The sequence below is a fragment of the Bos grunniens genome, chromosome 24, assembly GCF_055505025.1.
Source record: "Bos grunniens cultivar Pamir isolate PY7600 chromosome 24, Bosgru_T2T1.0, whole genome shotgun sequence".
In the NCBI taxonomy this organism is placed as follows: domain Eukaryota; kingdom Metazoa; phylum Chordata; class Mammalia; order Artiodactyla; family Bovidae; genus Bos; species Bos grunniens.
Window position 1 is genome coordinate 38,677,870 of NC_141188.1, and position 288,358 is coordinate 38,966,227.

At 45.2% G+C, this 288,358-nt stretch overlaps 3 protein-coding genes, 2 long non-coding RNA genes, 2 other non-coding genes and 1 pseudogene across 22 annotated transcripts in view; 1 reads left to right on the forward strand and 7 right to left on the reverse strand.

Annotated features, from left to right (window-relative positions):
* Positions 1–8,802: 8,802 nt before the first annotated feature.
* LOC147346086 (uncharacterized) lies at positions 8,803–10,248 on the reverse strand. The gene is made up of 2 exons (XR_015153911.1): positions 10,109–10,248; positions 8,803–8,998 (listed from the first exon to the last, which is right to left on the reverse strand). It is a non-coding gene; the product is annotated as an uncharacterized LOC147346086 (long non-coding RNA).
* On the forward strand, positions 9,235–68,422 carry EMILIN2 (elastin microfibril interfacer 2). Of its 3 annotated transcripts, none has more exons than XM_086373089.1 (8): positions 9,235–9,552; positions 10,093–10,215; positions 38,234–38,409; positions 47,512–49,425; positions 64,462–64,839; positions 66,161–66,193; positions 66,433–66,561; positions 67,411–68,422. In XM_086373089.1, the coding sequence occupies exons 1-8, from the start codon at positions 9,407–9,409 to the stop codon at positions 67,746–67,748; spliced, it is 3,237 nt and encodes a 1,078-aa protein (XP_086229215.1). In that variant the 5' UTR covers positions 9,235–9,406; the 3' UTR covers positions 67,749–68,422. The 3 variants fall into 3 exon arrangements, with proteins under 3 accessions (XP_086229215.1, XP_086229216.1, XP_086229217.1); XM_086373090.1 differs by having other exon boundaries at positions 64,465–64,839; XM_086373091.1 differs by lacking the exons at positions 9,235–9,552; positions 10,093–10,215 and adding an exon at positions 11,731–11,869.
* On the reverse strand, positions 40,707–41,089 carry LOC147346088 (ubiquitin-ribosomal protein eL40 fusion protein pseudogene; annotated as a pseudogene).
* On the reverse strand, positions 42,698–42,800 carry LOC147346089 (U6 spliceosomal RNA). Its single transcript, XR_015154207.1, has one exon. It is a non-coding gene; the product is annotated as a U6 spliceosomal RNA (small nuclear RNA).
* Positions 56,639–56,711, reverse strand: TRNAR-CCG (transfer RNA arginine (anticodon CCG)). Its single transcript has one exon. It is a non-coding gene; the product is annotated as a tRNA-Arg (tRNA).
* Positions 68,423–70,684: 2,262 nt separating the features above from the next.
* On the reverse strand, positions 70,685–164,407 carry LPIN2 (lipin 2). 11 transcript variants are annotated; one of them, XM_086373092.1, is made up of 21 exons: positions 164,270–164,360; positions 106,886–107,064; positions 105,275–105,475; positions 95,729–95,824; positions 93,658–93,959; positions 89,873–89,980; positions 89,106–89,229; positions 88,049–88,376; positions 85,650–85,749; positions 82,784–82,971; positions 81,218–81,311; positions 80,778–80,847; positions 79,796–79,885; positions 79,119–79,201; positions 77,958–78,102; positions 76,846–76,994; positions 76,087–76,173; positions 75,053–75,205; positions 74,642–74,756; positions 73,997–74,100; positions 70,685–73,681 (listed from the first exon to the last, which is right to left on the reverse strand). In XM_086373092.1, the coding sequence occupies exons 2-21, from the start codon at positions 107,060–107,062 to the stop codon at positions 73,537–73,539; spliced, it is 2,859 nt and encodes a 952-aa protein (XP_086229218.1). In that variant the 5' UTR covers positions 107,063–107,064; positions 164,270–164,360; the 3' UTR covers positions 70,685–73,536. The 11 variants fall into 11 exon arrangements, with proteins under 11 accessions (XP_086229218.1, XP_086229221.1, XP_086229222.1 ...); XM_086373095.1 differs by lacking the exon at positions 106,886–107,064 and having other exon boundaries at positions 164,270–164,407; XM_086373096.1 differs by lacking the exons at positions 106,886–107,064; positions 164,270–164,360 and adding an exon at positions 146,772–147,042.
* Positions 164,408–182,045: 17,638 nt separating this feature from the next.
* On the reverse strand, positions 182,046–185,369 carry LOC147346092 (uncharacterized). The gene is made up of 2 exons (XR_015153914.1): positions 185,284–185,369; positions 182,046–182,184 (listed from the first exon to the last, which is right to left on the reverse strand). It is a non-coding gene; the product is annotated as an uncharacterized LOC147346092 (long non-coding RNA).
* Positions 185,370–188,509: 3,140 nt separating this feature from the next.
* Positions 188,510–288,358, reverse strand: part of MYOM1 (myomesin 1) — a 122,357-nt gene continuing 22,508 nt past the window's right edge. Inside the window, exons 4-38 of one of the 4 annotated variants that reach the window (XM_086373103.1) lie at positions 285,530–285,779; positions 284,576–284,733; positions 275,839–275,931; positions 273,275–273,363; positions 273,098–273,160; positions 271,225–271,389; positions 269,133–269,294; positions 261,893–262,034; positions 258,714–258,913; positions 256,856–256,912; positions 254,615–254,739; positions 249,213–249,396; positions 248,353–248,527; positions 244,366–244,487; positions 242,610–242,897; positions 240,297–240,493; positions 239,457–239,583; positions 235,608–235,792; positions 231,129–231,243; positions 219,111–219,267; positions 216,836–216,942; positions 216,669–216,713; positions 207,994–208,130; positions 207,368–207,512; positions 206,567–206,626; positions 206,179–206,246; positions 204,340–204,453; positions 203,582–203,669; positions 202,536–202,574; positions 202,137–202,242; positions 196,928–197,091; positions 195,011–195,047; positions 194,749–194,771; positions 192,738–192,793; positions 188,510–189,961 (exon numbers count right to left, since the gene is read on the reverse strand). In XM_086373103.1, the coding sequence (XP_086229229.1) occupies positions 189,668–189,961; positions 192,738–192,793; positions 194,749–194,771; positions 195,011–195,047; positions 196,928–197,091; positions 202,137–202,242; positions 202,536–202,574; positions 203,582–203,669; positions 204,340–204,453; positions 206,179–206,246; positions 206,567–206,626; positions 207,368–207,512; positions 207,994–208,130; positions 216,669–216,713; positions 216,836–216,942; positions 219,111–219,267; positions 231,129–231,243; positions 235,608–235,792; positions 239,457–239,583; positions 240,297–240,493; positions 242,610–242,897; positions 244,366–244,487; positions 248,353–248,527; positions 249,213–249,396; positions 254,615–254,739; positions 256,856–256,912; positions 258,714–258,913; positions 261,893–262,034; positions 269,133–269,294; positions 271,225–271,389; positions 273,098–273,160; positions 273,275–273,363; positions 275,839–275,931; positions 284,576–284,733; positions 285,530–285,779 (4,537 nt within the window). In that variant the 3' untranslated portion in view covers positions 188,510–189,667. Of the gene's footprint in view, positions 189,962–192,737; positions 192,794–194,748; positions 194,772–195,010; positions 195,048–196,927; positions 197,092–202,045; positions 202,243–202,535; positions 202,575–203,581; positions 203,670–204,339; positions 204,454–206,176; positions 206,247–206,566; positions 206,627–207,367; positions 207,513–207,993; positions 208,131–216,668; positions 216,714–216,835; positions 216,943–219,110; positions 219,268–231,128; positions 231,244–235,607; positions 235,793–239,456; positions 239,584–240,296; positions 240,494–242,609; positions 242,898–244,365; positions 244,488–248,352; positions 248,528–249,212; positions 249,397–254,614; positions 254,740–256,855; positions 256,913–258,713; positions 258,914–261,892; positions 262,035–269,132; positions 269,295–271,224; positions 271,390–273,097; positions 273,161–273,274; positions 273,364–275,838; positions 275,932–284,575; positions 284,734–285,529; positions 285,780–288,358 lie in introns of those variants that run through there. The other 3 variants (XM_086373104.1, XR_015153912.1, XR_015153913.1) reach the window with 3 other exon arrangements.

The window sequence follows — 288,358 nt, forward strand, 5'->3', positions numbered from 1 at the left end:
TGAGTTCTAAAGTGATTACGTCTGAGAAGACAGAGCCAAGGATATCATGCAGATATCCAGCTTCATCAGCAACCAACTAAACAAACCAAGTCTCCAGAGCCTAGTCAGCCTTCTCAATTATAATATCAACTTCAAAAAGTTACCAAAATGCATGAGCCAATAACAGAAACTTGCCCTGAGTAAAGTTAGGACAGCAGTTCACTTTGTTCCTATTTTCTGATTTTGTTATTTGCATTGATATTTATTAGTGTTTTCTTTAGCTTTTATAAACACTTTGTTTATGCTAAACAGAGTTGTGGTTTTCAGTTCATTTTGTATCCTTAGAGTGACCATATAATTTATTGTCCAAACCCGGGCACTTTTGAAGATGAAAGGAGACACTAAAAATAATTAACAGTGTTAACTGATCCACAGCAGGAGTAACCTGGGACTGACTTGGGCAAATCAGGACATCTGGTCATCGAGGGTTTTTTCTGTTTTTTGTTTTGTTTTTGCACAGGCCTATATTATACTTTTTAACAGTGACATGTCCTACACTCTTTCCTCATGTTCATTTCCCCTCAATCCCAACCAGCCTCCCTACCTCACCTAACTCCTGGCTACTTTTTTTTTAAGTTTAATTTTAAAAATTGAAATATAGTTGATTTACAATGTTTTGGGTGCACAGCAAAGTAATTTAGTTATATATATATATAAAATATGTATTTTTTCAGATTCATTTCCATTATAAGTTATTACAAGATGTTGACTACAATTCCTTGTGCTTACAGTAGGTCCTTGTGTATTTATTGTATATATAAAGTAGTGTATCTGTTAATCCCAAACTCCCAATTTATCCCTCCCACACCTTTCCGCTTTGGTAACCGTTAAGTTTATTTTCTACATCTGTGAGTCTATTTCTGTTTTGTAAGTAAGTTCACTTGTATTATTTTTTTAGATTCCACGTATAAGGATGTGGAATGTGATGTCATATTTGTCTGTCTTTGTCTGACTTACGTAGTATGATCATCTCTAGATCCATCCGTGTTCCTGCAACCTCCTGGCTACTTCTAAGGCCGCATACTTTGGCCCGGCTACTCTGCCAGCTGCCCTTGCCTTTATTGATTAAACACATGCCATGTGCAAGGCCACATTAATTGCTCCTTCCTGTCTTACAAATCACATTCATTTCAATATGGCTGATTAAAGCAAAACGAAAAATAAAGCAACTCAAACCCATACTTCTCCACAGTCTTTCCAAATTAACACCAAACTTTTCTGACTGTCCCAAGCTCTATTTCTTCATCATCACCTCATACACGGTGTCTTTACTGTGCTATGTTCTATTTACTTTGTACGTGTGGACTCATTTCATACATGTGTGTTTTGCTTTCCAGCCAGTTAAGATGATAAAGAACTAAATCTCTTTTTCTCTGGCTCACATGTTGCCTGGCAGGGTTCCATATGCAGAGCTTCCTCAATATGGTTACTGATGAAACAAATTTTTTAAATTCTTTATTTGTTTTTGGTTGTGCTGGGTCTTCATTGCTGTGTGTGGGCTTTGTCTAGTGGCAGCAAGCAGAGGCTACTCTCTGGTTGCTGTATGGGGGCTTCTCACTGCGGTGGCTTCTTTCGTTGGGGCTCCCAGGTTCTAGAGCAGAGGCTCAGTAATTGTGGTGCACAGGCTTCATTGCCCCAAGGCATGTGGAATCTTCCCAAACCAGGGATTGAACCCACGTCCCCTGCATTGGCAGGCGAATTCTTATCCAGTGCACCTCCAGAGAAGTCCGCAACAGATTTTTTGATGGCCACAAAATTCCAAGAACTTTCCTTTACCATTCCCCAATGTAGTATTTCCTTACTGTTCCCAGACTTAAGTTGAAATACAGTCTTCATTATTTACAGATTCTATATTTATGAAGTTGGCTCTTCACCAAATTTATTTGTAACTCTGAAAGCAACACTTTTAGCACTTTCTGATCATTGGTGGACTTGAGCAGAGTGTCAAAAAAATTAACTTGCCCAACTGTGCACGTTTCCAGCTGAGGTCCAACAAGATAATGCTCTGCCTTCTTGTTTTATGTCTCATACTAAAAGTATGAAAAGAAGTGTCCTTTTCATGGGAAATTGAATGCCATGTGTTTTGTATTTTTGTGCTTTTTGTTGGTAATTTTGTTGTTTAAAATGGTCCCCAAGTACATGAAGTGTTGCCTTGTGTTCCTTAGCGCAAGGCAGCTGTGAAATGCCTTATGGAGAAAATATGTGTGTGAGATAAGCTTTGTTTAGGCACGAGTTACACTGGTGTTGACTTAAAGATCACTGTTAATGAATCTATAATATATATTGAACAAGGTGTCTTTAAACAGAAAAGCACAGAAAACAAGGTTATGTATTGACTGGTTGACAAACGCATTGTGACCAGAGGCTTCCTAGTCCTGTATTTCCTCTACCAGCAGTTGTTCACAATTCACAAATTCAGTGTTTGCAGTAGCTTAACAGAACATACTACACCAAATGAAAGTTGACTATATTTAAATACTTGAAACATGGTTTAGAATGGCCCAATCTAAAATACCAGAAAGAGTTAATTTTCTTATGAATACCATTCTCATGAGTATGGACCAAGATTGTCCTAAAATTTAACAATTTATTATACAGGCCTCAAACCCATTCTGCCTATTTTAAACATTCTGTTGATTCCAGAACAATCAACTCTCATTCCATAAATAAATGATGAACTCGACAATATAGCTTGATGTGGCTCATATATATGAAGGCATTATTGCCTAAGCTATTATAATTCTCTTGGAAACAAAATTCTAAGAGTGTATTTTTGTCGTTTATTTCTTATGAACAAAAAAATGTGTTCAAAACCACACCATCAGTGTGACAGCACTGAGTTCTCAAGTGTAGTGTATGGCCCACAGTTAGCTGTAGGAAGCATTTTTATATCTAAGAAACATCTGAAAAAAATTAAAGGATATGGAATTAGTTACTACTTAATCTTTCTGAGGAATAAGAAGAAGTTTATTATTGCATTGCCTAATGATCTGAGTTGATTTTTATAAGGTTATTAATCCTCCCAAAGATTTCATTGAATTGCCCTAAAATACATTCCTTTGCAATGAAGAGAAAGAAATATCCTAAACAGCCAACTGAGGTATATGCTTTCTCCTGGGAAGTGGTAGAAAGAAAACTGAGCTAGAAGTCACGAGCCCCATATCCTTTCCTGACGATCATATTTAGAGTCATTCTGAGTTGTGTACATGCACTCTTGATATATATTTCTTTATCTTTCTTATTTGAAAAGAAGAACTGCAGTAGATGGTCAGCTTTCTACATCAGTGGACACAATAAAAGCAAGACAAAGCTCTTGGACCTGACTGCAAATTTGTTGCAGTAATGAAGTGGTGAGTAACAATAACAATTGTGAATAACTCTCCTCCATTCACCATGTGCCAGACACTTTGCTCAGCGATTTACATGTGGTAACACAGCACATCCTCCCAACAGCCACGTGAAAAAAATCCCATTTCCAGAGGACCAATCGGAGGCTGGGGAGGCTTTCGATTTGTCCTCATCACTCTGCTCAGGAGGTGAGGGTACCCAATTTTGAACACTGTGCTAAGTCCATTGCATGAACTCCTAAACATTATTCTCTCATGTGTGGCTTCAGGCAGGATTTCAACTTTTCAGTTTTGAAGTTCTCAGGGGATAGCTTAATGTGTATGAAGGCATACATGTGACCTGACCAATGACAGATGATTAAAATAATGGCCATAATCTTTCACAGTGCTTTTGAATCAATCGATAAATAATATCAGTCTTGGGTTCAGAAGACAGAGGTTTTGAATATTTAGCTCTGTATATCTAATGGGATATTTGCAAATATGTAGTTAGAAAAAAGTAAAGAGAGCAATTGTTCTTTCTTCTGTTTTAGTGTATTTGAGCAAACCTTTATTTTTTTTAGTATTTGTATTTATTTGGCTCGTTGCAGAATTCAGGATCTTTAGTCACGGCACATGAGATCTAGTTCTTGGACCGGGAATTGAACCCAGGCTCCCTGCATTGGGAACTTGGGAGTCTTAGCCACTGGACCACCAGAGAAGTCCTGAGCAAAATCTTTGACAAGGTAGGAAGTAGCTCTTGTTTGTAGATTTTGAGGTCTGGGGACTCACTGACTTCATTGAGATGGTGCCTTGTCAAATGGTGGTGGTGGTTGTTCACTCACTAAGTTGTGTCTGACTCTTTGCAAACCCCATGAACCACAGCACACCAAGCTGCCCTGTACTCCACTATCTCCTGGAGTCTGCTCAAATTCATGTCCATTGAGGCGGTGATGCTATCTAACCACCTCATCCTTTGCCGCCCTCTTCTCCTTTCTGTCGAATGGAGTTACACAAAAGTGTATCAACTAAACTTTGCTATTCCAAAACAGAGATCAAGTCAGGTGGTGCAGCCAGTTAATTTTTCTCAGAAACATTTCAGTCTCTCCTTCTTTACCAAACTGCATTAAAAAAAAAAACAAGCAAACAGAAAAAGATGAAGGGCATTTTGTCACTAACTCAAGAATGTGCAAGACATTTTCTTTGGTGTGTTATGTCAGAAATGCTTTGCAATCAAAATTTATTCACGATATCTAATCCTCAGGGACTTTCTTTTTTCATCATTAGTAAACAGCACAAAGAAATTAAGACACTGAAAATAAAACAGCGAGAAATCAGGGGAGAAATTTGAGTTCTAGAAAACAAAGATGAGGAACAAGTAGGTTGGGACACCCAGGCTAAGTCGTATGACTCTTAACCACATCCTAGATGGCAATCAATTCATCTTGATCAAGTGTTTTGTGCCTAGATGACTGATGGTGGGGTGGGGGCCATGAACCCACCTGCTGCCTCTATAACGATCGCCCACTATCCTCCTCCAGGCAGCTGAAGGGGGAGTCTGGGTTGCTAGGGATGCTCCCAAGTCCACAGCCTGGTGAGCTCTTCTTTTACCAAGAGCAGTAGTGAAGGGATGGGTTTTATGACATAGCTCTACTTTGCATTTTGCTTTAGTTAATGAGACTGAGTCCTAAAACCAAGCTCCCCTGCTAAGTTTATGATTATCCTCTCTATCCACAACCTCATTCCCTTTCTGGTCCAACCCCTGTTTCCCCCAGGATTGAGGCATATCAAGAAAAGTGGGGCTTGAAACTAGCAGGATCCTGTGATGCCTTCCCAGGTACAAAAGCCCCTCTGTGTTCCCCGTTTCTTCTTTGTATAGAAAAAGGCTTCAGTCTCGTAGGCCTTGCCTGAGTTCCAAGAGCAGACTTGAGCAGTTACTAATTAGAGAAGTGAGGGAACTCAGAAACAAAGGCAAAGCCATCAAGCGAGAAAAGTAGTGATAGCTTAGACAATGGTTGAGTGATAAAACTGGGTCCAAAGTTCCTCCTCAAGGGATGTACACAAGGTATCTTTGAGTTGTTCTGTAGAAACTGTAAGACCCCCATACACACACCCAGGTGGAGGGTGCTGACCATAAGCACGTAGACCCCAGTCTGCTTGGAACCAGAAGACTGACATTCCTGATGCCTCACCCTGTTATGTCACCACCACCCAACCAGAAGAAAGTCCACGAACTGAGCACACATCCTGTAACTCTCATCCCAAACGTTGCTTTTAAAACCCTTGCCTGAGAGCCAAAGAGGAGTTCAGGTGCCTGTTCTCATTGCTTGACCCTGCACTAAATGCAGTATACGTTTGTATCAGATGGTAAAGAATCTGCCTGCAATGCAGGAGACCCAGGTTTGATCCCTGGGTCGGGAAGATCCCCTGGAGAAAGGAAAGGGCAACCCATTCCAGTCCTCTTGCCTGGAGAATTCCATGGACAGAGGAGCCTGGCGGGCTACAGTCAGTGGGGTTGCAAAAGAGTAGGATATGACTGAACAACTAACACTTTTCTTCGCCACAAGCCAGTATCAGTGGATTGGCTTTGCTGCTCCTTGGGCGAGCAGACTCAAGTTTGGTTCAGTAAGTCACTGACACAATCAAGAATATGAATCACTATGGGCACTTTTGCTTTAAAAGCAGAGTAAATTACTTCAGCTTGTAATAGGAAACTGACAGTTTTCCAGTGCTTATTTGAGGAAGTTGGCGGCTTAGGAAGAATTCACACTTGCAGCATTCTGCTAATCATGTCCACTTTACTGCTCATGGCTGGGACCAAGTGATCTGCCCACTTAGACCCTTTCTTTCTTTCTTTTCTCTCTCTCTCTCTCTTTTTTTTTTTTCCTCTCTCTCTCTTTCTTTCTCTGGGTCTTAGTTGAGACACAGGGGATCTTCCATCTTTGTTGCATGTGAGCCCTTAGTTATAGCGTGCTGGATCTAGTTCCTGACCAGAGATCAAACCTGGGCCCCCTGGGAGTGTGGAGTCTTGGCTACTGGACCACTAGGGAAGCCCCTAGACTGTTTTCTATTCTTTTAAAAAAATATTTATTTATTTGGCTTCATCGGGTCTTAGTTGCAGCACCAACTAAATGCATCGTGTGGGATATTTCTTTGTGGACACAGATTCTCTAGTTACAGTGCACTGGCTTAGTTACTCCTCACCATGTGGGATCTTAGTTCCCTGACCAGGGATCAAACCGGTGTCCCCTGCATTGCAAGGCACATTCTTAACCACTGGTCCAGCAGGAAAGTCCCAAGACTGTTTCTTGAGGTGCTTCAGCTCTCTGTCCCCAGGAAGCCTCCTCTGCCTTGCTTCTTCTGGAAGGCTGTCTCTATTTCCTGAGTCTGAAGGGTCCCTTCCTCTAACTGGAGACAGAAAAGGAAAAGGATCTTTTGGGATCTTGACCTGAAGCCTTCTTTCTTCCCAGAGCAGCCCCACACTGGGTGCCTGTAGGGATGTGTCTAGGAAGACACGTGGGACACATATTGTCTCACTTATCTGATGCACATCAGAAACATCACATCTTTCATTGCACAGGAAGGGCTGGACGTTCTGTTAACACAGAGCCCACATCTATCTTGGCTTACCCGTGACTCCTCATGACTTTTGCATGGGGCCTTGCAATGTAACAGATGCTCAGAATAACATTTATTTACTGATAAGTGCCATTTGTAACTGATTAAATATAGTGTAGTGGTCACCTCAATGAGAAGTTGGTCCTCCGACTTTTGTGCTAAAAGACAGCTTCCTGGCATAACTTTGAGTCAATGAAACAGTTGGATGTGATGATCGGTCTGACTCATTGCCAAGCTTAAGAATTACGGGTATTGAAGAGAAGTTGTGGTTTGATAGCTGTCAGATGTAGACATATACAAATTGTGTGTTTCCTCCATTTTCCCCCTCTTCTGTCCCTCTCTTTTATTTCTGTGTGGTGCTTCGTCCCTGTGACACTTTATGGACAAAAATGGTGTGAGGATGAGAAAGAGAGAAGCCCCACAGAAATTAGAGATTGAGTTACGCAAGGCAGCCTTTCATCCCATTCTGTTATTTTCCCCTCGGGGTGGCTCTTTTGAAGCCTCGGATGATAACAGTTCGTTATTTGCATGATCTTCCATTTACAGAGTTCAGGGACAGACTGTCCTTACATGGTATATTTTTCTGCTTGGCTCTTGTAAAGCTTCTACTTAGGGAGTTTTCTTTCTCCTATTTGCAAATCAAAAGGCCCAATAATACCATCAAAACTTATCAGAAATAAAATGGACCCCCTGGCTTCACTGAGTTACCGTAAGGAACAAAGTTTTATGATTCCCATCACAGTTCATGGCCAATTCTTCTGCGAAGTTGCTTCCTTCCAAAAGAAATTTGTAGAGATTGCGAGCAAGCGTGCATGCTCAGTTACTCAGTCATGTCCAACTCTTTTTTGACCCCATGGACTGTAGCCTGCCAGGCTCCTCTGTCCATGAGATTCTCCAGGCAAGAGTACTGGAGTGGATTGCCATGCCCTCCTCCAGGAGACCTTCCTGACCCGGGGATCAAAGCGGATCTGCCTGCCTCTCATGCATTGCAGGAGGATTGTTTACCAACCAAGACACCTGGGAAGCCCTGGTAGCGATTGGTGTAACTCAAAAATAGAAATAAAATGGAATATTATACAGTGACTAAACTGTCTATGTCCTGGGTATTCACTGTAAGGACTGATGCTGAAGCTGAAACTCCAATACTTCGGTCACCTCATGCAAAGAGTTGACTCATTGGAAAAGACTCTGATGTTGGGAGGGATTGGGGGCAGGAGGAGAAGGGGACAACAGAGGATGAGATGGCTGGATGGCATCACCGACTCGATGGACATGAGTTTGGGTAAATTCCAGGAGTTGGTGATGGACAGGAAGGCCTGGCGTGCTGCAATTCATGGACTCGCAAAGAGTGGGACACGACTGAGCAACTGAACTGAAATTGTATATGTAAAGAAATATTTAAGACCTATGGAAATGTTCATTATATAATCTTTTATTTAAAAAAAAACCAGGAAACTGCAAAAAAAAAAAAAATAGGCAGAAAATATGCAAGCACGTGAAAGAATGTCTAGCAGTGTCTGAACTGTTTTGAAGAAAAGGTGATTATTGTGGAGTAAATGTCTTTAATAATAATTTTTTAAAGTTCAGAATGGGACCTCAGAAGCAGAGGCTGTGGGACTACTTGGCTTTTTGGGACTACCTTTTGGAAATTAGTGGAGTACATTAGAGTCTGATACTGTGCTTCAGGAAGCTGCTCGGCGGTGGTGGGGCTCTTTCCTCATCCCCTGCTGCCTGGCACGTTGACTTGGAAACTTGTTTAATGGATGCGTAAGAAAAAGAGGATCCGCGTTCATTCCCCCTAAAGTCTTCGAAGTTCAAGTGCGGAGGAGTAGCCGCGTCTTGCCAGAGGAGGAAATCCGAGTCGAGTCAAACGAAGGACTGATAAAGATGTCCCTCGTTAGCCCTGGGAAGCCGGCACCGAGCACGACGTGAGCCCCGCCGGGGTCGCCGACGGCGGCCCTTCCCGAGGGGCCGGCCGCGCCCGCTGGAAGGTGGGAGGCGGAGTCGCCCGGCTTCTGGGAAGAGACCAAAGGAATGAGTAATTGGAAATTCTGTAACAGAGACCCTTCTCCCAAACCCTATAGACCTTTCACCCCAAACCCCCTGCCGGGAAGCAAGAGGACGGGAGACAGACGCGGCGGAGGGAGAGTCACGTTCCGGAGAGGGAAGTGAAATAAAGAGGGCGGCACCCGGGGGGACCTGTGCGTCATTGAGGGACCGAGGAGAAGCGCGGGCGCACGGGGTGGAAAGGAGAAGTGGGAGCGAGAAGCCGGAGGGGGCGGCCGCGCTGCGCGGGTAAGGGCGCCGCGCAGCGCCTGAGCCTCCTGCCTTCTCCGGCCGCGCCCCGGCCGCCCGCAGCCTCCCGGCTCTAGTCCGACCCGCGCTCCGGATCCGGCCGGCGAAGCGCGCCCTCCGCGCGCAGAATGTGGCCGCCGACATGGCCCCGGCCCCGGCGCCGGCCCCGCGCGCCCTGGCGCTGGGCGCTGGCACTGCTGGCCCTGGGTGGCGCGGGGCTGTGCCACGCCAGCCCGCAGCCTGGGCACCCCGCACGGCCCAGCGCCAGGAACAAGTAAGTGCGTGGCCTCTCTTCGCCCCCAGGAGGGCCGAGAGCCGTGGGCTCCCACCCACCCTTCCCCGGTCTCCCGCAGGACCCCACGCTGCTCGCCAAAGGCGAGGAGCCGCAGCCGAGGTCCTCCCTCGGGCTTTCGAGGCGGCGCCTCCTCCGCGGTGGAGCGCGCTCCACGGCCAGAGCTGGGCGTCCCGGGCGACCTCGCCCGCGCCCCCAGCGGTGCTGCGTCTCGGACCGTGAGGCGCAGGGAGAGCTCCGCAGGGCAGGGCGATCCGGAAACTCCCCGGGAATGACTGGGGCCCCTGGGACGTGGGGAGGAGGGCCCTTCTGTCCGTCTTTTGTCGGATTAAGGTGCCTGCTCTCCAAAGGTGCACCCGCGCACCCTCCATATGTCGGCTGGTTGGCCTCCCGCCTCCGTGGGACCACAGGCTCCCCGACCCTCGCTCGGTCGGTCGCCGTGAAGGCTCGTTCCCTCTCTCCCCCGCCTCATTGTTCTCCGGGTTTATGCCGTGCCCTCTCCCCGACTCTCCTTCACCCCAGGAACTGGTGCGCCTACATCGTGAACAAGAACGTGAGCTGCTCAGTGCTCGAGGGAAGCGAGACTTTTATCCAAGCTCAGTACAACTGTGGCTGGAACCAGAAGCCCTGTCCGTCTGCGCTCATGTAAGTCGTGGAGCGGAGGGGCGGGCGGGGCGCACTGGGCCGGGGTTGGGGCAGGGGTGGGGTCGGATCTCTGGGCTCCAGCGGCTCAGAAAATCTCTTCCAGCGGATGGAAACTCAGCCGCCGAAAAGTCTGAGCGCTGAGCGGGGTACCAGGCTCTCCGGGGTATTCGAGTCTGGAGTGAGCGTCCGGGACGCGCCTGCCTTGCGGTCGATCGCAAGGCAGAGGAGGGGACGAACAAAGCCCCCCACCCCCATTCTCTCTCCCTCTCTTTTTCTTTCAATTTTATTACTAACATAAGGCAGCTGGACCTAATTAGATCCATATTGTGTGTTCTGGGGCACGGAGAAGATTCCAAAATGTATACTGCTAAAAACTCTTAGGGTAGGATTAGCTGAGAGGTTTGTTCTAGCCAGTGTTCTGAATCAGGCGTTTTGTCCAAATGTCCCCATAAAACTGACCTCTTCCAGGTGTTGTGTGTCTCTAAACCAAAGTCCCCAGGAACAACCCGCTTGAAAGTGTGCGGTTGTTGTTTTTTCAGGCTAGATTTGGGGGATTCAGCTAAGTGGTTGTCAGGAGAGATGGTCCTTAAAGATGAGGGGAAGGCTTAATCTTTTTGCTCATAAAGATTTCACTGTCTTAAAAAAACAGCAAGGAGGAAGCGAAGCAGCAGAGGACAGATTTTGTTACATACATCATCCTCATTCAGTTGTCATCTGGCCAGTCTTTGTGTTTTTTGTGTAAGTCAGATATCAGAGGGTGAGCTGATGTGAATAAATGGCTGTAGCCGACGCATGGGATGGTTGAAATTAATTGTTTTCCCCAAAGAATAAGTTGTTTGTCTTAGAGCACAGTTGTCTTTACAGCAAAGAGTAGCCAGTAGGCGGATCTGTCTCTGGCAGAGCAAAGGGACAGACTGGAACTTGTGCTGCAGGAAACCTTATTCCAGAAGGCAATGGAGGGGTGAGGGTGGGCTTCAGGCTGTAGTTGGGATCATCCCAGGTGGGCTGTGGTGAGGACTGAGACAAGGAAGGGATGCCTGCGTGCTAGGTCACTTCGGTCATGTCCGACTCTGTGCCACCCCATGGGCTGTTTGTAGCCCTCCAGACTCCTCTGTCCATGGCTTTCTCCAGGCAAGAATACTGGAGTGGGTCGCCATGCCCTCCTCCAGGGGATTTTCCCCACCCAGGGATCGAACCAGGGAAAGGATAAGTCCTATTAAAAGCAAAAACACCACGACCCCCATCAAAACAAAAAAAACTTAGACTCCCCACTGCAGTACGTAGAGCATCGGTTTGACATTGAATTGCTGGCTGTCACACTGAGTTGGGTAGCCCATCAGAGGAGCACAGTGTTCTCCTAATGCCTGTGTCTCTGGTTGCACAGGGCGCAGAACACAGCATTTTGCAGGTGTTTCTGATGAGCCCAGGAGCCCGAGTTGCTGCTCGCAATTCACAGGTGTTGTCAGTTCTTCATGATTTGATCCTTAGGACCTGAGACCCATGAAAGTGAAGGTTCTTGGGAAACTCAGCCTGGAGTTATGGAGAGGGGGCTTTCTGGGTGGCATGGGACAGGCAGGCCTGGAGGCCCATGACAGGCTCGAGTGGGGAGTGCGGTTTAGCCACTGGTGACTGTCGAGCATCGTGGGAGAAGCAGGTAGGAGCCATGCGGAATTGACAGAATCGGAGCAGAGCTGAGCTGTTAGGGGCGGTGGAGAGAATGGAGGGAGGAGGAGAGAGAGCAAAGCCAAGGCCTTGGAAGAGGAGGTGCCATCTTAGAGAGCTGGGGAGGAGAAGCCCAGGAGGTGGAGGGGTCCAGAAAGGCCAGGGGTCTGGGGCAGCAGGAGGAGGGGGATAGGCCTTCTGCTAATGCAGGAGATAGTTGCAGGCCGGGGGCTAGGCCTTGTAACTTGTGTGAGATGCAGGGTGTGGTCCTGTGGAAACCCCTTTACCCAAGAGTCTAATGTGTTTCAAGGGTTTTTGTGGGAAAAGGGAATTGGTAGTAGCCAAGCAGGTGAAGCCTGGTGGCTCAGACAGTAAAGAATCTGCTCGCAATGCTGGAGACCAAGGTTCACTCCCTGGGTTGGGAAGATCCCCTGGAGGAGAGCACGGCTACCCATGCTCCAGTATTCTTGCCTGGAGAATCCCCGTGGACAGAGGAGCCTGGCGGGCTACAGTCCATGGAGTCTTCACAAAAAGTCGGACATGACTAAGCTACTGAACACTTTCACACTTTAAAGCAGATGAAGAGCTACTTGGAAGACTTAGCAGGTTTTAGGACAGAAGTGAAAAAGCCGAAGGGAGAGACTGAATTTGCCCTGAGACTGAGGGAAATCAGAGGGAGACCAGGGTTCAGGGGGGAAGTAAGTCCTGCAGTAGGAGAACTTCCGAGCTGGACGCTCACCTGCCGCGGGGTCTGGGGACTTGGCACGCGTGGGCTTCCAGAAGGTTTAGCCGATGCTCCGTTTGCACATACAGAGACTTTGGTTCCAGATTGTGAATTTGGGCGTCGTTCGTGTGAAACTGGAAGTGGAGAAGGTTTTGTCTGATACACGGGCGTTGTGAGTAAGCGCTTTCCTGATGCTGTAGAGAACCTTGTGTGTCAGGCACCGTGTCAGGGCTGTTTAGTCCATACATTAGTTTAATGCCTGTGACGGTCCTTCAAAATGAATACCGTTGTCCCCATTTTTATCAGTGAAGACTTGAGGCAAGAAGTCCCTGACTTTCCTGTGGTCACATGACAGGGTAGTGGCAGTGCTGCCAGGAGACCTGGCCTTTGTGGACAGGCCTCTGTCCCTGTAACATGAGAGAGTGAGAGTGTCTTTAGTGGCTTCCCTGGTTGGCTCAGTGGTTAAGAACCTGCCTACCAATGCAGGAGATGCGGGTTCAATCCCTGGACTGGGAAGATGCCCTGGAGAAGGAAATGGCAACCCACTCCAGTATTCTTGCCTGGAAAATTCCATGGACAGAAGAGCCTGGTGGGCTGCAGTCTATGGGGTCGCAAAAGAGTCAGACACAGCTTAGTGACTATAAACAAAAGCAAAACAACAACAACAAAAAACACCAGTTTAGTACTTGTAGAGTACTCAGCTACTAAAAGGATTTCCACGTTCTTTCACGGAAGGCAATTCCCACATAAAAGTGAGTGAGCATCGTTGGTCCTCGTATGAGCTTGTGCATGTGTGTTCATGCCTGTGTGCTTTACTCTGTTTCCTGGGCATCATTTGCAAGGATGCCGTGGACTCCATCATTTTTCACACTGTCTACCATGCTGTGCAGTTTGGCTCTTATTTTATGAAAACACTGGCCAGTTTGCTTCCTTTGTTTGGTTTGTTAGGCTGGTTGTTGAAAAGATGCTAATTAGGGAGGCCAGCCTGGTGGAGCTTGAGACTTGTGGAAAACCACCCCTGTCCCCCTGGGCTCAGCCACCACCCTGAGACTTGTCACTGGGGATGGAGTTTAAAGCGTGCTTCCAGAAAAACCATTCGAAGCTCATGTCCTAATACTTGTGAGGTGGTGATACCATTCTTGTGTACGGAGGATGGTTAATTACTATGAAGACTTCTCTGTCACTAGGAATTTGAAATCAGGGCTCTCTCTCTCTCTGTGGGTCTGTGTCTCTGGTGCCCTCAGTGTGAGGAGGGGTCCAGGTCTCCAAGGCACAGGACCATGTCCACAGACACTGCTCTGTCTTCCCTTAGCTAATTCCTGAGGGTGGCTGATCTGACCCGGGGAGGAGAGAAGTTATCTGGTGCTGATTATCCAGTGAGGAGGGAAGGGCAGCTGCTGTGAACTCTAAAGCAGCATAAAAGCTGGGCGGTGGCGATTGATCATTTACTCTGAATTCTGAAGATGGGTCTGAGGACCGTTCCCCACTCTGAGATCATTGTTCAGCTTTACACGTTCACGTTAAGAAAGACATAAATCTTCTAAAATTTCATCGTATTGCAGAGTTCTCTGATTCACTGTAAAAGCCTTTAGCAGTTCAGCCTGTTTGGTAGATGGTCACTGTTGCACACACCCCCGCACTTAGGATGGTCCCAGCGGAGAGAGTCTGTCTTGTCCTGGACTTGTTTGAGGGACTTGTTTTGGGAGACATAGGAATGTGGGAGACTTGGAATTCTTTCTGCAGGGTGGGAACCGGGCAGGTTGACGGCCTTGGCAGACTTGATGCAGTGTCCAGGGCTGATTTCACGAGACGCTCTTCTTGGAGCGCATTCTTGTAAGGGGATGAGTCCTTTTATGTTCATTATCTTCCGTCTGTACTGCAATCCCTGGGCATTATCCCCCTTTTACAGGAGGGCATGTAGTCAGGAAGTAGTGGAGCCTGGGAACAAGTCCAGCTCTGTTATTTCTAAGCCTTAGGCTCTTCCCATCCCACACAGCCCCTTGCTGTCTAAACCCACACTCAGTGATGAGCGCCCCAAGGGTGTGTGTGGTGTGCGTGCGTGAGTGTGCCTCCATGTGTGATGCTATGACCCTGGCAGCCCCAGTGTGATGGGAGGGGATAGTGAGGATCTGAGCTCTCGCAGAGCGCCCCCCTCAACACGGGTTGGCCATGCTTGTGTGCACTGCTGATGGAAAACAGCACTGTCTTTCTTCTCCTGGCTGGACTGGGCATTGTTCCTTTCATGCATCATTCATGCCTCATGGCAGCAATTCTAGAGAGTTCCTTCACCTCCCACTCAGCTGAGCTAAGCTGAGTGCTGTTAGTATTTGAGGCGTTTGGGGGTGTCCCATGTGCAGAGGAGGCGCCTTGCTGGTGAGGACAGGGAGGACCCCAAACGTAAGGCAGGGTTTTTCCCCTCTATTCACTGCTGTCTGACACTGCAAACTGACTGGGTTTATCAGCATCTGCCCAGCCCAGCCCCTACCCGCTCCTTGGTTGTATAGAATTTTGGTGAAATTTTTCCTATTAGCTCTTTTTTAAAAAAGAAAAACACTCAGCGGTCAGGACAGGGAGCTGGGCGGGGCCAACTCTAGGAGCCTGCACTGCTGTGATAAAACAGATGCAGAATTTTCTAATTTCCCCCAGGTGTGAGTGTTGGTGCTGAGTTTCCAGAACTCCTCTAATCCTTAGATTCTAGAGGGAGCAGATGGTCATTCATTTGGAAGAAAAGTTTTCTATTAGGGAGCAGTCTCAGCCAGGAAAAGCTTAAAAAGAAAAAAAAAAAAGCGCTTGAGACTGGAGGGAAAAAAATGAGGGCTTACGTCTTCTAGAGCCAATTCTACGTTTCTCACATCTCCAGGAACGAAATTGCTTTCAATTCAAACTGTGCCTTTTGTGTAGATTGCTCTGGGGGAATGTTTCTTCTTTCTGGGTTTTTTTTTTCCCCAAGATTTCTTGATTTTTGGCTGTGCTGAGTCTTTGTTGCTGCACGTGGGCTTTCTCTAGTTGCGGTGCGAGAGCTTCTCATTGCGGTGGCTTCTCTTTTTCCGGAGCACAGATCCTGGAGCTTGGGCTCAGTTGCTGTGGCGCACGGGCTTAGTTGCCCCTCGGCATGTGGGACACTGGGCCAGGGATCGAACCCATGTCCATTGCATTGCAAGGCAGATTCTTATCTCCTGGGCCAGCTGGGAAGTCCCTTCATTCAGCTTTAACTACTGTCTTGAGGTCCATTGGCTGTGATGAGCCCTGCTCCTTGGTACGAGGAGGGACCTTGTTATCACGAGGGACCCCAAGTCCAAACCCAGGAGCACGTGCACAGAGGCACCCAGAGCTGTGCTTGGTCCCTGCTGCGTCCCCCTCTTCCGGCCCCATCCTCAGCAGCCTCTGGTGCTTCCCCAGGTGCCTCAGACCTTCCTTTCAAGCTGCCTCACTCTTTTCCTTCGTTCCTAGTAGATACGATGCTATGTTTGTAGAGCCCTTTGGTGTTCCCAGGAGAAGGCAATGGCACCCCACTCCAGTACTCTTGCCTGGAAAATCCCATGGGTGGAGGAGCCTGGTAGGCTGCAGTCCATGGGGTCTTGAAGAGTCGGACACAACTAAGCGACTTCACTTTGACTTTTCACTTTCATGCACTGGAGAAGGAAATGGCAACCCACTCCAGTGTTCTTGTCTGGAGAATCCCAGGGACTGGGGAGCCTGCTGGGCTGCCATCTATGGGGTTGCACAGAGTCAGACACGACTGAAGCGACTTAGCAGCAGCAGCAGTTGGTGTTCCCAAAACATTTTCACATTCATAATTTTATTTTATTCTCATCACAAGCTCAGCCAGGAGATTAAGCAGGGAAGAGACTGGGGTCTTGGAAGAAGAACTTTGTACTTATGGGCTACACTTTCCACCTTTCTTATCTTGGAGGAAAATGAATAGAATACACACAGAGGTTGTGGCTTTAAGGAAAACAGTTGGCTTTTTGTGAAGCCTCATTTAATTCCTGTTAATTAGTCTTCCTCCACGGATCTGTGATTCCACCAACACTTGGTCAATGAATTAGAATTCTGATGAAGTCAGAAAAGGGGAGACATGGCAGGGTGGGGTGGGGACAGGTCAGCGGGCCCCTCACGTAGTCCCTCAAGGCTGGCTAGGTGTGGCCAGCGCTTCCGGAAGAGATAGAAGATGCAACTTCTGGCCTCTGCTCTACCACCGCCAAGCTGTGTGACTTCAGGCTCGTCACTCAACCTCTCTGAGACGCACTTCCTCAGCACTACAGGGGAGGTGACGGCTGTGAGGTACAGTCATCAGCAATGTCTAACAGACAGAGCTTGTTCTCCCTGTTTGGAGTTGTTGCCTCTCGGGTGGTCTCCTCTTTAAAGGCTCTGAATTCCCTAACAAGTTAGAGAAAGGCTGAGGTGCTAAAGAATGAAATAAAGACATACAGTGACCTAAGATGACAATTAAGAAAATGAGACAGTTTAAATCAATTTGTAAACGTGAAGTGAAACCCAGAGGTTGCTTTGGAAGCAGAGCAGTCATGGAGTTTTTTTGGGAAAAAGCACAGGAGAGATTACGGTCGATTTAAAATAGGCGCTTTGGGGCTTCCCTGGGGATCCGGGGGTACGAGTTTGATCCCTGGTCAGGGAACTAAGATCCCACGTGGTGTGGCCAAAAGTTTTAAAAAATAAGTGCTCTGGTTGCTGTGGAGGTTGGTTCCTAGCTCTGCAGGTGTTTGGATGCCCGCGGCGGGTCCATAGAGAGGAGTCAGCCCCAGGTTGCCTTCGCTGAGCTCCAGTCGTGTTTCATCCAGCCAAGAACACGCTGTTTTAATGCTCTGAGAAAAAAAAAATCCTCTTCTTCATGTTGGGAATATTAAGATATTACTCGTGTTTACTGAGTGAATAACGAGGCAGGTGCCGTGCGTGACAGTGAGCTGCTGTTTTACATACTGTTTTCTAAAACCAAAAACTGACAGACTGCCAGTGTTCGGATGACTTCCAGACTGTCACCCAAATGTTCTGATTTATTGTTGGCTACAGGACTGTTTCACTGCCCAGAATTAACTGCTTCCGCGCTTGATGAAGCAGTTTTCTGGACTTAAAAATAACAATGACCCACTTGATAAAATGACACGAGCGTGACTCTGCTGATGAATGATTTTCCTGGGAGAATCTGGAGAGGGACAGAGTGGTTTTCAATGTGCTGGCAGGTCACGTGGGAGGAAAAATAATGAAGTTATTAAAACGAAGCTCACCAACAAGTTTTCTTCCTTCCTTCCTTCCTGTTTTAAAGTGGTGATGGGTGCTGAAAAAAAAGTAGGGAGGTTTCCAACTAACCAAATTCCTGGTTCGAAAATGCTGGAGAAGCAAACTTCTATGGGTGTGTCAAGATCCAGCTGCTCTTTTCTACCCACCCCCACCTAAAAAAATATTAGAAGATTATGGAATACGCCTAAAAATTATTCTTTGCAGCATCAACCTTTCAGGACAGTATGCTTTCCTGAGGATTTAGTTAAAAGAAATTTGAGATGCGTATTTAGATGAAGTCTTCTCAAGCTGATCATTTTGATGAAAGGGAGTTGGCTGTGAGATGTCTCAACTTTTCCCTGACTTCTCCCATCTTCTCCCACTTTTGTGATTGTCTGTGTGGGCCTCATTAGGTTATCTTTGCTCGCAGCTTATTATGAGGTGCCAGAGAATTCCCTCCTGCTTCCAGCTGTTCGCCTGCATCTGCCCAGCACGGATGCTATTAAAGGATCGTGATATAAGGGCCTAGATTTTTTTTTTTTTTTGGGGGGGCCTAGATTTTTTTCTCCCTAAACCGTGGTGGTGAAAATGCCACTTGTTTTCTGCTAACTGAAGCTTTTCCACATATCTTGAAAGTGGAGCCCGAAAGCTGTGGTGGAGATTGCAACAGAGCCCAGGGTGGGGCAGGTTTCACAATCCAGCCCTTCGCGAGGGATCTTTTCACCAGTAAAGTGGTTCCCTGGCTCCAGGCAGTTTCAGCCCTAAGAGCTCTGACACTGGGGGGGCGGGGGGTATGGCGGGGGAGTGAGGGGAATGAGGGCCTTGGGCAGGGAGGGAGGCATCACAAGCCCCTCTGGATGTGTTGAACATTCCAGAAGCTGCTGTCCTGATGGTGCTCAGGCCTGACGTGTACACCAGGTGGCCCACCCCGGAGATGGCCCAGCTGTCATCTGCTGGAGCAGCAGTGTTCCAGGACCACAGCCCAGGGTCAGGGCCTGGCTCCATTGTGATAAACCATAAGCCCGCTCCCATCCCCACACATTGCATCATCTTCTGGCCACTCTCAAGGTATCTGGGAGTCGTTCGGTTGCATCATGGCAAAAAAAACAACTAGTGAGATGAAACACAGATTCCTTGCTCACTGGCGGAGCAGAAGGGAGGGAAGGCAGAAACACCATTCACGGCTCATGTCCAGAACCAAATTGCAAGGCGCCCGCTGAGCCCTCCTTGGCAGAGTCCACTCTGGGAAAGAACAGTCCCAATGAGGAGTCACTCCTTGTCATATTTTTTAAACGCTCATTTACATCTTTGACATTTTGTGTTATTTTACACAAAATGGCAATTTGAAGATAAAAAAGAAAAGTCTGTTTTGAAAAATTTTGTTTTCCATGCCACCTGATGCAAAGAACTGACTCACTGGAAAAGACCCTGATGCTGGGAAAGATTGAGGGTTAAAGGAGAAGAGGGCAGCAGAGAATGAGGTGTTTAGATAGCATCATTGACTCAGTGGACATGAATTTGAGCAAACTCTGGGAGATGGTGGAGGACAGAGGAGCCTGGTGTGCTGCAGTCCATGAGGTTCGCAAAGAGACATGACTTAGCGACTGAATGACAACAGCTTTCAAAAGTACAAAAATAGATATTAGGGCTGAGTTCCCAGTAGAAATAAAGCAATTGGTTGTGTGTTTGAAAAGTAATCTGATACAGTAAAAACAAGAAAATTTTAGTTAAATCCTCATTTTGAAACTCTGAAAAAGACTTAATAATGCTGATTTTGGCTTTTTCTTAACTGAGATTTGTAATTGGACAGTCAAGACTGGCAATTTGCTTCGAAATGCTGATGAGATTTTAAAATACTCAAGTGCATAAATATATATTATATATAAAGTGTAAATAGTATATAAAATATATGTATATATTATATATGCTACATGCAAAGCACACAAACAGCTCTACTGAGGTGTAATTTACATAAACTGTACATATTTAAAGTTGTATGATTTAATATGTATATATACCTGTGAAACCAGCATCACAGTTAGGATATTGAACGCCTCCATCACCCCCAAGAGTGACCTCACACCCCTTATAATCCCTCCCTCCAGTTCCCCTCCCACCCCGCTCCACACTCCCTCCCCAGGCAACTGCTGATGGGTTTGTGTTCTCTAGAGATTTATGTCAAGAGTCATATGCTCTGTACTCACGCATTAGGTTTTTTCATTCAGCTTGGTAGTTTTAAGGCACGTCCGTGTTGTGCTCTGGGTCCCTGGTCGATTACTTTTTACTGTCGAGTAGTATTCCTTTGCGTGTGTCCTCCACCATCTGTGTCTGGTTGTTTGGAAGCTGAGGACTCATGGTAAAATACAGTGTGGAAGCTCACTTATACTGATAGTAAGGGTACTACTCTGATTTTCCCGAAGACCAAATGAGACAGTAAATACGTAACAGATGTCGAACACTGGATGAAACCGTAATGGGGTAAAGAAACACAGGGCCCGTTTCGCCCCGGGGAGATGTTGGATTGAGGCTGCCTAATTAGCATACACCGTTTCGAACTGGCACGAAGCTCAGTAGGGTTGCTGCTGCTGCTAAGTCGCTTCAGTCGTGTCCGACTCTGTGTGACCCCATAGACGGCAGCCCACCAGGCTCCCCCATCCCTGGGATTCTCCAGGCAAGAACACTGGAGTGGGTTGCCATTGCCTTCTCCCAGTAGGGTTAAGTAGACTTATTATTTGAAGACTCTTAGTTCCTTGGTTTCATTAAACAAATATTTTTGTGCCTGGCCTCCGTCTGGCCCAGGTCTAGGCCCCATGGGGACACAGCAAGGAATACGACTTCTCTCTAGCTCTCCAGAAGTTCACGGCCAGTAGGTGACGTGAGACATAAACAGAAGTGTTTATGAAGCAAAAGGTAGGCATGAGGGCTGCAATAAGAGAAGCACAGACAGCGGAGGATGTTCAGCGGCGGAGGAAATTGTTTCCATCTGGGAGGAATCCGCGAGCTTGTTTGCAGGTGGTGACGTTCTAGCAGGGCTTTGAAGGAAGGTTCCAGCTGAAAGATAGATGCAGACGTGAGAGAACACCAGCACAGCCCAGAGAGGACGTTAGCAGGGGCCGAGAGGAGGAGAGAAGGGAGGAGTAAGCCGTGGGGCGCAGGGTAGGTCTGTTCTGGGCCTGGCCCCTTGGCATGTAGATGGTCATCGAATCCGTGGGTGTCTGTCCCGATGCACCCTGTGTATGAGGATATCAGTCATCCTGACGCCCTCGTGTTAACTTGCCCACCTCTGTAAGCCCCTGAATGCATAGTAAATGGCTTCAATCATGTCCAGCTCTGTTGTGGCCCTGGGGACTATAGCCCGCCAGGCTCCTCTGTCCATGGGGCTCTCCAGGCAAGAATGCTGGAGTGGGTTGCCATGCCCTCCTCCAGGGGACCTTCCTGACCAGGGATCAAACCCGCATCTCTTACGGTCTCCTGCGTTGGCAGGAGGGTTCTTTACCACTAGTGCCACTTGGGAAACCCCCTACCTCCAAATAAAGTCACATTCCAAGGTCCTAGGATTCAAACACTGACATATTTTTGGGGTGACAGAGAATTCAAGCTGTAACCCAGGGTTGGGAGTGTGGGTCCTATCATTTAGGCAAAGAGGCACCATGGAGAATTTTAGGTCAAGGACACCAGCAGAGCTCCAGATGTTAATCTGGCAATTTGTGCAAAATGGGTTGGAGAAAGGAGAGGATGGGTGGGGAACAGTGGGAGGGGCTCTGCTGGGAGCCTGGCCGGGTTCCCTGGTAGAGCTGAAGCAAGTGTGGTAGGAGAAGTGGGTCTGGCTGTGGAGGGGTGAGCAGTGACCGAGATGAAATGGCCAGGAGGCCTCTTCTCCGTGATTTGGGGTGAAGAGCAGTCTCTGAGCATGTTAGTCCGTTGTCAATGGTGGGGATAAAAAGGACTGTACCAGAGCACCAGATTTGAGCTCCGTGCGTCATACGGCAAATTTCCATTGGCTATCTAATTTTACATAGAGTGGTGGGATGGAGTGGGAGGGAGTTTCAAGAGGGAGGAGACATACATACACCTATGGCTGATTCATGTTGATATATGGCAGAAACCAACAACAATATTGTGAAGCAACTATCATCCAATTAAAAATGAATTAATTTAACAACAACAAAAAAGGACCATAACTTGTGTTGTTGTTTAGTCACTCAGTTTTGTCCAACTCTTTACAACCCTATGGACTACAGCATACCAGTCTTCCCTTTCCTTCACTATCTTCCGGAGTTTGCGCAAACTCATGTACATTGAGTCAATGATGCCATCCAACCCTCTCATCCTCTGTCACCCCCTTCTTTTGCCTTCAATCTTTACCAGCATCAGGGTCTTTTCCAGTGAGTTGGCTCTTCACATGAGGTGGCCAAAGTATTGGAGCTTCAGTATCAGTCCTCCCAATGAATATTCAGGGTTGATGTACTTTAGGATTGACTGGTTTGCTCTCCTTGCAGTTCAAGGGACTCTCCAGAGTCTTCTCCAACACCACAGTTCAAAAGTACCAATTCTTCAGCACTCAGCCTTCTTCATGGTCCAGCTCTCACATCCGTACATGACTACTGGAAAAACCATAGCTTTGATCTTGTGAGAGAAGGTGAATTTTTTTATGCACTGTCTTTTAGAGGTTGTGGCAGAATTGCCATTATTCACAGAAGGATCAGTTCAGTTCAGTCGCTCAGTCATGTCCAACTCTTTGCGACCCCATGAATTGCAGCATGCCAGGCCTCCCTGTCCATCACCAACTCCCGGAGTTCACTCAGATTCACGTCCCTCGAGTCAGTGATGCCATCCAGCCATCTCATCCTCTGTCATCCCTTTCTCCTCCTGCCCACAATCCTTCCCAGCATCAGAGTCTTTTCCAATGAGTCAACTCTTCTCATGAGGTGGCCAAAGTACTGGAGTTTCAGCTTTAGCATCATTCCTTGCAAAGAAATCCCAGGGCTGATCTCATTACCTCATTATGCATCACCTTTGATCAGGAATCAACTCTAATCTTTCATGTGGGCAGTTGGGTCTATTATTATAGAAGCAGCCCAGAGGGTTAGTCTTACTACAAATTTTTACCTTATGGTAAATACAATAAAATAATTGTATACGTCTTGTCTGATATGACTGGTCTCTGCTGAGATGCCCTAGAACAGTGCCTGTTGCTCTGGGTCATAGACGTCTGTAGGCTCCCGGTAAGTATGATGGTCCCATAGTAGATACTCAGGGAGAGCCATCGTGTGGTCCTGGTGGGCACCCAGAGGATGTTTGCTGAATGAATGGATGAAAGAGAAAGCATGTGAATTGTTTTATTTCTTTCTTTTATTAAGACTACATATTTTTGGAGCAGTCTAAGGTTTACAGCAAAACTGAAGGGACAGTAAGGAGATTGCTCATGTTCCCCCGCCGCCCACATATACCCAGCTTCCACCATTATCAGCTTCCCCTGCAGAGCAGAGCGTCTCTTACAGTTGATGAACCTGCTCTGGTTCATGACAGTCATCCAAAGCACATGGTTTGCATTAGGCTTCATTCTTAGGGAGAGAAAGTTTTTAGCTTGTTTCCCTCCCATTGTGAGGACTCATATGTGCTGAGTTTGGTTTTCATGTTTCAGGCACAGAGACCATAAGTTTGAACAACTGGCCATGGCTTGTGTTTTTAAAATGGAAATCGTGGCATGCACAGACTTTGAAATGATTGTTACAGATGAGTGAAAATGCAGTGGCTTGCAGCTAAAATGAAGGGTTGTGATAGGATAGATTCCCATTAAATCAACCAAAGTAACAATGTGTGTTGTCGTTTAGATTCCAGAGCTGGTCATCTCAGCGTGAGCTTTAAAAGCTTTTGACCAAGGTGTAAGCCTACGTTGCCTCTCTGTGTGAAGTATGATGGAGTTTTGATTTGGGGAGGCTTCATGTTGTCGATTAGTCACTCATTCGTGTCTTACTCTTATGGACTGTAGCCTGCCAGGCTCCTCTGTCCATGGAATTCTCCAGGCAAGAATAGTGGAGTGGGTTGGTATTCCCTTCTCCAGGGAATCTTCCCAACTTAGGAATCGAACCTGCGTGTTACAGGTGGGTTCTTTATCACTGAGCCACCGGGATGGCCCAGGGTTCATGTACACAGCTCTAAGGAATGCTTTCGTGTAATTGGGAGGATACAGTAATCAGAGATAAGAGTGCGTTTTGAGAAAGTTAAATACTGAAAATATAGGGAATTATTTTAAAGATTATTCTTGTGACAGAAATTCTTTGAAAATAGCGTGCTGATATATTTTATTTGTGATAAAGTAAATTGCAGTGACGTCTTGAGTGGTGGGCCAGCCTAGTGCCTGGGTTATCATGAGGATGAGAATTACTACTCAGACCATAGATCTTAGTTGTTTTATTTAAACAAAACAAAATAATGCAATCTAGGTTATTTTTCTTAAATGATTTTTAAAGCGATGGACAGCAAGCGGCAGCCCCTCTTCACCACTTCAGTCTGTATATTTGTCTCCCTCCCCGCTCAATTTACAAGAACCGTGATGCCCTGAAGCGTTTCTCCAGGTTGTTACACCCTATCGTTCTACAGCGCCTGCATACTTGGGTTCTGGGCTGGTTTTCTCAGAAAAACATCACACCCTCAAATTCCTTCCGAAAGGACTTCTCTGGTGGCGCAGTGAATAAGAATCCGTCTGCCAGCACAGAAGAGATGGGTTCAATCCCTGGTCCGGGAAGATTCCACATGCTGCACAGCCATCAAGCCCGTGCGCCACAACTGCTGAGCCTGTGCTCCAGAGCCCGTGCTCCTCAACAGGGGAGTCACTGCAGTGAGAAGCCCGCGCTCCACAACTGGAGAGTAGCCGCTGCTCGCCGCAACTAGAGGAAGCCTGTGCAAAGTAACTAAGACCCAGTGCAGCCAAAAATAAGTTAATTTTGTTTTTAATTCCTTAAGAAAAAAATCAAGTTCCACAAGCCAGCCTGAGCATGAGGATTCAGTGAAGACTGCAGCAACACAAGCAGCTTGGCAGACATGGCAGATGCTTCCAACCTTAAAAATCCACTGGCCACTCTGAGTCTCCTTGGAGTAAAATTCCTCCTCACTTTCTTCTCCTCCATGGCCTCCATCACCCTTTTCTATTTAAAAGCAAATAAGCACAATTCTTCTTTCCCTACCCCTGGCCCTCTACTTGTCTACACCTTCAGGCTGGAGGCGGGCTGGCTGTGGCACCATCTTCCAAAGCAGAGTTCTGCTCCTTATAAGCAGAGGGCAGTTGGCTGTCAATGTCTTGACCTTGTTTGTCTTACGTGTGGATTTGAAAATCATAAGGTAGCACTGGCGTTACCTGGACAATGTGAGAAATATTAAACTAGGTTGTAACACTTGGTCCTTCTCCCCCACAGTGTGGTCATAAATTAGAAAAGAAACACAAGCCATGTTTTCAATTCCCAGATTATTTTTTTAAACTGAGAATGAATTACCCCCAAAGAAAGAACATGGTTTTATATCTGTGGAGAAACTCCTACTGTCTTAGGATTTTCTGAGCTTCTAAGTGATTTCCACCAAGTTCCAGGTGAGGCATCTTTAAGAGCTGACCACCATCCATGGTCTTCATCCAAAGGCCCAACATTGACTACAGATGGGGTATCGTAGCCAGTTCCCCTTTGAATGGAAAAGCGATACAGTGGTCCTTTGGGCTCCACAGGGGATTAGTTCTGGGACATCCCGTGAAACCAAAATCCATGGATGCTCAAGTCCTTTATGTAAAATGGTGTAATACTTGCATAGAACCTACACATATCCTCCTGTATACTTTTAATTGTGTCTGGATAACTCATAATACAGCATAAATGCTATGTAAGTACTTACAGTAGCTGGGTGTGTGACAAATTCCTTTTGCTTTTTTGAAACTTTCTGGAATTTTCTCTTCCATGAATACTTACTTTTTTTTTTTTAATGTATTTATTTATTTTTGGCTGTGCTGGGTCTTTGTTACTGTGCGGGCTTTTCTCTAGTCGTGGCAAGCGGGGCTGCTCTCCAGCTGTGGTGCATGGGCTTCTCACTGCGGTGGCTTCTCTTGTGGAGCACAGGCTCTAGGGCTTCCCTAGCTGCAGCGCGTGGACTCCGTAGTTTTGGCTCTCAGGCTCTAGAGCACAGGCTCAGTAGTTGTTGCTCCAAGGCATGTGGGATCGTCCCAGATCAGGGATCGAATCCACGTCTCCTGCATTGGCAGGCAGATTCTTTACCACTGAGCCACCAGAGAAGCCCTTCCATGAATACTTTCAACCCATGGTCGATTGATCTGAATGTACCGAGAACACCTGGTGGGCAGCTGCAAGGGGGAGGGCAGCTGGCAGACGTGGAAGCTGAGAGAGAAAAGAAAGCACGGAGTGACCAGAGCTGAGGGAGGGAGGTTGCCAAACAAGACAAAGGACATGGAAGAAAAGCTTTCAAAATTATTGTGACTTCTGCAGGAGAATTTGAGGAAATCATGCTGCTTCTTTTTTTAAAAAAAAAAAGAGGAAATAATCAAAAGAGTTATTCAGCGGCTCTGAGAAGAAAGATCTGGATTTCTGAACCACAGAAAATCGCCCTTGGGCTGAGCGTCACGCCAAAGGCTGAGGCTGCAGCTGTTCTTGTGTCCACACCGTGGGAACCTGGGGTCTGTGCGCGCGGGGAGGGATGGGGTGGAGGCCGCCACTCTCTGGTCCTGACTCCAGGAATCAGGGGACGGGGTGTGGCTTTGAGAAGTGGAATCATATAGACTGTAGTGGGAAAAGCAGCCTGCTGCAGCCTTGGCCCTTCCCCAAAGAATTTCTTTAGGGTATTGTGGGCCTTTGTTAATGTTGGATTATTCAGCCTCCAGAAAGCTGGGGCTGCGCTTGGGCCTTGGGGGCCCCCCACACTTGCTGGCTATTACCCAGCTGTGGACTGGTGTTCCATCGTGTATTTCCCCAAGTGAAGAAGTTAAAGCTAAGAATGTGGACTCCTTGGAACACACGTATAAGCTGTATTTCATGCTGCTGGGCGCGCCCTGCACTTGGAAATGACGTCATTTTTAGCAATGAGAGTCTGCTCCGAGGGAAAGCACCCCCACTCTTATAGTAAATCTGAAAATGACACTTCACTGTCGATTGCAGCTGAGTTGGGACAGCCTCATGGTTGAGTCACTGGACATTTCTCCAGTCGACTTTGTCTTAGGAACTTGTTCTGTCCTCAGGGTTAAGAAGGGTGATCAGTTGTGGAAAGCTTTTACTTATTTGCTGTATGATCAGACCATAAAACAAAGAGGATTTTGGGGTTTGAAATCTAACTTGCCATCATAAGTACCCAAGGAAAATACTTCAAGAGGAAACAGGAAAAGAAACAGCTTACAATTGTGGTTTCTCCAGCAATTATCAATATCAGTAATCTCAGATATGCAGATGATGGGCTTCCTGGGTGTAGTGGTAAAGAACCCACCTGCTAATGCAGGAGATGGAAGAGACCTGGGTTCAATCCCTGGGTCGGGAAGATCCCCTGGAGAAGGGAATGGCAACCTGCTTCAGTATTCTTGCCTGTAGAATCCCATGGACAGAGGAACTTGGCAGGCTACAGTCCATGGGGACACAAAGAGTTGGACACAACTGAAGCCACTTAGCACATGCAGATGACACCACTCTTATGGCAGAAAACAAAGAAGAACTAAAGAGCCTCTTGATGAAGGTGAAAGAGGAGAATGAAAAAGCTGGCCAACTCAACATTCAAAAAACAAAGATCATGGCATCCAGTCCCATCACTTCATGGCAAACAGAAGGGGAAACAATGGAAACAGTAACAGACTTTATTTTCTTGGGCTCCAAAATCACTGCAGATAGTGACTTAAAGCCATGAAATTAAAAGACGCTTGCTCCTTGGAAGAAAAGCTATGACAAACATAGATGGCGTATTAAAAAGCAGAGACATTATTTTGCTGACAAAGGTTCATATAGTCAAAGCTATGGTTTTTCCAATAGGATATGAGAGTTGGACAATAAAGAAGGCTGAGCACTGAAGAATTGATTCTTTCTAACTGTGGTGTTAGAGAAGACTCTTGAGAGTCTCTGGGACTGCAAGGAGATCCAACCAGTCCATCCTAAAGGAAATCAGTCCTGAATATTCATTGGAAGGACTGATGCTAAATCTGAAGCTCCAGTACTTTGGCCACCTGATGCGTAGAGCCAATTCATTAGAAAAGACCCTGATGCTCTGAAAGATTGATGGCAAGAGAAGAAGGGGATGACAGAGGATGAGGTGGTTGGATGGCATCACTGACTCAATGGACATGAGTTTGAGCAAGCTCTGGGAAATGGTGAAGGATGGGGAAGCCTGGCGTGCTGCAGTCCATGGGGTTGCAAAGAGTCAGAGACAACTGAGCAACTGAACAACAGCAAATATCTCCTTTGTTTTGGGAAAGAGACAATCTCCTATATGTACATTTTCATTTTCAACACATTGCTTTGGTCTAAGAGCTGCGATTTAAGAAATGTACCAAGCTATATTGTAATTTGATTTATTGTTTTTTTAATTATCTTTTTGGTGGCCGTGCTGAGTCTTCATTGCTGTGCGTGGGCTTGCTGTGGTTGCAGAGAGCAGAGGCTAGTCTTGAGCTGTGTTGCTTGGACGTCTCACTGCAGTGGCTTCTCTTGTTGTGCAGCATAGGCTCTAAGTGCAAGGACTCAGTAGTTGTGACACACAGGCTTAGTTGCTCTGAAACATGTGGAATCTTCCCAGACCAGGGATCAAACCCGTGTTCCTCTGCATTGGGAGGCGAGCTCTTAACGACTAGACCACTAGGGAAGCCCTGTAATCCGGTTTTAATCAGGGCTCACCAATCTGACTTCGAGATCCATTAGGTACATTTTCAGAAATATATTTGCCCAAGCCTTTTGACTTTTAAAGCTTAGATGGATCCACCTAAGGAGTCAAGTAAAATATTTAGCATTTCTTTTCTTTCATGTTATTAATTTCTCCATCAGTTCAGTTCAGTTGCTCAGTCGTGTCCGACTCTTTGCGACCCCATGCACTGCAGCACGCCAGGCCTCCCTGTCCATCACCAACTCCCGGAGTTCACCCAAACCCATGTCCATCGAGTCGGTGATGCCATCCAACCATCTCATCCTCTGCCGTCCCCTTCTCCTCCTGGCCTCAATCCCTCCCAGCATCAGAGTCTTTTCCAATGAGTCAACTCTTCACATGAGGTGGCCAAAGTACTGCAGTTTCGGCTTTAGCATTAGTCCTTCCAATGAACACCCAGGACTGATCTCCTTTAGAACGGACTGGTTGGATCTCCTTGCAGTCCCAGGGACTCTCAAGAGTCTTCTCCAACCCACACTTCAAAAGCATCAATTCTTTGGTGCTCAGCTTTCTTCACAGTCCAAATCTCACATCCATACATGACCACTGGAAAAATCATAGCCTTGACTAGACGGATCTTTTTTGGCAAAGTAATGTCTCTGCTTTTGAATATGCTATCTAGGTTGGTCATAACTTTCCTTCCAAGTAGTAAGCGTCTTTTAATTTCATGGCTGCAGTCACCATCTGCAGTGATTTTGGAGCCCAAGAAAATAAAGTATGACACTGTTTCCACTGTTTCCCCATCTATTTCCCATGAAGTGATGGGACCAGATGCCATGATCTTTGTTTTCTGAATGTTGAGCTTTAAGCCAACTTTTTCACTCTCCTCTTTCACTTTCATCAAGAGGCTTTTTAGTTCCTCTTCACTTTCTGCTATAAGGGTGGTACATCTGCATATCTGAGGTTATTGATATTTCTCCCGACAATCTTGATTCCAGCTTGTGCTTCTTCCAGCCCAGCATTTCTCATGATGTACTCTGCATAGAAGTTAAATAAGCAGGGTGACAATATACAGCCTTGACGTACTCCTTTTCCTATTTGGAACCAGTCTGTTGTTCCATGTCCAGTTCTAACTGTTGCTTCCTGACCTGCATACAAATTTCTCAAGAGGCAGGTCAGGTGGTCTGGTATTCCCATCTCTTTCAGAATTTTTCACAGTTTCTTGTGATCCGCACAGTCAAAGGCTTTGGCATAGTCAATAAAGCAGAAATAGATGTTTTTCTGGAACTCTCTTGCTTTTCCGATGATCCAGCGGATGTTGGCAATTTGATCTCTGGTTCCTCTGCCTTTTCTAAAACCAGCTTGAACATCTGGAAGTTCACAGTTCACGTATTGCTGAAGCCTGGCTTGGAGAATTTTGAGCATTACTTTCTAGCATGTGAGATGAGTGCAATTGTGCGGTAGTTTGAGCATTCTTGGGATCTAATTAGAAATGTGTTGTGTAGCAGAAAAAGATGAGAATTGTGATTAAAAATTTGTATTGGAGTATAGTTGATTTACAATTTTGCTTTAGTTTCTGCTGTACACAAAGTGAATCAGTTATACATGTACATATATCCACTCTTTTTTAGATTCTTTTCCCATATAGACCATTGCAGAGTATTGAGTAGAGTGCTGTGCTCTACTGTAGGTCCTTATTAGTTATCTACTTTAGACAGAGTGGTGTGTATATGTTACTCCTGATCTATAGGTGATGTGCTTTACCCTGTAAGAAGGCTCTCTGGTTTCTTCACTCAATCTCATGTGGCAGGGTGGAGGGTGCTTTTCCCAATGTGGACGATCAGCATTAGATGGGACACAGGGATCAGAATCACTTCCTTAGCTCGTCTTGTCCATACACACGGTTTCAAATGGCTGACTTTTGGATCATCCGTGGACACGGTGGACTTGGATGGGAAGTACTTCTTCTGCTTGTGCAGAACCCCTTTTCCTTCACACAGTTCTGAAATCCCTTCCAGCTTCAAACTCTACAACCTCCATAGTATTTACTTTTGGCAAACTGCTAATTCAATAAAAAAACTCACTTAATTATTCACTGATTGGCAGGACAGCAAACAAACAAAAAAAAATCCATTTGTCAGAGGCGGGTCCTAGAACATCAGTCCACTGTCTTGGCCATTTCTCAATTGGAAAACCGGGCCCAACTTTGTAAAAGGGAATTACTCTGTAAAAAGGAAATTGTGACCCATGCCACCACACGGGTGAGCCTCAGGTGAAGGGGATCAGGACAGACCACCTCAAAACCTACCACTTTGGCATACTGATTATTCTGAGCTGAAAGCTGTTGAGAAACCACCGAGACAAGACCTTTCTTTAAAAAAAAAAATTATTTATGACTGCGCTGGGTCTTCATTGCTGCATGCAGGCGCTCTAGTTGTGGTGAGTGGGCTTCTCAGTGAGGTGGCTTCTCTTGCTGTGCAGCACGGGCTCTGGGATGTGCCGGTTCAGGAGTTGCGGCCATGAGCCGAGTTGCCTTGCGGCATGTGGAATCCTCCTGGACCAGGGACTGAACCCATGTCCCCTGCATTGGCATGTGGACTCCCAACCACTGGACCACCAGGGAAGCCCAAGACAAGACCTTTCTGAAATCCCCATTGATGCCCCAAAGCATCACCTGTACAGGGATGAGAGGAGGGAACCTTATCACCGGAGGCAGAGAACAGCACCGGCAGGAGTCTGCCTAAACAAACCTAAGACGGCCCACATCACCTGTTCCTTTCCTACCCAAATCCCCATGATTTATTGCTTCTTGAAGCCTGAACCCTCTTTTCTCTGTCTGGTGCCTTCTCTGCAATTGATCACCTTTTGTTAAAATGGTACCTAAGGCTCTGAGTCTAACTGCTGCTTTGAGTTTTCACTTCTTTCCCATGAGGCCTCCTGGGCACATAAAAATATTAACATCAATAAAATTTGTATGTCTTTTTCTCCTGTTAATCTATCTTTTGTCAGTTTGATTCACAGGCCCCAGGAACACACATAAGAGGGTAGAAAGTGTTAGTCCCTCAGTCATGTCTGACTCTTTGCAACCCCATAGACTGTAGCCCGCCAAGTTCCTCTGTCCATGGGATTTTCCAGGCAAGAATACTGGAGTGGGTTGCCATTCCCTTCTCCAGGGGATCTTCCCGACCCACAGATTGAACCTGAGTCTCCAGCATTGCAGGCAGATTCTTTACCATCTGAACCACCAGGAAAGCCCCATAAAAGGGTAGAAGAAAAGTTTTTTCCTCTCCTACAGGGACATTATGCTAAGTAACACAAAGCCAGTTACAAAAGGACAAATACTATGTGATTCTACTTACATGATGTACTGAGAGCGGTCAGATTTATGGAGACAAGAAGAATGTGGTTGCCAGGGGCTGGGAGGTGGGGGCTGGGGAGTTAGTGTTTAATATGGGTTCAGAGTTTCAGTTTAGGGTGATAAAAATGTTCTGTAGATGGTGTTGATGGTGGTGGTGATGTTTGTACAACATTGTGAATGTACTTGTGCCACTGAACTGTGCTGTGAAAAATGGCCAAGACAGTAAACTGTGGGTAATGTGTATTTTAACCATAGTTTAAAAAAAAAAAAAAAAAGTGGAATTGCTGTGTCCAGTCTGAACTGCTCTGTGGAAAACCTGGAGCAGTAGCTGTGTGTCAGACACCCAAGTCGGCCCTGAGTGCTCATTCGGAAACTTCTCGAGTTTACATGTGTGGACTTTCCTTGTCCCTGGAAAGTGAAAAAAAGTGAAAATGTTAGTCAGTCTTGTCCGACTCTTTGCAACCCCATGGACTGTGACCCCCCAGGCTTCTCTGTCTATGGGATTTCCCAGGCAAGAATACTGGAGTGGGTTGCCATTTCCTTCTCCAGGGGTTTTCCAGACTCAGGAACTGAACCCCTGTCTCCTGCTCCAGGGGAGGAGGTTATTTCCCCAGACCTAGGTGCTCCCTACTCGGGAGAGGGAAGCGCCTCTTCTCCATTGTCTGTCCCATTCTGAATGATCCTGTGTGGAACCACACACGTGGAATGAAGCAACAAGAGCTGGCTCCAGGTTCTTTGGGGCTAGCCAGTGTCTGGAGGACGGAGAGGAATTTACTAGAAAGCCTATTCTTGGGAGAAATCCCAGTCAAGTGAGTGTCCCCCAGGGGCCGCCAGGCTTTCCATTTGTGTGGAGTGTAAAATAAAAACAGGTAAACACTGAATGCAGGGAAAGGACCCGTGCCTCGTGTAACCGCTGTGCAACGGGTCCTGTACCAGTAACGAGTGGTTATTTCAAGGGCACGTGTTCCCTTTGCTGCTGGGGACACGGGAGGAGAAATCAGATGAACAGATAGACATAGGCCCATTGCTGTTCCCTTGACAATCTTGTGACTGTCTTGGCCAGCCCTGTCCTGCAGAACTTTCTGTGGTGATGGAGACGTTAACGTTGTTTATCTAACACTGGCCACTGTGGCTGCAAAGCATGTGAAATGTGGATAGTGTGAGCAACTAGATGTTCAGTTTAATTTGATTTTAATCAGTTTATATTTAAACAGCTGCCCCAGATAACAGCTGTCTTCTTGGAAAGCACAGTGCTGGCTTACCTTCTGGTGTTGAGTCTTGTCCTGTTCCCATGACTGTGGACCCTGGGGCTTGATTGGGTTCTGGTAGGACTCCGGAGGGCTTCCCTGGTGGCTCAGCAGTGAAGAGTCCACCTGCCAGTGCAGGAGATGCAGGTCTAATCTCTGGGTCAGGAAGATCCCCTGGAGAAGGGAATGGCAACCCACTCCAGTATTCTTGCTTGGAGAATCTCATGGACAGAGAAGCCTGGTGGGCTACAGTCCATGGGGTCGCAAAAAGTCAGACTCTACTTACAGACTCAACAACAACAACAGGACTCAGGAAGCCACTTCTTCTGGCTGAGACCTGGGGGTCGATCACTCTGGGGCTTTAATTTTTATTTATTTTTGGCTGTGCTGGGTCTCAGTGCTGCAAAGGCTTTTCTTGAGTTGCAGTGAGCAGGGGCCCACTCTCTAGCTGGGGCACACAGGCTTCTCATTGCAGTGGCTTCTCTCGTTCTGGATCACGGGCTCCAGGGCACACGGGTTTCCGTAGTTGTGGTGCACAGGCATACTGCCCTGTGTCATGTGGGATCTTCCCCGACCAGGGATTGAACCTGTGTCCCCTGCATTGGCAGGTGATTCTTATCCGCTGGACCACGAGGGAAGTCCACTCTGGGTTTTTCTGTATGGACATTGGACTCTCCCAAACCTGGTCAAAGGTGGGCCTAGTGTCATTAATTAATTGTTTGATCAATCAGTTATTGATTAGCAATTAATAAGTTATTTATTCAGCACAGTAGGACAGTGTGAAAAACGGGGACATTATGGGGAACAGAGCCACCAGGCATTCTTGCTTGCTTGGAGTTTTTGAGCTGCAGAGAGAAGGATGAATTCTGAACGAGCACATTCAACTGTAATTGGAAACAGGTGAGGGAAGGTCTCACCTCCTGCTAGGAAGGCATCTTCATGGGGATGACATCAACTGGAAGCACGGTCACTTTTTCCCCTTGTGTGTTAACAGGGACACTTCCCGTCACATGGTCCCTGAGTTTTGAGTCAACTTTTCTAGTCCTTTTCTCCCACCTGCCTTCTCATTAGCATCTCCTGGGCTCATCTGGTGCCTTGACCCAAGGGAACTTGTAAAAATGGTGAACTCTTGTCTCACCCTCCCCCGCAAAAAAAAACCCAAAAGGACTTCAGAGGAGAGGAGGGGAGTTAGGTGGGGCTGTAGGGCAGCTCATTGCCTGCCCGCCCCCCACCCTGCCCCCAGGGGGGCCTGAGGCAGCTGGTCAGGGCTCCCCAGGGCACAGGATGCTGTTCCAGTCCTGACCCGAGGCTGGGATGGGGGCCAAGGCTCCAGCCCTGCCTGCCATGACTCTGTCCCTTTGGCTGCAGGCCCTCCTTGGCTGCCCCAGCTGGGTGCAGCTCGCTGATTCAGTGAATGTCTATGGAGCATCATCCTAGCCCCAGTCCAGGGGCTCCATTCACTCCCTGCCAGAGTCTGGGTGCTTCTCAATTCTGGCTGTACTCAGCCATTATGTGGGGAGTTTCTGCAAGGTACACATGCCTGGGGACCCCCTGCTCCAGACCAATGAAATCAGAATTTTGAGGATAAAGGCCTGGACATATTTAAAAAGTTCCCTGGGGAATTCCCTGGTGGTACGGTGGATGAGAATCCGCCTGCTAATGCAGAGGACACAGGTTCGATCCCTGGACCAGGAAGATCCCACTTGCTGCTGGCCAGGTGAGCCCATGCACCACAACTAGAGTGGCACCCCACCCCTGCCTCGTTCACCGCAACTTGAGAAAGCCTGTGTGCAGCAACAAAGACCCAGAGCAGCCAAAAATAAATGAATAATAAAATTTTTTTTAAAAAGCTCCTTGGTAGGAATACTGTTCCACAAAGCCAGAGTGATGGGGAGCAGGCCTGGGGATGCTACTTGGGGCCTCCCCACCCTCCGGGGAGCCCCCTGGTTGCCCTTGGAGGAGTGGCAACCCCGTTTCTTGGGGATACCCTAGAAATGTTGTGGGACCAAACAGCCCCTGCCTCCCCCATGACACCCCCCTCCCCCCAGCTGAGGCCTGGGAACCCGCAGATGCCTCGGGCATTGTATCCTCCTATGCAGGGAGGTGGCCGTGAGCTTTCCCACAGTGGAGGTGGCCCCGGATGGCTTCCAGCTGTCCCGGGGCTGGAAACTTGGTGGGAGACGCGGCCAACCTGAAGTCCATTGAAACCAGAAACCCTACAGCAATGGGAGTGGGGCGAGTGGAGAAGGCGGTGCTCCAGGGAGCTTTCCTAACTTAAAGAGCTGGCTCTGAAATCATCACTGCCTTCAGGGAGAAGAATGAAGTGTGTTGGAGAACTGAGCACTTTCTTGGGCAGTGAGGGGCTAAGGCCCCTGGCTCAGGTCGGGTGGGGTGGGGTGGGGGTCGTCCCTCGTCCACCGGCGTCAGAGCCCCTCCTCGCGGCTCAGCTGCGGTCAGAGGGCTTACTGTGGGCTGTCATCACCTGGCACACGAACAAAACTCCTGAGCAAACATATTTTCACGTTCAATCCTAAATGCTCAGAGGAACCAGGTTTTCCTGAGATCACACATTTTTCCAGCATTAGGCTGTGGTTGAGCAAAACAATGAAATGGGATTTTTCTTTCTTTTCCTGTAGTTTCTGGGGCCACACAGAAGATGCTTTGGGTAGGTGGGGTGCCAGGTTGGGGGAGAGGGCAAGAGTGTAACCTGGACCAAATTAGATACTCAGGCTGCCTTCTCACCCAGCCTTCTGGAACATCTCCGAGTGGGTGGGGTGGCTTTGAATTTAGGGCAGTTGCCAGGCAGACTGGTGGCTTCCACGTGCTGGGAGGGCCATGGCGGGTGTAGGGGAGAACATGGGTTTAAAGCCGGTCCTGGCCCTTCCTGGGGCTTCCCTAGTGACTTAGATGGTAAAGAATCCACATGTAATGCAGGAGACCCGGGTTTGATCCCAGGGTTGGGATGATCTCCTGGAGAAGGGAATGACAACCCATTCCAATATTCTTGCCTGGAGAGTCCTGTGAACAGAGGAGCCTGGTGGGCTGCAGTCCATGGGGTTGCAAAAGAGTCAGACACAACTGAAGTGACTGAGCATACATGCATTCTGGCCCTTCCTGACCATTGGGAGGAGTCACTTAACCTCTCTGAGCCTCTCTTTTCCCAGCTGTGAGCACGGGATGGTGTTCTCAGTGGGATCTTGATGGGGAATGTAGGAGGAATGAGAATGAAGGGCCTAGGAGGGGGCTTTTGCCTCTGCTTTGCCCCCCAACCCCTTGAGCAGCCCTTTTCTGTTTTATTTATTGGGTTTTCACATCAGTTTTCCCCAAAAAGGCTCCCACCCAAGCATCTCAAAATCCACACACCCAGGCTGCATCAGAGACCAGTCATAACAGAGCCTCTGAGGCCGAGCCCGGACATGGGCGGTCTTTCACAGGTCCCTGGTGAATGTGACACGTGGCCAAGGTTGAGAACCATGCCCTCAAGACCAGGTGTGGTGACACTCCTGCCCGGCAGCGCTGTCGCCGGCCCCCCTAGAATTCCGCAGGGTCGCCTTGCCTGTCCTGGCCGGGGGCAGTGCCTGGCTCGTACGGTTCTGTGTCATGCTCGGGCCCCTCAGCCGGGGTGCCAGAAGTCTGTGACGTTCAGCCACTTGTGATTCTCTCAGGAATGTGACTTTGAACTCTGCCTGCCGTGAGGCCAGGGCCTGAGGCGGAGTCCTTTGGCTGGCTTGAGGCCCCTTGAGGAACAACACGAAAAGGGAGCTGACTGCTAGTGCTGGGGTCAGAAATGAAGAGCAACTGACGAGACTCAAGAAAGCTGGGGTTGCCGTCGGCAGGAGAAGCCAAGGTGGACGAGGGGCTGCTCGCCTCTGTGCTGTGAGCAGGGCCCCTGGGGGTGAACTCCGGCTTGACCCCCCCGGGCGCCCAGGGGTCCTGGATCAGCTCTCTGCTCTGGGCTGCGGTCCAGCCCTGGGTCTGACGGACTTTCCAGCTTGTTGCCAGGGTCTCTGTGAGATGCATGAGTGCACATGAGTTAGTGTTAGTCGCTCAGTCGTGTCCGACTCTTTGCAACCCCATGAACTGTAGCCCTCCAAGCTCCTCTGTCCTGGGGATTCTCCAGGCAAGAATACGGGAGTGGGTTGCTACTTCCTTCTCTAGGGGATGTTCCCAACCCAGGGATTGAACCTGGGTCTCCTGCATTGCAGGTGGATTCTTCAACATCTGAGCCACCAAGATCTCAACACAAATAGTATGAGGTGGGTCTGCAGAGGCCCTGCTCCCTTTGCCAGGTGTCAGGAAAGAAGGTGCCAAGATAAATACATGGGGGGTGGGAGGCGAGGGTGCCAGGCATGTTGTGTGTAAAACACTAACCAAATGGGCCTGACTTGGCCTGGGATAATCTCCACCAAGCAGCAAATTGTCAAATAGAAGTTTGTCAGTGAAGTGAAAGCCCAGTTTTTGAAAACTGTCCACATCCAGTGAGAGTCACACCTTCTTCCCTGGTGGCTCAGATGGTAAGCAATCTGCCTGCAATGCAGGAGACTCCAGTTCAATCCCAGGGTCAGGAAGATCTCCTGGAGAAGGGTATGGTAACCCATTCCAGTATTCTTGCTGGAGAATCCCCAGGACAGAGGAGCTTGGCGGGCTACAGTTCATGGGGTTGCAAAGAGTCGGACACGACTGAGCGACTAACACTCTCCGTACTCTCAATGAGAGTCATGGGCCAGGGTTTTCTGAGTTGTCTGTTTCTCCAGCCTTTCAAGGGAGGGGAGCTGGGGGCAGGTGGATCCAAGAGATGGAGGAAGGAGGTGGGGGGAAGAGCTGAACTGGAGGAGACCGGTGACCCCTTGGGGTCATACTGCAGAGAGCAGTGACCCAGGGCCTCTTCACTTGGGTGCAGCCAGGAAGGCCGGGGTGTCTGCCGCAGCAACCAGTAACAAGAGATGCCACCTTGCTCTTTGGCAGGTATCGCGTGAATGTCAGACCCAGGTACGTCACCAGGTACAAGACGGTGACGCAGTTGGAATGGAGGTGCTGCCCTGGCTTCAGGGGGGGAAACTGCCAAGAAGGTCCCAGAGACCCTGGGAGGATGCCCCGCCCCATGCCTGCTCGGCCCCGCAACAGCATGAAGAAACCCACAGGTAACTCACTGCTTTCCTGTGCTCACCTCTGCTCATCACCGCTCCTTCCAACTCCAGGCTTTGTGAGTTACATGCAGGGGTTTCCCAGAGCTTCCAAGAACACACCCGTATGCCTGCAGGAAGCACGTGGCACACACATTGATGTGCAGAAGCAGTAGCGATTGGAAGACAAACTTTTAAAAAATAAATTGCTTTGTTAGGGCCAGCTGGTTGTGAAAACCAAGACCTTAGAGGAGATGAGGCTGGGTTCAGCCTTGTGTGGCCTGAGGCAGAGACAGAAGAGATTCTCATGTAATGATGTAATGACGCCTGGTTTGTTTTTACTTTAGTTTTCATGTGCAAGCTCCCTTAAGACTGAATTTGAAGTCGCTAAAATTGTTTGTTGTGTTTTTAAATAGGGAAATAGAATCATTCTTATTCTGTTTGGGGTGAGATACTCAGCAGTAAAAGAATCTGCCCACAGTGCAGGAGACATAGGAAACACGAGTTCAGACCCTGGGTCAGGAAGATCCCCTGGAGGAGGGCATGGCAACCCGGTATTCTTTCCTGGAGAATCCCATGGACAGAGGAGCTTGGTGGGCTCCAGTCCATGGGGTTGCAAGAGTCGGACACAAATGAAGCGACCAAGCACAAGCGAGCATATTTGCAAAGCTAAGCCCAGAGTTAGAAGTATCCACTGAGGTGGTTCTTAATTTGCTTCTGATTATTTTTTTAAGTGAATTAGCACAAACTCAATGAATAGTTTAGAAAGCAATGATAATTTTCACCTTGTCTTTTTTTAAAATATTCATTTACTTATTTACTTATGAGGCCATGCTGGGTCTTAATTGGAAGATGTGGAATCTTTTAATATTTCCCTGACCGGGGATTGAACCTGGGCCCCTTGAGTTGGAAGCACAGAGGCTTAGCCACTGGGATCACCAGGGAAGTCCCGCCTTGGCTTTTAAGTAAAACATTAACAAACAGTAAAGAATCTGCTGGCAGTGCAGGAGCCTGGGTTTGATCCCTGGGTCGGGAATATCCCTTGGAGAAGGGAATGGCAACCCATTCGAGTGTTCTTGCCCGGAGAATCCCATGGACAGAGGAGCCTGGGCAGCTACAGTGCATGGGTTTGCAAAGAATCAGACATGACTGAGAAACTAACACTTAAGAGACTGACTTTTAAAAATTTTCTGGCCACACTGTGCAGCTTGTGGGATTTTAGTTCCCCAAGCAGGGATCGAACCCTTGCTCCCTTCATTGGAAGTGTGGGTCTTACCCACTGGACCACCAGGGAAGTCCCCAAGAGGCTGACTTTTAGGGACAAAAATGTTTTGACATTTTATTCTACATCACTTTATCTTTCTTCTTTTTTAAAGTTCAGTCAGAAAACTTAGATTTTCTTTTGAGTTAGATGTTTAAGTCATTTTTAAATGATTATATTTTCTGATGAGGTGTTTTCCGTTTTGAAACTAGTGGTGTTTCTCAATATTCTCTGTAGAACAGATTTTATTTATTATTATTATTTTTTTTCTCACTGCTTCAGTCAACAAAAGGGAAAGTTTAGGAGAAGGAAATGGCAACCCACTCCAGTGTTCTTGCCTGAAGAATCCCAGGGATGGGGGAGCCTGGTGGGCTGCCGTCTATGGGGTCGCACAGAGTCGGCCACGACTGAAGCGACTTAGCAGCAGCAGCAGCAATCTTGAATCATACAAGTACTCCCTAATATTCAACAAAAATATAGCAAAATAATATCTTTAAACAAATTGATCTTAGGCAAAATCCCACCTGTGTAGTAGGCATGTAAAAAATATAACTACTCTTTGTTGGGCAATATAAAATGTTAAATGGAGCAGAATACCAAAAGACTAAAAATGAAGAAAGCCTGATTTAAGAATTTTGTTTTCATAAAGTGGACCTTTGTTTTAAATGTTGTCTTAAAAATGTTGGATTTACACAGCTTTAAAAATAAGCTCAGAATTTATATGTCAATCACTTTTAGCCCTTTTAAAGAACTCAATTGTGCATCTTGCTGTCATGAAGGATATAAAGATGGATTAGATGAGCTGTTGTTTTTCTTACTGTTATAAGCTTAGTTTCGTGCATTATGACAAATTCAGAGGCAGAAGAGTTTGTAGGTATTGAAATCATTGCTAGTTAATCACAGGTGTGAAATCATGAATGCTATAAAAAGTACATTTTCAGTAAAAGCTTTGCAATTTATAAAAAAAAAAAAAAAAAGAAAGGGAAAGTTTACTGAGGCCCCAGGGCCACAGGCAGGAGGCTGCCCTGTGGGCACAGAAGCCGGCAGAGGGGCCTTATTTGACATTCTTCCTGGGGTGCAGGTTGTTGGTGTGGCCACGCTTCTTGCAGCAGTTGACCGCGGGGCTATCGGTGATCGTAACACAGCCGACGTCTTGTCTCAGTTGGATTTCTGAGCGAGGTGGCAGGGGGAAGGCTCAACGGTGCCGCTTCACAGATGAAGCACTAAGTTCAGGTGAACTCTTTCTGAATTTTGTAGTCTGACAGAGCACAGCTCATCCTCCAGCTGTGTGCCGGCAAAAACTAGATGCTGCTGGTCAGGCGGGATACCTTCCTGATCATGGATTTTGACCTTGACATTCTCAGTGATGTCGCTGGGCTTGACCTCAGGGGCGATGGTCCTGCCCTTCAGGGTCTTCACAAAAGTCAGCATCTCTGCCTCTGCTGCAAGGCTGCCGCCACCGACCTGTAAAACAGATTTTAAAATAACTGTTTATTACAAAAGTAATGCATATCAATTAAAGAATGTTTGTAACATATGGGGCTTCCCTTGTGGATCAGCTGGTAAAGAATCCGCCTGCAAAGCAGGAGACCTAGGTTCGATCCCTGGGTTGGGAAGATCCCCTGGAGAAGGGAAAGGCTACCCACTCCAGTATTCTGGCCTGCAGAATTTCGTGGACTGTATAGTCCATGGGGTCGCAGAGAGTCAGACACAACTGAGCAACCTTTACTTTCACTTGAAACATATAGGAAAAATATTTAAGTACATATCGTCTTGAACTTCCCCGGTGGTCCAGTAGTTAAGACTCCGTGTTCCTGTGGCAGGTGCCTGGGTTCCATCCCCGGTTGGGGAACTAAGATCCTGCATGCTGCACAGCCAGGCCAGGAAAAGGAAGGAAAAAAAAAAAATACATCTAATCTTACCACCAAACGAGAAGTACTGTTAACATTTTACTATAAAATACTGCTCTCTTTCCTGTATCTGCATATACATTTTGTTAAAGAAAAATATATTCATCCCACAAATATTTATTGAGCTTCTGGATCTGCAGTCTTTATACTTAGGTGTTTTGGAGAAAAAGTCAAGGCAGACACTAGATAAGTAATCACATCAGAGCACAGTCAGGGCTCTGATGGGGGCTCTGAGAGGGCGCGTTGGATCACAGTAGACAGTTTATTTCTGTTTTGTTTACTTTTAGATTTTGTCTTGTAAAAGTTTAAGCATACATATAGTTTAATGAGTTGAATCGCTTTATAATATGAAGACTATTAGGAAAAGCAGTGATTCCCTTTCTCTGCCAGTTTCCCTTCTCAGGAGTAATTGCTTTAAACTCTTATAATTTTTCTTTTAAATTGAAGTATAGTTGATTTACAATATTAACTATAGCTCTACAACAAAGTGACTCAGTGTTTTCATGGATTATACTTCATTTAAAGTTATTGCAGAATAATGGCTGTATTTCCCTGTGCTGTATAATATGTCCTTGTGGCTTATTTATTTTATACACAGTAGTGTGTATCTCTTAATCTCCTGCCCCAGTCTTGTCCCTCCCCTTTTCCCTCTCCCCACTGGTAACCACCAGTTTGTTCTCTGTATCTGTGAATTTGTTCTTGTTTTTATATATACATCCATTTGTTTTATTTTTTAGCTTCCACACATAAGTGGTAACGTAGGGTATTTGTCTTTCTCTAGTCTGATTTTTATTTCTGTAAGCATAGTACCCTCCAGATCTGTCTATATTGTTGCAAATGGCATTATTATAGCTGAGCAGTATTCCATTGTATATGTGTATACACCATATCTTCTTTATCCATTTATCTGTTGATGGACGTGTGTGTGTGTATGTGTGCTAAGTTGCTCAGTCCTGTCTGACTCTTTGCCCGCCAGGCTCCTCTGTCCATGGGATTCTCCAGGAAGGAATACTGGAGTGGGTTGCCATGCCCTCCCCCAGGAGATCCTCCCGATCCAGGGATTGAACTTGTGTCTAAGTCTCCTGCATCAGCAAGCGGATTCTTTACCACTAATACCACCACTCTTAGGTTGCTTAAAAACATGGACTGCTTCACACACGTGCCATCCTTGTGCAGGGACCATGCTAATCTTCTCTGCACCCTCCCAGTTTTAGTATATGTGCTGCTGATGTGAGCATTTCTTTAAACTCTTTAGATGGTCTTTTGGAATTTACTCCACATCCTTGACTTCTCATTATGGAAGGTGAGGAATTAAGTCCCTTTGCTCTAACATGAGGCTTCCACACCCCCGTCCTTTGCATTCAGTTATGCTGTGTTTTTGTCTGTTCCCTGTTTATTGGATCCACAGTAGTTGGTACATCGTGTTTACAGCTGAGCCCTGCAGTGTGCTATGAATATGTTACCTTTTCTACACAGTTTTTTGATTTCTCTAGTGTTAATAATTATGTTTTTCTTTGCTTGGTTTTCTATATTTTTAATCCCTGCTTCAACCCAGACTCTCTGCTGGTTATCTACATGCCCCCTCTGTATGTTCAGATACATCAGTTCCGTCTTGAAATCTCTCCTAGAGCTTTCCCGGCTGCCCCACCTGGAGTGGTCCCTGCTTGTCCTCGTTCACCGCTGCCGCCCTGCGATCTTCACGGACTTCTCTCCTGTCTGTTCCCTGCTTCCCGTCCGCCCCCCACCCGCCCCGCTTGCTCTTCCTTATCTTATCCCCTTGTTTTGGTCAAGCACATCATTCAGTAGTTTCATGAGGAGATTGCGTGGGAGGTAAACTTTTGGACATGCTAGTCTACAAGTATATTTACTCCAGCTTCAGAATTCTAGATTGGAAATAATTTTCCTTTAGAATTTTAAACACATTGCTCAGTTTTCTTCTGGTTTTCAAAAAGGAACCCTCCTACACTGTTGGTTGGAAGGTACATTAGGACAGCCACTATGGAGAACAGTATGGCGGTTCCTTGAAAAACTAAAAAGAGTTTCTGTATGATCCAGTGAGCCCACTCCTGGGCATATATCCAGAGAAAATCATAATTCAAAGAGATACATGCACCCTAATGTTCATTGCATTACTATTTACAATAGCCAAGACATGGAAGCAACCTGAATGTCCATAGACAGATGAATGATAAAGCAGACAGGCTGCATATATACAATGAAATATTACTCAGCATAGGAAGAATGAATGAGGCCACTTGTAGCAATATGGATGGACCTAGACATTATCATACTAAGTGAAGTAAATCAGAGAAAGACAGATTTCATGTGATATCACTTTATGTGGAATCTAAAAAAAAAAGACACAAATGAGCTTGTTTGCAAAAACAGGAACAGACTTACAGACATAGAAAACAAACTTATGGTTACCAAAGGGGGAAGCTGGGGGAGGGATAAATTAGGAATTTGGGACTGGCAGATATACACTGCTATATATAAAATACATAAACAAGGACCATGGAACTCAATACTTGTAATATTCAATATCTTGTAAATAATCTATATGGGGAAAAAATATATATGGGATAAAAGAATATATATACAAAAGATTATATGTATTTATATTTCTATCTGAATACCTGAAACTGGGCTTCCTAGGTGGCTCAGTTGTAAAGAATACATCTGCCAATGCAGGAGATGAGGGTTCGATCCCTGGGTCAGGAAAATCTCCTGGAGGAGGAAATGGCAACCCACTCCAGTGTTCTTGCCTGGAAAATCCCATGCACAGAGGAGCCTGGCAGGCTACAGTCCATGTGGTTGCAAAAGAGTTGGACAGGTCTGAGCAATTAAAGAAGAGAATCCCTGAAACTAACACAACATTATAAATCCATTATGCTTCAATTTAAAAATTCTTTTTCTTCTAGTTCCCAATGCACTGTGAAAACCATTCTGATTCCCAATTTTTTATGTGTGACTTGGTCGGGGTTTCTTTTGTTTGTTTTGTTTGTGTTGTTTTTGCCATTAATGGGATTTCAGAATGAAAGGAAGTGCTTATCCTCAGTCCACCATCATTATAATGCACACACTGTTTTGGGCACTTATTTTTAAATTTTTAACTGATTTTAATTTTTAATTGATGAAAAAACATCATGTCATTAGATATTCTCTAGTGTCATGTCTTGGCTGCATAGAGTGTGGTTGTTTGGATACAACCTTGTACTTTTGGCCCCTAAGGCCGTTTTCAGTTTTTCATTATTCTATAGATAGTATTTGAATAAGTACTTTTTCTGTTAAATTTTTGGATTCATCCGTATTATTTACTAGAATAAATTTCTAGAAGTGTAATTGCAGAGTCCAAAGGACTCTGAGTATTTTGATACATTCTCCAAGTTATTCTTCCAAAAATTTGTAGCAGTTTTTTTAGTCACCAGTAGTATATGAAGGAAAAACATCTGCTTACATTCTGATCCTCCCCTCTTCTCCTGCCCTTTAAAAAAAATTTCCTTTGCTCAGAACAGCATTTCATTTGTACGTGACTTACTGACTTTTATGTCTAGTATCCTGAGAGAATTTTTTCAGTATGGAAAACAAGATGTTCTTTCTAGTTTTCTGCTTGGGAGTTAGAACATTTAAACTCAAGCCTCGGTTTTACCACTAAGTTGCTTTTAATGAATGATAACTGTTGTTATGATCATCTGCAAAAGTTAGAGGAGGAAAAAACAATGACCATTAAGCTCAAATATCTACCACATTCTAAACTTACTTCCAGTTTGTCAGTGTACATGAGTGCATTTTATGTCATAATCTGTGTTGTGTGTGGCTTTTTCCACTTTACTTGCTAGGTCTCAGTATTGTCAGCAGGCTTGTTGATGTTAATTCTTTAATTCCTTTCTTTTTTATATTAATTTTTACATTTTATTTTTTGGCTGTGTCACACAACTTGTGAGATCTTAGTTCCCAGTGTATTAGTTGCTCTGCTGTTGCTGCTGCTGCTGAGTCGCTTCAGTCGTGTCCGACTCTGTGTGACCCCATAGACGGCAGCCCACCAGGCTCCCCCATCCCTGGGATTCTCCAGGCAAGAACACTAGAGTGGGTTGCCATTTCCTTCTCCAGTGCATTAAAGTGAAAAGTGAAAGTGAAGTTGCTCAGTCGTGTCGGACTCTTTGGGACCCCATGGACTGCAGCCCACCAGGCTCCTCCGTCCACGGGATTTTCTAGGCAAGAGTACTGGAGTGGGGTGCCATTCCCTTCTCCGGGGGATCTTCCCAACCCGGGGATTGAACCTGGATGTCCTGCATTGCAGGCAGATTCTTTACTGTCTGAGCCGCCAGGGAAGCCGGGATCAAACCTGGGCCCACAGCAGTGGAAGCAAAGAGTCCTAATCATAAGATCACCAGCTGCTGCTGCTGCTGCTAAGTCGCTTCAGTCGTGTCTGACTCTGTGCGACCCCACAGACGGCAGCCCACCAGGCTCCCCCGTCCCTGGGATTCTCCAGGCAAGAACACTGGAGCGGGTTGCCATTTCCTTCTCCGATGCATGAAAGTGAAAAGTGAAAGGGAAGTCGCTCAGTCCTGTCTGACTCTTAGCGACCCCATGGACTGCAGCCTACCAGGCTCCTCCGTCCATGGGATTTTCCAGGCAAGAGTACTGGAGTGGGGTGCCATTGCCTTCTCCTAGATCACTAGGGAAGTCCCTTAACCTCTTTCAAGTATTCCTTGTGTTCTGTGACATCATGTGCCTCAGATTTTGATGACCTTTTTTTGGTTTCTCTATTTATATCATGTTTATTTTCATGACTCACCACAATTATTTTATGACTTTTTCTTTTGGGCTGTTTCCTTGTGGGGTATATTTCCCAAAGTAGAATTATCAAAAATTCAATGTTTGGGGACTTCCCTGGTGGTCCAGTGGTTAGGCACTTTCACTTTGGGGGCCCAGGTTCAATCTCTGGTCTTGGATCTGAGATCTCAAAGCTGAGTGGGACATGGGTAAAAAAAGATTTCAATGTATTCTTTGACTTAGTGAATCTCACTACATAGGGCCACATGGCTGTGTTGTTGGGAGACACCAATAGACTCTGTTTTATCTCTCTTTTGCTTTTAGTTTCCCAACTGCATGGTGGTGCTAAACAATGTCTGTGAGACTCTTAGCACAGGGATGCTAATAAAAGAAAGAGACTATTTAGGAGTTGCTTGGAGGATAACTTGCTGCTCTCATGATATCGTGTGCCTGTGTGTTAAGTCACTTCAGTCGTGTCCAACTCTTTGGGACCCCATGGACTGTAGCCCACCACGCTCCTCCGTCCGTGGGATTCTCCAGGCAAGAATACTGGAATGGGTTGCCATTCCCTTCTCCAGGGGATCTTCCTGATCCAGGAATTGAACCTGCGTCTCCTGTGGCTTCTGCATCGTAGGCAGATTCTTTACCGCTGAGCCACCGGGGAAGCCATGGTATCATACCACCCAACAACTAATGGGTGGATCCCAAGTGGCTTCTTGTGGTTACAGAATGCAGTCAGCTGTCGGGGTGTGGCTGCAGTTACAAATGTGGGAATGATATGTTCCGATGATAATATAAGTAAAGAATATTTCCCTTCAGGGTGAAAGAGACCATTGTATATCTGTCATGTGTCCTGTGAATATTCTCTTGACAACCAGAGGAGGGAAGATAGTCACTTCGCCTCATAGATGAGGGGATTATAGTTCACAGAAGTGAATTAACTTGCTCGAGGGCGGACTGTAGACAGAAGAGCCAGAATCCCCTGGAGGTCTGTTTGACTTAACGCCCATCATCTTTTGCACTCCAGCGGAGTGACTGCCTGTGTGTGGTGAGAGGGGAGTGGTAGGGGAGGTTTGCGTGTATCCCAGGAGTACCCTGTCAATTGTCTTTGCAAAACTGGGTAAAAGGAGGAAGTGTTAAGTCGTGTCCGACTCTTTTTTTTCTTTGTAACAGACAATGAACCAAGCCGAGTCTCAGAGCCTAAGAACACTGTGTCACCCACTCCTGCAGCAGACCCAAGTCAGACAAGAGATCCAAAACAGGGGCCCCAGGAACTTCAGGAAAAGAAAATTCAGGTGCTGGAGGAGAAGGTTCTCCGGCTCACCAGGACGGTTCTGGACCTTCAGTCTTCCGTTGCTGGAGTGAGTGAAAACCTCAAACACGCCGTCCAGGACGATGCCAGCAAGATGCTGGCCTCATGGCTGAGCAACCTGCACCCCCGGCCAACGCCCATCAGCGCTGTGGGTGGAGAACCAGAAACAGTTCAGCCCCCCGGCATCCTCAGCAATAAGGAGTCAGGCATGAAGGACATCAAGTCTGAACTGGCTGAAGTCAAGGATGCCCTGAAGACCAAGAGTGACAAGCTGGAGGAGCTGGACGGGAAAGTGAAGGGCTATGAAGGGCAGCTCAGACAGCTCCAGGAGGCCGCCCAGGGCCCAACGGTCACCATGACGACCAGCGAGCTCTTCCAAGCCTACGTGGACAGTAAGATCGATGCCCTGAGGGAGGAGCTTATGGAAGGGATGGACCGAAAGCTGGCTGACCTGAAGAACTCGTGTGAGTACAAGTTGATCGGTTTCCAGCAGCACTGTGATGACTATGGGAGCAGCTACCTGGGAGTGATCGAGCTGATAGGAGAGAAGGAGGCCAAGCTGAGAAAAGAAATCAGTGACCTTCAGGCCCGGGTCCAAGACCCTCCAGCCCATGCAAACTGCTGTGACGGTACCAAGCCTGGTGACTTGGGGCCACAGATCAAGATGTTAGACCAGAAAATCGAAAGAGTTTCTGAAGCGACAAGAATGCTGAATGCACGACTAGACAATGAGTTTGACCGCCTCGAGGCTCCAGAGCCGGATGTGGACTTCGATGCCAGATGGCATGAACTGGATGCAAGGATCAACGTGACAGAGAGGAATGCAGAAGAGCACTGCTTTTACATTGAAGAAACCCTCCGGGGGACCATTAGTGGGGAGGTGGACGGCCTGAGGCAGCTGCTTGATCAGAAAATACAGTCCCTGGAGGAGCGGCTGGGGAGCGCCCTCCTGGAGATGGTGAATGGCTCAGAGATGGTACCTGCTCCCCCAGTGGCAGCCCCGCCCACTGTGTCGGGGGCTGGGCCCCCGCAGGTCATGATGGAGTTGAAGCGCCTGAAGGACCAAGTGCGGGTGGTGGAGGACATGTGCCTGCAGAACCTCCGAGGAGAGCCTCGAGGGATGGAAGACACTTTGCGGAACGGGGGCGAGATGGTGAGCCTTTTGAGATCTCTAAACGACACGATGCAGGGGAAGTTTCAGGACACTGAACACAGCATCCAGCGACTTCAGCAGGACTTCAGTTTTCTTTATTCTTGGCTCAACCACACAGATGACCACTTGAGACGTCTACAGAACGAGCTGAGTGGTGGTAGAGGAGGGAAAAAGGCTGCAGGGGGTGGGTGGTCCAAGGTGGGTGAGCCAGGGAGGACGGAGGCGCCCCTGCCGTCTCCCCAGGCCCCCCCAGCGCATTGCTGCGACCAGCTGGAGGGCAGGTGGCAGCGGCTGCAGGACCTCGTCCTCAGCGAGCTGGACACTTGTAAGGAGAAGACGCACGGAGTCCAGAGGGAGGTGTCCGTGGTGGAGGACAGGGTGTCTCACGTGGAGAAGACCTGTAGCAAGCTGGACTCCATCTCTGGGAGCCTTCAGAAGATCAAGGAGGGGCTCAACAAGCACATGAACAGCCTCTGGAGCTGCGTCCGGCAGATGAACGGGACGCTCCGGACACACTCCAGAGAGATCTCCGGCCTGAAGAATTCCGTCCAGCAGTTCTACAGCCACGTCTTCCAGATTTCTACTGACCTGCAAGACCTGATCCGGTTTCAGCCATCGGCAAGTAAGTGCACCTTTGCCTTCCCATTTTAAGTATTTGTAACGCGTGTTCTGCTAGATTTTGGATGGTTTGTGGCATGAGCCACGTCACTGCTGGCCCAAAGTGTGCTTCGTAGATGGGGTGGGGAAAGTGCGTGAATTGTCTGGTGCTGAGTAGCAATGAGACAAAGACCAACAGTGAGAGCAAGTGTTTAGAAACTTAGAATAACTTGACGTCACCGTAGCACTCAAGCACACGATTTGTGCGTTTTGTAAGTTATCAGCCCACAACAGGTTGAAAATACAGAAGGAAAACTGGTCCTTGCCCTCAGGTAGGTGGCAGAAGGCTGATCTATACTGTCATGTTGGGGAGCTTAGATTTGGGGTCAGATTTGTGGCCTAACAGCTTGGGGCAATGGGCATGTTGTCCTGTCTTCTACTCAGGGAGTCTCCTGTATGCACACCCCTTCACCTCTCTGAAAACATCACTTCTTGTTTGCTGGTGTCATTATCATCTTTGGGCAATCTCTTGTTCCCTAAAACCTAGGGCCTCGATGATGGCAAGTAGAACGCATTGTGTTCCTTTCCAAAGACAGAGAGAGGACCCTGGACAGAGTACTTTAGGGGCAGGAACTGTTCAATGCCCCAGCACGCCCAGAACAAGGATGCTCATCGGCTGTGCTTAGGGAGATTCATGCTACACACTCTGTATGCACATCCGTGCTAAGTCCCTTCAGTCATCTCTGTTTCTTTGTGACCCCATGAACTGTAGGGGGCCAGGCTTCTCTGTCCATGGGATTCTCCAGGCAAGAATACTGGAGTGGGTTGTTATCTCCTTTTGCAGGCAATCTTCCTGACCCCAGGGATCAAACCTGTGTCTCCTGTGGCTCTTGCATCGCAGGCAGATTCTTTACCATTATACATTTCACTCTTGACAAATGTTTGTTGAATGAATGAATGGACTGAATGAATGGTCCCTTAATAGTACTGAGTGACATATTCAAGTTAACATTTTTGTTACCTGGGGGCTCAGCATGTCATCCCTGAAGGACAGAGCCTCCCTGGTACCTGGATTCAGCAACCTCAGTGCTGAGCAGAGTTTTATTTTTAAAATTTTATTTATTTATTTTCGGCTGTGTTCGGTCCTCATTGCCGAGCAGAATTTCTCTAGTTGCAGACAGCGGAGGCTACTTCCTAGTTGGAGTGTGTGGGCTTTCTCCCTGCAGTTGCAGCTCCCAGGCTCCAGAGCACAGGCTTAGTAGTTGGGGCACATGGGCTGCTCCCCGCAGGGACATGTTCTAAAGTCGCACAGTGGAGGCAGGGTGGGGACCCTGGGTGCTGTCGTCCAGGCCAGCCCACGTCTCCTCTGTGTCTCCCCAAAACGAACGCAGACTCACAGGTCCACGAGGACAAGGGAGGGCCAGCCGTGTGCCAAGAAGGACTCCACCTCCTGACCAGTCCTCTCCCTGTTTTCTTTCCCCCTGTCTTCCCTGCTGGCCTGTGTTGCCTTTTCACCTTGCTCAGCTCCAGGTGACAAAGGCCCTCATGTGTTGATGCTAGTTCTTGGCCTGGTGTGAGCCTATGGGATTTTAGGATTGGGTCCTATTGGAAAAGGCCCTGATGCTGGGAAAGATTGAAGGCAAAAGGAGAAGGGGGAAGCAGAGGATGAGATAGTTGGATAGCATCACCGCCTTAATGGACATGGATGTGAGCAAACTCCAGGAGATAGTGGAGGACAGAAGAGCCTGATGGGCTGCAGTCCATGGGGTTGCAAAGAGCTGGACACAGCTTAGCAACTGCATAATAGCAACTGCATAACAGCAACAACAACGCAGCTGGGACTTACAGCCTGAGGAGAGGAGAGCCAGGGCCTGATCCCAGGGAAGTGGGAAGTCTGAAGTGGTCAGTGGGACACGCTTTGAACCTTCCCAGAGATAAGGAGTTTGTAGATAAGGAATTACCCAGGCCAGTCCTGCTATTTATAACCTCCATCCCCTCCCCCCAGGCCCACACAGCTCCCAGATCTCTGGAATGCTGGGGAAAGGTCAGGGGACCCTGTGTGTGTTCATAGGGTGATTGTGCCTCCTGGTGACAGTTCTGTCTGGACTGTGCTTTGTAACAACAGATCGAAGCAGATAGTTCCAGTTGATTTGCAGCTCCCGGGCGGCGTGGGAAGCTGTGTTAACTCCTTCACGCTTGGCTGTGGAAAGAGGGGTTGGGGTGAATGCCTGTAAAGGGAAGGTGGCTCCCACAAGATGCTCCTTTTGGAATGAATCCATTGTCGTGAGAGTAGAATGCATGGACTTTCGGGAACTCCATTGATTGAGAAGAGTTAACAATACACAGGCCGAGGCTGTCCATTCTTGCAGCGCATCCAGGTCCGGGAGAACCTGAGTGTCAGGGGTCACTGGGTGAGTTTAGAGCTCAGGTCACAGCGCCCCGTGAAGAGTCAGCAGCACATTTATTGAGTGCTTACTGTGTGCAGCAGTGACTCAGTGGACATGAGTTTGAGCAAACTCTGGGAGATGGTGAAGGACAGGGGAGCCTGGCGTGCTGCAGTCCCTGGGGTCACAAGGAGTCGGACACGACTTAGTGACTAAACAGCCACTGTGTGCAGGGCTCCGTGAGGGATGAGGAGGTGAGTGGCACAACCCTGGCCTTCCGGGCATTTCCAGGCCCAGGTTTGGGGGTGGGGGAGTGACACACACAGGCCTGCAGAGAGGGTGAACGAGATGGTGTATCAGGGCTCGTCCTTGTAGTTCACTGGCTCTTACTGAGCCCGTCTTGTGTGGGAGTGATGAGCTTATGTGTGTGGAGCACAGGGATGGCAGTGCAGGGGACAATGACAGTTTGAGGGGGACAAGTAGGCAGAGATGGTCACGGCCACCGTGGAAGTCAGGGAGCACTTCTCTGAGTTGATGAGGCCTTCTCATCAAGGTTGAGTAGGTTGCGAGTTCATAGGCCAGTAGGGTGAAGGGTGAGATGGTGTGATGAGAGAGACTTCTGAAAGGGGGCGATGCTGGAGCTTGTACCGAACGGTGAGTTGTTGCTCAGTCCCTCAGTTGTGTCTGACTCTATGCGACCCCATGGACTGCAGCACGCCAGGCCTCCCTGTCCTGCACCGTCTCCCAGAGTTTGCTCAAATTCACGTGCGTTGAGTTGATGATGCCATCCAACTATCTCATCCTCTGTCGCCCCCTTCCCCTCCTGCCCTCAATCTTTCCTAGCATCAGGGTCTTTTCCAGCGAGTCAGCTCTTCACATCAGGTAGCCAAAGGATTGGCGCTTCAGCATCAGTCCTTCCAACGAACATTTAGAGTTGATTTCCTTTAGGACTGACTGGTTTGATCTCCTTTCAGTCCAAGGGACTCTTGAGAATCTTCTGCACCACAGTTTGAAAGCATCAATTCTTCAGTGCTCAGCCTTCCTTATGGTCCAACTCGCACATCTGTACATGACTACTGGAAGGGTTCAGAGAAGCAGGAGGGGAGGGCGTCCCTGCTGAGGGGTGGGATGGACCTGCTGTTTGCCGACCCCAGACCTTGGTGGCTTAAACAACAAGGCTTCATCACTTTCCATTGTTCTGCGGGGCAGGAACTGACTTGGCAGCTCTTCCGCTCCACTTGACATCAGCTCAAGTCACTCACTTGGCTGTGGTCAGGGGACCAGTGGGCTGGGCTGGGCTGAGCTGGAAGTTGCAGGAAGACCGGCCACGTGTTCCTGCGCAGGGCCATCCTCTCTCTCCACGTGGTGGACGTGCACCTTCTCTCAGCATGGTGGTCTCGGGGAGTCACACTTACCACAAGGCAAAAGCAGGAGCCCCTTCCAGGCGGGGCCCGGAGCTGGCACCATGTCCCTTCTGCCACATCCCATTGTTCAAAACAAGTCACCCTGAGAGATGACGCGGCTTGTGTGTTGGAAGGGGAGGAATATTAACGATTGTCATCATTGCTCCCACCGCAAGCCAAGGTGCGGAGCTGAGGGTGCAGGACATGGTCACCAGAGGCCAGATTGCTGGGCCAAGGACCTAGACTCTGCTGTTTCTGCCCCGCCTGCTGCCCTGTGCAGGGAGCCCATTCTCTTCTTTGGAAGCACCCAGAGGGAGCTGAACTGCCCAGCTGGCAGCGGGTGGGGAGGGTGGAGGGGGAACCAGAATGGCCTCAGCCAATGCTGAAAGCAGTCCCAGTCTCTTTGTATCCCTCACATCAGTGCAGACGTTCTTCCCTGGGTCTTAAAAGAGACTCTCGAGACTATATACAAATGTTTGGTTACTTTTTTGGACAGAAGGTCCCTGCCTTTCATCCAGGACTTGGAGAGGTGCCTAACTTCTAAAAGGTAAAGAACTAGTATATTTTTTTGGCTGCATCTTGCAGCTTGTGGGATCTTAGCTCCTCGACCAGGGATTGAACCCACATCCCCCACAGCGGAGGTGCAGAGTCAACCACTAGACTACCAGGGAAGTCCCTAGGACCACTGTATTTTCGTGACTGTCTCATCGTCCACTCTGTGAGGTAGCTGTCATGCCCTTTCCTGGGCCCCGTGTACCCCACCCCCCTTCATTCATACAGTCATTCATTCCACAAATAGTCATGTCCTTGCACTGGAGTTTTAGCCCTTGCAGGATCTAGAGGGGGAAGTCAGGGAATGCACAGCCCAGCAAATAAAGGTCTGATTTCAGCAGGCAATCAGTGTGCAGGGAAAGATAAGCAGAGGAGGTGACAGAGAACAGGGGACTTGGTGTTTTAGATGAGAAGTCAGGGAAGGTTGCTCAGTGGAGACGACCTTTGAGCAGAGACGTGAGTAAGATGAGGGAATGAGCCTTGTAGAGATCTGTTCCTGGCAGAGGGAACAGCATGTGCGAAGATCCTGAGGCAGGGATGTCTTTGTCCTGTTTGAGAACTCAGGACGTCAGTTTGATCAAGTCCATGAGCAAGGGGGAAGGTCACAGGCAATGAGGTCAGCGGGTAGGGGTCAGATCAGGTGGGATTTTGTAGGCTGAGATGACAGATTTGGATTTCAAGTATCATGAGAAACTCTTGGAGAATTTTGAGCCAGGAAGTGATTATTATTTCCCAAGTCTGTAATCCCAGCTACTCTACACATTCTTTGTGACTTTGGACAAATTATTTATCTACTTAATGCCTCACTTTCTATAGCTGTTAATTGGAGAGAATCATGGTGATAGTGATACTTCAAGAAGTTAGCATGATAACTATTGTTCCTGTGCATGCTAAATCATTTGAGTTGTGCCTGACTCTTTGAAGCCCCATGGACTGTAGCCCACCAGGCTCCTCTATCCATGGGATTCTCCAGGCATGAATAGTGGAGTGGGTTGCCATGCCCTCCTGCAGGGGATCTTCCTGACCCAGGGATCAAACTCACGTCTCCTGCATGGGCAGGTATGTTTACCACTAGCGCCGCCTGGGAAGCCCCCCTGTTCCTAAGGAGTATTTCTTTTCTTTTTCTATTTTTTGGCTGTTCTGTGTGGCATGTAGGATTTTTGTTCCCTGACTAGGAATCAAACTTATGCCTCCTGCAATGGAAGCAGGGAGTCTTAACCACTGAACCACGGAGAAGTCCCAGTAGTGTATTAAATAGTGACTGGCCCTTGGTCATCCCTCAGTATCAGCATGACTGTGACCCTCTGTCCCCTCTGCTGGACATCCCTTCTGCTTCTGGCTGAAATCCTCTCCTCTTCTTACAAGCATGCAGCCTCAGAGCAGTGAAGGTGGGCTCGCCCGCACTGCAGACGTGGGATGACAACCTTAGGTGTTCTGCTGAATGTTCTAGGGATCCAGAGGGTTTTGTTCTTTCCTTCTTTTTCTTGTTTTCTTGTCTAAATTGGGACTGAAGTGTAAAGTGTAAAAAGCTGAGAAATCTCCCCTCCCTAGCATTCAGGTTCTTGTTGTTCTTGTTTAGTCGCTCAGTTGTGTCCGACTCTGTGTGACCTAATGAACTAAGCCCGCCAGGCTCTTCTGTCCATGGAATTCTCCAGGCAAGAATAATGGAGTGGGTTGCCATTTCCTTCTCCAGGGGATATTCCTAAACCCAAGTCTCCTGCTTGGCAGGTGGATTGTTTACCTCCAGGGAAGCCCAACATTTAGGATTCATGGTTAGTAAATCAGGTTCTGAACGACAAGGGGATTGGGGAAGTCCTCTATTCTGTGGATGTGGCCTCAGAAGTCTGGACTTTTGTTTCAGTTCCCCCCACCCCCTCCCCCAGCTCCCTGTCCCGTTCTTTTAGCTGCTTCTTGTCCACAGTTGCCCGGTCTCCATGCTACTGTAGTTATTGGGTGGGGGCAGCTCCAGGCCCTGCCCCCCCCACCCCAGCGTGGCTCAAAGACAGAATCTGCTTCCTGCTGGGGCCCTGGGACCACCTGGCCTGCACCACAGCCTCTGAGCCCACACAGCCTCCCCATCACCCATCTGATCAGATACTGAGCCCCGGGCAGATTTGGGCATTTCTGCTGTTCCCCTTTCACTTGGGATAGTAGGCGAGTTCCTGGTATTGAGAAGCCTGGGGCTCCCACAGAGCTGAGCCAGGCAGAGGGACAGTCTCTGTGCCAGGGTAGCTCTCCTCCCCCACGTCATGGTTCCAAGAAGGGCCTTCCTGCCGGACATGCAGGACTGTTTCCACACACCCCAGGGACTGCTTCCTCTTTCCAATCTGCCACCCCTTTCTTCTGCAGATGTCTTCAGGCAATTTCTTGTAAGTACTTAAATTTTTTTTTTTTTTTTTGCGTATAGTCGATTTACAATGTTATGTTAGTTTCAGGTGTACAGCAAAGGGGTTCAGTTATACAGCCACACATGTTCATTCTGTTTCAGATCCTTTTCTCATATAGGTTATCCTGGAATATTGAGTAGAGCTCCCTAGGCCATACAGGAGATCCCATAGGTTATGCACCTTATATATAGTAGTGTGCATGTGTTCATCCCAAGTCCTGATTTATCCCTCACCCCTGTGTTTCCCCTTTAGTAACCATAAGTTTGTTTTCAATATCTGTAAGTCTGATTCTGTTTTGTAAGTTCAGTTGTTTCATTTTTAAAAAAAATTGGGTTCCACATGTAAGTGATGTCATATGCTATTTGTCTTTCTCTGTCTGGCTTACTTCACTTCGTATCATAGTCTCTAGATCCATCCATGTTGCTGCAAATGGCATTACTTCATTCTTTTTCTAAAATTTATTTTTATTTATTTGGCTGCCCTGGGTGTTAGTTGAGGCATGTGGGATCTAGTTCCCTGACCAGGGATTGAACCCGGGCCCCATGCATTCGGAGTGTGGAGTCTTATCCACTCGACCACCAGGGAAGTCCCGTATTTCTTTCTTTTTAATGGCTGAGTAATATTTCATTGTGTATATATATCACATCTTCTTTATCCATTCCTCTATCCATGGGCATTTAGGTGGCTTCCATGTCTTGGCTCGTGTAAATAGTGTTGTAGTGAACACTGGGCTGCATGTATCCTTTTAAATTATGTGTTTTTTTTTCAAATACATGCCCAGGAGTGGGATTGCTGGATCATCTTATTGTTGTGGTTCAGTTGCTAAGTCATGTTCTCTTTGCCCACCAGGCTCCTCTGTCCTCCATTATCCCCTGGAGTTTGTTCAGATTCATGTCTGTTGAGTCTATGTGCTGGATCATATGGTAGTTCTATTTTTAGTTTTGAATGGTATTAATAACATTTCATTTGGGGGTGCTACAGATTTAAGAACCCCATCTTTATCCAGTTGCTTAGCCTAAGCTGTGCTGTAAGAATGAAAAAAACACAGGTTTTTCAAATCAGCTCAGTTTAGTCGCTCAGTCGTGTCCGACTCTTCGCGACCCCATGAATTGCCTGTCCACCACCAACTCCTGGAATTCACCCAAACTCATGTCCATCAAGTCGGTGATGCCATCCAGCCATCTCATCCTCTGTCATCCCCTTCTCCTCCTGCCCCCAATCCCTCCCAGCATCAGACTCTTTTCCAATGAGTCAACTCTTCACATGAGGTGGCCAGAGTACTGGAGTTTCAGCTTCAGCATCAGTCCTTCCAATGAACACCCAGGACTGATCTCCTTTAGGATTGGCTGCTTGGATCTCCTTGCAGTCCAAGGGACTCTCAAGAGTCTTCTCCAACACCACAGTTCAAAAGCATCAATTCTTCGGCACTTGTAAAGCCTGGCAGGGGAAGAGTGGCCTCATGCCAGTGTTATGACAGTTTTGGCCTTCAACTTGAAATTGGCTGAGTTTGAGGCCAGTCTAGGTCCCAGATAGCATGATGGAGTCAGTCCGAGTGTCATAAATACATAAAGGCTGCATAAACTGCGCAGACTCGGACCACACTGCCTCTGGACGATACCTGCCCTTCTGCTCTGTGAGCATCTGGTTTCTGTAAAGCTCTTCAGTTGGTGAAAGCAGCGGCTGCTTTTCTCCGTCTGAACCTTGACTCTAGGACTGCTGTGTCCTTGGCACCGGCCTCTCCTACAGCTGTGTGCAGAGTCCCCTGCGAGCTTGATAGAAATAAGGACTCTGGGCTCCCTCGGGAGACTCCTGCTTAGCAGGGGTGAAGTCAGTTCCAGGAATTTGTCATTAAATTTGTAATTAAAACAGAGAACCCCCCAGCTCCCGTCGTGGAAGCGGAAGGCAGACCCCCCTCAGAGGCAGCTGGGCCAGAGAGAAGCGGAGAAGCAGGGGGTGGTGGGGAGGGTGGGGAGGGAGGGAAAGTCCTGGGTGCGGAGCCGCAGCCCCCGCGCCAGCTCTGCGGGACCCGCGTGTCCGCTGACGGGCTCTGCCGACGCTGTCACTGTGCCTCCTCACATCCTGACCGTGGCGGCTTTACAGCAAGTCTTAAAATCAGGTAGACCCTCTGTGTGTCCATGTACAGCTTCAAATCAGCTTGTGAATTTCTATCAAAGAAGAAATCCCCAGTGACTTTTTGGGTCAGGTCGGCTTCTCTAGGGTTCAGTGATAACAGGTGACCTCTGTTCCAAGGGCACTGCCCTGCCGATGTCAACCCGCGAGGCTGGAGCTGTGTGTGTGTCAGTGATCTCTAGACTGCACTTTTCAGAAATGCCAGCCTGTTTGCCCTGTGGAGCCTGATTCCAGGGGCCTCTGCGTGGTCACACTGGGCGGGACTCCTTTCTCGGCGGGGCTCCGTGCCCTGGAGGGACGGTCAGTACGGGCCCTAGATAGGTCATAGTCTCTAGATCCATCCATGTTGCTGCAAATGCTTTACTTCATTCTTTTTCTAAAATTTATATTTATTTGGCTGTCCTGGGTGTTAGTTGAGGCATGTGGGATCTAGTTCCTGACCAGGGATCGAACCCGGGCCCCATACTTTGGGAGTGTGGAGTTTTAGCCGAGTGTGGACCACCAGGGAAGTCCCATATTTCTTTCTTTTTAATGGGCAAGTAATATTTCATTGTGTGTGTGTGTGTATATATACACACACACCACATCTTCTTTATCCATCAGTGCTGTGATGGAACCACACAGTGCCCCCAGGACCAGCTTGAGTGTTTTCTCTCTTCATTCCAGCCAAAGTGCAAAGCAGCATTTCCACTGTTTGCTCAGTAGGACAGTTCCTGCAAACCCATGGTCTCCCCCGCCCTGCTGTCAGGGGAGTCGCATGGGGTTTCTGTGCGTCGTCTCCCCAGCGGCTCCTTTACATGCCTCCCCATCCTCTCCCCCCTTGACCTTCCAGGCAGGGAGACCATCGAGTGTCTCCTCAAAGCCCCTGCCTCGTGCCCCCCATGCCTGGTCAGTGCAGGAACCTGGTCCCTCGGCACCCCCTCTGAGCCTGGCGTTTCTCATCAGGGTGGCGAGGGTCCTTCCCGGGCACAGAGCTTTGCCAAGTGGTGTGACTATCCTTCCACTTAGCCTGCTGTATGTCAGAATGTGGGTGGGTTTCTTTTAAAGCCAGAAGTCCTGGGAATTCCCTGGCAATCCAGTGGTTAGGATTCCACGCTGTCACTGCCAAGGGTCCAAGTTCAGTCCTTTGTCAGGGAATTTAACATCCTACAAGCCATGCAACCAAAAAAAAAAAAAAATACAAAGTCAGAAGTCTTGATTGCCATCTTTAAAACAGTCCCACCACCCCGACCTGTAGTTGCATTTGGTCAGCAGACACCCTCGCAATGCCAGGCAGCTCCCCACCCCCTCCCCACACTGGGCTTCTAGTGAATTGGCCTGGACATTTGCACAGTGACTTGTCACTGTCAGGGATGTGGCCCCACACCTGTCACTTCATCTGATCAGCCAAATTCTGCCTGCTTGTCAGGAGACTTTGAGGGTTTAGCCTGAGTGGTGGATGACTCAGCCACGCCGCCAACACAGACTCTGACGTCCCCGCAGCCCTGTGCTGTGACACGACTCCATGGGGTTGCTGACAGTTTCCTCAGGCAGGTCTTCATCTTAGCAAAGGTTACAGTGGCTTTTAATAAGAACTTTAGCGGAGTGGGAGTGGCCTTTCCTACCTGCTATTGGCTCTGTCCTTGGTGAGGTCGTGGCCCGGCTTGTGCACAGCTGCACAAGGCCACTGCGGGGGCATCAGGACGGAGACCTGGAGGCAGGCTGTGGAGCAAAAGCATCATCATTCCTCACGTGAAACACGGGCAGCCCCACTTGGTTCTTACAAACTCAAATGGTCACTGGATTAGAAACATATGTGCAGTTCGAAGAGACACTGGCTGCCAGAGTTATCTTCCCAGATGGAGCAAGATGCTGTCCAGTTTGTTTCCAGTGTGTAATAAATGTGTGTGTTAGAGACACTACGTGATGTGCTGGGGGCCAAGGTTGGGGAGCAGTCGGGATCCAGGGCGGCTTTTTCATGCCGTCTCTGCTGTGATGTGAGGGGTGTCGGAGCCACCCGTTCTGCACAGAGTCCTGGACGGACTCCCCGTGGAGATCAGTGCAGGATATTTGGCCCAAGTGGTTTATTTGTTCATTCTTTCCCCTCTGCCTTCCACTTGCTATCACAGGCCTGGGTGTTGAGGGAGTGATGACTGAGAGAGAGAACCATCACTGTTTCTAAGTTCTGGCATTATCCTTACAGACCCTAGAAAGACGATTATTGTTAGCAAAGTTAGGGCGCCTCCTCTACTGGCTGGCGGGAGTGAGGGTACAGCCCAGGGTACCGGCCTTTCTTCCTTCACCAAATACTCAGACGTCTCAGTGTCACGTGCCAGTCCCTGGTGACAAAAGACCATTAAAACGTGTCCTCAAGTGTTCATCATCCAGCAAGTGAGGAGAGGTATGAAAACCAGACAGGCCCTCAGAGCTCCGTGATTGGGAGGCAAGATTGTTAAGCGCTGCTGGGCTTCACAAGGAGCAGCGGGACTGTGGGGAGGGGTGTGTGTCGTCGAGGATTCCCGAAGAGCCGGGCCGGGGGCTGGACTGAAGGTGGCAGGAGACGATGGAGCAGGTGGTGCGGACACGGCTGTCAGAGGAGATTCGACTGGATCTTATGAACAGTGGAGGACAGCTGGAGGGTTCTGAGCAGGGACGATGATAAGGACAAACTGTCCTCTGAGAAAGGTAGGGAGGAAGGACCCGAAGGATGATTCAAAATGAGAAGCTGGACTTAGCCCAGATCGGGGTGCGTGTGAGAAAGGAGAGGGCAGAGTAAAATACGACTCGAGCACCTAGACGAGGTGACAGAGACAGATGGGGCTTCAGAGAAAGCGGGATGATGCGAAGGGTTTGTAGGGGGATAGGTACAAAAAAAGTTGTGAGGGGCTTGTATTTGGCTATTTTTAGGTGCTTTGTGTCGGAGAACGCCATGGCACCCCACTGCAGTAGTCTTGCCTGGAAAATCCCATGGACAGAGGAGCCTGGTAGGCTGCAGTCCATAGGGTCCTAAGAGTCATCAGACATGACTGAGCGACTTCACTTTCACTTTTCACTTCATGCATTGGAGAAGGAAATGGCAACCCACTCCAGTGTTCTTGCCTGGAGAATCCCAGGGACGGGGAGCCTGGTGGGCTGCTGTCTATGGGGTCACACAGAGTCGGACACGACTGAAGCAACTTAGCAGCAGCAGCAGGTGCTTTGTGTACTGTAATTCTTTGAGGGTTATAGGACTGGGGAAGTCTGCGTGTTTAAAGTACGGGTGGAGACACGCAAACTTGGGCTGAAGGGAAGGAGCCAGTGAGGCGGAAGGAGAGAGATGGAGAGGAGAGGAGCAATGTTCGAGGAGCTTCTCCAGCAGAGAAGGGAGGTGGGAGCGTGCGCCGCGGAGGGAGGCCAACTTGTGAGCCGAGAAAACAGCGTGAGGAGGGGAGACGGACAAGGAGGGACCTGAGCATGCTTGGACTGGAGGGAAAGGAGATGGGGTGGGCCCCAGTATCGTCTGTGTTTTATAAAAACAAAACACTTCTGAGGAATTTACAATGGAAACCACCTCCCCTGCCCCTTCTCCCTGTTACCCTTCTCATCCCAGAAGTGGCCACATGCAATTCTTTGAGCTGTTTTCTCCACTGATGTTTACTTCCTTATTTCTAAATCAATTTATTAGCTTTAGATATCTCTCTATGGATATTATATACAGTATTGGACATTATCAGCTGCAGACATTAGCCCATAAGGCTCTTTCATGTCTCCCCCTCCTCCCAACTCCCAATAGTTATACCACAAAACTCAAGTCAGTATTTATACTATAAGCTAAACAGCTCAATAATAGCCAAATAGGATTGTGTTGCTTTCCTCTGAATTAGTAGTAGTGTTATTTGCTAGATTTTATGTATCTGTCTTGGGATTCTTCTCACTCACTGAAACTCTCTCAATACCATAAAAAGTATCAGGTCATTTGTTGGTTCCATTAAAAAAAAATTTTTTTTTTTGGCAAATCATGCCTTTAATTTAAAAAAATTTTTTTCAAATTGGAGAATAATTGCTTTACAATGTTGTTGGTTTCTGTTGTACAACAACATGAATCAGCGTAAGTATACATTTATCCCCTTCCATTTTTCAACCTAATGACCTCCCTCTGGGAGTTCTGTTCCCAACACAGCCTGGACTGCTTCCTCTCTAGACTTGAGAAAGCTCTAAGGCTTTCAATCTGAAACTTTGCACTACCATCCTAGAAGTTTCTTGAACTTCTAGGTTTTTAATGGTTTACTTTCATTTAGGTGGAGTACATTTTCCAATAGCTTTTTAAGAAAGGGTGCTCAAGAGTTTTGCTGGTCTTTAAATATTTCATGGCTGAGAAAGGTTTATTCTAGTTTCACAACTGGCAGATACTTTAGCTGAGTACAGAACTCAAGGTTAACAATGATATTCCTTCAACATTTGAAGGTGGTGTTCTTTTGCTTCCTGGTTTCCCTTACTTGAGAGTCTGATGATGTCCTTCTGATTTGAAGTCACTTCTCTCCATCCCCCAAGTCTGTAGGATCTTCTCTTTATCCTCAGTGTTCTGACTATGCCTTGGTTTGGGTCTTTTATTTAATAATCCAGCTGGGATCTTTTACAATTCTAACGAATTGTGCATTCGATTCTCTCCTTACCACCTCTCTATGCCCCAGTTTTTCTATTTACTCGAGAAAGTTCTGGATTGGAAAGAATCTAATTTTCCTAGTTTCTCTCCTATTATCCATTATTTTATCTACCTGGTCTACCTTCTAAAAGATCTCCTTGATTTTGTCTACCAACTCTTTCACTGAATTTTCTTATTTTGGCAAGCATATTTCTAATCAGTGAAGACATTCTTATTCTCTGGTTAGGCCTCTTTTAACACCAATCTATTCTTGTACTTTGGATGCAGTGCCTTCTGTTTCTGAGTTTATTTGCCTATTTTGTAGAGTAGGCACAGGGTTTGTAAGAAACAGTACGTGTGGGAAAGCATGCAAAGAAGCAGTTTATGTCGGACAGAAGCAGCTAGAGGGTGGGCATCCTTGCCAGCAAGGAGCGTGTTTTACTACATGTTTATTTTCTTGTATTATCTGTTTCTTCAAAGTTCCTTTTTATTGCTTGGTTATTTCCTTCTCATCCTGTCCTTCACTGTGGCTAGTGGTGTCTCCATGTCTGAAATCCTTAATGCCAGTTTCTACGTCCAACCTAGCCCTTCCCGCCAGAGTATTGCAGAGAATTAAGACTTGATGCCTTCCCACTGTATGGTGTGAATGAACTTATCTTCAGTGCATCTAGAACGGTGTTAGCTCTGTACCATCCTGGGGGCACTTGAGAAAGTGATGATCAGTTCACTCAGCTCACGTTCTGGAGGGCTTCATCCTCTCATGGAAAGGGTGCTTGCGGAAAAGCTTCCCTTGGGGGCTGGAGGTGGGCTGGCAACCTAGCTCTGTGGGTAGAGGGACCTGTGTTCCATCTGCCACAATCACCTTTGTGACTTTAAAAAAACTAGACTGGGGTGGGGATACAATGCAGTTTCTGATTTTACTTGATAATAACTTTGGAGCTTTGGAACCTGGGCCATGGCAGGCACCCTATGGATGGAGGAGGAGGTAGGTGGGGTTTGGCTGTTGAGGAGGGTATCAGGGCAGTCCTGGTTGTTCCTAGATGTCTTGCAGGCCTGCAGGAAGGGCAGTTCCAGGAATGTATTCAGAGTAGGAAATGGGGGCAGTTGCAGGCTGTGTCTCAGCACTGTTCCGAGAGGGCAGGGGGTGTGAACCAGGAGGCTCTTGCAGTGGTGCTCCAGTTGGAAGTGCTCCAGCTGGTGATCTTAAGGCTGTGGTGACCTCTGTGCCTGCCGCAGAGGCAGCTCGTGCTCTCTGACACTCTGGGTCACGTGAGGTCTGCAGAAGCAGGCCCTCGGCTTGTGGTGGCAGCAGGCAGGTACAGTTGCGGGGTCATTATGGAGTTTTTGCTGCTGGAACCAAGGATAATGTTATTTTGGGGAGAGCAACCATCATGTAGAAAGAGGCTGAAGACCCTCCTCTCTGGGGCAAGGGGTCCCCACGCTGTGGTGGCTGCTCTTGTGTTTACCAGTGGACCTGGCCCAGGGACCCCCAAGCACACATCTTCCAGGAAGCCATGCCCATGGGGCCTCACAGAGGGGCCTGTGATTGAGCAGTCAAGTCTGTGGTTTTTAACTCTATTTCTTTCTACTTTCTCAAACGCTCAGCAGAGGACCCCTCAGAAACGCCTCAGCCTCCCCTCCGGGGGAAGGCCCCAGAGGACGTAGGAAAGCCCTCAAGCCCGGCAGAGGCCCCCACGGAGCTGTCCACTCCAGTGCTGACCCCACTGCTGCCGCCCAGCACTCCCTCGCCTCCGAGGGACCCAGGACAGAAGCCCGTCCTGCCCAAGAGACGCCCCCCACCCCTGCGGCCCGGCTGGACAGGGCTGCCCTTCTTGCCTGGCTCCACGGGGGTCATCATGGAGACTGGAGAGGCCGGCCCCCCAGGCAGGATGGGGGTGTCAGGGCGGGGCCTGCCCCGGGGTGTGGATGGCCAGACCGGGCAGCGGCCAATCCCCAGCGCCGAGGGCTACGCAGGAGCTCCAGGTAAGTGCACCCCAGGCATTGGGAGGCTGCTGCGGGGCTCTGTGGGTCATGGGTCCAGCCAGCAGGGAACAGCATCCAGACTGAGCTGTCCAAAGATGCCGCAGTGCCCTGGGCACAGAACATCACACTTAGAGTTGCACCCTGGGCTATATTACTTGTGCCATCCAGGCAGCTCGCTGATCCTCCCAGCAGGAAGTGCACTTGAAAACCAAACATGTACTGGGAGCCTGGGCAGCAGCAAAGAGGAGCACACAACTAAGCGGGTAGGGTGGAAGGTCTGGCTCCAACCTTAGATGTGTGGCTGGAGGAGGCCAGAAGCTGGAGGAGGTTGCTGGATGTTGGAAGTTGGAGGATGAAGGAGATAGGAGGAGGGATGAGGATAGTGAAAGGAGGTTGGATGATGGAGGTGGTTAGAGGAGGCTGGATGTTGGGAGTTTGGAGGAGGTTGGGAGGATGGAAGTTGGAGGTGGTTAGATGAAGGAGGTTGGAGGAGGATGAGGACGGAGGAGGCTGGAGAAGGGTGGAGGAAGGAGATTGGAGGCTGGAGAATGTCAGAGGGTTGAGGGGATCAGAGGTTGGAGGTCGCGGGGAGGTTGGAGAAGGAGCATGGAGGTTGTTGGAAGTTGTTGGAGGTTGGAGAAGGGAGGAAGTTGGAGGAGGATGAAACATGTTGGACGAGGGAGGAAGTTGGAGGATGGCTGACGTTGGAGTCCGGAGGAGGAGGAAGAAGGTTGGAGGAAGTGGGTGGAGGAGGCTGGAGAATGGCGGAGGATAGAGGTTGGTGCGTAGAAGAGACTGGAGGAGGTTGGAGGAAGCTGGAGGAGTTTGGATTTTGGCGGAGGATGGAGGAGGTGGAGGTTAGAGGAAGAGGAGAGGTCAAGGGACACTCACTGTGTTTCTGTCCTGAAGTAGGTGCTAGACATGCAGCTCCTTGACCAGCACCACGGCTTACATTCTGACACATGAGGAAACTGAGGCTGTGAGCTGTGACGTGTAAACCCGTGACGCTGGGTGGGGGAGGTCACATCAGCTGCCACAGGATAGTACCACCCTGAGTTAAACCCATCAACTTCCTGCAGGGAAAGCGATGAGGCTGCCGGGTGGGGCCATTCCTTCTCAGCCGCCCCTGGCTTAGGCAGGGTGCTGCCTTCTCTAGGATGAAGGCTTCCCCTGTTAGTTCCACGTATCACGGGTGCTTATACTCTGTCGACGATGTGTTCCTTTGCACATCCTCCCACTCACTGTGTGAGGAACAAGCAGCAAAGGGACTCAGAAATGAGGGGCTGTTAAGGGTTCTGACAGTGTCTGCATTGTCTTTCAGGGTACCCCAAATCACCGCCTGCAGCCTCCCCAGGTACTCAGCCGGGGTGGGAGGGGAGGCCGGGGTGGGTGTGCCTGGGTGCCCCACCCCCAGACGTCACGCACGCGCCAAGTCCCGACCTGACACACAGGGCCCTGGCACTCCCCCAGCCGCCTGCTCCTCCGACGAGGACAAGGTGGTGTCCACCCTGAGGGGAAATGAGAGGCCAAGGCCGCCCCTTGGGACCGCACACAGGCCTGGGCTGGGCCTGACTGCAATCCTGTCCCCCCCAGGGGCTCCGGTGCCATCTCTCGTGTCCTTCTCCGCGGGGCTCACCCGGAAGCCCTTCCCCAGCGACGCCGGCGTGGTCCTGTTCAACAAGGTGCTGGTGAACGACGGGGACGTGTACGACCCCAGCACCGGTGAGTCTGCCTTTGCTCAGCTGCTCCGGAGGGCCTCCCGCTGCCCCTTTCTGAGCCAGAACCCACTCACCCTGCTGGGACGGGTCTGCATGGGCCCCAGCCCCCAAAATGGGAGGCCAACCTTGAGCCTGGGTTGCTGCCCCTTGGGCTGTGGGTGCCTCACCTGCGAGAGACCTGACCCCTTAGTCCCCGCTGTTCCCCAGCCCACAGACACCAGCAGACAGGGGGCGGGGGCAGTCACAGGTCACGTGCACGCGGTGGCTGGGGCTGTGTGTGGCAGCTGGTTCTGGGCAGAGGTGGGAGCTGCCACCCAGGCCCCGGGTTTTAGCATCAGGGCTTTGCTGTGTGCTCACGGCCGGCTTCCCGGGCTCCCTTGCTCCCCCCGCCCGGGGTGTGGGGACAGTGTCCACGTGTCAGGGACTCTTGGCACTCAGAGGTGGGGACCTCCAGTTCTCCCACGGGCCCAGACGCCCAGAACCAGTCTGGGCCGTGGGTCTTAGTAAATGGGTTCCGGTGACGCTGAGCAGACGCAGGCCGTGTGCCCAGAGTGCAGGGCCTGGTCTGCCTCCGAGGCTTTATGACACAATTGAGAGCTCAGTGACCCAGCCTTCGCAGGGCAGGTTGAAGACTTGGGCCCTCTCCCCAGAGCCCTCGGAGGTGGCCACTCCCACCAGCATGGGGTCTGGACTCCAGCTCCTCCAACCATGTCTCCACGGCTCATCCCCCCACAGTGGGCCTGCCTCTGGTGGGGAGTGGGTGAGCTGTCTGCCTTCATCCGGGCTGAGTGCCCGCTCGGGCAGGCCATGACGGGTACACCACACGCTCAGGTGTCTGCTTTCCTCCCCACAGGGGTCTTCACGGCTCCGTACGACGGGCGCTACCTGATCACGGCCACCCTCACACCCGAGAGGGATGCGTATGTGGAGGCCGTCCTGTCAGTGGCCAACGCCAGTGTGGCCCAGCTGCACACAGCCGGCTACCGGAGAGAGTTCCTGGAGTACCACCGGCCGCAGGGGGCCCCACACACCTGCGGGGGCCCGGGCGCCTTCCACCTCATCGTGCACCTCAAGGCGGGGGACGGCGTCAACATCGTGGTCACGGGGGGCCGGCTGGCCCACACGGACTTTGACGAGATGTACTCCACCTTCAGCGGGGTCTTCTTGTACCCTTTTCTTTCCCACCTCTGAGGCGGTCGGGGAGCAGGAAGGGGCTGACAGAGCTCGGAAGCTGTAATATATTCAGTGTGTGTGTAGCCGGGGCACGGGGCAAGCTCTCTGCAGACACCCCGCCCCGCCCCCAAGATGGAGGTGGCGGGCGGAGGGCGAACCACGGGTTAACGTGGCCACCGCTCCTGCCACTCCAACTGGACAGCTGGACGAGGGTCGGGCGTGCCCGGCCGGCCCCCGGCTCCTCCCCCGTGTCCCCAGGCCCTGCCTCTGGCCGGGCCTACCCGGTGCTGACTGTGGAGGCTCCGACCGCTGCCTGGTGGACTGCGTCCTCCTGATGGACAACGAGGAGGAGCTGCTGAGAGGAGGCAGGCGGCAGAAACTGGTGCCCGCCGCGTCTGTCTTCACTGGAGCAGAGCCATCGCCGGCCATCTGTCTCCGTTTACCCTGCCGGCGGGAGAAGAGTTGAAACACTGAAGTGGCACAGGCCACCATGGACCCAGGGCGGACAGTGGGCTGTCCCAGGCTTGGCTCGCCATCCCCACACCCCCCACCCCCCGCCCCCACGCAGCGTTTGCCTGGCTGAGAGGAGGATGCAGGAGAGATTGTCGTGTGGCTTGTTGGGGCTCCTTGAATGACATGTACGACTCAAGTGCAAAGACAGGGAGTGGCAATAAAAACGTAAAACACTTCCAGTGTAAGCCTGGTGCCTCGTGGATCGAGGGCTGCTGCTAAAAAGCGCGACTGGAGTAAATGAGTTTAATGGCTATAGAAAGGAAGCGTGAACACATGGGTCTCAACTGTGCAACCGGCATCCCTCAGCATTCAGGCTGTGCACTGCAGGGTTGTGGGTGGCTTATACAGACAGACCGGATGTGCCTGGAGGTCAGAGCCCCCCACAGCAGAAAGGGGGGCTCCTCCAGGGGAGGCTGAAAGTCGCACTTAACCAGCACCTGTCCAAGCTAATGTGACTGCTTGCCGCCCAGCTCTGAGAGACCTTGCGCTCCCAGGGACCAAAAGCTGATCATACTGGGGCTGTCTGGGAAGGGCAGGAACCTGCCTAGGAAGCCCAGGCCCCACACTCCTCTGCCAGCAGCCACATCAGCCCCCTTAGCTCCACATGACCTGCTGGCCAATGGAGTGCCACTGGGGGGAGGCAGGTTCCAGGGAGAGGTGTGGACCATAGAAACAAGTCTTTCAGCCTAAATCAAGCCACCAGATTGGCTATAAAAATGCCTTTTCCAGGACTGCTCGCCAAGTGAGGTTACAGGGTGGCCGCTGGGTCCCTGAGATGGGGTGAGCCTGCCTCCTCACCCCATCCCCCAGATGGGGCAGAGGGGCCCAGGATAGAAGGCCTGCTGTTTTCTCGTTTTACAGTTCGGGCCCCTCCTTCTGGGGCTCAGGGGTGGGGTGCATGCTCACCCTGTTTCTACAGCTGGGGAACAGGCTGTCAGCAGCTGTGGCTTCCTAGATATGACTCATGGGAAAAACCCTACGGCCGTGGAGTGTTTTCAGGAAACCCCAGTTGGCACATGGCTCTGCCCTCTCCCCTGACACCCCCTTCCCAGGCCTTACCCCGGGCCAAGCGGGACAGACGCTCAATGGGAACCAGACGGAAGGCAGAGACGGACCTGCCTCGCTCCACGGACGGCACCAGAGTGGCGAGTGCGGTGTCCCCCTTGGTGGGGCCGTACGACTCGTCTACTGCAGTGGTGAGTTTCAGCTCTGTGTCCGCGACACGCAGTGTAGCCAGATCACAGCAGGTCCTGCACTGCCGTTGGAGTCAGCATCCTGAGACAGGAGCGGCTGTCTTTTCATATGGAGAGGAGCAGGCTGGGCTGAACTCAGGCTGAGTGGCTCAGAGAGCTCGCTCTGGAAGTCAGTGGCCTGGCGCTGAGAGCCTGGGAGCGAGACATGTGGACCAGGGTCCTGGACTCAATCAGGCATGAGGTTACGACTTCTGAAATAATGGGGTTGCTGAGAAAAAGGTCACAGTGCACCTCGAGATAAGCGGTGACAGGACTGGGATGTGTCAGTCCTGTCTACAAATGGCCCCATTTAAATGATGAGAAACAAAACCAGCAATAAAGACCGAAAATCAGTGCCAACTGCAATGTGAAGTCACTCCCACGTTAGCACATTCGTCTTTCTCAGTGAGCCCGTCATCTTCTGAACTTTTTCACACTGTGCAGTTTGAAAGGAAAGTAGTAGTTGTGATCAGCGACGTGCTTGCAGCTGCACACGCACAGACTCACTTCTCACACCCACTCGCCTCGCCCCCGTCTCAGCCACCAGCCAGCGGGGAGGGCAGCGCACCGGAGGCAGTCTCTTCCTGATGTGAACCTGTCTGAAGTGATTCCCTCCTTTGCCAGAAGGGCACCCCACAGAGCCCAGTCCCCGCTCCCCGACCTCACGCCCAGCCATTCCATCATGAAAACAAGAAGACAAGGTGGGTGCTGTCCCCACATGGAGGCACGTGCTTGAGGGAGTTGGTGGGTTCAGCATGGGCTCAGCCACCCGAGGGGATTAAATAATACATGGGGTGTGGTTTTGGACCCAGATCACTCTGAGTCTCCTGAGAGCTGATGAAATCAGGAGGGCTACGTGCTGTTCACCCAGAGGAAGGGCTTTAATGCAAGGTGGGGTGGCCAGGGTCCTGAGGAGGGCTGGGGGGATGCAGTCGGAAGGATGCCAGGGGGTCACCCCTAGAAATTATGTAGGCATGACTGGATGGCTGCCTGGCAGAACCTACAAAGCAAGGGAGGTTAGTTCCTGCGGGTGGAGCCTCACTTCTGGAATCAGATCTTATAAAAACAAGCACCAAAAAGAAGCCCTTTCTATACACAAACTTAAGTGTCAGCAGAGATCAAAATGCTAATTTATGGAAATTGGCAACTTCTGGCAAGAGTTTAGACAAGACAATTTAAATGTCCGCTGAAGGAAAAGGTCAAGACGCATTGAGTTCACATTTGTTTATTCTTGTAACATTTTGTTTTGAACATCAAACACTGCACCAAAATATGAGCCATTTATCTTCAGTTATCTTTGCCATAAAGTAAGTACTGATGTTGACAGTTTCTGACAACTCAAGAAACGTATTAGTGGCACTGCTGTGTCTAATAATCAAATGTTGTCACAGACCAAACGTAATGATTAAATTAAAAGAGCAACATTTCCCCTTCCTCTTCCTTTTCCTACCCTTAAAACAAACCCAAAAAAGTAGTTTTCACCTGGAAAGAGCACTTACTTTAAACCAAAACTCAACTTGTCACTGGTTTCATTAAACCCAGCATTTCTCTAGGCTCAAGAGTTAACTCAAGGCTTCCCAGAGTTAACTAAGATGATACTAGAAAAGATGACAAAATCCCCTGGGAGAGTCCGTTTTCACCGACCTGCAGACAGCGCAAATCCGTCCTTGGCCTGTTCCTTTGGGTCTGGCCAGTACCCTTTAGGACGCACTCCATCTGCAGGGCCACGTGCGGTCAGGGGCACGAACACTTCTGGCTCCGGTGGGTGGCTATCACTCCTGGATTGTCAGCAGCTTTCATCTCACATCACACTAGGAAGTTTTTTTCTTTTTCCAGCTGAAAACTAGGCGCTGTCTTACAGCACAGCAGATGTGGTCCTCACACGCAGGGCCGAGCCTGCCCGCTCTGGGCCCTCGAGCATGCCTCCTGAGCCCCGTGGAGACGCAGATGTGGACACCACAGCCGCACGAGCTTCCACGTGCGGAAGGTGTACAATTGGGTGGGATGCAGTCGGGAGGGACAGAAAGAGGGAAGGGGCCACGGCGTTCCACTGGCAGAGAGAGTGACCCAGACGCGGCTCCTGGAGATGTCGCCCGCCACCGAGAGCAGCGAGCGGCCACCACTCCTTCTTAGCTCTCCTCCTGAGGTCTGTGTACAAACACACCGAGGGCATCTCTCTTTCACAGAAAGAACAAATGTCATTTGTACCAAATGGCAATGGATTTTCAGCACAAACAATACTTTCACACACTCGAGCGATAGTTGTCATCTACGTTCAGCAAGAGGGGCTCCTTTAAACGAGGAAGAACACTCAGGTTGATCAGCATGGGTACCCAGCGCGCCGGTGACACCCGCGGATCAATGTGCAGGGACAAGATGACACTCCAGCGCTGGTGGACACCGGGCGGAGGGGTCGGCCACCCCAGCGCGGGTTCCCCGTCTTAACCCTCTAAGACGCCCCAGTCCCAAGAGGAGAGCTCATCAAGGAAAAGAAACTGTCTCGTGAGAGACTCTCTTTAAAGGACAACCAATGAAGGACGACAGGAAGGCAGGTGTCCAGCTTTTCCGTACCGCAAATGCGCACACAAGCCTCTGCGGCTCCAGGGAAGGGCCTGCACCGAGCAGAGGGCCAGGCCGCCACCGGCAGCCACGAGATGAAGGAACCGTGGGTGACTATGCTGCCACTAACGGGGCAGAACCTCACACGAGGAACACAACCCAGCTTCCGGACCTGCTGGCCGTGACTAGGTCTTTAAATGATGCATCCCTGAACCGTTTGCAGTGGGAAGGTTTGCCCAGGGGGAAGCATGTCTGGTTCCCCTGGGAACACGGCTTCTGGGCTCTGCCTCCAACATGGCTCAGTGGAGTCCAGGACCTTCAACCCTCCACTCTGGAGAGCAGCCACCCCCGCTTCTCCAGCTCGAGATGAACAGTATTGTGGTGGAGCAAACTGAAAAGAGGAGTACCCCCAAAATACAGCACAGGGAAAGCAAAAGGCGGACCCGAAACCATGGTCGGGGGGAGCAGTGTGCACTGCTCTGCAGTGTTTCACTGGGTCACTCCCCTCTCTCCCTGACTCCGGAAGCGCTCACTGCTTTCTCACCCAAGGCGGGGCTGCATGTGGTCACCACTGGTCTCCAGGGCCTCCTCTCTTAACAGTTCTCTTGATTTTAATCCCGAGGGGGCTGTCCGCACCAGCTCATCTCTGCAGGCTCTTGCTCACAGCCCTGGAGGGGCGTGTGGACGGGACCCTTCCTGGGTGGCTTGCTCAGCTGCAGGCATGGGGAGGGGCAACAGACACCTTCCCAGGACCTGGCCCAAGCACACGTCTGCACCTCTAGGCCTCCCTGAGAACCGAGTTTCCCTGCTGGCTAACCGACTCCTGCTGCCAAGACCACTCTCACGATATGACACACATCCTGCAAGACCCACACCTTCCGGTGGGTCCAGGACACAACACGTCCCTGCCAAGGAACGGTCAGGGTGAGGAGGCGATGCTCTTTCCTTCCCCCGAAGCCCCGGGCGCCAGAGCCAGCATCCTGCTTCCGTGGAGTAGGAGATAGAGGGAGGAGCCCACGGGAGAAGTGAGCAGGCGGTTCAGACATCATCAACTGGACCCTGATTCCCTACAGCAAGCCCTCCTCTCAGAGAGAAACACTCTCAACTGCCTAGTGGAAATTAGAACACTTTACTTTGTGCAACATTTGGTCCACTCTTAGCTTCGCTTCTCTTCTTCTTAAATTATGCAATTAAAGGAGCACCGGGCACGCAACTCAACACAGAGCATGTGGGAGGCCCGGCCGGTGACTGGAGCCTGGGCCTCAGGCCTGAGCCCCTCGCTGCGCCGGCCGCCAGCACCACACGGCAGCCCTGGGCCCAGGAGGGTGCGGGGGGGCGCATCCGGCCCCAGCAGCTCCCCAGCCTGTCCCTGCCGGCACCCGGCGGGCAGTGCGTCGTCACACCTGTGGCCAGGAGGGTCCCCGCATCCTCTGTCCAGCAGAAGGCCGGCTGCCTCCCCTGCTGCGGGAGCCGCGATCCAGCCCCCCGCCGGGGCTGCCACCTCAGACCAGGTCCTCCAGGTCCACCTCGGGGATCGGCTCTCGCCAGTAGCAGAAGGAGCTGAACTCTGGGCATAGGAAGGCAGAATTCTGTTCCTTGTTGAGAAGCGGGAACACGTGTTCCACGAGCTCACTCAGCCTGTGGTACCTGGGAGTGGGGAGGACAGGTACCACGACTCAGCACCTGACCTGAGGGCACGAGGCCGCAGGCTGCGAAGCCAGGTACTCAGATACCTCAGAAAGGAAGGTCCCAGATGGGTGCCCTCCTTCCCAGGGCTCCACCTCCCTCCTCAGAGTCTAGGCTCCCCAGCCACCCCTCAACAATGGCTGCAGAGGTGGGGGATGCCCTGGCAGAAGGGGTGGACAGAGCCTGGCAGGGCGGAGGCTTCCAAGGGCGGGCACAGCTCTGAGCCCTGGGCCCCAGCTGCAGGGCGCCAGGGCTGAGGAGCGGGAACGCACTTACGAGGACTTGTTTCCTTTGGTCCTTTCCTGCATCAGCTCGCCCTTGGGGTTCACGGTGAAGATCCTGCAGTCTGGGACACCCACCTGTCTGTAGGCGTAGACGTCCTGCCACAGAGAACACAGAACAGGGTGGTTACTGAGAAGTTCTCAGGCACCACGGGAAGCCGTGTACGGAGAACACGTGGAGCTGGGGCAGCCGCCACCAAGGCTGAGCTTCAGATAGACTCAGACTAAACAGGGAGGCCAACGCGCACCGCAGAGGGTGCTCAGGAAGCCAGAGGACGCGGGTGCCAAGGAGACTCCAGGCCCCAGAGTAGGAGAAGGGAAGCGTTCGTGGCTGGGGGGTGGGGGGTGGGGGAGAGGCAGTGCTTGGATCTGGGGGGCAGATCGAAGGCTCGGCTTAGAATTCATGGAAATGGAACGAAAGCCCCTGGTCACACACGGGCATCCCAGGGTAGGTCTCCGCCCCCAGCACCTCCCTGCTGCAGGAGGAATAAGGCTGATGAAGTGAGCACCCACCCAGCACGGGAGACCTCACTGCGGCCGCACGCCTGGGGTGAAGATGATGACCCGGCTACACCCTAAAGCACCGTCCTGCGCGTGTTTCCCACGCCGCCCACACGTGCAGCCCGGAGGAGACACCTACATTTGGGCGGTTCCCAAAGGCAGCGTAGAAGGGCTGCTGAGCTGGGGCAAAGAGATTCTTGATGTCGGTCAGACACTCAATCTTGAACTTCTCCGGCTTCTTTTCTATTACTTCCCTAGGAGAAAAACAGAAGTATCACCACCGAATCCAAAATGGCAGTTTTCCCTGGTCTGTGGTCTGAAAACCCACAGCCATCCATTTTCCTAAATCCTTCGTAATTGGTATCTTTGTCCATTTCTGCCAGCCTGACTTTTCTCAGCTGTGTCTGACACAGACCAGGTGAGCGGTGTGCGAGTTAGAGTAATGTGGAACTCAGACCCAGAAGCTCTGTAACAGATACAGTGCAGCCAGGCCCCAGCCCCCGCGGGCACACACGCACACACACACATGCACGCACGCGCACACACGCACCTGTGGAAGGCAGAAAACAGGCTGCTGGGGGACAGCATGAGGGGGCCGCGGGGCAGGATGGTGCCCTTGTCGTTGACCCAGTGCAGGTAGCCGCGGGTCATGTCGGCCATGCCGATGGCGCGGGCCGAGCAGTACAGGAACTTGTAGCCGTTCCTGGAAGAGAACGCGTCCTGTTTAGCCCGTGTGCTGTTCAGCTAAAGGGGGAAAAATGCATTTTTTCTTTTTAAAGGTCCAAATAAAGTTCCTCTCATCTCCCATGAAAGTCGAATTCCTAAATTTAATACAAGAATTATCAGGATTATAAAGATCTCACCACTCCATGAAAAACACCATGGAGGAGACGTGATTAGGGATTATGCTAAACTTTCATGTAATAATACCTCTACAGAAGCCGAATTATAAAACAGACAAAAAACTGGGGGCTGTCTTTAAAGGATGTGCTGTAGATGAAAGAGACAAAGGGTCTTATTTACAAATACAACTTCCAGAATGCAAATCATTCTATAAAACAAGAAGCAAAACTCTACCTGGGTAACTGACATACTCATAATTTTCATATTGGGACATTCTCAACCTCTGCTTAACACACTGTTGTTCTGCGGATCAATTTAAGTCAATGTATTGGGATTCCCACAAAGGCCACAGCACTATGTCCTCACAAAAGTTACTTGACGTAGAAGACCGCCTGGCAGACTATCCCCCCATGCACGCGTGTATTACCCCCTTCAAGAAAGACAATTAAAAGCACTCAAAAAAAACTGCAAATGATTAAACTACGGCTGCAAACCCAAGCACAGCTGTAACTACCGACACAGGCAGTGCCTACAACTCGCAGCCCCGTGCGAGAACAAGGCGCAACCCGCCAGGCGCACGGCTCCAGTCCCACGGGTGGTGGCTCACACTTTCCCATGGGGGAGGCTCCAGTGAGGGGTGAGAAAGCAGAGTGAGAAAGCTGATCACAAACAAGATTTCCTGGGACCTTCTATTAAGTCCAGCAAAATCCCAGCTCACTAGCCACAGGGTCAGGCACCTACTCGTTGATGGAATGGTAGAGCTTCGCGATACCCTGGTGCGTCCAGTCTTTACCCAGCTGCGGAAGAATCTGCCCCAGAGCGTCAGACCTGCGAGGGTGGAACCAGGAGGAGGCGTGAGGAACCAAGCACACAACGCCAAGTGTTGGCCTGTTAGTGAAACACCAGCTTCTGCGACAGCAGCCGCGGGGGGAGGGAGGGGGCCCGGGGGGGGGGGGTGACAGCCCACAGGGCGGTTTCCTTGGTCTGTGTGTGCACAAGCCGAGGACATCACCCAGGAGCTTCTGAGACAGCCACCAGACCCAAGGGCCAGCCCTTCACTCTCAGGAAGCGTTTACAACCACTCGGCCTCCTCTTCTCTAATTGCAACAGCTTCTATTTTTTCCTCCCCATGCCAGAATTTGGAGACCGAATAATTAAATCTTTCCAAGAGTTATTGTCATTTGGCTGCGCCAAAAGGCTTGCAGGATCTTAGTTCCCCAACCAGGGACTGAATGAATCTGGGCCCTCGCTGGTCAAAGTGCTGGGTCCAAACTTGGCTGCCACGGGAATTCCCCAAAGCTGTTCTGACCTTCTGTTTGTATGGCCCCACCCACCTCCTCCATCCACAGAATGATTCTGTGGGGACTGCACTCAGGACCTCTCAGTGCAAGTAGTTTAAAAAACTCTCCTGATGGTGGCTGGTCACTCAGGTGAGGAAGCCCCTGGCCCTCTGCACACGGAGCTGGGCCCTCCTTTTGCCACGCCAGGGCTCCTGCTTACTTGGTTATTGTCCCGTCAATGTCGGAAATGATGACCTTGTCGTTCCAGTTCCACAGGTATATGGTCCCTGCACAGCGGCAGGTGCCTTGATACTGGGTTGTGATACTAAACACGACATCATTTGGGCCATCTTGGAGGTTCAGTTTCGCCTTTCATAAAAAGTGTAAGAATCAGCAAAATCAGAGCTTTGAAAATTAAAGGCACTCCACTTTGACAGAATTCCATGCAACAATTAAGTCACACTTTCCAAGAAAATGTGGTCAGAGAAACTGCTTAAGATACAGTGTTTCAGGATGGGGGACACATGTACACCAGTGACTGATTCATGTGGATACATGGCAAAACCCACCACAATACTGAAAAGTAATTAGCCTCCAATTAAAATTAATTTTAAAAAGATACAAAGTTACATGAGAAACATCCTAATCTCTCAAAAAAAAAGGCAAGGAAAAGCAACAGAAAATGGTTTTGGAACAGAATCTGAACACTCCCCAAACTGCCGGTAGGTGGCGTCTCAGGACCCAGATCTGGGAGGATGCATTGGGGCTGCACCTGCGGCTCGGGAGCTGGGCTGAGGAACTTCGGCCTGAACTGTGTATACGGTGCCCAGGGGCCCTTCTGACCCCTGCTCCCCGGTCTCCTCCCCGCCCCCCAGGATGCCCTGTGTACCAGAGATCCTCCCCCTTGGGGCACAGCAAGATCAATTCATACTGAACATGGGTGAAGGTGGAGAAGTGGGAAATTGACAGAAGGGGGAGATTGCATCTAGGTAAGATGTCATTTCCCTCTGGCCGTGGCTCCCATGAGACAGCGTGGGGCCCAGAGCCAGTCTGGACGTATCGGACTCAGGCTGCAAACACAGGTGCTCTGGTTCACTTCCAGACATGGAGACAGGAGGCCTGGGGGTGAAGGAGGGGAAAGTGCATCCCAGGGGACCCTAGGGGTCCCAGGTCGGGGGCTGCCGGTCTCCTGGACACATGTGGGCATTTACATGGCCACGTGCTAGGCCGCCTGTGAGGTGTGGGGTTGGGCAGATGGAAAGGGAGGCTTGTCAAGGTGACCAGTTACTAAGGCTCATGAGGCTGGACCCACCCAGACCACACGGGACTCACGATCTGGTCTGAGGACAGACGAAGAGACTTCTTATAGGAGGTTGTGCCACTATGGCTTGGGGGTTCTGTGGGGGTGGAGTCCACCTTGATGGACTCTTCCAGTTCCTGGGACCCTTCGTCACTCGATGAGTCATCCTCGGCCGACCTGTCAAACACAATTTGTTATTGGAGAGGCCGAAGGACGTTTACAGACAACAGCTTTTCATTCAGGATCCGGAGCAGACAGAGAGAGAAGTCCCAGATCCACCCAAGAGGAGACCCAGGGTCCACGTTGCATGATCCACCTCCTCCACGACCGGCTAGGGTCACTCTCCTCCTCCCTTCTTGACTGGCCAGGGTCACTCTCCTGCTATGACTGGTTGTATTCTGCTAGAACCAGTGAATGCTACTGATTCTTGCTCTGCCGATTCTTGTTGAAAGGGGTATGTATGTTTTAAAAGGTACAAATTATAGAAAATACGAACGCTTACAGTGATTTAAGAGACTAACAAAAAAGATTTTATATAATCCTTTAAAAAGAAGAGGGTAAAGAACAGGAAGATGAACCCAAGACTCAGGGATGGGAAGAGAACAGAAGACGTGATGGAGGAAGGAGCACAGTGGCAGAACCAAGAACGGGCGCATCGTGCTTCCTCCCCTCAGGCAGCCAGTCCACACGTCCAGGGCAGACTCCTCCCAAGAAACCAAAGGGGCCCGCCCCATCTCTAAGGTTCTGTCATGTCTCCTGCTGCGCCTGCCAGCCAGGCAGCAGGGCCCCCGGCACTTCAGATCTTATGATTCCCCAAGACCTGCTTCCCAGAGGCCTGCATGCCAGGGGCACCTGTCTCCACGGCTCCAGAGCAGGAGCAAGATGCTTAGGAAGCAGCAATGAGTATCCTGACTCTAAGCTCATGATGCGTATATACAAACATAGATGTACTTTTGGCCACACCCCATGGCTCGGCTTGCAGGACCTTAGTTTCCTGACCAAGAGTTGAACTCAGGGCCCTGGCAATGAGTCTTGAGTTCTGACCACTGGATCGCCAGGGAATTCCCTAAGCTGATGATATTTTTCAAGAAAAGCAGAAGTTATCTGTTAACTGAGTGGCACAATGAGGTCACTGACTGTCCACAGAACAAAAACATTTCGAACTCAGAATCATACAGATCTGTCAAGGTCACCTGCCACTGGCTGGCTCCTTGGCGCCTGATGGCCGGTCACTGGGCGGCGGGACCTCTGCTTTCCCTTCCTTGGCCTCTGGCAGCTGGAAGGAGAGGACGACAGTGGCGATGAGCAGCTCTCGCCCGACTGTCGGGGCAAAAAGCCATCATCAGCTCCCTCAAGGAATTAGCAAAAGTGCTGTCTGAATCCACAAATTAAAAACGCTTAAGAAACAGAGCCTCTAGTTTGAGCCAAAAGGACAGAAATCTGAGAGAGAAGTCATACGCTGTGTGTGTGTGAAAAGCTGCCACCACCAAGCCAGGGGCGAGGAGTGACAGGCACCAGCTCAGTCACACAACATAAGACACACGGGCCACACCCATGAGGCCTGGGCAGGGGCCGAGGGCACGGGTCCCCTCCTCCTGGGGGCAGGGGCAAGCTCTGGGGGTGCGCTTGAGGTCATGGCGCGGCCCCACCCCTCAGCAGCCCCGTGCCTGGGCCTCCCGAGGATACACAGGAGCCCACACAGTGGCACCGCCGGGCGGCGGCGAAGGTGACAGGTGACGCGTGCGCAGCACGGTATCTGACCTGCACGAGTAACTGTTCACACACGGTGCCGACTATCGTGAAAGAGCACCATGGAGCCCAAATGGGACTTCCCTGGGCTTGGCACTCAGCCCACCTCCAGCTCGGTTACCTGCTTGGTTATGCTCTCCCTCTTACGCCAGAACCACCAGCGGCCAGATTTCTTTGGCATCTTATCTTTTACCCAGGACTCAACTGTGGCCTGAAAACAACGAGCACAGGTTAGTCCAGCATCTCAGGCACAGGGCACTCGACCCCTCTCTACCCTCAGCCAGAGGGTGGTGACGACGCCTCGATCCGCCGGCGCCCTCTCTCGGGGCCGTTCCATGCTGTCAGGCCGGGTGGTCTGGCCCCTCTTAGGGGCAGGTGGGCTGCTCTCCCTTCTCTGCCCTCATGAGTTATGAGGACCAACTGATGATGTCACCTTGGTGGACAGATTCCAAGCTTCAGTTTCTACGTAACAGGCTCATTAGCTGCAAGCTGAAGGACCCACACTGATGCCACACTTCCTGGGGCCCTCTTCCTATTGCATCTTTCCATATTAACGGGAGGAAATGTTTTTATCTTATATTTAAATAACAATTAGTGAAATCTCTCAATCTTGACACACGATCAGAAACTGGTATAAGTATCTAGTAAAAATGACAGCTACGGCAGCCCAGCCAATTTCCTGGATTTCTGGGCATGAGATGATTTGACTGATGGTATTAACTTTTTATGCTAAGTCACTTCAGTCGTGTCCGACTCTGTGCGACCCCAGAGATGGCAGCCCACAAGGCTCCCCCGTCCCTGGGATTCTCCAGGCAAGAACACTGGAGTGGGTTGCCATTTCCTTCTCCAATGCAGGAAAGAGAAAAGTGAAAGTGAAGTCGCTCAGTCGTGCCCGACTCTTAGCGACCCCATGGACTGCAGCCTACCAGGCTCCTCCGTCCATGGGATTTTCCAGGCAGGAGTACTGGAGTGGGGTGCCACTGCCTTCTCCAATTAACTTTATAATATTAAGTAAAACTGAACAACACCCAGTTTACAGACATGCACACACGGATTCTCAAAGCGCTGTGTGCTGCAGACATTTCTGGGGAGCAACAACTCACCTTGGGCAGGCTCTTCTGGAAGACCTGAAGGCTGAGGACCATGGGGGCCGCCAGCGCCCAGCTGTAGTAACTGTGAGAGCAAAGCCAGGCACGACCGTCAGAGAGGAGAGGGTGGGAGAGGAAGCAGAATGCCATAACAAAGTCCCTGTTCTTTCCAATGAAGACGTGATCAGCTCAGCTTCTTGCCACATAAGCAATCTTTGCTTCAAGCCAAACTTCTCCAAGCAGAGAAGTAGCACGTGTAAAATAGAGCAGCATTTCAAGCCTCACTGAAAATAAAGCTGAAGCTTCACTCCAAAGTCGCTGCCCATTTAGCTCATTTATATGAAATGGCATAGTGAGAAAGAATATAATAGTTAAAAACTATATAGCACTTAGGGAAAGAAAAACCTGCAAGAATACTTAACGATTATAAACAATGAAAGAGCAAGAGTACTTACCGGTTATATATCCGTATCACAAGGTTGGGATTGTCTATGAGTCCAGGGTTTTCTGCAAATTCATGGTACGTAATGATGTGCTCCATGAATTTCTCTGTAAGGTAAGATAATTATCATCTGGTTAGAGATTACACGAATAAACATCCATCTGAGCTTATTACAATACTCTCTTCATACTCAAGTGCCTACAGGATCAAAAAAGTACTTCAAAACAAACAAAAAAAAAAACAGGAGAAAGGGATAAGCTAGGGACTTTGAGGCAAACAGATGACAGATGTGACAGGGAGGTATGAAGGCCCGGGTTCACACACACTCAACTCCATAACCAGTGAAAACTGCTGAGTTTCATTCTCACAAGCAGGCGTGAAACCCTTGACTGGCGGGCAACTTTTAACAGCATAACCGGGGAACGTTCCTGGGGTCTTACAGCCGTGAGTGCACACGTGCTGCTACGTGAGAAACCACCCAAGCATCCTACAGTGCTTGCAGGGAGAGGCCCCGCACAGCAGAGTCTGGCTGGAGGTCTCAAGAAGAAACAAATCCGAGTTCCTGCAGAACAGGTGAGGGTCAAGCGTGACTTTCTGTCCCGTTCCCAGAGGCGATCCTCTCATTCAGGGCAAGCTCCAACAACAGAGCAAACTCTCACTGGGATTGTTCCTCCTGGTCATCTGTGTCCTGTTTACTTGCCATTTAGTCTTTTAAGTATAAATTTTACAGTCTTGCATAAACTGTATGTTCCCTCCTCCACCTCTATCTTTAAAGGGAGGGCTTAAGAGGATTATAACGTGACCTAATTTCATCCCTAGAAGGGACCACTGACCATAACACACTCAATTTTCTGCAATAAGTAAACAGAATTAAGAGATGGAAAAGTGATCACCCCATGACCCCAAGAAGAGGATTTAGGGAGTTCCAGCCAAGAGGCCCAGGGCAACCCAGCCTGCCACACACACACAAGACAAAAGATGATGTCAGTCAGAAAATCTTTCCTTAAAGGAAAATCCATCAAGGGCCACCAGCCAAACAGAAAACATGAAGAGTTCAGTTTACAAAAGACCAGAAAGGCCAAAGAACTGGCTGGAACAGTCGGACACACGGGTGCTCAAGTCCTGCAGGGTTGCTGGAACCAGCCCTGCTAAGCAACCCCCTTTCTCGTGAGTGACTTGACTCTCCTGGGCCAACTCTCAGACAGAGTAACCCCTTCTACTTTTGCCAGAAAGACCATTTCACTCAGCAGACAGCTTTGGCAACGTGAGGCCCTCCTCTCGTGTCTCAGGCTCAGGGCTGCCAGGTCCCAGCCCAACAATTATTCCAGCAACTTCACAGAAGAGAAGGCGGCTGGGGCTGAGCTGACCCCAGGCGTCCAATACATGGGGCCACCCGAGGACCCATCCCCAGGCCCACAGCCCTCCCACCCACCGACACGTGGGGTCACCCCAACACGAGGCACCTACATGAGGGGCGAAGAGTCTGATGTCCAAGAGAGACCCCGCCACCTCCATGAGACCCCAGGGCTGCGTTCCCTGCACAGCTCACCACCCAGCGCGGACGAGGCTGCCCACCCACCTTTGGAGATCTCTCCGTTCTCGCTGAGGCCGCCACACAGCGACAGGGTGACGTCGGGCAGGTCCATGGCGGAGTCCGAGAGGCACTCGGTGCCGCTGTCAGCCGCCGCGCTGCCCACTGACTGGGGGGACTGGGAGCCGGACAGCGTGTCGGACTCGGGCCACTGCCGGGAGCCGGGCTCCGACTCACTGTGGGGAGAAAGGCAGTGGCCATCACACCCCTGCCCTGAGCCCGACGGCCAAGCTCAGGGCTCCCTGCCCCGGACGCGGCTTCGCTTAGGCAGTGTTCAGACCCCTATCCTGGACGACACTGAGACAACCCAACAGCACTGCTGCGGAATTAACTGAACACAGTGAACACACACACACCAATCACTCACAGCCACGCGAGCCATCAGTGATGGCCTTTCTGACTTAAATGAAAGGGATGAGAGTTACTAGCATTAATTTACATGACAAAAATGACAAGGTAAGAAAACCCTGATGTCTGGAAACCTTCTGACCTTAACTTCCTACAAAAAGCTGTGGTACTATACTCCTCTCGTACAAAATTGCTGTAGTCCAAGGTTGCGTTATTGTTAAAAACAAGGCGTTTCTAAATTCATTTGTTACTTCATGAAAACAAAGAAATTAACCAAGTAAAAATTCTCGGGAGGTTGGACACACTTCAAGAAAGAAATGCACCAAGAAACCAGAAATAAACTGTTCCTACACTGGTGAGCCCCAGAACCAGTCAAGGTTACTCAATGTTTTCAGTTTTCTAAACAAGGCGTGGAAGCCAGGTTTTAGAAGCTGATCCTAAAGGAAACTTTTCATAATGGAGCATAAATTTGAGAGGAAAAGGACATGGAAATGACACCTTACATCTCTTGGTCATGAATGTTTCCTACCCTACACCTTTTGAACGGATAATGTCACTGAAATACTTCTAAAATTATTAAATTCTTTTATTCTTTTAAAAACCAGTACATAAATGCATATCATCTCATGAAGTTACATGATCTTTAGGGAAAAAATCTGAAATTTGAGCAGAAGGCGGCAGCAGAGTACAGCCCAGTCACAAATAGAAAGCAGTTTCAAACACCATCACGTTCTGCGCTTGAGCCTCTGACGAGAAGACGCTGGTGTCTGGGACTGAGCGATGCACAACCACAGCACAGTTTTGAGATTAATCGGATCGAAAGAATGTGCTGCTAACTGGAGACGCTGAAAAAGCCAAGGCCACCTAAGCAGCAAACGCAGCTGCTGCGCTGGGGCCCCAGCAAGGCTGACCTCGGGGTGAGATAAGCACCACGCCCTCACCCTCCTGGGCACACGGGTGGCCCCTGCAGTCAGGTGTAGCCATGTGACCAGACGACTGTGCCGTCCCTATGGACAGAAAGCGTGTGCCGCCTCCTTCCCAAGCCGGGCCCCTGAAAACTGCGCCCCCAGCGGCCCTCCCCTTTCCCTGTTGAGGCCCCACAGGGACAGCGGAGCCTCAGGATGGGAGGGGCTGGTGCTCCAGAGTCCCCGTGTGCAAGGACCCCCAACACCATCACATGAGCAAGAAATGAATTGCTGCGGTCAAGCCACTGAGGTTGTGAGTTTTACCAGTTACAGCAGCTGGTGTGACCCTAACCGACGCCCCCACTGAATACACGGAGGACGCCGACCGACTCAACAACGGGCTGCTAGAACCACGAGACTGTGTGCTTCAGGGTCAAGTTCAGCTCCAGCTACAAACACCAGCTCTTCAGCCAGGGTTCCGGTGACCATGATGAGAAAACGAATGCCTGTGAGCATTCCTAAGCCTCCCTGTCTCATTTCCAGAAACAATCACTCACGACGTGAGTGGCTGTGGCCCCAGACGGTCAGGCTACCACAGCACAGGGTCGCCCCAGAGCAGCAGTCACGCTCCCCGTGTTTTAAAAAAGGAAACTAAGAAATGTCTTACATCTGTCCCAACGTAAACAAATGATTAAGGACTGGGAAATCAGAAACAAAGAGGTAATGTCAAGATAGCTTACGTTTTAACTTTCTGAATGAAAATAAAAACCAAAACAAAAGGACCAGTTTCAGTTCTCTCCCCTTAAAAACCCAACTACTACTCCTAACAAATGGGAGAAAGTCAGGAGGGCATTTTAAGGATCCTGCAAAAGTATCTGTAAAAATTAAGTATCCTCACATCAATCCTGTCTTTCTATTTTAAATAAAACCTTCAGACATGCTTTTCAATAATTTGTTTAAAAGTACTTAATTATGTGTGACTATGGCTCGGTGTATTCAAGCCATGAGAACTTGGGGGAAAGTAAACACTGTTCTTTGTGATCATAGAATATTATTTAATAAAATGGAATTTCCCCAAGAATGGAAATGGCCTTGGGAAAACCGCCCAAGTCTATCACTGCTAAGATTTTGGTGTTATTCCAAGCAGGGAGTCACAGAGGAGGAAGAGATGGCTTGGAAAGGAGGAAGGGAAGTTTGGAAAGGCCCTGGAACGGGCCCCACCAGATCCAGGCCGGCGAGTAAGTGCAGCCTCACTGAAGAGTGGAGGCCCGCTTTGTGAAGTGTCTCTGAATAAAGATTCATCACCTCTAAACACATAATAAAGGAAACAATGCTAATGAACAGGAAGAGCTAATCTGATGTCACGTCCACGTTACGCCCTTCCTACTTGAGCTTGACAGCGGCATCTTCTCACTGTACTGAACATTTCTTCATAAACAGGTAAAACACAACACATGCACAATTTCTGGATTTTCCAAAATCTGAAGCAAGAATTCAACGTAGCTGAAGGATACCAGCCCCTTGATCCTTTCTCTAATGCTTTGCTCTGGAAACATCTAGAACATTTCAGAGTTGCCCACTCTGCAGTATAAACCCACTACCTTTTGGGGAAATACAGAGCTGCAACCTCAGGTTCCAGTGCCTTCAGGTCATCCAGGTAAATATCATCAGGCCCCTGGTGTTGGCTTCTCTTGTGGACACCTGGTTTTATTTTAAAAAAAAAACAAAACACATCAGAGATGAGAACCTGGTTACTCTTCATTTACAACTGCAAAAAAACAAAGGTTTGCAAACGATAAAACCAACCATGACTGGACCTGCGGTGTACTTTTAAAGGCGTCATCTAACCTTTCCCCACGGCTGTTTCTCACCCAGCCAGGTGAAAGAGGTCAGCACTCCTGTTGCTGCTGCTGCTAAAAGAGGTTAGCACTCCTGCTGCTGCTAAGTCGCTTCAGTTGTGTCTGACCCCGTGCGACCCTATAAATGGCAGCCTACCAGGCTCCCCCGTCCCCGGGATTCTCCAGGCAAGAACACTGGAGTGGGTTGCCATTTCCTTCTCCAATGCATGAAAGTGAAAGTGAAATCGCTCAGTCATGTCTGACCCTCAGCGACCCCATTGACTGCAGCCTTCCCGGCTCTCCGTCCATGGGATTTTTCAGGCAAGAGTACTGGAGCGAGACAGCACTCCTGACAGCTATCCAATAAACACGGGCTGAGTCTCGCGTTCTTTCACCTTCTCTCATGTGAATCCTGGGCCCTAAGTCATTTATACTTGACAGTTTGGTTTCTTTTTATATATGAACGTGCAAGAGTGCTCAGTTGCTTAGCAGTGTCCGACTCTTGCGACCCCATGAACTACAGCATACCAGGCTTACCTGTCCTTCACTATCTCCCCCAGAGCTTGCTCAAACTCACATCTATTGAATCAGTGATGCTATCTAACCATTCATTCTCTGCTGCCCGCTTCTTCTGTTGCCGTCAATCATTCCCAGCACATCAGGGTCTTTTCCAATGAGTTAGCTCTTCATAATAGGTGGTCAAAGTATTCGAGCTACAGCTTCAGCATCGATCCTTCCAATAAATATTCAATTTTATTTAGGATTGATTGGTTTGATCTCCTTGCAGTCCAAGGGACTCTCAAGAGTCTTCTTCAGCACCACAGTTCAAAAGCATCAATTTTTTGACACCGAGCTTTCTTTATCGTACAACTCCCACATCCCTATACGACTACTGGAAAAACCATAGCCTTGACAAGATGGACCTTTGTCAGCAAAGTAATCTCTCTGCTTTTTAATACGCTGTCCAGGTTTGTCATAGCTTTTCTTCCAAGGAACAAGCATCTTTTAATTTTGTGGCTGCGGTCACCATCCACAGTGATTCTGGAGCCTAAGAAAATAAAATGCTATTGCTTCCACTTTTTCCTCATCTATTTGCCATGAAGTGATGGGACCGGATGCCATGATCTTAGTTTTTGAATGTTGAGTTTTAAGCCATTTTTTTCACTCTCCTCTTTCACCCTCATCAAGAGGCTCTTTAGTTCCTCTTTGCTTTTTGCCATTAGAGCGGTATCATCTGCATACCTGAGATTGTTGATATTTCTCCCAGCAATCTTGATTCCAGCTTGTGCTTCATCCAGACTGGCATTTTACATGATGTACTCTGCACAGAAGTTAAATAAGCAGGGTGACAATATACAGCCTTGTACTCTTTTCCCAACTTTGAACCAGTCAGTTGTTTCATGTAAGGTTCTAACTATTGCTTCTTGATCCGCACGCAGGTTTCTCAGGAGGCAGGTAAGGTGGTCTGGTATTCCCATCCCTTTAAGAATTTTCCAGTTTGTTGTGATCCCCACAGTCAAAGGCTTTAGCATAGTCAATGACGCAGAAGTAGATTTTTTCTGGAATTCCCTTGCTTTTCTTTATGATCCAATGGATGTTGGCAATTTGATCTCTGGGTCCTCTGCCTTTTCTAAAATCCAGCTTGTACATCTGGAAGTTCTCGGTTCACATACTGCTGAAGCCTGTCTTCCCTGGTGGCTCAGATGGTAAAGAATCTGCCTGCAATGCAGGAGGCCCGGGTTCAAACACTGGGTCAGGAGGATGCCGTGGAAAAGGGAATGTCAACCCACTCCAATATTCTTGCCTGGAGAATCCCAAGGACAGAGTAGCCTGGTGGGCCATGGTCTATGGGGCCGCAAAGAGTCGGAAACGACTGAACAACACTTAAAGGGATTAATTTTACTCATTAATTGACTTTAATACTTTCATAATTTTTTCAGAGAATGCTTCTCAGCAGCCATGGCCGGGAGAGAGAGGAGGTCAGAGTTGGCTCTGGGGGTGCCCACAGTGTGATGGGGAAGCCACACTAAGCACCCCCCTATCCCCACCCTGGTGTGGCAGGTCCCGGTCCGGAGGAGGGGGCCCAGTCCATCACCTGAAACCCTGGAATAATTCACTACCTAGATTCGGAGCTGCCGAGGTCAAACCAAAGCCCTGATTACCTCTCTTCTTGGAGGGCGAGTCGACCTTAGCGGCTGGTCGAGCTTCCGAGGGCGCCTCCACGAAGAGGGGTGAGGGAGGCAGGTGGGGGGCATCCAACCCTGCGGGGGGCTCCTGAGGGCCTGCTGCCAAGGCTGCCCCACCATGCTGCTTCCCTGGGGCTCGCGGCTTGGGCTTCACGATGGTGCAGACCGTCTCCCCCATTGAAGCGTCCTTCTCGACCTCACTCAGGAGGCTGTCCTCGCTGGGGATCACCCGGAAGTGGGTGTTTTCTGACGGCGTGATCATCGCTGTCCTGGGGTGATGCTCGGACCGCTCCCGTTTGCTGACCTGAAACAGGCATTGTTTCAACGTTAACTACTGTCGAAGGTGTCTGTTAACTCTGTTTCCTAATCTGGATGCTGGTGCAAGTGTTAATTTTATTTATAACTAGCACACATTCACTAAACACGTAATTTTGTTTGTGTAAAACAGTTCATAATTAAATAGTGGGAAAAACTATTCACTGCATTTTGTTCACTGTTATGATACTTACAAACGCATTATATTTATAATTGTTCTACTATAAAGATCTAAGAACTGGAGAAGACGGGACACGTGAACATTTCAGATGACAGAGGAAGAACACTTGATCACCCCAGGGAGTTGAGGCCTGCCTTCACTACCTCAAGGCCCTGTCACAGCAACGTAAAAAGCAGAATGTGTATTTTCAAAACACTACATTTTTTGTCCTCTCAAGAAAAGCACCGTCCCAATTTTTTCTTCTTTCACTAAGAGCTGACAAAAAAGCTTTCATAATCGATTAAGTTGCCTACTTAAACTTTCAGTGGAAGTTTTACTTTCCTTTAGGTACTTTAAAGTTTTTCCTGATTAAAATGTTAAATTAACGGTCAACATTATTGACTACACTGATGGATTCCTTCTGCTGTGAACACAGCATGAATGTTATAGATGGTGTTAACGTGGCTTCGCTCATGTGGCCACACGAGGGCGCCACCCCCTTTCACTCCCATCACTGGTGCAAAACCCACCGTCCGCCTGCCCCAGGGAGCCCTCTACCTTGGTGGACTCCGGGAACCCGCCCCACGTCCACTCCATGTGGGACTCGGATCTGAGCAGGCTCCCGGCGGGCTTCACTTCCAGCTCTGAGTCGCTCTTAGGACAGGCCACCGGCGGGTAGGGGCTGCAAACACAGGACAAAGAAACGTGATGATGTAAAAGCTGGGAATTTCGGTCTTGCTGAGCTGAACAGAGGAAAAGAAATACAGAGAAATAGAAGTCTGACCACGTCAATTTCACCTGCAGATACAAAATGGCTACTTTTTCCACTTGAGTTCTTTAATAATAATAAAAACAATGCCAACTAGCATTTACTGTGGACTTGCTGGGTCCTCAATAATATAATTATCCTGCTTGATTCTCACCAGAAATCAACGAGAAAGGTAATTTTATAGGAGAGGAAATGCATGGAAAGATGGGTAAAGTTAATGTAATACAGAAAGAAACCAGACTTGAGCACAGAGTGTGACTGCACGTTTCTTCACGGTGTTACCCAGTTACACAGCGAGCAGTTCACACCATCAAGAACTGAAGAGGGTCAGATTCTATGCTGATTATACAGATCCATACTGGCCAACCCTGAGAATAAGTCAGATCAAGTGTAGGAAGAAGGTAATTGCTGAGGGGGAAGGTCCACACCCGTGTGGAAAGCACACCTCCAGTCCTCTTGGATATGAAAGACTTGGAAGCATCAACATGTGGAGTAACAGAAAAGCTACTCAGCTTATCCTTCCTGTAAGAAATGAAACCAACTCCAGAACACCTACTTGTCTAAAGGGGACCAGTCTCCATCAGACAAGGGGTAGTGGTCTCCGGAATGGAAGAGCAGGGGCTCCTTATGTTCTTCTTCCTTTAAGGAAGCATTTGAAGATTTTCTGTGAAAGAAAAAAAAAATCACAGAGACAGAACAATGTCACTCACAACAGTTTTATAATATCCCCCAATTATGACACTGTCTAAATGATACAAAAGAAGAAAGTCAAATGAACACTTAATAACTAAGTCTCTTAAAAAGGGAAATCTACGGACTGAGGAGCCTAGCAGTCTACTGTCCGTGAGACTGAAAGAGGCAGACATGACTGAGCCACGGACACCACCTTCCAAGAAGGAGAAAGGGGTTCACTGGTGCCACCTACTGGACACCACTGCAATCACCATTCAACCACGGGATAAATGGGAGGGACAAAAGATGTGATTAAAAACTCCTTTTTACATCGGGTAGGGGTACTTCCGTCTAGTCAAGGCTATGGTTTTTCCTGTGGTCATGTATGGATGTGAGAATTGGACTGTGAAGAAAGCTGAGCGCCGAAGAATTGATGCTTTTGAACTGTGGTGTTGGAGAAGACTCTTGAGAGTCCCTTGGACTGCAAGGAGATCCAACCAGTCCATCCTCAAGGAGATCAGTCCTGGATGTTCTTTGGAAGGACTGATCCTGAAGCTGAAACTCCAGTACTTAGGCCACCTCATGCAGAGTTGACTCATTGGAAAAGACCCTGATGCTGGGAGGCATTGGGGGCAGGAGAAGGGGACGACAGAGGAAGAGATGGCTGGATGGCATCACCAACTCGATGGACATGACTTTGAGTGAACTCCGGGAGTTGGTGATGGACAGGGAGGCCTGGCGTGCTGTGATTCACGGGGTCACAAAGGGTCGGACACGACTGAACTGAACTGAACTGAGGAGTACTTGACTCAGAGGCTACAAGAAGCAAACTAAGGCTTTATTGTACATTGCATCCAAGCCTTGCAAATCTGAAGCAGTAAAATCCTATCTTCAGTTCAGTTCAGTCGCTCAGTCGTGTCCAACCTTAGGTACTACTTAATCAAGGACCTAGAGGAGTTTAGTAACTTGCCCAAAGTAAAAAAGCTGGTAAGTAGTTGTATTCAAAGCAAGCAAGTCTGTGTTCTTTTCACTACACTCTCCTGCATGTTACAGAAAATGGAAGAAAGCAGAAAGCTGAAGACAAAAGCTATGGCTTAAAAATTCCAAAATACAGGAAAAAAACTCTTAAAAACCCGGAACTTATTTTCAGTCTGAGAACTTTCTCTAAGTTAGAATCTGCAGGATGTAGGGATGTGAGGAAGATGACACAAAAGTATGATAGATGCTTTTAAAATTCATTCTCAGACTTCGAACTGTAGAAGACTGAACTACTGCTAATAAGGTTTGAATTAATTTACCCTTTGGTTTTCCTGATTTGCAAAGTTAACAGAACTAACTTGCCATATAACCTTGAAAACACCACTCAGAAGCACTGAGGGTCCTAGTTTTTCATCTTTAGTTAGAAATTTATCCCTTGTTCTGTGTACTTGACAAGAGTCAATGTGAGACTCGTGTGGTGTGTCATGTTGAGAGCACTGCAAAGTATACAGAAAAACTCTGAAAAGTTCAAACACTAAATACGATACAAATTCAAGAGCTCCTTACAGAAACCTTAATATTCTACCAGGACAGACATGAGACTATCTATCACTTAATTAGCTAGACAAAAAATACAGATAGAAATCATTGTATTAATTTGTATTATCTCTTCTCTCCTTTACATCTTAATTCAATATGCTCTGCTTTACCACCAACTGTTACGTAACTATTTTTCCTTTTGGCTGCATTTCCTAATTCAGGTTTTCCTAACCCTCATCTCTTCCGTCTCAGAAAGACTGAGCTCTGGCAAACCACCTCATTTAAGAGGAAAGATACATATATCATGTAAAAGGCTGATATCCAGATAAAAATACTGTATTTGTTAAAAGAGGAGGTTGCAATGGTAAAAGCAGAAAGGGAAATCATTTGCTATGCAAAGTCCTTATCTGCCAAATTTGAAAGGGTAGTACAGCCTGGCCTATTACTATTTACGTATTTGAAAGAGGTTTGAAAAGAGCAACATAAATGCCATGGAAAATTTTTTCTTTAAACGTATCTTTGGAATATGTTTCACCACAGTATAAAAGACGGGGCTTCCCTAGTGGCTCTGACAGTAAAGAATCTGCCTGCAATGTTGGAGACCTGGATTCAACCCCTGAGTCAGGAAGATCCCCTAGAGAAGGAAATGGCTACCCACTCCAGTACCCTGGCCTGGAGAGCTCCATGGCCAGAGGAACCTGGTGGGCTACAGTCAATGGGTCGCAAAGAGTAGGACACGACTGAGTGACTAACACACACATACACGGGGCTGCAAAGAGGACACGACTAAACGATACACATACACTGCTGCCACACACACAGTAAACCAAGAAACCCAGCAAAGCAAACTGGATTTAATAAAATATTGAGAGAGAGAGAAAGAGACCAGGCACCATTAAGAATTTACAAGCCCTGGAAGGCAGGACATGTCTTCTCTGGGCAGATCTGGACAAAAATAGAACTCATTAGTTCAGATCCATCAGAGTGATGGAAAAAGCTGCTGATGCTGAGGTTCCCTTTAGTCCTGGGATTCACGAAAACCTGCCGAGCACATTCAAAATGCACACGTACCCAAGGACAGGCAGCCAGGAGGCTGACCGTGAGGGGCTAACTAAGCCTGTGGCACGGGGATGTAAGGGAGGGTACAGATGAGAGCGTGAGGAAGAGCAGCGCTGACTCTATGCTGAAACGCAGCACAAACGACTGCATCAACCCTGAACAGCAGAGGATCTGCGGCCGGCCAGATGATCTCACGCTGGTTAGGGCTGGGGGCGAGGCCCAGCTCAAGTTTGCGGACAGTGCGTCTGGAGCACTTCAGGCTTCACAGACGACCCCTAACATCACGGCTCCAAGTTCAGCTTTACTGTGTAAAACAAGTACTTTTCTCATTCAAAAGCCAACAGAGGTTCCATGATGTTCACAACTATTGATTCAATGAACTGCACACTTAGATCCATGAATATTACTGTATGTAAATACATCCCAGTTTCTAAAGCACAGGGACAAAAACCAACAGAAAGTCAAAGTCAGTGGCCTGAATCATCTACATGGATAAATCAGAGGGACTAAATGAGCTTTTATCTATTCAGCTGGCAGCACGTATGTAAGAGATAAGGGGTTGCTAATGACCAGGGCCAAAGTTCACTGCTGACACCAGCTGACCCTTGCCCTCAGCTTAGGGTCACTCAGTCCATCTCAGTGTGACTAATGATCAAGTTTGCTTTTGGAAACAGGACATGCCCCATAAAAGACCCCTCTCGACAGGGCAGAAGGGGGCTGGTCAGTGTCTGTTTCGTGCAGCAGAATGAAGGGGAGAGGAGGAAGGCATGGAGACCCTCGTCCCTGCAGACTGACACAGGTGTCCTCTGAGGCCAGAGACGGTCAGGAAGGCAGCAGCGGCCTCCAGCCCCTGCAAGCCTGTCTGCCCTGGTGGATGGAAAGCAGAGACATCTTTCTGATGGTGTGATTACAGTCCTACACTGTGGTCTCTGCTGGGTGCTGTAAGCATCTCCATTGCACATCTGCCCTGGAGACGGAACCCAGCATCACCCACATGAAAACCCTCCTCCTCCCCAGAGCCACCTGTGTCCAAGTGCATGGCTTTCAGGGCAGACACACCTGGACATCTTTCCTTCCGTCCCTTTTGCCTACCTTGCCGACTGGGCCCCCTTGTCATCATCGGAGCTCAGATCCACACCCGTGGCGTCCTCGGCAGGGGGCGACACGGCCTGCTCCTCCTTCTTACTGTCCTGTTTGCATTTCTTCCTCCTTCGTTTTTTCTTTTTCACAGAACTGGGGGTGAAGACTGTCTCTGCTTCCAGGATGTGGGCAACGTCCGAACTCTGAGAAGGTCTTTCATTTCCACCTGGTTTCACCAACGGGCTGTCGACGTCTGTAAAGAACTGATCTTCAGTAGGGATTGGTGAGGTGGCCAGGTAAGCAGGGAGCTTCTCCTTAAAGAGAACATGAGAAAGAAAGTTTGACAAACCCTATGGTGAATCAAAACAGCAGTGATTCTGGCTGGGCCTAAACCTCACGGTGGTACAAAGAACACCTACCTAGCCCCCGAAGGTGAGGCAGTCACACTGACCACCACCTGCATAGGTCTCCACCCCCTGCACAGCTGAGCCTTAGCACGTGTGGGTCCACGCAGCTGAACATAGTGGAGGAGGGACATGCCGGGGCAGCACAGGGCACGTGGAAGCTCAGCCAGAACAGATTCACTGTTGGGGGAGGGGGGCGGGCGGGTGAGCTGAACGTGCATCAGCACAAGGAAGGTTCGAGAAACGCACGTCCATACCATGGACTATCATGCAGTGATGGAAAGGACGATGCTCGGTCTAGAACTTCTGACTCAGCGGGGGTGTTGATAACAACAGCAGGAGAAACAAAAGGTCAGTAAGTGGAGGCCAGAGGGATCCTGGTAATGTTTATCCCTCTTTAAACCAGGAGCCGCTGGAAAGCGGGGCTTCTCTTCACGGTCTGTGTGGACAGCAGTGATTCTAGTGTTGTTGGATGAACTGCAATTTGTAATTTTTAAAGAAAAGCACATTATGCTAAAGAAAATCTGACCAACTGGGTCATATGCGGAATAGAAAAAAAAGGCTGGAAAGCTGACACTCTGCTGAGCAGTTCTAAGTGGAATCATGAGAAGTGACATGTGAAGCAGGCAGCAGACTCTCAGCACCCAGTCCTCTCACTGCCAGATTTACAGGGAGCCTCGTCAGTGCGACAGGTTACATCAGAGATGTTCATTCTCGTGATAACTCACTGCTTCTTTCTGCCTTTCGCCTGTGTCTCTGATAGGGAAATTTTTTCTCCAGGGCAAGTAAATGCAAATAAGACAACATGAAAACAAGTAATTAAGATACGAGGAGGAACACCGGTCTGGTAGGTTCCCCTTCATAATCACTGGTCCCTGCTGCCTTCCACGCAGTACTGAGGCTGCCAGCCCCGAGTGAACAATGATGAACAATCTCATTTACTGACGCTGCCAGCCCCGAGTGAACAATGATGAACAATCTCATTCCACTGTTGTTTTCTTTTGGGAATTTATGGCATCAAGCTAGCAGTTCATCTTCACAAACCAAAAAAAGTAGCTCTCTGTCCTTAATAATTTGAAGCTATCGTTTTTGCTCTGAGATTTTATTCTCCACAATGAAAGACTTAATGATGCCCCCTAAGAAGTTGTAAGAAGATCCACCTTAAATCAATCAGGAGCAGCTTAGACACATTCACATCAGTGGATACACAGGGAAGGGGGTCAGCTGTGCTCTCGCTGAAAGAGGCCAAACACGCAACAATCACACATAAAGGGCAGAGGCCAATTAGTCACATCTCCCCAGATCATAATAAACTAATGCACCTCACTATCAAGGATCGGGATGTAATGTCCCCAACAGAAACCTCAAACGCGTTAGCAAGTTCAAAGGTCACGTGTCCACATGCAGACGCAGCCTGCTGTGCGTCTGTGATGACTCGGGTGGAGTTGAGCGTGTTCAGGCCAAGGTGTGAACTGTGCAGGCACCACCTGAGAAAGTCACAGGGCGCTCAGGGGGCCGTGCCAGGGCCTTCGCACGTGGGCAGCCTGGACCTCAGGGCTGGGGGTGGGGGGAGTTCCTCCGGCTCCAGCTCCCTTCCCACAGCCCAAAGTGAAAGCTCATCTAGCCAGCAGTGACCATCCACGAGTGCGCGGCGAGCATGGCCCGCCCCCAGGACTTACATACTCCTCTTCCGTTTCCTCTACAAAGAAGGCTTCCCCGTTGTCACCCAACTTCATGTGGAGATCCACAGCGTCGCCATTGATCTCTATGTCAATCTAGGAGCAGACACAGTGAGGCTGAGCAGTGAATGTCCATCCTCCCAGCTCAACAAAGCCCAGACTCCAAGCTCTCAGGCCGAGCTTAGTCCTGAGGCTCCCAGAGAGACCCTCCACTCCCTGCCCCACCCCACCCCCTCCCCATGTCCCACCCCTATGACACCATAGACGGAGAGAAAAGGCTTGATCACCTATTTTCATAACAAATTTTAAAAGTTTATTTTCCCAAATGTCATAAAATGGGGAAAGTGTCACTGTCAGCACACACTTGAGCCGCTCTGGACGTCACATTTTTCTGGAAGGAAAGCTATCACCAATCTAGACAGCATATCAAAAAGCAGAGACATTACTTTGCCGATAAAGGTCCATCTAGTATCTTCAGTTTTTCCGGGAGTCATGTACGGATGTGAGAGTTGGACTATAAAGAAAGCTGAGCACCAAAGAATTGATGCGTTTGAACTGTGGTGTTGGAGAAGACTCTTTGAGAGTCCCTTGGACTGTAAGGAGATCAGGAAATCAGTCCTGAATATTCACTGGAAGGACTGATGCAGATGCTGAAACTCCAGTACTCTGGCCACCTGATGTGAAGAACTGACTCACTGGAAAAGACCCCGATGCTGGGAAAGATTGAAGGCGGAAGGAGAAGGGGACGACAGAGGATGAGATGGTTGGATGGCATCACCGACTCAATGGACATGAGTTTGCGTAAGCTCCAGGAACTGGTGATAGACAGGGAAGCCTGGCGTGCTACAGTCTATGGGATTGCAAAGAGCCAAATACGACGGAGCAACTGACCTGCACTGGAGTCACAGCACCGCCAGGCCTCCTGTGAGAGACTCGGGTCAGCACGAGCCTCAGGTCCCAGACTGTGCTGATCATGTGACTACAGGAAGCACACACTTCACCACCAGCCCCTCCGTCTACAGTCACCCAGTCATCTTGCGGTAACCACAGGGAGTGGCTTGAGGCTCGCCTCGGATACTGAAATCCACACACGCCCAGGTCCCTTACAGAGGAAAGGGCGTCATCCTTGCACAGAACCCACCCACATCTTCCCACGTACTCTAAAGTCATCTCTAGACTACTTCTAAGACGTAGCACAACATAAATGCTATGCAAACACTTGCCAGTGCATAACAAATCAAGTTTTGCTTTTGGGAACTTTCTGGAAAAATTTTTTCCAAGTATCTTTGATCTATGATTGGTTGAAACCTTGGATGCAGAACCCGTGGATACAGAGGGGTGACTGGACAGAAGCAGCAGAGGCCCGTCATGACCACGGGCTCGTCACGTCGCTTCTTCAGAGCCTGTCAGTGACCAGTCCCAGCACATCTGTCCCTCAGTTCAGCCACAGGTGGCGAAGTGTATGGTTGGGCTGCCTCCTGGTCTCCCAGTGACAAACCCAGCTGACACCTTATGAAATGGACAACGGAAGGAGGACACTGGCCAGGACCAAAGTGCAGTTAAAGAAACAAACAGTACCAGTGCTGGGAGAGAAACCAAAATGGACATCAGCAGTTACAGAAGCAGCAGCCAAGCATGCAAACAAGAGACCCAGGACGTGTGGCAGAGGAACCTGGAGGCGAGCTTATCCCAGAACGGAGGGAAGGGGCTGAGACAAAAGGATGCAGAGGGAGAGGAAGGGACACGGGCAAAACCCTCAGGCCGAAGCAACTCCCCGAAATGCCTCGGGGCATGGCAATTCCAAAGGATCAAAAGCTGGAAGCTGAGGCAGATTCAGAAAGGAGCAGAGCAAACTGCTAGACAATGAGAAGACACTTGTTCCACAGTGCAAGTGTTACGTCAAGAAGGCAAGAGCTGTTCACACCACTCCTGATGAGTGTTTTGTGAAGAAATAAGACACTTAATTCTCATTATTTCTCATGTTTGGAATTGCAGTACACTAAGTACTATTTTACCATTTTTCATTTTCCTGTACATTTATAACACAGAGTTTTGGCAAGTTTTGACCAAAGCTTATAGAGGTCATGGACAAACCCTAACTTCCCTTACTGACTAAATGTGCAGGGTTTCAGCTTGCCCATTTTCATTATCTGTATTACTGTGCAAAGTGAGGTGTGTTTATATAAATGAAATACTGCTATATCATTTAAAAATAATGCAGTTGTTTATCTGCAGGTTCTGAATACTTTTAAATATTTTACAATAATAAATACTAACTTTCAAAACTCTTACCAATAACTTGTGAACTCTGGCTTTAGACTGTTCAGAGACATAGAGACAAACACACAAAGGCATAATATAGACGTAAGTGGAACAATCTGTGAGCTCAGTGTCCTTAGCTCTGCACGGCCCTTGTGGTGGGAACAACTGCACGGTCCACTGGCTGTTTCCACTGAGGACCAGTGATCCCTTCCAACCACAGCTGAGCCTGGTTCACTTCCAGCTCCATCTTCCTGGGAGTAACCAAATGATGGGATAAGCAACATCGTATTAAACAATATTAGTTGACGTATGTTGTCAATGCTTGTTGTAACATAACCGTGTTTAAGGGAAGAAGAAGAAGAAAATGAATCTAAGGAACTTTGGAGAACAGTATGCGGACTATAGAATTCTAGGTTTAAAGGCAGAAAAAAAACTCTGAACAGATACTGTACTGCAGTTAGTGATTTCTTTTTAATCACAGAGATGTGGGTTCACAATCCTGAAACTCCTTTATATGTATTCTAGGACTGAACAAACATGTTGTTTACTGTGGATAATGAAAGCCATGGTGCTCACTGTAGGAGAAAGATGCTGCAATGAGGAGATGAGCCCTGAGGTGCCAGGTTGGAAGGGCGGCGATGCTGCAAACCCCCAGTTCTTACAGGCAGGTACAGATACAGGTACTTATACATGTGAATCTTTCAGCTCTGCCGGCTGGGGAGCTATAGGCAATTGCACCTCAGACCAGTGAGCGTACCCAGGGACCAGATCTTTGTTTCCAGACACTGTTCTCCAATCAAAGAAACCAAAGCTCCCTTCAGTTCAGTTCTGTCGCTCAGTCATGTCCGACTCTTTGCGACCCGATGGACTGCAGCATGCCAGGCCTCCCTGTCCATCACCAACTCCCAGAGTTTACTCAAACTCATGTCCATCGAGTCGGTGATGCCATCCAGCCATCTCATCCTCTGTCATCCCTCCTCCTGCCTTCGATCTTTCCCACCATCAGAGTCTTTTCTAATAAGTCGGTTCTTCGCATCAGGTGGCTAAAATATTGGAGTTTCAGCTTCACCATCAGTCCTTCCAATGAATATTCAGGACTGACTTCCTTTAGAATTGACTGGTTGGATCTCCTTGAAGTCCAAGGGACTCTCAAGAGTCTTCTCCAACACCACAGTTCCAAAGCTCCCTTGGAGAAACAATAATAATTCCAGGGTTGAGGCAGAGAGAGTAGATTCTCCTGGACTATCTTCCAGTGCCAGAAAGTAACAAAGAAGTGCTCAAAAAATGATAGGAGCATTTCAAAAGCACTCAGCTCGAAGGAGCTAACCACGACTGAAACCGGGACCATCTTAGCAACTACAGAAATAAAGATGGTAATGATTACAACCCACAGGGTAAAACTAATATCCATGAGTCCACACCAATCTAATAATTGAATAGCTAAGTAAATAAGAGAATAGCTCTTTGACAAAGTACAATTTCAATGAATAAGTGGAGCGCAAAGAATGGAAACAGAAAGTCACCATTTGGGAAACACCACAGCAATCACACACAGCAAAGTCCACTGTGACCCCTAAAATTCCTGGTGAGAGCATAATGAGAGACAGGCTATGTGCACAGTCCCAAGGTTTCTTCCCACAAATAATCTCACAGCCACCACTCAACAGCGAGCAGAGTTACCACCACCAGCAAGGAGGGTGCACCTCATGCGGTGTCATTCTCACCCAAACGAGAAAGCATCAGAGAACTCAAACTGAGAGACCATCTACACTGTAACTGTTCTGCACTCTAAGAAGTCAAGGTCACACGGAAAGACAGGACTGTTGGGCGAGAGCAAGGAGGGATCCTGCAACAGAGAAAAGACATGAGCAGAAAAACTGGTGAAGTGGTAATAAGGTCTGTGTCGTTTGCTGTTCACTTGCTAGTGGTGTGCGACTCTGCGATCCCGCAAACTGCAGCACGCCAGGCTTCCCTGTCCTTCACCACATCCTGGAGTTTGCTCAAATTCATGTCCACCGAGCTGGTTACGTTATCTAACCACCTTATCTTCTGTTGCCCCCTTCTCCTTTTGCCTTAGATCTTTCTCAGCATGAGCGTCTTTTCCAATAGTCTTTAGCTGACACTTTATACTGATGTTGACTTCCTGGTTCTGATCAGCGTACTATAGTCACATGGAACGTGAACACGAAGGGAAGAGGCTGGTGAAGGTATATGGAAACTTAAAAACTGCACTTGCAACTTGTCTGTACATCTAAAACAAACTAAAAAATATGTCAAAACAATGAAACAAAGCCTGAGGAACTGTCACAGAGTGGAGGAGACTCAGAGCACAGGATGGTGAGAGGTTCTGTGTCACGGTGATGGCCTCCTGGCTGGCTCAGACAGTATAGAGTCCACCTGCAATGCGGGAGACCTAGGTTCGATCCCTGAGTTGGTAAGATCCCCTGGAGATGGGAACAGCTTTCACTCCAGTATTCTTGCCTAGAGAATCCCATGGACAGAGGAGCCTGGTGGGCTACAGTCCATGGGGTCACAAAGAGTTGGACACAACTGAGCGACTTTTACGGGTGCACATGTGTGTTTAAACCTATCAAGTACGGCCTTTGAATACGTGCAGTTGGTGTGTTAATTATAAAACTGTAAGAAAAGGATAACACTATAAAAGGAAATCAGAAAAATAGGCAACTAAGAAATGAATCCAAAATAAGTGAAAAATCTTACGTAAAAAATTCCCTATTCCAGAAACGTTAATGATTATTTTACACAAAGCTCACATTTCTTTTACTTGTTAAAACAAAGAGGAGCATGAAGCAGTTTCCATAGGACAAGCATTAACCCTCACTCGCCCCCCAGCTGGCCCTTCTCAGTGCTATTACTCAGAATGTTTACTGAAAAAGCGGCATATGACGAGAACTCTAACTCCTCTAAAACAAAATGCTGCAACAAGCTCCCGAGCCAAGAAAAAAACATACTTTCAGACAAGTGTTTAAAGTTTTCTTTCATAATAAACTAGTTGAAGTCACATACGCATCTAGAGTCATGTAAGGCTTCTGAAGCAGCTGAAATAATGGCAGCTTCTTCCAGAGTCGTAGGAAGACTGTCTCTAATCAAAAAAGTTACGTGAGAACTGAAGAAAAAAAAAAATTTGCTCCATAATGCCAAATTTCAAGTTTCTCAGGATGACTTAATTTATTCAACTAGACTCAGACCTATAATTTAAATAACCCATGTTTGTTGACTGACTGCTACATAAAATTTGAAAGTTAAACTAAATAGGACAAATGAAATATTTAAAGTTATTCTATCTTAGATTAAAAAAATAATAACAGATTCACACTAATACCATCCTTTAAAACACTCATTTTTGGAGATTACCCATTTATCTGACATACCTGGGGAAATGGAAGAATGCTTCTCCAGGATGCAGATTCAAAGTTTGTTTTAAAACCATTCTTAAACAGTTAACCCTTTGGTTTACATTTATAGTCCTTATTTTTAGGGATCAAATGTGACTCTTTTTGAGGGGGTGGAGTGCCACGCAGCACGCAGGATCTTAGGTCCTCCACCACGGATTGAACCCCGACCCCGGAGTGAAAGCCCTGAGTCCCAACCACTGGATCACCAGGAATTCCCAAATGTGACATTTCTTGATTTGACTCTAAATGGAGCTTGGTTCTTTCAAAAAATTAAATCTAACATCAAGATTGTGCCAATACTGAGAATACTTCAAGGAATATGCCATGAGTCCTTTAGGTCTCAAAGGAAAAATACTGAAACTATTTTGAGAGAGGGCACCAAGCTGGAATAAATGCTTCCCAAGGTGACTATTAAAGAGGACCCTCATTTTTGTTTTTTCATGTTTTTAATTTTTTAAAAATTTATTTACTAACATTGTGTTGTTTTATGCCATACATCAACATGAATCAGCCATAAGCACACGTATGTCCTCTCCCTCTTGAACCTCTCTCCCACCCGATCCCATCGTGTAGGCTGTCACAGAGCACCAGTCTGAGCTTCCTGCATCCACATCAAACTCCCACTGGCTTCTATTGACCTATGGTAGTGCACATGCTTCCATGTTCCTCTCTCCATTCGTCCCACCCTCCCCTTCCGCTTCAAAGCTTGTTTTAAAACCATTCTTAAACAGTTAACCCTTTGGTTTACATTTATAGTGTCCACTAGGAGAACCCTCACTTTGAAGTGCCAATATTACTTTCAGTGAAGTGAAAGTCACTTAGTTGTGTCCGACTCTTTTCGACCCCAAGAATTCTCCAGGCCAGAATACTGGAGTATTCTGGGTCGCTGCTGCCTTCTCCAGGGGATCCTCCCAACCCAGGGATTGAACCTAGATCTCTGGCACTGCAGGCGGATTCTTTACCAGCTGAGCCACCAAGGAAGCCCAAGGAAGAAGTTTACTTCTAGTAAACTGGTTTCAAAAACACTCGTTTCCATATGGTCATATTTCCTACATTGTGCCTTTTGCTCAACACATATGACAGATGTTGAAACAGAACTAGTTCTGGGAGGTGCTGGCAGTAGCAGGCGCATGTTTCGGCCACTCTTTGGGTGGGTGTATCTCTGTTCCCTTTGGAGATCCAGCCTCCTCTATTTCAGAGCATCTATTTCCAGTGGTTATAGAGAGCAGAGGTGGGGCTGCTGCCCCAGCCAGGCCAATCAATACATTTCACCCCCAGCTATGGTGACTGGTCCCCGAGACGTATGTGACCAAGTCTGACAGGGAGACTAACTCTGGTACTTTTGCAGAAAGGAGAGGCTGTCTTCCCACTGCGGCTGCTGAGTCAACGGAAGTCAGCCTGCGTGTGTGGCATTAGACAGACAGACACGAAGGGAGCAGAGCTGAAAGGCGAAGGGAGACGATTCTGGTGACACCTTCAGCAGCTCTAAGCAAAGCCCTGAGTATTTCAAATCCTCCTGGACTTCAGTTACACAGGCCAATTTAATTCCTTTTTTGCCTAAGCTAGTGTGATGTGGACTTTTGTCATCCATGATGGAAACAGTCCTAATACACGGGGTTATTTACCTTTGATAAGCAATTAAATCATGTTTTGTGTTAAATCAACAAAATTAATATTTCAAAGTATCAAGTACATCTTTATCTTCTGAAAGTAAACTCCTGAATTATGAAAACTACAGGGAGTACTGTGTTCTATCAAGCAAAGAACATGGCAGCGGCAGTGGGAAAATCATTACACTGCCTCTTCCTTTAAAACCAGAGGCTTTCAGGTGGTTAGGCTCTCAAGTTGGAGAAGGAAATGGCAACCCACTCCAGTGTTCTTGCCTGGAGAATCCCAGGAACGGGGGAGCCTGGTAGGCTGCCATCTATGGGGTTGCACAGAGTCTGACACGACTGAAGCAACTTAGCAGCAGCAGCAGCAGGATCTCAAGTTCACTTCATAGGTGTCCCCATACTTGAAAATTGGGTTTTTAATTTAAAATCAACTTCCCTGGTGGTTCAGTGGCTAAGACTCCCCACTCCCAATGCAGGGACCACGGGTTGGATCCCTGGTCAAGGATCACATGTCATAACTAAGACTCAGCACAGCCAAATAAATAAATAATCTAAAATAATAAAATAAAATCAATAGACAGCTTTCCCCAATCCAAAATGACCTAAAATAACACAATTTCTCCAAACTGCCAGTGTCTCAAGGCAGACATGGTTTTGGTTTTACTGTCACAGGAATGCTATGCTTTGGTCAAACAGCCAAATTTCCTCCCAAATACATCCTTTGGGTCTCTGGGCTACCAAGGGAAGGAATGGGAAAGAACCTTTCTCCTTTCCTGGGCCTCATGGATAGACTTCTATTACAAGCTTGACGAGCTGTTTATACAGCACAATGATGTGTGCAGCTGCATGCGGAACTGGATGACTATCTCAGAGGCACACAGCATGCAGCAAGAGAGCCACTGTCTGCCCAGCTGTGCTTACAGATGCACACAAGGGTACACACATCAGCCTGCAGGTTCCAGTGCGGAGGACAGACGACTTATCCGATCGTCTGACCAAAAACCCAGATCACAGAGGGGAAGTGGAGGGCGGGAAGCCCTATGCGTCATTTTACAAACAGATCCTTACACAACTACCGGGAAATTCTAGCGCAGGAACGGCTGCTAATTCTCCCAAAGCAGATACAGTCTGAAAGCACACAAGGTTAGCATCACCAGAAAGTAAGAACAAGTTCCAGGGACGCTCCACTGTGGCTAAACACGCTTGCAATGGAAAGTTTCCTAGTCCCTCAGGGCATCGCCGCTTCTTGTGGTTTCTAAACCCGGGACTCTGAACAGAGGCCGGGCCACACAAGCCCCGCCACCCTGGTTCTCCAGGCTCTTTCAAAATAATGTAAGTTCAATTAAGACTGAGGGAAGTTTCTATTTTAAAGAGTAAGATCAGCTGATTAGCCAAAATCTGAAAAAAAAAAAAAAAAACAGATGTCTGCAACTTAGGACAGTGGTCCTCTGACATGTACTTCTGTGGATCTTTCACTGGGGTTGAAAATCCTGACAGAATCTCGTTATGCTGTTTAGGGAGACAACATGGGACAGGAGTAGAAAGAAAATCACTGCTATGTACCTGCGAAGCTTACTCTTAGCTCCACTTTTTCTAACATGATCGACATCAATCAGATACACTAACAGACTTTCCAAGTGCTCCCTAACCTGAAGGGAAAAGGATGTTTAAAAAAAAAAAAAAAGGAAAGAAAACCAACACCTTCTTTTTGAAAGAAATCATCCCTAAAATAATAAAAGCCTGTGGATTTTCACTTCAGTCAGATTTGTGAAAAAATCCTGGTATTTACAACAAGATTTTACAGCTTTGCAAAAACAAATGTAGAACTTCGTGTTAATTTCATTTAAACAAATATACTCCTCAGCATACCAACCTACTCTATCCAGTTGGTCTGTAGGCATAACACTAAATATTTTGAAGTTCTGTATAAGATAAAGGCACTTTTCTAAATACACCTAACTTCCCCATTTAAAAACTCTAGTTTGGGTTTGGATTTTCTAAGTTGCCACACACAGGACTATTAAAATGATTTTCACTTCTTTTCCCCCCAAGACTTCCTGTGGGAGGGCTTTGAGGATTTAGAAAAAACTCAAAAACAGTATGAAGGGTGGACTTCAACACCACCCTTCAGGGGTGTCTTCAACAGCAGGCAGGTTCTCAAAACAGAAGCAGGGAGGTCCCGGGAGCTCAGGGGAAGGGCTGACCTTGCTGCGCCCCACCGCCCAGGGGACAGAGCACACGCGACCGGCACTCACCACCTTCTCCTTGGACCTCAGGACCCCCAGCTTCCCGAAGCGCACGTGGAAGGGCGAGCACTGGTAGGAGCCATCCTGCTGTCGCACAACCACCACGTCGATGCAGCCGGACAGCGTGGCCTGGTTGATGCCCTTGTAGAGCTCCTTCACCGTGACGATCACCTGCCCCGCCAGCTGCCCCACATAATTCATGGTTTGAGACTAAAAGAGACAGAACAGATTGGATGAGATGTTAACACTGAGTTTGTGGATCTAATGACAACGGCAGAGAAAAAGCTGCAGTGACGACGTGGCCCACGTGGCCCCCAGACTATTATCCACCCCGTGACGCTCGCCCCTCCGTGTCACGCTGACGTGGTAGCTACACACGTCCACGCACGGGCAGCCCCAGCCCGTCCACCGTGGAACTGAGAGGCGGCCCAGCTGGGCGTGCAGAAGTCCCCTTCCCTCTTTCAGCATCTCGGATCAAGCCTGCTACCACGAGGTGCTTCCCCTCAAAGTACAGAACCTGCAGGAACCACCAAGGAACCCCGACACCATTCAGCCCTCCTGCCCGAGACAGCTGGGTTCTGCGTAAAATGCATCCACTAAGGAAGAAGCCATGCAGAACAGTGAGTGAAGATCACCCCCGAGAGGAAGCTCCTGCCGAGAAGTGCGTGAGAGATGGGTTTTCTACAGAATTAAGACTATGGTTCAGACACGCTAGGTTAAACAACCGGTGAGCAAGGCTGGGCTGAACCAATTTATAACAAACCCTTCAGAGCTTCAGCACAGCTCACTAGAACACACGTTCACGTGCCACAAAGTTCAAAGCACAGAAAAAAGGTTTAATCCTGTTCCTTAACGACAATTCACTATTTAAGTCAGGACCACCAGACTGCAGAGTGTCCTCCAGGAAGGGTCAAAAAGGCGAGGGTTCCTGCCTGGGGCGCAGGGCCCCCATCCATTTCATCTGACCACAGGATGGGGGCCTGTGCCCCCGGCTCTTCCGTTAGCCCCTCTTTAGTCCTAAGGTTGTCAAATTTCATTTCCGGTGACCCACACAATCACAGTTCATCCATTAGACACTGGCTCTCCTGGCAGAGTGTCGAAGCACAACCAAGGAAAACACCTTCCTGAGGAGAGGAACACAACTCTGACAAAGACACCCTCCCCGCCTCAACTTCCTTTGAAGCAGAGATACGACGGGCTCTTCTGCAGAGGATTCACTATCAGCATGGCTGCCTCTCTAAACCCGGATCAAAAGCTTTGATTGTGAGATCAAAGTTACAGGCTCAGAAAAGTTCCCAGAGAGCACATTCTAGCTGAAGGAAAATCCAAATCTGAATTGGAAGGACACACGCCCTGCCCGCACAAGCCCAGGGCCCCCAGCGCCCGTGTCGCAGAGATGCCCACTGCTCTTCACAGGAAAGCCGGTGCCTGGACCCCGCTCAGACACTCCTTCCTGCTCTCGTGAACGGCTATCAAGGTCTAGTTCCACGTCACGGAGCCGAGCCACAATAGTGTCACCTGGAAAACGCCCTGAGTATTTTAAAGCTAGTGCCAACAAGGCCCCAAAATGCACCTACAGAAAGAGCTGGCTATGGAGATGTAACCAGCTGGGGAACTTACCACTGACAACAGAATGCAGTGGCACGCGTCCTTTACGAGGTGAGCTCTGCAACAGGGACAAGTTGCTATGATTTCAGCTCTAGGATAAATGAACTCGACAGTAAGGCCAAATGAAGCACGTATCAAGTGCTGGACAATGATTTCTTGAATGAATAAGGGAATGGACAAACCAACCATCACTAAAAGAGAATAAAAAAGTAAGAAACATGTGGAGTGGATATAGTGTTTTATCAGAATATATCAACGTCACATATTTTTTAAACACTGATCTTTTTAGGTTGTGATAACTGTGGATTCACACACATGCAGTTCTAAGAAATAATATGAAGAGATACCGTGTATTCTTTACCAGCTTCCCCCAGTGGTAACATCTGGCAAATTGGGCGTCAATAGTGACTCAATTAAGACTGAGAACATTCCATTATCACCAAAGTTTGTCCTGTGGGCCTCTTATGGTCACACACACCTGCTTTCCCTCTGTCGGCTCTCCCTCCCGAATCCCTGGCAACCACTGATCCGCTCTTCACTGCTGAGATTTTTGCCATTTTTAAGGAGGGTACAGGATCACACAGTACCTAACATTTGGGGACTGCCTTTTCCCGCTCATATTTCTACGGAGACTCATCCAGATTGGTGCATGCACCAACAGCTTGTTCCTCTCTACTGATGCTGAGTATTTCATGGAGTAGATATATGCAGTTTACTCATTCACTGGTTGAGGAACAGCTGAGCTATTTCAGATTTTTGGTTATCACAAAGAAAACTGCTTTAAACATTCCTCTATGGGTTTCTGTGTGAAAATCAGTTCTCAGCTGACTGGGGAAAATGCCCAGGAAACGTGAGCGCGGGTTTGAATGGGACTCGTCGACTTAGTTTTTACAGACGCAGACACCAGAGCTGGTGTCCACTCCCACCAGCCGTGTCTGAGAGACGCAGCGTCTCTGAGTCCCTGCCGGCACTTGACATTGTCGCTACTTTTCATCACAGCCCTGATGACAGGTGTGTGGGGACACTGGTTTCACTTTGCATTTCCCTAATGGCTAATGATGCAGAAAATTAAATTGTGTGATATAAAAGAGCACTACAACTGATTTAGAGAATAAGTGAATAAATATATTTTTGTTCCTTATTTTTGGGGTCATGGTGCACAATCTTTATATGTTAAGAGTGTCTCCAAAAACAGAAGTGAAATAAAGTTTAGTCTTAAGCAGTTCATCTTTTCACTCTCTTTTAGTATTTTTCAGCAACCTAGAACAGTGCATCAGAATTATCATATTCTGTAGGTGATACATGTTCACCAACACCCTCTTGGCCTGTCACGGCACATATGTTAAACCAACAGCACCCACATCTTCGTATTATGCCTGACAGTAGCAATTTTAAAATTAGTTGTGTTACAAATCTAAAAAGAATTTCATAACAAATCATACAGCCCTCTTCCTAAAGAAACTGAAAAATGATAACCTGAGCATCTACATTCAGACGTAAACGACCACATTATAAACTAAATGTGTAACAAGCTTACATCAACTAGAGGACAGAGCCCATAATTAAACGCAACTATGTCTATTCAGGATGGTTTTAATTACCATGGATAAAGGATGGGCTGCTATACAAGAAAGTCTATTGTGTAAACGCCAGTCGCTAAATGCAGAAAAATGCAGGCTGTCAACTGGTTGGTTTCCTCTCAGCAGATATAAAACAACCCCATCCATATAATGAAGCTTGGAGAACAGAGTAAAGGGAGGCCTGGTGCCACCGCCGGGGGGCTGAGCCCCCCGCCCCCCCCACTCAGGCTGCGGAAAACACTGGCAAGCCAGCAAGAAGCCCTCATCGGGAACAGAGTTGGCCAGCACCTTGATCTTGGACTTCCCAGCCTTCAAAACCAGGAGAAATAAATCTCTGTTGTTTAAACTACCCAGTCTGAGGCCTTTTGTTACAGCAGCCTTAGCTGCCAACGACTCAAGTATCTTCTGCAGCATCACACGCTCGATGGCTTTCCAATCCTGCATGCTTCCAGGGGACAGAGACTCACAGCCCTTTCCCCAGGAGGCACTCCAGACAGATGGCCCTGGCTGCTGTGTCCACAGAAGCCACACCGCACGTGCCCCACCCTCCTCTAATGGACCCCTCCACACACCAGGGAGTTCACTACACAACCGCAACCAGGTCTCATCTCTTCTGAGCTAAGCATTCTTAGTCCTTAAAATAAGCGAAATGACTGGGTTTCCTTTCATTTTTATAACAAACTAAAGAATTTACTTTCCTTAAATGGAAGATCCAAAACTAGACACTAGGGCAGGCACAGACAGGCCTGACTGATGTTCAGTCCACGCAGTGTGCAGTGCAATTGGGGCCAGGCAGCAGCACATTGCCCACGGGCTGGCTTACATGGCAGGGGCTCCCGAGACAGGGAAGGAGGCGCTGACAGATCACTAACCACAGACGGTAACCAACTGAGACACTTAACAGAGGCCAAATGGCCCTTCACACATAAAACTCAACAGACCAAATCGCATGATGTTATCTCATTATCAGATTCTCCTTATCAAACATTTTAATGTAAACATACACTAGCATCTGGAATAATAGCTGGGAGGTTTCCAGATTCAATCATTTATCAAAAGTTTAAAGATTTGCTTAGCAGCTTTTCCTGAGCATCAGAGAAACTAAAGTCAACCATCATGATATGCAGTAGAGACTTATAAACAGGAATGGATCAGTAGGTGGTTCAAATACAAATCCCCTCTGATAAAAACTGGCCCCAAACTATTTAAAAGTGACATGTTCAATCAAAAATCACATTTATTAAGAAGAGTAACCTCAGAGATACAGGTAACTGTTAAAATATTACGATTTCTAAATTGTTATCAATACAAAAATGGATACACTGTAAACCACTCATATATAATTAAAATCTGTACTGGAAGTTTTAAGTGAAGTGAAAGTCACTCAGTTGTGTCCGACTCTTTGTGACCCCATGAACTCTACAGTCCATGGAATTCTCCAGGCCAGAATACTGGAGTGGGTAGCCGTTCCCTTCTCCAGGAGATCTTCCCCACCCAGAGATCGAACCTGGGTCTCTGACATTGCCGGCAAATTCTTTACCATCTGAGCCACCAGGGAAGCCCAATAATGCTTGCCTTCATAACGCTGGGTACTGTATTAGTTAGCTGGTACTACTAGTTGAAGCCGAAGCTTCAATACTTCGGCCACCTGATGCAAAGAGCCGACTCACCGGAAAAGACCCTGATGCTGCGAAGATGGAGGGCAGAAGAAGGGTGTGACAGAGGATGAGATGGCTGGATGACATCACCTGACTGGATGGGACATAAATCTGAGCAAGCTCTGGGAGATAGTCAAGGACAAGGAAGCCTGAGTGCTGCAGTCCAAGGGGTTGCAAAGAGCTGGATACAACGTATCAACTGAACAACAACTAGTTACTACCTCTAACAAACACAACTGCAGTTGTTACATGTCTATGGCATGTCAGGGGCTGTGTTAACCTGGATGTTATCTCATGTAATCTTCACAACCACCCGGGACTTTGGTATGGCACGAGGCAAGGAGGCCCAGCAATGTCCAAGACTGTTGCACTTCGTCACGAAGCTGATAACCAAACTCAATCTGATTCTGGGGCCTATGTCTTCAACAGCATCTCTAAGTGACAGAACCGTCATCTGTCACTGATGATAAACGCCTTGACAAAACCCCCAGATTTCTTGCGTTCCACAACGGGAGTATTATTTTCATGTAATGCTACTCAACCCCACAAATAAGAAGTGATTACAGAGTCCAGAGCCATACTGGCCCTCCTGTCCGCCCGCAGGGTTGACCATCCGCCGGCTGCTGGACTCCCCTCAGGTTAGGAAGTGTACATCCTGGGAGATCGCGAGGGACAGAGAACAGCTTTTATCAGAGGACTTACCCTCAACATTGCAACCTCTGCTCACAGACATGAGGAACGTGCTAAGAGGGGACAGAACCTTCTAGAAACTTCAGGAAACACCAACATACTGTGACCTTGCCCGGTCCAGCTTCTACCTATGCTCCAGGCAACCAAGCTTGCATTCTGCACTTCACATCCCTCAAGAACATTCTCAAACACACTTCACCCAACCTCCAAGGGGATCTGGGTCTCCCAGAGCAGACTCCTAAGTGAAGGCTGAGCCAGACAGCACTGCCTGCCTCCCCCACCCTGCGGCTCCCCCAAGATCTGAGGGCCGCTCTGCAGTCCTGACAACTGTCCAAGGATCCCTGAGTCCTCCAAGGGGTCCATACGTGGACGTGGAGGGGACCCCAGCCGGCAGGAACGTCACTTCCCCGAAGGTGGGAGATGAAAGGTGTCTGCTGCAGCATCTTCCAGGCCTGGGAGGGCAGGGGCCCAAGCACCCAGGGGACGTGCTGTCCTTCAGGAGCTAAACTCAATTAGGACACCGCCCGGGGCCAGCAGATGCTTGGGACAGGGTCCCACTCAGATTCAAGGCAGCACCTCACTTGACATCTCTCTGTTTTGCTTCCTCCCCATCAGAGCAGACCGCCAGTGGCTTTTTCTTACTTTGCAGTAGCTGCCTTTAATTCTTACTTTATAAACTCAGAGCAGGAAACAGCAGCATGAGGAAAGGCCTTGCCCTCAATGAGGAGAGCCCCTGAGATCCAGAGCCCCACAGAGCAGACAATCTGTGAGCCCTTCTGGCCTCCTGGAACCCCAAATCCATGAGGAAAGGACACCTAAGCATCCCCCACTACGCACGGCCCCCAGCATCCCGTCCAGAGCACAGGGCCAGGGCCCCGAAGGGCAGGGGGCTCCTCCACACCCCCCACCAGGACCACGAGGCCCCATGTGCAAGTCCACAGACCAAAACCCAGGGTCCCCGGCAGAGTGCCTGCACACACTGAGCGGTCCAGATGACTCCGTTATGACGGAAAAGGGGGGCCACGAGAGCCTCGTGCGGGGAGGTCCCTCACAGGCTAAGAACCATCAACGCAGGATGAGTGACTCCTTCAAGGGCAACACGACAGAGGACTTGTAATTTGCCGGCGAAACGGCCACCATCCCGGGCTGTGTCTGGGAAGATTTTCATACAGCTGGACAAAACCAAGACCGGCTTCATGCCAGGCACCAGAGTGAGACCTTGTGGCAGAAGTCCTGTGCTCTTCCCCCAGAATCCTGGGTCCAGCAAGAGACAGCAGCATAAACACTGTCTTCATTTACAGAAGACCTTGTGATCACGCTGTCCTGGTGACTGAGGAACATTAGATAAGGAAGAAAGAAAACCTGCAGGGGAGAGTAAGGAAAGGCTTCAAGAGGCAGAACGTACTTGTTTTTGGGGTGAAAATGTCATTGGGGTTTACCAGGCCAAGCAAGGGGGGTTCCCGGGGACAGTGACTGGGAGGGTGTGGGGAGCCTGAGGCGAAGGGGAGGTGATGCAAGGCCTCAGACCCGCCTTTGGGCGTGGGCCGGCCAGAATCAATGCGTGGGTGGGGAGGATGACGTAGAGGCAGAGACCCCTCGGAAGCTCCCATGGCCCATTTGAGGAGAGGAGACACAGAGGAGGCAGAGAGGCAGCGGGACCAGCGACGGACCCCAGGCAGACGTGCAGGCAGGGCAGCTGTCGGGGAGGAGCACGCCACCAACTCCAGGCAGGGCTAGAAACACATCTGGCACCTCGCTGGGATTCAGCCAATACTGTTTAGGTGAGTGAACAAACCAACTTAGAGGGAAGCAGAAAGGACGGACTTGGTGGGGATCTTCCTAGCAAGGTTGAACTTCAAGAATTTTACTTATTACATTGGCTCAAAATTTTGCGTATGTGAAAATCACACTGAGCAGTTTTTGAAAATGCAAAATTTTCCTGAATTTTAAGCAAAATTTCATAACTGATTATGAAAATGAGCCAGGTAAGGCAAGCAGAGCTCCATGCAGGGCAGTCTCTCTGATAAAAAAAAGCCACGCCTACTCTTGCTGCTTCCCAAATCAGCTTCATTGAAAGGACTCCATGGACACTGAGCCCCTCAGGTGCTAGAACACAGGGTTCTGGACTCCTCCTGAGCCTGGTGTCTGGATGTGGAAGGGTCCTTCTGGAGGGACCCAGATTTAGGAAGGGTGTGGTATTCTTTGGGCCCCAGTATTCTTTGGGGGTTCTAGTCAATTTCCTGTAGGTTATGAGCCTATCAGCTGTTTTTCTAAAAAGGAGCAACCCCATCATTTTCACATCTGAAGGCAGCCAGGTCCCAGCTTCATGTCTCCAAGGACCACACTGCAGCTTGGGGCTTCCCAAGGACCAGTCCAAGGAGTGGTCCTTGGACTGTCTGCAACAGACTCAAGTTATGGAGGACAGAATGCAAGACTCCTAAGTCCCAGTGCAGACATAAAACTGGAAGTGGGCCCCTAAGGACCTGTGACTTCTAGGGACTTCCAGTACCCACGGCAGGCACTTTCTCCTCCCAACCCGATGAGGTGTGCTCAGGAAACCAGGCTGCTCTGGGCTACAGTCTGTACTGTCCTCCAGGCACACCTATCACCTCGAGGTTGGATCCAGACTCCACAAACTCTGAACTGCATACACTTCAGTGAACAAACAGCTGACCTGATCATCTTATAGGACTTGGAAGTCTAGGACTAGCAGCTGTGGCTCTATCAAAAGTCATGTATAAAAAACCAGGCCTGGGCAGATTGCTTTCCTAGGGGTTCATTCCCTAATCACAATTCACCACACACTACTCAAATCAGCCTTCAGGATATGTCAGAAGATAGAATTTTCCAATCAGTATTCTCTTTTGGAATTGAACAGATACACGATGCAGTGGTGAGCTCAGAAGGTAATACAACAGGGCTCGGGCATCACAACACTCTCATCTCTCATCGTGTAATGAGGGACCCAGGCCTTGGTTGGCATCAGCTGGCTGACGCGCTGGGGAGACACTTGACTCAAACTGGGCTTAACAGATAGCCAAGCCACCAGCAATGGCAGGGTGAGCCCCCTGAGCACTGACCCCGGGGGCCACCAGATTATGACACAGGGGTCCACAGCCTTGGCTCCTGCCTGCCCTTCAATCATCTCTCTGAATGACCAATGGTCACAGTCTTCTTTGTTTCCTTGACTTGTTCAGAGTCCATTTCCAATGTCCGTCCACAAAAGACTTACATACGGACAGGCTGGCACCGACGCTGACTTGATAAAGCCACCCTGAGCCCTCTATCATCTCCCTCCGCCCCCAGAAAACACCCTGGGAAGAAAATTAGCAAGAAAACATCCCCAGTGTAACCCAGTGAAAGTTTCTACTGAACAACTCAGACTTTTTTTTTTAAATGATAGGACAGGAAACTGCTTAAGCTTAGCCACCAAGGCTGCTTAGTTGATAAATCGGGGTTTTGAACCTGTCACAACACACTTTCTTTAAGGAAGTTTGGAAGCACAGATTTCTGCTCGCTGCGCTCACTTCTCTATGAGTTCACCACACTCAGTATCTACAAAGTAGATGAAGATTATCTTGGGCTGAGTAAGGTTCAAATAGGGGAAGACACTCTGCCACCATAGCAATACATGCTCTTTCCTGAGGGGAGGCCTTCGTTATATCAACTGTTTGCTCCAGCTTTTTAAAGGGACAACTAAAGGAAGGATTTAAGTGTCATCTATTTCATATTCAAAACCCATCAATTCCCCACCCTCGACCCTCATCAGCAGCCCAAAAACTTTCTAGGCAACCTTTCAAAATCCAACACCAATTTTCTTCTCAATCCATCAACTTCTCTGGCTGTTGATCTAGTATTTTATTTGAGGAGCAAGGATGTTTTAGGCTTCTTGGATGAGAAGGAGATGGGGACAAATAAAGCCTGTCTACAAGAGAATGTGAACACCCAGAGCACAGGGGAAAGAAGAAACAAATGAGCTGGATGAGAATGGTCAGGAAGGAGGCAGGAGGCGGCGTGAGGCCAGGTGGGTCCAGGGCACCTGCCCCTCCCCTCACAGCCGGCAAGCCCTGCCCACGAGCTCACTGTCCAGCCCACCTTCAGACCCTCAGCTCTGACCAAGAGAAGTGTTGTCACTTCACCACTGCCCCAGATCGTGGCACAGTGGCTCACGGCAGGAGGTCCTTAATAAGTATTTTTGGGTCAAGGAACGGATGGAGCGATGGACGGATGATGGTGAGGTCTGGTGACCAGAACAGCAGAGAGGGAGGAGGAGCACACACCACGTGCTGCAACTAACAAGAGAAACCAGAGAGGCAGGGAAGACACTGGGTATTTGTAACTGTGTATTTAACACATGCATATATTCTTTAAAAATGCCAACAGTGGAGGCCAACCCATCGTTCCATGAGCCATGCTCAGATTTAGAAATCAACACTTTTCTCCCGATGCTGCTGAAGCTCTCAGAGAAAAAGCCCGCAGGAATCTAGTCTGTGTGGGTGACAGTTAAGAATGACACCCGCCTCCGACGGGGTGAATCTAAAAATAACCCCATGAGAACAAAGCACATCCGTGCAGGTCTGCAGGTCCCAGCGCAGAGCACCCAGCCCACAGCCTGGGGGGAAGTCAAGCGCTGGGCAAGACGGTCACAGAAAGCAGGTGACAAAGGACACACTTAGCTCGTCATTTTCTAGCAGACAGACCATTTACAGGAAAGCGCCCAACACCACAAGGTGCAGCCGTCACGGTACACGGCTGGTCACAGCAGTTTCACTTTCCTGAGGCTCAGCAATGTACCCGGGGCATTCATTTCCTTCAAGAAAACTGCCAACAGAGCAAGGGGAGCTAAGACCCCCTGCAGAAGGAAGTGGCAACCTACTCCAGTGTTCTTGCCTCGAGAATCCCATGGACAGAGGAGCCTGGCGGGCTAGTCCATGGGGTCGCAGAGTCAAACACCACTGAGCGACTGAGCACACACCAGGGGAACTACAGGCTCAATCTGACACCTATCCTTAGACGTCATGTAACAAAATTAGTGGCAAGCAGCACAGGAGGACAAGGAGGCCCCGAGGACTTTCCTCAACCTTCACACCTCCCCTCTGACCAAACGTGCTTCAAACCAGCAGCTCTAGAAACTGAACGCTTCTCATTCCTGCATCTCTCTTTTCCCGCTTTTCCCTTTACTCCTCAAACCGCAAAGCAACGAAGCTTTCTGGCAACTAGTTCTCACTCTTCCTGTCACAGGTAAAATATGGCCAGCTCTCATCTACCTGTACCTGAGGTGAGAGATCAGAATGTCACCAGAGTTGAGAGAGAAGCGTGGAAGTACAATCATTAAGATATGTGCTGAGTTTAAGATTCTGTTTATAATTAATCATGAAAGATATTAGTCAACCCTTGTGTAATGGTTATACCTATCAATACATGAAAAATAGCTAAATGTTTATGCCAACTCTGCTATGAAATATAGCTGTACTTTGAACTATTCAAAATAGATTTAAAAAGTGAGGTGTACTTTGCAAGGAGTAAAATTAACCCTTTCAGAGTATACAATTTTAACCATGCAACCATGAAAAAGTCACTACAATCAAGAAAATCAAGACACGGAACTACACTGCTGCCTCAAATGCCCCCAGGCCCTTTTGTAGCCCATCCTTTTACCCCACCCCAAGCCAACCACTGACCTGTTCTTTGTCCCTATAATCTTGGCTTTTCCAGAATGTTTCAGGGATGGAGCCATTGAGTACATGCCCTTCAGACTACAGCTTCTTCCACTTAGCATCATGTATTGAGACTGACTAATATTCTTGCAGGTATCAGCAGTTCATCCTTTGCTGTTGTTGAGTAGTATCCCACTGTAAGAATGTCTTAAAGTTTGTTTATCCATCCACCAACTGAGAAACTTTGGGTTGTTTCCAGTTTGGGGAGACTACGAACAAATGAAGCTACTAGAACTGTGAACAGGCTTTGGTGTGGACAAAGTTTCGCTTCCCTTGGGTAAATACTTAGAAGTGGTATTGTTTTAAAGATACCTTTGGTGCACCCAGGGGAGTCTGCTAATAAAATCCCTCCATAAATCATTTTACAAAGTGGTAATAATTTAACCGTTTCATGAGTTAGGATTTTCATTCATATGTGTGAGTTACTTAAATTCACTTACACTGGTGAAAATTCAAATTCTTCATTTGTTCGTGCCCTAACATTCTGAACTACACACATCCTTGAGAAACTACACATAACATAAGCTACAATTCAGTGTTCTTCCTCATGTTGGCCGTGGGGAAGTGATCGGGTGAAGGGGAGGCGCACTGACATTTACCCTTCCAAACGCCACTTCACACACCTCCTCTCGCTGAACTCCCATGGGTAGGTCAGGTAGTGTTACATGCGTTCTACTAGCAAGACATGGGGCTCAGAAAAAATAGCCAACATACCTGAAATCAAACCATGACACAGCGACAGCACAGACAACAGGTCAGGCATGTCTGCCTCAGGTGCCCAGGCTCCTGTATCCTGGGGCCACAAGCTCCTAAGCGCAACGCCAAGTGTACCTAATGTTCAGAGCTATGCACGAGAAGGAACTTCACAAGTGCTTTCAGAAGGTCACAGTTCTGCCCATGCTATTGAAAAATGTTAAAGCTTTTTATTAGGAGGCTTTAAAGATTTGATTACATTATGATTGTAAATCTATGTTTAAGTAACATATTCTCACTCTAAAATTTCCTGGCTAAGGAAAAAAACTTTGTGGCTAACCTGTTTTGGTGGTCATCATTGATAACTATAAGCAACTGAAAATGAAGCAGGAAAACTGTCTGGCTCGCTTTCACATATGAAAGACACACAACCTCAGCAAGTTTCTTTATAAACCATATGTGGCATTCTCAGTGATGACCATCCCTTTAGTCCAGATGTTGGCAGGACACAATTTCCTTTCAAACACCTGACTATCTGAAGTTCTTTCCATTTACTCACTGACCTAGAAGTCAGGAAGTAGCATCAGGAATCTTTTGCACATGCAATTACAGCTGTGAGATGGGAACAAATGAACATTTTCTTGGAATTTGAAGGTCTAGAGAAAGGCACGTTAAACTTGTCTCCCTCTCATGGCTTCACAGAAGCCTAGTTAATATCACAGATAAAGCAAGTTCACATTTTCAACCTGTCCCAAAGCATCACTATCCGAGTCAAAAGGCACTCTGCTTGCATCACACGGTACCTGGTTAAGTTCAGGGGGAAACAAGGCAGATGAACAACCCCAGCGAGATTTGAAGGTCACTCACTGCAGCCACTTCACTGATTTCACAGCTACTAACCTGGCAAGCATGTGGAGGCCTGAAGTCCACAACCCAAACATCGTCAACAACCCCGCCCTGAAGGGTTTATCCTCATGAAGTCTGACAGAGTCAATACCTGCTTTAGAAAGCAAGCTGCACTTTAGAAAAAGGATGCAGACTGCCTTACGGAAAAGAAAACCAAGGATTAGGACAAATCTGGCTTTAGTGAAATTTAGGGCAACTGCCATGTGTTTACATGGTCTGTGTGTTTATTAACACACATTTCCCGCAGGTGTGCTCAGGTTCTCCGATAAAGTTCTGTTAAGAACATGAGCTGTGAAACCAGACCTATTTCTACTCCACTTCAAGAACCTGGCATGTCCACTCCTAGGAGGTTGAGATCCCTTAGTTACAAGGGCTAAGAGTGGCATAAAAACTCTTTTCAGAGTAAGAAGAAGGGACGACTAAGCCAGGATGGGAAATGACGATTTACCCAGATGAAGACCGTCTATCACTGGCAAGTACGCGAAGCTGCAAGAGCCTTCGGGTCCGTATGCACCCACAGATTCGTATCCTGGAGTCTGAGTCATCATCACACCTGGGAGGCTTCTAAAAATACAGCTTCCTAGAAAGAAGGCTAACACCAACCCTTGGACAGGCTTCAGAAGTCTCCATGGAGAGGCACAAATATAGACATGTTTATGCCTGGGCCAGAACATGTGTTTAACATCCTCGCTCTCTCTGCGATCCAGAACCCAGGACACGAGAAGCAACAAGCAAACGAGAGCCCAGATCCTGGTTGCTAAATACCACCCTTCAGTACAAGGACCAGGGTCAGGGCAGCTCGTGGTGCCAGAAAGTAGGAATCGTGGGCTCAAAATCACAGCTGTAGGGGTGTGTTAAGGGAACACAGGAGCCAAAGCGAAAAAGCACCCAGAACAACCTGAGCAACAAAATCTGAAGGGTTATATAACCTGCAGAGTATTCTCGCGGCCACACTGATAAAAATTCAAAAGTAGGAAGGAGGGACAGATTTCTCTTAAAGAGAAATTCCAATGAAGAAATAGAAAATGAGGGGAATAAAAGACCACCACGAGCACACCACAGACCCCGTGGAGACAATGGACATTAAACAAGGTGTCTGCATGCTCTCAAACTATCTTCCTCATGATTCACACTCATCACCAAAGGAAACAGTGACTTGACAGCAGAGAAGCCCAGCAGATGCCGCCTTCATGAAGTAGGGACCTCAATGAAGTGGGGAAACTTGACAGGAACAAAACCACCAACACCAGGGACCTCGTATGATGGCTGTGCTCTTTCTGCCAAAACACATGCGCTCCAGCCAATCAGGAGATGCCACCAGACACACTCTGACTGAGGGGAGCTCCACGAAGTCCCTGATCAGTATCCCTGGAGGAACTAAGGTCAGGAAAGGAAAGACCAAGGGCGACAGTGACCGGAAAACGATAGACGTGACAACTAAACCCAACTTTGCGCTGGATCCTCCAACAGAAAAGACCTTCAGCGGGAAAACCTGACTCAAGCCTGCAGTTTTGAACACAAAACAATTCCTGGGCTCCACTGCCCCCTCAATTCCGATTCTGTCTCTCCAGGAAATCTGTATTCCACACTTAGGGCTCAGCAGGGGCTCTGGTGGCCATCAGACTCGGAATCACCAAGGAGCCCTGAAGAATCCCGATGGCCAGACCACCCCGGGTGACGGGGACAAGCGAGCCAAATGGCAGCTTGCCAAGCTGTGTCTGCTGACCGCAAGCAGGGGAGTCAGAGCCCCAGGAGGGGCACGCCCAGGGGCGCATCAGTCCTGCCTCACGTCCCTGGAGGAAGGACTTTCCCAACATAATCTCAGTCTTCGGACTGAGTGTCTGTAGTGGTCATGCCTTCATTCTTTCTTGGAACACGAAAGAAAGATGACAAGGGCTTTTTACGATCTCAGCCACTGCCCCCTTGACCTGCCTGAACTCAGTCTGGCTACTTGCAGATCACAGAGTTCAGACGAGTTCCAGAGAGTGAGCGACACCAGAGATAATACGGCCCCCCACTCCCACGCCCCAGCTCTCCTGGGGGCCACTTCAGGCACTGGAGAAGGTCTTTTCTACAGAGATGGGGCTGCAGCCAAGATGCTACGCCAAGGGCACACTGAGTTCTAGGGTGATGTCATCGAACACCTGAACTGACATCCAACAATATTTCCACCCAATTCCCAAGGTATTGAAAAATACCTTCCCTAAATGTCCTAAATTTGGGGCTTCCCAGATGGTGAACTGGTAAAGAATCCGCCTGTCAATGCAGGAGACACAGGAGATGCCAATTCAACCCGAAGGTCAGGAAGATCCCCTGGAGGAGGGTATGGTAACCCACTCTAGTATTCTTGCCGGGAGAATCCCATGGACAGAGGAGCCTCGCAGGCTACAGTCCATGGGGCCGCAAAAAGTCAGACACAAGAGGGCAACTGAGACAAATGTCCTAAGTTAAGCAACGTGAGAGCCTCAGACAATGGTTCTAGGTTAGGCAACAGGCTTCAAAGAAGAAACAACAACAAAAAAAAGGAAATATATATGTTTAGAACAAGTGGCAAAACAGCATCAACAACAAAAAATTTCCCTACTTTCAATGATAACGTATGCAAGAATGACTAGAATTGGGGTTTAATATTTTCTTTAGTAGAACAGGGTTGGTTTTCAATGTGTACTACCTAAGACATGAGTATAAAACACAAACTATAGACAAAGATAAGCATGTTGCCAAGAAAGCTAAGGTTTTCATTCAGATCCCTTCAGGGAGCTGTGTCCCATTCCTCTAGACTGGCCCAACACCTGGCTGAGACACATGATGGGATTCCGACCAGACCTGCAGTCCTGTGCTCACCCAGGCCGGTGAGAACAGATCGGCTCACAGGACCGAGCATCAGGCAAACCAAATGAGGTAACCATCTGGAGGAAATCTGTCTAGCTGTGTTACCTGCAAACTCAGAGCAGCAAACAATTCAGACACATTAGTAATGGCCAACAAACTTGTGAACACCTAGAAGATTCAGTGTGGCACAATAAATATTTGCTGAATGAAGAGGATTGTTTTAAGTTAGGGGTTCAGTCGTGCCCTGGACAACAGTACCTGTGAGCCACCCCCAAGCCTCTCCTATTGAAAAACACATGGGGGCATAAATACAAAAATGGATAATAAATAACCTTCACACAGCCTACACATACTTCTGGCCACAGCCTCTGAGAGCTACCTCGCCCCTAAATTCCTGAGCTCATGTGTGTCAGGACTGAGGCAATCAAGTCGTGAAAACAAAAACTCTTGGGGAGTGTGCTCCCCCAAATTGCATAACTAGTAACATCACATTTCTGTGAGGAAAAGAAATTCTACTCAACTAATTAATTAGTGTTGTGACCACCGTCCTTCCCCCTACCCCGAGGGCAGTGTTTGGTTTTGGCCCCATTCAGCACGGTGGTTCCAGGATTCTGGGCAGCCAGGAGTGATGTCAGATGCAAGGTGGGGTGGTGCTGTCTCGTCTTCACCCAACTCGTGCAAAGTACAAGCCCCGCCTACGGGGTGACTTGCTGTCTCCCACCTCTGTTTACGTTGCTGCTTGTTTATGTTACTGCACCTTACTGTAAATAATATAAACATACAAAATTCTACCTGAAAAGCTTTTTGGACTCAACCAGGCCCTTTGATAAAGAGCACTGAGGAGCCAGGAAAGGGCTGCACTGCCCTGAGGTGGGCTTCCTTCTCAGAACCTCTGACGAGCTTTCATTTCTAGTAAGAATGGCCAAATACGTCCATGGCCCCTTCCAGCTCTAACCCACAGGACTCAGTTCTAGAAGCACTTCTTAGGATTACATGTTTGGCTAAGAATTCTTGCAGTACATGCTTGCGTGCTAAGTCACTTCAGTCATGTCTGACTCTTTCAGACCCCACAGACTGTATCCTGCCAAGCTCCTCTGTCCATGGGATTCTCCAGGCAAGAATACTGGAGTGGGTTGCTGTGCCCTCCTCCAGGGGATCTTCCTGACCCAGACGTCTCTCATGGCTCCTCTTTACCACTAGCACCACTTGGGAGTACATTCTGCCCTAATTTAAAAAATGCAAATCAAAGTAATTTAAAATAAGTGGGGGAAAATAAGGCTAGCATATAATTTTGGAACTTCAAGGTTATTTGAATATGAAACAACTTGGCCTTTTCCTTACCAAATAAAGGAAAATATCTTCATCTGTTTAAAAATTACAGAAATATGAGATTTAAAAAAAATTCCCAATTTCTAACAAAGCACAGACGTTTCTTCATGGTTTTTAAAATTATGAAATTTTTACATCTATATTCCAAACATGCAAAGTCACCTCCTTTATGATGGAGACTTTCACCCTCCAAGAGGAGGTGTGCCCGGAAGGCACCTGACCAGCGAGGAGCGTCCGGGTCACCGAGGGCCTGGACCCTGACTGAGATTCTCCCGGGCCCTCGCCCCCGACACCCAGGTTCCAAAGTCTCCTGTACAATCCATGCAGCTCAACAAGCAGATAGCAAATCCCGTGTCCCCAACACGAGCCACTCAGAAAACTCAAGAGTCTCTTGGGGCCGGGAGGTGACCCCCGGGACTTCAATGTTCCAGTATTAACATGGAAAGAAACTTGGTCAGCGCAGCCCCGACACCCACCTCCCGCGTTCTGGCAGACGCGGCAGCCGCAAGCACCGGAACTACTTCCTGTGAGAAGAGGTGTGTGCGTGGGCGCGCCTCGTTGAAAGAACTCTTCCTAAACTAAATCACCGTCAGCGTGTTCACCGTCCTCCCTCCGACCTCAGCAGCAGACGTGCAGGAATCCGTATACACTCATGTGTGTGTTAGTCGCTCAGTCGTGTCTAACTCTTTGCGACACCGTGGACAGTAGGCCATCAGGGTCCTCTGTCCATGGAATTCATTAGATTGAAATTTCACAAGTAAATGACCTCTCTCTGAGGCTGGACTTCCATTCCCAGTCAGACCACGCCCCGCCCCATCAGTTGCCGAGACCCCCAGTGAGTACACATCTACCAATAGGTCCACAAGCAAAAAGCACAGAAAAGCACAACATTTTAAAGGTGACAAAAATCTGTACAACTTTAAAATCAGTCTGATTACGAGCCACGGATTTTAGAAACTGTAATTTTTGCTTTATTTTACATGTTTTCATAAAAATGTACACCCTCAATTTTCCAAAAACTACCTTTACCTCATCACACTTACTTCAAATTATTTTTACAGCAAAAGGTTCCATAGGTAAAGTTAAATTATGTTGTCCTTAATTCATCTGTTTCCTTAATGCAGACTTCTAAAACTTATACTTTATGTGACCTGTTTTATTTTACATAAGAAGAGAGGAAACTTTAGATTAAAAAACTCAGACAATTTACGTTTCCCCCACATATTTCAATATTACGAACTTTTTGTTTGCAGTCACAGAAGAAAGGGACTCCTGCTGCTCCTCTGTCACAGATAGAATAAGATGCTAGTTGCAAAACATGTTTTCAAAACAAATTTGACTAGGACCAAAAAACTACAAGACAGACAAACCCATAGAAAAAGATCACTTTTATGGCTAAAGTCTGAAAGAGTGAAAGAAAAAAAAGCGAAAAGCTCCTCAATGATTTTTATTCCTCAACTACTACACAGATGCAAAGATAATGTGAAACCAGATACACTGCATGTGAAACCTAGTTTCAAAAAAATTCCCAGTTTACAGCAGCAGTTTCATTTTTTTCTAGGCATAAAATTATTATTCGTTAAATAATAAATAGAGAAGGGTAGAAAGATGGTGTAGAGTGAGTGAGGGAGAGCAGGCAGGCAAAGATTTCTGTTGACTACAACTCAGTTCAGATTCTTGGTATGAAACTCATTCTGATGCTACATCCTCCAAAGAAAGGCATCACTGCTTTCCCTGGTGGGCGCCCGGCCCCGCCCCTTCTCGCAGCAGGTTCCAGGCTGGTGTTGGGGGGTGGGAGGGGATGGGCGGCGTGCTGGAGGGTGTCACTCACCAGGATGCCAGCAGGGGCCTTTCCATGGTAAACACCTTCAGGAACCTTCTCCTCCTCATCTTCACTGTCTTCATCTAAGTAAAACATCTTAAAACTGAACTAGTTCATCAGCGGCATGGGTTTCAGAGATGAAGGCACACTTCTAAGTTATCAAAACAGAAAGCAGTTTTGCTGACAAACTGAGGGCAGACTGTTCGCCGACACAGTAATATGGTTAAAACTGAAAGGAAACGGCTCTTAAAAAAAAAGGCACTACAGGCATGACTTTACCAGTAAGATTTGCTGAAAACGCCTCAGCCCCATCCCTCTGGAGGAGATAAGCAGAGGCATGGGACGGGCTGTGCCCGGTGTTTACACTGATAGGTACCAAGTCCTGCCCGGGCACAGGGGCCTCACTGCCCTTCCATCACATGGGACACGGATTGAGTTAATGATTCCCCAGATCAATCACATCCTCACTTCCAGAAATAAAAGTAACCACACATACAGAAAAGTCATCTTCAATAAATTAATCATGCAAGGGGAAAGTTCACATGTTTTCTAAGCAACAAAGACAGGAGATATATGCTGTTTAGAACTCAGTCACTGAATGTTTTACTCTGTCATACTGGAATGACCCAGTATATTTTCACAGTTCTGAACGGGAGCTAGCCTACTCAGCACTGTAAATAATGAACAAATTATAACAATGTTACTGTACACTAACGTACATTAGTTATATTAATGCAATAGCATGCACACACATAATAATAATAATAATAATAATTTAACTTCAAGAGTAGGACAGTTCAAACATCCTGGCATTTCCTTTTCAGCTCTTAATAAGTCAGTATATAGAAACTTCAAGTGAATTTTTCTAAAAAACCTAAAACACACTTACACACAGACAAAACACATTAGTTTTTAAATTGAAATATACCATATTTGCAAGCCAGTGTATAGGACTGTGATATATGTTACAAATAGGCGTTATTCTCATGGATATGTTTAAAAATGTGGCCAGTGCCAACTGAGATGTGCTGTGAGCATAAAATACACAGAAGAAAGGCAGAATGCGAAGTAAGGTTTATGTAAGGTTACTTGTTGATGTGAAAATGTTCTGTATATACTGAGTTAAATAACATATATTTTAAAATTAATTTTACCTACGTTTCTCTTTTTACCTTTTAATGTTACTAGAAGTTATGAAATGCCACATGTGGTTCCCATTATATTAATATTTCTACTGGAGCACAACTCTGGGATCCTGAGACAACCTTGAGAACAAGGGCAGAAAGGAATCTATAATGAAGAGTTGAAGGTGACAGGAGTTCTCATCACACTAACTGATCGTCAGATATTTAATAACGTTCATGTTATTCAACTTTTTCTCTATCTCTAAACATCAAACACAAAATTTCCAAATGTTTGACCAAGGGTGGGTAATGTTGGTAATGTTGACTATAGCAACAGACCTGCCAAGATACACAAACAAAAATGTTAAATGGCAAAATTTTAAAATTTAACCAGAATTAGAAATAGGAAAACGTATCCTGTATTCAACATGTCGCACTGCCTGCTGCCGAGCCCATCATTCATTCATGTGCAGCCCCAGGTGCTTGTGATCCAAGGCCATACACTTCATGCACACAAACCCCCTCCACTTGAAAAAAGAAGTGATTTTAGGAGTCTATTACACAATGCATAAAAACGTAAGCCTCTTCCTTCCTCCACGTACCGCTGGCAGGCCCAGATCCTCAACATCAGATGGTAAAAAAGAACCCACCCTGGGGTGCTGCCCTTGGGAAAAAACAGAAGGAGAAGTGGGAGGTCAGGAGCAGGGAAGTGAGGAGAGATGAGAAAGGAGGGTCCAGAGAAGCCACTAGGAAGATGAGGAGGGGAAGAGAGGAAAGCAGGGCAAACAAGCTAGAGAAGACAAGAAAACACACTGGTGGGAAAACGTGATCCATTTTACAGGTGAGGAAACTGAGGCCCAGAGAGGTTAGGCAATTCACCCAAGGCCACCCACCCGGTCGGCACTGATTTCTGGTCAGTGCTTTTGTTTGTGATGCCAGGTTGAGGCCCCGGGCAGAAGTGCTGGGGGAAGGGTCACAGAGAGACAGGGAAGGAGGCCTGAGCCAGGCCGGCAGAGGCTGTCCACAGCCTTGATGTCACCGCCTCTTACACAACGAGCCAGCCCCAGGCCAGCCACCCGGGCTTCCGGGGAGCCTGGGTGCTGTCGTCACCGTGAGGTCTGGACCCATGACTCACAGAGGCTCTGACTCAAGGAGCAGGGACCACGGACCCAGACGGAAGGCGAGCTCAACCTCCCAACACCGACTGCCCTCATAGGGCACACGCCTCTGCTGCCCCCTGCCGTGCCCGGACGCCACCTGACCCCAGGCTGGGACCCAACAGTTCCCTGACTCGGTGGTGGCGCTTTTCAGACTTGAGTCAATAAAAAGCTGGAAATCACAACCAACCATTCTTAATCACCTCTATGACTATTTTCAAAGAAAACTACTACTGACTTTTTTCTCTACAGGCTAAGATAAGAATAAATGGTTGAGCATCGAGAAAAACTACTTTTTATTATTGCCTAGCATCTTCAATAATATTTTTTTTTTTTAAAAAGGATGGTTGGAAGTCTTTTTTTTCTAAGACTTAAATCTTTCAAGAAAAAAAAAAAAAACTTCTTGAAATCTAGCATAGGGACATAAAACTAAAATGCTGGTCAGGAGAGTCAGAATCTTATTCAGATTCCATAGCTGATGACGCATGTAAAATATATACCTTCTTTATTTTTTTCCACTGCTGCTGCTGCTGCTAAGTCGCTTCAGTCGTGTCCGACTCTGTGCGACCCCACAGACAGAAGCCCACCAGGCTCCCCCGTTCCTGGGATTATCCAGGCAAGAACACTGGAGTGGGTTGCCATTTCCTTCTCCGATGCAGGAAAGTAAAGAGTGAAAGGGAAGTCGCTCTACTAATCCCATATAAGTATGGGATCAGGTATAAAGAACTTAACAAAATCTAAGAATTTAAAATATCCTAACATGAAATTTGCTAAGTGGTTAAACAGAAATATGTTTATGCCACAAGTTATAGTCTGTTTTTAATGCAAAACATGAAAATATTGATACGCAATCTACTCCCCCAAGTGGTCATAATGTGGAATAGCAACATATTGAATTACCAATGAAGAGGACTTCCCTGGCCGCTCAGTGGTAAAGAATCTGTCTCCCAATGCAGACGTGGGTTCGATCCCTGGGTGGGGAAGACCCCTGGAGAAGGAAATGGCAACCCACTCCAGTATTCTTGCCTGGAAAATCCCCTGGACAGAGGAGCCTGGTGGGCTACAGTCCATGAGATCACACTTAGCAATTAAACAACAACCAACCAATGAAGAGGTGAGAAAACCTTTTTAAAAGTTTTCATTAGTAAAATGTATGATAAAAATATCTTTTTAAGCCTCAGTTACAAAGAATTTGTGATCTCCACCATAATTACCCTACACTGAAGGAAGTAACTCTGGCACACTGCCGCATTTTCAAGGCCCCTCATGGCAGAGATTGAAGCATGAAAGGACCACAGACTACACTAAAGCCTAAGACATTTTCTTTCCATATTTGGAATTACTTATGATCAACGTTTGCCTATGAAAACAATCCAAAAGGGACTGATAACACTTTCTTCAAAGACAGGAGAAAATCTTGATACTACTCTGAGGTTTTCCAAACTTTCCTAGCTCAGCCATTTGTTGGAGAATGGCCATCCAGTCTACTCAAGTTCCAGGGTCTCATCGTGTCCTCACACACCCAACCACCAAACTCTAAACAGCATTAGCTAGTGGCAGTTTTCACCTGAGCTGTGAATGAACGAACAGTCGAACATAAGCAGGTCTTTTTAGAATAGAGGTGAAAAAAACAGAAGGGTCTCCTGAGGGCAGAACACCCAGCTTAAATCAACTCTCCCAACAATAATCTTGATGACGTACATCTTACATTTAAAATTCAACATTTTTATAGTCTACTTTGAAACGTCAATTTTTTTTTTTTTTTTTTAAGGCTAACTGGTCAAAGTTTTCTTCTACCAATTTCGGGAGTTGAGGTACCACAGTTACTGAACAAATGGCCTAGAATGTCCTCAGTGAATATCCCAGTTTAAGGAATTTGAGACTAAACCACTTCTGAGCTCTCATACTGACACTATTGTTTCTAAGTCAAACTTTCACCCAATATTTTGAGACCAGAATGCTACTTGTCTACAGGAGTCAAGTGTGTGACCGTTAAGAGTAAAGCTTAAACAGCCCAACAAAAGGTCAGAAGAACCATGGCTTGACTTGTGTCCGACATCCTGGATGACACTTTCACGAAAATAAAGCCAAACGGGAAACCCCAGGGCAGCTGCCTCACTTGCAGGTATGTGTGTGTGTCCCGTTACTCGCAACTGTTCCCGTTTAAATGTTTGTCTTTCTAGTCTCCCCTTTCACGCTATGAATAGTAGTTTGCAATGGTCCTGCCCCCATGGTGACATGCAGGGGCCAACCCCTAAGAATAATAAGCTAGCTTCTGTATGACGGCTATGTCTCCCCATTTCGCTCACACTCTAGAAATCCCTGTCGAATTATCAAATTCAAAAAAGTGTACATCCTTTAAAAAGTGTGGTGCTTTAACCTTTTAGTAACCAATTCTCTGCTATAACCTCACACCTGGCAGGAGCACACAGCCATCGCGGCAGGTGCCGCTGGGGGTGGGGGTGGGGGTGGGGCACAGGCTGGTGTCGCCATGCTGCGCCACGCGGGATGGCTTAGCGCTCGCCCGGGGAACTAACAATGAGCAAGGGCCAAAAGTATCATTAACACAATCCAGAGAAGGACAGCAGAAAATGTCACAAACTGAGATCAGTATCCTGTAGCGGCCGGTGTCAGTCAGGTTCACATTCCTCTGGTTCTGTACAACGTTTCTCACTGAAGATCTTCCGGACCACTTGAGAAAAACTGGTGACAGCTGTTTTAATTATTTTTGTTACTGCGATTTCACCTCCTTCAAAAACTTACTTACAATATTCTTTGCTTTAAAAATACTGGTGATTAGCTGGTACTCTCCTTCCTGAAGTCTTCCATCTAGATAAATGAGCTGCTACCATAGTGATGAGTAAGTACTCAGAAGCTAGGAACTCAGCAGTAATCACCTGGATCTGCAGTTTCTTGGGGGGAAAGTAAAAATGCTATCACACGTAAAATTCATACAAATAATAAGTACACGAGGATTTCAAGAGACAGTGCACACAGGCCAAACCGTCGCCAAGAGCAAGAACCCGGTCACGTCTTACACGGAGAAGCCAGACGTACATGAGCGCCTGTCTGACTTCAGAGTCTCTGCTCTTAACTGTATTGTCGGTGTTTAATTCACAACTTGCTTACTGCTATATTAGCAGGCTTAAAGAAAATACCACCCAAGCCGCTGGGATTATCATTTTAATCAAGAAGCCTCACGAGTGCTGATCAGAGTCACCCCACAGGACAGATGCTCTGCAGGCTCAAATGGGCTTCCAATGGAGTCTGGAAAACCCGCTTGGTTTCTGTGGTCAGCCTGCTCTTTCGCTGTTTCTTTTTCAAACTTCATGTTTCTCAGCCTGACTGCATTCCCACCAGCCCTGTGTCCCCATGAGAACACACAGGATCTCCTCTTGCATGCAGGTTCATTTGTGTTCTTCGGGAAATGAACGGCAAACAAGGCTTAAAACGCATTGCTATGAGAATAACTTGAGGAATTCACTTTCAGTTGGAACATTCTAATGCTACATTTAAGTCTGTTACCAGATTTTATTTAACCAGTGAAATTTAAAATAAAATAAAAAATCAGAATTCTGAGATTATTGTCTTTCAGAGGTTGGATCTGCCTACTTCAATATAAAGCTCCCCTAAGATGAATTAAAAAAAAAAAGTTAAAAATTGCAGTACTGGTACCCAGTTATATCACACACAGAACTCAGTTCCAAGATGGCAGGAGTAGGCACACCCTTCACTGAAGGTAAAGCCTTATGTCAGCTTTGCTACTGAGACGTTAAATGCTAACATATCTAAAATTAAACCCTGCAATGTCTGGGCACAGGTAGGATCCAAGAAAGCACAGAGGCATCTGAAAGCAGCAACGTTAGAAGAAAAGTACCCCTCCTATAAGTATACAGCAACTACCAAAACAAACAAGCCTGACGTTTTGTTACAATCTGTTTCTCTTACAGACGCAACACACTTCATGAGACTCTCTAAGGAAGAGGATATTTACTTTGTGTAAAAATCACTAGCCTTTGCAACAAAATAATTTTACTAATGCTTTTAATGTATATTTTAATCACAAAACTTCTGGATGTGAAAAGAAATCAGCAAATAAAGGGAATATAAGCTAAACATTCATGACAAACTGTGTAATACATCAGTATTGACTTTGGAACCATACGAGAAAACACGATACTGGCAACCCAGCATTCTTTCTCTAGTATTTTTAACTCTGAGTTACACTCTGGAGCTAGTCCTTTGCAACCATTATCTCTGATCTATACAACTTCTGTGTAGATAGGTTTGCTTTATCCTTGTACTTTACAGATGAAGAAATAGAGGCTCAGAGGGAGCTAATTTTTTTTAAGTGCCAGATCCAGGTTCAAACCCCAATCCACTTACTGAAACCTCAAGATGTCTCCATAGTAACTTCTAGGACATAACACAATTTGGAATTCAAATTTGATGTGCTAGGTATTTTTAAAATCTCAAATAAAATAAATCTAAAAGAATAAGATATCTAGGAATAAATGTAGCCGAGGAGGTGAATATTTACATATTTAAAATCACAAAACATTGCTAAAAGAAATCTAAAGTGACTAAAGTAAATAGAATAAGTAAATAGAATTTAAAGTGACTAAACAGCCTCGCGTTCATGGCTACAAAGACTTAACACTGCTGAGATGTCAATACTACCCAAAGCCACCTATAGATTCAAATCAATCTTATCAAAACCCCAACAGACCTTTTTTTTGCTGAAATACAAAGTCTATCCTCAAATTGACATAGAATTGCAAGGGGCCAAAACAACCTTGAAGAAGAACAACAAAGTTCCCGATTCCAAATCTTGTTATAAAGCCACAGTAATCTTCCAAATCTTGTCATAAAGCCACAGTAATCAACACGATGTGGTACTGGCATAAAGATAAACACACAGACCAACAGAACAGAAGCCAGCATCCAGAAACACACCCAAACATCCAAGGCCAATTGCTTTTGACAAGGGTGCCAATTCTATTCAACGGGGAAAGAACAGTCTCTTCAACACATGGTGTAGAGACAACCCCAGCTCCAGAGCCTGTCTGTGTAACCACACTGTAGGTGTCTACTTCACATATACAGAAGACCTGTTGTGTAAGACACTTCTTACAGAATAACTAGCTCAAAACAGATCAAAGATCTAAATATAGGAGGTAAAAACATGAAACTCAATGATTCTTAGATATAATACCAAAAACATGAATAATGAAAGATAAATTGCATTCCATCAAAATTTAAAACTTTTTTCCCCTGCATCAAAGCACCTTATCAAGAAAGGGAAATGACAAACTACAGAATGGGAGAAAACACCTGCAGATCACATATCTAGTAACAGTTTCATGTCCACAATATGGAAAGAACTTTTGTACAACTCAACAACATAAAGGCAACCCTATCAAAGTATCAGCAAAAGACCTGCACAAGTATCTCTCTGAAGATACACAATGGCCAGTTAAGTACATGAAAGATGCTTACCATGGTTAATCATTAAAGAAATGCAAACAAAACCACAAAGAAATACCACTTCATACTTATTGATGGCCATTTTCAAAAAACCAAACAGAAAAGCGTTGCAGATGCAGGAAAACCTCACCAGTGTGTAGAGGGAGCAGCATCTCTTACCCGCCCTCCCGCCGCCCCCCAACTCACCACATGATGTCAGTGGCCATCTTCCCAGCCAAGACAACCAAACATGTATCCCCCGTATCCAAGGGTCCCCTGGGAGCAAAATCCTTCCAGTTGAGAGCCATGGTTTATCTAGATCGCACGTGGCCCTGTATTTATGCACTGGTTCTGGTTAGGCACACAGCTTGGGCTCTGAATTTAGGCAGTCTTAAATGATGGCTCTACCACTTCACAAGTTCCCTGACACATAACCATCCTGAGCTTCAGTCTGACCGGAGCCCCACACGACCCCTCCCCTCCACAGAGCTGGGGTCACAGCAGTGTTCACCAGGGAGGACTCTGTCCAGAGTTCAAGGAGTTCAGAGTCCTGTGTAACTGAGCAGGACCCTGTAGGGCCTTCCAGGGACAGACCCCCCTCCCCATATCCTCTGCTGCAGCTCCTCTGTGAAGTGCCTAGATAACAGTATCTGATGTTTCAACACAACATTTCCTGACTTGTTTTACAGATGCTAAAACCTCTACCAAATGGAAGAAATGAACCACTTGAGGCCCGTGAGCAGACAGCCCCCAGACCTACTGGAGCCTAAGGACTGACAATGTTAACCATGCTGTCACCACACCATCAGCCAATCAGAGAACGGTGCACCAGCTGGGACACCCTTCCCTCTCCTTGCCTTCAAAGATGCTTTACCGAAAGCCACGGGGAGTTCAGGTGTTTTGAGCACGAGCTGCCCTGGACTCCCTGCCTGGCACCCTGAATAAACACTGCCCTTTCCTTCAGCACAACCTGGTGTCAGGAGATGGACTTTACTGTGAGAGGGTGAGCGGACCTAAGCTTGGTTCAGCAACAGCAGCACATGGAAACTACGAGGTACTCAACAAGTACTAGTCTTCTTCCTTCATTAAGAAACAATATACAGACTGTCCACAACCTATAATGGTTTGGCTTGTGAATTTTTAACTTCACAACTTTTCAGCTTTATAATGGTGCGAGAGCAATATGCATTCAGCAGAAACCTTACTTTGCATTCTGAATTTTGATTTTTTCCCAGGCTAGGGATCTGCCCGCTCTGCGATCCTCTCCCGTGCTGGGCAGAGGCGGCCCGGCTCCCAGCCAGCCGCCCAGTCGCGAGGGCCAATGACGATACACTTACAGCCATCCTGCACCCAGACCACCATTCTGTTCCTCACTTTGAGGACAGCAATCCGTCACATGAGACAGTCAGCACTTCATGACAGGACAGGTTCTGTGAGTTGGTCCTGCCCAACTCTAGGCTAATGGAGGTGTTCTGAGCACGTTTAAGGTAGGCTGGGCTGTGATGCACGGCAGGCGAGGGGTATATTAAATGTATTTTCGATTTAGGATGTTTTCAACTTAGGATGAGTTCATCAGGATGTAACCCTATTCTTAAGTAGAGGAAGATCTGTATTGAAAAGACCTGGGTCACGCAGGAGCCTAACAGGTGATATCAGGATAGGACCCCTGCTGTCAAGGAGCCCACTGTTCACTGAGGGACACAGCAAAGTAAACAAGTGACCTATGACTTAACTCCCACTTCAGTCAATAGCTCTTCTTAGCTCTCATTTTAGCTTCCCAAACCATTTCCCGCTCCCTGAGGCCCACCCAAGTAAGGTCTACCCTTCAGCCAATTTGTGCAAATAGTATGTGAGTCTTAACTCAGAGATTCCAGCCCCAAAGAGCCAAATTAGGGCTGACCTGGGTCAGAAGAGCCCGAGAAGTGTAGGCAAAGGTCTTCAGGTAAAAAGGCTAGATCCAGCTACTCCCAGACCTGCACCCCTCACCCCCCGCCTGCACCCCCACCCACCCTAGACTGGCCTCCCCAAGCGACGGGAAGACATCTTCCCCACGTATTCCCTTCTTCCAAGTTTCGGTGTAAAACCGCTTAGTCACCCTGACACGTGACCTAACTACTTAATGTGAATACTCTCCTTTAATCACTACTGAGGGGTACACAGTAAACCAATCCTATTTTTGTACCACTGTCCAGCACGTTATTTTTTCTTCTTTAAATTTAGGTGTTACACAGGATAAAAGCCAGTGTCACTACTATGCAGTCACAACTCTTCAGCAGTACAAAAGCAGCTGTGATTCATTTCTCTCTCTCGCCTCATCCACCAGGTTTGCTCCGAATGCCTTCTGGTTCTTTTCATAAACCTAACCTACCTTGAAGGGTAAAGATCTTCCACCACTGAGCATGAAGAGATGTATTTCAAGACTGAAAGCAACTTTAAAAGGATGACGTGTTCCCAAATGTGTGAGAATGACAGAGTCCCCGACATGCAGATACTGCCCCTGGACTGCACGCGCTCTTCCTCACATTCCTTCACAGACACACTGTTTGCAGGAGTATAAACAGATTCCTTATCAGCCATTTGTAATGGGAGTACAAAACTAAGCACTTGAGGTAATTAAAGCTTATGGGTAAATTTTAGATCTTATTAATAACATACGCATCTGTTACTTAAACGTCAGTGTTTTTCATTTTGAATAATGTCCACCAATGATCACCACCCACCAGTCCCCCCTCAGTGGGCACTGGGGGCTGTTCTCATCCCAGGACAGTATGTACGTACATATCTACGCAGCAAGTTTCTCTCTCACACACACAGTATGTACGTACATATCTACTCAGCAAGTTTCTCTCTCTCTCACACACACACACACACACACACACACACCCGCAGAACAACAGAACCACATTCCACCTCCCTACCCCACCATCTGGTTTCACAGAGACCTTGCCCCAGGCACCAAGTTCCATACATTTTCCAGGAATGCCAAAGCTGAGTGTAAACCACTGCATGAGAGGTGACGGTTTCAACACTTCACGAATATGCACAGTTCATTTTTGAAGCTTGTATTTCTCTAACTTAAATTCAATGGAGTATTAGGGAGGTTAAAGCTACAGCCCTGGCCATCAGCAGAATGCCGAGCCCTCGTGTGGGAATGGATCTCACCTGGTTTCAGAGAGCCGCGATGCGTTCCGGTGCCACAACCCTAGTTAGAAGGTGACTTCTGCCACATAAACAATTAGACCAGCCTCTTTCACCGCCTCAATCACCTTTCAGTGACTCCTGCGGTGGAGAGGAGGGTTTTCCTCAGGACTTGCAGCACAACAATTAAACGATCAAGAAAAAAAACAAGCACCAACCCATCAGCTTAGTTAACTGATGTCATGACTGTGGCCAGGAGGCTTCAGCTCCTGTAACACAGATAGCCGCAGGTCCCCTGCATTTCACTCTCAGGAATGCAGCCCCTGGTATCTCAGAGGAAGTCTCTCAGATCAGGAAGCACAAATTCACCACTTCCTCCTCTTCTTTCTGGAACCACCTGGGGACTGTCAGACAGCACGTGGCAATCAGGAGGCTGGGAGGCAGGGCTGTGGACTCCCCGGCAGCCACCCAGCTCCGGCATCCCAGGCTGCAGCTGCAGAAGGCCGGGGGAAACCCGGAAGGGCCTTCCAGCTAGGCCAGTGCAGACAGGACTCGAATTTCACGTCCTGCTTGACCGTGCACTGTGCCTACCAGGGCCCCAGGCGAGTTTTCAGATATGTCAGGAGGGGCCATCCCTCTCGGGGCTCTGGGTGGACAGAGAGAGCAGCTGCAGCCAGCGCCCCCTCCTCCCCCGCCCTGCCCCGGGGAACAGGAGCTCCTTCACAGACAGAGAGAATTCCCAAGAGCAACAGTGGGTCAGTGAAGCAGCGTTTGTAATGTTGGAAAACAAAGCTTGTTTCCCACATCAATCTGTTTAAAAGCAGCATCTACTTGGACGTGCTGTTCAATGTTCGATTCTGAGCTGGGATCAAGCAGCGAACTGGGCGGACCAGGCACCTGCCCACACAGCACTTACACTGTAACGCTAAGGAGAGAGAGAGGCAAAGACAGAGACAACGCTAGACCAGGATAACGGCTAGGAAGGAGGTCAAAGGGCGCAGGCAGGAAGGAATGGAGCGGGTGGCTTTAGGTGAAAGCCGCACCTGAGGACAAACAGAGCACAGGACTGTGGCTACCTAACATGCGGGACAGACTTCGATCTACTCTCCCAGGGTCTGCAGCTGCTCTTTCTTTAGGCATTCTGCCAACCTTCAAATTACTGTAGAATCAAGGCCAGAGTCGAAATGAGGTGACTCAGATGCTAAGTTATAAAACATTCAGGAAACCAGTGGAAATTTTAGCAGTCACAGACTCTGAACAAAAATCTCCAAGTGCAATCAAAAAATTGCTCCCTGAGAGTGGTTTTCTGATCTTCAGTGAAGACAGATGTGACTAAAAGCATCTTTTAAGAGGTTACAATAACAGGACACGCTATTGACACAGAGGGTGTTACCTGGTCAGCATTCCCTCTTGAAAATCATTCTTCTGGGCTGAACTGTGGCCCAGGGTAAGTCGATGTTCGAACCCTCAACACATCACACCACCACCTTATCTGGAAGCAGGATCTTTACAGAGGTTAACTGAGCTTAAATGCGGTCGTCAGGATGGGCCCTAAATGAATGACTGGCTCCCTTATGCCAAGGGGAGCCCTGGACAAAGAGAGACACACACAGACACGCACACCCGGGGAGTAGGCCACGAGAACCCGAGGAAGAGATCACGCGGCCCGCCCACAAGAAATGCCGAGGCTGGTGCCTAACGAGAGAGGCGGCCCTGGAGGACCCAGGCCTGCTGACACCGCGACCTCGGACCCGCGGCCTCCAGAACTTCGACACAGCACGCTTCTGGGTTTAAGTCATCATTTGTGGCACTCTGTGATGGCAGCCCTAGCAAAGGAATCCACTCACCAGGTCAACAGGAAGAAATACAAGAGGAGTAACTGGCAAGTAAAAAGTGTGCTTAGAGGAAGCGGAAGGTGTCATGCTTTTGAAAGATGAAAGATGGATGCAGGAAAAAAACAAGGAGGATCACACAGTCAGAAAGTGCTCAGAAGCCCTCCTTGGTGGAGAGATGTCAGAAACCACGACAACTCCCAAGAAAACTTCCAAGTCAAAACCATGATTTTCCAAACTGAACGTTCCCACAGGTGCCTGCAGACAGGAGGGGCAGCACCCACCTCCCAGCTCCAGGGGAGGCGGTCACGACGGGAGGGGCCCTTGACCTCCAGCAGCCCTTCCTGCACCTGCCCACCGGGAGGGCAGGCCTGAGGCAGGCAAGGGTCACGGGGACCCAGGAGAGGGGTCCGGAGCTCTGTCGGAAGCTGGGGGCCTGACACGTTCACCAACACAGCAACTAACTCCAGAGAAGACAGAGACTGGAACTGCTGGAGAAACAGGATCCTTGCACAGGCTTGGCTCTGAACCATATTCAGTCATGAAAACATAAACACCGAATATTGAGAAAATAAATTATGATACAGTTATGTTGGGAGGATGGAAGGAAACGTGTGTAAGGAGGGTTATACAGGAGATGAATCTTCACCTCGCACACCAGGAAGTCACTTTCTCTGAGAAAGCCTCCAATCAGAAAAACCAAGCTATCGAGGGGCAAGCAGTGCGCGTGCACACACGCACACACGCACACACGTACCCAAGTCCCACACAAAACAGGCAGAAGAGCTGAAAGGAGTTGCTTTCAGGAAGCAGTGAGCAAGAGTAAGGAAGAGTATTCAAAGTACTATTTGAATTTGCAAACTACATATAAATACATATATACTTTAAAATGTCTTAAGATGGAGAGATTTATTATGTGATGCAGCTTTATAAAAAAGAATCTTGTTTACTGGAATGCAATCTACTAAGAAAAGAGAAATAAACACCAAGTGCATAGGAGCACCATGAGGTTTTGTTTTGTTTGGCTTTTAATTAGGAGAAGCCCTTTTCCAACTCTCAGCATCAGCCCTGGTGGTCCATTTGGGATTTAGGTACTTTTCATTAACAAGACCAAACAAATGAACCAGGAAACTTAAATACAGCAGAGTTCCTACTATGTTATCCAGATGATTTGCGTCGGGTAGGGAAACGTTGTAACACAGAAACAAAAAGGTAAAAGTTGCTCAGTCATGTCTGACCCTTTGTAACCCCATGGGCTGTATGTAGCCCATCAGTCTCCTCTGTCCATGGAATTCTCCAGGCAAGAATACAGGAGTGGGTAGCCATTCCATTCTCGAGGGGATCTTCCCAACCAAGGGAGCGAACCCAGGTCTCTCACATTGCAGGCAGATTCTTTACTATCTGAGCCACCTAGGAAGCCCTACACAGAAGCCCTTTCCCATTTGATGGCAAGGACATCAGCAAAAGATTCAGCCAGCAGTTTACCAGGATAACATTCAGCAGTTGGGAAAAAAAAAAAAGATCAGCTACCACAGCAATACAGGTATATTAGTATTTTTCAACTAGCAGAGAATAAAACTACACATAGTTTTATAATCTAAGTAAATTTTTTATGAAAATGATTGAAACCTGCAGAAAAATGTCAACTACTTAGAGACGAGTTATAAAGCAGTCAGCAACAGAATTTTCTTTTAATTATGCGTTCATCTGCAGTATATATACCAAGTACAGACGACAGCTCTGCTTTGCAGATACAAAGACACGGCTCTCCCTACAGGCCTGGACAACAAGATTCACACAGCCAGAGCGAAAATCCCAAGGCTTAAATTTGTAAATGTACGTAGTACATAAAGTATATACAAAACTGCTGACTTACAAAAGCATATTTCCTATTTTGACACTATAAAGATTAAAGTTTCTGGGTCAAGGAAGAAATTTTAAGCACAGGAAGCAATCATATTTCTGAGACATAAACATCTTTCAACCAAACATCATATTCTCATGCTAAAAATACAAGCACAGAGGTCTCTCTGATTCTTCCTTGGCTCCCTTTCAACCCCTCCCTATCCAGCTTCACAGAGAAGCAGACTTAACTCCCCGACAAGACTGCAAGCTGCTTCAGGGCAAGGGGGATGTTCTGCTGCCTTCCGGCCCTTTGCCCTGGTCTAGTCAGAGCCCCCAGTCCACCACCCAGCCTCGGTCCTGGGGTGAATTGAGGCTCTGACATTTAACACACATCGTCCTTGAAACCCGAGAACCAGCCCAGTTGTATAGGTATTGTTGTCTCCACATTATAGATGAGACAACTGAGTCAACTTAAGGCCAAAAGTGTACTTCAGAACGTGGAAATTCCTGAAGGTCTATGAATGTATTTGTTTAATGGGAAGTTCCCCTGTACTGAAGAGCTGATAAGTCCCAAATCGTTAATTTATTCACAAGTAAGGAAAACACCATTAAAACTCCATTAGAATCTTTCTGCAGATGGAGTTGGCAAGTTGAGTCAAACGACACAGTGAAGAAAGCACCAATTAAGAAACCTTCAAACTCAACAGCATTAGGGGTCTCAGCAGCTGCCCCCACGGGAGGGGAGAGGCTACGTGTGGAGGAGACAGCTGGAAGCCCCATCCAGCTTGGCCACATTGGACTCGGGGCTGAGACCCTCAGTCCAGTCCCAGGTAACGGGGAGTCACAGAGGACGCGCAAGTGGACAGTCCAGAGTACCTGGGAAGATCCCTGAGGAAGGGAGCTTCGTGGATTCTGACAAACGATGTCTCTAGAAGTCCAGCTGAGCCCAGTTCTCCTTCTCGACACTAAACAGAATCAGCCTCCTCAGGGACTCAGCTGAGGACAATACTCGGCCAGCGTTTAGGGGCCGTGTTTTAAACGCTCCATCCCGACTCAGGCCATCGATGCGCTCGTGCCGGGAGAGGCAGGCAGAGGGACCTGGCATCACACAGTCCCGCTGATTCCATCGCGGTCCCAGGCCCATGGCCTCCGGGGTTCTCTCCCTGGCACTTCTTGCCTTTGCACCGTTGGCTTTCACACATAAATGCCTCAGAGAAACCCAAGACGCCTACACAGCAGGTGCTAGCCTTCTAGCAATTGATAGATGCTGACATTAAGAATTAGTTCTCCAGTGTTACCTAATCAAGTCAAAACAAAGCTCGAAAACTGGCTCCAGCCTGTTGAGCAGACACAGGTGAATTCTTACGGTCCTTGGGCAGAGCGGTGGTGATGGGGTGAGGGCAGCACCGCCCCTGCACAGCTGCCAGCCTTTGGCAAAGCTCTTCCAGCCTCACCATCTTTACCTAGAAAATGGGACTATTATCTCCACCTCCCAGAGTCGTCGTGACTCTTGAGATAATTTGTGTGAACCACAACGCCTTGCCCTAAGAAAGTGTTCAATCATGTAACTGCAATGATGATGACAAGGTCTTACAAACATTAAGCACCTCCTAGAAACATGGAGTGTTCCTAAAAGTAGACATCAGCACCATTTTGCAAACGGAGAGCCTCAGTGGATGGAGCAGCTATCTTTTAAAGACCCCCAAATTCCAAATTCTTACTTTTCAAATAACATTACTTAGGCAAGTTTTTTGAACTGGTTGAGCCAGGTCAACAAAAGATCAGTTCTTTCTCAAAAAGCACTAACGTTTTTAGTTATAAAACGGAAAACTTCTCTCTTAAACGATGCTTCCCTAAATAAGTCCTGCTTCTGTGTAGTTCTTATGTAAAAAGACGTTATGATTATTTTTCTTGTTCAGTCGCTAAGTTGTGTCTGACTCTTTGCAACCCCATGGACTGTAGCATGCCAGGCTTCCGGTCCTCCACTATCTCCCAGAGTGTGCTCAAGTTCATGTCCATTGGGTTGGTTATGGCTATTAATGTGACTCAAAATTCATCCAAAAATGTTGAAATTTTAAAGAAATACGTGGGTAGAGTCTTTGAAAGTCTTACAAAGAAAAACATAATTACACGTAGACTCCTGATGAGGCAAAAGTATATTCACACAGAATCTTGAAACAAAATGTATGTCCCCTAGGGGTCTCCTCTAAGCCCAAGCACTCCCTGACTTACACTGGGTTCAGAAAAGACATCAGTTTACGAGGGTCACAAGTCTATGACCCACCCATCAGAGGAAGTACCACTTCATACCAGGGAGCAGCAATTCAGAGTACTTAGTTCACATGAACTGTCTGATGGTTTGACTGTCTCCCAGTTGATAACTATACAAAATCATACAATAAGATTAACGGATGAGTTTATATTGAAGAGCTTCTACCTTTCAAGGGCCTTTCAGAATGAATGAAACTGCACGTCTCTAGCACAGCAGGACACACCTAGCTTATCAGGAGCAAAAAACATCACATCACCACTAAATGAAGAGATGAGAACCATCCTGACCACCGCACACTGCCTCTGCTTATTCAGAGGCAGGAGAAAGGCTCAGGTAGATTTCAATTCCAGATTAACCAATGAACTTCTTTACAATTATGATCCTTTCTCTATAAAAAGGAACACATCTTAGTAAAGATTGGAAAACATCTTACAAAAGATTGAAAAACAAAATAATATCACCCCTTCCATTATGTTTCAGAAATAGGTAGATGCATACATTCAGCCACTGAAGACATTACTTGGTGCCACATACCCATCTTCTTTCCTGCGAGAAAGTCACTAGTCCCAGCTTCAGAGTTTCTGAAGGAGGTTTCCCCTGCCCTCAGCATCTCCTCTTCATCTACAATTACTTAATCATACTCACCAAAACCAAGTCACTTCTAAACCTAGGTACTGGTTCCTCTTCCCTTTGAAATATTACTGTCTTTAATCGTGTTTCTTAAACTTTTCAAATCCACGTTCCTTTGCACTCCCCGTAATGTTACATAAAATATACAACAACTAAATTAACAAATGACCAAAAAAGGTAAAAATCAAGACAATTGGAGAGAGCACAACAGGCGCCTTTAGGTACTAGGTGGCACCACCAACCTGGGTACCCTGGATCTGATGCCTTCCATACATCAACCCGTGAAGACCTGTCCCTTCCTCTCTCTCCCCTTCACAGAGACTTGTAAACCTACAGATCTTGTCCCCATGACCGGTCCCCAATGGTGCCCCTGTTTAAAAGTTCCTTCCCTCTTCAAATTGTCTTTTCGCTAGAATACAACAAGCCTTTACATCTGGCTTCTTATTCCATCCAACAGTCCACCTCTCCTCCACTCCCTTTGGTTCAATATTTACAGAGCAAAGGGGGCCGACTGGCCACAGGGAGTGTCTGAAAACTAAGGCAACAGTTGTTGTCTCCTCTGACCCTGGTGAGCTGCTAGAGGAAATCCATGGATGACTTGAGAGCAGACACAAAGCAGCCTAGGACAAACGAAAGAGCAACTGTGTCACCACACGCAGAGGGCACGCCTCCCTGCAGCTGATGGCGATCAAGGGAAGTGGGTCTAGAGGATTAAATGTTCAGGCAGGTGGAGATGGTTGGGAGGAAATTGACAGAGGAGAAATTCAGATTTGCTAAAACAGGCGAGAAGGACCATTCTAGATTTCTGAGTAGGAAAGATGGAAAAAATGCTAGAAGCTGAAAACAATTTAGAATTTACAAACCACTCTGAATTTTACTTATACTCTCAAAGCGTTAGTCTCTCAGTCGTGTCCAACTCTCTGCAACCCCATGGACTGTAGGCCCTGAGGCACCTCTGTCCATGAGATTTCCAGGCAAGAATACTGGAGTGGGTTGGCATTCCCTTCTCCAGGCGATCTTCCCGACACAGGGATGGAAGCTGGGTCTCCTGTATTGCAGGCAGATTCTTATACTCTGCCTGGTTGAAACAAAAATCAGTTGACGCAGTTCAGACAAACTTACATATTACAAAACAATCAAGGGAATTGGTACAGAAAATAAATAAGGATATGAAATGAAATAAAGCCAACAGACTCAGTTACTGTTCGTAAGATTAATTACTGTTCATAAGATTATCTAAACTGTTCACACATGCCAAGAAAGTCAGATAAAGGCAATCCATCAGCTACCAGGGCAAAGCGAGCAGTGCTTTTCTGGGAGCCAATGCTTCTCCTCCGAAGAAGCAGGGAAGTCTTATTTGGATAGGTCATGTTGAAAATATGCAGATAACTACAGATACACACAACACTGCATAATAAAGTTCTAAATGCAAACAGGACAAAAACTGGCCACGTATTCCAAATGGCTTTTTAAAAGATCACCTTCTAGTCCCAGCCCCTGAACATGTATGTAGTCTCTCAAATCATATATTTGATATAAATAGTCTAAAAATAATTTTAAAAGCACTCCCCACCCACCAGTTCAGTTGGTAAAGACTCTGTCTGCAATGCAGGAGATCCTGGTTCGATTCCTGGGTTGGGAAGATCTGCTGGAGAAGGGATAGGCTACCCACTCCAGTATTCTTGGGCTTCCCTTGTGGGCTCAGCTGGTAAAGAATCTGCCTGCAATGCAGGACACCCGGGTTTGACCCCTGGGTTGGGAAGATCCCCTGGAGAAGGGAATGGCTACCCACTCCAGTATTCTGGCCTGAAGAATTCCATGGACTATTCAGTCCATGGGGTCGAAAAGAGGTGGACATGACTAAGCGAGTTTCACTTTCCACCTAACAGTCATATAAACCCCTCCTGGGGTTTGGCCACACCCTTCTGGTAGACCTGAGATGAAGGCAGGCAAAGGGGCTGATGCTGTGGCCAAGGAGCCTTGCTTTACCAGGTGAATGCATTCTGGCTCCTTTCTTCATTTCTTTGTAGCAATTTTAACACCAGTCTAACTGACAAACAGCATCATCGCAATTTAGCACTCAAAGTCTTTAGAGGAAAAGAGGTTCTAAACTATAATCAGTGAAGCAAACAAGATTGTACAATATAATTTATCATCATTTAATTCCAAAGGTCACACTACGGGGCTTTATCTTGCATCGCAGCACCGTTTATCTCCTAACAGATTTTCTTTTCCTTCTTCCCTCTAGAGGGAATGGATACTTAGGAGCCGAATCCCCCAGTCCCAGGGTTCCAGAGCAGGCCAGACCACCTGGACCCAGCTTGCCGCTGCCAAGAACTCACAGAGATCCCAAGCAACTCTCTCTCCACTTTCACCCTGGACACATGTGAAGTGTCTAGCTGGAGTGACAGAGTGTAACTAAAAGACTCAAGCCCAAGGCAGGGAAGGTCGATTCCCCAAATCACCGCTATTAGCCAGCAAAGCCACCAAAATGACTTACTTAAAATACTTTATTACTAAGATAAAAGTCATACAGCATCCTGCTCCAGCCTGTAGTAACTATCCTCAAAGTTGCAGTAAGGCAGCATTTATATAGGATTCTGCCTGCCAATGCACGAGACACAAGAGAAGTGGGTTCAATCCCTGCATTGGAAAGTACCCCTGGAGGAGGGCATGGCAACCCATTACAGTATTCTTGCCTGGAGACTCCATATGGACAGAGAAGCCTGGTGGGCTACAGTCCACAGGGTCACAGAGTCGGACACGACCGAGCATGCACCCACCGCCTACAGAAGGTGCTGCTACCAACCTGTGTGTTGTTTCATCACAAAGAAGGCAAATGACAAGTCAGAGGACTCGGGCTCAGCCAGGAGGAAAACAACGTACTTCTAAATGAAGCGAAATACCACAGACCAAAACGGGCTTTCAAAATAAAGGCCCCAAATCACTGCTCAGAGATAGATGGGCAACTCAATGCGGGCACACACGTACACAGACAGCGACAGCCGCTGGGGTCGGATCAAAAGGATTTAAAGGTGGGCAGACTTGTTTGAAGGCGCACTTCCTGACAGGTTGCTAAGCACCCACGGGAGGCAGCTGAATCCACCTCCTAACTAGACAAAGCTTCCAGCTGGGTGTCACCGCTGCCACCTATGAGGAAATGCGTATAGATGAAGCAGCATAGCTGCCAACACAGAGAACCAAGCTATCTCTAAACTCGTTAATATGTAAACACTGCAAGATGTTCACTGTAATGTATATCAGTTCACTGAACACCTCCAGCGGGGTGGGGGCTTCCCTGGTGGCTCGCAGTAAAGAACCCATCTGCGATTCAGGAGACGTAGGTTGGATCCCTTGGTCAGGAAGATCCCCTGGAGGAGGAAATGGCAACCCACTCCAGTATTCTTGCCTGGGAAACCCCAGAGACACAGGATCCTGGGAGGCTACAGTCCATGGGGTTGCAAAGAGTCCGACACGACTGAGTGGCTAAGCCACCACTACCACCTCCAGTGAGTGGCATGGCCTGGACTGTGCATCCAGGGCTCACAATTCAGGAGAGCTGAATTCATTCAGGAAGTGCCACCAGCTCTCGAGTCACTGTTACGGACACACTGTCCACGTCTTCCTACCTTCATTCTACAGACCTCCACAGAGATGCTTCTAGAAGCTAGCCTTACCCTGGGAGCTGGCAGCTACCGGAGTCTGGCCTTCTAGGACACAGTCTAGCTTAGGAGAGAGAGTGTGCAGTCAGTAACCCAAACGTGGCAATCCCCAGTGACCAGCACCTTTCGCAGCCACAAGAACAACGGAGCAACCACACAGAGCCCAGCCGATCCTAATCATCTGCTTCTCACCAGTGTCTTTATTGTAGTGTCAGATGGCCTTCCAATGCTCCCACTTCCAGTTCCTCCAAAACAAAGCTTCTCTAGTTGGTTCTCAACCTCACCATCAATTACAACAGAACCTACCAGTCTCATTTCTAGCATTCTTCGGCCTTCACCATCCACCCCTGGGCCTGGAGGTGCTCCAATCTGACACATCACCCCCAACTGCACTTTATAACTGGAGGGAATCGGCCACCCACACGGTCCAATGCCTTTCCACCCCTGGCCTGGGGGCTTTTCACACTCCTGCCCAGGATGGCCTGAGGCTGCGGCCCCTTCAGCAGAGACGATGCTGCACTAGGGGGCCCTTCCCCTGCTGCTCCCACCTCTGCTGTACCTGCCGCCCTTTCCAATGTTACCGCAGCTGAGAGCAATCAACATCAGACCATCAACATATAAGCCATCAGGGGCCCCTAAACAATTTCTAAATACTTCAAAATCTACCTCAGGACTGGCTACGTGTTGTCAAAGCTTTAGAAACTAGCCAGGGCAAGTTTCAATAACCAGTAACACTCACGAGCATCCGCACAGGGCAAAGAGCTTCAATAAGGCCTGGCCTGACACCAAGGCAAGGGGCACTTTTTCAGTGTGGGGACGGGGGGAGGGGGCAGTTTTTCAATCGTGCATTTTTAAATGAAACTAGCGGTTTGCTAAGTTAATTCTTAACATTTCCGAACTGTCCGACTTCCAGCACTTTCTGAAAGGGAGGCTGATCTTTCTGGTAAAGGTTTTCCTAAAGGTTTTCTTCCAGGCCACATGCCCAGTATTCACTGGGCACAGTCTCCATCTACCCCGGCGAAGGGAGAGGTGGAGACCCGCCGGGGTCAGAAGTCGAGAGAGAAAGCCTCAGCATCCTTTGCACACGGTCGACGCAAACGGGGATGTGCGCGGGGAGGGGGTCTGGGAGGAGGAGGAGAACTACTCACACTCGGGATCCGGTCCAGAGCCCGGAGGCGGAGACGCCTGGAGAACGAACGGCCACAGAGAAATAACAGCAACTTCCCGGCCGAGCCGCGATCACGTGCCGGGCCCCCTCCCCCAGGCCCGGGGGCGGGATGGAGACGCGGCCTCCGGCGGCGCTTCCCTCGCTGGGACCCGCGCGGCCGAGCGTCTCCGGGACCGCAGCTCCGCCTCCGCGCCGCAGGGCCGGGCAAGGGGGCCCGGAGTCACCCTCCACTCGCGCGCCGGGGGCGCCGAATTTCTCCCCGTCTGCCCGCCCGCAGGGGGCGCAGGCAGGGGGCCCGGCCTGCAGCCGAGCTGGAGACGCCCCTCCCCACCACCCCCCTCACCGCGGGGAGGACCCGGCCCCGCGACCCCGCTTACCTGCGGCGACTCCGCTCCCGGCCCGCGCCGGCGCCTGGAGGGCAGGCGGCGGCCGGACGGCTTCGGCGAGGACCCGCCGGGCTGGGCGCGCTCGCGGGCGGCCGAGGGGGCGGGGCCGGCCAGGGGCGCGCGCCGGGCCCGGGATCCCGCCGCCGCCGCCGCCGCCTCGGGAGCCGCCTGGGCCGCAGCCGAGCCGGGCGGCCCTCATGAATGGGACGCGGCGGCGGGGCGGCGGAGCAGCGGCGGCGGGCGGGCAGGCAGGCGGGCGACTCGCAGGCCCCGCCCCGCCACGTGACGACGCCGCTCCACCGCCCCCTCCCGGCCACGCGCCGCCCTCCAGCCCGCGGCCCCTTGCGCAGCGGAGCCTCCCATCTCCCGCGCGCTCGGCGGGCCCCTACCTCTGGCGGGCGTGGGGCCATCCGAACGTTACCTTTCTATAATAGTATTTCCTGGTCCCCATGGCAACCCTGCAGCGCGTCACGAGCATCTTAGAGCCCAATTGCCCCAAAAGAATAAATATGAAAGGGGCTTCCCAGGTGGCTCAGTGGTAAAGAACCCGCCTGCCAGTGCAGGAGGCGCAGTATCGCTGGATCTGCAAGGTCCCCTAGAGAAGGAAGTGGAACCCCACTCCAGTATTCTTGCCTGGAGACTCCCATGGATAGTCCAGAGGGTTGTAAAAGAGTCCCATGCGACTGAACACAGTAAAGGGCAAAAAAGATACAAGGCCTCAGTATTTCATAATCCACTTTCGATTACCAGTAGCACATCTGTTTGATTACTTCCCTGCGCCCCGCCCCCATCCTATTACACATCCCTTTTTGAAAATATACATTTAAGCAAATGGATTGCTCGGGCTGGATATTATTGTTGCACACTGGCTTTTATCTCTTCGCTGCCTATGCCCTTACTGAAAGTTATGAATGGAAGTACATGTGTTCCTTCCAAATTCCATTAACTTCTCAGTATGCATCCTGTGGATGACAACTTACACAGATTTGAGGATATTGAAAAGTAGGGCATTGATATAAAGCTCCTCCCAAGCCCAGCCGCAGCTCAGTCTCCTCCCACCGACAGAGTGTGGGCTGACAGGGCTGTGACCAGGGAACCAGCTCCCTGTCTCAGGGCCCCTAGGTGGCCTCTGCAGAAGGAACCAGACAACCACTTCCTCCTCCAAGTTCCTTCTGCCTTTCTCAAGCATTCAGCCAAGCTTCACCCCATCCTTAACCAGGGCCCCACAGAAACGTAGGTGGTTTCCTTGGCCCAAGGACTCTAGAGTTTCCCTTTTGGGTGCCAGGCTTCACAAGCGGATAAAAATTTTCAAAGACAGAGGCTGGACGTTTCCCTTTGTATTTCAGAGTATTTTACTCTGCTCTGGAGAAATGAAATTAAAGTGAGAAAAATAGTTGGACCCTTACTTTCTATGTTAATAGAATGGGAACAGGAATGCCTTTCTCCTGGGGTTGTCTTGAGAATCACACACCATTACTCTTAAAGCAGGCTTCCCTGGTGGCTCAGTGGTAAAGAACCCAGCTGCCAATGCAGGAGAGGCAGCTTTGATCCCCAATTTGGGAAGATCTCCTGGAGAAGGAAATAGCAACCCACTAAGTATTTTTCCCTGGGAAATCCCATGAACTAGAGTTGCCTGGCAGGCTACAGTCCATGAGGTCGCAAAGAGTCAGGACTTAGCAACTGAGCATACAGGCATAGTAAAGTGCCTAATTTAGCTTAGTGTGGGACCTGAGTATTCTGTTACTTGTTTGCTTTTCTCCTCCCCACCGCCCCCCTACCCCTTAGATTTTTCCTGTTTCTTTGAGGCCATTCTCACTGCCTTGGGAAAGAGCTTGGGAAGAAACTATTCTGTTAGGCCTCCTTCCTTTCGTCATTCAGGAAGCCCTACACATCCTCCGTCCCTCCAAACTACCTGAGATTGGATCCCTTATCTGAGTGACAGGTTCACGCATTTGCCATTTCCTCATTCTCTGATATTTACCTACATTACGCCACTACCTAAGCAAAACAAAGACTCATGAAATATCTGTTGCGTGATATGCCTTCACTTCCTGCCCATGACTTCTCTGCTGGCTCAGTTGGTGAAGAATCCGCCCACAAGGCAGGAGACCCAGGTTCAGGAAGATCCCTGGGAGAAGGGAATGGCAACCTACTCCAGTATTCTTGCCTGGAGAATTTCATGGAGCCTAGTGAGCTACAGTCCATGGGATCGCAAAGACTCGGACACTATAGAGTTACTAACACTTACTTTCCTGCCCCTAACATCTAAGAAGAGTGCTGGGAGCCTCCATTCCCTCCGAGTCCACTGGAATGCAGGAGGAAAGAAGCACTTCCTGCAGATGTCCTAGCCCCACTCCTTCCCACTTTGTGGGAGGAGCCTCACCCTCCGGTGTCCCCTGCCCCAACTCTGGACCACCCCTCCATGTGAGTGGGCTCAGGAAGCTGGAAGCCACGGGGTGGGAGAGAAGAAGGAGCAGGAGTCGGCTTTCTTGCCCCCGCAGGCCATCAACTTATCTCCCAACTTGGCTCCCCAGCCAAGCTGGAAAGAAGACTCTGCTTTTTCACCTCTTCACAGCCTTGCTCTCGCTCCTCCTCCACCCCTGATGCTACTCATGCCAGAGTTACCAACAAACTTTTGGTTGCCAAATTCTGTGTACCCTTTCATACCGTCCCTCACAGCCTCAAGAGTAAGATACTACTGAGCACGATTTCCTCCTGGAAACTCCCACATCCTCGCCCTAGCCAGAAGCCCAAGGGCCCCATGCCCGTGTTCAGAGAATTTAGACACCTCCAGCAGCCTGGCCCACCGTGACATCAAATGCAGGTCCATTGCATTTGTTTCTTCAAACCTGCTCCTCCTGAATCTCCTATCATGGCTAGTTGCACCATCATCCATGTAGTCATCCTTGCCAGAAACCTAGGAGGAGGTCTTGTGTCCTTCCTCTCCCCTCCATGTCCACCACGTCTTGTCGTTTCTACTCTCCAAAGCTCTCTGTTTTGATGGGCTTCAGTCACCTCCCCAGCTGCACAACAGGAGACCTCACCTTCTAGCCATCAGGCCCTCTCCCACAGCATCTCTGAGTGTTGGGGTCCGGCATGAGGCACTCCGCCCATGGCAAAGGTCATGGAGAAGGAGGCTTGACATACGCAAAGGCGGGATCGAGCCTCAGGAGTCCCCCTGGAAATTCTCGAGCATCTACCCCCATAACCAGAACCTGCCTACTTAACTACTTTGTGCTCTCCCCTACACCTCTGACTTTACAGGGGGCTGTCCCCCACCACCTCTTTCAGAGAAGGAGTTAACTTAGAGCTCCAGTTAATAATAATTCCTGAGCGTGATAGGAGTGTTTCAACCTACAAACTCCTCTGAAGTTTCTCTAGCCTGCCTGACAGGCTCGTCCAGCCACATGTGATTGCTCACAGCCTCCCAACCGTGAGAGGCACGAGATGCTTTAAACCTTCTAAAAACAGGTTCCTTAGAAAAGTTAGAAAACCATTAGTATAAGTATAGTGGGCTGATTAGAAATTGTATTGGTGAAGGGTTTTTCATTTGTTGAGCCAATGTTTGTTGCTAAGACTCCACACTCCCTGCCCTTACACACGTTAATGAATAAATAGAAGAAATAAGTATTAACCTTTGATATAAATCACATTAGACCTTAGGCTAAGTAAATTCTTTCCTTAACTAAAACCCACTACACCCTCACCCTATAGGAATGTAACTTTATTTGGGTGGCGTCTGTTTTAAGAATAATCGCCCTTGGAGAAAAAAGCGTTCTGGTTGACTGACCACTGCCACAGGAGAGGGTCGTAAATTGTCAGCAGGCCCCCCTGGCCAGAAGATGATGTAACACCCCTAAGACCTCTGTATACATTTGTATGAAGCACCTGACTTTGATAAAAGTCAGGAGTGCTGACCCCACGTGACTTTTGTATAACATCTCAGTGTATAAAAACAGACTCTGGAAAATAAAGAATTTGGATCAGTTCCTCAAAATACTGGTCTCCCCATGTCTCTCTGTCTCTCAAACTCTGGCTGAGTCTCCATCTGGAGCGCGGAACCCACCATGCTTACTAATTATGCCTGGGCTTCTAAGATCCGACCGGGGAGGCCTCAGTATCTCCTCTCCTTCGGGAGAATGGAAGGATGCCTAAGGTCTAACGTGATTTATATCAAAGGTTAATACTTATTTCTTCTATTTATTCATTAACGTGTGTAAGGGCAGGGAATGTGGAGTCTTAGCAACAAACATTGGCTCAACAAATGAAAAACCCTTCACCAATACAATTTCTAATCAGCCCACTATACTTATACTAATGTAAGTGGTGCAATCTTCTTGTCTTGAAGTTTTATTGGTCTCCCGCATAAACCAAGCTACTCAGCCTCTTTTCTCCACTGAATTTTCCTACTGAGCTATCCTCATTCTATTACTCTTTATATCTTTGATGAATATTTAAATAGTCGCCGACGCCGTCTCCCCTTCGAATACCCTGGATCAGCCGGGGCTGGACCCCGGCATCTGAGGATTCCCTGGGGGACATATTCCAGCTGGTCTCCCTGCCCTCTGTTCCTCAACTTCTAAGCACCCTTCACCTTGAATCACAGACGAGACCCGGGCGCCAGTTATTGGCAGTCCACTGCCTAGAGGAAAAAGCCCAGGTTCTCCTGCATAGCATCCAGGGTGCTCTTCTCCGTTCCTCCTCCTTCTAGCTGGTATGCTTTAGCCATCCCTTCTGCAGCAGGCTAGCTTTTAAAACATGAACATTCATTTTTCTTCATGCATTGCCCCCTTTCTCCCCCACCCCGCACCAACCTCCCGATGAGAATGCACCCAGACATGCTGCTTGTCTCAGGGAACTTCTGGAAAGCAGAAGTTGCCTGCAGACCTTGCCTTCCTGTCTCAGATTTCCACAATCTAAACTCGTCGAGGAAGCGATCTAAGTCAGGAGAGAGAGGGCCGGTGAGAAGGGGGTCTCGTTGAGGGGTTTTGGAAGAGGGAAAGATGGTCACTAGGATGAGGATCCAGTTTCCGCAGCCCAGAGTTGGAAGGCAGGGGGTCCTATGCCCTTCCGCTGGCAGCTCCAGGGGGAGGGGATTCAGTCACAGAGAAATAACCTTGTTGTTTTTAGTTTATGCATCTCTTCTGTGAGAACACAGACTAGTTAGCATTTTCTGAGCCATCACTGCTGAGCTTTCTAGTAATTCTAACTACAAGCCTCTGAGGCAGCTGCTATTGTTAATGCCAGTTTATTGAAGAAGGGAATGAAGGCACAGAGAGGTTGAGTGACTTGCCTTGGGCCCCACAGCCAGTAAGCTGAGACCCTGACCTTCACCCCAGGCCTGCTTGACGCCCCAAACCATAGTTTCAGCCAGCTTCCCACCAGCTTCTGTCTGGTGCCTCCTGTCCTACCCCAGTCTGCATCCTTTTTCTTGTGTCTCTAGTCCACCTTGCACAGATCACAACTACAGTGCTTAGTCCACACACAGTAGGCGTTCAACAAATATTTGATGAAAACGAAAAGAGGATTTCCATTTCTAGTTATATGCTCGGCTGAGTATCTGACTAACTCTTCCACTGAAAACAACAACAACAAGAATACTGGGTAAAATATTAAAAGATATATTCTAGAAGGGATCCAAAAACTGGCAAGGAGTTAAGAAATAGTCCTAGGAGAGCATATAAAGGCCAGAACTCAGAGCAGTAAGCAAAGGCCAAAGTCACCTTTTGCCTGGAAGGTATTTGCTGAATTGAATGAATGTGAATATTGGTTTTTGCAGCTTTGGGAGTCTTGGGGGCAGAATAAAACCAGAAAACCAGAGGGTCTGCTTTAAGTGGCGAGTTTAGTGGCAGACCTAATAAAGGAGGGATCCCAAGTGCAAAATCATAGAATAAGAAAAAAATGTATTTTTAAACCCACCCAGAAACCTCACTAAAATTGGTCATAGATTGAGCCATAGAGCAAGTCTCAAAAATCTGGAAAATTTCCTATCATACAGAGCATATTCTCTGACTACAATGCAATTAAATCAAGAATCAGTTTAAAAAAAAAAAAAAAAACCTAGAAAAATCCATTTGTTTGGGTCAAAGAACAAATCCATATGAAAATGTAAGTGTTTAAATACTGTGTATCAAATATTTGATACTACGTGTGAAAACTTGAGAGAGAAAGCTAAAGAAGTTAAAGTGAAATTTATAGATCTAAAAGCTTATAGTAGAAAATAGCTTTAAATGTAAAGAGCAAAAAAGTTAGAAACGGAACACAAAATATAGTTCAATAAAGCAGTAGAAAGGAAGATAAAATAAAAAAGCTGAAAATATACAATAGAAAGGACCAGTTAAGCCAAACACTGGATTTGTGAGAGACTAACACATTTTACCGGAGAAGGCAATGGCACCCCACTCCAGTACTCTTGCCTGGAAAATCCCATGGACGGAGGAGCCTGGTGGGCTGCAGTCCATGGGGTCGCTAAGAGTTGGACGCAACTGAGCGACTTCACTTTCACTTTTTACTTTCATGCATTTGAGAAGGAAATAGCAACCCAACTCCAGTGTTCTTGCCTGGAGAATCCCAGGGATGGGGGAGCCTGGTGGGCTACCGTCTATGGGGTCGCACAGAGTCGGACACAACTGAAGCGACTTAGCAGCAGCAGCAACACATTTTACGGACTTCCCAGATGGCTCAGTGGCAAAGAATCTGACTGCCAAGCAGGAGAAGTGGGTTTGATCCCTGGGTTGGAAAGATCCCCTGTAGGAAGAAGTAGAAACCTATTCCAGTATTCTTGCCTGGAGAATTCCATGGACAGAGAAGCCTGGCAGGCTACAGTCCACAGGGTCTCAGAGTCAGACACAACTTAGCAACTAAACCATCACACAACACATTTTACAAACCTCTGGTTAAAACTGATTGAGGGAAAAAGAAAAGGTACCAACAATGTGAGGAATAAACTATATTCCTATATAGTTTATAACCACACATGACACAGAAAGTGAGGACAAATTTGTGAGCATTTCTATGCCAATTAATTTGAAAACTTAGATGAAGTGGGAAAAATCCAAGAATTATGTTAATAAAACTGAAATAGAAAACCAGAAGGGGCTCATAACCATTCAAATAGTTGAATCTATTGTTAAATTTTCTTCAAAGAAAAACCCAGGCTGAAACAGTTTTCCCAGTGACTTCTACTGAACATTCAAGGAATAAATAATTCCAGCCTCTCACAAGCCATTCTAGAGTATGGAAAAAGAGGGATTATTTCTCAAATCATTTTATAAGGCTGGCATAACTTTACACCAAAATCTGATGAGGAGAGTGTGAGAAACAAAATTTCAAGTCAACCTCATGCATAAATATAGACAGAAGAGTCACAGGCAAAATTTCAGCAATTTGAATCCAGCAAGACAATAATTATAACCAAATTGACTTACCCAAGAATACAAGGTTAATTTCAAATTAGAATAATCAATTAATGTAATTTGCCACATTAAAACATTAAAGGAGAAAAATCATGTAATGATCTCAGTGGATGCAGACAAATTCTTTCATAAAATTCAATATCCAGGACTTCCCTGGCTGTCTAGTGGTTAAGACACTCCAGGCTTCCACTTCATGGGGCACAGGTTTGATCCCTGATCGAGGAACTAAGATCCCACGTGCCTCTTGGTGTGGCCAAATTAAATACATAAATAAATAAGAAAAGTAGAAAGCTTCAATATCAATTCAGATGAAATTCTTTGAAAACTAGGAATATTTTCCTTGATAAAAGCCATTTATGAAAACCTACAGCAAACATTATAGGTAACCATTCCCTTTAAAATGGGCAACATGATAAGTGTGTTGCCATCTCCACTTCTATTCAGTATTGTACTTAAGGTCCTAAATAGTGGAGTAGGAAAGAAAAAGAAAATATATATTAGATTGCAAAGGAAGAAATCACAATGACAGTATATATAGGAAATTCAAAAGAGTATGTACACAGCCTGCTCAGATGAATGAGAGTTTGGTGATGTTTCTGGCTATAAAAGTCAACATGCATAGACCATTAGCACCTGTATATACAGTCAATAAACAGAAATTAAACTTTTTGAAAGATGCCATACAATGTTCGCTATATTTACCTTAGACTCCTTAAGCTTTCATATTTCTACACTACTGACCATTCTTTATCAAAATCAGCATTAAAGTACAGACTGTTTCTTCAGGCCTTTAATACCAAAGCTCCTGAATCTAGTAAAACTTGTACTAAATAAATTTGCACGCTTTTCTCCTGTGAGTCTGTCTTTGTCAGTTTAATTTTCAGACCCAGCCAGGAACCCTAGAAGGTCAAGGAGGACATTCCCCTTCCCCACAGTATCAATAAACAAGATACTTAGGAATGAATCTAACAAAGTATGTGTAAGACTTCTACCAAGAGAATTACAAAATTTCATTGAAAGGCTATGAAGAAGACCCAACTAGAGAAATATATTCTTGGAGAGAAAAGACCCAATCTCATAAAAATATTAATTCTTCACAAATTGATCTATAGCTTCAATGCATTTCAATTTGAAATCCCAACAGAAATCTCTTCTTCAAGAGGCCCTTAAAGAACATAGGACTTCCCTGGTGGTCCAGTGGGGAAGAATCTGCCTGCCAATACAGGGGACAAGGGTTTGATCCCTGGTCTGGAAAGATCCCATATGCCATGGGGCAATGAAACCAGTTTACCATAATTACTGAACCTGTGCTCTAGAGCCCAAGAGCCCACGCTCTGCAACAAGAAGCCCCCACACGCAGAAGCTGATGCACTGCAATTAGAAAAGCCTGGGTACAGCAATGAAGACCCAGTGCAGCCAAAAATAGAGTTCCCACAAATCAATTAAACAACAACAGCAACACAGAGGGAGGAATTACCCACCTATATACCAAACCTATAGTAATCAGTAAGGGTGGAATAGGTTCAGGGAGAGACAAACAGACCAATCAAACAAAAAGGAGAGCTCAGAAACACCCCCTGGCATACACAGACGTGCAGTGTATGATAGAGATGGTAGTTCAGATCACTGGGGGAAAGATAAACTTTTCAATAAGTGATGAGGAGGCAGTTGGTTATCCATATAGCAAAAAGTAAATTTGAACCCCACTCTACACCACATCACCAAATCAGCTTTAGATGAATTAAAGACCTATATAAGAAAAAAAAATGCATTAATGTCATCCTTTCAAGTATACACTTTCTTTTTCACATTTTACTATTTCTGAAATTGTGATTTTTCTTACAATCAGTGGCAAATTAGATTCAATGATATATAATATGAAACTTTCATAAGACAATACAGGAGAATACATTAACAAATTCTGGGTGAGGAGGTATTTCTTAAATAAGAGTTCATGACCTGCATAATCAAACAAATATTCGAATCCAAAAGATACAAAGAATTGATATAAATCAATAAGTAAAAATCTAGCAATCAATAGAAAAATAAGCAAAAGAAATGAAGGGGAATTTCACAAAAGAACAAATTTAAATGGTTCATAACCAGGGAAATGTAAATCAAATCTATGAGATAGCACTACACACTCATCAAAGTGGCTAACGTTTAAAAAGTTGTTCAACGCCAACTGCTGATGCAGAGTGACCAGCCAGAACTCAGACACTGCAGGTCAGATTCAAATGTATAATAGCTTTAGAAAAACAAGTTGGTATTACCTAGACAATTGAATGTGCATGTACACAAAGTCTCAGTAATTCCAGTGTAGGCCTGTACCCTCGAAAAACCCTTGCACAAGTGGGCTCAAAAACACATTCCAGAATCAACAGCAGCATTGCTCACAATTGCAAAGAGGGAGAAACCATCCAAATGTCTACCAGAAGTGGACTGGATTGTTAAATTGTGGCATAATCGTACAGTAAAATACAATAGGAGTACAACACGGATGAATCTCAAAAATACAACGTTGAGGACTTCCCTGGTGGTGCAGATTCTGGTTAAGCATCTGCCTGCCAATGCAGGGGACACAGGTTTGAGCCCTGGTCCAGGAAGATTCTAAGCCTGTGCCCCACAGCTACTGAAGCCTGCATGCTCTAGAACCCGTGCTCCACAACCAGAGAAGCTGCCACTCCGAGAAGCCCTCACACGGCAACTAGAGAGTAGCCCTCACTTGCTGCAACTAGAGAAATCCCGCTTGCAGCAATGGAGATCCAGTACAGCCAAAAATAAATAATTTTTAAAAAGATAGCTCTTAAAAAAATAAAATGTTGAGCAGAGAAGCAACAAAGGATTAAAGTATGGGGACTTCCCTGGTGGTCTAGCAGCTAGGACTCTGTGCTTCCAATGCATGGGGCCCGTGTGCAATCCCTGGTCAGGGAACTAGATGCCACGTGCTGCAACTAAGACCCGGCACAGACAAGTAGATAAATAACTTTGGGCAAAGAGTGATTCTATTTACTCCATTTCATCCACCAGCAACTCTAGGTAATATATTTTTTAAGGATAAAAGCACAGGTAATAAAAGTTATAGAGGAAAACAGTGAAGCGAGTAGTAGAAATATCAGGATAAACTTAAGTTTGACAGAGTAGACAGGTGCAGGTAGAGAGAGGGCCTTCGGTCGGGTGTCGTGGCTTGGGTGGTGGGTCCATAGGTGTTTTTATGTATCTTTTTTTCTCAAGAAAAAAAAATTTTTAATGAAGGACAAATGAAAATGAATAGACGAATACATCTCTATGATTTTCAATGTTATTATTTGCCTACTAGCTTTGCTAAGTTTACCTTCAGCACTTGCAAGACCATCAGTATGTCTTACCACTTTCCTAAGAAGCTGAAAGGAACAGTTTGTTGTTGACAGAGTGTCACAGCCTATTTCCCAATAAATCCTTGTAAATGAGGAGGAAGAAAAGTTATGTAAATAGGCCAGAAGTGCAAAGGAAGCAGGAAAGAAGTTCTAAGAAATCACTCAAATAACCTTAACCTCCAAATCATCCCACTGAGCTTGTTTGCATTCTTTTAATCAGCGGTTATAATTCTCAGTCCTGAGAGCAAAGCCATCTAAAGATGGACTTTCATATTTTCCCTGGCTATGTGCTGCCAGGGTCATAAAACCAGGGACTTAGGAGGCCGGTGTGTCCCATCTTCTGTGAGAGCAGAAATCCCCTTGTGTAAGTGGCCCTGTCTCTACTTGGATCCATCCAGTGGGGGGCAGTTATTCATGCTGGGGGCACTCAGTCCCTGACGAGGCAGTCAGATCTGTTGTCCTCCTGGGTAGGCAGATCTATCTATGGGAGCCCTTCCTGAGGTCACCCAAAGTCATCTAGGAGAGGGAAGTGTGTTAGTCATCATGTCTGACTCTTTGTAACCGGATGTACTATAACCTGCCAGGCTCGTCGATGGGAGTTCCCAGGCAAGAATATTGGAGTGGGTTGCCATTTCCTTCTTCAGGACTCCCCCCAAATCATTCTCTCTTTGGAGTGCCTGCCACCTTCCACAACTGGGCAATCTAGAGAAGATGTGTCCCGTAGATTCTGTGTGAGAAAGATTTGATTCTCGGCAACTTGAGATTTTTCTGCTTCCTTGTAGAACTAAGCTTTCATCAGCATGCATTTTACATTACCACGGTACTGCAATATTAACAATAACACTATCCAACTGAAAGTCTTAATTTATCTACTTAAAAAATAATTACAATGTATAGTGGAACTATATGTAACTTTGTTCTGTATTTTTCAAGTCTCCTGTAAATGTGCTATCATACTTTCATAATTTAAAAAAGAAAAAAAAAAAAACCTGCCATAGACAAAACATTGAAGAAAGAACATGGCAGTGAGCCAGTAAAACTATATTAACTAAAACAGAAAAAACAGTAACACTAAATTTAGAAGCTGTGGGGTTGGGGGGATTTTAACTCTCCTAGGAAGGACTCTGCTCCAAGCCTGCTGGAAAACCACAGCAATTCACGGAGACACCTCATAGCAAAGACTCTGGGACGGGTCTGGAAAACTGTCCATCTGTGAACATTAACTTACTTGCACGTCCAGATTGCTTGTTTCAGCAGCTACTGTCTTTTTTTTTTCTCCCCATTTTAGCCACTAATTTGAATAGAATGTCTGGACAACCTCAAACTGTTCTTAGAAAATATGTTTGCAGAGGATGTCTGCTGTCCTTGAACTTGTCCAAAAGACTTCGGACTCTGTCCTCTGTTCCTCCTGGGTCTGGGGTCTTTGTTTTTCTGACAACTCCTATTGCATCCACTCCTTACCGTCTCTCATCCTTCTCATTTTCTCCTTCATGAAACTCTTCTAACTACACTAATTTTTCTCTTCTTCTTTCCTTCATATTTCTCTAAATGGCTTGCTAATGTTAGACAAATGTCTTCCAATGTTAGGAAAATCAGGGGAAGGCATGTAGCTTTGGAGACTGTTTTCTTGTTAGAGCTTGAGTTTTAGCATTCTCACCAGGAGCAGCTTTTATCATCAAGTAATAAACCCCAGGATATATGAAATAAATGCTCAGCACGTTTAGAGTGCTGTGTCCTTATTAATTAGCTAACCGACACAGCCTTCCCTGCAGTCTGTGAGTTACTAGGTACCCTCCACAGACTTGTATGAGGACTGAAACTACTTCTGAACTCGGGGATGGCCTGGTTATCGGTGGGGAGGGGAGAAGTGCTTGTCTCCAAGGATACAGAAAAATAGACAAGGTGCAGGCGGCACAGACTGGAAACTTGCCAATGTTTCATTGTTGGAAGTCTGCTCTTCCCAAATTGCCCTTGACCTCGGTCAACACAGTCCACCACCCCACTCCATCCCCTTCTCCTAGACACAGCACACACTGCTGGGACTTTCTGTTTTATCTGGAAGGGAAAAGATAAAGGAAAGGTACAAACAGGGGAGTGGCAAGGAGGAAAATGATAAGAAAGAAACTCAGACCTCTGCACCCAATCAGACACCAGTTTAATAATCGCCTGTCCCTAGAACAGAACAGGGCTTCCCTGCTGGCTCAGCAATAAAGAATCTGCCTACCAATACAGGAGACCTGGGTTTGATCCCTGAGTCGGAAAGATCCCCTGGAGAAGGAAACGGCAACCCACTCCAGTATTCTTTCCTGGGAAAGCCCATAGACAGAGGAGCCTGGCGGGCTACAGTCCACGGGGTTGCAAGAGTCGGACACAACCTAGCGGCTAAACAACAAGAACAGAAGCAGGAGCACATTGCGGGTGGGGTGGCCGTGGAGAAAATCTTCCCAGAGCTGATGTTATCACCATCAAATAACCACCTTCTAGGTTTCACAGCTGCTCAGACTTTCTGGAATTTTCTTATGATCCTGTGCCAGAAACCACAGTCCTGTGTGTCTACAGTGTGGATATCAGCACAGCCTGGGATGGGATGGGAGGGTGAGGGATGGGATAGGGGGTGGTGGGGAATGGGATAAGGGGATCGGATGGGGTGGGGGAGACTTTGAAAGAATCCTATAAGATACTAAAGGAAATTCAAACTGGGAACGTGGAATTTACAATGGAAACCAGATACACAATCTGTCTTCCTGTTCTCAGATTTGAGTCTAAATTTAGATCACATGTGGAAGAGCAGGACCAGGCCTGGAAAGCTTTTCCTGCCAGGCTCACATCACTTTACCTCTTCTATTTTAGCCTCAGAGAGACAGTTTTGCGTTGTTTCTGCTTTGGAGATAGAAGGGCCATGGAAAGCTAGCCCCCTTGGCCTTAGAGAGTCTTATCAACTCTGAGAAGTGCTCCTCGAAAACTCCTATTACTGTTTGCTGAGACATTTTCCATATCTCTGTTAGCTAAGTGAGACCTGAACGATGTTTGTTTGGGTGTAACCAACTTGACTGTTGGGAGCCAACTATTCCCCAGTGTAAAAGTTTCAGTTTAAGGGAAATCAACCCTGAATATTCATTGTTGCTGAAGCTCCAATCCTTTGGCCACCTGATGCGAAGAGCCAGCTCATTGCAGAAGACCCTGATGCTAGCAAAGATTGAAGGCAGGAGGAGAAGGGGGTGACAGAGGATGAGATGGTTGCAGGGTATCACCGACTCAATGGATATGAGTTTGAGCAAACTCCGTGAAATAGTAAAGGACAGGTAAGCCTGGTGTGCTGCACTCCATGAGGTCGTAAAGAGTAGGACGCAGCTGAGCGACTGAACAACAAGGTTTCAGTAGGTATCAAGGCTCTAGGCCTTTGAATGCAGGGTGAGTTTTAAGAGAAAACTCAGCAACCTGGAGAGAGTCACAGCAGATCTTTGCCTCACCCCAAGATCTTTCCTCCGCCAGACCAGTGAAGACTAAAGGGGTGGTTTTAGTGACACACCACTCCCTCTCGTGTCCCCCACTCCCTTCATCCATCTTCTGGTCCATCTGTTAACTAGACCCACCCCCATCCTCCCACTTAACATCCCCCCAACTTTGCTCAAGTTGCTCCCTCTTTCTGCAATGTTCTCCTGATCCTTCAGTTTTTTCCTTCCGGGTTCTGTACTACCTAAGAATCTTCTCTCATCTTATCAGCCGGATATAATTTTTCATTTCATTTTATTGAGAGACAAAGTAGTGTATTGGTATTTCACATAAGGTCCTGCATTATGATTATTTATAAGTAAGTCCAGTCTCTCCGGATCATCTCATAGTTGACCGCCTAATTCATGACTAGTTTGTTATAATTGCTTCAATAACACCCAGCAGTGTGTCTCACTCATTGTAGAAAGCAGTCTAATATTTGATGTACAAATGATAAATGTGGGCTTATGGATGCATGCTCAGTCATGTCCAACTCTTTGCAACAGCATGGACCGTAGTCCTCCAGGCTCCTCCGTCCATGGGATTTTTCAGGCAAGAATACTGGAGTGGGTAGCCATTCCCTTCTCCAGGGATCTTCCCAATCCAAGGATTGAACCCTCATCTGCACTGCAGGCAGATTCTTCCCCACTGAGCCACCAGGGAAGCCTGAATGTGGCCTCGAATAAGAGCAAAGTTGGATCTATTCAGCAGTGGGTCGTGACATACAACTGATATCCTAGGGGAGACAGCAAGTGGTTTCCTGGCCTTGTCCCCAGCTAGAACACACAGCTCACCCCGCTTGCCTCCACCAATCTCCAACTTTGTTCCTCTCCCTGCCAGCCAAGTTCATCTCCTCACCACCACTGGAAAATGTCATGCTCATTTCTGGGTCTGAAGCTTTTATTTTGACATTCTTCCTACCTGAAATGCCCTGCTTCACTGCTTCTGTGTAAGTCTTGCCTTCCTTCCCAGACTCAGTTTAAAGTGCTCCAACTACAGCATTGTGCTTATTCATGAATAAATCCAATCTCTTTCTGGATCATTTTTGAGAGTTGACTGCCTGATCCATGGCTAGCTTGTTGTTATTGCTTCAATAATACCCAACAGTGTGTCTAACTCATTGTAGAAAGAAGCTTTATATTTGATACACAAAGCTGGTGAAGCTTTGCTCCCGCAGCTTAGCCCTTGGTAGTGTAAGCAGATAGGATGAGGGTCCCCAGAGGAAAAGCACCAGATGTAGCTTTTGACATAAGAAGAACCATTTTAGGCCTAAGCCACTTTGTGGTCTAAGCCTGGCCACAGTGCTTGCCCTTGAATAGGTCTCAGTAAGGATGATCAAGGGAACAAAAGAAGAAGACTGTTACCAGGCAAGAGAAGTAACAATCGAAGATAACAAATGGTCGAAAAAACTCAATTCTGTTTCAATGGTAAAGATCGGACAGAAGCACTTTCTGAACTATTTTGCAGAATGTAGATGCCCTTCAAGGGTTCAAGCCACCAAATCAACTGGAACTCAGAGGATGGTGATATTAACCTTTTATGACCCTGTGATTTCAATCAACTAAAGCTTGTACTCTGTCAACTTTTGCCCCAAATCCATGAGGAATTCTCCTCTGCTCAAGCCCCTTTATGAATATGCATATACTCTTAGCTTAAAACTTCCCCAGTTGAGATGTTCGGGGTACTTTGGTGAGGTCCCTGTGTTCTCCTCACTTGCTGAAAGTAGTAATTCCTTCCTTCTCCAGTTTGTTGGCTTGGTTGTGACTTTTGGCTCAACAGCAAGAGGCAAACCCCGTTTTCCAATAACAGTAGCAGCGTGCTCTGAAGGAAGGGCAACCGATGAAAATTCCCCACCCCTGGACTCTCATTTCTGCTCAGCTACCAGCTGGGCAATTTGCTTCATCCCTCTTGACCGCTTACTCATCATCTATAGAATGACTATTCTGATGACACACTCTCCAAAGCCCTTTTGGGTTAATACATTGTGACACTAATCATTCCAGCCTTGAAACTTCTCGCACCTACATTGTTGCTGCTATTGAACTGCAGTAACCTGCACTGTCACTTATCTTCTTGTAGTGACGTCTGGTTCATCCAACTCATCTGCAACTTCTTCAAGAACCAAAAATGTGTCCTTCAATTATTTGCAGCCCTGTCACTTGGATAGAAGTTCTGGTAATAAATATTTTTTTGGTAATAATGACAACAACAGATCGTTACTAATGCCTGTACCCTTTTTCCTGACACTGCCTTGAGGATGCCGCTGTTTTTACAGCTGGAATCCACGTTGGGTCACAGTTTATACCAGTAACCAGATTTGGGGTCCTTAACAGCATCATTGGGGCTTCCCAGGTGGCTCAGTGGTAAAGAATCTGTCTGCCAATGCAGGAGCCACAGGAGACACCGGTTTGATGCTGAGTCAGGAAGATTCCCCTAGAGGAGGGCATGGCAACCCACTCCAGTATTCTTGCCTGGAAACCCCACTGGCAGAAGAGTCTGGAGGGCTACAGTCCATGGGGTCACAAAGAATTGGCATGACAGCTCATTGAGCAGCTCTAACCCTGGATTGTGTACCTTAATACTTCTTGTTCTATGTGAAAAAGTCCCACACTTCTACCTATTTAAGCTGTCTTTGAGATCGTCTTCTTACTTGCAGCTGATCACATTGCTGATATAAAAATTCACCAGTTTCTTATTAAGGGTAAATAAGATAATAATGTAAAGCTCTTAGAATCTCTCATAGTAAGCCCTCAACAGATGGATGCTATTATTACTATTTTATTTTATTTTTTTAATTTAAATTTATTTATTTAATTAGAAGCTAATTACCTTACAATATTGTATTGGTTTTGCCATACATCAACATGATATTATTACTATTTTAAAAGTATGCCTCCATTGCGTCCTCTTTTCCCCTAGCCCCCACCCTATGACAGTGGAGGTTCATAATGAAAGAAATACATTTTTTAAATTAACCTATGCGTTTGTTTTTTCCTTTCTTTTTTTTTTTGGCTGCACCACTCAGCTTGTGGAATCTTAGTTCCCTCACTGAGGGATTGAACCCACAACCACAGCAGTGAAAGCGCAGAGTTCCAACAACTGAACCGCCAGGGAATTCCCAGCCTATGAATTTCTGAAAATATACTGCAGTTTCAGTCTTCTCAGGCTGTCATAACAAACTACCATAACCTGGGCCACTTATAAACAACAGAAATTGATTTCTCACGGTTCTGGACGTTTCAGAAGTCCGAGATCAGGATGCTGGCCTCGCCATGGATCCTCCTGTGGTTATAGATGCAGACTTCCAGTAGCCTCACCTGATGGAAAGAGGGAACCAAGGTCTCTTTTATAAGAGCGCTGATTCCATTAAGAGGGCTCCACCCTCATGACCCAATCACCTCCTAAAGGCCCCACCTCCTACAACCATCACTTGGGAAGGGAAGGCTTTAAGACTTCCCTTTAAGGCTTTTGGGGGAACACAAATATTCAGTCCACACAACTACCTTCAAAGACACCATCATAAGCGCCTGAACTGAGACAGTGCTCAGTATTCATAACTCAATAAACAAAATTCTAAAAATTCAATCCATTTTTAGTTCTAGGCTAAATTCTATGCTGATAAAATAGGATAGAATACAGGCTTATTGCTCAGACATCAGAAGGTTGCTTTGTTTTATAAAAAAAGATTCAAGAGAGATTTTAAAAATAATTAAGCTTCACTTAAGAAAAATTCCTTTTATGTTCAAATTCTCAGGAGCAGGGCAACAATATTACATGAAGTGAAGTACTTCTATATCTCTCCCACACATGTAGAGTTTAATTTGCAAAGATTGCTAAAGACTCTGATGTCTTCTAGACTTAGTACACTTCTAATTAAAGGTTTTCCGGTCTCATTTCATTGGGAAAAGCTATTAAATCGCCGGGCAGATCAATGAACAGCAGTGGTATTTCTTTTAAACTTAGCATCATAAATCACCTTGACTTTAGAGAGCCACACATAGGGATGGAGGGGAATTTGATCTCTTTGTATTTAGTGGCTATGATCTATTCTTTGCAAAAATCTCAGAGGTTGATGAAAGAGGGAAAGCATAGTAAAGCAGAGAAGTGTCTGTCTGTGGATGTGTGTGTTCTGATTGTGGTGTTTGTGTGCAGATGTGTGTTAAAAGATAAAGTTGATTTTTCAACCTCGGATCACATATTTTAGGAGCTGGATTGAAACATTTGGAGAGAAAAGAAAGAGTAGTCACTGGAGTCCTGGGAAATTTTAATTCACATTTCTCAAGGGAATAAGCAATGCATCTACTTAAGAAAAAAAAAAGAGGGTTTAATTTATAGAAGCCCCTTCAAGGAGAATAAAGAATATGGAATAATAAAGTAGGAAGTATACGATGTTGTTAAAGCTTTAAATAGTGGTAACTATTAAAGCAATTTCCAATTAAATAAAAGGGAAGATTGAGAAAGAAAGATTTCCTAAATGCTCAGAAACTGGAATTTGGACACATGATAGAAAATTTATTTTACTTTCATACTTGTATGAAGAATAGGGTTTGTAATAATCTATAGGTATAGACATGTCTAAGAGTTCAACTAAACGATTCTAAAAACACTTCTGTGGGATAAATATTTGTAAATTAAAGATTTTTTTTACTTTTTTCTTTTTGGGGTTAAAGATATTTTATCATTTAGTATACAATAGAACTACAATTCTATACAGATATACCCAGTTAATTTTCACGCATTGATTAATCCTTCCATCACTCTGGTTGGACCAGTGGGTAATTTGCATTTCCTATTCCCTGATGCAGAAACTAGAAACTAACTGGGCAAGCTGTGTGACTTGCCCAAGGAGAGTGGGTTAATTTCGGTGGAGCTAGCTGAAAACAGGGCGTAAGTCCCTGACTCACCGTGCAGCCTTTCAGGGCTGTGAAACTGTTCTTCCTGTTTACATTTTCAGTTTAACCAACACACATCGTACACCTGGAAAGGTTCTGAACACGGCACAAGGCAGAGAGAGACGGGAACGCTCTTTTTCTGGCTGTCCCCACCAAGTCAGACATCAGGGTCTTCCCTGAACCTAAGTGAGGGGTTTGTGACAAACACTTACGGAAGAGCCAAAACTCTAAGCAGAACCTACGAAGTGAAGACAAACAACAGGCTGCTTGTTAAAAACTGCAGTTTATTAGAAGTCAGTGCTAAATATGATAGTTCTAGCCACTGACTAAGCCAAATAGAGTTTCTTTCTCAACCACATTGTTTAGCATTTCATGTTTCGAATTTGTGCCAAGTGACTTGCAAAAGAAATTGTTTTTTTAAAAACACACTCATAAAGAGCATTTGTATATATTAAATCACAGTTTTACTTAAATGATTTCTTCTAAGTATTCAAATGGGCATAACCTCTAATTTCTGTGTCTTCTCTGTGTAAGGCTGTAGTTTATTGGATAATAGTGAGATTTAATAATAATGAGTCTTAATAAGTGCTTTACATGTGGATTAACTCCACCCTCACAACAACTCTTAGGGGTAGGCATTATTATTACCTCTGCATTACGGATGGAAAAACTGATACTCCAAATATTAAGCAAATGGATTTGGGTCACCTACATAGCAGGTGGTAATTGGCCCCAGGATGGCAGGTTCCCAAGCCTACCAACAGATACAATGTCAGCAGCTACAATAGATAAGTCCAATGAGCACAGATAAGAAATGGGCCATCATAAGGTCAACTTTATATATTACAACATCTTCAAAAAGTTTAGTTTTTCCGTTACATTGTTTTCTGCCCTGATCCACTAAAATGTTATAAGGCAGGAAAACAATGTCAGCTCAGTCATTAGGAATCCAGAAATAGAAAACTTTTAATATCTGTGTGAATCATTGTAAATAGAAGAAATCATGAAAAAGGCGCACACATGAGAATCTTTTTAAACCTTCTTAAGGCAAAAGAGTACTCTTGCCTGGAAAATCCCATGGACAGAGGAGTCTGGTGGGCTGCAGTCCATGGGGTCGCTAAGAGTCGGACAAGACTGAGCGACTTCACTTTCACTTTTCACTTTCATGCATTGGAGAAGGAAATGGCAACCCACTCCAGTGTTCTTGCCTGGAGAATCCCAGGGACGGGGAAACCTGGTGGGCTGCCGTCTATGGGGTCTCACATAGTCGGACATGACTGAGGCTACTTAGCAGCAGCAGCAGCAGCAGCAAGGCGAAAGAGTCAATACAGTGTTAGTCACTCAGTTGTGTTTGACTCTTCGTGATCCCATTGTAGCCCACCAGGCTCCTCTCTCCATGGAATTCTCCAGGCAAGAATACTGGATGGGTTGCCATTCCTTTCTCTGGGGAATCTTCCTAACCCAGGGATTGAACCTAGATCTCCTGCATTGCAGGTGGATTCTTTACCATTTAAGTCACCAGGGAAGCCCAAGGTGAAAGAGGGGCATGGCTAATGTCTTCCATCTTTCAGCCATAAAGATTATTTTTAATTTTTATTTTTTTCCTTGGTCTTCATTGTTATGCTCGGGCTTTCTCTAGTTGCAGTGATCAGGGGCTCTTCTCTAGTTGCCGTGTGTAGGCTTCTCATTAAAATGCCTTCTTTCATTGCATGCTGCTAAGTCACTTCAGTCATGTCCAACTCTGCGACCCCATAGACGGCAGCCCACCAGGCTCCCCCGTCCCTGGGATTCTCCAGGCAAGAACACTGGAGTGGGTTGCCCTTTCCTTCTTCCATCGCATGGGCCTCAGTAGCTGTGACTAGCTGGCCCAGTTGCTCTGTGGCTTGTGGGATCTCTCCAAACCAGAGGCGGAACCCACTGACAGGTGGATGCTTTATCACTGGACCACCAGAAAAGTCCCATAATTTTTAATTTCTTAGGAGACATAGTCTTGTCTGCTTTTTCTTTTTAAGATTTTTTTTAATGTGGGCCATTTTAAAAGTTTTTATTTAATCTGTTACAGTATTGTTTCTGCTTTATTTATTTTTTTGGCAGCAAGGCATATGGGGTCTTAGCTCCCTGACCAGGGATCAAACCCACACTCCCTGCATTGGAAGGCAAAGTCTTAACCGCTTGACTGCCAGGGAAATCCCAGTCTGTCTGTTTCTAATGTCTCGCAATACTATAAACAAATAAACTGGCATCACAAAATGAAAGAACCCATCAAGTCTGAATTTCAAATAAGACAAAAAAGCATAGGGCTTTTCAAAGGTAAACATTAGCTAGACTGGGCATCTCCCCATCGCGTTATGTAAATCAGAACAGAGAGTCTGGTCAAGTCCAGTTATGCTCATCACACCACAAAGCAACTGTTCGGAAGCATTTTGTTTTAGTTCCTTCTTGCTCCTAATTGCGCCTGACAGTCTTTGTCCGAGGTCTCCTTCCACGCTGTGCCTGTCTGCACATCTCCATGGCGCTTCCTTTTGTTACCTGTCCTCACAGATCTCTTTCTCACTCTTCATCTTGTGCCAAGTTTCCCTGCAGACCTTTGCCACTTAGTTCTGGCTTCACTGAATTTCAGTCACTCAGTTATGCACTGGTTTTGTTTTTGCTTTTTCCTGGGGGTTCTAGTCTGAGTCACAGGGAAAGATTTCTTTCTTGACAACTGGTGAAGCGAGATGATCCGTATGTCAGATTATTTGGGTGGGATCTCACCACCCTTTACCAGCAATCAGTTGGCTCTTCTGGGAAGTGTGGGATCCTAGGAGACCCTGCTCCCCTAAAGCATGTCCCTAGTGGGGACCTCAGATTTAGCACTGGGGCCCTTTGTTAAAATAAAGTGTGTTTTTCACACACATTAACAGAAGAATGGATAAAGAAGATGTGCTTCATGTATACAATGGAATGTCACTCGGCCATAAAAAGTTACGAAACTGTGCCATTTGCAGAGACGTGGATGGACCTAGAGACTATCATACAGGATGAAGTAAGTCAGAAAGAGAAAACCAGATATTGCATATCAATGCATATATGTGGAATCTATAAAAGTGGTACAGATGAGCCTATTTGCAAAGCAGAAATAGAGACCCAGACGCAGAGAACAAACACGTGGACCCCAAGGCGGGAAAGGAGGAGTGGGATGAGCTGGGAGATTGGGACTGACATGTACACAGCACTAGGTATAAAGCAGATAATTAATGAGAACCTACTGTGTAGCACAGGGAAGTGTACTCCATGCTCTGTGGTGACCTAAATGGGAAGGAAACCTTAAAAAGTGGTGATGTGTGTATACGTATCGCAGATTCACTTTGCTGTACAGCAGGAACTAACACACCTTGGTAAAGCGACTATACTCTAATGAAATTTAATGAAAAAATTAAGTGTGTTTTTCAAAAGGAATTAGAGTTTTCTACTAGGAGTCCCATCGTTCTGCTTGGAAGACAGGGAGGAAATGGAGTTCAGGACGGGAATGTCCATACACAGGCTGGTTCTTGGGATGGGAGGCCTTAAGGGAAGACAAGACTGCCCGAGGGGCTAGGGGCCGGCAGCTGGTGAGGGGGCTGTGGGCGGAATTCACAAGAGGTGGCTGTCAAAGAAGAGTAAGGGTGCTCAACTCATCCTGGCTGAGTGGTGAGTGACTTGATCCTAGAAGCTGTTACCATCAGAGAAATGCATCACAAGGTTCTTCCCCCCACCTGCCTCCCCATCACAACCCAGGAAAACAGACTAAAACTCGCTTTGCAGAAAGTTTTCTTGTTTAAAGTGAATGGAGAAATATGCGAGGCATCGCATTGCTCTACTTATTCCAATACTCAGAGTGAAAAATATGATCCTGTATATTTATCTCCCCAAAATGTAACTCCAGTTGTCACAACAAATCGAAATGAGGAAGGAAGGGAGACTTGCAAGCATACTCTATAGACAGCCGCCATCTGTCTCCACGAAACCACAAAAACCTTCTCAAGAAGCAGACTCGCGCCCTGATGCTTATCTTCTGCTTCCTCCCCTCCCACTGACCCTCTGTTCTTTATGAGGCAAAGCTTCCACTCCATCTCTAGGGATGGTGCTGAAGAAACAGGGCTAGGCTTTCTGGGAAGATCTGGGCAGCTGAGTTTTCCTAAGGAAGAAAAAAGAGAGGAAATCCAAGGGGTTTGGGCAGCTGACATTTTCACCCATCGACCCACTCAAGGATGTTGTTCTCCTAATACTCGAGAGCAAGTCACAGATTCATCTAACAGAGACAGGCCCCTGAACTTTGGAAGACCAGTACCTCAGTGCAGCCAGGGAGAGAAAGAAAGTGGGCCAGGTGTTGAGAGACCTGCGTTCCCCACTTCCCGGCCATACTTGTCACATGACCTAGAGCGAAGCTCTTCACCTCCCTGTGTCTTAGCTGACTCATCTATGAAATGGGGACAGTAGCCTGACCCTGAACCACCCTACGGGCTGACATTACTTCTCGTACACCCTAACTGCTACTGCTGCTGCTGCTAAGTCGTGTCAGTCATGTCCGACTCTGTGTGACCCCATAGACGGCAGCCCACCAGGCTCCTCTGTCCCTGGGATTCTCCAGGCAAGAATACTGGAGTGGGTTGCCATTTCCTTCTCCAATGCAAGAAAGTGAAAAGTAAAAGCCAAGTCGCTCAGTTGTGTCTGACTCTTAGCGACCCCATGGACCACAGCCTACCAGGCTCCTCCATCCATGGGATTCTCCAGCCAAGAGTACTGGAGTGGGTTGCCATTGCACCCTAACTAGGAAGTACTTAAAAATGTATTTCATACAAAAACAAAATAGTGTCAGTGAAAGGTTTAGGCACTTGGGCAAACTACATGAGGAAATTTTACTTTTTGTAAAATTTGGATTCCTGATTCCGTATCCCTCAGATAATTTCCGTTCTACAGAGAGCAGAGGTCATTCCTGCTTTTATAATACATTCTTATCTGTCTTTTGGAAAGCTGGTCTTGGGGAAAAACAAGGCAGGAAGTAATGAAGGAACCTGGGAAGGTAAGTCCCTCAAGACTCACCTGCTAGGTACGAGCGCTTTCCTGGGCAGTTTCTAAATGAATCAACTCGTGAAGTCTCCATGTGGGAGACACTGTGATGCCCTGATCCCCACATCCCGGGGGCTGAGATGGGGGGGTCACTTGGTCAGAAAGTGGTGGGTTGAACCCCGTCTTCTAGCTTTGTGTGATGCTGCCGCTGCATCTGCTCAACCCACCTGCTTCCCTACAACACGAGACAACAGAGTCACCAGGGGAGCAAGACCTGTGTGCACACAAGGACTTATTTTTGTGCCAAATGGCCTTTATCAGTCAAACTTTCAGCACCAAAGAACTTCTGATTATATGTGCTCACGTGCGAGCTCAGTCACTCAGTTGTGTCTGACTCAGTTGTGTGTGACCCCATGGACTAGCCCACCAGGCTCCTCTGAAATGGGATTTCCCAGGCGAGAACACTGGAATGTGTTGGCATGCCCTCCTCCATGATCCTCCTCCAGGGGATCTTCCTGTCCCAGGGACCAAACTCGCATCTCCTACATTGGCAGGCGGGTTCTTTATCACTGAGCCACCTTCTGAGTGTCTGTAGTAAAACTCATCTGAAGAGATTCAGTTTCAAGATGTGATGAGGCCTGGCCTACACTGCAGGAGTTAATAAGCTAAGGTGGAACCTGATGTATGAAACCCCCTAGGTCACCTTCTGTTCCAGTCAGGGGTGATGGGTTGAGATTTTCGGTCCAGTCTGATGACTGCCTCTATAAAGTATGTTCTGTGCTGACTTTCCTCTATTGTAACAGCAGGGATTCCTGCTTAGAAAAGGAAGGAAGTTGTGACACTGTCCTTCAGAGATAAAGATTTACTGAGAGGTTTTGAAATATCTATATAATGTAGCAGGGTTTCTGTTCTGGCTTCCCTGGCCTGGCTGGCCCAGGGCTGGTAGCTTCACTCAGACTGTCTCCTGCCCTAAACTACCTCCTGAAAGGACCTCCATTGTGAAAAAGTAGACCACGGATTCCAGAATAATAGATTTAAAAGGTGAAGGGGATTACCCACAGGTCTGGCTTAGCTTCTGCTGGCTGAGATGCACGAGCCGTGAGGATGGGGACTCCCAGACTTGGTTTAAACAGAGAGAAGTGTTTACTCGAGACCTATCTGAGCAGAGACCAAATCCTGGTGGAAGGCAGCCAAGATCTAGAAAGGCAATCTGAGCATCCAGGAAGGGATCCAGAGTGGGCACAGGCTCCATCATGAGGAGGGAGGGCGGAAATGCCAGGCCGGGCTGAGGTCAGTGCCAAGTGCTCTTGGCGGGAACAGAGGGGCATGGTGCTTATTTCAAGGCTGGCTGAGGGTGGAAGGAATGGAGGCTAAAGCGGCTGTGCTGAGCTGCTCGGGCCGCTATAAAATGAGCAAGAGGATCCCACGATGTGGCCACAGGAAGCACGGTGTCAGGAAGCAGAGCAGCAATTTCTATATTCAGCAGCCCTCGTGTTCCCAACAGATATACAACAACAGCAATGTACCCATCGTGGAGGTTGGTCTGCATTCAGTTCTGTAAACACCCATCAGATGTCTCCTCTGTGCAAGACAGCACTGGGTGCAAAGAGGAGAGTTAACTAATAAATTCACAAAAGGAGAGACAGAAGGGCCAACAACACTGGGGGAGTGGGGGAGTGATAAACCAAGAGAACGTCTGTGCAGGTAGTGCCCTCTCTTCCCTGAATCTGTCACTGACAGATAATCACAATAAGGTATCAAGACATGCCTATTGCCTTATACTCCATTCATTCATGTATAATGAAATTTGTAAAGAAAATTCATTTAGAACTCCTTTGGGCCTGGAGTTGGGAGATGCCACGAGGCGGCAGAGGCAGTTTCTGCTCTCAAGGAACTTGCCAGCCCTGCTGGGCTCCACAGTTTTTGTTTGTTTGTTTGATTTTTGGCTGCCAGGCATATGGGATCTTAGTTCCCGGACCAATTTTAACCACTGGATGGCCAGGGAAATCCTGGGCCCACAGTCTTTGCTGTCAGCTCAGCTCCGATCACGCTCCACCCTCGGAGCCCTCAGTTTCCACTCTGGGGTACAAGCGGTCCTTCTACTTCGGCACATCCAAAAATCAAATGCCTTATTTCTTCCCCAAACTCCAGGCCATCTGTCTGGCACGTCTCAGATCAACACACCACCGTCTTGGTCCAGGTCACTCAATTACTCTTGGATTCGCATCCTGGCAAGCATCCTCACTTCTGGGCCCTCCTCCCCTTTCCTTCTCTACTCCTGTGGTTCTGGATCTGGAGGTGCCTGGTGTCAGGGCAAGCACAGAGGCCCGGGAGGCCGGCAGACCTAGCAATAGAGCCCAGATCATCACCCCCAAGATAACGTGTGAACAGTGAGACTCAAAAGATGCTCATTCTCTTCTCTTTACTTGAATTGTTTTGAAATTCAGTTCCACTTACAAACCATTTTGCTATTTTTTTCTCCTTGCAGTCCATCCCTCATACCAGCACTGATTATCTTCTGAAAACTCTGTTTAATACTGTGTCGTTTTCCAGGGTGAGCGCTTCTGGTTTCCCTATTGCCTGAGTCACGTTCCTATCTCACGGTACAATGGTCCAGGCCTTCGGTAATTGCACCTGTTTATTTCTGTTAGACTGCGAGCATCTCTGCAGGACAGTAAGCAACCACAGGACTGAGACGGAGCCTTTTATCCAAATTTCTCCAGTGACTGGAGCACGGCTAAGTATTATTCCCTGTGTAGCCCTGTCATATCTGCTGAATAGCTCACAGTTCACAGACATGCTAAATACATGTTTGGTGTTGAGACTAATAATGAGTGGCTTTAGTTTTGAAATATCAGTACCTTTGGGACTTTCTTTCTGTGTCAGAATCTGAAAAGAAAAAAAACATCTTGCCCTCTCTAACTCCCCCTGCCCAGTGCATTGGGAGGTGGGCTGCTCAGGGCCCTTGGCTGAGAGCTGCTCACTAGATACTTAAGAGAGAGGAGAAGATGAGGTGTTCCTGCCTGGCTTGGAACAGATCATCTTTCCCGTAGGGTTTGCATTTTAATAGGAAGTCCCTTGATATTGGAATAAAGGCTCTCTAATTGCATAATTTTAGACAAGGGGATACCTTCTGGGTAAGGTGAGAACAACAAGCCTTTCTTAATTCTGGAATCATTCCATAGATTGTTAACTATTCTGTGAGGTTAGGGGGGAAAATGGTCTCTGAAATCCTGAATTTAAGCATTCCATTCTCTGAATGATGTGTTGTCCTCTGGCCTGTTTACTAAAAATGCTTCAATTCCAAATGTTTCTAACTGATTGGAACCAGTTGTCCAGTGAACATCATTTTCCAAATATTCGTCTCGTCTTCTTGCCCAGGCTTGGGCTCCATAGTCCAACCCTAAACGCTTCCTGCGAACACCCTCCCCTCCGTCTCCATTCTCCCTCCACTGACCCACTGGGCAAAGCTGCTCCATTATAACTAGACTTGTGCAACTGAATATTGCAGAAGTTGCACAGCTGTGCTGACAAGTGTCACCTTAAATACGTGACCCATATTTCAAGTGGGCCCTTGACACCTTCTGGAAACCCTAACACATTTTCTGCTGAGATATTTATATCCTACCGTTTTCTCTCTTCAGTCACAAATCCAATCGTCCATCTTCCTCCTGCATCTTCACTTTCAACCGATGACTTAGCTTCACAGTTCACAAAGAAGATGGAAACAATTAGATGGAAACTTCCTCATCATTTTACCATTAACTACCTACCTCCGTGCTTGGTTTCTGCCTTCTGTCCTACTAAGGTCTAGGGTTTGGGTCCCTCTCCAACCAGAGCCCCATCCCCGCCTGTGTAGATGTTATTCTGTCTTATCTACTCGCGGGCTCCAGCCTGCACCATCACTTTCTCACTTCCTCCTTAATCAGCCTCATCAGCATCTTTTCAATTGCTGATCTATCACTCTAGACAACTCCCTCTTTACTCCATGTCCCCTTCAGCTACCATCTCATTTGTTCACTCCCCATGCAGAACAACTGCTGCTGCTGCTGCTGCTAAGTCGCTTCAGTCGTATCTGACTCTGTGAGACCCCATAGACAGCAGCCCACCAGGCTCCCCCGTCCCTGGGATTCTCCAGGCAAGAACACTGGAGTGGGTTGCCATTTCCTTCTCCAATGCATCAAAGTGAAAAGTGAAAGTGAAGTCGCTCAGTCGTGTCTGACTCTTAGCGACCCCACGGACTGCAGCCTTCCAGGCTCCTCAGTCCATGGAATTTTCCAGGCAAGAGTACTGGAGTGGGGTGCCATTGCTTTCTACTTGACATAATTATCTGTACTCTGTGTTTCCACTTTTTCACTTCCCTTCCCTCTCTAGTTGACTCCAAGGCTTCTGTTGCTAAAGCTAAGCTCATGGCAACTTTCTGCACACCTGATACAGATGATCACTCTTTCCTTCTGCCTCTCTGAGGCTCCCTGGTCCCGCTCCTACCTCCCAAGTCGCTCCTTCCTGGTTGCCTTTGCTGGCTCCTCCTCCTCTCCTGGAACTTAAATGCGACTGCGTACGAGGATTCTCTCTTCCTCTCTTCCTTCTTTGCACAGATGGTTCTCTCTTGGAAGCCCACGGCTACTGGTAGCACCTATAGTCCAACGACTCTACACATCCTTCTCTCCTAGGACCTCTCTCCTGAACCACAGACTTTGCCTGTCTTCTTACCTGGCATATCAATCTGTGATTCGCTTGCTAAGTTGTGTCCGACTCTTTGCGACCCCATGGACTGCAGCACGCCAGGCTTCCCTGTCCTTTGCTGTCTATCTCCTGGAGTTTGCTCAGATTCATGAGGGTCTAATAGGAATCTCAAAATTAACATACCCGCTATGGGATGCTTGGTTTCCCTGTTTTCCACATTTTTTCCTATTTCAAGAAGTCATACTACCACCCTTCCAGTGCCCAGGCAACAGTCTTGACCTTATCCTTGATTTTTCTGTTTCCTTCATTCACTACATCCATTGCATCAACAAAACTTTGTGCGTGAATTATGTCTCAGATCTGCCTGCCTCTCTCCATTTCTGCTGCTAACTCTAGTCATCAATTCTCTCTTTGAGTTGGTAGGAGAACAGTTTAACTCCTTTCTCTTCTTTCATTTTTTGTCCCTCCTCAATCCATTCTCCACTAAGTACCCACAGTGATCGTTTTTTTAAAAAATTAATTAGTTCTGTTTTTGCTTCAAATCTTCCAGTGGGTTCACATTGGGTTTAGAATAAAGCCCAATCTCCTTATCCCACTCTACACAGCTCCTTGTGATCTGATCCCTGTTTCCTGGCTGACCTTATACTGCCCTTCTCCTCAGTTACTATGTTCCAGGCACACTGACCTACTTCCTGTTATTCACACATGTTAAGTGCCAACCTGCCCCAGGGCTACTGGGCTTGCTGAACTCTGCATGGATCATGTTAACTCAACTGGTTCAAACCCATTATTCATTGTCCTTGTTGTATGTCTTTATGGCTCAATTTTTTTTTCTTTTCTTTCTTTCATAATTCTTAACTCTAAAATGTCTAACAAAGTATCTTACTCTTAGTAGATAATCAATAACATGTTTTTGAATAAACAAAAGTGATGCTGCTCAGTGAAACTTGTTCAGTGATTGATTCATGCTTTAATTACCTTTGATAAAGACTATGCTTGGGCATCTATCAAAAACTGATAGGATTAAAATTCAATGTGAATTGAATGGCAAATAATATACTAACAGTATTCAGAGTCAATCCTTTCAAATGCTATTTTTGAGAGCTTCTGAGTTTGTAATAAAATGTTAATAGAACTGTCTTCTTCTCAATCTATCCACCTCCCACTGCTGACAGGTGGAGTTCTGATTCCCCTGCCAAAACAGGGTCCTCTTTGCCCGTTGGAATGAAAATTTGTGAAGAGCAGACAAGAAACAGGCATAGACTGGCCACTTTCCTGCTCTCTCCTCTACTGCGGTTTTCTCAACAGCCTGGTATCACTCACGGACGTAGCCCTAATATTTTCCTTTTGTCTTTGATATTCTGCGTTTTATTCTGAGGGATCTACATGTGGATTTATTTTTTACTTATTTTGCTCATGATACAGGGAACTTCATCACATATCTTTAGTTATGGAAAATACTTTCATCCTTTTTTTCAATAATGATATTTTCTGTTCTTTTTACTCTCTTGTCTGGAACTCCAGTTTGACTTATTTGGTATTTCTCATTTAAGTCTCTGGGTCTGTTAAGTGATTTTCAAGGTTTTCTTTATATTTCTAGTCTGAATTATGAAGTATTTCTTCCAATCTATTTTCCACTTCATTAATTCTCTTTTTAGGCAACTGATTAAAGTGTCTATTGAGGCTTTTTTTTTTTTTTTAATTTCAATTAGTAATTATCATCAGAGAAGGCAATGGCACCCCACTCCAGTACTCTTGCCTGGAAAATCCCATGGATGGAGGAGCCTGGAAGGCTGCAGTCCATGGGGTCGCTGAGGGTCAGACACGACTGAGCAACTTCACTTTCACTTTTCACTTTCATGCATTGGAGAAGGCAATGGCAACCCACTCCAGTGTTATTGCCTGGAGAATCCCAGGGACGGGGGAGCCTGGTGGGCTGCTGTCTATGGGGTCGCACAGAGTCGGACACGACTGAAGTGACTTAGCTGCAGCAGCAATTATATGTGTGTTCGTGTGTGTTGCTCAGTCATGTTCGACTCTTTGTGACCCCATGGACTGTAGCCCACCAGGCTCCTCTGTCCATGGAATTCCTCAGGCAAGAATACTGGAATGGGTTGCTATTCTCTTCTCCAGGGGATCTTCCCAATGCAGGGGTCAAACCCAGGTCTCCCATATGGGAGCAGATGCTTTACCGTCTGAGCCACTAGGAATCCCAATTACCATGCATAGGATTTCTATATATCCTTTACCAAATTCATTTGTTCTTTTTTCTATCATATCCTGTTCCTGCTTTATAGACTGTATTAATATTTCTTCCTTTACCTCTTTCAATATTTCAAATATAACTAGTTTAAAGATTCTTTCACATTTTTCTATTGCTTCTAGTTCTTAGATGCAAATTACCTCTTTTGTGATTCTTCCCTGGGGTCCTTATTTCCTGAGTGGTTTGTAATTTTCACCCTTGAGCTCCTCTGTGGTGGATATTGTTTTTGGTTTTTAAAATTATTTATTTATTTGGCCGCGCAGTGTCTTAGTTGCAGCACACAGGGTTTTCATCTCCGTTTTGGGATTCAGGACGTTTTTTTAGTTTGTGGTAGGCAGGATCTTTAGCTGTGGCTTGCTAACTCTTAGCTGTGGCATGTGCAGTCTAGCTTCCTGACCAGGGATCAAACCCGGTCCCCTGCACTGGGAGTGTGATCTTAGTGACTGGACTACAGAGGAAGTCACGCGGTGGGTATTGTTTTCTATAAGAGTCCACCTTCCTTGGGTTTTGTGGACAAATTACAGCAAGAACAGGTCAGTCTCCTGTGGCTTCTCCAGACTGGTTGCCCAGCTGGAGTGTTCTAGTCTCTGTTTCGCAGCTGGGATGACTAGTTGGCCTTATACAGGGAGTCCTTCTTACAAAGGTTAGTGGCTTCACCGTTTGATATGAGTGAACATCATGTGTTTGATCTATGAACATCTGATGTACAAACATCAAAACCCTGCCTCCCAACTCTGAAAGCTTGTGTCAAGTTCCAGTACCTCCTTTACCCATTCAGTTTCACTCTTGCACACTACTTTGGCTTTGAGTTTTCTGTTCATTTCCAGCTCCTACAATTTTTTTCACTCAACAGATATTTATCGTGTGTGCCAAGTACCATTCTAAATCCTAGAGAATCGGGAATGAAGAGCATAAAGTCTCTGTCTTCAAGGATTATACATTCCAGAGATTGCTCTGACTCCTTCCATGCTTTAAATGTACTAAACATATTTCTGTGCGTCTGGAGTGTGTGTGTCTGGAGTGTGGTGTGTCTGGGGGGTGGTGTGTCTGGGGGGTGGTGTGTCTGGGGGGTGGTATGTCTGGGGCGTGGTATGAGGGAGGTTGTCTTCCTGCAGCAGGTCAACCTACTGGAATGCCAAGGTGCCAGCCCTCGCCCACCTGTGCCCCAGCAGTGTTGAGGGAAAGGTAAGGCGTCTGGCATACCTTGAAGACAGTGAAAATATCTCCATACACGTTTAACCTAAGAGGCAGCTGAATGTAGTTAACAATTGAAAACACAGATTTTGAAGCCTAAATGCCTACACTCAAACCCAGCTCAATCACTTACTAGTTATGTGGCCTTGGGCAAAAATCTCTCCTGGTGCTTCAGTTTGGTCATCTGGAGAAGTCCAGTAACAGGATTTTCCTTACATGCTTATTGCTGTGGTTCAGTTGCTCAGGTGTGTCCGACTCTTTGTGACCCCATGGACTGTGGCATGCTAGGCTTCCCTGTCCTTCACTGTCTCCCAGAGCTTGCTCAAACTCATGTCCACTGAGTCAATGATGCCATCCAACCATGTCATCCTCTGTCCCTCTCTTCTCCTTCTGCCTTCAATCTTTCCCAGCATCAGGGTCTTTTCCAAGGAGTTGGCTCTTCGTATCAGGTGACCGAATTATTGGAGCTTCAGCTTCACCATCAGTCCTTCCAATGAATATTAGGGTTGCATTCCTTTAGGATTGACTGGTTTGATCTCCTTACTGTCCAAGGGACTCTCAAGATCTTCATTGTGGGATGCGGAATCTTAACTTGCAGCATGTGGGTTCTAGTTCCCTGACCAGGGATCAAGCCGAGACCTCTTACACTGGGAGTCTTAGCCACTGGACCGCCAGGGAAGGCCCCTTCATGTGCTTCAGATGGTCTTCCCTCTGTACCTGTCTGTGTCCTAATCTCTTCTTGGAAGAACACCAGGTATATTGGATGAAGACTCACCCTAATCACCTCATTTTAATTTAATTGCCTCTTTAAAGGCCCTCTCTCCAAATGCACTTACATTCTGAGGTCCTGGGGCTTCAGATTTCAACAAATAGATGTTAGGGGATACAAGTCAGCCTGTAGGAAGGGCAGGATGAATTCTGCTGGACACCTTCTTTCTCTGGGATCGTGTATTCCATCTCACTTCTGTGCAGTCTTGTCTGCATCTGGGATATCTTCACCGTGCTGAGTGACTTCTAATCTGCCTCAAAATGGCTCAAACCCACCCACTCATCAAAACTCAGACAAGACGCTTCTACTTCTACAAAGTCTTTTCTGATTGCTGGTTCTCACCATCTCCCTTATACTCACCTCACTCTTCAGCAAGTATTGTATCACTCCTTGGAACTTGGATAATACCAGAGTGTTACATGTGCTTTTCTCGTGGATTTGTGGCTTGTATGGTGGCTCTTCACATTCCCAGCATTGCATCAGTTAGAAGTGAGCACCCTGAGGGTGAATCTCCATCTGGTTCAGCTTTGTATCCTCACAGTCATTGCTGAATGAATACTTGTTGAAGGAATAGATGAGTAATAACAATGACAGCTTGACTGACTTCTATTTCACACATGAAGTCAAGTATTGAGACGTTCTCCCCAAACCTCTAGTCAATAATCGACTCATCTTAAGACCTTACCTACCTAGCAGAACTTTTGCCACCTATTCAAGGTGAGCATTTTGAAAGCCTGCATGGAAAAGGCATTAAATTCACACGTACCTTTGTACAGGCTGAGGTGTACCTTTTGTAAGCGAGATCAAGCTGCTGTGATGTGGAATTCTCAAGGGCTCATCAAGTGGCCCACAGAAGAAATGAATTGGATTATTATTATTTTTGGGGGGAGTGACTTGCCTAATTTGTGCATAAAATACTTTAAAGTCTGGAGATGTAAACACTTTTTTTTTTTCCATTTCGTTTTAAAAGGAGTTTCCAGAGTTTGACTTTTGTTTTGAATGATGTCTTTGTAACAAACTTCCTGTGTTGACAAGGAATGCATTGCATTTCCGTAGCTGTGACTGCCATAGAAATGAGGGCGGTTCTAAATGTCTTACTATTTTAATATCTTTATGCAATTTTCTGACAGTTCAAGTCTCCTAATTTTTATCCTGGGTATAACTTGATGGTGTTTAAGTATAATACAATAAAAATATACAACTCTATCTCTAAATAATATGTAATATACAAATAATACAATAAGATACAACTATATCAAAGAGTCGGACACGACTGAGCAACTTCACTTTCACTTTTCACTTTCATGCATTGGAGAAGGAAATGGCAACCCACTCCAGTGTTCTTGCCTGGAGAATCCCAGGGACTAGGGAACCTAGCGGGCTGCCGTCTATGGGGTCGTACAGAGTCGGACACGACTGAAGCGACTTAGCAGCAGCAGCAGTATATCACTATAATGTACTGCTGTAATAAGCAGGCTTCCCAGGTGGCTCAGTGGTAAAGAATCCACCTGCCAAGGCAGGAGACACAGGAGACGTGGGTTCCATCCCTGGGTCGGGAAGATTCCCCAGAGACGGAAATGGCAGTTCACTCCAATATTCTTGCCTGGGAAATCCCATGGACAGAGGAGCCTGGTGGGCTACAGTCCATGAGATCACAGAATCAGACGTGACTGAGCAACTGACCACGCAATAAGCATTTCAAGTAATGTGTTCATTTTTTTTTTTTTTACTTCTCCTAATGTCTTGATTTATTTGGTTTTAAATTATCTGTGAACAGAGCACTGAACACTTACTTTAGCCTCATGGTGATAAACTTTTCCCTTTTTGAGGGGTTTTGACTTAGAGTGGCTCTGCCTCTAGGCTCTGCTGGTGATCAGTCTGCTCCCACTTCATAAACATTGTTCAAATGTCATTGACTCAGAATCTAGCAGAACTGGGGACATCCAAGTTCTCTATTTTAAAAGATAAAGTGACTTTGCTGCTGCTGCTGCTAAGTCACTTCAGTCGTGTCCGACTCTGTGCGACCCCATGGACTGCAGCCCACCAGGCTCCTCCGTCCATGGGATTTTCCAGGCAAGAGTACTGGAGTAGGATGCCATTTCCTTCTCTGAGAGTGACTTTAGCATGAGGCTATCTTAAAGCACAAATAAAAATTTTCTATTACTCAAACTAGGTGGTTTATCATTATATTTTTACTTACAGCTTTTATCTTTCTTTGATGCCTCATATTTTAAGGCAATGACCTCCTTTAATACAGCATTAGGAGAGCACAGCAATTTTTTGGGAAATGTTAACAACCATAATGCGGCCTAGATATGAAAAAAAAGTAATGTTAAAAGCCTGAGGAGATGTAAAATTAAGAAAAAGCCCAATGGAAAATGTTTACACAAAACAGTCCAATTCTTTATAGATATGAAGCTATGCATAGAAACTAGCAAGAATTCCCTTCTTCCTGCCCTTTCTCCCCTCCCCTCCCTGCCACCCACACAGCTCCCATCTTGCTTTACCCTCCATCCACTGAGACGGAAAAAAATCAGTTCTTACCCACCCCTCCACACCCCCATTCCCACCCCCACCCCCATCCCATGACTTCCGGGAGTGCCCATACAGAGGTCAAAGCTGCCTGTGATTTTCCATTTACACTGACATGAATCTGGCAAGAAGGGAGGGGTTTCAGAGTTTGAGAGTCAGTCTGGCTTGTTGGAGAGCAGGACCTGACCCAGACCCCTGCTAAGTTGATACATGTCTGATGAATGAATGAGCAAAAAAGGTGATGTCTTGCATTTTCATTACTATAAGAAGGTGATCGCCTTCTCTTCCAGTTTTGAGACAATTTTTTTTTTCCAATTTTCATCATTCTTTATCTTTACACCTGTACAGCTGAAACTTCCTCCTGAGACTGTCCCAGCAATGAGTTGATCTGTCCTTCCTCCGCATAGTTTTCTGATCAATGAAATTAAAAAAAAGTCTTGGCAATGTGGCTCCTGGTTTAGGGTGTGTGACGAAGGGCACTTTTCATTGGATGTCCTGGGGAATGGAGACTGCACAGGGCCTATGCTGACAGCAGCCTGAGAGCAGGGTGGGGTCCTGAGGTCTGGCTGCAGCAGGGGACCAGGAAGCTGTGCGAGTGGAGAGGAGGGGAGGGGGCTGTTGGTGTACACGCCGCACCTGGACTGGAGGCCTGCTTGCAGAAGCTTCTGTGGGCAGCTCCTGGGGAGTTGGATTTGGACAACTGAGATCAACCAGGGAACCATCAGAATAGAATCTACAGCAAATTTTCATTGGCTATCAGTTTTCCATAGGGTAGTGTATATGCTTCCATACTAAAACCAGGGCTCTGCAGCAACATAGAGGGGAGGGAAGGGGAAGGAGGGAGGCTCAAGAGGGAGGGGACATATGTATAGCTATGGCTGATTCGTGTTGATGTATGGCAGAAACCAACGCAATATTATAAAGCAATTATCCTTCTATTAAAGATAAATAAATTTAAAAAGAAAGAAACAGAATCTACATAAGAAAACACCAGGGCAACAAACTAAAAGAAAAAAAAAAAGAAAGAAAACACTGGGGTTGTGGGATGGGACTCCTGGTCTCTGAAAGGAAGCTCTTTCCTCTGACCTGTCCCAGTGACGTAGTCTCAGTGGGTCCACCTCCTCACCCAGCTCAGAACCAGGTCCAGGCAGGTAGAGAAGGTGGCTTTCCTGTGATGTCATGGGCATCAGTGACCCTATTTAAGGCTGAAGTTCCGATCCTATAGGTTATGCCCTCTGTTCTTTTTAAAATAGATTCAGAGAGGGAAGGGGAAACCATGGGAACTTGAGACCAGGGGAGGGGAAAGTTACCTTCATGATTTATTCAAAGCGGGTGTATTTTGTTGCCAAAGTGTTTGGTTTGGCTTTTTTTTTCAAGTTGATCCGGTGTTACTAAACCTTAAGAGTTTTAGTGAACTGTGGTGGAAGAAGCTCAGAAACTCTTTACTGAGGTTGCTTAGCGCTATAGGATGAAACGCTTAAACCAAAAGGGCCCACCTCACCAAAATGAGCCAGAGAATGAAGGCAGTACAGAGGAAAGCGAAGACAAACAATGGAGAGACTTGAGTTCTTATAGAATGTTTGTGTCCCTGGATCCCACCGTGCCTGAAGTTAGAATATCCCCTGGACCTTTCAGTTATGTGAACCAATAAATATCCTTCTTTCTTTGCTTAAGTTAAAACAAAAACAAAACCAAGTGTTTTAGAGGCAGCTTGGTTACGTGTTGCTCTCTGCCTTTTCCAGAATGAAGAAATGCGCCCTTAAATGGGACAGCCAGGGGTGTGGACAGTCTCTGGGTGCCCCCAGCATGTGTGATCTTTGTGATAAGTACTGTGTTATTATCCCTACTTGATACTAGACTACAACAAAATATGTAAAGAAATAATGTGAAAAAGTCACTTAGATCTTCATAGCTATGAGCTGGGTCATTTTGGAAACTTTCGTGTAAGTTTTTTTAGGTTTTAATATACATATATATCAGTGGATACTTTAGAAGCATATTAAATCACCTAAGACTTTCCTTACATAATTTCATCTCAAAAGCCCTCAGCCAGAGGCAGAAAGGCAAACATCGGAAGACATGATTTAACAGTCCTTGTGTTTCAAGCATGTAATCTTCCATAAAATCTGTGGATTTTATCTAAACGTCTTAAAGTTGGTAATAGAGCAGGGCCACAGAGTAGAACATAATAAACACTTTGAGATGGTGCCAGTGGTCCTATTAATCCATAAATCTTTTCTTTTGACTCCATAGTAGTGGATACTTGGAAGTAATGAGAACATACAGTTTGAGCTAAGAACAACGCAATGTTAGTTTGTAACAGAAATGCTACATAGTACCTGGAAGTGTTCCCCTAATGCCAAAACAGTAAAGAAAATTCCTGATTCTGTGCCTGAGAGAACTGGAGCTTAACTCTTCTACTGTAGATTTGCTTTCCTAATGTAGATTTACTGATGCACCACAAAGATGGGAAAGCTTTTGTTTCTTAACATCAGTACAAGGATTCAGTGTTCCCAGTACTTTAACTCCCACTTCCTCTTCTATGGGTTGTAAGAATTCAACCCCAATAATTGTTTAAACATCATCCTCTGTTGTTTCTGGGTCATCCTTCTCATACCACTTCCTCCTCTTGCAGTCAAGTCTTTCTGCAGCTGATATTTTCTAAAAGCAATACTTTCTTACCCGACCTGAGCTTTTAGTAAACTCACAGGTTTGCCATAATGCAACCCCCCTTCTCCCCACCCCCCAAACACATCACTCCTTCTGTCTTCGGGCCGTTCCCTTTTCAGCATACACACCATCCACCCAGGTGCTCAAGGCTGAAGGTAGGAAGGTGTGTCCTCCTGAGCAATTTCCCCCAAGCTCTGCCCATTTACCTCTGAAAAGTCTTTCTGGGAAGTGCATCCTTGTCGGCCACGGCTCTCATGCAGACCCTACAAGAGCCTCCTGAGTGGTCCCGCCCTGAGTAGGGCTGGACTTCCTGTGACTAGAGGGATGAAGGGATGGCACGTTATCCTGGTGGGCCTGCACCTGTCCCCAAGCAGAGCCTCTGATGAGACTGACGCTGAAGCCTGGCAACCCTAGGGATGCCCAGGTCTGCAGGGATGGAGCACACATGCTGGGTACCAGGCCAGGTGCATTAGGAGCAAGAGGAAATTAAAAATAAGGAGAATATACTTCACATTTGCCCATTTCTGCTACCTTTCATTCTTTGTTGATCTGAATTTCCATCTGATGCCATTTACCTTCTGACTGAAGAACTTCCTTGAACATTTCTTGTAGCGAAAATCTCCTGCCAGTGGGTATCTCAGCTTTAGTTTGGAGGATAAAGTCTTTATTTTGCCTTAAGTTTTGAATAATATTTTCAGTAGGTAGAGAAGACTAGGTTGGGGGTTTTTGCTTTTCACTGGCACACGGAAGGTCCTGCTCCACAGTCCTTTGGCTTCTATGGCTTCTCCTGAGAGTCTTGTGTTGTTCTCATTTTTGTTCCTCTTATGTAACTTGTCTTTTTCCCTCTGGCTGCTTGTAAGAGTTTTCTCTTTACCAATGCTTTTCAGCAAATCCATTATGATATGCCTCGGTATTCTTCCATGTCTCTACTTAACATATTCAATCTTTCCTCTAACTTCTTGAAAATACCGTTATACAGATGTTTTAAGGTCCATGTCTGCTAATTCTATCATCTCTGTCATTTCTGGCTTTGTTTTTGTTAATTTCCTTTTCTCCCTCGTGTATCATGTTATTAGATTGTAGACATCTGCTAACTTAGATTAATGATCATAAACTATAGCAATGCCATTTCAAGTTACATGCCTGTAAGTTACCAACAAATAACACATATATACACATAGCTCATCATATTTCAAAAGCTACTTAAATATCTTTCATTAAAATTATGATTACATTTCCTGTTGGGATTACATTGTGCTTAAAAGGACTAAAAATTATTCTGAATTTTCATTATCTGATCAAATAGTATTAACTTAATAATGAATTATTCTTGATACTTCCATAATATTTGTGTATAAAGTATTTTCCCAGTTTTACTGAGATATAATGGACATATAACACTGTATTAGTTTTAGGTATGCAACATGGTTTGACATATGTATACATTGTAAAATGATAAAACCATCATAAGTTTAGTTAACCTCTATCACCTCACACAGTTACAAATTTCTTTTCTTATGATGAAGTCTTTTACCATCTACTCTCTTAGGAACTTGCAAGCAAGTAATATGGTATTATTAACTACGAGCTTCCCCAGTGGCTGAGTGGTAAAGAACCACCTGCCAAGCAGGAGGTGAGGGTTTGATCTCTGGATCAGGAAGGAAATGGCAACCCACTCCAGTATTCTTGCCTGTAAAATCCCATGGACAGAGGAGCCTTGCAGGCTACAGTCCATTGGGTCACAAAGAGTTGGACATGACTTGGTGTCTAAACAACAATTATTAACTACAGTCACCATGCTGTACCTTACATCTCCAGGACTTATTTATCTTTAATGTACTTTTCTCTTGGTTCTTAGTCATATTTTCTTCTTTGCCCTCTTTGATTGGATTCCAACTGTTATGAATTTCACACTGTTGGTAATTCATTCATTTAGAGTGTGTTGCACTTTGTCCTGACACAGCATTAGGTCACCATAGATATTTGATCCTCTCGAGGCTTACTTTCAAGCTTTGTTAGGGTGGGTTTAGAGCAGCTTTTAGTTTAAAGTTAATTTAGCCCCACTACTAAGGTGAGAAGGGCTTCCCCGGTGGTTCAGCAGTAAAAAAATCTACCTGCCAAGGCAGAAGACGCAGGTTCAATCCCTGGCTCAGGAAGATCCCCTGGAGGAGGAAATGGCAACCCACTCCAGTATTGTTGTCTGGGAAATCCCATGGACAGAGGAGGCTGGCGGGCTACACTCTATAGTGTCACAAACAGTTGGTGATGACTTTGAGCGCGCGTGCACACACACACGCGCACACACACATACACACACAATAAGGTGAGAAACTTCTGAGGCCTCTATCCATGCCCCATGTATTATAAAGTCTTTCCCTTCCGGCTGGTGGGAAGGAGAACTTTTCGCAGTCTGCATGGGCTCCTATGACTGCTGGTCCCCCCACCTCCTGAGCTCTCCCCAGAACCCTCAGAGCAGCACTCAGTCGGAGACCCATCTGCTGCAGTCCATGCTCCTCTCTGTTAGACTCTCTTCCTCCAGTGCCCCTTCCCATGAATCCCAGCCACCTCAGCCTCCTTGAACTTCAGTCTCCATCTCCTCAACTCAGTGAGTCTGACATTCTCTTTGGGTCCTCCTGGCTGGACTGCAGCCTGAACACCATCCACTGTCCATACAACAAGTCTGAACCCTCACCAGTCTCTCATTACTGTTTTCCTTCTCTGGGGCATCACACCCCTGCAAGTCCGCTAGCCAACGCCCCAGTTTTTTGTCCCGCATATATTGTGTCAGATTTTCTAGTGGTTTATGGTGGGAGAATGATTTCCATGACAGCAATCCTTTGTGGGCAGACACAGAAGTTCCTTATAGCGTCATTTACATTTGCTTTTCTGGGGCCCAGACATTGGCCATTTTCATGGGAACGCTTGGCTTGGGTTCCTACACCATGTGGTATTGCGGTAAATCTGGACCCCACGAGCACACAGCGCTGGCTTCAGGAACCCATTCACTTTGTTTTTCTCCCCAGAACTACTGCCAGGCAGATGGTAAGTTTTGTAGAGCTTCTCCATGTCAGTTGGTGATATTTTTTACTGTTCCTGTTTGTTTGTTTTTTTACTATCCCTGTTTTTTTGACTAAGCTACCTTTTGTGCATCCCAGAGCTGTGATGAGGTCTTGGTGTCCAGCTCCCCATGGCAAACAGTGTGAGTTCACGCCTTTTGTTCAGGCCCTAGGGGCTACATGTAGGTAAAATTAGTATTTTTGCATTATGAAGTCTGTTCCTATTTGATATTTACATACTGGTAATGTTTCTGATCATTTATCTTAGTAACAACTTATCTTACGATTCTAACTAAACTGTTTAATTGATTGTGATTTTATGTTGAAGTCTTACTAAGTTCATGTACAATTTGAGAACATATGAGAGAAATCAACATTTTCTATATTTATATGCTTAGTTTAATGGGTAAAATTATTTAAGTTCTTGGAAAGTTTTCGTCAGTTAAGTCAGACAATAGTGTTACTTAAAATGAAAAGCAAATATATTAATTAGAATCCGGCAGCAACACAGGAGACATAGGTTCAATCCCTGGGTTGGGAAGATCCCTGGCGGAGGAAATGGCAACACTCTAGTATTCTTGCCTGGGAAATCCCATGGGCAGAGGAGCCTGGTGGGCTATGGTCCATGGGATCACAAAGAGTTGGACATGACTGAGCAACTGAACACACACACAATTTAACAAGTTAAAGGGAACTTATGTTATTAAAACACTCTTAAAATTAATATTTCAGTGGCTAATATTTTAAATTGGAAAAATAAGGTTTTAAAGTCAAACTTCAAGGGTTTAAGGCCTAGATTTTAAAATTTATTACGTCAATATTGTTGAATATTAACTTCCTAAAGCTAAACTTTGAATAGTCTCTTCTACGGATCCTCTAGATACCAATAGCTCACTGTTTTAGCCAAAGGAATTTAAATCAGAAGACATGTTACAAGAAGCGGCAAGAAAGGTGCAGTGGAGACCACCCAGCTAGGCAGCCAAAATGGTGAAACAAGAGAAGCGCTGATGGGGGAGAGAGGGGTGGGAACTATCTATTAGGACCGGGAGGTTCCAGATCACCAGCCGCCCACAAACACACACTGCTGCCGTCACAACGCGCGACACAGACCGGCCGGCCTACCGGCTGGTCTCACTGGGACGAGATGCTGACACATCACTGACAACCGGGAGAGCCCACTGCTCACAGGCCAGCCACGTCTACACAGCTCCACAGCTCTTCCTCTGACCATCGGTCTACATCCCTCTGACTCTATTCTGGTCTCTGCCTTAAAACTGTTTCCTAACATGTATGTTACCAATGTTATTTTCTTAATACAATTTGTGAATAAAGAAAAATGAGTAAAATGTTGCTATTTGGTGCTTTCTTACATGAACAAAGATTTGACAATCCCCCCGCCACCCCCCAAAGCCGGCACAAAAATAGGGAATTGGAGGCTTCCTGGTGCTCAGCTCAAACCACCTGCACACACGTGACCCGAGGCAGCTGGCCGAGGCTCTCCCCTCCTCGGCCCCTCGGCCCCCTCGCCCTCCGGTCACTTGGCCTTCTTGTTGCCCTTCTGGGGCTCCTCTGCAACGCTCCTGGCTTCCTCCTCTGGGATGAACACGCTGACGGTGAAGTCGCTGATCTCCGAGCCATACTTGTTCTTCACGACCAGCCCGTACCTGCCCGAGTCGGATGTCCTGACCCCACTGATGGTGAAGTAGGCCGTCTTGCCAGCCTCAAACTTCAGGTTGCAGTGCTCGTCCGAGGCCAGGAGCTTCTCATTCTTCAGCCAGGACACCTCTGGAGTCGGGTCGCCCCACACGATGCACGTGAGGTTAAGCGCCTGCAAAACAGGTGTTAGGAGAGGGGAGGAGATGTATCAGATGTAACACCCACCTTGAGGCATCCTTCTGGGGGTGACCGGATGGAGGACAAGCCTAAACTTGCCGGGCCAGGCTGTGTGCACCTGTGCAAGTTACATTTCAAAATCACACTTGAGGAGGTTTCTCTGGGGCCTTGGTTTTCTGGCTTTGGGAACACTTATGATCAAAGCCCCAAGAAGGCATTTGCTTCCAGTTCCCATAAACACACCAAGGCCTTTTGCTCTAAGGTGGCATTTTGGACCCTGTCTCAGTAGAGACATCTCCTCATTGTCATCATCTCCACCTGCTCGCTTTTCCATTTCGTTTGTGTCAACAAGCCCAGCAGCAGAAGCCCCACAGCTGCTTCAATAATGTGACTCATTTTCATGTCCCGTCTTGCTCACTTTATCTCTCCCCCCAAACCCACTCAAGCTGCTGCAGTTGCAAAGGTACTCTGCCAAAATGTATTCCTCTTTCCTAATATTTTATTATATTACCATCTGTGCTGAAAGCCTCTTACTTTAAAAGATCAATGTTTAGATCTATCAAATAATAGATTTCCTTTACCAAATTTTCCCCAGTAGTAACATTTTACAAAACTACAGCATAAAAGCACAACCAGGAGACAGATGCTGATATAATGATTTCCCCTGCGTTCTTGTGCTTGTGTGCATTTAGATCTATTCGGTTCTATCACCTGTCCAGGTTTGTGTATCCACCACATCAGTCAGGATATAGAACATTTCCATTCTCACCACGATCCTTCCTGTGGTCCATTTATAACCACACACACCTCCCCACTTCCAAGCCAGTTCCTAACTCCTGGCAACCACTAACCTGTTTTCTGTTTCTCAATTATTATAACTTCCACAGCATTATATAAATAGCATCATACAGGAGGTAACATTTCCAGAGTACCTTTTCCACTGAGCATAATTCCTTGCAGATTCATCCAAATTACTGCAGGTGTGAACAATTTGTCTCTTTCTGTTGCTCAGAAGGGTGCCATGGTATGCATATACCTGCGGGGGTCACCTGGGCTGTTTCCAGTTTGGGGCTATTATGAATAAAGCTGTTATGAACATTTGTGTGCATGTTTTTATGTGAGCATACATTTTAATCTCTCTGAGATAAATACCCAGGAGTACAGTTGCTGGATGGTATGGTAAATATATATTTCATTACTTTAAGAGATTGCCAAACTGTTTTCCTGAGTAGCTGTATAATTTTAGTCTATATACCCAACAGTTGTGTAGGAGTGATTCAGTCTCTCTGCAGCTTCACCAGCATTTTTTGTTGTCACTTTTATATTTTAGTAATTCTGCTGCTGTGTCATATTTCACTATGGTTTTAATTTGTATTTCCCTGATGACCAAAGATGATGAATTTACTTCACATTTTAAGTTCCTTTTTTTTTTAGAATTTTTCATCTGAAGAAATTAATTTTTTTAAATTAATTTATTTTTATTGAAGGATAATTGCTTTACAGAATTTTGCTGTTTTCTGTCAAACCCCAACAGGAATCAGCCATAGGTATACATAATTTTTTAAATTATTCCGGCTGTGCTGGGTCTTCGTTGCTGCGAGTGGGCTTTCTCTAGTTGCAGCACGAAGAGGCTACTCTCTGCCTGTGGCGCATGGGCTTCTCATTGCTGTGGCCTCTCCTGTTGCAGGGCATGGGCTCTAGAGTGTGCGGGCTTCAGTAGCTGTGGTACATGGATTTAGTTGCCCTGCAGCATGTGGGATCTTCCCGGACCAGAGATTGAACCTGTGTCCCCTGTAATGGCAGATGGATTCTTAACCACTGGACCACCAGGGAAGTCCTAAATTCCATTCTTGCATTTTTTTCTTACTGAAGTCCAGAAGTTATAAGAAAAAGAGCAGGGCTCACCATATACATGGAAAAGAATACCCTTCTATCTGGAAGGGCCTTGTTGCCTTTTCCATAAGAGTATCATTTAGAATTGGGTAGATAAAAAGAAATTTATTTTCTTTCCATGATTAATTAGAACTTCTTATTGAATTATTCTGCAAATGCATTTCAGGAAGAAAAATATGAGTCAAACTACTGCCACTAAGAGAAACTATTACCATTGAAAAAGGGAACAGTAACCCACTCCAGTTTTCTTTCCTGGAGAATTCCATGGACAGAGGAGCCTGGCGGGCTACAGTCCATGGGGTCACAAAGAGTCATGACTCAGTGACTAACACTTTCACTTTCACTTTTTTCAGGGATGAAGAAAGTGAACCCAGGTTACACATGACATTCACTGCTCTTCAGAGAGATTATTATGGAGCAAACAAATATCAGTTTAAAATCAAATAGAAATAAGTCAGTTTTCTGCTATGATGGAGCCTATAGAGATTCACAGCACATTTCCCTTCAAAGATGAGGAATCCCATAGGTCAGCCCACTTTCCACTAGCATTAGGGGTTGCTTCTTTCTTCAATTATGTTTGTTGTATAGTTACGATTGAACATTTTCTGCTTCTCCTGATTTTAAAGGGACATCACTTCTGGAAAGAGACTAAGAGGTCTGCACATGCCACATTAAACAAATGAACATCCTGATGCTTGGCCTACAAAACATCTTCAGATGAGTGGAAAACTGCCTACACTTTGAACCTTGTCTGTGGCTATACTGAAGTCAGGCATGAGCAGCCATGGCATATGATGAAGATGGTGGGAACCAAGCCTGGGGCACGGGAACACCTTTCCAGTGTGGAAGAAGTGGGGACAGGAGTGCCTCAAACTTACCTTGCCCTCTTGGATGGTGACCACATCGGGGAGGCCACCCACCACCCGGGCGCGATCTGTAAGCACAGGCATTTCTGGTTAATCACTGAAGCCACACGCACCAGCCATCACACGCACAGAGCCACCCAGCGGAACTCATGGTCCTACTTAGTTTCCTTCTCCTTATAGTCATTGTATACCTGCTTTCACTGTGCAAAATAAGCAAATGACCCTGCAGTTTCTGAACGTTCATCTCCTTCACACACAGGTGCCTCTATCTGGACCTGAGATCACACCACGATCGGCTCTGTAACCCCAGTGGCTGTTCTCAGCCTGGGCCTCCTGCAGCTCAGTGAGCTCGGCTGGTCAGAGGGGGCAGGGCAGAGTGTGGCCTCTTCCATGGGCTCCCCTCTGATTCAGAAAAGCTGCATAAGTGGAGGCTGTGTGCCAGGAGGTCTGGAGGCTGGAGAAGACATGGGCTTTCCTTGAGGCCTTCCCTAAAGACAGTCCCTTTCTCATTTCTGGGGAGTTCTTCAGATGTTCTGCAGGGCCCCTTTCTATGACTGAGGGGACAGGGGTAGGAGGGATGCTGAAATCCAGGGCTGACACCCCCACCCCCCGCTCCGCCAAGCTTTGTGCTGAAGCTATGACAGCCTCGGTCCCATGGAAGGACGCCTTTCAGTAATTCATTCGGCACTAATGCAGTGGCACCACTCTCTCCTTTTCAGCCTGCTTTAGTAAATGTGTGACTCTACATCCTTATTTCTATTATACATTCCCTTCTCCACTAAGTCAGGCTAAAGCTTTGAATGAGTCTCGACTGCCTTTTGCTGTTGATTCCATTGCATGTAACACCACCTGTGGCCCCAACCCACTGCCTGGCCCCCTGTACCACTTCCTGGATGGTACTAGGTGAGTCATGTCAGTATGGGGACCTCAGTCTCCTCATTATGGGGGTGGGGCTTGCATTAAACCCATGGATATGAAGCTTGTCTACTCTGCTCCCTGGTGTACCTGGGATTCATCCTGACTTCCGTGAAGATAGCTTGGCCCTCACCTGTGTTATCGGGTCCACGTGGAAGATTTTGTTTGAATTAAGTGTTCTGTGCAATTATTTAAGAATAGGAATCTAGACAGGCTCTCAGGTCTCTTCCAGCTCTAAGATACTGTGGTCCAGAGACCTCAGGAAGGAGCTCATGGAGCAGAGGGAGGGTCAGGCTTCTTGTCCACAGGAGAATTCAAGAGAGGGGATAGACGGTCAGCAGACAGTCTCACTCCTCCTCCTCCTGGTTCCCGTCCCTGAGTTCAGGATTGACTCTACAACCACAACCTTCAATGGTTTTCAAATTCTGCTCCCACCCTGAGAAAGAGCCTGAATCATCACGATGGTTTATCCGTAGATCCTGTAGATCCTGTAGATCCCAGGATTCTATAGACTCCTCTGTGTGTGAAGCACAGTTGAGAGGGGTCGGGAGAGAGCACACTTGTGCAGACACAGGCTTGACCGCTGGGTCAGGGTCACTCAGCCTTACTTGGTCTTTCAGAAAAATGGGACCACTTGTTGGGGGACCAGCTATAGTGATTTACATATCAATCTACAAGTTTCATTAATATTTTTTCTTTTCCTTAACATATTGGCAGGGCCAAAAAGCTTGTTCAAATTTTTCCATTACATCTTATGGAAAAATCCCAAAGGAATTGTTTTGGCCAACTCAATATATACACTTTTCTGACATAGGCCGCCTGCTGCAAGCGATGAACAACCTACTGTGTGATTTGCAGCCCAGAGATTTTTCATGTTGAGGCTGGGAGCCATTCTTACAGTGTAACCTGAGACCTTCTTTTCCAGACAGTCTTACTCAAGAGACTAAAGGACAACACATGCGGAACACCTAAGGTTTTAAAAATATACATAGAAATGAAAGAAAAGGAAAAAAAAATGCTTTCACTCTCCTCCGTCTGCAGTAATAATAGAAAAATAAAGTTGTATTTTGAAGCCACACTAGGAATAAACTCAAAGGGGTTTACTTACTTTTCTCGGCGATGGCAGCTTGTCTGTGGTTGAGAGAAACGAACAAACATGCAGACAAAGAAGGGTTTTGTTTCAGTGTTGCTGTCAAGTAGCCAACCCGACCGCATTTCTGTTTCCGCCGCTCAGCAAAGCAGCGGGAAGTGCTGCTCCGCTTGCATTTGCCCCAATTCAGGACCCTCTGTCCCGCTGACTCAGCCGGGGAGGAGCACGGGTCAGAGACAAGGGTCCTGTGGGGGCGTCGTTGGGAAAGCGGGGGACTTACTTCAATCTCTGGAATTCCGCAAAGGCTTCATCGTAGGCTTGAAGAGAAAAAAAGAGAAGTTAGAATTTTCTCACCCAGAACTGGCCACACACAGGGGCCTACAAGAGCTCACAATGTGAGCGCAGTGTAATCAGTCCAGACCTGACATGGTGGGCTATGAAGGAGGCTGCACCCGAGCAGTCCCTATGACTCAAAGGCTTAACAAGAGAAGCAAATACTTTCTAAGCAGAAAGCATGAAATAGTGGATTTTAGAAGCTCTCAATTCAGTGAGAAGACTTCAACCCTCCAAACAGAAAAGCAAAGTTTCACTCAGCCAAAGACAGAATGGGATGAAACTGTGCTCAGTGCTGTGTGGCAGCCTGGATGGGAGCGGGGTTTGGCGGGGAATGGATATATGCATACGTATGGCTGAACAGCTTCGCTGTTCACCTGGAACTATCACAACATTGTTTGTTAATCGGCTATGTGCTAGTCACTCAGTTGTGTCCAGCTCTGTGTGACCCGTGGACTGTAGCCTACCAGCCTCCTCTAGAGGTTCATGGAATTCTCCAGGCATACTGGAGTGGGTTACCATTCCCTTCTCCTGGGGATCTTCCTGACCCAGGGATCGAAGCCAGGTCTCCTGCATTGCAGTCAAATTCTTTACCATCTGAGCCACCAGGGAAGCCCCCAGTACAAAATAAAAAGTTTTTTTTTAAAAAAAGAAGGAATGGGAAGAAAGGTCTGTTTCAAATATGGGTTGGTTCTGTTAAAAATCCTGAGTAACAGAAAAGCTTTCCTCTCATTAAATCATTCTGCACGTCACAGACAGTTAAACACTCTGTTCTGTGGTCCAGCCCGTCCGTTTGCAATTGATCACAGCGTGTGCCAGTGCTGGCCTGAAGCACTGCTTCTATGCTATGCAGGAGACAAAATAAAAGACATAGAAACAAAGAAATGAGAGTTCTAAAATAATTTTTTTTCGAGCCTACAGAGTAAGGGACTTTGAAGATGTCAGGCAAAAATACAGCTTCATTTTTGAATCTTTCTCACCTGGTCTTTAAGTTCCCCTGAGGTCTGGGAATTGTAACATTTTACGTCTAGAAAATATGTACATAAAACCAGTCTGCCCCCTTTTATAGATGGGAAAAATCAGCACAAAGCCAGGCTTACAGGCTGTGGAGGTGGACCGCTGGGCTAAACAGGCTACTTAGGGCTGCTCTTCTCGCTCACATCACACACGGAGACAGCCTGGCTGAGCTCGTGCGTTTCCTGCAGGGGACCATGCTGGTCAAACAACCTAAGGCCTCTTGTTTGAGAGGGATTTGAGAGTTGGGTAGTTAAACGAGCTTCAGTGGGCAGAGAGTAAAAGCAAATCTAAATAAGTTTTGAGTGGGATGAACTGGGAGAGTAGCATTGACATACATACACTACCCAGGGTAAAATAGCCAGTGGGGACCTGCTATAAAGTACAGGAAGCCTCCATCCTTTTAAAAAAAAGCCCACATCTTTCACAGTTGATGCTTTTGAATTGTGATGCTGGAGAAGACTCTTGAGAGACCCTTGGACAGCAAGGAGATCAAACCAGTCAATCTTAAAGGAAAGCAACCCTGAATATTCACTGGAAGTTCTGATGCTGAAGCTGAAGCTCCAATGCTTTAGCCACTTGATGCAAAGAGCTGACTCATTAGAAAAGACCCTGATACTGGTAAAGACTGAGGGCAGTAGGAGAAGAGGGTGACAGAGGATGACATGATTGGATGGCATCACCGACTCAATGGACAGGAGTTTGAGCAAACTCTGGGAGGTGGTGAAGGACAGGGAAGCCAGGCATACTGCAGTCCATGGGGTCACAAAGAGTTGGGCACAACTTAGCAACTGAACAACAGCAACAGCAATCTCCACTTTAGGTTCTAACCTGCAGAGCACCCGTTTACCTTGTCCAGAAAGGTCCACCATCTTCTGGTGTCCGGTTTTACCGTCAAAGAGCTCCATCACGTACTTGCCCTTGTCGTTGGGGGTGGGCTCGTTGATCTGCAGCCAAATCTGTTCTCCGGTGACCCCACTCTTAACTCTATCTGAGTACTTAATAGCAGTCCCACTGTTTTGATCAAAAGGAAACCTTGTTATCAGAGGCTTTCATCCAGAGCTTACCTTTACTTTGTCTTGTATTGAAGGTCTTATCATCAAGTTTTACAGACTTTCAAAATAACATGAGATCCTCACATGCTCTTCTGCTTCAGAGACATTATGGGCCCTGAATCACAGAACAAGGATTCCAAGGCCTGGAGTGGTGGAGTGCGGCAGTCTGCACACTGACCTCCCAATAGTGGTCTTGGACTCAGATTGCAGCACCAGTACTTCTCAGGGGTATTAATCATCTTTGTTTCTGCTTGGTTTTATTTGTAGGACTAATCTTTAAACAGAAAAGGCCAAACTCCGCATATTATTACTGCACATCTCACACAGATGGTCTATGGCTATAAATGGGGTTTTTACAGACTAGTTAAAAACAGATCTAAGGAGGTTCATCTGTGGCTGATATCTACTGACACACGTGGTTACAAAGCTATTTAAGACAAATGTAAATATGTGCTCAGTAGTCAGGCCAAGAATAAATGAGAAGCAGAGTTGCTGTCAAAATGAATGAGGCACCTACTCTGACCCTGGATGTGTGTCTCCTCCTATTCTGTAGCTGGTCATATGCAGAACCGCACATCATCTTCTTTACAAGACAATAAAAGCAAATAGAGCCCTTGGATCTGACAGTCTACAAACACTACTGTTAAAGATGAAATATGAGAAGAAAGGTGGAAGTAGTGTACTCTCAGGGGCTTCCCTGGTGGCTCAGATGGTATAGAATCTGCCTGCAACACAGGAGATCCAGGTTCAATCCCTGAGTCAGGAAGATCCCCTGGGGAAGAGAACGGCAGCCCATTCCAGTATTCTTGCCTAGAGAATTCCATGGACAGAGGAGCCTGATGGGCTACAGTCCTTGGAGCTGCAAAAAGTCAGACACAACTGAGCAATTAACACACACACACAATATACTCTCAATGATGTTAAACTCTATGAAAAGTTCATAAACATGTGAGGAAATAGAAAAAAATAAGTCGTAGCTATAGATCTTCCTTGAAGAAGGCAATGGCACCCCACTCCAGTACTCTTGCCTGGAAAATCCATGGACAGAGGAGCCAGGTAGGCTACAGTTCATGGGGTCGCTAAGAGTTGTGAGAGAGTCATTTCCTAGGCAGTTTGATAGGGAGTCTAGGGGTCCCCAAGGAGAGAGGGGTCTGGAATTCTCAAGGAGGAAGAAAGGACAAACTTTTTTTCTTTCTCCACATTCCTTAGGATTATATAACAATAATGTATCCTGCCTAAGGACAGTCTTTGGATTCAACCTTCTGTTATCTTAAAATGTTAATTATGGGAGTAGACCTGGTCTTTACAAGGATGTATCTTGCCTGAGGACAGTGTTATCTTAAAATGTAAATTATGGGAGTAGGTCTGATGAGGTCTTTACAACCTCCAGACATTCTTTGGATTATATAACCTCATTGTTAACACTAGCAAGCGGGTACTCTTTCTGCCTCCTTCTGATGCCTATGTCAGAAGCTTTCTCTATCTCCTTTATACTTTAATAAAACTTTATTACACAAAAGCTCTGAGCAATCAAGCCTCGTCTCTGGCCCCGGATTGAATTCTTCTCCTCCGGGGGCCAAGAATTCCAGTGTATTCGCGTGATTCAACAACAACCTTTCAGTTGGACATGACTGAGCGACTTCACTTGCACTTTTCACTTTCATGCATCGGAGAAGGAAAAGGCAACCCCAGGGATCCAACCTGGGTCTCCCTCCTGCATTGCAGGCAGATTCTTTACCATCTAAGCCACCAGGGAAGACCAAGAAAAAATAAGGTACTATACAAAACTACTTTTTTACAGCAACAATTATGCATGGAGAAAAGACTGGAAGTTTCCTCAAAATGTTCATACTGTGGCTAGGAAAGCCATGGGTGGTATCATATTATAAACTCTTTCTAATTTTAGTATGATGGTAAATATATTTTCTAAAACAAACATGTATTATGTTTGGGGTTGTAATAAATAAAATGAACTTAAAAAAATAAAAAAAACAAAAATCTCCATCAGAAATTTCAGATTTCAAATAAACATTCAGCATTTTTCTTATATACCACATTCTTTAAAAGATATTAAAATTAAAATGTCATAAAATATAGGGTAAAGGAACCCATCTGTACCCATAGACTTTAGCCTGAGCAATATATATATGTATATGTCCTAAAGAGTTAGAAAGGCAGACAGTTCTCTGCTTTGCTGTGATAAGTCTTGAGTTCTTTAATCTCTGGCTAACATGCATAATGGGCTTCCCCATAGCACAATGGTAAAGAATCTGCCTGTCAGTGCAGGAGATGCAAGAGATATGCACTTGATCCCTGGGTCTATAAGATCCCCTGGAGAACAGAATGGCAACCTGCTCCAGTATTCTTGCCTGGAAAGTTCCATGGACAGAACCTGGTGGAATACAGTCCACAAGATCCCATAATAGTACCTTACATCTGTAAAGCATGTCACGGTTTTCAAAGTGTGATTAATTCTCTTATTGAGTCCATCAGTGTTATGAGTTAGAACAGGTATTACTGCTTCTATTTTATATGAGGGAAACCTGAGTTTCAGAAAATTGGATGACTTGCCTAAGATCCAAGGGAAGAGAGGAGCAAAGTCAAGATCCAAACCCATTTTAAGGTGTTTTTTTTTACATCACACCACATACTTACATAAACACAGGGAGAGCAATCGGTCCTTGGTTCCTGAGCCTTTTACAGTCACACGTCTGTGTGCACACAAAACACTCATGTAGCTGACATACCAAACGATGTATGAAGCTTATGCCTTACTAGTCTGACAGCAGTTTCCTTAAAACCCAATGTTCTAATTTTGGGGAACATGTAATTCTATTAGAGATGATGTAAAGCCTTTTGATTCAATTAATCTATCTTCTCTTATTCTTCAGACGGATATATTAGAATGCCCTAGATGTCACAGAGGAATTTCCTAGAATCTGATCTATTTTACCTTACAATCACTTTCCTAAAATGTATTCTGTGAGAAATAGAACAAAGGAATGAAACTCCAGGCATTCAAAGTGGAATTTTACTTGTTTTCATTTTTTTAAAAAGAATTCAGGAAATCAATAGTAATAACAATAAACCTAACAAAATGCTGTTCTGCATAAAAGTAAAGTCATTTTCAAGAAACAAATGAATGCTTCATGGGACCCAGTTCTGGTGAAATGTTCAATCTAGACGTTTAATGAAACTTGAATCCAGAGTAGTGCTGTGATGGAGGAGCTCTGCAGCCAGGCTTCCTGGTTTCAGCCCTTCACTTATCACAGAGTTGATGACCTCAGGCAAGTCACCTCCCAGAGCCTGAGCTTCCTAGTCACTAAAGTGATAAGTACCCATCTCACTGAGTTTGAATATTAAATGATTTCATACCTCTAAAGGGCTTGGAGCAATGCATGTCCACTGAGAAATGGACTATTCTTGCCATATTAGTAAACAAGGAAGTCACGCCTTGAGTGATCACAGCCCCTCAAATGTGAATTTCTGAGCCCAGAGGGCACCCAGGAAGGAGAACAATAACTGGGATCAATACCATGAGGCTGCAACCACTCCCTACAGGTGAGCCCTGAGGGGCTCAGGATGTGAAAAATGCAAGATACTGCCCCCAGATAGCTGAGATACATATGAAAGGAATGATTTCAGTAAGCCCAGACTTGCACCTTCCCATATAGAGAAAAGCAATGAATTCCTTAACTTGAGACATCTGGTTTTCTTAAATTTACAAAAATACTTTTGATGTTCAGACTACTTTCCCTTTGTTGCAGACATCTATGTAACCTGACTTCTCCCCCCACCTCCTCAGAACAGTTCTCTCAGGGCTACTTGAGAAGCTGCCTCCCAGGCTTAAGTCCTAAAAATTTGCACCAAATAAAACATAACTCTCAAAAAAAAAAAAAAAAACATAACTCTCAACTTTCAGGTTGTGACTGTTTTTTAAGTCAACACCACTGAAGGGAAGCTCTAAGTACACAGTTGTTTGACTCCTCCCAGGGACCCACAGTAACCTCTGCTCGGCAGGCTGCACCAGGACTTTGGGAACGAGTGTCCACTGCACCCCAAGGGTGGGTGAAGGTGGATGTGCCTTACTGGTTTCTGCGGCAGCCTGCTGGCCTCTCAGCTCAGGAAATTTCAGTGAAGCACAGAGGTCAGGGATCCTCTCAATGGTGTCAATGGGAGGCCTGGTTTGACTAAGAAACCTACTTCAGGCCTTGGAATCCCCAAGAAGAACTTGAATGAAATCCCTCCACAATTGCACAAAGGAAGCCTGGGATTAGAATGGATCTTCAGGCTCAATCTAGTTCAAATACACATTCCCAGAGTCATCTTGAGATGTCCAAAGCCTTCTGAGAAAACATGCTAATGCCCCACTATGCCAACTGCTACAATGACAATGATGATAAAATCGGGCACCTCTTTGGATCAGGCTTCTGGGGTCAATGAGCTTTAAGTCACACAACAGGAAACGTGGTGCAGCCTGCTGCAGTTTTGTCCAGAGCACAGCATAGGTTAGGTGTGCTTGGAAAGACCAGATAAGAACCTGGCAAAGCGTGATTGTGTGGAGGTGGAGGTAATGTTACAGAGGCATCTACAAATTGTGATTTGAGAAGGGGGTGACAGAGGATGAGACGGCTGGATGGCATCACCGACTCAATGACAGGAGTTTGAGCAAACTCTGGGAGATAGTGGAGGACAGAGGAATCTGACGTGCTGCACTCCACGGGGTCGCAAAGAGTCAGACACAACTGAGCGACTGAACAACGACAGATCACAGAGACAGATGCTCCAAGCCATGACTGGCCTCACCACGTCCATGCTAAGGGAGAGTGCTAACCTCACACTGAAGGGATGGCCTGGATGTTTCTGTCCTACATTTCTCAACATCAGACTTGAGAAGTAAGCAGACTCCTTACCTGAGTGCAAGAGAGGGCTGTTGTTTGCTCCAGTCCTTCCTCTGAGTGGAGAAAGGACTTCTACACAGCAGTTAGGTTTTTATTCACTTACTTGTGGGACCAGTTAACTTTCAGATCATCCACGTAGTAAGTAACAAAAGAGTACAGCCGGATGCCCTCAGCTGTGCTCTGGATCTTCAGATCTGTTGCAGACAGAGCTGCAAGAAGAAAACACATATTTAACACACCTGTAAGCCCATCCCAGTCTCCCCAGGTGGCTCAGTGGTAAAGAATTTCCCTGCCAATGCAGGAGACACAGGTTCGATCCCTGAGAAGGGAAGATCCCCTGGAGAAGGAAATGGCAACCCACTCCAGTATTCTTGCCTGGAGAAGTCCATGGACAGAGGAGCCTGAGGTGCTACAGTCCATGGGGTCGCAAAGAATCAGACACGACTGAACAAAACCAAGCCCACCCCAGAGAATAAGGAAGTATTGCCTTGTGAGAACTTACCTATTGTTTTACATACTTCAGTCATTAGCTCTTTAAAGGCTGTGGAAAGAGATTCATAAAGCTTTAGCATAAACATGCTCAATGTCAAGTTCAATCTCACATAATTAGTTACATACACTCTCAAAAGCATCCTGTCACAAGATGGACTTATTGACCAATTGACAATACAAGCTCAAAGAACTCAATTGTTATCAAGTTTTAAAAGATCTCTGCTCCTATTTTGATATTTTTGTTCCCTCAAATTCTTTGTAAACTGTCACCATATTTACATTCTAGAGAAAGAGTCACCGTGAGAATCCCAGGAATATTTTTTGCTTTAGAATTCCCTTCTTCCTAAGTCCCAGGAAGGCTTCGTTTACCTTAGAGGAAGTTTTCTTATCTGTGGTATCAATTCATGGTGAATTAACCATCTGAGTTCCCTGATAGTTCTCACCCTAATTAATGCTTTTTGCCAATAAACAAAAAGCACATTTAGTCCTGCCTCCACCAAGAGTGGGAAGGCAAAATTGAAGTCAGACTTCTGCTGTTCGTCAGCAATGTTGTTAAAGATCTTGCTCGGGAACAAAACTGGAAATGTGGGCGTCCCATGTAGGTTTTCTTTATCATGATATAATTGTCATCAGAGGCCTTGGGAAAATGGAAATTGTTTTCTTGCTCTGCTACTAACTTAGAGGATTTGCGTTCCATGTATAACCTTTCCTGCCACCTTTAAAATAGTGGACTATTTTGAGACATGTTTTTCATGGTAGTATTTGATCCTGAAACAGTCTTCATAGGTTTGAAACAAAAATGATGATTGATATTGAAAACAGACCTCTAGTGAATTGTCAACTATACATTCTCTGAGGATCAAAACTACATTTCTGACTTGAAAGGAAGACTAAAAGTGGTTTTTGTTTTTTAATAAAATTCGCTCTGCCGTAATGGCAATTAAAACGAAACCTATGGACAAAAGACGAGCATGACTTGAATCTCCCAGCTCAGTCTCACTTAGAATTCTGGTCACTGGTGTATGGAACACACGGAATGGACCCTGGTGGACTGACCTTCATCCACAAGCTTCAGTCTGCTCTTATCTTTTCCTCTGTCGTCTTTCAGGACAACTTCATAAATACCAGCATCTTTCTTGGAAAACTAAGGGGAGAAGAGATAGACCAGATTGCAGCTTGTTGTAGCCTCAGGATATGGCATTTGCATTTTTCAGGGCCCATGATTTATAGAACTGCCATCAAAACACACTGAACAAGCATTCAGCCATGTGAGCAATGACCAGTTCCCAGAGGGACTATCCATCAAAACTGGCTAGCCAGCAGCCCCGAGTTTTCACCCTCTAAGGTGACAATTGACTTGAGGCTTAAAGTCCTCACCCTTTGCTCTGCCTTCATTTTAAAAACTAATGAGCACATGTATTTGAAAGGCAGCTTCTTTTAGACAAAAAGTAAATAAAAACCTATACAGAAATAAATACTATGTTTGATTGTCTCTGTACCTTTAGGGAACAAGTTGAAGCTGAAGAGCAAACAAAGAACAATTTGCTTAACCGCCCTGCCACTCACCCATCTATGAGAAAAACTAGCTCAGAGAGGCAAGAGTTGTGTGTCCTGCCAACACTGTTTGGATGTCTGACAAACCCTCACTTATCACAAAGTGAGAGAAGCTTTGTGTCTTTACTGCTTGCTTTTTGGGTGACGTCAGGGCAAGGATCTATGCCCAGGGCAAAGGAACACATAATCTAGTCTCTGTATTTTGGAAGAACATGGGGTACAGAAGTAATACGCTGCATTTTATATTTATAGCCACCTACCTCTGTTATAAGGAGGGTACATATGCCATCCTTAAAGTCATGCTTTTCATCCACTGAAATCTCCCTATCATCTTTGTACCATACAATACTAGTCTCTTTCTTAATATTCGCCACCTAGGAGGAAAATAGTAGTTATACTTCTCAAGATAAAGGAATGCTATTCTTATGAAATTAAATAATTCTTAATGCAGCATTGGATATAAGAAAAAGTAAAGATTTCAAGAGAAATCAACTGAAAGCTGTTTTAACTGTTAGAGTTTAGAATAAAATAGATACAAAAGAATAAAAGTAAATCAATAGCATCTTTATTTCCAGCAGAAAAAAACAGACTTTAAAATCATCTCATGGACAAGAAAGCATGAAAGAAAGTGAAAGTGAAGTCGCTCAGTCATGTCCAACTCTTTGTGACCCCATGGACTGTAGCCCACCAGGTTCCTCCATCCATGGGATTCTCCAGGCAAGAATATTGGAGTAGGTTGCCATTTCCTTCTCCAGAAGAAAGCATAGAAGCATACAAACTAACATACAGACTTAAGTAAAATATAAAAATTTAAAATCTGAAGGAAGACAAATCCCATTAGATTAAAATAATAGTCTGTGTCACAAAAACAAATGACTTTATCAAGGTATCAGAATGTAGAAGCCCCTATCTATAACTAACTACTTTTGTAAGATAAATGAAGCTTTTCAAATAAATGCGAAGGGGAAATACGGTTAAGAAATCTTTTAAATTAAATATTTTTCCAATTTTATTGAGATATAATTGATATGATATTGCATATGTCTAGTGTATACAACATAATGATTTGATATATGCATTTTTGCAAAATGATCACTGCAGTAAGTTTAGTTAGCATCCATCAAGTATGGTTTAATAAATTAGTCGCTTAGCAATTTTTAGGAAATTCATTTAAATCCTATATCCATACATCATCTCACAAATTTCAAATGGGCTAAATGACTTCATGTGCTTAAAGGGATCTTAAGCTTTATCCATGATGTTAGAATTTCTTATGAGGGAGAGTATATTCATATTTTCTTGTATAATTTAGACTGTATGAAAAAGTAAAGACTTCATACAAATCAAGAAAACAGTTTCAGGGACTTCCCTGGTGGTCCAGCGATTAAGAACCCATCTTCCAATGCAGGGGATGCAGATTTGATCCCTGGTTGAGGAACTAAGATCCCACGTGCTGCAAAGTGCGGGGCAGCAGGTGTAGGGGGAGAGCTAGTGAGGGATGTGCAGGCAGCGCACAAGGCTTTTTGGGGGCAGTGAAAATATTCCGTATGATACAATAATGATGGATACAGGTTTTTATATGTTTGTGCAAACTCACAGAGTGAATCAGAATGTAAACTATGGACTTTGGATGATGATGTGTCCATGTGGGTTCATCAGTTGTAACACTTGTACCATTTTGGTGGGCATGTTGATAATGAAGGAGGCTATGCACTTATAGGGACAATGCTAAGTGGGAAATCTGTGTATCTTTCCCTTAAATTTTGCCCTGAACCTAAAACTGCTTTTTTTAAAAAAAAGTCTTAATAAAAAAAAAGTCTGTTTTTATTAACTAGGCCATGTGTGATTAATTAAAACAATCATCTTGACTTTCCATATTTTTATATTGTTTTATATTATTTTAAATATTTCTTACCAACCAACGATTACAGTAACATTCAACAGTAAGGGCATATCACTTATCATTTTGGTGCAAATGATGAGAGATAAGAGGAGGTAAGAATGGAGGAGATAAGAAATTGATCTTCCTTTTCTTCTCACATTCTATTTTATCTTTATTCTCTTTGTACCAAATTATTAAAAATTTATTTACTTCTTACCTTGCATTTTAATAGTACATTACATTCACCAGTCACTTCCCAGCTCAAATACTCAGCGAAATGTGGACCTATAAAATTTTAATGACATCAGCAAGCAGCAATGTTAATCATGAATGCAAAAATCCAAACTCATTCTTAAGTTCTAAGTTGATTTATGTTTAAAGTGAAATTTTTGAAATTAAAGATTTAGTTTTAAAATATTTTAAAATGTGTAATAAAATGTGTAATATTTTAATCATTTGTAATGATAAATATTTTCAATTACTTTTATTTATCAGGACATTATTAACAAGGCAATAATACTCATTTTAGTTTGTTATGGAAATAACCTTAGAATATTTTGTTCAAGAAACTGAAGATTTTCTCTTTATTTACTGCCTACTTTTACCTTGTTTCCTGATCCATTCTTGACGCTGGAATTCGGCTTCTTTCTGGAGCTTTTTATAAACTGAAAATCGAAAAACAAAGAAATATGAAATAGAGTTGGGCGGTAAAAGTGTACATGCCAGTCACTGTGCTGTTATTTACATTCATTATTATAACACTCACATCAGACCACCCTATTTGTTTTCATTATTTATAGATGAAGAAAAAGGCTTAGGAAGGCTAAGAAACTTGTTCAAGGTCATGAAGTCAGGAAACGGTCAAATAGCTTTGGCTACTGCAAATGTAGAGACCTGGCCAGCGTTTCCATTGCTTTATTAAATACTACATTTTAAATCTTGGTGATTTCCACACTGGCTTATAACAGCTGCCATACAACCAAGTTGTAATGGATGATTAACTGATTTGACATGCTCTACTCATGCATATTTTTCTTCTTCATTTAAGTAATTTAAAGCAGGTACACATTACAAGAGAGTTTCATAGTTTCTGAGACATAATACAGTCTGGGTTGTATTATAGTATCCTTCCCTGGAGAATTTTAGTAATAACTACTTGTTTATACATGAGATAATTTAAGTGCAGTCTTGCCTGTGGGCCAGTGATAACTTTGGTGTCCTTTTAAATTAACTTTTCATTTCTAGGAAATAAAGTACTATGGAAAGTATTAGCTATAATACTGGAACACTGGAATCCAATCAAGAAATAATTCCTGCTTCTCCCACATGACTACTTTCCTGTGGTGGGGTATTTACATTGAAGGAAGTAGCAAAGGCTTTCAGATAATGTTCCACAGAACTCTCACCATCTCCAATGAGAACAAGGGTAGAATGGCCAGTTGCTCTTCCGTCTTGAACCTGGAAGGTATATGTGCCTTCATCCTCATCCTGTAGTTTTTCCATAAACATTTCAATTATACCAGTGTTTCGGTCAATATGCATCTTATATTTCTTCAGTGTAAAAAGGAAAAGAAAGGAAATATGTGAGATAGATAGGATGATAACAAGCCATGTAAAATAAACACACAAACTCCAAAGTATCATAATCTAATAAAATTCCTCGTTAACACTTTAATGAACGGTTTCAAAATCCTGATTCCAGAAAAATCAAAATATGTGGAATCTCTGACCTTGACCAGAATTGATTATTAAAAGTCTGACATTTACTTTTTTAAATATAACTAAAGTTTCATTACCCCAAATCACAAAATGTTATCAAAAAGTTGTTTTTAGATCCCCATTTCACTTGGGTAATATGATATAATCAATCTGTATTTCCTTTCTCATTTCCCACTTGTGAAATGATTTAAACCTCCCACCCCAACGTTCAGTGGTTTTTATTACAACTTATGTGCATTCTAATAGGGCTTTCCCAGCCCTATTAGACATCCTATAACAATATGTTAAAAAATCTAAAACGTATAAAACCCACCGGCCCTTCAAAAATCTCCTTTTCGTTAAATATGTAGTTGACTTTGGCATTGGCAGACAGCTTCTCAGCCTGCATCCAGAACCGGACCTGGCCTTTCTCCAAAATTTCTACTGCCAATTCTGATTTAACTGGGACCGCTGTGAAAAATAAAATAAGAGATGTAATTATATTGATTGATGACCAATTGTATTGTATAGATTTTTTCAACAAGTGGGAAACAATAGAAGTAGTGACATGGCACCTTGTTCTTGTGAAGTGAAGGAGTGAGAGCGCTGTAGGAAAACTTGCTATGGACGGGCAGTAGAACTGGGCTCTCATCCTGACCATCATAGATGTCGTACTAAAAATGACAGAGATGGCCTTACCTCCTAGGATCACTCAGCTAACCTTTGTGACTTTCTACGGTTAGCTTTGGTTAGGATTCAGTTCAGTTTAGTTCAGTCGCTCAGTTGGGTCCAACTCTTTGCGACCCCATGGACTGCAGCATGCCAGGCCTCCGTGTCCATCACCAACTCCCATAGTTTATTCAAACTCATGTCCATTGAGTCGGTGATGCCATCCAACCATCTCAGCCTCTGTTGTCCCCCTCTCCTTCCCCCTTCAATCTTTCCCAGCATCAGGGTCTTTTCCAATGAGTCAGTTCTTCACATCACGTGGCCAAAGTATTGAAGTTTCAGCTTCAGCATCAGTCCTTCCAATGAATACTCAGGACTGATTTCCTTTAGGATGGACTGGTTGGATCTCCTTGCAGTCCAAGGGACTCTCAACAGTCTTCTCCAACACCACAGTTTAAAACCATCAATTCTTCAGTGCTCAGCTTTCTTTGTAGTCCAACTCTCACATCCATACACGACTACTGGAAAAACCATAGCCTTGACTAGACAGACCTTTGTTGGCAAAGTAATGTCTCTGCTTTTTAATATACTATCTAGGCTGGTCATAACTTTTCTTCCAAGGAGCAAGTGTCTTTTAATTTCATGGCTGTAGTCACCATCTGCAGTGATTCTGGAGCCCCCAAAAATAAAGTCTGTCACTGTTTCCATTGTTTTCCCATCTATTTGCCATGAAGTGATGGGACCAGATGTCATGATCTTAGTTTTCTGAATGTTGAGTTTTAAGCCAATTTTTTAAGCCAACTTAAAAGTTTTAAGCCAACTCTCCTCTTTCACTTTCATCAAGAGGCTCTTTAGTTCTTCTTCGATTTCTGCCATAAGGGTGGTGTCTTCTGCATATCTGAGGTTATTGATATTTCTCCTGGCAATATTGATTCCAGCTTGTGCTTCATCCAGCCCAGCATTTCTCATGATGTTCTCTGCATACAAGTTAAATAAGGGCAACAATATACAGCCTTGACGTACTCCTTTCCCGATTTGGAACCAGTCTGTTGTTCCATGTCCAGTTCTAACTGTTGCTTCCCGACCTGCATGTAGGTTTCTCAAGAGGTAGGTCAGGTGGTGTGGTATTCCCATCTCTTAAAGAATTTTCCCCATCTTGTTGTGATCCACAGAGTTAAAGGCTTTGGAGTAGTCAATAAATTAGAAGAAGATGTTTTTCTGGAACTCTCTTGCTTTTTTTGATGATCCAATGGATGTTGGCAATTTGATCTCTGGTTCCTCTGCCTTTTTTAAATCCAGCTTGAACATCTGGAAGTTCACGGTTCATGTATTGCTGAAGCCTGGCTTGGAGAATTTTGAGCATTACTTTACTAGCATGTGAGATGAGTGCAATTGTGTGGTAGTTTGAGCATTTTGAGCATTCTTTGGCATTGCCTTTCTTGGGGATTAAAATGAAAACTGATCTTTTCCAGTCCTGTGGCCACTGCTGAGTTTTCCAAATTTGCTGACATATTGAGTACAGCACTTTCACAGCATCATCTTTTAAGATTTGAAATAGCTCAACTGGAATTCTATCACCTCCACTAGCTTTGTTCATAGTGATGCTTCCTAAGGCCCACTTGACTACAAATTCCAGGATGTCTGGCTCTAGGTGAGTGATCATACCATTGTGATTACCTGGTATGGTTAGGATTATTTAGGGACAATAACAGTGTGATGAAGACTCCAGAACTGTTCCCTGTAGGGCAAGGTCAGCTGCTAATGAATTGTGATGGCAGGCAGTTCATTTTCCATCTCTGGGCCTTACCTGCCTCCTCTGTAAATGGATGGAATTGAACCAAATGTCCTCATTGGCCAGGATATTTTCCTGCTCAAACATGCAATGATTTAATTACAGTATATAATTATATATACTTTCCTCAAAATATTTGGAAAAGAGTTAAGTTTTATTTTTTCAACAATGTAACTCAATTTGGAGGTTCTTTAAGCTGTTTAAGAAATGAATCTTAAGAAAGAATTTATTTTGCTACATATGTAAGATGAATTAGCTTGTCATTTAAAGTCTATCCATCCCAATGGTATACCAGTTTGTTTAAGTTCTTAGATTAAGCAAAATTTTTCAGATGCAAATAAGCAAGTCATGATCAAGAAGCTATATTAAAATAAAGTATGGTTTACTGCACATAGAAAGTAAGGAACTATAAAATATCTCAATAAACTGTGGAAAATTCTGAAAGAGATGGGAATACCAGACCACCTGACCTGCCTCTTGAGAAACCTATATGCAGATTCAGGAAGCAACAGTTAGAACTGGACATGGAACTACAGACTGGTTCCAAATCAGGAAAGGAGTATGTCAAGGCTGTATATTGTCACCCTGCTTATTTAACTTGTATGCAGAGAACATCATGAGAAACGCTGGGCTGGATGAAGTACAAGCTGGAATCAAGATTGCTGGGAGAAATCTCAATAACCTCAGATATGCAGACCCTTATGGCAGAAAGTGAAGAGGAACTAAAAAGCCTCTTGATGAAAGTGAAAGAGGAGAGTGAAAAAGTTGGCTTAAAGCTCAACATTCAGAAAACGAAGATCATGGCATCTGGTCCCATCACTTCATGGGAAACAGATGGGGAAACAGCAGAAACAGGGTCAAACTTTATTTTTTGGGGTTCCAAAATCACTGCAAATGGTGATTGCAGCCATGAAATTAAAAGATACTTACTCCTTGGAAGAAAAGTTATGACCAACCTAGACAGCATATTCAAAAGCAGAGACATTACTCTGCCAACAAAGGTCCGTCTAGTCAAGGCTATGGTTTTTCCAGTGGTCATGTATGAATGTGAGAGTTGGACTGTGAAGAAAGCTGAGCACTGAAGGACTGATGCTTTTGAACTGTGGTATTGGAGAAGACTGTTGAGAGTCCCTTGGACTGCAAGGAGATCCAACCAATCCATTCTAAAGGAGATCAGTCCTGGGGGTTCTTTGGAAGGACTGATGCTAAAGCTGAAACTCCAATACTTTGGCCACCTATGCAAAGAGTTGACTCATTGGAAAAGACTCTGATGCTGGGAGGGATTGGGGGCAGGAGGAGAAGGGGACGACAGAGGATGAGATGGCTGGATGGCATCACTGACTCGATGGACATGAGTTTGAGTGAACTCCGGGAGTTGGTGATGGACAGGGAGGCCTGGCGTGCTGCCATTCATGGGATCGCAAAGAGTCGGTCATGACTGAGCGACTGAACTAAACTGAACTGATAAAATATCTCTGATTTACACCTGTATATCTTAAGCCATTTGAACATGAATGAAATTTTTAAAAAGTTGGCTGACATCTCTCAATATCAGCTTCTGAATTTCTTGTAACTTGAAAATGTTCTCTACAAAGACTTCTCCAGCCAAAAGATCTATATCAGAGGTGATTCCTAGACATGATTTCTGGAAAAGGATGATTGTTTCTCAAAGTTTTGTAGTCCTTCACTTTTATCAGGGAAAACCACCCTTTGCTTTCTCTCAACTATTCTTAAACACATCTCAAAATTTAAAGATATGTTTAAATTCTTGAACATATCTTAAAATTTTAGCATATGCTATGTTTTAAATTATAAGTAATTATAAGCTTGGTATAAGATTTACCAGATGTACATTAATATTTCTTTATAGCAAAACTATCCTTTTCTTTTTTAATTTTATGTTTTAGTTGATTAACAATGCTGTGGTAATTTCAGGTGTACAGTAAAGTGATTCAGTTATACATATACATGAATCTATTCTTTTTCAAATACTTCTCTCATTTAGGTTGCTACCTAACATTGAGAAGAGTTCCCTGTGCTATACAGTAGGACCTGTTGGTTATTCACTTTAAATATAGCAGTGTGTACACATCAATCCCAAGCTAACTATCCCTCCACCCTCTCCCCCAACTATGTTTGTTCTCTAAGTCTGTGAGTCTGTTTGTATTTTGTAAACAAGATTATTGCATCATTTCTCTAAAACTACCCTTTTTAAGCTTCAAGGATGCCTTTCCTTTGCACTATTCCATACTCATGTGAACGTCAGTTGTAGAGTCATTCTATGCAGAGTTGGAAGGAGGCTCAGACATCATCTACTGTGGCCAGAGATGGGCTCTGATGTCACACCTCGATTGAGCACAGTCACCTCCTCCTGAAACCCTGTGTTCTTCACCTGCTGACATGGCTATTACCTGCCTCACAGGCCACCCAGAGTGCTTATGGTACCAGAATGCAGGGAGCCACTGCAAATAACCACTGGTGCTCAAGAAAGGTGAGTTCTCTTTATCCCCTGATTTTACTGATGACAAAACTCAGGAAAGCTTAGTAACATAACCAGGTGGCAGAGCTGAGATCAGGGTTATTCCCTCTACTTAGTGATCTCTTGGTCCCGGCCATCCACTCTGAAGAACACTAGTGGTTTTCCAGCAAGAACAGATCAAGAACAGACCCCAGGGTGGTGAGAGCAGGGGTAAGCCTTCTCCCTGCTCCCAGGAGCAGCATGCTCCTGCTTGCTGCAAGTAAGTCTCAAGGGGAGTAGAGAGTAGAGTCTCTTCCAGAGAAGTGTGATCTCATTCCAGGGACTCTCATACACGAGTGATGCAGTTACGAAGAAGCCCAGTGTGTGGGGGTGGGTGGCAGGGACACGCTCTCCCGGAAGCCTCCAGAGCCCTTAATGCTCACTGCCCTGAGTAATACAGACATCATCTGGGGAGCACGGGCTGCCAGGGTTCACTGGGCAGGTGCACACACAGAAACAGTCCATGTCCTGGTTAGTGTCAGACCACCCAGGTACCTGCTGTGTCCTTTGGGTCTAGTTACTCAACCTCTCTGAGCCTCACTTTCTTCATCTCTAAAATTAGATCACCACAGTACTTAATGACCCTTTTAAGGTCACTGAGGAGTTTAAATAACACATTCCATTTAAGCACCCTATGAACAGCATGTAAACAGGTACTCTGTAAGAGTGACTATTAATATTTTGGTGACTCTTCCTCCAGTTGTTTAAACAACACCCTATAACCAATTGTAAAATATATTTACACCTAAGAGGACATACCAAATAGATATAATTTGTGTATATGTGCTTGTGCATATCTGCACACGTGGAGCATATATACAAATGTACATATACAAGTGGGACAATAACCAGTGTCTACAAATAAAAAAAATATTATGCAGACTTTGTTTTTTTACATGAAAGTGGATTTTTTTAGAAAGACACACATTCCACAGACAGAATGCAGTTCATCTCAAAAGGCAAGAGGCATGCAGGACATTGCTGATACTGAAATATATCTTCCCTCCCCCACATACCATGAATATATATATGTGTATATTTTATATATATATATATACATACACAGATATATATTCAATACACTGACTTTCTACACTGCAATTTAGTATCATAACTGGCAGGACAAGCTAGGTTATTTTCTATTTTTAGCTTTATATATATATTTTTTTCTTTCTGCTCAGCCCTAAATTTCCTTAGGCTCTTTTCTCTGGCAGTTAATTTGCTCCAGCAAAATATCTGTTATTTGTAGGCTTAAGGTATATGTTTAGTGGTTTTCAAAATATTTTTGAAAACAGCTTAAAATAGAATTTACTGTGTCCTGGAATAAAGAAATACCACACTCTTTTATTACACTCTGAAAGGAATGAGACCATTTAAGACCTTACAAAATCTCAAGATGACTTAATTATGCATCAACATATACAAAGAAGTGGATATAAATTGAGAAATTGGATATGCTGCTTTGACCCTGTCATCACATCTCTGAAGACATTCACATAGTGACCTGCCTGATCCAACAGCAAATGAAAGGAACTGAAGCTGTGATATTTAAATGCTGCTTCAAGGGGCTCACAGAAGCTCCCTTTGGTTGGGAGAGTTATGCTTTCACATCAGAGTTTTTAATGCATCCTTGGGTTTTCTCTGAGCTGACCCAAAACACCACACTTGGTCTCTAATAGAAGGGTCCCTGAGTGTGCTGCTCCCCTCTCTCTTACAGCCAGCAACCAGTGTTGATGCTCATGTAGAATAAAATATCTCAGCATAAATGACAGGGACAGCAGGCAGTTACTACCTGCAAGTCCATATGATCACTGGACAGCAGGGAGCCTGGGCGCCTCCAATTCTATGGTAACACCCTAACTTCTCTCCTCTCCATCCTTTAAGCTAAATGCAAACATTGTTAGGAGCAGCTGTTGCCTAGACACTTGGTCAATGTTTACTGCCTGACTAACTAGATTAGTGGGTGCTGCTCTTTCTGTTTTGCATGATAGACAGTGGGAGCGTTCACAGGCTCCGGCTGTGCTGGGCACCGTGACTCTGTCTTCCATTCCCTCGCCTCACAGTACAGGGAACAGAAAGGGAGGATATATGTATAGTTGGCAGACAACTCTTCTGCAAGTGGGTTTGTCTCGATCACTGCTCTGTTTCAGTATTTATATTTTCCCTGAAGAGTTCAAGGATCAATGCCCTGTTGATTGTCTCTCACAGCACCTCTATATGATGGGGGCTGTTAATGATTATAATAGCCATTCCTGGAAAAGAAACTAAGACCTTGGGGAAGTTGGGGTGAGTTGCTCAGGTTCACAGAGCACAGAACAAAGAGAGTCCAGGTCAACCTCTACTCTTACAATTTAAAAAGAAATAGCTTTTAAGACACCATTCATGGTATTACTTTTCCAGTTTTATGGTTAATAAGCTTACAGAAGAGAAGTGGTTCTCCCCTAGAATTCAGAAGCCTGCGTCCAGCACCCTCACCCCACAGGCACCCCACTGTGCTCTGCCGAATAAAGCTGGTTTTGCAAACATTCTAGCTGAGGCCAGTAGTCACCAGCACCCAGCCACACCATGAAGCACGTCATGTATTCTTTGGGAATGTGAAGAGGTCAGACCACTGGTTTTAGAGCTTTGTTTTTTAATCACAGCTCTGCTGAGAATTTCAGGAAAGCTGGATGTCCTCTCCCTAGAAATGTGCAAACATACAACATACAACGTTTTGCCTACAGTTTGGGGTCAGGTTATGGTTTCCTGGGTCCCTGAAACTCCTGTATTAGTGAAGAAATTTTATCTTAGGGATTAAGGAAGGAAGACAAAATTTCTGAATTAAAAGAATGAGTGATGCTATCACTCTGTTTTTTCAGAGTGTAACTTTTCAGATGCTTCACTGCTTTGGCCAGTGGGTACCAATGTTAAGAGATCCAACCAGGTCAGTGGAACTTTCCAAGTATTGTTTCAGACTTCTTTCTCTTCTCTTGGGTGTCAACTGTGGAAATTAATCTTTTATGTAGGTAGTGCTTCATTGAAGGGTTTGATGATAGTTCAGAGAGATTCTTACTCTGATCAAGGCATCTTTATCTTATTTTCCAGGAATTTAAAATGGAAGGTACTGTCTTTGTTGTCGTTGTTTAGTCGCTAGGTCATATCTGACTCTCTTGCAACCCCATGGGCTGTAGCCCACCAGGCTCCTCTATTCAAAGGATTTCCCAGGCAAGAATACTGGAGTGGGTTGCCATTTCCTTCTCCTGGGGATCTTTGCAACCCAGGGATCAGACCAGGGTTTCCTGCATTGGCAGACAAGCCATCAGAGACACCCATAGGGTACTGTTTTTAGATTGTCTTTATTTAGAGGTATGGTTCTTCTATTAAACACTAACATTAAATTGTTTAGAAAGAGCTGTTTGCCTAAAAGATGTACAAATTACTGTGTCTAGAAGATATATATATGTGTGTATGCTGCTGCTGCTAAGTCGCTTCAGTCGTGTTCGACTCTGTGCGACCCCATAGACAGCAGCAGCCTGCTAGGCTGCCCCGTCCCTGGGATTCTCCAGGCAAGAACACTGGAGCGGGTTACCATGTCCTTCTCCAGTGTATGAAAGTGCAAAGTGAAAGTGAAGTCGCTCAGTCGTTTCCAACTCTTAGCAACCCCATGGACTGCAGCCTACCAGGCTTCTCCATCCATGGGATTTTCCAGGCAAGAGTACTGGAGTGGGGTACCATTGCCTTCTCCAATATGTGTGTGTATACATATATGTAATATTCCAAAATATGTAGCAAAAGATGAAGAATGCAGTTACCCCGCTGTTACACCCCCTAACCTGACAGTGCTCTCCCTAGCAGAGCACGGGATGTGCTCTTGTCACTGTTCTTTGTACTTCTGGAGAACAACGGGAAAGCTAAATCAGCGCCTTTGGAAAGTGCGTCAGCAGCTACCAGTGTATGTTCCATTACATGTTCTCAAGAGAGTGTCCTCTCTTGATCCTGTCAGAGTCGTTTAGTGCCATGGCTGAACTCTGAGTGTATTGTGGACACTTACTTGGGAACTTGTGTTCTTGGCTGAGAGCAAGCAAACGTTTCAATTCTGTAGGGAGAAAATGAGAACAATTACAGCTTGAACTGCTAAAACAGAAGTCACTTAATCCTGGAGAACCACTGAGAAGTCAAAGCAGGAGTTGACTCATGAATGAACTGATTTTGACCTACCTTCCTCATCTATCAAGTAGCTCGACGCTATTCCATCAGTGTCTGTGACATCGCAGGAGTAAATGCCCAAGTCTTCCGTCCCAAGGTCTTTGAAGGTCATTTTCGTCCTTCAGAACAGAATGTTTTATAAGAAGCGAGGCTGTGTAGGGCCTGGGGGCTGTGCCCTGCCCTGTCTCCAGCCATCTGTACATGCTGCTCCCATCATGTGGAGCATGTGCTCCATCTGCCTTGCTGACCTAATGCTCACCCCCTCTTGCTGCTTCTGGGAAGGCTTTCCTGACCTCCTCCCATGGGGTGATGGTGATGGGACAGGGAGATGGTACCGATCTCCCACCCCCAAGCCACGATGCATATCAATGCATATCCCAAGTAAAGAGATTTTCAGCTGATCAACCCTTGCTGGGCAGCCTGAAAATCCTTTCCTTCACAGGGCAGAACCACCCAATGCCCCTGTTATGTCATCCCTGGCACTTCCCATTTTGGAGGTTATTAAATGGCATCGGTATTGCCTACTTCATTGACAATATGCCTGCACTTTGTGTCTTTAGGGACGAGATCTGTTTTGCTCACTGTTGTGACCTCCAGCATCCATACCTTATCTGGCACATAATATGTGCTTAATAAATACTTGTGGAATGAATGTATGGGTCAATGGTCTAGTTCAGTTTGTTTTCTAACTTTTGTGAGTCACATAGCTGGTCAGTGTCTAAGGTCATCTGAACATTTACATGTTTGTCAAGTTAGTCATGGAAGAAATAGTTCCAGTTTGATTGTCTTTCCTTTGACCAAAATTATGTTTTACTTAAAGGATCTTACAGCACAGTGACAACAGAATGTCTTAATTATATAGAGTATTTCCTTGCTGTTCTCCAACAAAATTACTACTTCTTTCTTTTATTTTGGGATATATTGGATTTTTTGGTAATAGAAATAATACTTAGGAATATTGTGTTTTACCAAATGTAATGTAATCTGGTTGGCAATATAAAGATACAAAGCTTGATAAGTAAGACGAAATTTAAAAAACTCAAAATCTTGAGTTTGAAGGAAGTAGCAGATCATAAAATTAATCCCCTTTACTTCTTCTGTTTTACAGAGAAAGAAACTGGAGGTCCATGGAATTAAAAGCTGCCCCAGGTCACACAGTGGCTCCTGGTAAAGCTGGGCTCCTGGTAAAGCTGTGACTTGAGATCACCTCTCCCATGCTTCTCTCTCCTATGGAGTTTGTTCCAGGGCAGTATTGTGTCTCTCACAAGTGGTGGTGAAAAACCAGAACAGATTATACCTAATCCATTTAATTTGCCAGAACTTGAATCAGCAAGTTCTTCCTTACCCATTTCCCCATAAGGATCCTCACCATTACTTTAAGATTTCAAAATCTCGTAGAATAATGAGAATCATCTTTAACGTTCACTTTAATGCCATCAAAGCTTTTCTTGCATCATGAATGATGCCAACTAAAACCTGTTGCTTGCCATCTGCCTCTACAAAGATGAAGCCACTGGCCACTGCAGTTGCTGACCTTCAACACACCCCGAAAGGAGTTCAGGGCAGAGATCAGGAATGAGGCACTCTACGCTCTGGGAAAAACTGGCAGAACAGGACTTCAGATAGTTGGGTGTTTTTTAGAAGATTTTATGAGCTCAACTTCTAAGTGAAAGAAAGGATGAGATGGTTGTATGGCATCACTGACTCTATGGACACGAGTTTGGGCAAACTCCAAGAGATACTGGAGGACAGAGGAGCCTGGTGTGCTGCAGTTCGTGTGGTCGCAAAGAGTCAGACATGACTTAGTGACTGAACAACAATTTCTTGCACCTTCTCATATCTCGAGAAGCACTAAAGTCATTAACATCTGCTCCTTATGACTAGCAGCAAGCTTCTGCCAAAACATGTGCTTGACTGCTCACTTCCCCCTTCAACAAAATCACATCTGTTCTGACCTCTCTACCTACTTTGTTGGAGCAGTTACTAAGAGCTATCTGAAAGGCTGTCTTGTGGGCTATAGTCCTCATTTTTGCCCCGAATAAAATGTCATTCTCACCATTTTTTCAGTCAACAATAAGATAACATATGAGAAAGCATTTTAAATGGAATAATGTGAAAAGTACTTTATAAGGATTGTTATTTCTTAAGGTTTATACTGGTGATCACTTTTTACACTACCAGATAAAAATATGTGTGATTTCATTCTCTTAATTGAAATGGAGAATAGCTTACTTCACTCTCCTTTCATGAAAAGGAAACACACAGTTACAATTGAAACGGTACGTACTTGTTGCCTTTGCTTTCAACCTCTAATCTCGGAGAGTCCTCCGTGGGCACGTAATCTTTGGACCAGGTGAACTCAGAACTTGGAGCCATCTGATCACATTCAAAGTTCAAGGAAATGATTCCATTGTCATCCACACTTACAACAACTTCTTTGGTTCCTAGAAGATGAAAAACAAGGTGCTGATATTTCCTGGTAAAAGTTAATCAAGTAAGAATTCCTCACCTCTTTACTTTAGCCTTGAAGCAGGGCCTTGAGTCTGTGCAAGTGAAAAGTCCCAGCTGCTCACTGTGACTGACAATCCTGCTACAATTCAACTTTGTGTTGCAACACGGAATTAAGCAAATGTACCATGTTTCTTAGGTACTGTTAACACCATGGACAGGTACTGTTTGGTCAGAGTTGCACAACAACAACAGTTAGGGGACTGTGTTGACCATAACAAGAAGGGCAAGGCAGCCCTGGGAAATGCCTAATGCATGACTTTTGCTTCAGTAATACCTATATCTAACTAATCATCAAGAAAGGATAGATAAGAGATAAAGAAACCAAAGGGAAACTGAAGGAGAAAAGGTAGAGATAAGAAGAATTGCCTTTACTCACATGTTCAAGATGTTCACATGTAAATCACTTAAGAATAAAAAAAAAAAAACCATGAAAACAAGTTTTGCTGATTAGATAACCATAAATTAATCTAAAGATGCTATTCTAGGTTAGAACAATAGATACCTAGAAATGATTGCTATTGAACAGTATAGAAGCTTAAATGGAAATGAATTTCAAGAAATTCAGATGTTTCAAGATTAGTTTTTGTATTTTAAAAGAAAACAAGTTAATATTTTAACATTTCTGAGGGTTATAATAAATTACATCTGCATACAATACAGCAATTCAGGGACTTCTTGGGTGGTCCAGAGGTTTTAAGAATCCACCTTCCAATGTAGGGGATAGAGGTTCGATACCTGGTCAGGGAACTAAGATACCACAAGTTGTGAGGCCACTAAGCCCGTGCACCACAACAGGAGAAAGCCTGAGCACACCAGAAAAAGAGCCTCCGAGCAACAACGGAGGCCCAGTGCAGCCAGTATGTTTATGTGTATGTGTAGCGAGTCAAAGAGCTTGTGTAGCATGTAAAACTTCCATATCTATGCCTAACTCCAATTTAAAGTAAAATGCTCTTCTTTTAATTAATGCTCTTCTTCAATTTAATTGCCACTCATTCTATTACCAGTCTAAACTTGGTTTGTTTCCATACATTAGGAAAAATATTTTATAGTTAATTTCAGAAAGGTACAGCTTCAATTTTTGAAAAGCATAAAAAAGACTTCCAATAAATACTTCGCAAATGATGAAAAGTTTTCTCTTCTCCATTGCATTGTTCAGTTAAACTTGTCAGGAGAAAAACAATTCCAGAACTCCTTCCAAGTTAAGGGCAAAACCAGTGCCCAAAGAGTGACTGGTGACATGAAGGCGTTGGTTCCTAAGCCTGGCAGTTAATTTAAATTGTGTCCTTATTGATAACAGCGTATGCTTCAATTACAAGCCTCCAAAAAGTGACTTAAAACATGGAAAGTTTAGAGAAAACTAATTCTAGGAGATTTTTAAAAATTACTTTTTAAAAAACAAAGGGTTATTTTCACATTTAGCTATATAGATAAACAGAAATAAGGATCTTTTAAAAGATCTGATTGCTCCTTAAGTGAAATGTCCCCCATGTATTAATTTTAAGGGCTGTGTCTACTCCATTGGAAGTCGCAGATCATGTTTTATTTCTATTCCCAGTAACACAGGACTAATTCTTACAATTCATTGCTGTATAACAAGAAATGAAAAAGTGCTCTTATCAAAACTTAAGAAAGGACTAAGACCTAAGAATTCTGAGGTTTAAATAATATAGTACACAGCATGACTGAATCACAGAGAGTGTAAATGGAAAATTTTTTTGAATATCTGAATCGTTTTAAAGAGGAAAGGAGACATAATAGAGGCTGATTGGACCTTTTTTTGTGATTTACATGATATCTATTTTGGAGGCATGACAGATTATTCATATTAATCATTCATTGTTTTACTTGTAATCTCTTTTAAAAGGAAGTGAATCGTCCATATGCCTGCTGTTTATTATGTTGGAGATATGACTTAAGTTTACACAGAAAAAAGATATTGCTTAGGTTAAGAATCTTGACTTTTTATTAAAGAGAAAGATGTGACTTTTTGGTAAAGCAGTCATAAAATGGAAGGAATATGAACAATATAATTAGTTTGACTTTTCCCTCAAGTCCATGGATAAGCTTTGCACTATAACTCTTGACTCAATCCAGAATTTTACCCAGGACCAAGAAGTAATGCAGACAAGCTTCTCAGAGCCAGTGCTATTGTGACAAAGTCCACGCACTGGCCTTCCTGGATACTCGCTGGAGAATTCCACAGACCGTCACTTGGAACCTGTACTTCACTTGAGATGATTCTAACAAGCCTAGTTGGTTGGTTTCTCTCAATAGATTAAATCCGAACAAGAGAAGGAAGTAAGAAACTACCATCAGGAGAACAACAGCAGGAGAGGAAGCAGAAAACTAAAAAGCTGGCGCAAAGACATTACTTAGTAGAAGGACAAACAGCTCCTCACCCTGTAAGACATACTGTATTATAACACTGGGCAATAAATAAGGCTGATCCTTGTGGCTCCAAGTTACACAGAAAAAGGTAAATAAGTATATTGTATCCAAGAAGTGTATGAAACGTGTGTACTGAAATGTGGCATCTATTTTATGAGAATTTTAATCTAAGAGTCTTGATACAAAATTTTACATAGTTGATGGTCTAGCAATAAATTCTCAGGTAAATGAAACAACTGGCTATTTAAAACAATACTTTTTTCAGATTTCTGAATGGCCAGATTTGGTCCCAAGTCCATGTAACTTGAAGAATAGAAAAACTCTGCTTGGTTGATGTCTCAATTACCTCAGTTATTGAGTATAGAGATGTCTCATTGAACTATTCCAGAAAATTAATTTTTGTAAAGTACTTGGACATCTTTTGTGACAATATGAGATAAAACAAAGATTTTTTAAGTCCCAGGCAGTATGTGTGTTTCCACTTTAAGAGTTTTATATCATTAGGTTGTAGTTGGGTTTTAATGTAAGAAATTTAGTAATTTATGCTTTTAGAAAACAATGTGGGGTTTTTTTAAGTCTTAGATCAAAATTTATGATTTGAAATTAAGTAATTGACTGGAGGGGCAAAGTAAAAAGTAGGGATTAGATGTAATGTCGATGAGTAGCTAAGAGAGTTTTACTCATTTATGAAGCTTTTTTTGATTAATCATATCAAATCAGGACATGGTAGGGACTTCCTGGTGGTCCAGTAGATATTGGACCATTGCACTGCATCTGCCTTGCAATGCAGGGAACGAGGGTTTGATCTGTGGTCGGGGAACTAAGATCCTTAGGAGCAGGGCAACTAAGCTCGTGTACTGCAACCGCTGAGCCTGAGCACCACAGCTAGAGACTCTGCACCACAGCAAGATCTCCTGAGCCACAGCTAAGACTCGACATGGCCAAAAAAAATCAGGACATGGCGGACAGTATCTGTAGGGGGTAAAAGAGAGGCATGAACATTTCCTCAATTTATGTTCTTATAACTGTGGCTATAATGGGTGCTATTGGTTGATTTATTAAAATAAAGGGGAAAATAAAAAATAAAACTCTCTTCCATACTTCTATTTTAAAAATCAACGCTCATTAAGATGAGTGTTTGGTTAATTTTCACCTTTCAAAAAGTTGCATGTTTATCAAGAGCAGGGTTAAATGGTAATAGGGCAGGGGTTTTGTCTTCCATATTTCCTGTACATCTTTACATGTGCCAGGGGCTGGACTCTTAAGGGATTTAAAAGAGAAATGTCAGCTTAGAATTGCAGTGTTCAATTTTATTGGAACTGGTTTTAATAAAGCTTAAGCATAACACCAATATTTTGATAAACAGACAAGATGAAATAAAAATACCAACAAAGAAAATATTCTACTCACAGTCGGTCTCTTACTTATGCTTAGAATTCAAAGCTTGGTCTCCTCCCTGACAAACAATGATGCTGTCAACTGGCTGAAAGTATTGTTCTGAATGTGATCATAATCTCAAACTTTCAAAAAGTCAGATTAACTGAAAATAATTCAAGTACTAGTTTTCTAGGCATATTTCTTTGCCCCACAACAATTCTCATTAGAAAATGTTTAACTGAAATAACTTACAAAGAAAGAATATGGTTTCAACAGTATCACTGTGTAAATATAAAACAACTTTATCTTAAAATGATTAAAGCAGCAAATTACAGCTTTTTCCCTATTTGTCACATGAATTACAATGTTAATGCTCTCATATTCTTTCAATATAGCTTTTTAAATTCAAAGGCTTCTTTTACTGTTCAGCTTTAATTAATTTGTTAACATAGTTTTTTGAATGCTGCGGCTGCTGCTAAGTCACTTCAGTCGTGTCCGACTCTGCGACCCCACAGATAGCAGCCCAACCAGGATCCCCCATCCCTGGGATTCTCCAGGCAAGAACACTGGAGTGGGTTGCCATTTCCTTCTCCAATGCATGAACGTGAAGAGTGAAAGTGAAGTCACTCAGTCGTGTCCGATGTGTTTTTAAATACTAACTTAGCAGACCAAGTGTTTTACAATAATACCTATAATGGAAAATGAAAGTGAATTTGGCATTTGGAAAAAAAAGTGGCCTCTTCCTGCATTCTGGGTTTAAAAAAAGAGGAAAAAAAAGGATTTTGGAAAACAAAGAAATTACTTGTGACAACAAAGAATAAAGGTGAAGAGTTTAAAAGAAAAAGACATCCTTTGGAAAATTTAAAGAAGACAAAACAAAAATGAGCTCAGAGTTTCTTGTGTCTAAACAGGTAGGACATATCAGATTGTAGATTATCTTTGTGTGGTAAAGAAAGTAATCACATTAATCTGGAAAAACCATTTTTTCCAACACATTAAAATCTTAGAGGAATTAACAATGGCTTGATACATCCTGGACAAAAAATGCTAATGAGATTTTACAAAAGATACATGATACTGAAATGGATGATTCTTTCTATAAATACTCTAGGAAAACCAAGAGCAGGATAATGACAGCGTTTCTGAGAGGCCCCAGGCTGGTCCACAGCTACACCTATGGTGGTAAACCTGGCTCAGTGTCAGAATGAAAGAGATGCAGCTACAACATCCTCAAATTTTCTTTTTAGAATGTCCAACGGCCTGAGTTTTTGCAAGCCCTGAGCTGCTGTCAATCCATGGTTGAACTCATACATGACTAAAGGGCCACATTCACTAAAGTTGACTAAAACATGATCAAAATGGTCCTGATATTTAACGGGCAGGCAGCAAGTTAGATGTTTTGCTGTTAAAGTAAAGGAATTTCTATGGATGTTCTCATCTGAATGAAAGGCCATCTCACTTGCCCACAGAGCTGAGCCAGAAAAGTGGACCAGAATTTGTCAGGACTTAGATTTTTCTCAAAAACAACCTTCAAATCTAATAATAAACATGAAGAATTCAGTTAAGAGCAGAGAAGATTTGGCTACAGAAAATGAAAGAGATGATTCTAGTCTGAAAAAGATTTAAGAAGGGTTGTCTCTAGTCAGCTGCCCCAACCCTAAACACATTCTTAACATGGACACGAGGGGATACTGGGTTGCATGGGATGGCATTTTAGTTTTTGGCCGCATCTCGTAATATGCAGAACTTCCCTGGTCAGGGATCAAACCCTACCCCCATGTAGTAGAAATTCAGAGTCTTAATCACTAGACCAGAGAAGTCACTGGAGTGGCATTTAATGGTCCCTCCAGACTTGCCACTCCCCCCAGTAAGTGAATAGGTTAAGGGAGGTCCAGGACTAAAGTGAACTTTTTGGAAATGAACTTTATCCCACTTTTCTCTCCTCTCCAAATAGTAATCTTTTTTTAAAAAAAAGATAAAATTTAAAAGTGGGAATTCATCTTTCCAAACATTTAATAATTTGATATGAGAATTTTCTCATGTAATTTAGTCTTTAACATCTGCATTATGGGTCACTTTGATAAGCTTTTATTCTTTGTCCTTCTCCACTGGTGTGCATGAGTACATGTGTGTCTGTGTGTGTACGTGTGTGTGTGCCTGTGTGTGTGTGTGCCTGTGTGTGTGCATGGGTGGTGTTTAAAAACCTGGAGAGTGGGACAGAACGGAAGCGTTAAAGTGAATGAATTCAATCAGCTGCATGCATTAATAATACTGAGCTCCCCTATGTGGACCGCTCGCTGACCCACCACCTTAGTACCACATCAGGATCTCCACTGAACCTCTCCCAGTTCACTCTTCATAACTTCACATTCATTATGAGATACTAGGGTTGGGATTACAAGCTGTGGCTACAAAACAGAGTCACACTCATTTGCCAAAGCATGGTAGCCATCCATTATTTTTTTCATCTATACACTAAGTACTAGGCTCTTGACATACACAGAGAAAACACAATTCCTATTTTGAAGGAGCCCACAGCCTAATGCTTATAAGTCTATTTAACTTATATGCAGAGTACATCATGTGAAATGCTGGGCTGGAGGAAGCACAAGCTGGAATCAAGATTGCTGGGAGAAATATCAATTACCTCAAATACACAGATGACACCACCCTTATGGCAGAAAGCAAAGAAGAACTAAAGAGCCTCTTGATGAAAGTTAAAGAGGAGAGTGAAGAAGTTGGCTTAAAATTCAATATTCAAAAAATGAGATCATGGCATCCAGTCCCATCACTTCATGGCAAACAGATGGGGAAACAACGGAAACAATGACAGACTTTATTTTGGAGGGCTCCAAAATCACTGCAGATGGGACTGCAGCCATGAAATTAAAAGACATTTGCTTCTTGGAAGAAAGGCTATGACCAACCTAGACAGAATATTAAAAAGCAGGGATATTATTCTGCTAACAAAGGTCCGTCCAGTCAAAGCTATGATTTCTCCAGTAGTCATGTACGGATGTGAGAGTTGGACTATAAAGAAAGCTGAGCACCAAAGAACTGATGCTTTTGAACTGTGGTGTTAGAGAAGACTCTTGAGAGTTCCTTGGATATCAAGGAGATCCAACCAGTCTATCTTAAAGTAAATTAGTCCTGAATGTTCATTGGAAGGACTGATGCTGATGCTCCAATACTTTGGCCACCTGATGCGAAGAACTGACTCGTTGGAAAAGACCCTGATGCTGGGAAAGATTGAAGGCAGGAGGAGAAGGGGATGACAGAGGAAGAGATGGTAGGATGGACATGAATTTGAGCAAGTTCCGGGAGTTGGCGATGGACAGGGAAGCCTGGCGTGCTGCAGTCCATGGGTTCACAAAGAGCTGGACATGACTGAGTGACTGAACTGAACTGAACAGTCTAATGCACAATTCACAAGCCTGGTTTCATACTTGAATTACCCAAGGAGCTAAACAAACAAACAAAAACAAACCTATGCCCAGGCTCAGTCCAGCAGACTCTGTTTTAACTGGCCTGGACAATAGTCTAAAATAGAGTCAGTATTTTCAAAAAGTTCCTGGCCTGATTTTAATGTAATGTACTGTCAAGGTTGAAAATTACCTTCCTAATGGATGAAAGAGAACAGACAGTGAGCAAATGTAAGTGAAGTTTTCTTGAGCTAATCTTGAAGAGTCAGCCTGACTTCCTGCTTTAGAATCCTTCAAAACTCCACCTCAAGGCCACTGAGCATCCTCAGCCCTACCAGGTCCTTGACCTCATGGACTGTAGCCTACCAGGCTCCTCAGTCCATGGAATTTTTCAGGCAAGAGTACTGGAGTGGGTTGCCATTTCCTTCTCCAGGGGATCTTTCCAACCCAGGGATTGAACCCAGGTATCCCACATTGTGGGCAGATGCTTTACCGTCTGAGTCACAAGAGAAGCCCTACCAGGTTCTACGACCAGTCAATTTTCAGAAACTGGGATTGGTCAGTAGGTTGTCAAACCAATCCCTGCTCATTATTCCTTCTGGAGCTTCAGTCTTCTAGCCTGCCTTGCTCCTGGTGAGAAGTCCTGACTTCCAGTAACTCAGTTCCTGCTGGGGACTCCGCCTGTGTCTGGGTTCTCCTGCCTCTCACCTCAGTTCCCCTGCCTACTGCAGGATTTCTGATAAGAACACAGGCAGCCGGTTCCACCCTCCGGATCACCTGCCACACTTTGGCAGGTCTCTCTCTTGTCTTCTGTCTGATCTAGCTCACCTTACCTCCACCTACAGCCCAGGCCTGACACAATCCACACAGATACTGTTTGAAAAAAGATCAAGTATCAAGACTAGAAGTGCGTCATATGTACCAACAAATCTACTCTAAATATTTCCAGCTCATTCTTCTTATAGGCTCGTTCAGCTACCAGATTTCTCCGGGAAGGGCGGCACACTTTTGATCCTCATTACCAGCATGACCAGACAGCGGGACAGTGGCTGAGTTACATCTGCTGGCGCTTTCATCAACTTCAAAAGGAGACCAGTGACCCTACCAACCCCAGTGGATTAGGTTAACTTTTACCTGGAATTCAAATTACATTCAAGGTATCTTGTTAGATGCATTTGAGGTTTGCTGTTACATGATAAGTTTTATTTTCTGTCTGAAATATTAATAACGTGTTCCAAAAAGAGTTGTTCTTCTGAAATAGCAATCCAAGTCTCACATTCCAAGCCCTGAAACTGATAAGCGACCCTCATCCCCCATCCCAAGCCCCAAATATTTTAGCATAAAATAAATACCTGGTTAAAAATAAAATTTGGTATTTAATAAAGTTAGTAAACACAGACAACCATAGGCTATATAAAATTTTTTTTTTTTGTCGATCTTGTGTGCTTTTATTTATTCGGGGTTTTGTTGGAGTATAATTGCTTTACAATATTGTGTTAGTGGGAAGCTACTATCTGGCACAGGGAGCTCTTGGTGCTCTGTGATGACCTAGATGGGTAGGGTGGAGTGATATGGGAGGGAGGTCCAAGATCGAGGGGGTATATATGTATACATGTAGCTGATTTACTTCTTTGTATAGCAGAAACTAACACATCACTGTAAAGCAATTATACTCTACTAAAAAATGCATTTAAGTTTTTACAGGGATTTATGAAACCTTAACACCTTGTTTGTAGCCTGTTTAACTATGGGCAATATTTTGTGACCCTCTATCTAAGGTTCCGTCACGTGCTATAAACTGTTTTCCTCTAGATTGCAAGCTCAGTAGGCAGTGACAAGTCATTTTATTCTACTCACGTGGTGCCCACACAGCACCTGGCATGAAGCAGGTATGCAGAAAGCATATGAATGTGCCTGAACATTCATGCAGGAATGAATGTGCCCACTGCCTGTGAAACAAGGACCAGTGTCTCCTGGGTTCTGGGCTCCTGCATGGCGATGCTTCAGACTTCCCTGGTGGCTCAGTTGCTATAGAATCTGCCTGCAATGCAGGAGACCCAGGTTCGATCCCTGGGTTGGGAAGATCCCCTGAAGAAGGAATTGGCAATCCACTCCAGTATTCTTTCCTGGGAAATCCCACGGACAGAGCTGCCTGGTGGGCTATGGTCCGTGGAGTTGCAAGAGTCGGACACGACTTAGCAACTAAACCACCACCGTGGAGATGCTTCAGGTCAGCATCTTGACTTGGTATCTCCCAGGAATCTTTCCTAGGTTGGAGCCGGTGGTTCGTGAGCAAGTTAATCTGGTGCTGTTTAGTCTGCAACTGTTGTTTGTAATTATATTCTGGGAATGAAATGGCCACAAAACAACTTTGGGGGCCTTATTCCACACCAGTGAAACAACACTTTCCCCTAGGAGCCCACCAGCAGACCCCTTTTTGAAGGCAAAGTTTCCATCATGGTGGCTTTGCCAATGTCCTGCCTGGCTACCTGCCATCCTGAGAGTTATTGATGAGAAAACAAGAAATCAATTTAAGCTTTTTTTCAGTCAATCCACTGCTTAACAGGTGCTTTTACTCATCAATGACTAGATTAAGAGCTTATTTGTATAGTAACCTAAATGGTCTTACACGAGTAGCCTTGCAGTTGGGCCCTTCGGCACGTCCACTCAGCACCTTGTATTTCTACACACTTGGTACCTGCCGGGTGTGATTTCTATAGAGATCTGTGTCCTCATGTCTTTGTGTGTTACCTTCTATCTGACACATGCGTTCCCAGCATTTTTCTGCTTTCTCATGACATTTTGCAAAGAGTACTTATATGAGGTATGGCACTCTCTCCCGACACACCTACTACACTTTGGTACAAGAAGGTCACTTCTGTCACACCCAGCTCTAGAGGGAAGTTACAAGAGTAGCTGAAAGTAGTTTATGAAGTAATAGGTTGAAAGGGGCAGGTACTTTCTCAAAGGGTGCATTTGACATTCTCTTTAAGCATCATGAAGTGAGAGCAGAATTTGCTATATTTACATTCTTTTCTTATCATAAAAACAAATATCACATTATATATCTGCTCTTTATTTCAATCTAGAAATAGGAAAGAGTTGAAGTGAGGGTGTTTGACTAGAATGAATATAAACTTAAAATAGGTGATTAATACTTTTTTTAATCCTCTCTCATTTCCAGTGCTTTCTTTCATGCAACTTTAATGAACTGACATATATAACTTTGAAAAGTGATAGAGACTAAATGACAAAATAAGTATTATATAATGATCTGGAGCTATTTGCCCAGTGAACACTGTAAACTTTGTTCTCGTAACAAAGGGAAAGACTGTCTTTCCTAGTCCAATCACGGCATCTGGAAACTGGGCCGTGAGGGCTGCCTCAGCTCTATAGATCATTCAGTCAGGACTGCTGTTAGCTTAACCCAGGGGTCAGCAAACTATGACTCGTGGGCTATATCTGGACCATTGCCTCTTTCTGTATGGCCTGAAAGCTAAGAATGGTTTTTACATTTTTAAATAGTTTTTTAAAAATCCAGAGAAGATTAATAGTTCAAGATGTGAAAATTAGTTACAATTCAAATTTCATAATGCATATAATTTATCATATTATATAATACATCTATCATGCACAATAAAGTTTTACTGATACAAAGCCACACTCATTTATGTATTGTCTGCAGCTGCTTTTGTGCCACAGCAGAGTTGAGGATAGTGACAGGCACCATATAACCATAGAGTTGAAAATATTTACTATCTGGCCCTTCACAGAGAAAATCTGCTAATTCCTGGTTTAACTTAGTAGCTACAATGATATAAACCCTACTTTTGTTTAAGGATCATGTTTGCTCCATGAGCTGTTCCAGCTTCTTCTGTGGTAGAAAAATATTCTTGTGGGAGTTAATGGACACTGTATAATAGAAATAATGTCCCAGGAATGTATACTTTAAACAGTTGGTCCAGAAAGCATAATTTGATCAAGAATTTCCGTGTTTTTAAGTATGAACCAAAGTAGTCCTAAAAGTGAAGTGAAAGTGTTAGTCGCTCAGTCGTGTCCAATTCTTTGCAACCCCATGGACTGTAGCCTGCCAGGGCTCTCTGCCCATGGAATTATCCAGGCAAGAATACTGGAGTGAGTAGCCATTCCCTTCTCCAGGGAATCTTCCAGACCCAGGGATCAAACCTGAGTCTCCCACATTGCAACCACTTCAAACCTGGCTCACCCCTGCCCTGAGGTCCTGTAATGGGGTAGATGATTGTCACGCCCGATGGTCATACTTGGGATTCCCTTGTGGCTCAGCTGGTAAAGGATCCACTGCAATGTGGGAGACCTGGGTTTGATCCCTGGGTTGGGAAGATCCCCTGGAGAAGGGAAAGGCTACCCACTCCAGTGTTCTGGCCCAGAGAATTCCATGGACTGTATAGTCCATGGGGTTGCCAAGCTGGACATGACTGACTTTCACTTTTCACTGTCATACTTATCAGTTGTTTGGATAGCATGCAGTGATGATTTTGAAAATGAGGAAAAACATAGAAGTAAGGCTGAACGTTACTTTGGTATCTTACACAGATGAGATAAACTTTAACGAAAAAGTAAAAGCCTACCTGGACGGGTTTCAGCTACAACAGGGCCAGCAAGGTCAGACGGCTTCCCGACACCCGCCTGGTTTATGGCTCGAACTCGGAACACGTAGCTCTCACCCTCCTTGAGGCCTTGCACCTGGAAGAAGCAGATATAGAAGTGATGGTCACTCTGTGTCATTTGAACAGAAGTGCTCTTCCCCTGTGGAGGTGATTCAGTTATACAGCACAGGATTTGGGTTCTAAACTTCATCCTGTCAGAGACTCAGTGTATGTCTTCAGCTAAGACTTTCTTCTTTCCCGACCATGTGCAAGTAGACATTTCCAAGATCCCTTGAAACTCAGATGTTCTTTCTTTTTTAGATAATTTAACAGCCACCAGCATCAGAAATAGGAGACTGATACCCGTATGTTTTACAGGAGTTTACCACCTTATTCTTTGGTGAAATGACAAAGTGCTCACAAGAGCATATGAGCTGCCCTCTTTTCCTGGTCCTTTTGGAACATTCCAGAGAAATTTCAGATAAAAGTTCTGGCAGGAGAGGGGAATTACAAGCATGGATCTTAGATCATGTATCACTTTCCATTTGTCTAAAAACATGTTAAAGCATTAGAACAAAAACAAATAATATAGCTATTTCTCACTAAACAGACAAGCAACTAACATGGCTGCAAATTTCGGTAATTTGTGAAGAGTCAATGTATTCAAATTTCAGGTCCACACACTGTTATGCATCAGGAAGACGTTTGCTGAGGACCTATATTATAAGTGAACCACTGAGCTAGATTTACAGGAGCGTGAGGAAAGTAAAAAATAAATATTTATAATATGCTTTTATACGACAGTCCCACTTCATAATTTTCTGTGACTTTCTTTGGGTTCAGCACAGTCTCATAAATAAAAAATAGTATAAACATTATCGATATTTTACAAAAATTATCTTTTTTAAAACAGTTGACTTTTAAAACCTATATCGTACTTTAAGAAGGAATTTGTTATACACACAGGACACAGTTTTTCCCATAGTGTTGTGATGGAGATTAACACCCACAATGGGATTTAAATCACACAAAGCTAGAATATATTTACTCAGCTAAGCAAAGGGTTTGTGACCATGCATTTAGGTGAGCTATGTATTAAATTGTTGGGTTTTTAATCTAATGATTTAATTGTGTTGTGTTTGTGATAACAGAATGCTACAGTTATGATAACAGAATGTTACTGTTACGATAGCTTTTACTGGAGCTAACGGATTTTTGAAATGATTTTAATCTGTAAATGAACTTGAATTTAGGCACAAGCTAAATGCATAAAGTTTTATGTATTTAAAGTCCATATTTAGAGATAATGCCAGGCAACTGTGGATCTACAAAAAGGAACAGAAACACTTCCTTGTTGTTTAAAAATAGACCAGTTGCCAGGTGCCTGCCACATCTGCACCTGCCGCTCGGGTAGTATGTGACCGTGAGTTAGATTTCGGCAACACGGCACGGGAAGGGAATCCACACATCCCGTGTCTAGTCACTGGGGTGGCAGGCACACCCCTGCACCCTTCCATGACTGCAGGGCAATGACTGCTGGGCTCAAAGCACTAGAGATGTGCCACATGCGCACACATCACATCTATTTTTTCCTTTTCTTGGATTTGTTTTCCTCCTTAAAATTTCCAAAAGAACCGCATTTCCTTGTCTTCTTCATCCTTGTTCCCTTCTAATTATTCATTCTCTTCTCGCCACACTGTAGCAGCAGATTGTAATTACCAATAAAAAAAGGAAGTGTGAGCTCAGCTGGTTAAATTTTTTGATGTAAAGCAATGCACCTTTAACTCCTTCTAGGAACCCCTAGACATTCCGTGCTCACATGAACAGGGATGCTTCTGGAAGATACCAGCTAACCCACTAGGTTCTGTGCAATGGTGCTAAAATCTCCTATTCCTGGAGTTAACATATCTCCTTTCCTCACTTAAACTTGATAAAGTTTTTTAACGTGTACATTTTTTTCTCCATTTCAGGCTTGAAACTTTTCTGAATATGAACCACCTGGAAGAGGGACTCCACATCATCGTGGGTGGGGGATTACGGGAACCTCAACTTTTCTTATGTCTTTACCATTTGAATTTATCATCATTAGCATCCATCCATTTTATAACCATAAGTGAAGTGAAGCTGCTCAGTCGTGTCCGACTTTTTGCAACCCCATGGACTGTAGCCTACCAGGCTCCTCTGTCCATGGGATTTTCCAGGCAATAGTACTGGAGTGGATTGCCATTTCCTTCTCCAGAATTTTTATAACCATAAAAGTCAATATTCTATTTTCACTTTAAAAATTGAGGCCAAACTCTAGGGTCATTTCCTTACAGAGAGTCCACCTCCTGCTTTGTGAGGGGCACTCAACCTCAGTCTCTCTCTTCCCCCTAAATTTGCCTTTCTTCTGTTTCTTGTCTTTTTTTTTTTTTTTAAATGAGTAACATTAACCAGTTTTTGATCTGCTTAAACTCTCTTATTTCCACTTCCTGTCCATTATTTTCTAGGCTCCTGGCCCCCTTTGCTTGACTTCTCACCCTTGTTTGGATCCTGTCTGTGGGACTCTCAGGACCCCTGTGCTGTGGCTGATGGAGGATTTGGAGGTTACGGGAGCTGTAAGCACACACCACCACCATCTAGGATGTGTCTGACCTGTTTTTCACTGGCTTTTGGGGTACGTTTGCATCCAGAGGCCTCCTGATTCTCTGGAGCCAAACCGCATCCTAGCTCCAGAACTTCCTTGACCTTTTCTCCGCCCCAGGAAACGTGACCTTCCTTATCCCTCATGGTTTTGTAAGGGGCTGGCAAGCTTACTGCATGTGCTAAGCTGAGTTAATGGCACACTGGATGTAACAGTAAAGGGTCATCTCTCCTGGAGAGTATATTTATATTTCTATGAGGACTATCAATGCCTTAACCCCAGAGCACTCTCTGTGACACATGGTGTTGATTCTACTGGCAGGTTGACAAGAGAAGTCTCTTAAAGTAGGTATACTCTGAGAATCCTCCAAGGCCTACCTCTGGGCAGGGGCCTATTCCACCAGCAGATAAGGCTGCACACTGAATGCCCAGGCAGCATTCTATCCAACTGTGATCATACAGCCACACTTCATTCTGAGTAACAGGGATCGGAGTCACATTCCCTACAGTTTCCGAGGCTCTGCTGTGGACTTGGGGTGTCCATATGCCATGACTGACAACAGGGGAAAACATGTTTTTGAGGTTTCCATTTGGTACTAGTGAGAGGGTCAGTGGCTATAGCAGAACCGTCTCTGGTAGATGGGAGTTAGAAACTGGTTTGGTTAGAACACTCTAGAGGAAACTGGAAGGCAGTGACATGTATAAGGGTGAAGTCAAGGTCAAGAGTTGAGTCATTCTTCTGGCCCCTGAGAGCTCACCTGAGCACAGGTGTGAGAGGGCAGGTGAGGTGAGGCCATGCATGACTCAAGGGATTGGAGTTTAAGGCTCACAGGTGTGCTGTGGATGTTGCTAAGTCACTTCAGTCGTGTCCGACTGTGTGCGACCCCATAGGTGGCAGCCCACCAGGCTTCTCTGTCCCTGGGATTCTCCAGGCAAGAACACTGGAGTTGGGTGGCCATTTCCTTCTCCAATGCATGAAAGTGAAAAGTGAAAGTGAAGTCCCTCAGTCGTGTCCGACCCTCAGCGACCCCATGAACTGCAGCCTTCCAGGCTCCTCCATCCATGGGATTTTCCAGGCAAGAGTACTGGAGTGGGGTGCCATTGCCTTCTCTGTCACAGGTGTGAACTCTATGAAAATAACACCCTCAAATCAAAAACACCCTCAAAAGTATGTGAAGTAGGAATGAGAATGTCACCTTTTGGGGATGGTAAGTAATAACATCTTAAGACTGGAAATAATGAAGATATGAGGTGGGTAAGTGGAGATGAAGAGGAAAACAAGAGAGAGGAGAAGTAATTTCTAAAGCCAGGCAAAGAGATTCAGGTCAAATTATAACCAAATTGTTTTAAGCATCAGAAACGTCCCCAAACCCTGCTGCTGCTGCTGCTGCTAAGTCGCTTCAGTCGTGTCTGACTCTGTGCGACCGCATAGACAGTAGCCCACCAGGCTTCCCCATCCCTGGGATTCTCCAGGCAAGAACACTGGAGTGGGGTGCCATTTCCTTCTCCAATGCATGAATGTGAAAAGTGAAAGTGAAGTCGCTCAGTCATGTCTGACTCTAGCGACCCCATGGACTGCAGCCTACCAGGATCCTCTATCCATGGGATTTTCCAGGCAAGAGTACTGGAGTGGGGTGCCATTGCCTTCTCCGCCCCAAACCCTACCCACTGCCAAATGGAAGCCTACCAGGAGCCCAACACATGACACCAACCAACACTGAGATGCTCTCTTTTATCTCCTTGACTTTAAAATTACCCTGTTAGAAGACCCCTTTTTCTTAAAAAAAAAAAAAAAAAAAGAGAGAGGGAAACTTTCTCAAACTGTCAGCATCCTCTGACCTTCAGGTATGTGTGTTTCAGAGCCGCCTGATTGAGTCCTCGCCACCGGTCCTCTCTGGCACTGGCCTCCTTTATGTCCACAAAGTAGCCAGTGACTGGAGTCCGTCCTGAGTGGATGGGAGGCTTCCACTGCAGAACCAGGGAGGTTTTCCTGACTTGACTGTACTTGAGACTGTGCGGTGGTCCTGAAGAGTGAAAGACAGAGAGACCCATGTGTAAAAATCATAATGGAGATAAGAAAACTCCAGTGTGTGTGAACCTAGCGCCACACTCACGGTCTTAAACTGAAACTTCTCTTGTAAAACCTACTATTCCTATGGAAACAGGTATCTTGCGGTCATTTTGTACCAAGTTTTCTTAATGGCTCTGCATCAGCCTATTAGGACCCTTTATGGGCAGCAAGTGTGAGGCCAGTTCGAGGTGCCCTCCAGCGGCCGGATGAAGCGTTGCCCTCCAGCTGTCCTCAAGCCTGTGTTCCTCACCTTTTACCGGGACAGTTTAATTTGGTTGCAGATTCAGTTTCTGATTATTTTTGGCTGACAACCTGAAAATGCACCCCAATATCAATTACAATGAAGCAAGCAACTCTATCTGATGGCTTGTGAATATAGAAAAAGAAATACATGGGACATCCCTCGTGGTCCATTGGTTACGAATCAACCTGCTAATGCAGGGGACACAGGTTTGATTCCTGGTCCCGGAAGATCCCACGTGCCTCAGGACAACTAAGCCTGTGCATCACAACTACAGAGTCTGTGCTCGAGGACCTGGGAGCTGCAGCTGCTGAAGCCTGCACACCCCAGCCTGTACTCCACAAGAGAAGCCACCACAGTGAGAAGCCCACACACCACAACTAGAGACAGCCCTTACACACAGCAGTGAAGGCCCAACACAGCCAAAAATAATAAATAAATCGTTTTTTCAAAAAGAAAAACAAATATATTGCACAATAGCTCCCCACTGGAAGGATACCCATAAAGCATATATTTCATATAGGGGTAAAAACAAACTACGCTTGTGGTTACAAAGAACTTTCACCAAAACAAATACATTCAATCCCATGGGTCCTGAATCTGTGTTAAACCTTACTAGGCACTTCACATCCTTTCATCTCATCCATTCCTAAGACAACTAACAGAAAGCTCGGGGAAGCCAAGGAACTTGATCAACCTGTTCTGGAAGGAAATCAAACATCCCCTGTGTGTGTTCTTTGCACTCTTGGGAGAGTCCCAGCTACTCAGTGATTACCTGAGTCTTCGCATGACTGTCAGCTGCTATGCAGGTGATATAGTTATTTGTTTTCCTTTTTTTTTTTTTTTTAAATAACAAGTGATTTCTAACCAACCAATCAAAATCACCTGAACTGACTCATGGTGGCTTGAGAGCCAACAACAAGTGCGAACGCCATCGTGCTATCCCTTGGGGTTTTGTTAGGGATTGCTCAATGTTGCCTGGGCCCTTGACCCAGTGGCTTAACAGTCACAATGAGTCATCCTTGTCTCCTGATGATGCCTGGTGTGGAAACAGGTTTGAACAATAACACCAGTACCTTACCCTGGCACGGCATGTTCTGTTATGCAGATAGCTTCCATGACCATTGTCCTGTGTCATCCTCAGGAGCCAGGGAGCCATCCTAACAGTAGCCCAAGCCCTGTTTTCCAGGCGAGGATCACTGCGCTGCTGCTTCCTAACCCCCACGTCTAAGAATTAGCAGACCCAGCTCTCAAACCTAACTGCCACTTGGTGCCTTTGTGACCCCCTGATTATCATTTAACCTGAATCTGTTTCTTCATCTGTAAAACAAAGGGATAACAAAACGTCCTAAATGCTCTCATCTGTCATCAGGCTTTCTTGATTCATGATTTGCCCAACACTTCTCAGTAAGTCAAGGGTGGATCTGGGAATAGACAGGTCTTGGGGATGGAGAACTGCCCCATTCACTTCTCTGATTTGGGAGCACTCATCCTGCAACTTCTTTTGCTAACTACATCGCTTTCTGTCAGATCATTTTCCATAGGTCTGCTCAGAATTTGTTGGTCTCTAGTCATTCACATTTTAACTTTATTCAGGAATTGCAAGAATTTAAAAGCAGACCTACTTTTGTGTAGGAGGCAGAAAGAACTTAAGAAATAGCACCAGCTTCAAGAAAGTGCTAGGAAAGGCAATGTGTTTACCGCTTGTATTTACTGAACCTGAGTGAACACTTGAACTTCTCTTGAGTTTCTCTTGTAATCTTTGTATTCACATTTGATAGAGATGTGATGCAGATGGATACTGGCTAAGTTAAGGCAAAAAGATGGTTCTCCAAGGGTGCTAAGGTTTCACCAGAGGAAGAGGGTGGCCCTGGGAGCAGACTGGGTCCAACCAGTGTGCCCAGGACTGCAGCCTACCAGGCTCCTCTGTCCATGGGATTTTCCAGGCAAGAGTACTGGAGTGGGTTGCCATTGCCTTCTCCAATACATTGCAATAGGCTGTCATATCTCTGTAGTCTCTCTGAAACTGCAAGCTTTCCATTTATCCCGGTTTTCCTGTTGAAATTAACTTGTTTTGGAAATCAGGTCATTTGCCTGCAGAGTTCCCTCAGTCTAGACTTGCTGCTAGCATCTTCATGGTGTAATTTAACACGTTCCTCTGTCTTTTGTATTTCCTGTAAACTGACAGTAAAATCTAGAAGCTTGACCAGAACAGCAGGTATTAAACAAGCTGAATATTGAACCCAAGGGAGAGCTTAGTCATTCTATGGCACTAAAGTATTTGGGTCTTTGAAGTTAGTGATATTGGAAGCAGAATAAAACCATCCACCAAATACATTGTTGCTAGTCTGACTCTGGGCTTTGCTAGTGGCTCAGTCGGTAAAGAATCCGCCTGCGATGCGGGAGATCTGGTTTGGATCCCTGGGCTGGGAAGATCCCCTGGAGGAAGGCATGGCAACCCACTCCAGTATTCTTGCCTGGAGAACCCCCATGGACAGAGGATCCTGATGGGCTGCAGTCCATGGGGTTGCAAAGAGTCAGGCATGACTGAGTGACTAAGCACAGTCTGACTCTTAATGACTTGACAAATTAGTTAGTATCCAGTCTTTAGATTTGTTCACTGTTGTAGCTGTGTAAGAGTTAAAGGCATAGGTGAATGTTTCTGGCTTCTCCCTATTTTTTTCAACCAACCATCCTCTATGACAACCTCCAAAGTAGAGTATTTCCAGGATCTTTGTTGTGATGCAGAGATGGGGAAAAGTTGACATAGGGAGACAGGGCTGGGGAGGTAAGTAAAAGATTTAAGAGGATCAAGGCAGGACTTAAGTCCTAGGCAGGCACATTGGGTCCTCCGTGTGTACAGTGAAGAGTTGGGAGCCAGGGAGGAGGAGAAAACAGGAAGGAGGCCATAGGGGCTGGGTCTGGGGAAGGGGATCGCCAGAGATTGATAAATGAGAGGCTCCAGAGCATTAAGAGAATGTGTGACAACTCAGGAGTGCAGGAAGACGCTTTAGAGAAATGTAGTGGGGATGTGTGAATTGAATGTCTTTCAGTGGTCTTTAAGAAGCAGAAGCAAAGATGGGTATTTCTGTTGAATAATTAAGTAGCATTCAACGTGTGTGCTTCTGTCCATCTTACTCCATACAGAGGCTGAGCTATGGGGACTCTAGGATTTATCTGGAATATAAGAAATTTATACTCAGTTTTATATTGGTTCCTATTAATAGATTTGTAAAAATATTTTACATGAACATGAGGGGCCGAGAGAACTTGTCTCCCTTAGAAGCTATGTAGCACTTAAATTTAGTTCCAAATTGTAGGATCCATTGGAAGAAGCTCTGAGCCTCAGTGCTGAGACACGGTCTCCCCGAGTTACCTGGAACAGCAATGGTCCATTCTTCACATTTGAAGCTGGGGCTTACTGCTGAGGGCGCCCCCAACCCAGCGATGTTTATGGCCGCCACTTGGAACTGATACACCATGTTCTCCTTCAGGTTGCTAATCTGCAACATGGACAGCATCACAGAGAGTGAAGGTTTCAGGTTTGTTTCAACATTGCATTTATTTAGAGTATGCGTTGGACATACTCTAGGATGATCCCCAGTGAGTCACACCCTTCTTGTAATCTCCTCGTGAATGTAGGTGAAACCTGAGACTTGCTTCTGGGCAACAGAACAGGGCAGGGGTATTGGAATATCAGTCCTGTGATTGTGTTGCATCAAATGGCAAAGGAGGAGATACATTTCATATGTAATTAAGATTACTAATCAGTTGGTGTTGAGTTAATCAAAAAGGAGATAGATTATCCTATGATACTGCAATTTATATAAGAAATACATGTTTTTGTCTTTTGTCTCCATTCCTGGCACAGAGCTCCTAAAACACTTGGAATTTCCCAAGTGATGAGAGTGACAAACATCTTTTACTGTGTTAATGAGGTGACTTTAGAAAAGCATCTAAAGATGGGGCCTGACTGCCAGGGCCCATAATCATGTACTTAGAGGGTGGGAACTTTCAGCCTCATCCCAGACCTCTGGACCTCTGTAGAGGGAAGATGGGCTGGAGATTAAGTTCATACACCAATGGCCAATGGTTTAATCAATCGAGTCTATGTAGTGAAGCCTCCATAAAACCTGCGTCTCTTATACGTATCCTGCATTGGCAATTCTTTACCACTAGTACCACTTGGGAAGCCCACAGAAGGCCACACACTTACCTTATATGCCTCATCACTGATGGCTTTGATGTTGGCTTCTCTCCATCTTCCTGGTACCCCGTCGATTACTTCACGATAGTTCACATAATAGCCCGTAATTTCAGCCCCTCCAGTCTTATCTGGCTGCTTCCATCCAAGAACCATTGAGTCACGAAAACTTTCGAGACAAGTGATGTCACAGGGTGGAGATGGTGGTGCTGTTGTAACATGAAGAGCTTGTGAGTGGACAGAACTGCTTCTGTGATTCTACGCCCATCAAACCGTCTCACTGATGGCACCACTGATGCCGTGTGGGAGGGCACTAGTTCTTGAATGTAAAACTAAAACGTAATACCAGCGAGCAACTTGGTGTCCATTTGATGCTCAAGGAAGAAAACTGACACACAGTAAAACCTGCACCACAGTTATTATTCCAAAGACAAAAGAACCTGCCCCCTTCATTCCCAAGGAGAAAGAAGCTTTGAAACATTAACAGCAAAATGTTAGTGTTTCTAACAAGATCCTGAAAAAACTAACAATATTCTGAAGAATGATGCATTCCCCATATGAAGAAATATTTCCCCAAGATATATATATATATATATTTTAAATAATACTTTATATATTTTTACTGCTTAGTTTTCATCTTGCCTTATGTATCTCAACTCTAAATTTTAGGACAGAGGTACATACTATCTCTTCATTCCTAAAACAATAGCATGAAAATGTAAGATATTTTCATTTTTTTATGTAGCTTTGTTTTTATTTGCTCCCTAAGAAAAATGGCATATGTATATCAATTTCTGCCTTGATTCATTTATTAAGAATTTCCATATATTTCCAAACAGCTAGCATTTTACCTCTGAGACACATACATCTATGTGAGACCTTACAACTATATAAGTTCTGTCTATACACAGGAAAAATCATATTCTGAAGCTCAGCTAAATTCAGCATTAATTTTTTTTCTTAAACCAAGAACATTCTTCCATGTGATTCTTCTCTTAGACTCCATTATTTTAAACCTGATATTGGATTATTATTCAGATGGCATGAAATACTACATAGCTATCACTATGTTTATTAGTGCTTAGTCAGGAAAATATTTGGATACTATTTTAAAAGTTTCCCTTCATTTATGTGGCTTTGCTGATAGAACTTTCTCTCAACTACTGAAAATACGGTTTTTCTGATAAAAAAGAGAGGGTGGTTGGTGAAAAGAAATCCACTCGATATGCAGTAACATTAGAAAGAATTTTCTGAGTATTTATGTGGGTTACCAGAGATAGGAACCATCTCATTCTTATTCAAAAAGATTCTCAGAACAATAAAGATTAAAAAAACAAAACAAAACACATTTTCCCTCTCTCCCTCCCATCACCAACCTCCTGCATTCACTGCATTTAAAAACTTTTTCTCTTTCTCTGTTTCAGAGCAGTGTTGAATATGAATTCTCAAATGAGTTCACCCCATCTCATCTTGAGTTAAAGGGGTAAATAAAGGTGTCAAAAAAGCAGAGGTTACAGAAGTTAGAGGTGAGGTAGGTATAGGGGATGGGTGAGAGGCATGTTACAATTTATCAGTATATACTAATTAATTCTTTTTTATTCAATAAGAGAAACATTGTCTCTTAGAATATATAAACCACAAGCACCAAATACCTTGATAAAAAAATCTGATTACTGATAATTAGTCTTTCTATTTTACTTCTGGTTAGGTAATTAATCTTACTGGTAAATAGTCTTAGTTCTGGGAATATGAATAATATATAATTGAATATAGTGGTATGTGATTATAATACCATGTTAAACTTTTCATGACTACTCAAAGACATATCGTTACTTATGTTTATTTGAATTAAATGTGAAGGTAATTTGAAAACCTAAGGATAAATAACAGAAGTTAATAACTATGACCCTAATAAAATGTCAGTTCTTTGTGAAATATTTTTCCTATCCATTTACCAAAATGATATTTCGAAGGACCTCTTACAAGCTACGATTATCGAATTTTCCCTGCTCTCATCTCTAACTCTCAGCAAAATGAGGCCAAAGGTGTGTCTATTTGACAAGCTAGAAGGGACTCAATAACCAAATTCCTTTAAATATTTCTATTGTCATTAAGCACAATGAATTATGCGTCAAAGCCAAGTTCACAGAAAACTACTTCTATGACTCATTAAACAAAGGTATTACAAATGGGTAACTGAAAACACATAAAATTAAGAATGAACACTGATGAAAGTGAACACAGATGGAAGACGGTGATATGGACAATGAGCCGTGAGGACGCTGATGTGAACAGATGAGACGCTCTTACTGTTTCAGCGCTCACCTAGGTCCTTCTTCTTTCTCAGAGGCTCAGACTTACTTTTCCCCTCAAGGGCTGCTTTCTTTGATGGCAGGGAAAGCGCTTCCTGAACTGTTTCACTTACTTTACTCACTTCTGTTTGGCCCAGGTTGTGAGCGCTATTGGGTAGTGAAGGTTGGTTAAGTTTGCTACCAAGCAAAGCATCTTTCTTAAAGGTTGGCCGGGAGGTGTCATGCATGCCTCCCCTGGAGTCTGTTAGTCCACCAGGTGTCTCATTCAGTTCAGGCCACACATCTGGAGACACTCCTCCCCCTACAATTGCCAGATAACAACAGAAACACTTTGAGCCAGGACGCAGTACAGATCGCGCTTAGAATAAAAGAGAAAAACATTAGCACCGCACACAGAACAAAAACAATCTTGGTTTAAGGGAAATCACCTGAATTTGCAAGAAATATGGAAAGCATACATTTCACATAACTAACACCAAGGAAACATTTCAACTTCTCCATATTTTGGGAAAAGAAGAAATGAGAACAAAAAACCAGAGACAGAACAAGAACCATTTGGATTTGCAGGACCCAAGTAAATATAAGAACAAGCACTTCTCAGACATTTCTTGAGATATAAGTTGCATTATTCAACAGAATGGGGGGTGGGGGGAGTGCACAAGAGACAAACAAAGATCTTGATTATGTAACAATTAGAGTTATGTACCTTATTGATATAGTAATGGTCTGTACCTCCCAATCTCAAAGAAACATGTTAACTATGTCCTTATAATACGAACATATTATAGGGAATGTTAAAAAGTAATACAGGGGAATTCCCTGGAGATCCAATGGTTAAAACTCTGTGCTTCCACTTCAGGGGGCACTGGTTCCAACCCTGGTTGGGGAATTAAGATCCCACATGCCTTGTGACAAAAAAAAAAAAAAGTAATACGAGATGCTAACTGAAGACAACTGGTATTAAATAATCTTTCTATTTACATATTTGCTGCTGCTGCTGCTAAGTCACTTCAGTCGTGTCCGAATCTGTGTGACCCCATAGACGGCAGCCCACCAGGCTCCCCCATCCCTGGGATTCTCCAGGCAAGAACACTGGAGTGGGTACTGTGATATAGTAGCAAAACATATTTGCTACTGTATCACAGATTTCATTTTTATTGCTTGAACTACCTGGGTTCCTTCCCCACCTTAAGATTGGGAGGCACATCATTATACATACATATAATTACTTTATTACTGGTTTTATTCTGTTGGTTACTTTGCCAGCAGAGATGAAACATATGATTAAGCAACCACGCATGCCTTACACGAATTTTAGCAGAGTTTATAGAAGGCAGGTTAATGTGCTGTTACTGAAAACAAGCCAAGCTCTGCTGCAGATGGAATGGCTTTTAGGTATGAGATGATCTGGTTATGGGTGATACACCACCTCATGGGATTGGATGGCCCTCTGTATTCCCAGGAGGAGCACCAAGTTAAAATGGAGTTTCACACAATGGGAATGAATATCTGAGGACACTTGGGCTGATGAAGATGGAAAGACTATACAGAAGCACAGAATCTGGATAAGTGATGGAGATCTGTAAAAGAACAGCTGTGGAAGATTAGAGGTCGCCTGGAGTCAGAGACAATGACCATCTGAGGATGGGATCATTGAGCCATCTTAGAAACTTGACACAGTCTCTGGAGGGGATGGTATCTTTCGTTGTAACTTAGAAAAAAATCATTCCCGCCCCCTGCACCCGTAAAGCTGTGCATGAAGAACTTACCAATAGCAGCTTTTACTTCAATTGCTTCTGAATTCTGTGAATATTCACTAAGTCCAGCTGCGTTAACTGCTCTGACCCGGAAAATATAACTCTGACCGGTCTTCAATCCATGACAAGTAAATCTGAAAGGGAAGAAAAATTTTTTAAAGTTTCCCAGGAGGAAAATTAGGGAACTAAACTAAATTCTGTTAGTTTAACAGAATGATCTGGCTTTATGAAAACCATTCATTTTTTCAAAAGGAAGAAAAGGATGTAGAGAGATCCAGGTAACATACGTACCTTAAACAAGAAGGCATCTCAGGCAATTTTCTAAACTCACTCTGTCAAACAGTGAGGAGTCCTGGTTTTCCCCTGAATAAACACCCTATCCTTTTTGAACCTGTGTGTACTTATCAGTAAAATGGAGATAATAATGCCTTCACACAATTCTTGTGTGAAGATTGACCATAAATTATATATAGTACAGGGGAAGGAATAAATTAGGGATTAATAGACACACTACTATATATAAAATAGATTAATATCAAGGTCCTACTGAATAGCGAAAGGAACTATATTGAATATCTTGTAACAACCTATAATGGAAAAGAATTTGAAAAGAATATCTATATCTATACATAAACTGAATGACTTTGCTATATACCTGAAATATTATAAATCAACTATACTTCAATAAAAAATTAAAAATAAATTTTAAAAAGTATAATAGTACCCATTATAGGCCCTGGATATAAGAAGCACTGACTAAATAATAGGTGGTATTAATAACATTATTAATGATTATTTCAGGGTTATATTTATAGTTCTAAAGCATTGGTTGCCCCTTGTCACAGAGGCCTACTCGCTGCCTCCCTGCATGCCGTGGAAGGTAAAATTACTTGAAAAATTACACTAGAATCTGAAAATTAGGTGAAAAATTGACTTGAGAATTGTCATGTACATTTTAAGGTTCAGTAATGAGGTGTGAATCCATGGGCAGTTTCACACATAAAACAATCTCACTTTCTTAATAGTTATCAGGGCTATAAAAAAACCTGTTTCATGAATCACAGTAACATTCTAATCCATCCTAAGGACTGTAAGTAGAGGAAACTACAGCCTGCTGATGACCCTGCCACTATCAGCAAGTTGAAATATTTAATACAGGCAGCCATAGTGTAGGCCTGGAGAAGGCAATGGCAACCCACTCCAGTCCTCTTGCCTGGAGAATCCCAGGGACGGAGGAGCCTAGTGGGCTGCCGTCTATGGGGTCGCATAGAGTCCGACACGACTGAAGCGACTTAGCAGCAGCAGCATAGTGTAGGCCAGCTCAGTTCAGTAAACATTTAGCAAGCGCTTCAGTGTTCCAGACACTGAGCTAGGTTGTGAAGATGGGCAACAAACGGTGTCAGCCCTTGAGCAGCTCCCCTCCATTTGTGGAAAGGCAGTCAGTGCCTACTTGCCATGAAAGTTTCTAAACAGTCCCTGGAAAATGCAGGAAACTCAGAGTAAACACAAAACGCACAAAGAGGTTAAATGAATCTCTTGCAAAACATACTGCCTTCTCCCCTTAACTGGTTTGTCTTCATTCTCTCATGTTCTGCAAAGGAATGACTTGACTTATGGGGATCCTTGGAATAGAATTGGCCACGCCAGAAGCTGCCTAACAAACCTGCTTGACAATGGGGTGGGGGGATTCTCCCCTGAGATTGATCCTAAAGCAAAGGAGGCTCGGAATTTGGGTGTAGGCCCGAATTCATCATCAGTTTACAAAGCTGGTTGGCAAAATATTCAAAAGCAAGGAGAAAAAAGAAAAACCCTCCTTACATTAGAACTAGATACAAGATCACTAAGTATTCTGAATGTCTTTATTTTGGTGTGTGTGTATTTCCTCAGCACTGAATTTACCTCTGATGTTCAAAATTCATACAATACCAATACTTTTTTCTGCTCATTTAAAATGCAGGCATAATTAATGACACTGGACAGCTACATGAACAAATATCAAACTGGACTATTTTCTGACATCATACACAAAAATAATCTCAAAATGGATTAGACTTAAATGCAAGACCTGAGACCATGAAAGTCCTATAAGAGAGCATAGGCCATGTACCTTTAGACCATGGTCTTACAACATTTTTTTGGATCTGTCTCCTCAGGCACGGAAAGCAAAAGGAAAAGTAAACAAACGGGACTACAGCAAATGAAAAAGCTTTTGCACAGCAAAGGAAACTATCAACAAAACGAAAAGGCCATTTACTGAATGGAAGGAGATACGAGCAAATGATACATCTGATAAGGGGTTAATATCCAAAATATACAAAGAACTCATAAAACTTAATATCAAACCCTCCCCAATCAACCCAATTAAAAAATGGGCAGAGGATCTGAATAGACATTTTCCCAAAGAAGACATACAGATGGCCAACAGGCACGTGAAAAGATGCTTAACATCAGTAACCATAAGGGAAATGCAAATCAGAACCACAATGAGCTATCACCTCACACCTGTCAGGATGAATATTCTCAAAAAGACAAGAAACAAAAAGTTTTGTCAAGGATGTGGAGGAGAAGGAATGCTCACTGTTGGCGGGACGCAAATTGGTATATGTAAAAGAGTAGGGAGGTTCCTCAAAATATTAAAACCAGAACTACCATCCCATCTAGCAGTTCCACTTCTGGGTGTTTTTCTGAAGAAAACAGAAACACTAATTTGAAAAGATACATGTGTCCCTATGTTCAACTGCAGCATTATTGACAGTAGCCAAGATATAAAAGCAACCTAAGTTTTCACTGATAATGAATAAATAAAGAACATGTGGCATATACATACAATGGAATATTACTCAACCATAGAAAGGAATGGAGGCTTGTCACTTACAGCACGGATGAACCTAAGAGGGATTATGCTAAGTGAAATAAGTCAAATAGAGAAAGACAAATACTGTACGACTTCATTTCACTTCTATGTGGAATCTAAAAAACAAAACATGAACAAACAGAACAAAACAGAAACAGACTCTTAGATACAGAGATACAGAGATACTCTTAGATACAGGTGGTTGCCAGAGGGGAACAGGGTTGCGGGTTGATGAAATAGGTGAAGAGGATTAGGAGGTACAAACTTCCAGTTAAAAAACAAGTCATGGGGATGATATGTATAGCCTGGGGAATACAGTCAATAATACTGCAATAGCTTTGCAGTGGTGGCAGTGGGTACTCAGACTTACTGTGGAGATCATTTGGTAATGGATAGAAATACTGAATCACTGTATTGTGCACCTGGAACTAACACAGTGTTGTAGATTACTTATACTTGAATTAAAAAAAAATAAAACAAAATGTCTGGATAATTTTTGTTTACTAGAGCGTAGATTCCTTGCAATCTAGTATCACATTGGATATTAAAAGTGAACAAAATGTTTCAAAGGATACACAGTCTTAAGTGCGAGAATCAGAAAAGAGCTATGAAATGACTTCTTATCATAGCTGCCATTGTGGGTTTCTAAATGTTTAATGTCACTAGTCGGAGAAGGCAATGGCACCCCACTCCAGTACTCTTGCCTGGAAAATCCCATGGATGGAGGAGCCTGGTAGGCTGCAGTCCATGGGGTTGCTAAGAGTCAGACACAACTGAGCGACTTCACTTTCACTTTTCACTTTCATGCATTGGAGAAGGAAATGGCAACCCACTCCAGTGTTCTTGCCTGGAGAATCCCAGGGACGGGAGCCTGGTGAGCTGCCGTCTATGGGGTCGCACAGAGTCGGACACGACTGAAGCGACTTAGCAGCAGCAATGTCACTAGTAATCCTTTCTTCAAATGTATGGCCATAGACACATTCAATTTTGAATTCTTTTGGACACTCAGAGCATAATGTTTTCAATAATCTCCCTGCGTTGGATGTTTGTGCTGCTGTTTGGGTCCATGGCTGTGTTTCTTTTCTGCAGCCCCTGCGACTCCAGCGTCAGAACCCCAGTCCCACCTCCTGACATAATGTGGTTACCTCGTGCCCTTCACAGGGTTGTTGTTGCAAGGCTCCCACTTGCCAGAGCCAACAATGCTTGACTCTATGTAGTACCCGACCAGCTCTTTAGCATCTTTGGGTTCCTCCCATGTAACGACCACTGATGTGTCTGTGTTTCTGCTTGGGATGATATTGCTTGGAGGCTTGGGGATGTCTGAAAAAAGAAGAAAATAATGGTCAAGTTCAAGGTGGCTTTAAAACTTCATTCTTATCACATATGCAGAAACATGAACATGCATATATAAATATACTAGTAACCACGTCAGTCACACAGTTCTCTATATTTGTTAGAGCAGAAAATGTTTTAAATATGCTAGTTTGGGAGCATAATGAAAAACTAAACACTGATGAACATACCAATTCCCTCCAGGAAAAAAGTACACTAGCAATACTGTTGAAACTCCTGGAGAAATGTACTTTCATAATCATTCATAATTATAAAGTTTTTTTGGAGGGGGAGGGTGCTTCCCTGGTAGCTCAGATGGTAAAGAATCTGCTTCAATGCAGGAGACCTGGGTTTGATCCCTCGGTCAGGAAGATCCCCTGGAGAAGAAAATGGTAACCCACTCCAGTATTCTTGCCTGGAGAATTCCATGGACAGAGGAAGTCCACGGGATCGCAAAGAGTCGGACATGACTGAGCAACTAACACACCATACATGAAGTTCTTTTTAACATATCAGGCAAGCACAGTCATCAATTAAATTTATAATATGAAAAAAGCTGTCACCATTTTTACTTTTGAACATATATGTATTTCAGTACAATTCTTGCTTTTGAATTTTCTCTCGAATTGAAGTTAAATAAGTTTATAGCAGCTCAAGCAAACTCTACACTTACCAAGCTTGTCGCCAACCACGGTCACTTCCGTTGCCTCTGACGGCTCACCAACTCCTGCCGAATTGGAACAGCGGACTCGGAAACGGTAGGATTTCCCCTCAGCCAAGTCGAACAGAGCGAAGCGGGGAGATTTCACAGGGAGCTCTGTGTTCACCCGCTGCCAGTTTTCTGTTCCTGCTTCACACTGCAGCCAGAACAGTAAGGTCATTGAAGGCACAGAAAGAATAAACTGAAGAACTCTAAGCCAGGCACCTCGAAGTTCATTTATCTGCCAACAAACTACTACCTGTCATGCAAGTTGGTCTGGAAAAGAGATTTGGAGGAAGTGGGGGATGAAACATCTCAAGTCCACAGGATTACCTCAATCAAATACAGCTGTATTGTTGGACAAATATGATGCCTTGATATTTCACTTCTTTTCTTAACTAAATAAGGCCATTGGTCTACTTACAAAAGTCCTTAATTCATTTAGATGATAGTTTGGGGTCAGATGGGCTTTCCAGTTGGTACGGTGGTAAAGAATCTGCCTGCCAATGCAGTAGATGCAGGTTTGATCCCTGGGTTGGGAAGATGCCCTGAAATAGGAAATGGCAACCCACTCCAGTATTGTTGCTGGAAAATTCCATGGACAGAGGAGCCTGGAGGGCTACAGTCCATGGGGTTGCAAAGAGTCAGACACAATTAAGCACAACAGGACACACAAATTGGGGTCAGATGCTTTTTTAGGGTATGTAATTAAGTTTAATATGCTATGTTAGATACTTACATTTCCATTATATTATTATGACCTGAGTTATTTTAATTGTGTTTTATATAATGACTCATAACAACATGCAGGTCTGTGCTCATATATCACCTTCTTGATCATTGCCACCCCATCATTGACCTGCAAAGGTTATTTGCTCCTTCCCCATCTCTCTCTATCCCTTACTTCCCCTGCTTTATTTTTCACCCAGAAACTTATCAACACTTGAAATTAAACTATTTATTTGTCATCTCCATTGTTGGAATGTAAATTCCAATGAAATGAGCTCAGGAAGATATCTTGTTCACTGCTATACCCCAGAGCCTGGAACTGTCATCTGGCACATAGTAGATAATCAATGATTTTTTTTCTGAATGAATTAATTTTTCTGAATTCTGAATGTATGAAGTCAATGAAAGATAAATAATTTTTTTTCTTTTTTAGAATATGGGCAAAGCAGGAGTGACTTTGCTACAGAATGTCTGAACGGTTTCAAGAGATTTTTCCAGAAATCTAAACCTGTGATAGACTGACCAGCTGTCAAGGATGATAACTTTAGGGGACAATAAGTTTTTTAGTACATCACTCAGCATAACCCTCATTTAGCTGAAATGAGAGGCAATGTAGTATGATGAAAAGGACCCAGAGGCATTGATTCAGGTCCTTGCTTTGGTAACAGCGAACTATGTGGTCCTGGGAAAGTCACGAGTGTCAACATCTGTAAAACAGGCAAATTTGATGAGGTAACCACTGACATCCCTTGCAGTGCCTTTTATGATAACGTGTCTGTTGTATGTGGGAGGGCAGAGAGAATAAATTCCCCTTTAAGTCACTCTGCTACCCACTGAGGAATAGAATCCTCCCAGACTTTTATAGTTTAGTTTATGACTTTGATTTATTTTGGGCATATATTATGTGATTATTGAAGTTTAAGATTTTTTCTTTAATGTGGACCATTTTTAAAGCCCTTATTGAATTTGTTACAACATTGCTTCTGTTTTATGTTTTGGTTTTCTGGCTGTGAGGCATGTGAGATCTTAGCCCCCCAACCAGGGATTGAACCCACACACCCTGCATTGGAAGGTGAAATCTCAATCGCTGGACCACCAGGGAAGTCCTTATTATCCAAGCTTTTGAGAGAAGACTTAGGTGAGGGAAGGTCGAAAGGCAGCAGTATGTAAAACTTGGATATATGGACCTGAGCCAGACTGCTTAGGTTCAAATCCTAGCTCTGTCCCTTACTAGTTGTGTGATCTGGGGAAAATTATATATCCCATCTATGCCTGTTTCCTCATCTACAAAGCAGATGTAATAAAAATAAAAGTATTTCCTTCATAGGGTTCCTGTAACAATGAAGTGAGTTAACATATGTAGAGCTTAAAACAGTGCCTGCATGTGTGCACTCAGCTGCTCAGTTGTGTCTGACTCTTTGCAACCCAATGGACTACAGCCCACCAGGGCTCCTCTGTCCATGGGATTTCCCAGGCAAGAATACTGGAGTGGGCTGCCATTTCCTCCTCTGGGGATCCTCCCGACCCAAGGATTGAACCAGTGTCTCCTGTGTCTCCTGCACTGACAGGCACATTCTTTTACCACTGACACATTTGGAAAACAGTGCCTGGTCCTTGGTAAACATCAGTTGTTTTCATTCCTTTGGTAGAAACAGAGCTACCAAGTCATACAATTCATGTCTCTGACTTGACCAGACTTCTGAAAGGGGAAATGAGAGAAAGCGCTGAAAACATAAGACATCTGAGAAAACTTTGGAGGCTGAAAAGAACATAGTAGGACGGAGGGGTTGAGAGCAACGGAACTTGATTTATCTAATTCCCCTCAATATCAACCATTTCAGGGCTCACAGACATGGCGTAACTGCTCGTAAGCCCATCACCATGACAGGCAAGTTCATGCTTGATGTGCGTGCAAATCCCAGGTAAAAGGTTCCTTGAAGAAGAGCAAGCACAGGGATAACCAGAGAGGCAGCACTGCTGCGGGCTTGAACATCCTGCGGATGGAAACTTGTCATGGGAAGAGAGCATGGGAACATTTCCCTTGTGAAAAGGCAACGGTTTAGAAGTGGTTCATCAGAAATAATTTGAGGACTTCCCTGGTGGTCCTTATTCTTGCCTGAAAAATCCCATGGACAGAGGAGCCTGGTGGGCTACAGTCCAAAGGGTCACAAAGAGTCAGACACAACTGGGAGACTAAGCACGGGTGGTCCGGTGGTTAAAAATCCGCCTGCCAATGCAGGAGACATGGGTTGATCACTGGTCCCGGAAGATCCCACGTGCCACAGGGCAACTAAGCTGGTACGCCACAACTGCTGAAGCCTGTGTGCCCTGGAGTCCGTGCTCCACACAAGAGAAGCCGCTGCAATGAGAAGCCCACACACCACAGCTAGAGAGTAGCCCCTACTCTCTGCAACTAGCTGAAGCCCGGGCCCAGCAAAAAAGACCCAAATAAATAAATTTTTTTTAAAAAAAAATGAGAATTTGAGACTCGGCTCTGGACCACAGTCTGGCACTCATCTGGATGGCTTTTCTGTAAACATGCCCCTGGTCTCTGCAGGTGTGCTGCTCCTCTGGCACATCCCGGACCTTATAAGTTGGCAGGGCCTGTGCAGACCTCTTTATCCATGCTGTACTCACAAATGTCCCTTCTGGCTCACTGGTGGAAGAACACTAAGAATTTTATTTATTTTTTTATTTTTTTTTTAATTTTTTTAAATTTTATTTTATTTTTAAACTTTACATAATTGTATTAGTTTTGCCAAATATCAAAATGAATCCACCACAGGTATACATGTGTTCCACATCCTGAACCCTCCTAATTTTAATCAGATGCAGGTATTTGGGTCTGGAGAAGCTACAGACTTTCATGGAGAAATTTGAGTTTATGTGACCACAGGAGATGCTCAACAGAAGCCAAAGTTGACTCATCTCAAAGAAAGACCTCAGTAGTAGGCTGTTACTGTGTCATTATTATAAGAAAGATGGTAATTACTGCCACAGAGCTTATTCAGAACTATCTTTGTGTGGAGCATTTCAAAATGATTCACTGGAGGAGTGTGTATTAAATACACCAGGAAGTGAATGTTTATCACTCTTGTCTTGCCCTCTATTAAAAAAAAAAAAGAAAGAAAAAAAAATTTAATCAAGAATTATACTCGTTATATTTCATTTGATATATTTCAAATATATATATTTCAAGATATATTTCATAATATCTAGAAAATATAAAAATTGATAAAACATAAAATTTAAGCATTATTTTGGTAAAACCAGACTTTCTTTGAAGATGTCTATATTTGCATGTTGAAGAAACAACCCACTTATTTTTATTCACCTCTAGGGATAGGAAGGAAGTGAGGCATGCTCCCCAAAGCCATAAGCCAAATGTTCTCATGAATAAAATTTATTAATAAAGGGAAACCACAGACCCTGTGTTTTTTGCTGCAATATAATTTTCTCAAGAGCTGCTGGTTAGAAATAATTAAAGGGCCAGAAAGATAGTTGGATATAGATTTTATGTTGTTACCTAACTTATAGGTATTTGCCTATACCTGTAGTCCTTTGATGGACTTTCTGGTGGCTTAGTGGTAAAAAGACTCTGCCTGCTAATGCAGCATATGTGAGTTCGATTCCTGGGTCAAGAAGATCCCCTGGAGAAGGAAATGGCAACCCACTCCAATAATTTTGCCTGAGAAATCTCATGGACAGAGGAGTCTGGAAGGCTACAATCCATGGGGTCTAAAAGAGTCAGACACAAGTGAGCAAGTAACCAACAACAGCAGAGCAAGGGAGATGGAAAAAGTGGCGAGAAAGCACTGAAACGCAGTGTTGCAGAGGGGATCTACAGTTACAGGAAGGTTTCTCTTCTTAGAGGAGCTAAGAGTTGGGGTCTGTGGACCTCTTAGGAGTCCATGGGTGACCCTTCAGTTCAGTTCAGTTCAGTTGCTCAGTCATGTCTGACTCTTTGTGACCCCATGAATTGCAGCACGCCAGGCCTCCCTGTCCATCACCAACTCCCGGAGTTCACTCAAACTCACGTCCATCGAGTCAGTGATGCCATCCAGCCATCTCATCCTCTGTCATCCCCTTCTCCTCCTGCCCCCAATCCCTTCTAGCATCAGAGTCTTTTCCAATGAGTCAACTCTTCGCATGAGGTGGCTAAAGTACTGGAGTTTCCGCTTTAGCATCATTCCTTCCAAAGAACACCCAGGGCTGATCTCCTTTAGAATGGACTGGTTGGATCTCCTTGCAGTCCAAGGAACTCTCAAGAGTCTTCTTCAACACCACACTTCAAAAGCATCAATTCTTCAGCACTCAGCTTTCTTCACAGTCCAACTCTCACATCCATACATGACCACTGGAAAAACCATAGCCTTGACTAGACGGACCTTTGTTGGCAAAGTAATGTCTCTGCTTTTCAATATGCTATCTAGGTTGGTCATAACTTTCCTTCCAAGGAACCCTTAGGGATCCATAAACCCCCTGAACTTTCAGGCAAAATTCTGAGAAACACATTTTTCTGTGTAAACAAGTAACAGTTTATAAGGGTTTTTAAAGTTCAAGACACAACAGAAACTTAATCTCTACTTCTTTAAAGAAATGTTGAAGAAGTGCCAGAGGTAATGATGCTGCTCCCAGAGTCTCACCTTTTCTACAAAGTACAGGATGCCTTCATGGCCACGCTGGCGGGGGGGCTTCCAGCTCAGCACCACATAGCTCTGCGTGGCCTCAATGACGGAGAGGTCGGTGGGGGGTCCGGGAACAACACCCTCTGAAAAACAACAGGGAAGCTTGAGGGGCACGCACTCTGGAAAATGGAATTGTATTGTAAGACTTATACTGCATATGAAGTAGTGTAATATTACTTGAAAATAGTGTGTGATCAGATGTAAATTATACTGAAAAAATTCCAAGATATTATTAAATCAAAACAAATAATTACAGCTAATAAGATAATATAGATAAAATGAAATAAAAATATTCAAATCCAAAAAAAAAAGAGGAAAAAGGAACAAATAGATGGAATGGATAAAAAACAAATAGCAAGATGTTAGATTTAAATCCAATCATATCAATAATCACAATGATATGTAAATTGTTCAAATATCCCAATTAAAAGGTGAAGATTACTAGTTTGCCTTAAAGAAGCAGACCCAAGGATATGATGCCTACAAGAAATGTGATTTAAATACAAAGACACAAAGGAAAAGGATAGATATCATATGTCATGCTAACGTATCAAAAGAAAGCTGAAATGGTCATGTTCATATCAGATAAAGCATATTTCCAAGCAAAAATGCGTTACCATGGATAAAAGGAGTGATTTTCTGATAATAAAGTGGTCAGTGCATAAGAGGATATAATAATAAAAATGCTTATGAACCTAGTAGCAGAGTTTCAAAATATATGAAACAAAACCTGATAAAACTACAAGAAGCATATAAATCCATCATTTAGTTGGAGAGAGTAAGTAGATAGAAACAAATGAAAAATAAAAGACTCAATAGAAATCCTAGCAGACTTTTTTTAGAAATTGATAATCCAATTTTAAATTCTACATGGAAATGCAAAGACTTAGAGTAGTCAAAACAACTTTGGGGAAAAAATGATTAGAGGTCTTATACTATGTGATTGCAAAACTATGAAGCTAAAACAAAAGAAAGAAAAACAAGAAGCTTATCAAAGCTACAGTTCAAGACAGTGTGGTACTGGTATAAAGAAAATAAAATTAACAAATAAAGATTCAAAAACAGATCCACAAATATGCAATCAATTGACTTGGACAATAGTGCTAAGGCAATTCAATGGGAAAAGGATAATCTTTTCCACAGATGTTGCTGAAATAATTGGATCACCATATGCAAAATAATAACACTTAGACCCTTAATCCACACAATATAGAAATAATTAATTTGAAATGTATCATAAATTGAAAGATAACAGTGTAAGAGCTGATGCTGTGACATTTCCAGAAAAAAAGAGAATATCTGAGTGAACTTGGATCCGGCAAAGATGTCAAATAGGATGCAAAAATGGCAAATACACACATGAAAAGATGCTCAGCATTACTCTGGAAGTGCAAATTAAGACCACTATGCACCTACTATGAAATGCCACTGTGACATAAAACACCAATATACGCTGACTAGAATGGCTGTAGGTAAAAAGACTGACCATACCAAGTACCAGGACAGTGAGGAGCCACTGGAACTCCCAACTACTGCTGATGGGAATGTAAAACGTACAATCATTTCGGAAAAGCGTTGGCAATTTCTTTAAAAATCAAACAGATATTTGTCAGATGACCTGTGCATTCAGCCTCTAGGTATTTATCCAAGAGAAACGAAAGGGTATATCCACAAAAACACTTATCAGAGAGGTTCATAGAGGCTTTCAAGTGTGAAGGTATAAATAAATTGGAATGAACTGATATATATGTCAACATGGATAAATATAATTAGGCTGAGTGAAGGCAATCAGGCAAAAATTAGTAGGATTCCATTTACGTAAAATTATGAACAACATAAACAACGGTGACAGGAAGCAGATTAGTGACAGCCTGGAGACAAGGAAGGAGCATGAGGAAACTTAAGGGGTGGTGGATATGTTCATTATTTTGATCACATCGGTGATTTCACAGGTATTCACACATGTAAAATTTATCACATTGTACGTTTTACAGACATGCAGTTTGGTCCATGTCATTGTACCTTAATAAATCTTAAAAAAAAAAAGTGATTCTCTAACAATATGTTACTTCATGATCTCCAAATACTTCAGTATGTTTTTTTCAAAACATCTTAAATAATATACACCATACCTTCCACAATAGTTAAACCGCATGGCAGAACATTGGCAGTACTATCAGGGGAAAACGTAGCTTTTACCTGTTGGTTCTTCCTCAGTGACAATGATCTGTCCAGTCCAGGGTGCTGAGGGCCGGCCTAACAGACATAAGTGTGAAAAATCAGAAACATTCACACAGTTCAACTGCACTGAGAAACTGATAAACGGTCCAGATTCATCACAAATGGGTTTGTTACTAGCTTACATATGTACCTTCCTAATGAGTCTTACCAAGTGTGTGCACAGTATTTGGGGGCAAGGGGCACAGCCCTGGGCATCAAACAACTCACAATTTGCAAGAGCCCAGAACTTGCCGGGACAGAGTCCATGTTTCTGGAATTGTACTCACACAAGCAAGGGGAACAGCCTGTGTCCATATACTCTTCAATGTGTATCTCCTGAACCACGTAGGCTCTCTTACCCTGCTTAAGAGATAGCATATACCTGGGAGAAACCTCTCGAGAACAATGCAAGCCTGGCTGTTTTGTATCTGTCATAATGAAGATCAAAGTGATGGCGGGCGTTGTTGATCATGCAGTGAAGCTCAACCAAAGGTATCTCTTTCCATTACTTTTAAAACTGTTACTTACAAAGGGAAGCATTTTTGATCCCAAGTAAAGGAAATGAGTGACTCAGGCAGTATAGAGTCACAGAGGAAATTCATTTCTGTGATTGTAGAAAGACATCAGAGAGAATGGTTCAACTCTTGCTTTCAATGAGGTATTTTCCACCAGAGTGTGTACAAAAACAGGAAGGTGAAATGCAAGATAACTTACTTTCAATTCCGGCAAATCTTATTTTCATTGAAATTTATAAAGGAGGAGTAAATGAAAATATGAGATGGAATTAAGAAAGATGAAGGGAAAGCTGGATGAAAAGTGAAAAAGCAGGTGAAAAGTGACTGGAGAGCAGTTGAGGAGCCTGACCAGAGAGTCTCCAGAGAGAAGGTGGCATCATTTTATTAGATTTTTTATTGATGCCACTGCATGTACTTAAGGTCAAGAAAAGCTATAAATGTGGTAAATGGCACAGACCAGTAGTCCTCAACTAGGGTGATTTTGTGCCCCCAGGGACATTAGGTAACATCTGGAGATAATTTTGATTGACACGATGGGGGTGAGGTGGTGAGGGTGCAGATTCTACAGGCGTCTAGTGGGTAGAGGCCAACGATGCTGCTAAACATCTCACAATGCACAGAACAGCCCCCACAACAAAGAGATAACTGGCCTAAATGTCACTAGAGCCAAGGTTGAGAAATCTGGCATAGACTGAAGTATGAAGGTCCAAAAATTCTTCACTGTCATTTTATGGTCCCTATTGTTAAGGATGCTATATTGGTTCCCATGAAACAAAAGCAGACCATAATTTACATACCACTATTTTGACGTCGAGACTTGGAGGCTAACTATATGAAGAGATTATTTTTGACTGCCTAATATGGCAACTCGAGTACAGATTAGATATAATGTTGTAAATGTGATTTTCCTTTGATAGCAGAAGCTCACAGTGTTGCGATATTAATGCTATAAGGGATAAATTCAGCGTTAAGAAAGTTATCTTACAATTTTAAGAAACTAAACCAGAAAGAAAAGTATATTTGAAGTGTTCTAATAAAATGAATAAAAATGCTCTTCAAGCTCCAGGTTTTCATATTTTCATTTCAAACACAATGCCTGGAACTCAGCTAAATAAGGCAAAGACTCTAAATGAAATAAACCCTTAGTGAATAGATAAATTAAAAAACAAAAAGTTTTTGTTTTCTTCCCCCTAGCATTTTTCTGATCAGTAAAGGATTTCTTATTCTCTTCTCCCTCTGGTGGACGGGGGAAGAATAACCTTGCAATGGCATCTACTGCAATCATTTTTAAAAGGTCATTCTGAAAAATGAGAAACACTTACTCTTCAGTCTAGCTTTCTCAGCCGGATCCAGAGCCGCCACGGGTTCGGAGACTCGAGAGGGCAGGCCTATCCCAACTTTGTTCACAGCTCGAACTCGGAATATGTAAGAACGGCCTTCAATCAACCCAGTGACTGGGAAACGAGCAAATTTCACAGGAATGTCATTGCACTGAGACCAAGTGTCTGTGCCCACCTCACATCTAAGGGAGAGAGAGAGTGATAGACAGGAATATGAGAGGAAGGGTGGCTAAGTAGATGGCTTCAGGGCTGCAAACCACCCCCAGTGCTTCAGGGCTTCGCTCTGTAAAACATCCACCTGGAGCAGCCTGCAGCAGATACATAACTGCAGGCACTCAGCTCCACTCAATTTCAACAAATCTACTCTAACAGAAAAGAAACCTCAGAGCTTTCATTAAGACATGTACATCCTTCCATCTCACTAAAAGCAAGCAGCTGAGGGGTCTCGTGTGCTAAGCAGAGGAGCTTTGGGGAGGGAAAAAAAGAAGCAGGCGGGTATGCACAGTTTTTACATAGCAGAAGGGGGAGGACCCCTCAAACATCCCCCCAGATAAGGTCTTCAGTTCTACCACTAGTGACTTATTTCTTTATCGTTCTTAGGCATTGTCTTTTAAAAATGAAACTACGGTTGAGAAAGTTAACACCCAACAAGACACCTCTCTGTACTATAGTCTGGAAAGAGCTCACTGGTGGTCACTACACGCGGTGTGGGTGGAACAGCGACATGGGCACTGTATTTTTTTTCTTATCAGATGAGACTGATGAGATGCAGGGAAATCCTTGGGCCTGGCAAGGGAAGGCTAAGTCCCTGGAACTTCTGATTTCTTACTGGGGGCCTTTACAGTGGCCAATGGCTGAGGAGAGAGGGGTTACATCCCAGGAGAAAAAGATGACAGTCCATACCATGCTTTCAGCCTGATCAATAGTCTGAGGGGCCCAATGTATGACCTCAGAATGCAGCAGTAAGTAACTCACTATTTTTTATGAGCAGAGCACCGCACTTTGAATTTTTATCACTTCCCCAACTCGGCTCTCTGTCTAAAGGGTATAATTTCCCAAAGGATTCTCAAGGGGGAAGAGGGTGCCAATGGCAGTGCAAAGGCAGTTGGAGTGGGGGCGGGGGTACGTTATTTTCACTTCCTTACCATCACCCTTCCATTCTTTGAGATAAATGGACATTTTCTTCAATCTTATGTGAAATGATATCAAATAAGGCTTCAGTCTATGCCTTCCACTCCCTCCCCCTGAATTTTCCTTTGTAGGAATTCTGGAGCTGCTGTGAACTGGCCAAGGGGGAGAGCTAGAAGGCTTGGACAAGCAACAGACCTCCCCTGCCTCCAGGAATTCTGCCAGGAAGCTCCCTCTTCCCCTGAGCAGATACTGTCTGGGTGACCAGTGGTCCTGGAACTCACTTCCAAACTCTCATGTGGGCAGAAAGGAAGGTGGGGAGCAGCTGCTCTGGAGACTTCCACAGCAAGAACACAAACTTAGCATTTTGCCACTAGGACTCAGCGATGGTTAGCTACTTGCTTCCTGTCTGTAATAACGGCACCTACCTCTCCAAGAGTGGCCATGGGTTAATGGGGCATGCACGTGAAGTGTTCAGAACAGTGCCATGCACACAGCAAATGCTTAATAAATATTCACCACATTATGGTTATTTTCATTATGACTAAAGCAAGAGGAAAACAAGATGTACTGATTGTCCCTGGTCTTTCAATGATCAAAGTCTGAAAATTCTTTGTAAATCTACCAAAGACAATAATGCAAAAACTGTAAGGATGAAAAAGAACCTACCTAAAATTTCACAAGTCATCATTACTCAATGATGAAATAATGTGGAAGCATTTTAGTGTAGGTTAAATAGTGTATAACTTATTATAAACATTTCTCTGGTTGGTTCTGAGCCTGGTAGGCATATACTTACTTATTTCTAGAAATATCAAGTTTAATCCAGCTTGGTACAAACCTGTTATACTACAGTGGCACAGGTTATCTGTTCCTAGTGGTTTTTACAGTCAGATTTTATTACTCAAAAATGGAAGAGAACTGGAGCAACTATTTGAAAAGAAACTAAGTCAGACAATAATGGTTTTAGGTCAATAATCTAAATTTGTTGTCTACATTGGCCAAGTTCACTGTCTAATTCATATGTGGTGGTTTAGTCACTAAGTCGTGTCCGCTTCTTTGTGACCCCATGGACTGTAACCTGCCAAGTTCCTCTGTCTATGAGATTCTCCAGGCAAGAATACTGGAGTGGGTTGCCATTTCCTTCTCCAAATTCATGTGTAAGGCCCATTTACTATAAATATAAAGCCTCTAAATTTTGGAGAATGTAAACAGCAACAATTTGTAGATAAAACAGTTTAGTACTATGGATATTTATTTCTTTGTCCAGCTTGATTCTTCTGATGTAAATAAAATTTTGTTAGTGTCCCTAGAGTATTATTATTTAATATTCTTAAATTACTGACATACTAGGAACATGGACATTATATGTGTTAAACTCCAGCTATTTCATTTCTGAAGTAGCCTCTATCAGGTGTACAGATTCATAATATTCTTGTCAAATAGACGACTTGGGCTGGTAGCAGAATTGAAGAATTATCTTTGAAGTTGAGGTAAGCAGATAGTTAAGTATATATTCATACCAATCTGTTTGGAGACAGAGACAGAGAGAAAAAGAGGGAGACATGACTGGTAAAGAAAACACTTCACCAAGAAACGCTGGGAGAGGGATTTCCAGGTTGTGCAGTGGTAAAGAGTCTGCCTGCCATTGCAGGGGACATGGATTCAATCCCTGATCTGGGAAGATTCCACATGCTATGGAGCAACTAAGCCCATGCGCCCCAACTATTAAGCCTGTGCTCTGGAGCCTGGGAACTGGAACCACTGAAGCCTGCATGCCCTAGAGCCTGTGCTCCACAAGAGAAGCCACAGCAATGAGAAGCCTACACACCTCAGCTAGAGAGTAGCCCCTGCTTGCCACAACTAGAGAAAAGCCCACGAGCAACGAAGACCCGGCGCGATCAAAAAATAAGTAAATAAAATAAAAATTAAAATCAGTATATTAAAAAAAGAGAGCGAAAGAAATGGTGGGAGAAACCAAGCAGGCATCTCTATAACCAATCACTCTAACTGAAGTCATACTAGGTACTAACTTATCAATAAAATATCCCAGAATTGGACTCCCTCCATCCACAGCCGGCTGCTTCCAGGTGATGATGATGTAATCCTTGTTGGCATCCAAGCACACCACGTCCAGGGGAGAGGCTGGGGCTCCTTCAATCTCTGCATCGGCATCTGGGGCAATACAGAAGGACCCCATGAACCCTCTCAGATGCATTGTGTTAGCCCCAGAAACCAAGGTCAGGCCTTTCTTACCACATGGCTGCAGTGGCTACATCGCTGGCCAAGTAGTTGTTTATTATTGTTGTTGCTGTTCAGTTGCTAAGTTGTGTCCAAATCTTTTGCAACCCCACACCCCACAGACTATAGCCCACCAGGATTTTCTGTCCATGGGATTCCCCAGGCAAGAATACTGGAGTAGGTTGCCATTTCCTTCTTCCTGACCCAGGAATGGAACCCACGTCTCCTGCTTGGCAGGCAGATTTTCTACCACTGAGCCACCAGGGAACTCCATTTGGCCCCAGTAGAGCAATCATCAATTTTGTAATTTGCTTACCAAAATAACAATGTGTGTTTTTCACCCTCAGTACAAGGAACATTATGTCAGAAAGGGCTCTGAAAAGGACCCATGACCTTGGCCTCGTGGCCCTTGCCTGCCCAAAATATTCTAAAAGAAAATAACTATGGAGACGTCAGAGACTGCTCTCAGAAAAGTCTAATGTAAATTATGCCAGGATGTCTGTTCTTAATTATTGTGCAGCATTACTCAGAAACTATAAATGGCTCCAAGGGGGAGCAAATAGCCCCTTCTGTCACCTTCTGGATCCACAAGAGAAGAAGAATCAAGAAGTTTTGCCCATCCCTATGCTGGGACTACCATTTTGGAAGAGAAACAAAAACATTCATTTTAATTAAATGTTTGTTCCCAAACTGAAGATACTTGCGAAAGGAACTCTGATGCAATACCCACATCTGAGCTTAGTTTATCTGAGTTTAGCAAAAGTCCAGGACTATACAAGAAACAGAGTTCAGTGACTGCCCATGAAACAGGATCTGCTGACTGTGGGTCCCCTCAGCAGTGTGTGCACAGATAAATTAGTGACTTGGGGGTGTTTTTAGGTGGAAAGGAAGGGGAATGAAAATAACCATTTAATAGTCTTTTAAGTGAGAACAATTAAGATAGGAGGCAGAATCCCCTGGGGGAGGAGATCCACAGTTGCCAATTCCTGCTGACATCCGGCCAGCACTTTAATAACTGGAATTAGTAGGGGAGGAGGCTGAGACTTGCAGGAGCCACTCACCCAGGGAAAGCACTCCTGTTTTTTGGGGGTTTTTTTTAGCACTCTTGTTGACCAAAGAAGAAACACTTTCTTTTCCAATGAGCTACACTTATGTAACTCTTGTAAGTCACCAAAATATTTGCTAAGAGGGCTGAGATGTTTGTTTGTATGCTTCTGAATCGAATAGGTGTGTGTTACCTGTGAAGGGCTCAAATCATTTTGGTTTTGAACATTCTATTTCTTGCCCCATGAACTTGTGTGAACTCATGAACCTGCAGGGTAATATGTCCTGTGTAAGTGCTATAGGAGAATCTAACTGAATCATCATGCCTGAAACACAATGCAGAATCCCTGCATGCCACACGATGGCAAACGGGCATTTGGGGAGGGCAGGGGAGAAACGTCTTTCCTTCCAGGCTTTCAGAGTACTGGATGCTCCAGAGAAGGTCAGCTGATGGTGAAGGTAGAGCTGAGTTGTGTGCATGCTCAGTTGCTCAGTCATGTCTCTTTGCGGCCCCATGGACTGTATGGAGCCCTCCAGGCTCCTCTGTTCATGGCATTTTTCAGACAAGAATACTGGAGTGGGTTTTCATTTCCTTCTCCAAGGGATCTTCCCAGGGATCAAAACTGCATCTCTTGAGTCTTCTGCCTTGGCAGGTGGATTCTTTACGACTAAGCCACCTGGAAGTCCCGGAGTGGAGCTAGCAGGAGGTAGAAACTCTGACTTTAACAGGCCTAAGATTTGCTCAGCTGCAATGAAGGCAGCTGGCAACCTCTAGCCATGCCCTTTTTTTTTTTTTTTTTTAAAGCAAAAGGCCCGTAGTGTAACAACTGGTAAACTTGGTGCTGATAGGTAAATTCATTGTGTGTAACAGAGCCTGGAAGACAGTAAGCATTTAGGGAGCCATTTCTCAGCATTTCTATAAAATTGCTTGGAATGTGCCATTTGTTGTGTGGACTTGAAAATCTTTCAAAACACATATTCTGTATAGCAGCTGCTGGAAGTCAAATCTGGAACTGTTACGTTGCTTCACACTTGTGCTCTCGCCTTCGTCAGCTGCTGCAGGGCGCCTGGCCCATGGCACCCGTCTGGTCAATGTCAATTCTCTTCTTAGCCTCTGCCCTTTCTTCTCCCAATGCTCCAAATAGTCAAACTTTTTGTAGCTTTGATTGATTAGGCCAAAGATTAGCCTGTTTCTCTTTTATATTTTGATCTCTGACACAGTCTATTTAATAACTTTTTTCAAAATGTAATTCTATTGTTTATCTTTATTATAAAAGTAGTGCATGCTTATAAAATATATGATAAAAATATATGTTAAAATCCCTCTTAATTCCATAACTCAGAGATTACTACTCTTAATACATTGGCCTAAACTTTTCGGGATTTTTTTTCTATATTTATAAACTCAAAAGTGCTTGTTTTTCATAATCTAAATCAACTACATTTCAATTTTTTAAGTGATTGTTTTTTAAATAAAAGTGGGATTGGACTATATAGTTTCATGTAAACTGTTTTTTAAAATATATTTTCATATTAATTAGTATAAGTATACACCATTAGGGGCTTCCCAGGTGGCACTAGTGGTAAAGAACTCATCTGCCAATGCAGGAGACATAAGAGCCAAGGGTTCAATCCCTGAGTTGGAAAGATCCCCTGGAGAAGGGTACGGCAACCCACTCCAGTCTTCTCTCCTGGAGAATCCCATGAATAGAAGAGCCTGGAGGGCTCCAGTCCGTAGGGTTGCAAAGAGTGGGACATGACTGAATGACTTAGCACGAACATATACACCATTAGCTTTCATTGTTGTGCAGTACTTCCCTTGTTTTTATGGACTATTTATTACACATTATTTTCAACTCTGATTGGCGGATACCTAGATTCCTTCCAGACTTTCCCTGAAACAAACATTCCTTTCTCAATTTTGTCCACTAAAATTCTTAGAACTAGAATTGTTGTCGGAGAAGGCAGTGGCACCCCACTCCAGTACTCTTGCCTGGAAAAATCCCATGGATGGAGGAGCCTGGTGGGCTACAGTCCATGGGTCGCTAAGAGTCGGACATGACTGAACGACTTCACTTTCATTTTTCACTTTCATGCACTGGAGAAGGAAATGGCAACCCACTCCAGTGTTCTTGCCTTGAGAATCCCAGGGACAGGGGAGCCTGGTGGGCTGCCGTCTATGGGGTCGCAGAGAGTCGGACACGACTGAAGCGACTTAGCAGCAGCAGCAGAATTGTTGAAAGTGTACACTATTGATATATAGTGACAAAACACCCTGAGAAAAGCTGAACCAATTTACACTCACCAACAACATGTTTATCCATCCATTCCTTCATTCTAATGGATTCTAAAAACCTTGTAAATCTTTTGAATGTGATAGATCAATTTTATTGCTTTATTAGCAAAAACTTTTTCATCCATTTATCTGTCAATTGTAATTCTTTTTTCATTACATTTATATCCCATCCTTCATCACTTTATCATCTTTCCCTGCTCCCCCCACCATGTATGTGTGGAGGGGTGGGGAGAATATATAGAAGTCTCAAAGAATATGTATTAAAATGATAATTTTGGATATCTCTGGGTGGTAGACTTATGATGGCTTTTCTTTTGTCCTTTTTTGCTTATTTACATTATCTATTTTTTCAAAAAGAACATATAGCATCTATGTAATAAAACCCTGGCCCAAAGTGTACATCTCTGAAATGTGTTTCTGCTGACATATGGTGCTTTCTGCACTGATCATTCTGGTTCAGAAGCTATTTCCTAAGCAACAAAATACCAGAGTCTAAAAAAAAAATGCATGGAAATGGCTTCATGTAGCTCAAAGTTTGAAAAAAAAAAACCAAAACATAAAATGTCACTTAAAACACTCTGGCAGTTTCTCAAAAATTAAACACAAATTTAACATATGACCCAGCAATTCCAGTGGTAGCTATCTAACCAAGAGAAATGAAAGCCCAGGTCAATGCATACAAATAGAAATCTTCACAGCAGCGTTATTCAGAGTAGTCAGAGAGCAGAAACAATCCAATTGTCTATCAACTGGTGAATAGACACACAAAATGAAGCATATCTAGTCAGCAATAAAAAGAAGTAAACTACCATCATAAAGAACCTCAAAACATATGCTCAATGAAAAAAAAGACAAAAGTGAAAGATCACATATTCAGAAATGTTTAGAAAAGAAAGTCTATAGTGACAGGGAGTAGATTAGTGGCTGCTTGGAGGCTAGTCTGGGAACGAGAGTGGGGAAGGGACACAAGAAATATCTCGGGTGGGGCAGGGCGTGATGGGAATGTTCTAAAGCTGGATTGTAGATGGAGGGCTGGTGGTGCACAGCTCTATAAATATTCCAAAAAGCACTGTCCACTTAGCATGGTTGACTCTTATGGTATGTAATTACATCTCAACAAAGATTTTTTAAAAGAATCCAAACCATAGCATTTAAAATAAACTTACGAGGGAAATCGTCTTCTAAAAGTTGAATTCACAACTCGATTTCTGAGGCTCGTCTTTGCAATTTCATCTTTCCATGAATCTTCTCAATTCTCTCAACATCTGATACATTTTAGAATCTTCCCTTATTTTGTGGAATGAAGACCAGCTTAATGATAAACTTCAATCCTTCCACCTGTCTGCATTTAGTAATGTGAAATTTGGCCTCAACCTGCAAAGGACCATGACCCTGGCATGGCCACTGAGAAATGTTATTGAGGAGACCCTAGACTGTGTCTGAGCTCCCAGGGAAAGAGCACAGAGGGACTCCTCAAGGCATAACTCAGTGCTTTCTGAGTCACCAGAGAGACTCTAGTTCAGGTAAGACAGTTTAGAGCAGAGGCAAAGACCCTGTTTGCTTATTCAGTTCTCATCTGGCCAGGGCTATCACGGTGGTTAAATAAATATACTTGCTGATAACTTCCAATGTGTCCGTTTTCACTGCAAATGACCCAGAAGGCTACCCTCTTTTCCCCCTCGCAAGATCTGACTTTTTCCAAAATACCCAGTTTTCAGTTGGTAGAGATATCCATGTATCTTTATCAGTAGCTGATCTGAGGCAGAATCCGATGATCATTTATTATTGCTCAGTACCGCTGTGGTGTAGACTGCTGACCGTCCCTAGTGTCCACTCCTCCTGTTGCCTTTTGGTACTGGAACCCTTGATCTTCCACAGGTAACACGCTGTCCAGCTAAAACTTCATCACCCCAGCTCCCCAGCACACATGGAGGTGTATTCACCAGGAAGAAGTGCTGTGTGCATCTCTGCATTTCCCCTCCCACAGGCTGGCCTGGGAGCACGGGGCAGCACACAGGGCCAGCCGAGCAGCAACATAGATGGGACCAGAGGCTCTGAACGAGTGCTTTGAGCAGGACCATCTGGACCACCCTTCTACATTGATGGACACAGGACAGAAATAAACCTCTTGTTTTCAAGTTCCATTTCAGCAGCTTAGCCTATTCCCTGACTAAAATCCTGGGTTAGCCACCAGAAGACCTGCATCTTAGTACCACTTCTGTTTCTAAATAACTGTGAAGTTTCTGCATGCATGCTAAATCACTTCAGTCGTGTCTGACTCTTTGCAACCCCATGGACTGTAACCCACCAGGCTCCTCTGTCCATTGGATTCTCCAAACAAGAGTACTGGAGTGGGTTGCCATTCCCTTCTCGACCTGCGATAGAACCTGTGACTGAACCCAGGGATCGAACCTGCATCACTTACTTCTCCTGCATTGGCAGGCAGGTTCTTTACCACTAGTGCCACCCACGAAGCCCGTGAGGCTTTTGGGAAATCAATTTACTTTGCTGAGCTTTAGTTTCTGCATCTTAAAATGAAGCGGAATCCTAACATTTTGTGAGCCTTAGACTTCTTTGGAAAATTGGTAAAGCGGAAAGAATAAATGTCCAGGGCTGACCTCCTTCATCCAGCCATGTACCCCAGGAGGAAATATTCCTCTGACTTAACCATCTCAGCACCAGGCACCAGACAACTAGGCACAACCCCTATGGCTTAGGGTCCACTGAAACTGTTCACACTAGCCGATCCTGAATTGTTTATCCCACCCCGCCTTGCCTTTTCCACAGGAAATCCAGTAAAGACTGTGGTCCGAGCTCTCAGAAGGGTCTGACCCTTCTTCCTCCTGAGCGAGCAATGCTGCTGCCTCCCCCTGTGGCCCGGTGTGGGTCTCCAGGACCTGTGAGTGTAATACACTCTATTTTCCTGAGCCCCTCCTCTGTCTGCTCGTGTGGCCACACCTGACTGACAGTCACATAAAAGAACACAGAGCACTACCCTTGTGCCCAGGACATGTTCATGATCTTCCAAGTGTGCTCAGATCTCATGTAGCAAGAACATTTACGTTCAAGACACTGCTGAGAAAAGAAAGACTCTTAAAATCAACAACCATAACTTGTCTTAAAGATTCGGTTGTAGCATCTTGCTTCCTAGTTCGTTAAAGCTGTAAGAGAAGGCCTGGGATGAAGTAATAAATTAGCTCTCCAAAACAGATGAAGAGTGAATCCCCATTGCTATTTTATTGTTCCTTCTTTAAACCAAGATGACTTCACTCACATCATCAGGATGTAGCCCCTCAAACACCTGCAGAGGACTGCGCTGGTGGCTCACTGAAGAAGAGGCAGCACAGTCTAGAAACTGGTCATCTTCAGGTTGGTGCTTTTCGGGTTGACCTTTTCACATCCATTCTAATTTTACCGGATGCTAACATCCTTGTGCTACATCATCTGGGAGAATTTTTTAATTTTTTTTGGCTGCACCATGTAGCTTGCGGGATCATAGCTCTCAGACCAAGGATTGAACCCTGGCACCCCAGCAGTGGAAGCACTGAGTCCTGAACTCTGGACCACCAGGGAGGTCCCGGGAGGAATTTTCAAACAGCTCTTTCATCATTACCCAAAATACGTTTGGATAGATTGATACGGACTCAGTGTTTTAAATATTCTCAGATGTTCTGCTTTTTGCCAGGCCTTACCTCGAACAAAGACGTAAGCACTGTACTGTTCATAATATTCTCCCATTCGCGCACGAACTGTGTAGAGACCTTCGTCTTCCTTGTTGAGATGAGAAAATGTTAGTGTTGCCCGATCTCCACTCCAATGTGTTTGCACCCATTTTGATGGAGAAACAGGTACCCCTGGGGGGAAAAATGTAAACAAATTTACTGACTTCTTTCTCCATTACTATCTTCTTCCTCCCTCCCCGCAACTCGCTCCTCTCCCCATCTCTCTCTCTCTTTATTCCTCTTCTTCTATATTGAAAGCTATCTATTACAGGAAGTCTGCAGGGCTTTGAGTCATTGTGTCATATTTATATTGGTTAAAATGCTAGACCAGAAGTGAGGGAACCACGGCCAGATATACCATCTGGAAGACTCAGTGCAAAATGAAACTGCACGGCTCTTGGCTCAAAAAGCAGAAGAAAAAAATACAGTTAAGAAATAAGATATAAAACTTTTTCCTCTAAAAATAGTTTATTATTTATAAAACATAATAGGGTAATACAAATTGCAAGAAAATAATTATTTTCATGCCATAATTCTTACATACAAAACAATACTTTATTTTGTGATATGTTGATTGATAACACAGAATTTTTGACTTATTTTTTTGCAACCTCAGTTCTTAGGCCATCAGATTTATACTTTAGCAACTTTATTTTAAATTAATAAAATTGAAAGTAACATCATTCAGTCTTGGCAAATGAAAAGTCACAAATAATTTTGATTTATTTTGAGAAAGATCTTTCTGCTGATGCAACTATTAATGCTGCTGTTAAGAGTGCTATATAGTTACAGTATTATACACTTTTATACTATATACAATTATATAGTTATGGTTATAAAATTAACATTAGGTTAATCCTCTGATAAACTATTTTAAAATATAAATTTTTGTACTCTAGAGCTGACAATTCTTGAGGAACAATTTTTTCTAAAAAGATCTATCTCCTTATACAAATAGTTTCATGTAAGTCTGAATTTAATTTTAAATGTATATTTACATAATGGCATCTTAAATGTTTCCTCTTACATGACCTGTAACTTGTGATGACTTCATGATTTGTATATAATTTAAATGCCTAGTTATACATTTTCTTACTGTACCTTCGATTATGAGAAAAATTACTTAGAAAAATCTTTCTTGTTAATAAACTGCTTCATCCAAAGTTTTGTATGGAAATAGTGTTCATTTTCACTGAATGTGGCAATCTTTAAATTTTTATTTCCAAGCCTGTGAATATTTGCTTTGCAATGTTGTAGCAGTTTTCATAAACAGAGAGTCCAAACTCAGAAGAACTCTAACAACTGCCTTATGTGCCTTACTGCAATACCTGTATACATGCTTCTATTTTGTAATGTTTTATAGACAAAGTTTACTGTGTGATTGTTCCTGTCACGGTGCTTAGGCCAGGACGTCATGTTTGAGCAGATCCCACCAAGACGGGCCCTGGAGATGGACAGGGGATCTGGACTCCCACAGGGCTCCCGGCTGCATCTGGCGGGTCTCTCCTCTCCTCCAGGGCCACGTCCGGCAGCACCGCTGCCGCTACCACTGCAGCTACCGCTGGCTTCACTCCCGGCTCAGGTCCTGGTCTTAGCCTTCGCTTCACGATGGCCCAGCCTGCCCGGTGCCCACATGGACACTGAAGTTTAGGCCAGCTGCGTGGTGAGCACGCTGACTACCACCCACAGTGGTACCACTGGTACCTCCTGGGAACCAACAGGACTTCCCTGGATTTCACTTTATCTTACCGAATAAAATTAACTTACAAAATGAATATATATCCAACTTGTAAAAGGAAAATACATGTTTTGTGATCCTTTCCCTGTATTACACTGTGATAAGAAATTATGATCTCCACAAACATATTATAAAAGTTCTGCTACTCTAAAATATGTGTAAAAACTTTTGTAACACCCAGTATGTTATGTCCTCCACTATCTAGTTTCTGCCAGGTCTGGTAAACAGAACTGCAATCTACAGACATTCATGCTTTAGGACCAAGTCTGGTCTGTGACCTTCTGCGAATATGAGCCTCATTGAGAATTCATCATTAAGGCTCACCATTTCGGTACCACTGGATCTCCGGCTGGAAATGTTTAATTTCAGGGGTGATAACTACACGGCAGCCCAGACTCATCGTCTCGCCTTCTCTCCCGAAAGACACTTCAAACTTGTCATCAAAGTGGATCTCAAACCTGGACGCATAACCGTAAGGGGTCACGGCAACTGGGCACAACAGAAACAAACATCAGTAATTCATTTTTTCTCATCAACGAGACATAAGCGTTTTAATGAGCACAGGCCGAAAGCAATCACAACAAACCTATCAAATGATTTATACATCATAGTTTCAAATTTTCCAGCCATTGTATCTCAGTATAAATCAAATGACAAGAGAAGGATCGGATTTGGGATGTGTTCTTCCTTACTCCCACCCAGCACGCCTTCTTGTGCATGGGATTGATACCCATGATTACAACTAGGCATATTAAAATTAGGAGCCATTCCATGAAGTATGGAGAGACATCAAGCCAATCAGTTAGGTGAAAAACTGACCCAAGAGTCAATATTCCCATAACCATTTTCAAAACGACCACTTTTTTTTTTTTCCAACCACTTATTTTTTAATGTTTGGAAAATAAGAATTTAGGGCTTGACTACCATTTCCAGTCTGAACAGTGTCAGCATCTAGTTACTGAAGAACCATAAGGGTTTTACTTTTATTGCTTCCCATGAAAAGAAGTTCTGATGCAGATGACATGATCGAAATTCACAAATTTATAAATTACTATGGATCAGAATACTAATAATTTGTTATTAAACCACACTTAGAGCTCATTTTACATTGCATTTTATAAATTAGTGTATGCATTTATTCATTCATCATCAAATACTACTCTGCATCAGGTTCTAGTGTCCAAAGATAAAAGGTCCAGCCTAGCCTCAAATGGCTCATGGGTCAGTGGGAGCAAACAGTTAACAATTAGTGTCCAGTGAGTAGATGCCCTTACAGAGGTGTCACAGCCTCCACCCGGACACATAGCCTAAGTAGGTGGGGGCTGGGGTACGGTAGGGGGCCGACAGAGACTTCTTAAGGAGATGATGCTACACTGGATATATAAGGATGAATAAGACTGCCCTGATACAGTCCAGACTCTATATATGTGTGTGTGTGGTTAAGCCACACTGCAGGTTTGTATAATGATTTTTCTCAGCTTAAGGAAAGAAAGACTTAAAAGCATTTGTCATTTTTAGCCCATTACATCCAGGCTTTTATAAAACCAGAATAAAGCAATTATAAGCAGAAGAAGAATACAGTAGCCAAAGAATCTAAAAAAATAAAACTAACTACAGGTAGTATTACGTAAATGTGCTAAATCGCTTCAGTCATGTCCGACTCTTTGCAACCCTATGGACTATAGCCTGCCAAGCTCCTCTGTCCATGGGATTCTCTGGACACAAATACTGGAGGGGGTTGCCATGCCCTCCTCCAGGGGATCTTCCCCACCCAGGGACTGAACCCACGTCTCTTATGTCTCCTGCACTGTCAGGCAGGTTCTTTACCACTGGTGCCACTTGGGAAGCCCATTACATACATACTAGCACATATTATAGACTATGCATTTATTCTGGGCTTCCCAGGTGGTGCTAGTGATAAAAAATCCATCTGCCAGTGCAGGAGATGGAAGAGACATGAGTTCCATCCCTGGGTCGGGAAGATCCCTTGAAGGAAGGCATGGCAACCCACTCCGGTATTCTTGCCCAGAGAAGACTGGGCAGGACAGAGGAGCCTGGCAGGCTACAGTCCATGGGTCACAAAGAGTCGGACAGAACTGAAATGACTTAGTATACCTGCATTTTTTTCAGTGTTATGGAATAGCTTATTATACAGTATTGTATAGAGATGACACAGCAAAAATATTTTCAGACTTACAGCTGGGGGGCAAGGTAGATGCCCCCGAATGGAAGCGAGTATCATCAAGCTCTCCCTTGTATCCTAGAAAAGAAAGCAGCAATTTTTGACAACTGCTTCTTGACCTGTTTATATGTTAGCAGTGAGAATAAATTTTTTAAAAATACACTGTGATTGAAACAAGTCCAGCAAACCTACTCTTTACCACAACCGAAGCATACGCTGAAAGTTCTCCTTTGGCATTCATCGCCGAGGCCCGGTACTGAGCCGTGTCTTCAAAATCACACCTGAAAGAACAGATGGGATGAGTGCCCGGTGCAGTGACACTCCTGGTACAGTTGTCCCTCAGTGTCTGCAGGGGACTGGTTCCAGGACCCCCATGGATAACACAATCCAAGGAGGCTCAAGTCCCTTAAGTCAGTGGTCCCCAACCTTTTTGGCACCAGGGACCAGTTTCATGGAAGACAATTTTTCCAGGGATGGGGCACAGGCAAAGGCAGGGGGCTATTGGTTCAGGCAGCAATGGAAGCAATGGGGAGCGGCAGATGAAGCTTAGCTCACTTGCCCACCGCTCACCTCCTGCTGTGCCGCCCGGATCCTAACAACCATGGAACGGCACAGGTACCGGTCCTCAGCTGGGGGATTGGGGACCCCTGTTTTAAGTAAAATGGAGTAGTACACTGAGGCCTCAGTACCCATGGGTTCTGTATCCACAGATAAGGCGGGCTGATGTAACCCTGACTGTTTTGTCAAGGATCTCTTTGCTAACATGACACACAGCACGTCATCAGTTAACACACCGCTCTTTGGGACTCTTGATAAAGCTACACTTCCTAATCAAGTTCCCTGTGGGATTTTACATAGGCCAATAGATCTACCTGCCAACAGCTATAGTCCACTATGACCCTAGCTTGAGTTAATTTAAAATGTCCAAAAATAAAAGCCAACAAAGTGTTGAGTATATAGAGCATGAACAGTGTGATGAAAAATTGGTTTACAGTTGTATCTGGAGCAGAAAATGTCTGGTCATGTACCTTTGTAGCAGGTAGGACCCTGAGGGGCCTCCCTCAGGATGGGTTTCAGTCTGGCTGTTATAGTGTGATGGAGAGACAAAGAAACAACCTCTCCTTATAGACGCCCAAATGGATTCAGGTTTGTCTAGTGTGGTTCTGTGTTTTAGCCTCAGAGTACAAACAAGTTATCTGTCCCTCAATTCTACTAATGTTCAGGCCCACAACACAATACAAGAAGTGCCATTTGGAAGTTCCTCTAAGTTATGATGGATGCAGACATAGGGATGTCTTGGGAGACCTGGGTTCGATCCCTGGGTTGGGAAGATCCCCTGGAGGAGGGAATGGCTACCCACTCCAGTATTCTGGCCTGGAGAATGCCATGGACAGAGAAGCCTGGAGGGCTATAGTCCATGGGTAGCAAAGAGTATACTCCACTGAGTGACTTTCACTTTCACTTTAGAGAGAGAAGGCTCTTATGCAGAGATGAACAGGCTAAGATTTCAAAGCATGCTGTTTTATCATTGCCAGGGTTCATGTTCTTCACTGTTCTTCTTTAGTTTCATTGGTGAAATTTGAATTCTTGCTGAAATTTTACAGACATTCATAGAATCCCAGGCGGGTCAATATAGTTGTTTCTTCCATGGTTGTTTAATTATAAAGCAACCACACAGCTCGCTGCCGACTTGGTTGAATCACTGACGGACAGAATGGGTGGGTCTTTAGGAAGGGGTCCCTGCCTGGCGATCATCCCAGAGTCCCAGGGTTCTGCTTGAAGCCGAGAATGACCTGTGCCAACCTCTCTGATCTGAGAAAGCTATATATCTCCTGAGATTAGAATGACTTAAATTCTACTTTGACTTCACAGCATGTCATGGTTTCATTTGAACTGGAAATGCTGGGAGCTTGTGTAACTTCTTCATCCACATTAGTAGGCTTGGATTTCAAAACCATGTTAGGAGACATGATACCCCTTTGAAGACCTAGAAACTTTGATGTGGATTCTGCTTTAAAATTTTTGCTGTTGATTTGCTTTAAAAAACATCCCAGTGTCAGGCCCTGCATCCATCTGACAGAATGGGCACATAGTTTCCACGCAGTTTCTGGTGAGCTAAAGGAAAAAACAACTTCTCTAGGTCCAGTTTACATTCAGTGTCACCCACCTCAAACTTCACTGGCCTCTACTGAGGAAAGACAAACGTGTATAATGCTGATGCAGATTCGGGACTCTGAGAAGACATTTGAATATAAATGCCTATTCTGTAACTTATTTTTTTTGCTAATACCTGAGAAGAACTCTCAAGTACATAAAAGAATTGTTGTTTAGTTGCTGAGTCGTGTCTGATTCTTTGCGACCCCGTAGACTGTAGCCCGTCAGGCTCTTCTGTCTATGGGATTGTCTCAGCAAGAATACTGGAGAGGATTGACATTTCCTCCCAACATAGGGATCGTACTTGAGTCATCTGCATTGGCAGGTGGATTCTTTAACACTGAGCCCCTGGGAAGCCCATACAAAAGGTTAAATAGATACAAATGAATTTTTCCTCATCATCTTTGACTAAATTCAAAAGATCACTTTGGGCAGTAACTTGGGCTTGGTAAGAATGTCATGATTATCACTCATAGGTGTGCACCAAGAGAAGCAATACTTGGGATTGTCCCCCATCCTGATACCACTGAGTAGGGAGGAAGAGGGGAGAACCCCCCGCCAAGCAATTGTCGGCAACATACACAGACCGTGATGTTTCTTACGCATTTATCTCCAGAGTGTGCATTCCATATCGGCTTTCGATGATATACTTTCCAGGATGTGCCTGGACATTTATTGGCACCTGGTTTTTATACCTATGAGACAATGGAAATGAGGTGAAGTAAGTTGAGGTGTAAACAGCTTCATGATTAACACACATACAACTGTTCCTCTTGAAAAAACATCTGTAGACATAGCACAGAGGTCAGTAGCAGAGTCTGCTCAATAAATGCAAATAAAATTCATTACAAGTATCATAAACTTTCTTGATGAATGTGCTTCCCTCCTCCATTACAAAAATTACATTCAAGAAGTTGGCCATTCATAACCTTGTGTTTGTATCTTGCGTACATAATTTTGAGTGGAAAGAGCCAGATACAAAAGAGTATAATGATTGTTTTTACGTAAAGTACAAAACAAGAAAAGATCAATTAATGCTGCTAGAAGTCAGGGCAAGGGGCAGGGATGAAGGCGGTCCCTTGGGTGTTGATAATGTTTGGTTTCTTGATTTTGGTGCTTGTTACCTGGGGGTAGGCGGTCTACAAAAATTCATCAAAGTTCTACATTTATCTGCCATACCACCCTATTTTGTGTACATATTATACTTCAATAGATGAACTTAAAAATGAAAAGAAAGACAACCATTGTTGACACAACAGAGAGAAAGGCTTTGAGTGGGTTTTTTGTTGGCTGTCTGTGTAGGATGAAAGCAAAACATCCTTCCCACTGACATTCCTGCACATTGTCCAAAACCTTGTCATTGCATTGTAAGCTCATTATATTTGTTTTATTCTGTCATAAGCAAACATAGCTCTCAGCTTGGAAGAACTTAGAATATCAGTCATGAAAGAAAACTACTGATAAATAGAAGCTAAAAGAGTCCCTTTTTCTGACTGCCGATCCCTGGCAAAGCCTCTCAGCCTGGAGAGGCAGGGGCTCCCTGGAGGGGCCCCTCCTGAGACACTGGCCCCTGAGTCTTCACCTTGATTCATCACCATGTCCTCATGTTCTCAGCGTGTGCTCAGTCGTTCAGTTGTGTCCAGCTCTTTGCAACCCCATTGACTGTAGCCAGCCAGGTTCCTCTGTCCATGGGATTCTCCAGGCAAGAATACTGGAGTAGGTTGCCATTTCCTACTCCAGGGGAGCTTCCCCACCCAGGGATCAGACCCACGTCTCCTGCAGCTCCTGCATTGGCAGGAGGATTCTTTACGGTCTGAGCCACCAGGGAAGTCTCATGTTCTCAGTAGCCAGTAGCTATGGCGCTGGACCTAGCTTAAGCCATTTTCTGCCCCAAAGGGGAGCTAAATTTCATTTGTTTCCTTTTCTAACATTCTACTTCATGTGCATAGTTATCACAAATAATGCTAATAACCATAATAGAAACAGTATTTACTGAGAGTCGGGAAAGGCTCTAAGTACTTTATGTCCAGATTAGTAAATTCAATCCTCACAACAACCACATAAGGTTGCACTACTTTTTAAAGAATGTAATATATTTTGTTTGGCTGCGCTGGCCCTTAGTTGCAGCATACAGTATCTTTAGCTGTGGCACACGAGGTCTAGGTCTAGCTCCCCAACCAGGGATCGAACCTGGGCCCCGTGCATTGGGAGCTCAGAGTCCCAGCCATTGGACCACCAGGAATTCCCAGTGCTACTACTTTTAACATCATTCTCCAGATGAAGAAACCCAGGCACAGAACGGTTAAGTAGCCTGCCCCAGCTTTAACAGCTAAAACAGCAGAGCTGGGATCTGAACCCAGGCGGCCTGGCTCCTGACAACATGGGATGTTTCCATTTTCCAACTGGTCTCTATTGGCTGTTACTGTTTAGTCGCTAAGTCATGTCCAACTCTTTGCCACTGCGGGGACTATAGCCCACCAGATTCCTCTGTCCGTGGGATTTTCCAGGTAAGAATACTGGAGTGTGTTGCCGTTAACTTCTCCAGGGGATCGTCCCAACCCAGGGATCAAACTCACGTCTCCTGCTTAGCAGGTGGATTCTTTACCACTGAGCCAATGGGGAAGCCCCGTTCTCTATTTAGTTGCATTTGATTTCTTCAGATTTTTGGACATGGTTATAAGCATATTTGGGAGCAGGGAAAGTTACAGAAAGGGAAAGAGAAAGGAAATAATCCTCAGCCAGTCCTTTCCTCTCCCCAGCTTGTGTACACACACACACACACACACACATTCACACTCATGCCCTATGTCCCTAAAATGCACCCTTTTCTACACTTTAGAAAATACACCATTCTCCATCTAGCAAAATTCCAACTCATCCTTCAAGACTCTGATCAAATGCCACTTCAATAATCTCCTCCCTAAAATTCCACACAACAGCATTTCCGCCTCTTCACATCAGTGTTACTTGGTTCAAATGGGAAGGTATAATGTTAATCAAATTACGGTTGGGTAAGTGTCACTTCTGCTAAACCGTGAGTGCCTTGAAGATGGGGACTCTGTCTGATCCATATTGATTTCTATTCCCACTCTCAAGGAAGCAGCCATCCCAGGAAAATACTAGGCAGTGTTTATTAAATTGGACTGCACAGTCATTGGGTAACATCATAAATTCAATTGTGCTTCTTGAATTTTGGCAAAGGAACAGAGTTCTGACAAATCCATCCTTCACGATATGGATAATTTAAAATTAGTGCAGATTAAGAAGGTATGCTGAGGCTGTTTGTCTTGGTTTCCTTGGATGTGAAATGGGAGGGTGGACTGGGAATCGCAGCTGTGTAGCAAGTGTAGGGGCACAGCCTTCTGCCCCACCCTTGGGAATCATTCCTAGCTCTTTCTGACAGTCCAGAAACAGCCTCAGGCAGCTGTTCCCCCACAGGGCTCCAGGCAGACAGGACTGTTTGATCAGAGATGGGCTGTAAAAAGCAATCTGCTGGGTGCTCTTAATTTGGAACATTCCTAGTTTGGATGAATGACAGGGTCGAACACATTAATCATGAGCATGTTCTCCTGACTGAATCGGTTTAGGTCATTTCACACCCGACTCAGAAGCTTCTCTTTGCTCAGTTTTCTTTGCGCTGGGGTATTTGCAGTATTTCTTCCCAACATAAGAAGATATAAAAGACACACCAAAGGTGTGTGGCCGGTGCTACTTGACCAAGCAACTGAGTGACACTTGATTTGACTTCTGACCAAAAATGCTGTGCATATTTCCATAAAGTCTGAGTGAAAATAGCATTTGCAGCTCTTAGGCTTGCGTGAAGCCTTCCTGGATGCATCAATATTCCTTCACCTTCAGTCCAGCAGTCCCCAACCTTTTCAGCACCTTGGACCAGTTTCATGGAAGAAAATTTTTCCACCGAGCAAGGGGCAGGGGATGGTTTCAGGATGATTCACGCGCATTACATTTATTGTTCACTTTATTTCTATTATTATTACATCAGCACCACCTCCGATCATCAGGCGCTAGATCCCAGAGTCTGGAAACCGCTACTCCAGTCCTGTGTGACTTAGTATCTCAATGCCTTTCCCTCAGTTTTCTAATGTGACCGCTTGAAATAGATTTCTCTCGCTTTCTCTCTCTCACACACACACACACATTTTCTCTCCACTGGGACTCTATATGTCAGTATAAAAAGCGCCTGTTTTAAAGCAGCACACGAGGATTAAATGAGGAAGCTATTCAGATCTGTTCTCCAAGGAATTCACCTTGCGAGGCACTCGGATTCAGAGCCACTTCTGATTGTCTTCAGTATCAAATCAGAGCAGAGAAGGAGAATTTGAGGCCTGCTCTGTGTATACTTCACAGCTTGTTATTTCTGGAAAGTGAAATTCCAAACTGGCCACTCATCAGCTAATTTTAGAGAGTAATCTACACCCTGGGACTACTTATCAGGTTTCTGAAATTCTTGTGAGTATTTAGATGTACACCCTTTTCCTCATCATTTTCATGTAAAGTGTATGAACGACTAGTTAATGAACTTGTGTTACACATTATTTCTAGAATAATACTCTTCATTTATGTATGTAAAATACCCACTTAATTTCCCCAAACAAATGTCTGTCTGGATACTAGGCTGAATTTGATAACAAGGGGTTACAGTGAAAGCCCTTTGGCACTGTAAAGTGCGGTCAAACAAAAGGACTTCACTCTCACTTTTCTTTGTCAGCAAACAATGCTGCCAAAATGATCTCTATCATGTTGAATCCCCTTCCCTCAAAAGTGTGGTTAGAATGCAACCTTATTGTTTTGAACAAACAGCCATTACTCACTTTAAAAACCAATTAGCTGAGAGCTAACTCTTCTATTAGCATAAAATTTGGATGTAAATAAGAAAAATCTAAAATAAAACCCCAAACCCTTATACTTCAAAAGTAATTATAAATAATTTTTAATATTTTAAATGCAGGTTGTTTTCCTACAATAATATGGCAGTGATTGCTAAATTTAAATACATTGTGAATAACTCTAATCTTGTAAAAAAATTCAATGCATTAATTCTACTATGGAATTTATGAATTCTCATAATTTGCAAAAATAAAATAAGACTTTTCCAAATCTCCAGACTGTTCCTAAAATACATTTCTCATACTATCTTATCCCTAGGTTTTGAACTATGATCATGTTCAATGACAAGTTTCTTTAAGTGTCTATTTATCTTCACACTATCCCTGAAGTGGCAATGACTTCAGGGATAATTTGAAGAATTTCAAATATGTATTTTAAGTGTCTTGCATGAGGATCTAATCCAGGTGCTAAGTTGCTCCAGTCGCATTCGACTCTTTGCAACCCTATGGATTGTAGCCCAGGATCCACATACAAATCTGAAAACAAGGGCACTGAGTGTGTGAACACATGAGTGTTATGTGATAATAACAATACATTGTTCTAGGAGTTGGTGTGAGGCTCCCTGAAGATTATATAATCCCAATTTCCACTGACAAAAATCAATCTAGACTTTGGGCTCAACATGCAATTAAATTTGGCTCTCTAAAAAAGGAGGGGGTACAACTAATTTAATTCTCTTTATTTTAAAGAGAACTTTTCTCCCCTATTTCATATAGCTTCTTACAATCTGACCAGGCAATGCGAGCATATGATCCAAGAATCAGAAAATATAGGGGTGCCCAGGGAACATTCTCTTTTCTCACACCTGTCTGCCTTCTGCCCAGCTTCTCCCCACAGCTTCTCTCCTTAGGTTCTTATATGTCCTTCCAGAGCTTCTTTATGCAAGTAATAAAGATACAAACAAATGCTTTTCTTCCCGTTTACAATATACTGCCTATTAACAAGTTATTATATAAATATAACCTATTAAATTAAACAACTGGTTTTTCACCACATATATATTTCTCCTTCCCTGTTGGCTAGCCCTCTTCTGCAACTAACTTTTCTGCTGCACCCAGGGCCAACAGGCTTCCTTCTGCTCTGAAGGTGAACTGGGAATAGGGCTGTGTTGCTCAGCATCCCTGCACCTGGCCGTGATGAGTGATGGTGATGAGTGATGGGCCCGCCTGTCAGTAAGTGCTCTCCAGGTACGCTCTAGACTCCATCCAGATTTAGTCAGTATGCAGGGGCTGGCTGAAGAGCAGCTGCAGCATGTTGATATCATTTGTTCAACCTCAGGGATTTCCATGGCCTCAGGGTGCCAGTGGAAACCTGGAACTGAACGTTCCTTGGAAAGGAGTCTTAGGGAGTCAGACCCAGGGCACACATGACTTTGAAAGATGTGGCTTAGGACCTAAAGGCTCAAGTGGAGACAGCACAACTGCCCGCAGCAGCATTGGAAACTTGTTTCTGTACTTGACCTTCTTCTATTCAGGAAGGTCATTCTCAGTGGTTTCTCTCATACTTGTACTCAGAGTCAGGCCCAGGAGGCTGCAGCTCGGTACCAAAGAGACATCAAGGCCAGCAAATTAATTACCGACATCTTGGTTCTCACTTGAGTTGTGGGTTCCCTGTTCATTGAGGGGGAGGATGCTCACTGAAGATTGTGTAATCTGGACCAGCAGCTTGCAAAGTAAATTAGAGCTTCATTCAATGATTATTTTTTAAAAGGCAACACACGCAGGAAGGTATTAATATATTAATCCCACGTGAAATTTACTCCCAGAGGTGGATTTACCTTGAAGCTAGTGAAGTTGAAGTTGCAGGGTCTCTCATCAGCACAGGTCCCCTTATGGACTAATGCATGTGACTAACTTTATAACCTTTTTTATAAAGGATGCTCCTCAAATTGTATAACCCTCCTGCCCCACAAAACCTTCATCTGACCTTAGTTATTGCCAGAGCCAGTTCTTAGCTATCTGCTAGCTGATTGTCCAAATTTTTAGCTTTATCCAGGGGCAAACCTTGCTCGCTAAAGGAAGGTGAACTATTTTCTTAGTGGTCCACTGGTTCTTTTGTTTTCACATTTACTTCCCACTTGACTTGTAAGGCAACAGGGCTTTGTGTGAAGTGCTCTGATTCGTCCCTCCTGGAAGAGTTTCTGAACAGAATGGATTTGTGTTCTCCAAGCACCGAAGCGGGTGCAGGAACTAGAGAAGGCTTGTCCCAGTCAATGAAGAGCCTTCCAGTCCTTCCTGAGACAAATCTTGTCTCTGTGCTTTTGTCTTTGATTAAAATGAGCCCTGATGCCATACAATTCACATGTTAAGGAAATAAATATTTCAAAGCCAAACATGAAAGATTTGAGGGGTTAATCATACTCCCAGCCCCATTAGTGAGGATAACTAAAAACTGACAGTATTTCTATTTTTAAATATGACTGGAATTTTAAGAGTTGCCAAGTGTAGTCATCTCATATTTTTTCAGTGGAGTTTATATCTTTTTGTTTGTTTTTAAATTACTCCTTTTCCAGCCCAAAAACACCACGCGAGGAGTTCAACCTCCAGTGGAATTTAAGCTCTGCCTTTGTGGAACCTCATCACTCTGGCTTAGTGACACCATCAGTGGTACATGGCATGTTTGTATTCTAGTGACTGTGTATCTCACAGAATAAGTAAATGCTTAAGAAATTCATATTTATCTCCTAGAGATCACTTTGTATTCTTTTGAAAGTCATCTTTAACTCTGATGTTTAAAAATCAGGAAAACAGAGATAAGACACTGTGTAATAAATATATCTACTTAAAGACTCCAAGTATTCATTTACCAGTAGTACATTTTAATTCATGAAACATGAGGAATTTTTTTACTCATCAAGTAATATTTCTTGGAGCTAAAAATTTGTTATTCTTTATGTATTTCTTTTTTTTTTTCCTACACCACACAACTTCTGGGATCTTAGCTCCTCAACCAGGGATCGAACCCCCATCCCCTGTATTGGAAGGCAAAGTCTTAATCACTGGACTGCTGGGCAAGTCCCTCTTTATGAATTTCTACAGGAAAGTTTGAATTTTTTCTGAGGTAAAAAGTAATCCGTTTTCAAGAGGAAATGTCCCTTTTATAGGCCAATCTATGCAGCCCAATAGGCAGAGACAAAGGCAGGGGGTAAAGATGAACAGATTCCTAGCTTACTGTCAGTCGTGTCCAACACTTTCCAACCCCATGGACTGTATAGTCCAGAACACTGGAGCAGGTTGCCATTTCCTTCTCCAAGCGATCTTCCCAACGCAGGGATCGAACCCAGGTCTCCCGTATTGCAGGCGGATTCTTTACCAACTGAGCCACCAGGGAAGCCCAGCTTACTGTAGTATATTCATACTTTTAAAGCTTGGAAATTGATTTTTTTAAACTTCATTTTCATTGAAATATGTTCTTACACTTCTCATCTTTGTTTACTATAAGTTATTTGTCTTGGTAATAACAGAACTGGCTTTGTTTTTCATTCTCTCACTTTCAAACTCAAGAACCCTGGGAAACGTTTATGTACAAGAAAAACTGTATGTAAATCCAATTTGGTCACAGGCAGGTTGATATTATAGGTGAATTAAAAAAACAACAACAACAACTCACCACTTGCTCCTTAAGAATAACTTTAGGTAAGGGTTTATCTTGTCAGCCTCCGTTATGTAAGCCAGGTGTCCAAACAACATTAGAAAATGACAGAAAAGGGAGAAGGAGCTGGTGCCCTGTGGGCAACAGTGCCATTCTCTGCAGTGTTTATACTGCGACACAGGGCATTCACCACACCCCGAGGGTAAGAAAGCAGCATGCAAAACCCACATTGTAGAATAAGACGGAAAACACCTTTTAAAACTGGCTTACAATCCTCTTCAGATTCCTGCTCTCCATGGCAAACTGATTTCCATGACTGCTCTCCATGACAGTTCTGATTTTAGGGGTTACCAAGTCACTGACAATTGCAATAGGATATATAATGGGTGGAAAAAAGGGGAGCTTCTTCTTTATGGAATGAAAGTTTCTTCAGACCTCATATTAGAAATAGCTCCCCGTCCCATCCCCTTCTTTGTTTGGCTTTAGAAACTAGGACCTCAGCTCACATGAAGACTAGAGATGAAGCCCTCTGAGCTTTATCTCTCTAAAAGGTGGCAGTGTTTTTCATCACAAAATGTTACCAAATAAATATGCTGACTAAATTTTAACACTTTATATAAGATAAAGACCCATTTGTATAAGAGGATGTATAAATTATAATGGGTGCAAAATCATTCTTCCTTCCATGCATGTATTCTTTCTTCACTATTTAAAAAATTTACTCGAACTTACAGATGCTTTCACTGACTCTTGCATGTTCATAAATCCACATGTTTTCACAGGATTTAAAATTAATTTGAGTAATCAATTCTATGAGAAGCTTTCAAAAAGATAGCGTACCATGTGAGACGAGGTTCTGGCCAGCCAGCTACAGAGCAGTGTAATTTTACATTTTCTTTCTCCCAAACAGTATGGGAACGAGGTTTAATGACAAATTCAGGAGCATGGAGAAGATTATCTTCATTCAACTTTTTATGAAATGCCTCAGTTTCTTCTAACTGAAAAAAATTATCAAGACATGAAATCAAAGTAACATGTGCTACAAAAATGAAATGTAGAAATCAAAATGATCATTTTTTCATTTGGAGTCTTAGTCTGGTATTTGGAGCAAATGAACTCCCCTCATCCCTTTAAAAAATAGACATATCACTTAATTTTTAACATTCTAAGCCTGAGCAACATATTGTACTTTCCAAAGGTGGATTTCTTAAGGTCCTCAAGAACTTTAATTTCTGTAGAACCTAAAATTTCACAGAATTTAAAACTATGAAATCTGTCTTTCTTTGAACTATACATTTTGGTGTCTTTTCACCTTTTTTCTTAGTTGTTTCTCCACAAGACCACACATTTCTTCATTTGAAACTAATCTATATTACACACAGGCACAGTGTTACATGCATTTCTACTTTTTTAAGATTAATTTTTATTGGAGTATAGTTGATTTACAGTGCTGTATTAGTTGCTGCTGCACCAGCAAAATGAATCAGTTATACACATACATGTAAACACTCTTAGATTCTATTCCCATATAGATCATTACAGAGTATTAAGTAGGGTTCCCTGTGCTTTACAGTAGGTCCTTATTAGCTTCTCCATCCACAGGATTCTCCAGGCAAGAATACTGGTGTGGGTTGCCATGCCCTCCTCCAGGGGATCTTCCCAACCCAGGGATTGAACCCAGGTCTCCTGCATTGCAGACAGATTCTTTACCGTCTGATCCACCAGGGAAGCCCATTTTATATGTAGTGGTGGCACTTATACTTTTTTAAGTTATGTTAAATTGTCTTTTCTTACCGTTTTTTTCAGTGACAGGTGATCTGCCTTTTCTCGAATGGCAACTTTCCTTGACTTCTTCTCAAAGGCCTCTTCCTGGTGAAGCGTGGACATGGACTGCTTAGATACAGAGGACTGCTTAGATACAGAGGACTGCTTGCTGGCTGTTACTCCTTCCTCACTAGCAAGGAGATTCCTCTGGGCTATGTAAGCAGCAGCTTCTTTAATTCTTTGCTCTTCCGTGTCTGTAATTCCACTGACATGCACTTGGCTAAAATAAAGTAACAGCAAAATACGGTTATTGTGGATGTCAGTGATAAGACTGCCCAATTTCACCAAGTTCAAAGCACCAGACCTAAGATGTTGTACACTGTGCCCAAGGAAAACCTGACGTACAAAACACTGGCCCGTAGGAGCTAACTCTTCACACATGGACGTGACCGTCACCTTAACAAATGATAACGACGATAGTAATACCTATTATGGCCTGGGTGCTCTGCCAAGTGCTTTTTGCATAAATTATCTCATTTTCCCCCACAACAACCCTTTGAAATAAATGGTATCCTTTCTACTTTAGACATCTGGTAACATGGCACAGAGAAGTAAGATAATTTGCCCAACATCATTTCTTTGGTTTCCTTGGTGTGTTTAAACACAGTTTAGTCTGTAATAAAATATTAATTTATGACTTCCTTCTAGAAAGGACAGCATTGTAAAATGACAGACAGTTGTGTGACTGGGATCCTGATTTATGACTAGTGTGCTTTATCTGGATTCTGTAACTCAGATGACGGAATGCATTACCCAGAGCTGCTGCACGCATAAATAAGCTATAAATGTATGTGTGATCCTTATGCCTAGCAGTTTCCTTTCCAAAATAATAAAGGTTATGAGGGACTTTCCTGGTGTACAGTGGATAAGAATCAGCCTGCCAATGCAGGGGACATGGGTTTGACCCCTGGTCCAGGAAGATCTCACATGCCACAGGACATGGAGGTTGGGCATGGGGGAGAGGGCGGCAACTGCAATTAGGAAAACTCAAGTACACTTAAAAATATATTTTTGACCCAGAACAGCAGGGACATTTGCCTTTAAGTAAGTGCATATGTGCATGTCAGCAATAACCCTGCTATAATCTAGGTATAAGAGCAAGAATATGATGCTAACATCAAAAACACACTACTGAACATTTTAAATAAATTTAAAACCTTTCCAATCCTCTATCTCAATTTAAAACCTGTCGCTGACATAAAGTTAGCTCTACTTAGACCGTGCATGTGTGCCAAGTCGCTTCAGTCGTCTTTGACTCTCTGCGACCCTATGAACTATAGCCCACCAGGCTCCTCTGTCCAGGCGAGAATACTGGAGTGGGTTGCTGTGCCCTCCTTCAGGGGATCTTCCCAACCAGGGATCAAACCCATGTCTTTTATGTCTCCTGCATTGACAGCCGGGATCTTTACCACTAGTGTCACCTGGGAAGCCCTACCTAGACTGTAAGAAGTGGAATTTTCAAGTGCCATCCAGAAGAAATCGTATTCTCCAAAAATGTACTATATTTGCATTTGCCAGCCCTAGGAGAACTCTCGGCTCAACCGTTACAAGTGCCTTGATTTCCTTGTACAAAAAATTGACATACTAATACCTCTCCAGAGCTGAATGGAGGACTTAGAAGGATGGTTTATATATAAAGCACTTACAATGATTTCCAGCAAACAACACGTACTCAACAAACGTTCATTACTCTCCTGTTCTCTTAGATGTTAATGAACATCATTATGAAGTGTTATCTTCATAGTAATAGAATATAGGAGATGGCTCCATATAAAAAATGAAGAACTGGAAATAAAACCTAGAATATAAATTTTTTATTCAAACTTTCATTTATCACAGCTTATTCTGTAAATAATTTCTTGACACTGGTCTGGAGGGAACAAAATAGTTTGGTGAGAAAAGGGCAGGAAGAAGCTGGAGAGAGTGAGAAGCTTCAAAATGTGCCCACACAGGTGGAGAGTCATGTCATATAGGTTAATGCTAAGCTGACATGACTTTTAAATGATTTTTTTTAAAACACAAAATTAAATATTTTTCTCCTCCAACCTAGTAATCTCCTAAAAGGAATATGAGTGCCATTAAACCAACTGTGAGGAAGCTGAGTCTGGGCAAGCATACTTCACAATATAAGCCTGTTTGTCTATAAAGTTCAGTTTGAAAAATCAAAGATATAAAATAAAAAGATAAAAATAGAATATTGTTTATCCCTTTCCTAAGTAGGTTTGCAGCAATTATGACATCAGCCTCTGAAACAATTGGGAAAGGAACCATCAAACAGCGATGGGAAGAGAAAATGCAGGGAAACAGAAGTAGGTCACCAAAAATTACAACCGAGTTATTGCCTACTGATTTTCCTGATAGCTTTTGCCCGGAGAGGGCGACCTCGTTTTGAACATCACATTAGCTTTGTGAATAATCAAAGGAAAATAAACAGGAAAGGCTCAGAAAGTTTCTGTTAAACTTTAACTTGGTGTCTTACACAAGTCTCCTTTCAAGATTTCTTTGTATATATTACCATTCAAAACTGTTTATATTATAAACAGAAATTTGGCATTACACAGACTTGTGACTTAGTGATTATTTTGTTTGAATTTTATCTCAAAATAAATAGTAATCTATTTTTTATTTAACAAATATAAGCCAGGCATTCAAGCTATGCCCGCAATGCTTTGTTAGTCTATGTTATCTAAGGATTTTTTTCTTCCTAATGAATAATAATTAAAACCACACTGGCAACCAATCTACCTAAATGTATCATTTGATTTTTTTCTTTTAGTTCACCCAATATTTTATAGTTTT

Excerpts from the sequence above, each read along its gene's own strand:
- EMILIN2 (XM_086373089.1), top strand. The coding sequence starts at position 9,407 with ATGTGGCCGCCGACATGGCCCCGGCCCCGGCGCCGGCCCCGCGCGCCC. Across the intron at positions 10,216-38,233 it reads CCCTGTCCGTCTGCGCTCAT|GTATCGCGTGAATGTCAGAC; the intron begins GTAAGTCGTGGA and ends GCTCTTTGGCAG. Across the intron at positions 49,426-64,461 it reads CCGGTTTCAGCCATCGGCAA|CAGAGGACCCCTCAGAAACG; the intron begins GTAAGTGCACCT and ends TCAAACGCTCAG.
- LPIN2 (XM_086373092.1), bottom strand. The coding sequence starts at position 107,062 with ATGGTTGGTTTGTCCATTCCCTTATTCATTCAAGAAATCATTGTCCAG. Across the intron at positions 79,202-79,795 it reads GGGAGAGCATAACCAAGCAG|CTGCCAGAGGCCAAGGAAGG; the intron begins GTAACCGAGCTG and ends CTCTCCTTCCAG. Across the intron at positions 78,103-79,118 it reads AAGGAGCCAGCCAGTGGCAG|GTCGGCCGAGGATGACTCAT; the intron begins GTGACCTTGACA and ends TGTGTTTGACAG.